The sequence below is a fragment of the Schistocerca piceifrons genome, chromosome 3, assembly GCF_021461385.2.
Source record: "Schistocerca piceifrons isolate TAMUIC-IGC-003096 chromosome 3, iqSchPice1.1, whole genome shotgun sequence".
NCBI classification, from domain to species: Eukaryota; Metazoa; Arthropoda; class Insecta; order Orthoptera; family Acrididae; genus Schistocerca; species Schistocerca piceifrons.
In genome coordinates, this window is record NC_060140.1 from 596,937,186 (window position 1) to 597,225,543 (window position 288,358).

General features: G+C 42.8%; 1 protein-coding gene across 1 annotated transcript; it reads left to right on the forward strand.

Moving 5' to 3' along the window:
• The first annotated feature begins 55,622 nt into the window (after positions 1–55,622).
• Positions 55,623–234,843, forward strand: LOC124788230 (membrane-bound alkaline phosphatase-like). Its single transcript, XM_047255412.1, has 11 exons — positions 55,623–55,751; positions 120,958–121,035; positions 175,866–176,086; positions 186,723–186,896; positions 194,505–194,696; positions 205,807–206,011; positions 213,401–213,535; positions 219,127–219,318; positions 224,972–225,091; positions 230,347–230,541; positions 234,197–234,843. Exons 1-11 carry the CDS (start codon positions 55,667–55,669, stop codon positions 234,301–234,303), a joined length of 1,704 nt encoding a protein of 567 aa, XP_047111368.1. The 5' UTR covers positions 55,623–55,666; the 3' UTR covers positions 234,304–234,843.
• Positions 234,844–288,358: the final 53,515 nt, after the last annotated feature.

A 288,358-nucleotide genomic window follows, 5' to 3' on the forward strand; every position in this document is an offset into this window, starting at 1 on the left:
TCCATCGTCGATCGGCGTATCGAAAACTTGGGTAGAAAATACCACCGTCTGTTTCGAGGATTTCACACGACAGTCCCTGCGACCTGCCATGCTGCTTACACACAGGTCAGTGAAGCCAACGTTTTACATATAGTTTGCAAAATGTTTTGCTGTGATCGCTGTCACTACCTGCACTTGCGTGTACACATGTCACTGCACACGTATTTTGTACACTTTATCACTCGCATTTTGTTTAGAACGTCTTAGAGTGTCTGCAAATTCACATCTCCCATCTCACATTGTGATTTCAAAGTTCACAGTTCAAGTTACTCACAGGTAAATACATTACAAGATTAAACAATGTCCATAAATTACATACATGCATACATACATACATACATTTCTTAAGTTTGCTTACAGTCACAAAATTCTGTTAATCTTTTCAGTCACGCCACGCCGGATTAGCGTATTGAATACCACTACTTGTGCATCAAGGCACGATTATTTCGGTTATTCTCTCTCCCTTTTACAAAGGAAAAAAAATTTTTTAAACAAATCTTTTAAGCAGCTTGTTATTTCGTTTCTCTTCAAAATTTAGTGTCACTGTTTATGTAGAGCACAGATTGAACAAATTCTGTCTCTACTGGTCGAGCATACTCATGCATTTCTCTCCGGAAGATTCATGCTTCATAAAGTTACTGGCTGCAAGTACTACTCGCGGAATGTATTATAATCTCTCAACATTGCTACTCGCGATACGCGATTAGAACAAAACTTTCGCTAACGGATCTCTCCCACAAATTTCGTTTCCACTTCAACCGTCTAAAGAGCACTCAGATGAGCCTGTCAAATTCTAATCCTCACTTTTTTTTAATGGGATAGGATGGGGAAGTGGAAGAGGAGAGGATCAAATATGAACATAAATATACTATATACATATACAAATTCTAGCACAACTACACTAGGATTTTTTTTTGTGACCTTAGATGCATGACATGCGTCACGTGTGCCTTCAAGTGGCTATTCTTTAATCTAATATCAGATCTTAGTCTTATTATTATAATGTGAGTCATATCTGGTGACAGCTTTCTAGTTTCTCACGCTTCCTTCTGGGCGATTGTCGGGCTTGGCTGTGAAATAGCTAATTACTTTAGTGCATCTTACATGTTTAAAGAAGAAACGTTTACCATCAGGAATACTTCAGGCTTGTCAGTACGACGTATATGTTTCGATGTAGTGGCACTCTCGACTACATGACCTAACAGCTGTTGTAAAACACAATAAAGGAAATGCTGTGTTGCTTAGCTATTAAATCTTTATGAGGCTTACTGTTCGTAGATGATACTTTGAATCTGAGATTGAATCTCCTGAAAACTATCAAATACTACGTGATACTCTCTCTGTTATTTACTGCTTTTGACAGTTCAAACACTTGGCTACACAAATCTGTTTAATTCTAAAGATCGCGCTAACAAAAGGTATAGTTCATGGCGGTGTTACAATAACGCACAGTTTACACGCAATAGGCTGTACTCTGTACACTTAAAGACTAACATTCCATCTTGAGGGCTGAAAAAGAAATTGCTTAACCTAATATTTCACATACATATATATTCATTGGAGTTGGAAGGTGGCAATCTGCTACTTCCTTCCGTATCTCCTTTCACCAATAACGGCATTCCTCAATGCCAACAGCCAACTTGGACTGCTTACACCTATGACTAACTTAAAACTAACTGAGAATCTGTCTCTCAAATGGAATGTGCTTTCTTTTTCGTACGCCATAATAAATCAAATCTTCAATTACCTCCATAGTTTTTTCGCCAAAGTGTGAGTACTCGTATTGGTGTGTTTGAATAACGAGGTGTTTCACAGGTTAAACCTTAGGCTAATGTTCCTTTGCTCGTTATACTTCTTGAGATCCTGGTGGTGATACAATCCTTCAATTCTGCCAGATGCTGGATCCGCTATTAGATAACATCCTGTATGTGGTTTTCTAGTTACTACAAATGGTCCGTCGTACAATAGCCTCCATTTCCGATTTCTTTTCAACAACTTCGATGGCTTAAAATGTGTCCGTAAAAGCACCTTTTCATTAATATCATATGTAAGAGCCTTAGATACTTTCTTGTCATAAGACTTCTTGCGTAGATTCGCCTGTACAGCTAAGGATACCAATGCTTGCCTAAGTTTTGCATCTAAATCTAATTCTGGTTCTACAATTTTAGGTATGGGATCTAACCATTCATTTCTTTCCCGATGACTCGTCATTCAAGTCTGTCTCAATATTTTCCTGCAACAAATCGTCTCTCAAGTCAGTGTCGCGATCATAACGTATTACGTTAAGTCGTTCAAGGTCGAGTTTGCCCCCATTATGTCCCGCAGCATCCCCAAGGAGGCGAAAAGGTGCTGCCTTTAGTTTTCCGCTTTCTTGTGATGCGACTGATTTGATTCTTCTGTCACATCACTTGACCATTCTCGCTGGTTTTTTACCCATTGTGTTTGTTGATTTGTATCAAACCCTTGTTGGTAATGCACTTGATTACCAGGCTGAAAATCGGTACATTACTTGCCTGCGTAAAATATACCGGTGGATTGTATTGTTTTCTTGGTTTATTGTTATTGTATCTAAAGTCCTGTTGTGGTGGCGTGTACTGTTGTTGTTGCATGAATGGTTGTTGCTGAGGCGTGTATTGCTGTTGTTGCTGATGTTGTGGCTGCCCATAGGGTTGTGGTGGAGGTAGCTGACCTCCGCAATTTTGATTGTTGCAACGTTTACCCTTGTATTTGTTCCCATTCTCGTAGAAGTTACTACCGTTATTGTTTGATTGGTATGGGGCATTCCCGTAATACTGTTGTTGCGTGTTGTATATTGGATTGTACCGTTGGTTGCCGTAATGCTTGTTTTTGTGTTTACCATTACGGTAACCATTGTTTCGGCCTCTATTGCGGTTATTGTACTGTTTGTTTCCGTATTGTGTTTCGTGTGAACCATTTCCATTACTACCGTTTCCATTCGAATACGTGCCTGCGTTGTTGTTCTTACGGTTAGCATTCGCACGCGCGTCTTCGTGTATAAGATCGAGCGAATCAAGGACGGATAAAAATGCGTCCTGATCTTCCTCTGACACGTTCACTAATTTTTCGCGTATGGAAATGGGTAGTTTTGACTTAAGGATCATAATAACATCTTTTGTTGTTATGGGAGTGTCCCAATATTGTATCTTTCTCAAGTACTTTTCAAAGTACCGGCGAAGTCCGCCACTGTTCGAATGGAAAGGTTCGGCGTTATAGACCTCTTTGCATAGGCGTTGCTGAACACCTGCGCTCCAAAATTTGCTCAAAAAGTTTTTCTCAAACTCGCTAAATGTTTTGCACTTATCAACCATCTCGGTTCCCCATATAGCACTTTCTCCTTGTATGTGTCCTGTAATGAATTGTATTCTCTGTTTGTCATCCCAGGCAGCTGGAAAGACTCCTGAAAAGTTCTTTAGGAAAACGACTGGATGAATATTTCGCTTTTCCGGTTGGAATGGTTGAAAAACTCTGTGTTTCAATACACTCTCCTCTTTCATGAGGGTTGTGAGTGTCAATTGTTCAGTGTTGTTGTTGTGTGAATCGTTAAATTCATTTTTCAGTCGCGGAATGTACTGTGGTGTGTTGTGTTGTTGTGTTGTCTGGTATTGATGTTTATCTGGCTCAGAAGGTAGTGAGTGTTTCCCGTCACTCTGGTTATCATACTGTAGTGTTTGAATTTGCTGTTTCAGGTCGGATATCTCATCTGTTACTTGCTTCCGCCATTCCGGCAAATCCCGGGTAAACAATCGTCTAATTTGGCCTAGTTCAGTACAAACAGTGTCTCCTGAACTGCCGGGTGCAGATAATATGTCTAAGGTTGCGGATTTAACAACATCTTTCAAGTCACGTGTAACCTTCTCCTGAACAAGCTTCTCTTGTACATCAATCCATTCTTTGTAATGTTCGGTAAGTGCTTTAGTGTGCGAAGCAACACTACTGTTAACTCTTTCCTCAATAGTTCGGTCCGAAATGTCATTCGCCATTGCACTTTTGATTCTACAGTGGCTACCGCTGTCGCTAACTCGTCTACCTGTCGTGCAACTGTTTTATATGCAAGTTTTACCGAATCGGTTTCTTTGCGACACGCTTCGATTTGAGTTGTGAGATTCTGACCAATGTTATCAATTTTGTTATTCAGAGTGCTTATCTGTGTTGTCAAAGTGGTTACTTGCGCCGTGACGTCACCCTTAACCGAATCTATCCGTGCCGTGACGTCACCCTTAACCGAATCTATCTGTGCCGTGACGTCACCCTTAACCGAATCTATCTGTGCTGTGAGAGAGCCTACTTGCGTAGTGAGGGTACCTACTTTCGCTGTGAGAGAGCCTACTTTCGCATCAATGGTGGTATTTACGTCATTCCTAACTGAGTCAATCTGTGTTGTCATATCCGTTTTCAACTCTGATAAAAATTTGTCTCTGTCTTTCTCACGTTGTTCCCTCTCGTGTCTGTCTAGTATCAATTCCTGTAACATTTTGACAATGTCAGTTGATACCGTTATCGGGGAGGTGGGTGTTTCCTGCTGAGTGTCGTCCACGTTAGCTACCTCTTGTCTGTCGTCTGTCCTGGCCGTCGTTCCGCGTGAGCGGAGTCGGTAATGTTTGTTAACAGTGCCGTCGCTTTCGTCTGCAGAGTTCGCGCTCGATTGTCCGTCCGCCATAATGAAATTCAAGTATTGCCAACTTAAAATGGGTACTGCCAACTGAAATTCTGATTGTCAATTATTCTTGCCGCGCAAGTTAAAGTCGCGGCGCGTTCGTCAAATGTCTAATGTTACGTGGGTAATAACTGACACACGTCTGTAGCAAAAAGACAAGATGGAGTCAACGCCGTTGAAACAATTGATTGCCAACGCTGTTACACAGAAAAGACTGAAATGGCATCCATCTTGAACTTACACGAGAATACTAACTACAGTATAAAACAAATAGGCCAAGCAAAAGGTTACAGAAAATGTTCAAATATTTACGTAAAAAAAGTAGGTTTTTTTTTTTACGTTAAGCTACAGAAAGGATAGAGTGAGGTCGAATTTGAAGGTCAATCAGCTACTCTTTAGACAGAACTATGGCAAACGAAAATTTGGTACTCACTCGGCGTTGTCTTCAAAACTGCAAATCTGCGTCTTATTAAATCCCATGATATTTGTGTAAATACCGCGTCCTTCAAGATTGCGTATATTTATTGCTCATCCGTAATTTTATGCAGCATTGGGTTCCAAAGAGCGATACATGAAATAAGACAATCATATATTAGTACCGTGACACTTTCAATATTTTAGTCAAGTCCCTGTTCGGGCGCCAGATCTGGTATGATTTTTTAGTAATTTAATTGAAAGCTTTGTTGCTTTGGTAAAAATAAAATTGTTTCTTTTTGTCGTGACGGAATAAATTACTATTAATCACACCAGATTTGTCGGAGAACAGCAGCAACATGTGTAACTGATCCAGCTTTAAGAAATTCTATTACCTTTTAGCGGAAAATTCGTGCGGTACTCTCCGACGTTAGAAAAGTCGTGGTGTTCCGTTCGGAGCAGGAGGCGGCTGTCTTTTCTCATTCGCGATATCGAAAATTACTAAAAAATGAACAGAAATTTTTTTTTCGGAGGAAGATCGCGCGGAGAAAACAGACAGAAGTTACATGAAAGAAACCTAAGGGACCAACTAATTGGATTTGTACGAACATATAAACGGAACTGAAAGAACTTGGAATAAATACTATAACGATGTCGTCACGACAGCCTCCTGTTCCGACAGAACACACGCTGGATCATAAGCTGCATAAATCTTTCAAACAGAAAAAATTATCACAAGTATAATTAATGAAAATAAGGTTGAGAGATTTTCTTTGAAATTAAATAAACTTCAAGGCTTCAAGTATTATATTATGAAACGGAAACTTACATTAACATGGCCACCCATTGTGGCGGTGGAGCGAATTTTTCACGATATACATTCTCGCTTGTTTGTGGCTACATATATTTTTAATCACTTAAACTCTTAACTTTACAATAAAATGATTATATCAGTATGGAGCACAATACTTTTGCGTCCGACTCGCAACACATTCACAGAACAGCTAGACAGCGGCGCGGCTCCCTGCAGAAGTAAAAATTGGCAATTGTTATTTAGAAACATAGGTGCATCGTTTTTTTTTTCACTGATCGATAGCAGCGTATAACAGTTTATAGCTATCGTGATATTCTGCGCTTTTCAGGAGCGCGGCAAAGATATCTGGTTACAACATTCATTGGTATATGTTAAAAGTTCGCACATACTGACGCGAATACAGAAAAAAACTTTTACATGTTAAAAATCGCAGTGATAAAGGCTGTAATGTCACAGCCGGCTACGGAGGACACAAAGATTTTCGACGATTGGATTCCATGCCGAATTCAATTGGTAACCACCGTCACGATTAATAAGAGACTCGTTGTCAGACAACCGTATTTCCACGGATTCGTTTATAATAGAACTCCAAAAGTTAGACGTATGGGCCACAATTTTTGTCTTACTGTAATTCATGGCATGACCAGTGGAAATACAGAGGTCGGCGATGGCAGACTTACGTGGCTGAAGAAGGCGAGTATGCTGCTGATGTTCTACAATGCGATCCTGCACAGTACACGTCGTTTACCCTACATAAGATGTGCCGCATTAACACGGAATCCTGTAAACACTTGCCTTGTGCAGCTCTAGGTCGTCTTTGAAAGATCCCACCAGCGACTAAATTTTTGCAGGAGGGCGAAAGATTGCTTTCACTTTATATTTTCATAGTATTCTGGCTATTTGCGCTGAAATATAGTAACTAGGCAGTCGTTTTAAAGGCCTCTTCATCTTCTTTGCTCCATCACTGGTCATGCCATGAATTACAATGAGACAAATATTGTGGCCCATACGTCTAACTTTTGGAGTTCTATTATTAACGAATCCTTGGAAATATGGCTGTCTGACAATGAGTCTCTTATTAATCCTGACGGCGGTTACCAATTCAGCATGGAATCCAATTGTCGAAAAACTTCGTGTCCTCCATAGCCGGCGTAGTTCTGTGATGGAACCGCGGGAACACGATCGAATTGATAACGGTGTGGTGAATTTTCACCACGGAGGGCGCTCGGCGCAGCAGAATCGAACGCCCTCAAGTAGCGCACGCGCAATGCCAAGTGAATCCACCACGCATGCGCCGTAGGGGCCTTAAATACCAGAGCCCTGTGCGTTTTCGCCAGTATCACCTGAAGATGGCAAGAAGACTCTGCGCCGAAATATTGTGGCAGGAAGTGGCAAACATCCGGCAGTTCGCCCGAAATTTTGTGGAACAATATGTACGCCGGAAAGTTTTGAATCTCACAGCACACCTCTAAATTAGATACATGCCTCCCTTCAGTCCTATCTGGTGGGATCTCCAAACATTGGAGTATACTCAGGAATCTATCGCTATAGTGTCTCCTAGTAAAAATAAGTCGACCATTCACGTTCCCTACCACGAACATTACGTGCAACGTTACGCCTACACGTTTACTCAACGTGGTTGCACCGCGTCACTAATACTGCACTCAAGCATTATGAGGTTTTTCTCTTACTCATCACATTTTTTCTACGTTTGGAGTAAGCTGCGACTATCACACCAAACAGAAATTATGTCTGAGTCATCTTGTATCCTCCTACAGTCACTCAAAGGTGACACTTTCACGTAAACTACATCACCATCATCAGACAGCCGCAGACTGCTGCTCACATTAGGTGTAAGGTAATTTTTGTGTGAAGGGAACAAGAGCGGTCCTATCACGCTTTCCTGCGGCACTCCTGACGATACACTTGTATCTGATGACCACTCGCCGTCAAGGACAACTTACAGGGCTGTATTCGAGCTAATCACATATCTGGGAACTCACATATCTGGGAACCTATGCCATATATTCGGCCCTTTCTTAACAGTCTGCAGTGTGGCAGTGTCATTCTGTTTCCGGACATCTGGGAATATGTAGTCCGCCTGTTCACCTTCATCCATGCTTCACAGAATATCGTGTGAGAAAAGGGCAAGCTGAGTTTCGCACAAACAGTGTTTTCTAATTCCGTGCCGATTTGTGGACAGAATTATGATATTAGTGTATAATTGTGCGGGGGGGTCTTTTTCCACCTTTCTTATACACAAGAGACACCTGCGCCTTTTTTCCTGGCACTTGGGACGTTGCGCTGGGTAAGAAATTAGCGATAAATGTAAACTAAGTGATGGGACAATGCTGTACTCTTTCAGCTACTTCTCAGCGCAAGCGAAGCCTTTTTCTATTTCCTCTATTGGGTAGTCTGTCCGATGGCCAAATGAAAGTATGACCGAGAGAGGTGGCGCAGCGTACAGCTCACTGGAATCGCAAAAGGGAGGACGACGGTTCAAACCTGCGTCCAGCTATCCTGAAAGGTTTCCGTGATTTCCCTAAATCGCGTCAGACAACTAGCGCTATGGTTCCTATGAAAGGGCACAGCCGACTTACTTTCCGATATATCCCTAATCCGATGGCACCTCGCTGTTTGGTCCATCCCCCCCCCCCCCCCTCCAAAAAAAAATCATCCAACCAATGAAAGTATGTCCGTACGATTGTCGCCCATGAATTATTTTTTTTACGCGAATTTTAAATCTTCCCATTTCCTTTGGTATCTGCCGTTGCCAGAGAACACTGCTTAACGCGTGACTGGCATAAGCCTTCGACCCGATTAGTCATATTACGTAATGCCAGAATTTTCTCGTGTTATCGGGAAGATCTTTCTCTAAGGTGTGATGTGGAAGTTGGCGATTGCTTCGCGCATCGATCTTTTTATAGGAGCACGAATTTTCTGCTAACTTTGCCTGTTGACATTTTCGCGTTTCTTTTTGAATCTCTGTCGCCTCAGTATTTTCAGAATTCAGACCTGATTAGAATCAACGTTCAATCACTCGTCCCCCTTAATATGAATCGAGTTTCTTAAGAGCTGTAATGTGTTAATGATGTTTTTATAGTTCCATAAGGCCTTATGGAGGAATGATTTTTGTGAATAAATCGCTTGAAACTTTACTATTCGAATATACAGCAGTTCCCTTTCTCCCAGGTTTGTTGTAGTAACGGCCTACACACTGGACGCAGAAAGATATTCTTAAGATTAAGGTCCTCATATGTTGCACATCGATCTGATGATAAGCGTTTAAGATGGTTGACCCCGGTAATCTAGAAACATAAACGTGGTTATGTATTAGGATGACAACCATTTTAACAAAAGAGACTACCTCACTGTTCCACTGACTCATCTTAACTAAAATCAAGAGATCGTACACATCTTGAAATTCAGGAGGGCGCAGTTCGGCAAACTGTTGAGGTAATACGCGTGAAAAATAGTTCCCAGTGTTTCACGAGAGAAATGTGCGTGCTTACCTTCGCGGATCCGCAGAACGAAAATCCTCCAAACAAGAAAACAGGCACTTAACAAGTATGGAAAGTGAGATGTTTCTGAAGAAGGTGGGACTCGTTCACCAGCAAGTTTCAGTTTTAGTCGGGAGAACAAACAGAACCGGTTTGCGGATGGCCGAATGCCCGCCTCCTTGTGAGAGGCCAGACTGAATTTTTCCATGACTTGGGGAACTCCTTGTGTCACGGGCCGATAATATTTCCCAGTCGGCCTCGTATTCGGAAGCAGTCCATCTCAGTTATGTAATGACTTTGTAGATTAGCGTAATTAGGCTTTGCTTGGACTATAGAGACAAACGTGCCAGCTCGACTACTCACATCGGCGAAGCAGTACTACTGTTCTTGCGTCAAGTTTTCGACCTCCATTTATGAGTCAGTCACATACATGCCATATATCTTCTTTCGTTTTAATAGTATTGTAGTATTAGTTTGATAAATATTCCATTGGATATCCTGTGCTGTTCCACCATATGTCTTGGTAATCTACGTAAGTAAATATTGTAAGTTTCAAATATGTCCACATTCCTCATTCCATAAAGGGTTGTCAAATTAAAACCCACCACAGGGGGACCATGGAATTGTTCCACTCAAAATTAATCACCAAACGCGATAAGACATTTATCGGAATGCAAGAAGAAACGATCAAGTCTTGTTTCGTAGAACGCCACCGGAGGTTCAATCTCTGAAGCGTAGCGTTCGCCCGATTGCTGTTTGGGCGTGGGTGTTATCGGGACTTCTGCCGGCCGCGGTGGTCTAGTAGCTCAGTCCGGAACTGCGCGACTGCTACGGTCGCAGGTTCGAATCCTGCTTCAGGCATGGATGTGTGTCATGTCCTTAGGTTAGTTAGGTTTAAGTAGTTCTAAGTTCTAGGGGACTGATGACCACAAATGTTAAGTCCCATAGTGCTCAGAGCCATTTGAACCATTTGAATTTTGTTATCGGGAAATCAGATTATTTCGTCCGACAGCATTTCGACAGCCCGAGGGCAAACGGCAAAATCAGCAGCGGAAACAACATACATCTCCCCTGCCAAAGGAATCCAAAGCTGTTCACACAAGTCACGGTAAGATCACGATGATCTTCTTCAACTGCAGGGGTTCTCTCCTCCTCGAGCGTGGAACCAAGATCAATACGCAGACACTTTACAGAAACTGTGACGCACCATGAAGTCGAAACGCCCGGGTATTCTGTCAGATGGTATCATGCTGTTGCATGATACAGTAATGCCCGCCACCATACTGCCAATAATACGAAGGCTCCACTTCATCGATTTGGCTTGCAGACACAGCAACATCTTCCACTGTGTGAATTTCGTATCTTTGGCGATCTGAAGAAAGACGTGTGTGGGCGTTGCTTTCAGTCGGAGGAGAAATAGTGTAAGTGAGGTTGAGGTAGCCGATCCGTCAACGGCCGGCCGTGTTCTACGAAACAGGAATTGATCGTCTCGTCTCCAGGTGGGATAAATGTCTTGACGCGCTGAGATTTGAGCAGAAGCATTCCATGGTCCCGTTGGGCGAGTGTTCGGTTTTCTTTTGTGGTCCTTCAAACTGCTGCATGTGACTAGTGGAAAGGATCACAAAAAACTCATTCACGGAGAATTGACTCTGACACTCTGTTTTAGTGAATCACTTTTATCGTCAACTGCTCACTGTAACCTAGGCTACATTCAATAGAAATATCAGTTTTTCTAATCGACACCTTCTCGCTGCTACCATATATTGATAAGTTCCGGAACGGTTGAAACTCGAAAAGATATCCTGAAGTCGTACTTCACATTTATTACACTAATTCAGCACCTTGTATGGATAGTAACAAACTGTCTAAAAAACTGTAGCGTTGCTGCCTTCGCAAATCTCTATAAAGATTTAACGTGAAGCTGAGGGCATTTCACTGGCGTCTGCACTCACAAAGTCACATGAAGAAGTTTCGAGATTGTAAGGTGTGGTTTGTTTTTTGTCTGAGCTTGTACTTGAAATAGAATAATTTGCTAATCCTGACTTATGATTTACAACTTAGTGCGCCACAATTTAGTTTTGATTGCATATTTTGACATTTCCTCACAAGCAAATTTGCCGCGTAAAGTATGCCTCCTTATTATAACTTGACAGTTAAATTGCAAATACAAAACACGGAGCCACTGTTTTAAAGAGCAAAAAACAATCGACTGGAATTATTTAATACGAGACAGAATGTCACACTGGTAAGATACGCCTCGTACAGTGACAGGAACAAGGAAGTGACTAAACATTCGAAGCAGTGATTACCTAAGTTCATTGCGGAATGTTACTAAATGCTTCTTCAATGTTACTGTAACGTGGCGATAGTCTACTGTGAGCTGTGAAGTCGCCAACGTTAGGTGAGTAAGAATGTCAGTACCGTTAGTTAAGATCGGTCAAAAGTCAGTTTACTCGCCGGCAATTTTTTCTTCTTTATCCATAAAAACTCATCTTTCACTTATCTATCATTCACATCTAGTTTCAAGTAATATTCCACGTGACACAGTGTGAAACATGGACACTGCATGGAGTTCAAGCTACATTTTCAGTGGGATGAGAATCATTCTGAGATACTTGTAAGGATGTTTCAGGGTACGTTGTGCTGACAAATAACTGTTTAGAAAAATAATTCGGAACGTTGCGGAGTTTCGGAGTTAATTAACACTAAGTTAGCCAATCAGCTCATTGCGTGTGCAAATTCAAGCGGCCCGGAGGATACAATTAGTGTCAGTTGTTCTCGTCGCGAAGATCATAGCGCACCTGATTGCTCAGCCTTTGGCTCGAGTTCAGTCCTAACTACTGTCCCATGTACAGTTTTTGAACTGCTCTCTTGTTCGTTTGGCCACACATTCTCTCGCGGGCCGCTTGAATTTGCGTACGAATGGCCTGATTGGCTAACTTCAGTAATGGTTCAAATGGCTCTGAGCACAAAGGGACTCAACTGCTGAGGTCATTAGTCCCATAGAACTTAGAACTAGTTAAACCTATCCGCAATATCCTTTCTTTCAGGAGTGCTAGTTTTGCAAGTTTCGCAGGAGAGCTTCTGTAAAGTTTGGAAGGTAGGAGACGAGGTACTGGCAGAAGTAAAGCTGTGAGTACCGGGCGTGAGTCGTGCTTCGGTAGCTCAGTTGGTAGAGCACTTGCCCGCGAAAGGCAAAGGTCCCGAGTTCGAGTCTCGGTCGGGCACACAGTTTTAATCTGCCAGGAAGTTTCATATCAGCGCACACTCCGCTGCAGAGTGAAAATCTCAATCTAGTTAAACCTAACTAACCTAAGGACATCACAAACATCCATGCCCGAGGCAGGATTCGAACCTGCGACCGTAGCGGTCTTGCGGTTCCAGACTGCAGCGCCTTTAACCGCACGGCCACTTCGACTTCAGTAATGGAAATGCCGTGTGGCTAGGGCCTCCCGTCGGGGAGACAGTTCACCTGGTGCAAGTCTTTCGATTTGACGCCACTTCGGCGACTTGCGTGTCGATGGGGATGAAATGATGATGATAAGGGCAAATCAACACCCAATCCCTGAGCGGAGAAAATGTCCGATCCAGCCGGGAATCGAACCCGGGCCGTTAGATATGACATTCCGTCGCGCTGACCACTCAGCTACCAGAGGAAGACACTTCAGTAATAATTAATTCGGAAACGGAACAGTGTACCGATATTTTTTCTTAACAGTTATCTCTCAGCACATCCCACCCTGCAACAGCCTAACCATTTTCACATACTCTCTGTGACCATCCTGTATATTCCAGGATAGCTGATACGTTACTGGAGGAGCACTCACTATCATCCTGCACTACATTTGTCGTACATTTCGAGCATGAAATCGCAATATGTTCAGGATCTTAGCACATGGAACACTCCCACGTCCGTCCGCCTCCAGCGTTTGCGACACTACCTTACTTGTGGCGCTCCCTCAGTGTGGGGTAGGCAGTGAAACGTACCAGACGCACAACTTGGTATGTTTCATTACCACGCCGCGATCTCACAATGAAATACTGAGCTTTTGAGGAGTCTTGTGACCATTCCATCGTAGCACGTCACTGATACCCTAAAGTTTCGACTAACTGTATGATGTAATATAATCTAATGTAATGATTCAGACTGCAAATGGAAGACTGTATCCGCCAATACTAAATTGAGAAATTATTAAAAAAAAAAAAAAAAACAGCAACGTTGTTAATGAGGGGTTGTGTGAGGAATGCGGAAAGACAGGCGCTGTATTGACTACGTCATACTGGATGACAGTATGAAATGTCTTAGCTTATCTGAAGGGACGTCGATTACAGAGAATCAGAACCCATGTTACAAAATATGAGGCCATGACATGAAACGTTCTCATTTTACAGCACCACTTCTCTGCTTGGATTTCCCCCGCAGTTATTGATGACGTAATACCGCACCATCCAGTTCTCCTTAGCTTGAGGAAGACGCCTCTTACACTTTCCGGTAAGTAGTTTAGTAGACTGAGCAGCCAGAATGTTATGACCACCGACCTAGTATCGATCGCCTGGGAGGGGCGTCCAGGCGACAGCAGTAGCTCCTGGCGAGGTATGACTGCTAGTCAGAAAAATGTTTCAAATGACTCTGAGCACTATTGGACTTAACATCTGAGGTCATCAGTCCCCTAGACTTACAACTACTTAAACCTAACTAACCTAAGGACATCACACACATCCATGCCCGAGGCAGGATTCGAACCTGCGACCGTAGCAGCAGCGCGGTTCCGGACTGAAGTGCCTAGAACCGCTCGGCCACAACGGCCGGCATAGTCAGACACACGAACGGTGCATTTGTATCACTGAGCGTGCTGTCCGTTTGTAGGATGGGGAAGACGCTCGATCTATCCGAGTTTGACCGAGGGCACATTGAGATGGCCCGGAGCCTCGGTACGAGCATTTCGGGAAATGCACGACTTGTCGAAGACTGTCTTCAACAAGTGGCGAAAGCAAGGTGAAACCATGTCCAGACATTGCGGAATTGGGCGGCCATTCTTCATTACAGATGTCGGATGTCGTAGACTAGACAGTCTGGTAAAACAAAGCAGGCAGCGAGCTGCGGGGAACTAACATCGGACTTTCGGCAGAGTACAAGTCTGTCTGAACACAAAGGGCACCGAACACTCCTAACGATGGGTCTCCGCAGCCGACAACCCTTGCATGTACAGATATTAACACCACGTCATCAGAAACGACGACTGAAATGGGCACGTTACCATCGGTACTGGACGTTGGCGCAGTAGCAGAGGTTGCCTGGTCTGACAAATCCCGGTACCTTCTTCATCATGTCGATGAGGAGGGAATTAATCCGTGGTCCTCCAGGGAAACAGTTCCATTGCACCTGTACTGAGGGGCAGAGTCAAGCTGGCGGCGGCTCCATTGTGCTACGGGGAACATGCATGTGGGCACCATGGGTTCAGTGGAGCCCGTGCAAGGCATCAAGGCGGCCAAGGGGTATCGTACACTGGGTGTAGACAACACACACACTTTCATGACAATTACATTTCATGACAGCAGGATCATTTTTCAAAGAGCTAACGTGTCATGTCACAAGGCCAGGAGTGTGGTGGAGTGGTTCGAGGAACACAATAGAGAGCTCCAACTCCAATTGATGTGCTGACCCCCCAACTCACCAGATACGAACCCGATCGAACACATCTGAGACGTGATCTCTCCCGGCGTCAGAACTCATCGCCTCCCCTCCCCTTCACCCCCCCCCCCCCCCACGTCCAACCTCTCTGGAGTTTACTGGAACTAGGTGACTTGTGTGTGCAGATGCGGTGTCACCTCCCTCCATCGACCTACAAGGCCTTAATGCTTCCATGCCACGACGTGTCGCCGCTCTTAACTGCATCAAAGGTGAACATACCGGCTATTAGGTAGTTGGTCATAATGTTCTGTCTGACCTGTGTATAACCTAGAATGCGCATTTCCTGTTACTTTCACGCTCACATATTTTGGAATCCTACCAGTGTCCAGTCATTAAAGACACACGTTGCTACTTTTTCACACAAGCAATCTTCGCCAATTAACAACCAGTAAATATCATCAAAAACACAGCATGTTACGTGTCAACATCTATTTTTTAATCATATGGCACAATATGCAATGGAAGAACAAGTTTCCGTTTCCTGGTTTTAAATTAAATGAGCATGTTGAAAGCTGCACTTCATTGACAGCAGTGAAGGCCCTAATGTCGTAATTCATGGGCGTGCTACCCGTAAATATCTATTGCCTCTCACATTTTGGATCACATCATCAACTGGCAAAGCTGATTTATCAGGCGCACCGAATGGGTCTCTGGGCTCTTTACCTGAGACGTAAGTGCAATACCATACGTAATCATTTAATTTCATATAAGATACGGCACCTGAAAGCAGACATTCAATCCCGAAATCCGTAGCGTAGTTTTTCAGCCCCTACTTAGGCGAGAAAAACACCTTTCATGCCACGTATCCGTGTGTTCAACGGTATTGAGTCGTACGCCTAAAAGATCTGTAGTAATCTATCCATCTGCTACAAGCAGAATATCTTCTCTTTCCATTTTCTCCTTTCTCTACGGGTTCAGCATTGTTATATCGTTTGTGGCAATGTTAGTTGAAGGCCGGATGGCCATCCCCACGCTGCGCCACCATACATAATCTGTGCACCTCATCTGTCTGCGTCTAGAATAAATCTCATTCAAGTGTGAATACATTTTCTAAGCATCTGCGGAGCGTGTATTTGACAGGTAACATGTATAGCAGCCCCTGTGTTACCTAGATGGACGTGGGAATCGGTTAGAAACCACATTCGCACCAGCCTGATCACCAGCCCTCGTCGTTAATTAGTGAGGTGTATTAGATGCGGAGCAGGTTCGACTCCCGGAATCCCAGAAACGGCTCTTTAACGCTCTCAGCTATTCTAAAGCATCTGCTAGAGCAGAACATCTCGGAATAGAAACAGTGATGTTTTTGTTGACGGATCACACGAACTTTTGTGTCGACAAATTGCTATCCTGTCGGGTCTGCTAGAGCAGTACATCTCGGGGTGGAAACTGAAGTTTGTCTTGACAGTTCGAGCGAACTTTGACTGGAGTCGGCCATTTGGAACGAGAAGTGGCAGAATTCGCTTTGCGAGGCCTCATGACCGACCGCTAGGTACTGTGCTCTGCTTTCTGCTGCCATGTTAACTGGACATGCTATTTTGCCTCGATGTATAGACGCTTTGTCTGCTGATAGTGCAATGAGCACATTCATCCGACTTAGTTCTAGATAACGGTGAGGTTATTACTGACTGCACATTTACTCTGCATTTACGTGATTACAAATGACATAGCTTCTCAGTTCAGGGAGTACATGATACCTTTCGTAATATATTTTGCAGTCGTATGTGACCTGGAGAATGTTAGGTCTCTGTTTGAACTTTCAGGTTCTATAGAACAATTGGGAATCAGTATCCGTTCATCCGAGGGTTCGATTGAATTATCTCAACGCGCTTCCACAGATAAAGTAATGTTTCAATAATTAATCACAATATACTGTTGTTTTCTTTTGTCTATTGTACCCAATGTGAACGTAGGATCCGTTGCACTGTGCTTGTACATGAAGTATATTGTCCTGTATTTAAACATTGAGCGTAATGTTACGTTTGAGTATAGACAGGATTTTACAAACTTATAATCATTTCCCCATGATCCTTATTCAATCAATTTCTCCGTGGGTTCCACACTACGAGTAAATATATGTTCACTCAAGAACAACGTTCTCGGAGCGTACCCCATTCTTGTTAATTGTATTTAAAGCTGGTGTGAAGTAGCCTGTCTTTTGTAGAGACTGCAGCTTTATTAAATAAAAATTTCAGGTATGAAGGTAAGCGTGTGTCACTATGGACTTACGACACGTGCCAGTGGAGTCGCAGACCTTGAAATAATTTCAGCTATCACACCAGTTCAAGGTTTTTCAGATTGTTGGGTATCGCGGGGCACAGATGAAAGAAAATTTGCACTGCACAAATTAGCTCTATAAGCTACGATATATTTTCGTACATGGTGCGTAGATGGACTTTGCCTACAGTGAAGATTCAAATTTTAGTTATGTCTCGGTTAATTCTGGCTAACCGCCCTTGCCTATTCCGCTCCGCTTTGGGAAATTTCTTGCTGCTCCAAGTGTTAATTAATTCTTGTCCAGTTGCTTTTATTTATATGATATGAAAGGGTAAAAAACCTCAGGGCATAAACCAAGGTCAAAGTCTCTCGTGAAACAAAATAAAAGGAGGGCAGGGTTTCACTGTCAGCTTCTAGCCCTAATGCTTATATCGTTCTTTTTGCGCACAGTATATTACAGCAACATTTGTGTTTCCTCAGTGTCATATGCTGAAAATCGAGAAATATAACTAATTCGTTTCTGACAGCTAATTCATAGCAGTAGTTGAAATATTCATTCATCCACATTAATACGAAATCATACTTAAGGCAGAACACAAAAGGGTTTACAAGTAAAACGCAAGCCAAAAAATCGTACCAGCCATTAAGACATAATATAAATCACAACTGAATGAGTTTCACTTGCAACAGTGTTAGACGCGCACAAGAATTTTATCATTAATGGCGAAAGCTTTGGTTTCACCACGACAGAATGAGCAGTGGTACAGTTGTTATTTTGGAGGACAACGGAAAAAACACGATTTAGGTTTTTCTGATTATTCCTTAATAGATTCAGGAGAACGCCGACTTGGCTCCTTTAGGGCCACAGCCGGTGTCCATCCCCACTTCCTCCAAGTCTGATCTCATAATATCTAATGCACATATGAAACCTGTTTACTTATTACTCCATTAACAAGTGCAAGTAGCTTTCGGAGACGTATATCCAAGACCACTTATGCTCACAGTTAGTTTCAAACTTACACTGCTTGGAGGAAATGCATTGATGTTTTATTGTAAGTGGCGGTCTGTTTGACGTCTCAGCAAGAACACTTTACTATAGTTACGACGAGCTGAAATCATAGCACCGTAAACCACAATCTCTCAGCTCCATTGTTGTGTTTTCACACAATTCAAACCATTCAAGGATATATCATCTGGACCATGCCATCGGAAAGGAAAGAAGGACGGTAGATTAGTATTTAACGTCTTTTCGACGACGGGGTGATGAAAGCAGAATTTTGAACTGGGAAAGGATGCGACAGAAAATTATTAGTATGTACTGAAAAGGAACCATTCCATCTTTTGCCTTAAATAATGTATGAAGATCATGGGAAACATATATGTAGATTTTATCTCGCCCATCTGAAAATTGAGCCAAGAGCAGCAACCACTGCAAAATTCGCGCCTCAACATATCGAATGAAGAAAAACGGGAGAGTACGAAATATTTCACGGTTTCATTTTGTAATATAATTCTATCGGTTTATCTATTTATTGCAGGTATCATCTTACATTTGTCCACATTCAAAGACTTTTATTACATCACGTTGAAATGTTGTCCAAGTCTTTATGTTTGTCCTTGTGACCGTCCCACGACAATATTTTCCTGTAGACAGCGTATTCAGCGAACGATCTCGTAGTGTTGCTGCGTTATTCTGATCAATGTTTTACGATGATTGTGGTCATGAGAGTTCCTGTTGTGCTTCCTTTGGGCACTTCTCATAACCCTTTAGATTCTGTGGAATATTCGCCGTCGAATACAACGTAACCGGTTCTAACAGTTTAACAGCACGAAACCCCCGAGTCAGTATAGAATCGAGCACCCATATGCGAAGCAGCTTCAAACGTCTGGTTATTTTGAAAATAAGTTAATGTACTAAGCACAAGGTGTAGTCATATTGATGTGACCATCGCTTATGTACGACATCAACATGCAATACTCTTTCACAGATGGAGGTGCCAGCACTTACAGACGAGGATACATAAAGCTGTAAAGCGGAAACAGAGCAGTCCGACGTCCAAAGTGCATGGTGTAAGGGTGGAAGCATTTACGAAACGGCTAAGATTGTAAACTGTTCGCGTGCCGCCGTAGTTAAAGTACGAATATGCCGTGTATGGCTAAATGGCGCTATCCACAACCAGCGCCGAGGCAACAGTCGTGCACCACGCGTCATAAATGACAGGGGTGACCGGAGGCTGCGGAGATGTGAACGGGCAATTGTTGAACAACTGATGGCTCAAGTCAACCAAGAAGCTACCAACAGTATCTTCTCAACGACAGTCCAGCGAACGTTACAGAGTATGGGCTGCCGCAGGAGGCGATTGGGTCAGGCATCCATACCGACAGCTGACCATTGCCCACTAGGCTGGAGTTTGCACGTCCGCTGAGTGGCAACGGGGGGTCTTTTCAATTGAATTACGTTTTATGCTCCATTGGACACATGGCCGTTTGCGGGTATGGCGTGAGACGTCTGAAAGCAAACACACTGCAACCATCGTCGAGAGTGTCCAGGCCAGACGACATTCCCTGGGTGGTCTCGTCATTCTGAAAGGTGCAGTGGATCAACACAAGTATGCGTCTATCCTTGGGATAATGTCATCCCTACATACTGTTTGTTTTTCCTCGCCACGATGGCATCTACCAGAAGCATTGGTTCAAACGGTTCAAATGGCTCTGAGTACTATGGGACTTGACATCGGTGGTCATCAGTCTCCTAGAACTTAGAACTACTTAAACCTAACTAACCTAAGGACATCACACACATCCATGCCCGAGGCAGGATTCTAACCTGCGACCGTAGCAGTCGCGCGGATCCGGACTGCCCAGAAGCATTGTGCAACATGTCATACAGCTCACAGTGTACGTGTATGGTTCGAAAATCACGAGGATAAGTTTACCGTAATCCACCAGTCACCATAGTGTCCGCATTTAAATTTAATTGAGAATCTGTGAGACCATCTTGCTCGGAATGTTCGCACCTCAGACCCTCAACCGAGAAATGTAAATAAAATTCTTTCATCAATTTATAGTTTGCAGTAACATGCCTGGGTGGCTAGATAATTTCACACTGGTTGCTGAGAGAGTATGGAGGCTAAAATTGGCATAATATGGTTATGGAGACGTGATAGTAAATGTGCTAAGTAGGTGACGCTACATACATATTAGAAGAATGGGTGCAATATAAGACAAATGCAATATGGTGTAACGTTCTGCAATATGGGTGCTACAGCAGTTGAACTGCGGTCGATCATCAATGCGAATATGAAACTTCCTGGTAGGTTAAAACTATGTGCCGCACCGAGACTCAAACTCGGGTTCTTTGCCTTTCGCGATTGTGGTTGCAGTTTATCGTATTGCGACATTGCTGCTCGCGTTGGTCGAGATCCAATTACTTTTAGCATAATATGGAATCGGTGGGTTCAGGAGGGTAATACGGAACGCCGTGCTGGATCCCAACGGCCTCGTACCACTAGCAGTCGAGATGACTGGCGCCTTATTCGCATGGCTGTAAAGGATCGTGCAGCCACGTCTCGATCCCTGAGTCAACAGACGGGGACGTTTACAAGACAACAACCATCTGCACGAACAGTTCGACGACGATTTCAGTAGCATGGACTACCAGCTCGGAGACCATGGCTGCGGTTACCCTTGCTGCATCACAGACAAGAGCGCCTGAGATGGTGTACTCAGCCACGATCCTGCGTGCACGAATGACAAAACGTAATTTTTTCGGATGAATCCAGGTTCTGTTTACAGCATCATGATGGTCACGCCCGTGTTTGGCGACAACGCGGTGAGCGCACATTGGAAGCGTGTATTCTTCATCGCCATACTGGCGTATCACCGGGCGTGATGGTAACGGGTGCCATTGGTTACACGTCTCGGTCACCTCTCGTTCGCATTAACGGCACTTTGAACAGTGGGCGTTACATTTCAGATGTGTTACGACCCGTGGATCTACCCTTCGTTAGATCCTTGCGAAACCCTACATTTCAGCAGGATAATGCACGACCGCATGTTGCAGGTCTTGTATTGGCCTTTCTGGATACAGAAAATGTTCGACTGCTGCCGTGGCCAGCACATTCTCCATATCTTTCACCAATTGAAAACTTCTGGTCAATGGTGGCCGAGCAACTGGCTCGTCACATACGCCAGTAACTACTCTTGATGATCTGTGGTATCGTGCTGAAGCTGCATGGGCAGCTGTACCTGTACACGCCGTGCAAGCTCTGTTTGACTCAATGCCCAGGCATATCAAGGCCGTTATTACGGCCAGAGGTGGTTGTTCTGGGTACTGATTTCTCAGGATCTATGCAACCAAATTGCTTGAAAATGCAATCACATGTCGGTTCTAGTATAATGTATTTGTCCAATGAATACCCGTTTATCATCTGCATTTCTTCTTGGTGTAGCAATTTTAATGGCCAGTAGTGTATTTTACTTAACGCGTTACGTGTCCGTAACGCCATAACGGGACATTGAGTCTCGTGATGAGCAGTGGCCTAATGGTGTGGGTCATCAGTGCAAAACACGAAATACTTTTGAAAATATTTTTATTACTTCCATACGAATATTTTTTTCAGCCAACTAGCCTGGAATCCGTGGTACATAACACAAATTAGCATAGTTCTTCGTATTAGTTAATAAGAGAAAGAGTAAGTAATCAAGCTTCACAGTTGTTGAGCAGAATACTTATCAATAACCTTTGACGTGAAACATGCGCTGTCTGAGTGGACATAAAGTCACAACCATAAACGTGTGCTACAGAGCCGCCAGAAGGCGTGGTTGTGCATGAATCTGAAGGTCTGTTGTGAATTCACTAACAAATGAAAATTATGTAGATAGTGCAATTCAGGAATAAATGAAAATTAATCATTACTTCCCGTTTAAAAAAAATTGATGCAGACGTATAGTAAAATCGTCACTTACAGTTGTAGAAACTAGATGAGTAGACTTCATTTTCTAAGATGTCATATAAAGCCTAATGTGCGCAAGGTAACAGTTACAACTTGCCAAAACATTGTAATAAATTATCCATACATAAAATGACAAAACGACAATATAATTAAAGATGCTAGCACACGTCATAGGAAAGTCAATAATTTATGCGTCATGATTAGTCCAATATCAAAAACAGACAGAAAATGTAGCTACACAAATTCCGTCAGTTATGACCACAGAGGACATATTACAAAAACATAGGTGCTATGTAAAGCAAATATCTACATACTGCCGAACAAAAAACGTGGACAACCAGAAAGTTAAGAGGAAACGAAATGAAACATTACTATCTGATAGCTTATGTGATTACAAAATCTATTCAGAATTTTCTTTACAAAACGTGTGGCAGTACGAGTCCTGTTATCAGTATGACGTTGGGCCTTCCCTGCCCGGGACGCGTGCACTGCTTTGATGTAGAAGGGGTCATAAAGCAATTGTACCTTCTCTTGAAGCAAGTTGGCCTACAGCTGTCGTACCTTGCCTTTGATATCCTGGACACTAACAGTGGAACGCAGTTGACATCCATCTTCTGTTGGTATCAGACCTGGGGATCTTGTTGGTCATAGGAGTACCTCAACATCAAGCAGACAGTTCAGATACATACGTCACATGTGTGGACGAGTACTGACCTCCCGGAAAATGGCAAAATGAAAGGTAACATATGAAGACGCAGAATATGCGTGGTCTATCTACAGTTGTACCGTCAGAGTTCCCTCAATTACTGCCAGCGATGACGTGAAGACATACCCGATGCTTCCCACACCATGATGACAGGAGCAACGTTACTGTGCCTCTCTGAAACTTTGGAAGAATGGGACCTCTCTCCATGATGTCGACATATTCGCTGACAACAGTAATCTGGGGTAGTGCAGACCCGCGATTCATCGTTGAGCATAATGTGACGCCATGCATTAGCAGTCCGTGCCTCGAGGTTGCAGCACCATTGCAGACACAGCCGTTTGTATGGAGATGCAAACGGCATGCCACTTGTGGGATGGTAATTCTGTAGTTCAGCTGCTGCTCGTCTCCGACAAATGGTGCGGCATGACAGAATGTTGCAAGGAGTCCATTACTTTTGTCAGATGGCAGGCTCTAATGTGAAGCGTTACGACGTGTTTGGCCCACAGTACATCATTAGTTGGCTTTGGTGATCGGACGTGGTCGAATGGAACCTTGATGACGAGTATGCGTGCCCTCAGGTTCCCATGCAGTCTGTGACAGGGACACTATCACATCCGTCCAAAAATCTGTATACTGCTCGATTCGCCAGCCGGCTAAATAGAGAACCACAAAGATTCCACTTTCAAAATATATCATTTCCTGATAACGCTGTGTCATACGAGTACACTACATCTCCGAGTTCTTCACACTGATCTCTCAACATCTTAGACTTATACTGGCTACCACGCCCGGTAACAACACTAAGCAAGAGCCACACTGATTTTAATGTTCAACTCTAAACAGAAATACAGTTCTTATCTGGCTGTCTGGAATGAGTAACTGTCCTACAGAACGAGCATCTTGTGACACTGAGGCAACTGTTTCAAACATCAGCGAAAGAAACTATAAACAATCCACATATCCTCTCTACGAACGAATCATGATTAAAATTCGTATTCATGGAGGATTAAGAGTCAGCAAATTGCTTTTGTTTCTGTCTCGCCTCAGTAGAGACTACACAATATTCCTGAAAACATAGGCGCGGTTTGAGGCGTCATGTCACGGACTGTCAGGCCCCTCCCACAGGAGGTTCGAGTCCTCCCTCGGGCGTGGATGTGTGTGTTGTTCTTAGCGTAAGTCAGTTTAAGTAGTGTGTAAGTCTAGCGAGCGATGACTTAAGGAGTTTGGTCCCTTAGGAATTCAAACACATTTGAACATTTTGAAAACGTAGGAACACTGAGTAGTTAATCGAACATTACAATGGTGAACTTCTGACATGATGAAATGCTATGCCATTCCATATCACACGAATGATTGTTCCAGCAGGACAGTGCTCGTTAACTTATTGCTGGAGGAGTGTTTTAAACTGCATCACATTCACGGAAAGTGGTATTGAGACTCCTCTCCGGGAGCCGTGTGCTTCCTTCTTCTAAATCGCATACTCCCGTAGCACTCTCCTGCAGATAGAACTGACCGCTAACAACTCGACTGGCACATCTCTGAACTGCTTCCACGCCCATCTGTTGGCTATGTACGTGCCTCAACTAGTAATCAACAAGCGACCACATAAGCGGTGTGTATTTAGCGATGCGCTACGCTCTCCCTAATCACTCCCAATGAGCCTAAACTTGGGAGTTTACCTTCCCGACAACTGACGTCATGTACTCATTGTACTTCATGTCGTTTCTCACCGATCGGCCTACTTAATAGTGATGACTGAGTCGAAGTACTGATACTGTATTCGAACTTCATAGGATGTATTATACCACCCACCCGGATTAACTTACATTTACCTACATTTATAGCAAACTGCCAATTATCGCAACAAATAATTCCTGAAGTCATCCTAAGGCCACCTACATATTCAACAGCGACGCTTTCACACACACAGCAGCATCAGCAGGAAACGTAACGCTGCTACGCCGTCCGACACATCGTTTGCGTACAGTTGACAAAACTGTTCGCGTGGAAAATTTCTGAGTCCCACATCGGGCGTTATCGGGGTGTACAGCCACGCCACAAATTGTGACACGTTAGCTCCCTCGATGAACATATCAGGCTATAGCGGCAACATATTATACCAGAAAAACGTACTATACACATCATTGGAAATTAATACCAACAAAAATTGATACACGTTAGTACAGGATGTCGACAGCGATCGAGAAATATGTAATGATTTGTCCAGAAACGCGAAATGTGCTCCGAATGAGATGATAACGTCCCTGTGAGAGTAGCTTAGTATTAATGCGCCTGGTAGTAGCTTCTTGAGTCAGCTCGGTTCCGCCGTCGGACCAGTATTTTCATATCTCCCTTCGAGGTGCACAGTGGCATTTCTGTGATACCTTCTCTTGTGATGAGTAGAAAACTGGTGCATATTATTTGTAGTCTAGAGAAGAATTTCAGTACGAGCTCACAAAAACTTTATCACACATCTCATTCAATTAAAAAGAATTAATCTATATTACTTTAAGGGTATTCATTTTATGGGAGTGAGAGGATATTATTATTTTGAGGAATACGTGATTACGGATCAATCATATTTCCAGAGAATTTTATTTCTTTTTCCAAGTCCGTATTTCAAATGTAAGAGGGAGTAGGTAATCGAATAATTATTCAGTTCTTACACACGTATGACACCGGTAATTAGATACTTTTCTTTCAAAATTACGCACTCAAATATAAGCTCCAAGCTCAACGGAAATCCTTCTGCTCTTTATTTCGGAAACATTAAAATTCACTGTCAGTCTCAATTTCGAAAACATTTAGGTCCGCATAAAACTGCCAAATATAAGACTTTTCTGTGTGGATAAAACTACTTACACAAGTAGCAGACAGAACGGGAAATTAGATGCAGGGACAAAATCATTAAGATGAGATTGAGTAAGAGAGAACAAATGCTTAATGACGAGCTCATAAATTTTGGTCTCTAAGTGAAATTACAAATATACTTGCAAAAAGAAGTCCAACTATTCAGCGTAATGGATCTGAATAAGACGTTTCAGTTCTGTCAGACAATTATTTATTAAAATCCTGTTAGGCGTGTACAATGATCCGAAACGTTACGTACCTAGCACGACTTTCCAATTGACAGGACAAGCATAAAATGTGGTTTTCCAACGGATATTACGATTCGTTCCTCCCTTATTTTCAGCGAAAATAGAACTCATTAATATCAGTGAACCGCGGGAATGAAACTGCAGCGCCAGATGATGGAATGCACTACGTTTTGCCTTACTGGAATTAGAATTTAATTTGAGAAAACAACTACGAGGGTTGTTTTTTAAGTAAGGGCCGTTCGCGCGTATAGTCCCGTAGTTCGCGGAGACGCCGCAACAAGCCACCGCGCCACTTGCCGGCATCCTTCTCGTTCATTCTGATGCAAGTGCAGCTCTGTAGCTGACGTGTACGCATCGCTGTGCTACTTTATAATGTTTACGATTATTGAATCGCCCGCCGCGTGTGAGATACGGTCAGTGATACGTTTTTTGACCGCGAGAAGCCTATCAGCTGCAGAAATTCATCGGCAGTTAACAGAAGTTTATGGCTTGAATGCAATAAGTGAAGGTAAAGTGCGTCAATGGGTTAAAGAGTTTAAAAATGGCCGTCAAAACGTCCATGACGAAGAACGCTGAGGCCGGCCCTCTGTGATCACTGATGATTTGGTGGCTGCAGTCGAAACAAAGATTCGTGAGGACAGAAGATTCACAATTTCCACTCTTTCTTTGGAATTTCCACAAGTTTCAAGATCGGTTTTGTACAAAATTGTGTCTCAAAACCTAAACTTTAAGAAACTGTGTTCTCGGTGGGTGCCCAGACTCCTCACAGAGGACCACAAAGGGAAGAGATTTGCCACTTCATTGGACTTTTTGATTCGTTACGAGGAAGAAGGGGATGACATGTTGAGTCAAATTGTCACTGGAGATGAAACGTGGGTATCCCACATCACTCCCGAAAGCAAGCGACAACCGATGGAATGGCGACACACAACCTCACCCGTCAAGGTCAAAGCCAAACAGACGCTGTCAAAGCGCAAGATTATGGCAACTGTGTTCTGGGACCGACGCGGTGGTTTGCTAGTGGACTTTATGCCACGAGGAACGACAACCAACTCAGATGCCTACTGTGCAACTCTAAAGAAGCTCCCTAGAGCAATTCAAAACAAAAGGCGCGGCATGCTGACAAAAGGAGTTTTGCTCCTGCACGATAACGCTAGGCCTCACACCTCTCAAAAGACTCGGGATTTGATTGATTCTTTTGGCTGGGAAGTTTTGGACCATGCACCATACAGCCCCGACCTTGCTCCTAGCGATTTTCACCTTTTCCGGTACCTGAAACACCATCTTGGCGGGCAGCGCTTCAATGACGACGATGAAGTGAAAGCGGCCTTGAACTCTTGGCTGTCGGAGCAAGCGGCCGAATTCTTTGAAGAGGGAATTAAAAATTTAGTTGTACGGTATGACAAGTGCTTAAATAAACAAGGCAACTATGTAGAAAAATAGGTAAAAGTGTGTAGAATCAGAATATAAAAGTTTTTGTACAAAAGTATTTGTATCTTTTTTTAAAAATAAAAACGGCCCTTACTTAAAAAACAGCCCTCGTATTTATGTTCTGATTTGGTTTATTTTATCAGAATTATACTAACATCAGAGAGTTATTTTGAATATAGAGCAAATGTGCCTACTATGGAGAGTTCACTAATGTGACGCTGCTAGATATTGACTAATGTAAGTATTCAGATCTGTTGGAAAGTATCAGAACATGGATATCACCGTGCTTGAGGCGTAGAGCAGTGACAATGGACCCATAACTGGACTGCACACTATCGAGAATCCTTGACTGTTAAAGTGTTGAATTTCAAATTTTTCATTGTATGTGCCTGTAGACCTTTAACATATGAAACTGAGTAATTGTTGCAACAATATTCAAATGATTCTGTTCTTCACTAAGTACCCTTGCATTCACTGTAATGAACCGTCTTTCGAACCGAGCTGTGTAACTTTGAGGCAAGGCTTCTAGCATAAGGTGGCATATTCCTAATATATTACTATAGGTACTCCAACACACGACAGTTTCGCATAAAAGGAGACACTGTCTCGTGTTAGGGTAACTTCAGCTTACTACCCTAATAGTCGGATGGAGATTCATAGTTTTAATATGAGGTCTACCACTTTTCTGACTTTTCTGAACCCATCTGGTTGTGATCCTGTTGTGCTAGTACTTGATGGGCATCGTATTTCATTTGTCTGATAGACACAGCAACGGAAAACCGTGTCCACGGCATCTATTTAGTACTCCATACCATACATGCAATGGAGCCTTTAGTGTGGAATTCATGGGACAAACGCTTTACCCCAAAAAATTATAAACCTTGTGGGCAAATAATTCCGGTCAAGTAGTAACTTCATTTTTTATTACGAGTTCATTTGGTACGGCCTACTTGAGAGCAGTAACAATGGAAAATGCTGTACCGGCCTCTCGAAAGTGGGACTCTTCCCATTTAACAGGCATATATTTAAAGACAATGAACGAGTCTGATATACAAGTTGCAGAGTAAATGTTAGTCCAAATAGTATCCGTCCAACTCCCAGAATCAACAGGCCCGTTTGAGAGCCACCAACTCTAGTAAAGTCAGCATGTCCCGAATCTGTAGTGAAGCAGCTAATATCGCCCCCATACAGGCAACGTTTCAAAATCTCAGAGAAGAAAGCTAAAGCGGAATCATAGGAGATAGAAACGGAAGTTCAGTTCTTTATTTTTTTTAAAAAAAGAGATAAATACAGGCAACGCAATCTTCCAGCCATTCTGAATCATACAGTTTTGATTGAGGAGAATGCTTCTGATCTCCAGTACGAAGAAGAAGACACTAAATGCGTTTTCTGCACGGATCATTTCTCTGAAGACTAAAATAAGAAACGGGGACAGTGCATGGAATGCTATCCATTGGCTACCGAAGACTGTTAACTCGAAAAAGAAATTCTGAATGCCCTGACTGCACATATTTTGCTCACTAAACGCTGAAGATGTTGAAGGGGCAGTAAGGATGAGCATATTACTGTGTACGGCTTACCTTTTCTTATATTGGTCGATATTGTTTCCTCTGTCTCACATTAGGATACCATTTCTATTTCGATTCAAACTAACTTTTATAAGTTTATCCTCAAATTTATATATATTAAGACTTAAGTAGCACAAACTCAATAAACAAAATTTAAAATACAATTATTTGACGAAGATTTACAACTAACAAAAGAAACAGAAACAGTTATGTCAAATACTGTAATATCAAATGAAGTAGCATGAGATGAGGAAAGTTTCACATCCAATATGAGGTTAATATGAGGTTCACCCACTTTGGTATCAATTACTTCCATCCGTCGAGGCATGGGGACGATCAGCCACTGGAAATATATCTCATTGTCTCAGAGACTCTCCATGTATCCATCACTAGCTCCCATAGATGATTGGCTGCGCGTCGAGCCGTTGTCGGCTTAATTTTGGGCAACAAATTTTCAGTTGAATTCAAGTCCGGTTATTGAACAGGCCAGTCGACCAGGTCGACGTCAGGTTGTTGCGAAAATCATTGCTGAATCATTCGACGCTGGGAACCAGTGAGTGATCCTGCTGGAACTGGATCCGTCCAGTGGTGTAACACATCATCACACTCGGCACCATCGTATGTTCAGTGATGTGCACATACTGATTAGTGGCACGATGACTCCATTTTCTGAGAGCCACCTCCAGCTTGAGACCTGTGATGTGGTTCCGTAACGAGCTACCCGAAAATAAAATTTAATGCAGGTCACGATCTACATTCAGTTCAGTGAAGACAAGCCTATAAAGTCTGTGGTCATCAGACAGGGCCTCTTTATTATCAGTCCTATAGGCTGTAATGCCAGCATCCCATAAGCTGTTGAGAACGGTCTGAGAGCATCCAGTGAAATTGGTCTCGTTCCTCAGTTGTTTAGCTTTTAAAAACGGACGTTCCATAGATGTTTCAACTAACAAGTTGTCTTGCTGAAGTGTCAACATCTCTCCTAAGCCCGCCCTTCAAATTCGACCAGTTATCCCTGTCTCGCACCACCTCTTTATCCGCTTCTTGGCACAGAGAAGTTGAACGCCGCACCTGGCTGCCGCTTCACGAGTTCTTAAACCATGATATTGGACGAGAGCTAGGACGCTATCTCTTGAGTCCCGCATGTACTGAGACATTTTGACATTAAATGACTGTTTTTCGCATACTCGTTTGAGGCATACCTTGCCTATACTTGTGTTACACTTGGAACACATAAACAAACAATACAATGTAAAAAAGTATCTGTTGGACTCGAACCCTAATTACTTCTGTAGAATTCCAGGGCTTCAAACGCTGCCACGCGGTTACCAAGTAAGTTCACAGATTTGGTCTTATTATTTATACGAGCCAGAGGGTCTTGGCGTTTCAAACAGATCAAAGTAAGTCTTATAAAACAATACGTGGTAATTCTATACAGTCACAGAAAATTAAAAAGGTCTATATGTATGATAGTAACAACAAGAAGATATAGCTAAAAGCATGTTACATAAAAGTGTGCCGCAATTTCCAATGTATGTTTCGTTACGACTAATGTGAGCTGCATACAAGCGAAGGTACCTGGGCTTATCAAGACATATGAACAGCTTGGATTTGTCGACTGAACATGGAGAAAAAGAGAAATCCTACCACAATTCCCAGGCGTACTCCTGATGCCCTCTCCGTCTCTAATGAATACTGGCTTTTCAGAAAAGTATTGTTTTCTGTTATTCAGAAAGTCTTTGAGCCAGTCACATTTATGAGGACCCATCCAGCATCCACGCGCCCTTGTTAACATTCTAGAGTCTGTTAGGGTGCCGGCCGGAGTGGCCGAGCGGTTCTAGGCGCTTCTGTCTGGAACCGCGGGACCGCTACGGTCGCAGGTTCCAGTCCTGCCTCGGGCATGGATGTGTGTGATGTCCTTAGGTTAGATAGGTTTAAGTAGTTCTAAGTTCTAGGGGACTGATGACCTCAGAAGTTGAGTCCCATAGTGCTCAGAGACATTTAAACCATTTTTTGTGGTAGAGTGACGAATTCGTTCTGAAAATCTACAAATTTGAGGTCTGTCTGTTGGGCTATATCCACCGCACGCAGGATCACTTGCAGGTGAACGATGGTTTCTAAATCCATGTTGATTTATAGGTAAAAGGTTTTCTGTCTACGGGGCTCATTATGTACTGGGTTAGAATACTGTCTTCGTCTACAACTACTTCAAACTCTGGAAGCCACCTAGGTACTTCTAGTACCACTAACTGATTCCTCCCTCCCCTGTCCCACTCATAAAAGGCTGGGGGGAGAAAGATTGTCAGTAAGCCTCTGTTATTAGCCTTAATTTCTCATATTTTTTTGTCATGGTAACGACGTGAGCTGTTTGTGGGAGGAAGTAATATGTTGTCGACTAGACCTCAAAAGTGCTCTCTCCTAACTTCAAAAGCAAAAATCTCCGTGATGCACAACGCCTCTGGTCTGTAGAGCATCACTGTAACGCTCTCACGCCGAATGAACGAACGCGTCATGAAATGTTCCACTCTTCTTGGATTTCTGTATCTGGTACATTAGTGTTACCTGCCGAGAGTCCCATACTGATGAACAGTACTCATAGAATAGGTCGAACAATCAACTTTTAAGGCATTTCTTTCGTGGATGAGTTGCATTCTATGGTCAAGGATGCTGCCGCATACCGACGTTAGGGATAGCGGGTTGATGTCTTTTGGACCTCGTGAGAAGTTCAGTGACCTTTCCATATGATTAGATTATAAAATTCTGTCTCTTGGTCATAATTATTATATTAAAATTAATTACCCGTTTCGTCCCAGCGGCCAGCATCAGATCTACAACTTACAGCAACGACGCATAGGCGTGTAGTTGATGTACTGGTTACTCGCCCTCATGTCACTGCCACAAATTTTAGATATGATGGCTCCAAAGTCGAAACCGGTAGTCAGTCTTTATAAAGTAACTTGTGACCAGGACACAGACTTTTATAATCTAAGACGCTGAGGGTGTTTGTCTATAATTTTCTTCTTTTTCACTCTGATAGGACTTTGCTGCGCGAGGCATCATGATAAACACAGGCGAGGAAAGGAGAAAATGCTGCAGAATACCTTGAGTAAAACCGCTTTGGAGCGCCGTTAGTACCAGGAAGGTTCGTTTCTATGTCATCCATTTAACAGTATGTGCGACAGTATAACGATGGTAGCTTTGTGTGATAGTGTTGTGTACATGCTTTTTTAAAGTCAAGAATTAACACTGCAACTTTCTCTCTCTCTCTCTCTCTCTCTCTCTCTCCCTCTCTGTTTTCACACTCATCGATGACACACAAATGGGCTACCAACGTTTTGTCTTTTGGCCTTTTTGCGCTGTTCTCTGAATCGAGCTTGCAATAATACCAGTTTACTCAGCGTTTTGGAATAATTGTCAAACTACCCAAAGGATGTACTTCGATTTTGATCAGCTCTGAATGTGTTGCAATGTAAAGCAGAGTAACACACATATTTTATATATGAGCCCATACGGCTGCTAAGGGGGTGACACATCCCCTTCAAAAATAATGAGTTTAATATTTCTGAGAGAATACCGTTTGCGCGGTAACAGGTATTAAAAAGAACTTCAATTAACAGTTACCTGATTTTAATGTACTTTACAGTGATGTGCGGAAATTTGTTGAAAAAATCATTTCTTTCGAAAGCCCCTCCCATCACTGCTTTGTTTTTCATTTCGACATTTGACTAATAGCAAAACACAGTATCGTTAATGCTAAATTCAATCATATATGATGAATTAATATTCCGCAGTCTTATTTGTCGGAAAGAAGCTAGAAATATCTCCGTATCGCTGTATGCGTGCCCATAATGTGTCTACTTCAACGCCAGTTGGCATGTTAGGCGGTTTAATAAGTCTGTTTCAGATTAACATATTCTACATCTATTGTTCTACATATATATTTCATATCAATTTTATGAAATATAAAACATCTATTCTTGTATTTCACTTTTCTTTCTAAATTTGGTGAATTTTTTCCCCAGTTGTAACGTTTTCATATTTAACTATGTCTTATTCGAAATTGTGTGCACATTACTGTTGTAACATTACTCTACATCTGTACAGTAATGAGGATGCACAGAATTGTTCTGGTCAACGAAATGCTGAATGCACTTTCATTGGACAGTTCCAGTTTAATGACAGGAAAACTTGAAAAGAAAAACACCAAATGTAAAAACAAAACACAAATAGAACACAAAATATTTTATATTTAATTACGTTACAAGAACATATATATATATATATATATATATATATATATATATATATATATATATATATATATATTATATATACAGCATGGTCCATTCATAGTGACCGTCAGGCTTGAAGGGGGAAATGGTTGGCCCGATAGATGGCGCTGCCATAGGTCAAACGGATATCAATTGCGTTTTTTTAAATAGGAAGCCCCATTTTTACTACATATTCGTGTAGTACATAAAGAAATATGAATGTTTTAGTCGGACCACTTTTTTCGCTTTGTGATAGATGGCGCTGTAATAGTCACAAACGTATAAGTACGTGGTATCACCTAACATTCCGCCAGTACGGACGATATTTCCTTTGTGATACATTACCCGTGTTAAAATGGACCGTTTACCAATTGCGGAAAATGTCGATATCTTGTTTATGTATGGCTATTGTGATCAAAATGCCCAACGGGCGTGTGCTATGTATTCTGCTCGGTACCCTGGACGACATCATCCAAGTGTCCGGACCGTTCGCCGGGTAGTTACGTTATTCAAGGAAACAGGAAGTGTTCTGCCACATGTGAAACGTCAACCACGACCTGCAACAAATGATGACGCCCAAGTAGGTGTTTTAGCTGCTGTCGTGGCTAATCCGCACATCAGTAGCAGACAAATTGCGCGAGAATCGGGAATCTCAAAAACGTCGATGCTGAGACTGCTATATCGACATCGTTTGCATCCGTACCATATTTCTATGCACCAGAAATTGCTTGGCGACGACTTTGAACGTCGTGTACAGTTCTGCCATTGGGCAAAAGAGAAATTACGGGAAGATGACAGATTTTTTTTCACGCGTTCTATTTAGCGACGAAGCGTCATTCACCAACAGCGGTAACGAAAACCGATATAATATGCACTGTTGGGCAACAGAAAATCTACGATGGCTGCGACAAGTGGAACATCAGCGACTTTGGCGGGTTAATGTATGGTGCGACATTATGTGAGGAAGGATAATTGGCCCCTATTTTATAAATGGCAATCTAAATGGTGCAATGTATGCTGATTTCATACGTAATGTTCTACCGATGTTACTACAAGATGTTTCACTGCATGGCAGAATGGAGATGTATTTCTAATATGATGTCCGGCACATAGCCCGCGTGCGGTTGAAGCTGTATTGAATAGCATATTTCATGACAGGTGGATTGATCGTCGAAGCACCATACCATGGCCCGCACGTTCACCGGATCTGACGTCCCCGGAATTTTTTCTGTGGAGAAAGTTGAACGATATTTGCTATCGTGATCCACCGACAACGCCTGACAACATGCGTCAGCGCATTGTCAATGCATGTGCGAACATTACGGAAGGCGAACTACTCGCTGTTGAGAGGAATGTCGTTACACGTATTGCCAAATGCATTGTGGTTGACGGACAGCATTTTGAGCATTTATTGCATTAATGTGGTATTTACAGGTAATCATGCGGTGACACCATGCGTTCTCAGAAATGATAAGTTCACGAAGGTATCACATTGGAACAATCGACATAAAATGTTCAAACGTACCTACGTTCTGTATTTTAATTTTAAAAACCTACCTGTTACCAACTGTTTGTCTAAAATTGTGATCCATATGTTTGTGACTATTCCAGCGCCATCTATCACAAAGCGAAAAAAGTGGTCCAACAAAAACATTCATATTTCCTTACGTACTACACGAATACGTAATAAAAAATGGGGTTCCTATTTAAAAAAACGCAGTTTATATTCGGTTGACCTATGGCAGCGCCATCTAGCGTGCCAACCATAGCACCATCTGGCCTCCCCCTTCAAGCTAGACAAGTTTCGTTCACTGTAGTTTTTTCGTTTGTCGCTTATTTCGTGATTTATTTGGCAACTTTTATTTCAAGTTTTTTTTTGTTTTTTTTTGTTTTTTTTTTTTTAAAAATATCTGTTACCGTTCCAACGGTATTCATTCAGAAGTATCAAACTCAATATGTATCAAGGGAGCGTTTAACCCCGCTTATCAGTCGTATGGGCCCGTATAAAAAGTATATCTCCACCATTTTGACCTACATTATAACAGAATAAAAGCCGATCAAAATCGAAGTATATCCCTTGGGTAGGTTCGCTTGTCAGTACATATCTAAAGCATGATACTCAATATGTCTCTCATAGTGATTCTGCTGAAACAGAATGTAAAAGGTTTGGACCTTATTTTAGTGTAAAATATTTAATCCAATTTAGGGCGTTATCCTAACTATAATATAAAAGCCGAACATTTAATGCTTAAGCACTGGGAAGTTTACTATATTTTCCCGTTTTATGCAGACAGCTTATAAAGCAGAAGGGAAAATTTTTAAAAGGCACCTTGCTCGCAATGTAAGAAACGTAACTTGCCGAACGACCTTGGGCGGTTATCTACTCCACCATAGATGAACACCAACGTACACGAGGACGCCCTATAGGAAAAATGAAACTACTTTCGATAACTTTGAAAGAGCTCGGCGCATTAACTGCATAACGAAATAAGTGAACACGTAGACAACGATCTAAGTAAAGCATCAGGTACATAGAGGTAGTTGATTAATTTTTACCTCTTGCATTATACGAAACGTGGAAAACCTTTTACGAATAAGGTATTAGAAAGGTGTTTTTTTGCTATACAGTGAAGATTATGCGAAGGAATCTACAGTCTGACAAAGACCGCAATAGTCAATAAAAGAATAATATAGCTCTGTATTCCGAACGTGTGTGAGAAACGTAAGGACTTATACACTAATCCAGCTTGCACACTAATTCAATTGATCTCTGGAGAAGATGTGTTCTGTAAACGTTTTGAATTTTTGTGGATCGGTACACATAAGGCTCAGACTGAAAACCGAAATGCCTGTGATTCAAATTCAGGCTAGTTCGCCCCTACGGTAATGCGTTGATTAAGTGGAGCAGTCATAATGAAGTGTGAGCGGATTCTGCGTTAAGCCGTATGTGCGCCTTTAACTGGATCGGGTAACCAGTTTTAAAATCTGAATAACACATTGTAACCTCCCCACCGTAATTTTAAAAGAAAGAAAATACAATACTTAATAGAAATGGGAGCCAAGTGTAACCTCCCCGCAAAATTTATAATAATTGACAATATTATTTAGGGATGCTAATGGACATTGCTCTATGCGTAACCTGCCCACAATGAAATGTACTGACAATGGCAACAAAAATGTGAAATACGCAATCTGACTCAAATATAAATTCTTCACAAAATTTAAAGTCCGTTCAGTGACAAGAAAATTCAATTAAACCGAAATATCGGTCTTTGGCCCTGTGTAAAACAATCAGAATTAAAGTCTTACCTCAGAATAAATCGATGTCACATATCTGCTCTTGTTGTTGCGCACCGCTTGGAGGAACTGCGTTGCAAATAATAATATTCTCTTTTTTTTTTTTGTGATTTTTAGTGGAATTTTTCTTCAAAAGAAATGGAATGAAATGGGAAGTGCAACGAAATCTTGAGTTCAATAAAAAAATTAAATTTTTGAAAAAATGCTTTTGAAATAAAAAATTATTATTGGGAGACTTGTTGGAGAATAATTACAATAAATAAAATTTTTCATTATCTAATGATTATATTAATTAACAGTATACCTTATTCCTCATCTTGACCAGTGTTGCCGACCGCCTACATCACACAACCGCACTGGGCTGCTACTACTGACCGACCGCTCTGCATGACGACTACAGACTGAGTACTGCTCTCAACTAGACAGAGCTACAGACTCGCAACGACTGAACTGACAGACTCGCAACGACTGAGAACCGCTCGCAACACTCGCGCGGTCAAGCGCATACTCTCTGGTCACAGATGCTACAATGCCTCGCCATCGCTGCTATGTTACATACGTGTTTCATAACCCTCCACTGGGGGGGCAAAAATTTGGCAGCGATGGTGAGTCATTTGGACTTGCCAAGCGCGGCAAAATTTTTCTTTAATTAACAAAATTCTACAACTTACAGAATATTTAAATGTTGTGCACACGCACTAAGTACAAAATATATCAGACAAAGACAAAATGTGAGTACAAAACATAGTAGCAAATCAGAAAAGTATATACAAATTATTTGACAGATAATAAAGTGCACAGGCACTGAAAAAATTCTTTAGCATATTCAGAACAAATGAACAGACTGGCAAAAATATTATATTGACAAGTGACATAAGTGTATTCGCATTGGAGTTCAGCGAATCGAAAAATGTATAACCTATGAACATAAATGATGTTACCAAAAAAATTTTTTCTTTATGTGACAAGAATCAGGATAGGAAAGGGAAGGATTGCATCATGGTTGTAGCACTTTAGATTGCACACAGCTGCTCTGAAAGTCCATATCTTTCCACAGAAGTACAACACCAAGTGACACAACTTGAAGATCTTTTCCCATCAGAATTTATCAGTGTAGCAAAGACACTGAACTGTCGTAGTAATGTTCCATGTTTTCATTTTGGCAGTACATTAGGTACACCAAACAGTGGGACCATAATAACGTCTTCATTGCTAATGGTGGTGGACAGCATGTCGTGTCAACACCACACTCTTACAAGGCACACCAACGTAGAATTAGTGCAAAACCAAAGATAGTGCTCCATGATCACTAGGATAAACAGGACAAATGGACATTGCAGTAATTCAGGGTAGTCAGCTTATGAGGTGAAGGACATCAAGTCACATAATATTGACAATTACAGACTTAATTAGTAGTTTGTGGCATTCATAGCCCAGTTATTGAACATTTCTGTACCAAGTATGTAGTATTACAGAAAAATGTTCATTAATTGTTGTACATAGAATCAGTAGCCTTCTTTTCCTGGTTACAAAGCATTATGAAATAATCGCATTCTTTTCAGTTACAGAGTATAATCAAGAATCATTAACCTTCTCCTAATTACAGTTAATTAATCATTTGTCATTCCAATAATCATTAGCCTTTGCCTAATTACAGTTAATTAATCATTTGTCTAATTACAGTTAATTAATCATTTGTCGTTAATTAATCATTTGTCTAATTACAGTTAATTAATCATTTGTCGTTAATTAATCATTTGTCTAATTACAGTTAATTAATTGATCATTTGTCATTTCAATATAGTAAGAATTATTAGCCTTAATTAATTACAAAGCATTATTAAACAGTACCATAGTTAATTAATTATGTGTCATTCCATTCTATTAAGAATCATTAGTCTTTTCCTAATTACAAAGCATTATGAAACAGTCACATTCATTTCCAACAACAAAGTATGGCATCGTTAATTAATCATTTGAAATTCCAATATATTAAGAATCATTAGCCTTCTTCTAATTACAAAGCATTATTAAACAGTCACATTCTTTTCTGGTTACAAAGTATCAACATTGGAAACAAGAGCTAATCAATGGCATAATTAATCACAATTCGTGGAGTGACATTAATTATTGGCACTCAGTGGCCAGCAAGTATTGAATAAAATCATCATTCAGTATTATTCAGATTATTACGAAGTCATTATTAAAAATCAGTTAATTACAGTCATAGCATTAATAATCATGGGCATTACAAGTACTCATTACAATAAACAGTGTTCCTCATTCAGTAGTATTCAGATCATTACAAAGGCATTATTAAAATCAGTTAATTACAGTCAAATCATTAGTAATCACAAGCATTATAAGTGGTACCATTACAATAAACAGTGGCAGTTATTAGCTAGTGACAAAGCATTATTTTGAATATAGTCTCATTAAGAGGTCATTACTCAAGTGACATGCTATTCAGAGTTGATCAGTATTATTCAGAATTATCATAAACTAGTGACATAATGTGGGACTGGTAATACATGTTTTTTGTTAGCAATGCATTGCGTTGGGATCGATAATTAATTGCTGAGGCATAACACTTTTTGCTTTTGACCTATTGCTGCAAATGAGGATAGGTAACGTCATTCGTCATGAGTCAGCTGTAGCAAGATTATGTAACAAGGCAGTACATGTGATCATATTTAGAAGTGATAAACACAAATGGGTAAAATATAAAAATGCAAGTACTAGAACAGGTATAATAAGTAACAGGTTTAGTAAGTGTCATGAAAAAAACTTCTCCTGGAAAAATTACAAAAACGGATTATTGACCTGAAAGAAGAAACGCACACTATGCTGAAAAGAAGTGAACTTCGAATTAACAGGCAGTGAAGTGTGTATAAAAATGTGTTCCATAGCTGTCCTTTCCAAAACTTTCAGTCATCCTACTAAGCAATGTAACACCTGCTGTCAAAGCAAACCGCAACAAATACTTAAATAACTACGTAGCATAAATACATAACTTCAACATTATCCTCATCTGTAAAGAAAAAAAAAAAAAAAAACTTCATTATCCATATCATCATAACTTCACCATTATCATCACCTGTAAAGAAAAACTTCATTATTCATAATACCATTTCCTTCATCCTTATTCATCAGTATTCACTATCATCTGCAAAAAAATCACTTCATTACTCATTATACAACTATTCCTTATCTCTAGCATCAACATTATCCTCATCTGTAAAGAAAAAACTTCATTATCCATCACTTCATTATCCACATTACCATAACTTCATTATCGTCATCACCTGTAAAGAAAAACTTCATTATTCATAATACCATTTCCTTCATCATTATTCATCAGTATTCATTATCATCTGCAAAAAAATCACTTCATTACTCATTATACAACTATTCCTTATCTCTAGCATATTTCATCACTAAAACTAAGATGTGTAGTTCTCTCTGACAGCCTGCATCAATCACCTTGTATTCTGAAAGAAAAAATTAGTTAAGACTGCTATTCTGTGATGAGTATAGTATATTCTTGTTAATGTTTGTTAATCCTGATCCATTTACTCTTCCTCATAAAGTTATTGCATCTCCTTTCGTTTATTCCGTAGGTGAAATTCCCATTTCTGTTGAATTTATTTCTTACAATCATCATTCCTTTCTGAAATTGATGAACAAAGATTAATGTCCTGCATTTAAATCATATACCCACTAGATAATGACTGGTTTATGGTAACATAATTAACCATACAGCATAACGTGACAGAAAACGTAATATGTTAAAGACGTTGACAGTGTTCAGATGCAAAAATGTACACAGAATAATACAATGCAGCAGCAAAAAAAATGTGAAACAGTCACGATGTTGAGATGTCATAAGGCAAAAAAAAAAAAATGTCAAAGTCGACTGGTGTGTGTTATATCTTAACTATTTCATAGTCCATACAAACAAAACTGGAGTACAGTCACATACACAAAAAAAATGGAAAATGTGCACGGTCTGATGTGTAACGACAAGAAAAGCGACCTGCTAACCTTACCTTGCCGGGCACTTGCCAAGAAAAAACACGATAATCATCGATAAGTAGTCACATAAATATAATTGCAAAAATAGTCATAAATGTGTAAATTCATCTGGAAAAATATGCACGGTCTGATGTGTAACGACAAGAAGAGCGACCTGCTAACCTTACCTTGCCGGGCACTTGCCAAGAAAAAATACGAGAATCATCAATAATTAGTCACGTGAAATAATTGCATTAGTAAATGGCATCATAGTGTGTTGAATCATACAGTGGTTTCACTCAATAAACGGTTTAATGTTTGATATATGGTGATTGCCTTTCGATTTTCTGGTTCTCAAAGTTTCGACGTGTACAACATTGGGGTGAGGGATGCTGCGAATCCGATATGGACCTGCGTATAGAAGTTCAAATTTACTGCACTTACCTTTTAATTTGCTGGATAAATAGTGTGTACGCACTAATATTTTCTGTCCAACATGAAAGTCTCGGCGTTTACAAACCTGTTTTTGCTGTCTTCTCCGGCGCTCTGCGGCACGTTTGATGTTCTTCAGCGCAATGTCAATTATTTCGTGGTGTCGTAGGCGACGACTTTTGGGAAATTCTATTAATTCTTTAATTTTGTTCGGTGGTTCAACGTTTTTCGGTATAACAGTCGGAGATAGCATAGTGGATTCATTTGGAATGGAATTAATTACATCTTGGAATGAGAGTATGTGTGTATCCCAATCAATATGTCTTTTGTGGCAGTATATTCGGCACAGCTTACCAATTTCTTTCATTAATCTTTCACAAGGGTTCGAAGAAGCGTGGTACTTGGATATATAGATCGGAGAAATGTTTCTGGCTCGTAACATGCGTGTCGATACGCTACTACGAAATTGAGATCCATTGTCAGAAATTACTTTCATTACATGCCCTACATGAAATAGAAAATGTTTTACAAATGCATTTGAAACAGTTTTGGCAGTAGCTTTGCGTAACGGAGTGAAAGTAACAAATTTTGAAGTGAGCTCAACAGCGACAAAAATGTAGCAAAAACCTCTGTTAGTTCTCGGAATCGGACCAAAAATATCTACTGCGGCCATATGTCTTAATTTAACAGGTATAATGGGATATAATGGAGGAATATGTGAAGTGGTGTCTGATTTAGCTTTCTGGCAAATTTTACAAGACGCTAAAACTCGTCGTATACGTTTTTCCATGTTAGTAAAATAACAGTTCTGTCTCAGTATAAGAAAACATTTTCGTGCCCCGTAATGTGCGTAACTTAAATGAGTGTACCAAATTAATTTGTTAACCAGTTCGTCAGGTATGCATAATAACCAATTGTTGCTGTCAGGGTGAGAGCGGCGAAACAAAATGTCATTGCGTACAGTGTAGTGGTTCCTAATCGTAACATTTTTCCTATCTTGCCAAAGCTGTTTAATTTCTTTCCACACATTGTCTTTGTTTTGTTCTTGTGCTATGTCCTGTAATGACGATGAAATAAAATTTTCAAATGCTACTTGCTGAATGTACATGACACTGAAATTTGTTTTGCAGAAGTTGGTTGCTATGTCTTGCTGATTGTTGCCGAGAGAACGCGATAGTGCGTCTGCTATAACATTTTGTGTGCCAGGAATGTGAACTATTGTAAAATTAAATTCTTGTAAATAAAGTTTCCATCTACTTAATCTGTCATGAGTAAATTTAGCTGAAAGTAAAAATTGTATCGCTCTGTGGTCTGTGTAAACGGTGGTATGTCTGCCATAAAGAAAGTGCCGAAATCTCGTGAAAGCCCATACAACACATAATGTTTCAAGTTCTGTAACAGAATAATTTCGTTCAGCAGGTGACAGAATGCGGCTTGCAAATGCGATGTTTTTAATTACTGTTGAACCATGTTCTTCTATTTCCTGGAAAATATGTACGCCTAAAGCGGTATTGGAACTGTCAGTGGCAATGGAAAAATTTCTGGTAAGATCTGGGTGCGATAAAAGTGGAGCATTCAACAAAGCATGTTTCAGGTTCACAAATTCAGAATGTGCTTGCTTATCCCAAGACCAAATAGTGTTTTTACCTGTTAATTGGCATAATCTAGGCGTGTCTAAAGCAGAATGATGAATAAATTTACGAAAAAAGTTAATTAAGCCCAAAAAACTGCGTAATTGTTTCTTCGTCGTAGGAACACTAATGTCACGTAGAGCCTGAAGTTTTTCTGGATCAGGCGCAATGCCTTCTGCTGAAATTACGTGTCCAAGCAATTTTATGGAAGTTTTGCCAAAATGCGATTTACTGAGGTTAACTGTAAGTCCTTGTGCATGAAAAGTTTGTAACAGTTGTTCAAGAATCATATTGTGTTCGGACCAGTTAGCTTCTGCGATAAGAATATCGTCTACATACGTCGTAATTCTGTCCTTAATGCAAACGTGTGTCGGATGGCGTCAAAAGTAATAACATTTTCGTGAAGAGGATTCTGCGTGTCAATATTATTGCTTACGTTACTGGAATATGCAGTCTGTGCTGTATCTGGTTAAAATCTATCGTATGTGTTATTATTTACGGGAGAATATTGTGGCATATCCACTATATGACTGCTCTGTTATTTCTTATTGACCTGTTACGCTATAGATGACACCTATTGTCTGTTTCTTTCATGATTATTTGTTGTTGCTGATCTTGTTGCTGCTGAAAAGATCGACTGTTATTAAATGTACGCTGAAAATTGTGCTCATCATTTTTTTACGTCTGTCATGATAGTAATTTCTATACGGCGCATTGCGATACGAGTTGAAATAGTGTGTTGTCTGTCCGTGGTTATTTCTTTGCTGCTATGCGTTACTATTTGTTGGGGCTGGAACTATACGTGCACGCGGCGAAACATTAAAGTTTGGTTGACCTTGTAGACTGCATTGTTGGTTAGGTATGCTAAGCGGTTGACTTTCATGCTATTGTGGTGGAAAACGTCTATTGTTACCAAAAAATGCGTTTGCTGTTAATTTTACACATACTGATGATTACGATTTTATCTGTTATTAAAATTACGGCGGTAGTTGTCATTACGGGAGTGCCTACTGAAAATTGTCACATTCGGTAAAGATTTGTCATATCCGGTTTTCATTACATATTTTTCTTAATTCTAGGTAGAGCAATAGTTAAAGAGCTGTTTTGATAGATATAAAGGATAGTAGAAGAGAAAGCAGCAGTGCAGAAAACTAAAGATGAAACAGCACTACTACAGCTCGGGGCCCTATGCTCGCTACGGCACATATTCATTAAAGCGTAATGAATCCCCTGAGGTCCTTTACGCACTGCAAATAAATTTTAGCTTTTGTGTTACAGGCAATAGCGGTAAAATTTCAAAGGCAAATTGTTGTATCCGTGCTAATTCAAGTTTCCTCATTACAGGCAATGCTGATGAAAATGCAATAGCAAATTGTCGCATCAGGTTCAAAGCTAGTTTCTGCATTACAGGTAATAGCGGTGAATGTACAAAAACAAATTGTCGTATACAGCTCAAAGCGTGTACCTGTGTTCTGTCATTATTAAACTCTTTACATTTTCTTGCGGATAAAAATTGCTCATAATCTATGTTCTCGTCACCGAATTTGAGAACACGTTCAGGTTTGTATGTGAATCTGTTCGTCTGTGTCATTTCGTACTTCAAGTTACGTAGCTTTTCAGATTTTAAGTCGCGTGGCTTTTCGGATTTTACGTCTCGTAGTCTCTGTAAATTGCTCACATGATATGCGCTGCGTGACTCTGACAAATGCTCGCAACGTGGCGGGTTCTGTGACGTATTGGTGACTGAAATAATTGTTAATTCTGTTACTTTAATACTTTCGTCAATCTGGTTGTTGTGTCTTGCAAATTTCTCGTCATCTTCCGTGTTCGGAGTGTGTGAAACTTCCACTGACTCTAAATTAATTTTGTCGCGAATCTGTACTGCGTTTTTAGGGCATTCTTCAGTGACTGCATTAATTTCGTGTATCACTGTTGCGTTTGCTGAACATTGTTCAGTGACTGCAATAATCTCGTCTTTATGTGATTCTGTTGTGCCTACACGTGTGCTATTTAATTCTTGTGCAACAGTGCCAACTTCTTTATTACTGTTTTTAGCACAAGCCTCAGTATCTACACGTAATTGTACTTTATTGTCCCGACATTGCACGGTAATAGCTGTATTCTGTTCACTAACTTGTCTGCTCCGCTCGTTAAGGTTGTCTTGTTTTTCTTTCGTCAGTTTGAAACTTTCATTAATTGTTTCGCTGAGTTGCTTGTAATGGTTGTCGACACTTTCATTTAGTTGTTTGAAACAATTATTTATCATTTCATTCCGCTGTTTGTACTGTTCCCTAAGTTGTCTAAAATTCTTGTCTGTTTTCTCACTCTGTTGTTTGATATCTATCAATATTGCCATAAATTGCTCCAAGGTGACATTACCTACTCTATTCTCAGTACTGTTTGATGGTGTTTCTACAATTGTCGCGTTTTGTATGACCATTTGGTCATTCTGTAATTTACAAAAAGGTTTATCAGCCGTATGTATACTGTCGGTCACTATTTCGGAATTAAATAGATCCATCGTACTTTGTGTGATCTGTTCATATTCATTAGACAAATTTGTCTGTTCGTTACTTGAGTTTTCCGAATCGGGTGTGTTAAACTGGGCAGCGCTCATTACAATAGAGCGTTCTGCGTCATCAATTGTCGTCAAATTAACAGACGAGACAATTGAGTTCGTTTGTTCATCATTAAGGTAAAAGTCATCATTAGTGGTTGGAATGCACTGATTGTTAGTGAACGCAGGATTGTCATCATTACGTTGCGTATCACAATTACTATCGGTCACGTTGTTTAAGTCGGTAATTTCATTCACAATACTTCGCGATACACTATTCACAGTCTTTCGCGGCATTTTTACAATACTCAAAATTTTTCACAAAACAAATCAACACAATGCAAAAGCAACACACAAATACAACAAAGCAACAAATTGCCGTTGACCTGTAGAGAGAAAGTCACAATATTATTAAAAGCGTTGCGCTAAATCCTAATTATATCTAAGCAAACAAGAGCAGATATCTGACTGTCGCTCAAAAGACTCTCAACGAAATTCGATCCTGGACTGGGTGTCGCCAAGTGTAACCTCCCCACCGTAATTTTAAAAGAAAGAAAATACAATACTTAATAGAAATGGGAGCCAAGTGTAACCTCCCCGCAAAATTTATAATAATTGACAATATTATTTAGGGATGCTAATGGACATTGCTCTATGCGTAACCTGCCCACAATGAAATGTACTGACAATGGCAACAAAAATGTGAAATACGCAATATGACTCAAATATAAATTCTTCACAAAATTTAAAGTCCGTTCAGTGACAAGAAAATTCAATTAAACCGAAATATCGGTCTTTGGCCCTGTGTAAAACAATCAGAATTAAAGTCTTACCTCAGAATAAATCGATGTCACATATCTGCTCTTGTTGTTGCGCACCGCTTGGAGGAACTGCGTTGCAAATAATAATATTCTCTTTTTTTTTTTTTGTGATTTTTAGTGGAATTTTTCTTCAAAAGAAATGGAATGAAATGGGAAGTGCAACGAAATCTTGAATTCAATAAAAAAATTAAATTTTTGAAAAAATGCTTTTGAAATAAAAAATTATTATTGGGAGACTTGTTGGAGAATAATTACAATAAATAAAATTTTTCATTATCTAATGATTATATTAATTAACAGTATACCTTATTCCTCATCTTGACCAGTGTTGCCGACCGCCTACATCACACAACCGCACTGGGCTGCTACTACTGACCGACCGCTCTGCATGACGACTACAGACTGAGTACTGCTCTCAACTAGACAGAGCTACAGACTCGCAACGACTGAACTGACAGACTCGCAACGACTGAGAACCGCTCGCAACACTCGCGCGGTCAAGCGCATACTCTCTGGTCACAGATGCTACAATGCCTCGCCATCGCTGCTATGTTACATACGTGTTTCAACATCTTACGCGATCATGCGTATGAAAGAACTGTAATAGAAACTGCCATTCGCATTTCTAGCATCTGGCTTTTTTCCCCTCCGCTTTGTCTCCCACACGGTTTTGTGTTGTCCTACTTTTTTGCAGCGAATTATCCCTTTTCTATATTTTTGAAATTTAAATTTACAACTGATACCTCAGTAGCACTGTACGCCTGCAATTTACTGTAGAAGACTGTCTTTTGTTAAGTAATGAAGGAAACGTGATAGGAAAACAACTGTTTGAAACAAAAGTATTTAGACAAAAATTTAGCAAAACAACATTCACTCAAACAGAGTCTTCCAGTGATCAATGGCATTTAGTTTTACTTCTTTCTCACTCTACTAATCAGTGTTGCGAAGACAATAAAGCAACAAAAACCTCGTAACTAACTCTGTTTTGAGTTGTACGTGTACCGATAGCAGATTCCACAAAACAGATACGGGATGGCTTGTTGGAAACAGATAATGACCATAAAAGCTAGACGAGATGTCCCAGTGCTCCATATTCAGGCGGACAGGAACTCATTTCGGGTGAAATACGAGATAGTTTCTTAACGACGCTATGAGTGTTTTCTCACTCATTGAGTTCCTCGCCTTCCATATTAGACCTGTAAAATAAACTTATGAACCTACAGTAAAAAGCTAACAGTGTCGAATAGAAGCACAATATTGACTTCCTTATTTGCATCTTGGGACCACTTAATTTGTCGTAAATTATACTCGTTCTTCCGAGCCTCCTGCGATTTTCAAGAAGTAATACTGGTACAATATGAACCTTCTAGCTCATACACTATGCAGCGGGTAGCAAAGAACAGAGCTTATTTTCCTCAACCAGTTCCATACTGACGAGAATGCATCTGTTCGCTCTTCTGTCGAACTTCTCCATGTGACAAAATGCCATCAGATTTGAATCACTAATAACTACGTGACTACCAATGCGTAAATAATCGCTAAGCCTATAACGGATAGATCGTGTCTGTACGTGTTTCTCGCGCAGTACGTGTTTCGGCTGTGGCGTCATCGTACCATTATTTGCTCATGCATGTGATTTTCACGAAACAGCTTTGCGTAAAGTTATAAGTTGGTGTAGCGAGGAAAAAAAGCGATTAGTAGGGACATTGGTTCTTGTGTCATTGTGAAGAGCTTCCGGAGGACCACAAGGACCCCAAGTCAGACATTAAAAATATTCCCCAGAATTCAAAGTTAAAATCGGTATGAAAATGAAAATTACAAAAAATGAAAGATGTCGTCTCACATGACTTATAAATATGCTCTGAACTAGATAAAACACGAGCCTGAGGAAAGTTCGTGCCGAAAGGAATCTAATAAGCCTAAAAAGTCCAGTTCTGAGCGTGCGTGAGAGCTACGTCAAGGTCTAAAAGGAAATGAAAAAAAACGGTGCAAAGCTATCCCGGTGCTGGCCCGTCGGGCATACAGAGGCCAGACACAGTCCGTACCTGTGTTTTAGCTATTCTTTGTTACACTACTTTGTGTAACCATTTCAATAAGTAGACTAATAAATAAATTACTTGTGAATACAAAACCCTAGCTATAACTCAACCATAAGTTTTCACGGAGCATCTTCAGCGCGGACCCGAACTGCCCACACAGAAATTTGTTTGATGACAAAGATGGTGCCGGCGTAACGACAACGCACTGCATCACACCTCCAGTTCTTATTGGAACCTTTTTATACTGATAAATTAATTCCGTACGTCTCATAAACACAGGTTTCACTAACGTCATTTGTCGGTTGACCTGTTCCCCGCTTCAGTAATGACACCAAAGACAACGGGCTTTCTCATCAGGTGCATATGGTACAACCCGAACGTACACGTCCATGGTACACTATGTGATCAACAGTATCCGGACACCTCGCTGAAAATGACTTACAATTTCGTGACGTTCTCCATCGGTAACGCTGGAATTCAGTATGATGTAGGCCCACCCTTAGCCGTGATGATACTTTTCCGCTCTCGCAGGCGTATGTTCAATGAGGTCCTGGAGGGTTTCTTGGGGAATGGCAGCCCATTCTTCACCGAGTGCTGCACTGAGGAGAGGTATCGATATCGGTCGGTGGGGCCTGGTACGAAGTCGGCGTTCAAAAACATCTCGAATGTGTTCTATAGTATTAAGGTCAGGACTTAGTGCAGGCCAGTCCATTACAGGGCTGTTATTGTCGTATAACCCCTCCGCCACAGGCCGTGCATTATGAAAAGGTGCTCTATTGTGTTGAAAGATGCAGTCGCCATCCCCGAATTGCTCTTCAACGGTGGGAAGCAAGAAGGTGCTTAAAACATCAATGTAGGTATGTGCTGTGATAGTGCCCCCCAATACAACCATGGGTGCAAGCCCCCTCCATGAGAAACACGACATCATGACACTACCACATCCGAATTTTACTGTTGGCACTCCACAAGCTGGCAGATGACGTTCACCGGGCATTCGCCATTCCCACACCCTGCCATCGTATCGCCACATTGTGTACCGTGATTCGTCACTCCATAAAATGTTTTTCCACAGTTCAAATGGTTCAAATGGCTCTGAGCACTATGGGACTTAACTTCTAAGGTCATCAGTCCCCTAGAACTTAGAACTACTTAAACTAACTAACCTATGGACATCACAGACATCCACGCCCGAGGCAGGATTCGAACCTGCGACCGTAGCGGTCGCGCGGTTCCAGACTGTAGCGCCTAGAACCGCTCGGCCACTCCGGCCGGCTTTCCACTGTTCAATCGCCCAATGTTTACTCTCCTTACACCAAGCGAGGCGTCGTTTCGCATTTACTGGCGTGATGTGTGCCTTAGGCGCAGCCGCTCCACCACGAAATCTAAGTTTTCTCACCTCCCGCCTTACTGTCATAGTCCTTGCAGTGGATCCTGATGCATTTTGGAATTCCAGTGTGATGGTCTGGATATATGTCTGACTATTACACATTACGACCCTCTTCAAGTGTCGGCGGTCTCTGTCAGTCAACAGACGAGGTCGGCCTGTACGCTTTTGTGCTGTACGTGTCTCTTCACTATCACATCGGAAACAGTACACCTAGGGATGTTTAGGAGTTTGGAAATCTCGTGCACAGACGTATGACACCCAATCACATGACCACGTTCGAAGTCCGTGAGTTCCGCGGAGCGCCCCATTCTGCTCTCTCACGATGTCTAGTGACTACTGAGGTCGCTGATATGGAGTACCTGGGAGTAGGCGGCAGCACAATGCACCTACTATGAAAAACGTATGTCTTTGTGGGTGTCCGTATACTTTTGATCACATTGTGTAGTGCTATTACATCACAGAGACAGCATCAACCCTAATGGGCTCTATAAGTAGTTGAAGAATGGCAATGAATTCCGTCGAGTGACCTGAATTTACTTATACAGTGTATCGTTGTCAAACTTTAATAACAGCGCCAGAACGGCAAACGTGACGCTGAAGCATTACAAAGCTGATTATAAAAGCTTAAAAGCCGCACTAGACTATTTTGGCCATCAGCGAATACAACTTTCAATGAAAGTCACGGCAAGTTAAAATGTCGCATACTGAGATGTATACATCATGAACACCGCAGGTTCGTCTTCAGACGCAGCCGTATCAGAATACGAGTGGCGTAATCTTCATCTCGTGAAGCAAAGTGATAATGTGGAAATTCAAATGATTCAAATGACTTTGAGCACTATGGGACTTAACAGCTGAGGTCATCAGTCCCCTAGAACTTTGAACTACTTAAACCTAACTAACCTAATGACATCACACACACCCATTCCCGAGGCAGGATTCGAACCTGCGTCCGTAGCGGACGCGCGGTTCCAGACTGAAACGGCCGGCGATAATGTGCAGACTGAAGGCATATATTGTGCCTTAGCTATTTGCCTAACATTATTCGTTTATACAGTATGGCGTACTTTGAACAAAAAAAAATTACTTTCGTGTAACATTTTAGGCAACATAGGTACGAGTATGTGTCACACTAAAGAAGGTCTTCAGCCAGTGTCTCTTTAAGTTCGTGAATATATCTGCAGCCGAAAAATACAACAATTGTGGAAACTTTTAAAGTGCACGGAATGTAGTGTATAGAGACACCTTGCCTTAGAATACTGCTGGTCACGGCTCAGTTTTTCCAGTATCGCGAGTTTGGCAGCTTTTTTTTTTCTTTTTTTCTTGCAACGCAAGCGCTAACGTCTTTCCTGCCCTCCTCATTTCCATCATTTCTATACAATTATATGTTGATCTGTTTGTTTGTGTGTGTGTGTGTGTGTGTGTGTGTGTGTGTGTGTATGAAGGCTTTAGGGAGAAGAACAATTAGAAATGCAGAGAAGATGCAAAGTCTTTAAAGGTACAATTACCTTTTGAACTTTTTGGCATAAAGTGTACGGGTTAATGGAAATAAATTCTATATATAACTATGTTTCAGGATGTCACAAATTTTGTTCCTCCTGAAGATAGATTACTAGATGCAAAAACGTCTCGTGATGGCCTTTGTATCCACACTAACAGAAACAGAGTCAGCCTTGTTTTAATGGTAAGCAGCTGAGCAACTACATGGCGAATGAGAAATACCGATGTTTAATCTCGTGGAGGAAAAATGAAACATAATATTTATCTCCACACTTGAATTAACCATGGAATATTATGTTATTACGAAACTATCGTAAGTTTTACTACTCATTATTTTACTCAAAGGAAATCATAATTTATGGTTTATGCACCAGTTTATTAGAATTATAAGTTCTCCAGTGGTATAACACATACAAAATACATGCAAAGCGTCGTGTGTTATACCCCATACTGACTAAATTAGATTGGCAGAAACTGAAAATTGGTACCAGCTGCAACCCTAAACCTGACGAGGGTTTAATAACCTAGGGTTAAGGAAACATAATTTTACAGTTATTTAAGTCGAAGCAACTGATACAAAAGCTACAACCCTCTCGAAAAGAAAATAATTTCTCTGTTCTTCGTCTTTCCAGCAGACTGTCTTTCAGAGGACATTTGTTAAGACGTATCTGGAACGGTTTTCTTTTTTCCATCACACATGCGAAAGGACTCTCAGGAAAAGTGTAGTGTCGTTTTGAAAGAAGAGCTCGTGTGCCTCTTTAAAGTTCGACGTAAGCACCTCCTCACAAGGGACGTAAAGTGTACTGAAACACTTAGTGCGACATACCACCCATTGTCTTTCGTCAACGGGCGGCCGTCCTGTTTCTCCGTCTCCCCCTCCAGTCACACTCCAGATAACTGGACGGCGCTCGGCGACTCCTGGGCACTCGACATTTAACCGCATCCGCCCACAGTTCCGCTTCTGTCAAACGAAATATCGCGTCCACTTCTTCCTGCGGCCGACTTCCGATTTGCTCGTCGACTGCGACAGTACCGGAGACAGACAGGAGGAACGCAACTCATCGGGAACTCCGGTCCGTTCGTCACTGAAGCTGTCGGAACACGACACAAGTTGACCAGCGCTGACGTGACGCTGTACAAGTTTTGTCACGTCGCTTCCTGCCATTTCACATTGAGGAGCCATTCCGTCACGTGAAACACAAAATAAATTGAGCAATATTTCGGCAACGTGTCACCGACAATAGAACCAATAGCAAGCAAGAACTCTGGCCACGTTACAAACAGAAAGGAAGACCCCATACTGCATTTATCTTTTTCAGTAGATGCCTATACTCGGTGTTTCTTTCATTCCACTTTACACATTATGAATATATTCCATTTCTAAGCAGCAGTAAATTTAATGTCTCTAGAACGAACAGTTACTGGTACGATTTGTTTTAATATATTGACGGGAAACGCCGTACTGGCGCTTAAAGAATTTTCGCATTTAGTTATTATCGCTTTAAAACTCGTGTGTTATGAGAGTAAGCATTTTAAGGCAACGACCCACTGGAGATTCATGAAAACGTGTCGTTCTTATTGATTTGTTATAATTATTGTAAATTAATAAAATTTCGGAGACTAAAGCTTTTGGAAGACTGTAATGTAACAACATCACTAGACGCAGTGTTTCAGCATAGCGTCGTTGGTTGAGGCCACATACGGTGCAACTGAGGGTGGGGTGGTAGCGGGTACGCGTCCTGAAGTACATTATCATTATTATTTTAACCTTAACATTTTCCAAAAGGTTGTGTGACTTTTCCTATGAAATTAACAGAAATATTTTGCGCTATACTGGATTTTATGTAACTCTACATCTACATCGACAATCCACAAGCCACAGTACGGCTAATGGCGGAGGGTATCCTGTGCCATTACTAGTCATATTTTTTCGTATTCCACTCACAAACACAGGGAAAAACGGCAATTCATATATATTGGTGGCAGTAGAATCGTTCAGCAGTCACCTTCAAATGGTGGTTCTTCACATTTTCTCAGTAGCGTTCCTCGAAAAAAAGTCTCCTTCCCTTCAAGGATTTCCGTTTGGGTTCCCGAGACATTTCCGTAACACTTGTGTTTTCTTCGAACCTAGCGGTAACAGATGTAGTAGCCAGCTTGTAAATTGCATCGATGTCTTCCTTTAATTCGACTGGAGCAGTCCTCAAAAACAGTTGGCACCAGCATCCCATACGCGATCTCCTTTACAAATGAATCACACTTTCCTAAAATTCTCCCAATAACCCGAAGTCGACCATTCTCCTTCCCTACATCAGTTCTCCCATGCTCGTTCCATTTCATACCGCTTTGAGTCAAGCAAAACACTAGTAATGCTGTATCCTAACATTACGGGTTTGTATGATGGTGTCTGTTTTTTCGGACACGTCCGAAAGAACGTATACCATCGGTGACCATGCAGCTCTCTTAGAATGAAATGATAATTAAATCAAGACCCTAAGCTGTCGACAGGCGTTGATATACATCAACGGGGACGGTTGAAAATGTGTGCCCCGACCGTGACTCGAACCCGGGATATCCTGCTTACATGGCAGACGCTCTATCCATCTGAGCCACCGACGGCACAGAGCATAATGCGACTGCCTTGCACGATCCCCGTGATACCCACATTCCCAACTGAATTTCAAGACACTACATTCGTAGTGCCCCTGACCATTACACTCTTTACTCGCGGCAGACGATCTTACCGATTCCCGTACGAGTTCGGGCAAAGCGTGTGCCTCTAGCACAGAAAAAGGTCAATGGCCGGTTAGCCTTAACTATATGAAGATGGTATCTGTTCTTTTTTTCTTCATACAGTTAAGGCTAACCGGTCATTGACCTCCTTCTTCTGTGCCGTATGCACACACATTGCCCGAAATCTTATGCGACTCGGTAAGATTGTCTGCCACGAGTAATGAGAGTAATGGTCAGGGGCGCTACGAGTGTAGTGTGTGGACATAAACTTGGGAATGCGGGTCTCACAGAGAGCGTGCAAGGGATAAATGGCTGCAGTCGCACTATCCTCTATGTCGTCGGTGGCTCAGATGGATAGAGCGTCTGCCATGTAAGCAGGAGATCTGGGGTTCGAGTCCCATTCGTGGCACACGTTTTCAACTGCCCCCGTTAATGTACATTAACGCCTGTCGACAGATTAGGGTCTTGATTTAATTATCATTTCATTACGGGTTTGATCTTCCTACTCATGCGCGCCGGCCGCTGGTGAGCGAGTGGTTCTAGGCACTTCAGTCTGGAACCGCGCGACCGCTACGGTCGCAGGTTCGAATCTTGCCTCGGGCATGGATGTGTGTGATGTCTTTTGGTTAGTTAGGTTTAAGTAGTTCTAAGTTCTAGGGGACTGATGACCTTAGATGTTAAGTCCCGTAGTGCTCAGAGCCATTTGAACCTACTCTTGCGCATTAACTTGCAGTTTTCTACCTTTAGAGTCAGCTGTCATTCATCACACCAAGTACAAATTTTGTCTAGGTCATCTTATATCATCCTACATTCACTGAGCTTCAACACTTCACCGTACACCATAGCATCGTCAGAAAACAACAGCAGACTGATGCCCAACCTGTAAATATAAGTTCCGTCTCTGTAAGTGGTGAGTTTCTTCGATTTGGTAAAGTGTTATAAGCTGATGGCCTTATTGAGTGGAAATGAAACTTTCATTTGTCTCTTCTTACACTTTCACGGATACTGAACTTTTTAGTTATGTATACGACAGACAGAAAATCATATGGTCAAGAAAGGAAATATGCTTTTTAATTCTATGCGCATGCAGTTTCGTGGACAAGTTGTACGGTTTGTGAGCAAATGCCCACAACTGCCGCTGGAGAGCGCTGAGGACGTAATATCACATTAACCAGCTAGTGCAGTGTGCCGTCGGTACTGTGTCGAAGCCCGTAATAAAGACAGGCCGTGGCGCGTAGGTCGCAGCACTTGACACTGCAGGTCTCACAAGTGCCAGCAGCCGTCTCCGACGGGGAGCGAGTAACTGTTCGACACAAGTTTAATAATTCTTGACTGTGTGTTTAAACGCGTGCAAGTTCTCGATAGCACACGGCAAAATTAAGACCTTTAGTGGGTACCTTTTCAGTTAAACATTGATTTCCTGTGGTCCTTGCTCAGAGACGAGCGTTCACGAAGTTTGATAGCCGACTAGTGCGAGGTCACGAGTTCGGTGCAGGGCCCGTATATCTCGTTGGCCCCGCGCTGTGCCTCGTGACGTTGGATATCCCGCCAGCGTGCACGTCAACCTAAGCTGGCTCGCCCTTGTGACGACGGCTTTAGCCACCTTCGTAGACCAGGACTACCTAGGGCCGGTAGGCATTGATCCGCCGGGAAGTGAAGCACGATTGGGGAAACGGATTGCGACGGCGTAAAGGAGGAAAATCCGCGGGTCGCCTCTGAGAAGTAGTTTCGCGGTAACGCGCTCGCGTGCGGGCGCGCCAGTGTCCTGTGGCAAATAGTGACAAGTGTTCCGGCGTGGCGGCAGTGGAGGGGCAGCTGGGCCGGTGTACTGGCTGGCTCTCGCTATATAGCGACGGCCGGCCGCGCCTCCACCAGTCGTCCGACATGCCCGCTCTGCGCTCTGTACTGCTACCGGTGGCCCTGCTGCCGCTGCTCGCCCACTGCGGGCCCGTGCACGTGCGAGACACCGGTACGTACACCACCTGCCTAGAGGGTCGCCTCTGCGAACGCGCTCCTGGCGCCGGGTTTGAGTTCTCCGAACCCTCTAATTCTCTACAGCATCATAATCTCACAGCTTGCTTCTCAGCAAGCCAAATAAATATACACGATGTTCGGAAACTCTCGTCACGGGCTTTATGATTTATAAGGGGGGGAGGGAGGGAGGGGGGGGGTGAATACATAATACTCTGAATAATAACATATGTCTGGAAACTTACCGTTTCCGTTCTACGACGGTTCAGGTGTGTAATACGTCCACGTCTGCCGAAGGAAAAAGAAAAGCCTCAGAGTTGCTTGTCCTTGTATGCAACATGGCAAACAGGATGACGTATGCTACTTCTTGTGGGGTAGTATACGGCATTTCATTTACGACAGTCCAGTAGAAACAGAGAAATATTTGCTGGGACGAGTTCTGGCTGCTGCACTTAATGAAGAGACACCAGGCCGGCTGGAGAGTGTATACCAGAACATGCTTCTTAAGCACCTTGTCGGTAACAACGTATAAAACAAATCTCCTTAACTGATAAATCCGATGTTTCGTTATGTCTCTTTTTTCGAATACTACCTAATAACTCTAATACAACACTCCTAATTCCTCAAGCAGAAGTGGATGAGTTCAACATCTGAAATTAAACTTTCGTAGAACGGAAACGGTAAGTTTTGTGGACGTAGCTTCCTACTCAAAATATTATGTAATGACTCCCCCGCTACAAGTCTTAAGAGTTTGTAACGCGAATTACCGAACATGTTTATTACGTTGCAAATTATGGCAGTCTGCAGGTTATAGCTAAAGGTCTTCGTTGACACTGAAATTTGGCTACACTTTAAATGCGGCCGTCCACACCCTACGTCACAGTATAGAACAGATTTTTGCAGTGACTTTGTGTCAAGTTGTACACAGCCATTGGAAACCTGTTAACTAGATACTGAACTGAGCCTATAAACTGTGAATTAGTCGCAATTTATAAATAGACTTTCCTTCACATTTAAATTTTGACTCAAACTAATCCTATATATTTTCCATTGAAGCAGTTTAGAACCTTGCAAAGCACTCTGCCTCCTTTCAACTTTAAGATTTTCCACGATTCTCCATTTTTCCTCTTCTTTGTTTTCTCTGAGTCTCCGTTCTGACCTCACATTCCATTTGCGCATCTTGTCCCCGTACACGTGTCAGTATCCTATCATTATTGGATCCATTTGTGCTTGTTTTATGTGAAGTTTGACTCGTATGGTCCACGCTGCTGTTCACTTGACCACTTTTTTGTATGCCACGATTCTGTTGTTGAGGGTGTTGGTAGCGTGCCGATGTAGTTGCACAATTATACTTTCTTTCTGACATCTGCTTCTAGGTTTGACATCTTCTGTTTGCTTGTGCTAGAGAAAAATCTATATTACTTTTCTGTCAGCTTAACATCGAAAATGTTTCTCGTTATTTTGTGTTCTTCGTTCACCTCAGTTTCCATGTCCCTTTTCGTAAGGGGTTTCCGTGTCTCGAATTCACGCAGTATTTCCGGCTTGTTTACTGTGTTATGGAGTGGATGGGCATGACATTTCTAATTACATATGTGATGTGTCTACCTGTAGACTCTAATCATTTTCTGTAGTCCGATTTTCTGCCAGAACTTCTGTCCTCCTGTAGCTTCGAGGAATCTAATACAGATATTTAAATGCGCAACTCTTTTTTTTTTTGCCGTACTGTGGTTATTTGTACAGGCGTGCCCCGTGTATGCGTTTGTTTCTTTGTTTCTTCGAAGATTTCGTTTAACATAAGAAACTCAGTTTCGGTGAGGAAATGAATGATACGAATAACTCGAGTTGTGTTGACGGCCCTTCCTTCATTATCTGCTCTTGCTACGTGAAGGTGTTTCTTTTATTGATACATAGAATATTTTCCTGCTATTTATGCTGAAATATTCTTAATTATGCGGATGCTAAGTTATGGTGAATGAATGGTTTGTAGCGCAACCCGAGGTCTAGGTTAGGGTGAAAGAAGAAAGTTTGGCTGTTAGTTGGTGATGCCAAATACTCAGAATATTTAATATTGTGTGTGGTTATAGGCTGACCGGTAGCATAGCCGCAGGTCTATATTAGCTTGAGAGCTCATGGTTTCACTTTCTATTACTTTCTGTTTACTTGAGTCCAGAGTCCTGCATCATATATAAGGAGGTTCCGCAATGTTACAGACTTGCAGAAAGGTAAATTTATCAACTTGACAAAAGGGAATGTGGTCCAGAAACGACCGAGTTGAAAGTTATAAGCAAAAATCATTTTGACACCTCTGAAAGTGAAATATATGTACCGACACTGTTGTTACCAAGATTGTAGGATAGACAACTTTCAGCTTTGGTGGTATGGACCACAACAAGATAAAGTATCTAGTCAGCTTGGGTTTTAAAATGCACACGAAAGAGCTATGAGAAGTGGCAGGAAGGAGAGGAAGAGGTACGAAATGCCACAATGTGACGAAAATAACTGTATCTGTCCCTTCAAACGAAGTATTTTTCTAGGGAAATTCAGCCTCATTGCTCTCTATAACGTAGTATATTAAGGTAGCTCTTGCGTTAAATACTAAATGTATCAGCCGCGATCGAAGCGCAAATACCGTTCCGTCATTGGTTACACAGATCGGCTGTTCCATGATCGTAATTTCCCACGATCTCTCGCGTTAGGCGATAGCAACACTCACATTGAAGTTAGAACGCGCATTGCCTCTCGTAACGTTTTACCAGCTGGAGCGTTGTTTTTCGTGATCGTTGTCCCGACACCTGCTTGGAATTTTTAACCTTACGCGTTCATGTTGGCGAAATCCCACACTCTACTTCTTAAGTCACCAAATAAAACTTTTTATGACGTTCTAAGCGATAGGTACCTAATATTTAAAGCGTTATTTCTTGAACATAATGATAATTGCGAGCTTATCAGTGCTATTCCAATCTACTGGCGTTTGTTGTGGAGAATAAAGGCCCTTACTACATTTCTTACACTCAACTGAGTTTTTCTTTTTTCTTTCATTTATTTGCCATCGATTCCGAAGTAACATCGGCTTCATTTTCTGGCGATATAGCGGTTTGATCTATGCATGTAGTAAACAGAACTACTTTACTCTCTGTGACGAAATGTTTCACAACTGACCTCCACAATTTGCAGGGCTATGGAAGTAACATGACATGCTGATTTAAACATCCTATATGTTCACATTCAATACCGAAATTTTCTTTCCAATTTGTTAATCGTCGAAAACTCAGACAATATAGTTATAGTCTAAATCCTGACAGAAATCTGTAGTGGTAATATCGGTTGTCAAACATGACAAGGGGCATCTTTTCCATTTGTTAACAGTCGTGTGTTATGTATAATCGTAATCAGATATGGAAATTTCGCTCATGAGCAAACTTAGGGGATTTCCTGTTGACGTATGATGAAGTATTTATTCTGAGGCTTGGCGACAAATGTGATCTTTCAGTGCAACGCTTCTTGGATCGAATTAAAAACGGAAGCTAGACTGGAGGGGATAGAGCAACTAATGAGTTGCCGCGAGAAATACGGGATTTCGATTCTCCATCACGTCATCAATTTTAATGACACCAACTTCAGTTGTAGGGTAATTCCCAAACTGTAAGGTCTTAGTTTTCAACAGTCTGTCACATTACTAATGTTACCATTATTCGCCCTGATAAAACAATTTAGCTATGGTGGGTGACTCTTTCAGCTATGAAAGGGTTTCATTTCAAGCAGAGAGAGAGATTGCGACTTCTTATCAAATGACAGATATGGCGACCAAATGCCATCATTTCTAGCAAAGCGTAACGAACGTTCATAATATGTTTCAAGCTCCTCTATACAAGGAGAGTACTTCATAAGTAATAGTTATAGTGAAATGAGTGATTTCTTTCACGTGTTTTCAACAAATGTCATTTACACACTTTAAGTTACAAATTTTGTACTTGTAAAGTGCTTTTCAGTACAATTTAGTGAAACATACGATGATATTAGGAAAGTCTGAAGACCACGGTAAAGCAGAAAGTTTGTCTTAACTAAGTATGGAACAGATGGCTACCAGTATGCTGTGAGGAGATTACCAAAATGCGGCTCAACTCCCTGACCGTATGCTACCTCACGTTATTTGTCCCAAACGGAATCTACCTTTAAAATTACTGTCTCGTGTCACTTTGGATTATATCCACACAACAATTTTGGGGGTACATATATCTGTTCTTAATGTGACTAAAATTTTCATTTGAAGTAAGACAAACATGCCAGGGGGGCAATAGTCATGTTCAAAATTGTACTTAAGCCTGTTGTTGGAGTCACTTCTCTCAGTCAGCATTAAGGCAGCAGCATGATAAAAGACTACGCGGAGCACGGCTTCGTATGGTATTTCACGACACTATACCTGCGCTCTGCAAAGTGTTGTCGGCTGGAGTGGCCGTGCGCTTCTAGGCGCTTCAGTCGGGGACTGCGAGACCGCTACGTTCGCAGGTTCGAATCCTGCCTCGGGCATGGATGTGTGTGTGGTCTTTAGGTTAGTTAGGTTTAAGTAGTTCTAAATTCTAGGGGACTGATGATCTCAGACGTTGAGCCCCATAGTGCTCAGAGCCATTTGAACCTTTGCAAAGTGTTACAGCAATGCAGAGATTCACTTGTTCTCCAGACGTGTTGTAAAGCACTGCGATTCCTCATTTTTCTGGGCCATTCATTCTAAGAATCGTTATGGGTTCTCTATTATTAACCTATATACAGGTAAACGATGTAACAGACAATCTGCGCTTCGCTCTTACATTCTTTCTAGTAGTTACCATCTAGTAAAGCCATCAGGTCCAAATTAATTACAGTCCGATTAAGCCAAGGTATCTGCGTGGTGCTAAAACTGCCAGTCTCGCAAGAAAAGTAAAAAAAAACGTGAGGTCCTCCAGCCAAATACTAAAAACATGCTGTTAAATGTGTTACACGTGAAATCACACATATTTAAAGGTTGTGGATTCAGATAAATATCAAGGGATTCAAATGGAAAAGGTACGAGACATTGTAATAAACAGACCGGTTCAAATCTGCATATGTCGCTTTGGGATAAAATAGAGGTTCTTTATGGAACGCATATGTAGTGACGCCGCCTCCCCATAAGAAATTATAAGCTGTGCCCTCAGCAGGCAAGGTGATGCTCACGGTCTTTTTTGACGTCCGAGGTCCGATAGTCATCGAAGATCCACCAATAGTGATTTGTACTTTCAGACACTCCGCAGCCTACGCAAGTTCATAAAGAGAAAATGGCCTGGACTACTCACGGAGGGAGTGATTTTGCTCCACGATAATGCACTTCCACACGTCTCGGAGGTCAGACAAAACGTAATGGCCAAGGTTAAGTGGGAGCAGCTTGAGCATCCGCCCTACAGCCCGGATATGTCGCGCTGCGACTTCAGTGTGTTTGGTTTGCTCCTAAAACATCTCAAAGGGAAGTGCTTCAACTCAGACGACGAAATGAAGGACACACTCGAGTAGACTGGACTTGACTGGTCCTGACTTTTGGCTCATGTCACAACCACAGGAATACTAGGAACAGTGGGATAGCTGTCCTCATGTCTCTCGTGATTAATTTTGAATAAAGACCCCAGTTACACTCACTGCGTTGTTTCGTACCTTTTGAACATCCCTCATATAGAAATTTAAGTTTGTGTAACCACTTGGAAAATATTGTGAGTAAAATGAAACAAAGACCGCGTTTTATAGGCAGAACGATTAGAAGGTACAACAAATCTACTAAGGAGTATTACTGCGCTATATGGTATCCTTACCAGGTGGGACTCACGGACGACATCGAGAAACTTCGAAGGAGGACAGTCGCTTTTTTATTCGCGGGAAATAGGGAAGAAAGTGACAATGACACAAATGAAGGACATTGTGTGAACCCTCTGCCAAACACTGGAGTGTGAAACGTAGAGTCAGCATGTAGACATAGATGTAAAGGAATTCAAGTACGGCGTAATACAGATAATGCTAAAACGGACAAAGATTTTTCAGAGACGTATCGTAATCTTTTATCCTACCATCGTGTGTATACATACCTAACTACAGATACCGATTATATTCCATATCGCCGGCCGAAGTGGCCGTGCGGTTAAAGGCGCTGCAGTCTGGAACCGCAAGACCGCTACGGTCGCAGGTTCGAATCCTGCCTCGGGCATGGATGTTTGTGATGTCCTTAGGTTAGTTAGGTTTAACTAGTTCTAAGTTCTAGGGGACTAATGACCTCAGCAGTTGAGTCCCATAGTGCTCAGAGCCATTTGAACCATTTTATTCCATATCAACCACACTATGCCTGTTCATACCACATTTTATCGAAATGAAATAGATTAGTCTAAGACATTTTGTATTCAGCGATTTTATTTGCAGCTGCTCTTAATCCCTCAATTCCTGCATTTGTTTTAGACTCCTCGTGACTTTACAGGTAAATTAGTGATTTGTAATAAACTAAGAAATCAGATAGAGCACTAATTAAATGTACTGTAAGTCAAACCCCCCCCCTCCCCCCTGAGTCAACTTGCATCACATCTGAGAGCAGTCGTAGAAAAAATATAGTAGCTGATCATAAGCCGTATAGTCCATCACGACTCTCTGCAGAGCAGAGCCGGTTAGTGGAGCACAGTTTATTTCGTTATCTCCTGTCCCGTCATATCCCGTCGCAAATTACGCCTTTACTGCTGAGTTATAGTAGCGAAGTTTCGTAATGAGGTATGGGTCGAGGACGGCTACACGTGAATGTCAAGGTCTCTGTTTGGATCCCTGAGTGCCAGGAACAGCATCGGGGGACGAATCCCACTGGTTAAGGCAGTGTGATCACATTCGGCAGGAGTGTTGTTCATAACCCGGTCAAACCAACAGGATTTAGTGAGCCATGGTTTCCCAAAATCACTTCAGGCGAATTCAGGGAAAGTTCCTTTGCAGATGCCATTCATGTCATACACTTTCCAATTTCGTGCTTGCTCTACTTGCCTAAACCGAGAGGTTAATACCAGTACATCGTATTTACTACATCCTAATCTTGAATGTCACGTATAAGGAGAGGGAGTAAGATTTACACTTGTGCTTTCACCCTCGAAAAGTGCAAGAGCCCTGCGAGGCAGCTGTTGCAACGATACCGGCAGAGCCTACAATTAACCGTTACGATTCTACACTCAGTGCGTTTTAAATGTCGCAACGCTTCACTCATAACTATGACAGTTCCACTTATTTAATGGAGGTTAGTACACACTGTAATGGCTCTTCTCTCCCTCCCCCCCCCCCCCACCCTCTCCTTCGCCCCATCCTTAGTTCGCGTATGAATGGGTGACCGAAGTTCTGCAATAGATTTGCTACGCTGTGTTCCCTCTTCTTGTCACCCCATAGGGTTACACTTTAATATCTTACTACATTCATTCGTCTCTAACAAGAGACATACTGTGAAAGAAACAGTTTTCTAGAAAAAATAGCTGAGTTGCAGTCTAAGATGCGATCGGGTTAAGCAGTAGAAAAATTTCCAAGCTAAAGCATAGGTATACATCATATAAGATCAAAAACAAAATGCATTGACGGTAATACGTCCAATCACCCGTAGCGTGGATAACTGCGTGGCACGAGACCTGAAAATGCGTCGAATTTTCGTTGCCAGCTGTTTCAAAGTGAAGAATATTTTTCCTTACCATTTATTTTTTATGTAAGACCATACATTTTCAATAGGCTTCAATAGGCTGAGCGTCACGGGACTGTGAGGGCAAATCCAGTATCTGCACACCTTTTTCTTTTTTCCAGTCGCTGCAGAGCCTGCTGCGGAGCTACGGATCATTGTCCTCCTGTAGTATTCAGTTTTCATTTTTGTCGGTGAACCGAAGTTTGGCAGTCAGTATCAAACATCTTTGATTAATTTTTAACATCATCTGCCCATTTAAATTCTCAGTTAACTCGTGCAAAACACGTTTAAGAATTCAAAGTAAACTAATGTCTAAGGACTGTGCTTGAAGGGCAAAGGTTCCCTCTAGTAAGCTGTGAAAGAACTAGGGCGATATCTTTTACCATCTATGTGTAATGCGGACGACGTTCTTACTTAACAGACAGTATTACGAATTCATTGTTCGATCTTAGAACAACATACATCAGCATTATCTGAACGTCTCACATTATACTCTTCGTCTTGTCAGTTACAGGAGAAATTCATTTGCAGGAGACACGATATCGTGTTAGTACAGCCACCACATCTCACTCAGTTTGGTCTAATGATACAGGGTTTACTTCTTCTTCTCCTCCTCCTCCTCCTCTTCCTCTTCCTGCTCCTGCTCCTCAGAGCATGACACTACTACAATTAAGCCCCTTCGTAATTCGTCGAGTCGAGAAGCTAATCGATGCAACCACATAGTCACAGTAAATGCTGGAGAGAGTGCTTGTGTTCCGCGAAATTGTCATATTTTCGCTACAATAATGGATTCATTTTTGCCAAAATTTCGTCTTAATTTTATTTAGAGTGTAATGGGCACATTTTGCAGGGCGAAAGCTTTTTGTTTTTCTTCTGGGAAACTGTTCTCTTGGTATGTTCTCTGGGTGATCCTGATCTCGTTATGAAGGCTGAAAATAGCCTGGGAGCTGGGCAGTTTTCGTGTAAGTAAGGCTGCTGCCTGCTTCGTGCCGATGTCAGCTGAGCAAGAGTGCCACCTCGCCCTGAGCGAAAGGCACCAAGCTGCCTCTGCAGTCCAAGAGGATAATTGAGCACGCCATTTTTACCTACTCTGTTAGGACTTCAACAGGATGAGACACTGAGACGCCGCCCCACAAGCGTGGGGAGGTCCACTGATCTAGCTCCAAAATTTGGTGTACCCAATCGAAATGAGTCTCCCGACCACTGTGCTTGGTGCGAAGAAATCGACCGATCACTGGAACACTATTACATCCCATGGTCAACGTATTATTTTTTAAAGTGCATTTTGTACTCCTAGAGTGAGAAGTTTCTGCAGCATTCCTCGTTATTTTCATGAAATAAGCGATATTCTCGTCTGTCGCATTAGCAACAGCACTGGGCTGTCTTCTAAATGTAGTTTTTTTTCGAATATACGGTGTTGCGAAGCGAGATCCATGTTTTGTGGTCACTCGATCGCCGCCTGCTGTGGGTGTCATTCACCTCCTGGCTGCCATTTGGTGTTGATGGGTGCACAGATGCCTGGTTTTGAGAAAAAGTGTCGCGATCCATAATCTGAGCAGCTGGTTACTTGCTTATTTTGGTACCGGTACGCAACATGTGTTCCTTAATTTGGTAATAATTTGTGGCATTTTGTTGTTTCATTAGCTTTCATTTTGCGCAGTGTCCAGATGAGGAAATTTTGCTATACTTTCTCCATACAGTCCTCAAAACTTCTGGTACCTCCTTACAGTGTTAGCATCATTTTGTAATTCGATCTGTTAATTCTAATAGTGATTTTTGTCAGTGATTAGACCAAACATATATGTTAATCTCAGTCTTCCTTTAGATTCTAAGATCCTTTGCTTTCTGCTTTAACTTTCCCACAGTCAGGTGACGTACTTACAATAGCTGTAATCTGGTGTACAGTTAGGATTTTTGACCTCACTGTGATGGCGTTATCAGTGTGCACTGTCGCCAAAATCAGCGACTAGTTACATTAAGAATACAGAGGAAGATATGATCATAGTACCCGCCCGTCTTGTTTGATCAAAGATTTTATTTAAAAGTAGCAATGCACTCACATTCTTCGACTTGGATCCAAAACAGGGACTCAACTTTCAGTTGGTATCGACATATTCGTTAAGACGCCACCATATTAGCATTACTGCATCTCTGTGATAAACAGTGGTTTCAGAGGAGAAAATTGGGTTTCTTTGCTATTTGGACACCCCACATGCTGTATGTTTTTGACAAAAATGTATCGTCTGTCAATTAACTGGTTACGTCCTTTAAAGGGCTCCTCAGATGGTGTTTTCATTTTATTTTATGAAGACCCATGGAGCTGTGACAGGATGATTCTCGAATGGATTAACCTCGCACAGTCGACCTTTATTTAATTCCGTGAAGAACAAAAGGGGCAAAGAACCGAAAGTGTAGAGACCTGTTGTTGCTATTGTTGATTTGAAAGAGTAAATGCGAAACAAGCATTTATTTACTCTGAAGGCTAGTTTCTGAAATGTTAATTCCACCTATAATGACAATATTCCAGTTGCTAGTCCAATATAAGTTTCTTTGTCCCATAGGTGAAATTATTTTCCTTTTTATTACAGGGGCGGGTAGCTTCGAGTGAGTACACCAGACATGCAGGAATCTCAAACGCCACGTGCAGGACGATATAAGATATTCTTCGATTCCCCACTTCTTGTGTCTACCTAACTAGTATTGCAATGGGCTCGGTCCTGAGTGCCTTGCTTCACACACCAAATACCTCGCATATTTTCGTGATCGTAACACAGTATCTGATCTGCGTAATATCCTGGCTATAACCAATCATAAAACAAAAACGTTCTCACTCGCTGCTTGCATTACTAGTGTGCACCTGAAGAACATTTACTCTGATGTCTTCGCAAATTTCAAAACCATCTTACGTTTAAGGCAAAGTTGAAGCACTTACAGTTGTAGTACAGTCATCTCTCAGTCAAAAATTAGTAGTACAGTCATTTATCTCGTCTGAGGGTGAAGGGAGTATTCGTTATTTTTGTCCCTATTCTCTTCATTTCCTCTTTTCTAGTACTAAATTTACTATGAATTTCTTCGTGTGTTTTACATTTTGATCATGTTCTTCCATCACTCCCAGTCTCATATTTTCCGTAACTTCAAGTGCTGCGAGAGCCTACAGCGTAAATCCGCGTACATCTGTAGCCATCAGTATTACTGATTTAACAAATTATTTTATTAAGTGCAAGGATCACTGTAAAATATAAGATTTATTGTAGCACAGGTTACAATCTACTGGTAAAATACAAAGCGTATTCGAAAAGAAATAGCGGTTCGTACATCATATTCGTTAGAAAGAGCTTTCACAGGCAACGTCAGCGTCTCAGCAACTTTTTTTTTTAGTTCTCCTGGTAATCGCAGCATTTTTCCACTTAGGAACTGAACCAGTTGATAACGACTGTCTTGGGTACCTCATCGTCAAACCTTTATCAACGGAGGCATTGTTTTGGGGTGCAAAAAGAGATAGTAGTCACTCTGTCTGAGGACAGATGATCAAAGATGGCAGATGTTCGAAGTTTCTCCACGGAAATGCTTAATCTTATCTTCTGTATAGGTCAGTAAGCATTTTCGGTGCCAACAACATGCCATATCCGACTTTTCCTGTGACAACACACCCCACACTCATCTTCAAACGTCGAAGAGATCACCGTGTTTTGGTCCATTCCTTATTTTATCAATCTTTACTGGAGGCATGCCACTCCGCTCTTCATCACGCAAATTTTTAAGCTCACATTTAAAATCTCTACACTGTAAACTTCCACACTCATCACAGCATGCACATAAAACACAGGTACCGATGAATTTGTGACGGATTTCCTTTGCCCAAAAATCGAACTACAAAACGTACGCCGCAATTGGAGCAACGATTTGAAGCTCCCATAATCAAACGTTTATGGAACCAAACGATATCTGAGGGTTCTTAAATAATCAATAGATGGCGCTGCATTCTAAGCTGCCAAATTTTAAAGATAACGGCCCATAAATTTCTAAATCGCTTCGTATGTGAGAATGTTATGCACCATACAAATATATCTACAATTCAGTGATTTGAGAGAAAACGGAATATAGTTGTTGTAGTTGGAAACCCTACTAGGACTGGTTACTTTACCATGTGAGTCAATAAGATACCACGATCCCTGTTTTTATGCCCTGAAAAGCTACCCATCTATATAAACTCTTACCCATGTGTGAAAAAATGCGACCTAACTTTGTTTTTAAATTTCGTAGTGGCAAGAACATTCACATAGCGCAGTGAAATAATTAAAGGGGGGGGGGGGGGGGCGGGTTAACTAGAGATGACAAAGACAAATCAGAAACTAAAATTCTTAAGTGTAACAGCAGCAGCTAACAATGCAATACAGATTCAATTCATACTACGCGTGTGTCTTAGCTCTCTGCATCCTATAACACACCATAATTTTAAAAAAATCTCAACTACTTTGACAGGAGAAGTCATCTCTATGTTTATATCTTCGGTGGCTCGTTTTTCAAAGTCAAGCAGTCTTATAAACTTGCCTCTGTACCTGAAAATTTATTAAATAGAAATTTCAACTCTCATTAGGGCTGTTCATTCCATCGCCGCTTTAAATGCGAATATTGTGAGTGCAGAGCGGGCTGATGTGGCCGAGCGGTTCTAGTCGCTACAGTCTGGATGTGTGTGATGTCCTTAGGTTAGTTAGGTTTAAGTAGTTCTAAATTCTAGGGGACTGATGACCTCAGATGTTAAATCCCATAGTGCTCAGAGCCATTTCAACCATTTTTGTGAGTGCAGTACATTCGAGAACATAGTGCGTCAATACACACATACGGAGGTTCAATTGGCTCTGAGCACAATGGGACTTAACATCTGAGGTCATCAGTCCCCTAGAACTTAGAACTATTTAAACCTACTAATCTAAGGACATCAGACACATCCATGCCCGAGGCAGGATTCGAATCTTGGACCGTAGCGGTCGCGCGGTTCCAGGCTGAAGCGCCTATAATCGCTCGGTCACTTCGGCCGGCCATACGGAGGTATAGAACACCTGGAAGATTGTCTAAAACAGGAAGAATCAAAATGAGCTCTTAAAAATCCCAAATTATACTCACACATAACAGTAGGTTGAACACTCAGGAACAAGGTATCGCATTTCATATAAAAATCCGACTCATCCGACCAAATACCTTTACGTTATCATGCGGAATATAACAGCCAAAAGAAAATCACCACGAATTTCTATTACTGCCCATAATATTACCTGATATACAGAGGAACAACGAGGTAAGCTACTTGAAAACTTGAACTGCCGGAATAAAGCTGTTCATTGATCCGGTGTCTTCTGCAAAGTTCAATGTGCGACCAAAGACCTTACACGAGTCTCAAAAATATTTCACTGAAACAAATCTAACGTTATATAATTTCTAAAACCACTTAAAATCCAGACACGTAAACCAAACCTAGGTTTGACAGCCTGCTACCATCTCACCTCAGTCCAGAACGAAGTCGGTTGAATATGAGTAGTTCAGTATCATAAGACAAAGCGTATCCACTTAGATGTGGAATTGGCACATGGACATCACGGCTGCATGTGGAAGGCAAAACTGAATGCAAGCTACTGGACCTCGAGAAGCACTTCTGCTGCCAACCCTATTAAAGCTGGCAGGAGTTTGTAAGACGAAACTCAGATCCACTCGGAGATGTACTACTCCAGTACATAAATAAGTGACCACAGATCTCTGATGCAGACTGTGTTACCGGCATAGGCACGAAAAGGCGGCGCCAAGGTGTCCAACAGCAGACGCATTTCAGGTTGACATATCGTTAACTACGAATCTCTTGCCTGAAGGGAAACTTTCATTCCTGGCAGTTATGCCCTAGTAGAGTTTCCGCCGATTTCGTGATTCGGCACACACAGCCTGTTCATCTGTGTGGATGCATGCTCTTCCCGTGGTCTTACTACCGTGCACCATACGTGCGAGAATTGTTCTGTGTCTAATTGTATTTTACGTGTTTCTGTGTGGTACTTGCTGAGATGGAGATTTGGCACCACCTCAGTATTCCCCTAAAGGATCGTTGAAGAATGGCTAAAATGTACTCAGGCTGGACAGTGTACAAGACAGAAGGTTGTTAAACCTCGGTAAGAGTTCGCTCTTTCTCTGGCTCAACTCCGCTTCTCGCTGCGCATAAGGCTTTCCTGAAGAGCAGCTATTGCCACTGAGCTGCTCTTTACGCTATTTCTGTCCCCATATTGAGAACTGCCCCAGTTGCGACAATACGTCAGCTCCGGGCCCACCCGGTAGGCCGTGCGGTCTAACGCACGGCTTTCCGGGCGGGAAGGAGCGCTTGGTCCCTGGCACGAATCCGCCCGGCGGCTTTGTGTCGAGGTCCGGTGAACCGGCCAGTCTGTGAATGGTTTTTAGGCGGTTTTCCATCTGCCTCGGCGAATGCGGGCTGGTTCCCCTTATTCCGCCTCAGTTACACTATGCCGGCGATTGCAAACAAGTTCTCCACGTACGCGTATACCACCATTACTCTACCACGCAAACATAGGGGTTACACTCGACTGGTGTGAAACGTTCCTTGAGGGGTCCACTGGGCACCGAACCGCACAGTAACCCTGGGTTCGGTGTAGGGAGGCGGAGGGGTGAAGTGGACTGCGGTAGTCGTCGTGGGGTTGTGGACCACTGCGGCATCGGCTGGGACGGAGCCTCTACGTCGTTTCTAGGTCCCCAGTTAACATACAATACAATACAATACAATACAATACAATACGTCAGCTCCTGTTCAGAATCATGTGGTTTCCTGCGTCAGCCAACTTCTCGCGAATGGTGGAACGGAGCAGTTCATCGTCAGCTGGAGGCCACCTGTGAGGCGGGGCCGGCCCCTGACCAGCGCCCCTCTCCTCTGCAGCAGCGCGCGGAGGTCAGGGCCGCGCGGAGTCCGCCGGGCTCTCGCCAGCTGCTCGCCTGCCGCCTTCCAGGTCGAGAGTGAGCTGGGTGGGAATTCCCCGCAATGCATCCATCGCGACGGTCACTGCGCGGAGGCGCCGAGTGCCGCGGTGCGAAGTGGCCATTGCGATACTCACAACGTCGACCTTGGCTATCCTCGAAGATTACGTAACAGCTTCAACAAGTTGACAACCTTCCACTATTATTTCTTTTAACCTGTGAGTTCATGAGAGATTACGACCAAGGTTTTTCTGTGCTGAAACGTAACCCCTCTACGTAAGACGTTGTCCTCAAGTTTCTTAGTGGCCAAAGCTTCTGCAGAACGGAGTGTAGTAGTTGAAGGGGGTGTTTAACAAGAGTTGACCAAGACAAATGTGGAACTATAATCCTCAACGTCAGCCCCATGCAGCTACTAACTATTCGCGTGCATGCATCTTACAGATAACACGTAGTAAACTGAAGGACGTTAGCTAGTGTGTTGGTAGAAATCTACCTGTAAGTCTCCATCTCTGCTGGCACGTCTCTTGAAGCTCGCCAGCAACACGAAGATACCAGCGTAGCTGTAAATTAGATTAAAATCAAACCGCGATCTCTGCTCAAGGCAGGATACCTCATCACGATTTCAAACGCAATTACAGTGAGTGTAGAACGTTCTACGATTAACTTTCCAAATTATGTGATGGCTTGGGACATGTGTGAGATAAATTTCAGCATAGAATAAGTTCATAAAAAAACAAATTATCTTCGCACTTAATATAATGTTTAGTAACTGAACCAAAGATTGCATATTATAAAAATGGATGGACGTACGTACGTCTCTATGTAAAACGTTGTTCTCAAGTTTCTTAGAGGCCAGAGCTTCCGCAGAACGCAGTGCAGTAGTTGAAAGGTTTTTTTAACAAGAGTTAACCAAGACAGATGTGGAACACATTTGACTTGGTTACACATACATACATACATACATACATACATACATACATCTCACCCTAAAACACTGCGCCGATTTCAACCAAACTTCATATATATATCACTTACTGCGTGGAAAGAATCGCTGTCGGGGTAAGAACATCCTACCCATGACACAGGTGGGGGTGGGGCAGCTCACTACTTCCGAATACTCCTCCTTTAGTCATCCAATACTACATAATAAAGAACTTGTAACAAACATTACAAATAATTTCAGACCTTTACGAAACTTTATCCCCCTGACAACCCCCACAAAATGATGGAAGGAAAAACGTTTATCTCTTACAACATTTCCGTGGTTCATGTAGTAAAACTGCCCCATAAATCTTGACATTTTAATTTATTTCTTCCTTACTAATAACTGTATTCGCGACACAGACAGTATTCACGTTCCAGATATATGTACTTACTATAATATATCATTGTACGGCACATAGTTCTGATGATACCTAACAAATTTTGATCTGGGTGAGAATTAAAATACATGGAGCAATTCGCTAGAGACACAGGTGAGTTGTGTGTAAAAATACATGTGAAATATGTTAAACGACTATTATACATATTTCACATGTGCGTGGGCAAGCAAAGCCACGGATAAAAAACTCATCCTGAATCTCTCTAACGGTACCAGCCAAATTTAGCACACATGCTAGTTACAATCTTGAGACAAACACTGTGGGTTTATGAACGACTAGCCGCCTATTGGTGCGAATCTGACAACATGGGAGAGAAGGGGTGAGGAGCAGACGGACAGACAGAGGGGGTTGGTAGGCGTTTGCCTAATGGTTCAAAATGGCTCTGAGCACTATGGGACTTAACATCTGGGGTCATCAGTCCCTCAGAACTTAGAACTACTTAAACCTAACGAACCTAAAGACTTCACACACATCCATGCCCGAGGCAGGATTCGAACCTGCGACCATAGCAGTCGCGTGGTTTCGGACTGAAGCGCCTAGAACCACTCGGCCACCCCTGCCGGCGATTGGCTAATGAAACAGTCGAATGTATCCATATCCTAGCAACGCCATATTCTCAGCTACTTTCATAATTCTACTAGGTGTGTTCAATACTAATGCAACATTTTTTTTCTGGGAGCAGGTTGGTTTTAATCAGGACCAAATTATTCCTCCACACTTTTGGTTCCGAAATCGTATTTTTCAACGTAGTTGCCGTTCAGTCCGATGGCTTCACGCCACCTTACTGAGAAGGCCTGCATGGACGCATGGTACCATTCTACTGGTCCACGTCGGAGACAAGGTCTTGCTGTGTCAGTAACCTCCCCATAATCGACGTACACCCTTTATTACGACAGAGTAGGAAGGTGCCAGATCCGTGATTTAGGGTGGATAAGGAAGTTTTGTGGGCTCCTCATGGGTGTACAGACATGTGTTAGGCCTTGCGTTATCATGGAGGAGGATAACTTCGTTTGCAGTTTTGTGGTAACGAACTCGCTGAAGTCTTTCCTTTAGTTTTCTGATGGTAGCACATAAGAGCCGATCGTTGCATCATAATGGAGCACATCAAACACAATAACATCTACAAGGTCTTAGAAGACCGTCTCTTTGACTTTACTAGGTGAGGGTGCGGCTTTGAACGTTCTCTTCGGGGGATAGGTGATCTGGCGCCACTCCATGGATTGTCGTTTTATTTCTTGTTCGAAGTGATGAATCCACGTTTCATCATCTGTGACGATGTGCGACAGAAAATTGTCACGATCAGCATCGTAACGCGCAAGAAATTCCGCACAGATGGTCCTTTGTTGTGCTTTTTGGTCTTCTGCTAGGCGTCGAAAAACACAGCAGCCGCAAGCTTCTGAGTAACTCAACTGGCGGATGAGGATGACAGCACAGACAACGGAGACGCAGAGTTGTGCAGCGAGGTATTTGATTGCGACGTTTCGATCGCTTTGAGTGAGCGTGTCCGCACGTTCCAACATACGTGTTAAAATGTGTCTACGGTCGGTCGGCCGGCATGCGGGAGATAGGACAGGTTTGCGCGAACTTTGCTGCAATGACGACAGACGCATCACTCAACGACTCATCGTGCTTTTCTACACTGCCAGGTCTCCGCTATATATATATATGACTTGTACACCACGGACAAAAAAAATTCAGTATATGCTAGCCTTAGTGTTGAAAATATTATTTGACGATGAAACTTTCGATGACCTAAAATTAGTCAATGTCCCATGTGTTTAGAAAAGCTGAGTGAACGGACGAAGTCCTCGTATATGCCGCGTTAACCTCGACTGCAGAATGCATCACGGAAAGACATTCAGTGCTGTATAATCATGCACACATCGACACATCCTGAGGACAGGACGCAGAAGTAGTCGGCAAGCCATACGGTCTCAAGAACCTATTCTGCCGACAAGCGTCATTGTTGACTCCGTCCCTTCGAAGCTCATACGGTTTTCTTAGGCGTAACTCACAGTTTTCACCAAAAGATGTGCTACCCCAACAGACACAGAACCGTTGAGATATTCTCCCATTTAGAGAAGTGACTGCAGAATCTTCGAGACAGAAAAGAGCCTAACATCGCCAACGGATACGAGGTACGAGAGATGTCGAACAGCAGACGACTTTCGAAGTTTTATTGCTCAGTCTGCATCACGTTCAGAATCTCTTAACAGATATTAAGCCAACGCTGCACTCTGTTCAACGTCTTCCACTTTACGAAAAAAGGGAAACGTTCTCGGATCGGCGAAGTAGCGACAACAATTTTACATACCGAAAATTATTCACATTTTTTTTATTGTATTCATTTCTAACTTATGGTCGAGAACCTGAAACTGTTTGTGCAGAGCGAAACAATTGCTGGTATCGTTCGCGTGGTTTCGTTAACAGAAAGGTTAGCCGAGAGCGCTAATGCGCTGCTTCCTGGACTTGGGTGGGCGCGCCAGCCACGGATCTAATCCGCCTGGCGGTTTAACGACGAGGGCCGGTGTGCTGGCCAGCCTGGATGTGCGGTTTTTAGGCGGTTTTCCACATCCCACCAGGTGAATACCGGACTGTTCCCCATGTCCCGCCTCAGTTACACGACTCAGACATTTGCACACATTCGCATTATTTCATGACTTACAGTAGGCACAGACAGCTGGGGACACTACTTCCATCCTGTGTGGTATGGGGTGGTGACGGGTAGGGCATCCAGCCACCCTTTGACACTAATATTGCCAAATACGTAGTAACAGGGCCGACCCCACACTGAAGTGGGGCAAAGGCCCAAGATGATGATGATGATTCACGTGTTTCCGTTACGTTTTTACAGTACGACATGGAGCATCAGGCTTATGATCAAGTCAGTCTTTCATTTACTACATTTTTAAACGTGACATTTCACAATTGTGAGTTGATGCATATCTTATTTTGTAGGTTTTATAAAGTGGTTCAATGGATTCAAATGGCTCTGAGCACTATGGGACTTAACATCTGAGGTCATCAGTCCCCTAGAACTTAGAACTACTTAAACCTAACTAACCTAAGGATATCACAGACATCCATGCCCAAGGCAGGATTCGAACCTGCGACCGTAGCGGTCACGCGGTTCCAGACTGAAGCGCCTCGAACCACTCAGCCACCGGGGCCGTCTGAAGGTTTTATATACAGCTCAATAAGTCGCTAAAATAACTATTCGTTTAACCGCTCAGAAATGATTTATTGGCGCGTTTAGGCTCTCCTCATCACCATTTTCTCTATCATCATTCGTGACAGTGGCTAGATTGGACTGTGTAAAAACTGGACAATGCAAAAACTGGGTCTTTGTGTCGGCAGCCATTTCAAATGAAAGCTAGTCAGTGATTACTATTGTACTTTCACTGCAGTGCGTTTAGAACCTCCCAGCGCCTTCAGCTGTATGTTCTACGTAAAACACACTCATAACCGATGTGACAAATTGTCATAATTTTTCAGACACCTGTGTAAAGAATCAATAAGACGCTCTCCGCAGCTCGTGGTTGTGCGATAGCGTTCTCGTTTCCCACGCCCGGGTTCCCGGGTTCGATTCCCGGCGGGGTCAGGGATTTTCTCTGCCTCGTGATGACTGGGTGTTGTGTCAGTTAGATTTAAGTAGTTCTAAGTTCTCGGGGACTGATGACCATAGATGTTAAGTCCCATAGTGCTCAGAGCCATTTGAACCAATAAGACGCTCACGATAGACACTGGAACAGCAAACCATCAATGCTTCGATCAATATTCTTTTCGAGAAAGTCTGAGAAACCACGGACGAGGGCTGGCGTTTAACGTCTCGTAGACAACACAATTAGAGCGCAAGATTGGTTTGGGAAAGGATATGAAAGCAAAAGGATCGTGCCCTTTTCGCAGCAACTACCGAGTCATTTTCATTAAGGGATGTACATGAAATCTGTGTGGTTGGACGGCAATTTGAACATCCGCTCTCCCCAATACGATTAGCCTTCCCACTCCACAACATTGATCAGAGGATTCCTCAACACAACACACAAATAACTGGTTATATGAAGTAAAAACGGGTGAGTGTTGTTGACAATTGCGGAAATTCCATGTTTTAGTCCCGGGCGATGTCCAATTGTGGATTGCTGTGGACGAAACGAAAGGTTTGACACCTAGTGCCGTCACGTACCCCACTCATCGTGAATAGCACCAACACCAATGGGAACGCTGAATTTAAGGTTCCCATTCCCACCAACAGAGTCACACGCCTTCACTCGACGGTGAGGTTTGGAATGTAATCCAGGATGTCGCCGTGAAGTCTGGTGATCAGGAACTGTACGCCACCACCAATGTCCCTTTCCCTTGCCAGCCGAAAGCTAACTATGGTGATTTCATCCAGTACCAGGGTTCGAGCCAGCTACCTCAGAGCAGAGTGTCACTGCACAGCGTCCACGGTAGCGTCGGGACGACGAAATATCCAAAGAGAAAGGAAAAAACTGCACTGGATTATAGCCGTGGTTGTAATAGTGTTAGTTACGTAGAAAACCATGAGCAATTAGTTGTCAACTGAGCTAGTTATATCCACGACTACAATCCAACGCAATTTTTGTTTCTTTTCGCATCTTCTATTCTCTATTACTGAGAACCGAACGGGCGTTAGCATTAGTAATAGATAAAAATTTAATACGGTTAACCAATCCTGAAGTAACTGCGAGCAAGGATTTTAAACTAGCCATCACTGGAGTTCTGTTCCATTTGGCTATTACACAGATAATTATTTAATTAATCTACGTATTATTTTTTAAACATTGCAGGAGAAGTCCGTGATCACATTGCAATAGTCGAAATTAATGACAAAAGTCTAGATCGCAAGGCATGTTTCTTCAAAGGTGAGCGGTTTCAATCTGCGCCTGATCATCTTAAGATCTTCTGTCAAATTGACGGACAATGGCTGTGCATGGAGCAGGAACCGTTCAGTGACGAGAGTCAACTGCTGCTGTTCACTAACGCATTCAGCGGTTCCTGCTCCATGCACAGCCATTGTCCATCATTATAGCTGAAGGTCTGAAGACCATCAGGTGTCGATCGAAAGCTGTCGCCCTTCAATGAACGACCCTTGCGTCCTAGTCTGTTTTATAATTAACATACGTGTGTTGGTTGGTAACGAAGTATTTAAATGTCGAAATATCCCATTCTACCACTTTTCTCGTACAACTGTCTCATTCCACGCCAATGAATGGAAACTCGACTTCTCGCATAGCATATCGGCATTACCATTTTGTGTTCAGTATAATAGTAAGCATTAATAAATACGTTGGCGTATTTGATGTGCCAGAACTATCGCTATGACAAAACTGAAAATTTAATATGATATTGCAGTGCCTATGTTGTTCCGAATTACGGTGTAGTTTCCCGTGGATATGTGTGCATGCGGGAATAAAACAGGCACTGCGATATCGTTATCCACCGACTCCAGGAAAGCGAATTCTAAGTGAAATGTCTCGTCTGTACGTGAATATACGCAGTGCATGTACGAGTACAGGCTGCGGTCACATGGTTGAAAATACATGGAAGTTCGGATCTCACCGTTAGCCGTGCACCGAGATCCCAATGGTAAGGCGACCGCTAGCGGAAAATTCGGGTTGTAATCTCGGCCCAGCACGGATATTCATTGTAGTCTTTCTGTAGTACATCTCCTGCTGTAAAATGTCTCAGACACGGCTGAATATTGTTTTAAGCGTTGGCACAAATTAGTATCCATGATTCATAACGTCGTTAGTTACACTCATCTAAATAATTGCCGGATGAGGACATTTTAATTTGCAACGCTGAAAAGCGTGACATAGGGGGTTCCGAAACGAAATGTGCCATTACAAACATTACAGAAAATTTCAGAGCCAGGCATGAAGAGAGAGAGCTGTGATTTTGTTGCTTGCCCGGTCGCTGTGAGCAAATGGACGACAAAAACGCGACGTAATTAATTCAGCACTCAGCAGGTCAAATAATTTCAGTGTTTCCAGAGATAATATAGCCTTGGAATTGCTTCTCTTGGCTCACTTGTCCAACATCAGTAGCACAAGGTGAAGCAATGGCGCAACGTTAGGTAACGTACACTCTGCGTTTACTTGCTGTTGGTAGGCAACATAATTCCGACTAAACGCTCAGTGCTGGTTATGATACTTCAACACATAGGGGATCGGGAGGAATTATTTCTAGTTCTGCAACATTTTGAGTCATTTTATGCGAAATTTTTGGTAAGTTCCTATGGAATAAAACTGCTGAGGCCATCGGACCCTAGGCTTACACATTACTTAATCTAACTTAGACTTACGCTAAGGATCCCCCCTCCACCCCCCCCCCCCCCCCCCCCCCCACACACACACACACACACACACACCCGATGGAGGATTGGGACTTCCTACGTGGGGAGCCTCGCAACACGTGGCAAGGCGCCCTTGACCACGCGGCTACCCCGCGCGGCATTTATATTCTTACTGCTGTTTTCAGAAGCAGTTGATTTCAATATAAGAAATAATCCTATTTTTATGAGAATGTTTCCTTATCTCGTGACATATAATTACGCACATTATTTCGTCGTAATGACAGATTACCTTCACATTCGTCCTAGCTAACACTGACAAATTAATTTACATATATGCCACAATCCACCTCATGGTGTGTGTCGGAGGGTACTTCTGGTACACTAACTGATCCCCTCCCCATCCGTCTTCCACTCACCATTGGCGCCTGGGAAGAGTGGTCGTCTGGTAGCCTTAGTTTCAATAGTAAACCTCTTCTTGATGCACAATGCCTCTATTGTAATGTCTACCACCGGACTTTGTTCAGCATTCTTGTAAAGGTCTCGCGCCGACTAAACGATCTCGTGACGAAATTTCTTCTCCACCCCCTCTCCACCCCCTCTCCACCCCCTGTCGGTTCTATCAGATAAGGATACCATGATGATGAACAATAATCCTGAATAAGTCGAAAAAGCATCTTACAAGGCACTTGCTTAGTGAATCAGCTTGCCCTTCCTTAAGTTTCTTCCTCTGAATGTGTTTGACATCTGCTTTTGCTACTATTTGATTTACTTGGTCATTCGACTTAAGGTTGCTGTGGATACTGTTTCCAACAGCTTTCCATCAATAATATAGTTATACAGCAGTGGATTTCTTTTCCTAAGTATGCACAATATGTTGCATTTATTTTCGTTCGGGGTCAATTGCCGTGACAGCACCATTCATCAATCCTCTGCAGATCGTTCTGGATATCGTCACTGTCTTCTGGTGTTGTTACACCCTTGCATGCAACCGCATCGTCAGCGAACAGTTTTTAAGAAGTTTCTACTAGACTCTTTCTATTAATCACATATGTACATTGTACACAGAAACCATCCTATCACACTTTCTTGGGCTAGCCCCGGAATTACCTTCTGCATCCACCGATTCTGTTCCGCTAAGAGCGACATGTTGAGTTCTATCCGCAAGGAAGTCTTGAATCCAGTTGCAAATATGGTCTGATACTTGGTGAGCTCGTATTTTTACACTAAACGGCAGTGTGCAACAGTTACGAATGCCTTCTTCAAATCAAGGAATCCACCTGGACGCCGACGTCTACACCGCTGAGGATCTGGAACACAGCGAGCTGTTTCTTAAGGTCTCTTTTTGGGAAAGCCATGTTGATTTTTGTAGAGGAGACTTTTGTTCCTCAAAACGATGTAATACATAACCGCAAAACACGATTCATAATTCTACAACAGATTGACATCAACGACATAGGCCTACAATTATGTGCATGTGTCCTACGACCATTCTTGAAAGCAGAAATGACCTGCGCTTTTCTCCAGTAGCCCTTCTTTGCTCTTGGAACCTACAATAAGATGCAGCCATAAGGGGAAAATTCTTTTACATAATCTATGGAGTATCTTACCAACACCAATTGATTTGGTCCTGATGCGTTTCCGCTACAAAGCCATTGTAGTGGTTTTCCAATTCCGTGATCATTTATCTCAGTATCTGACCTTTCGAAGTCCTCCAGGAAAGTTATCGCGCTCAAATTATTCTTGCGACCGAGAGCTTGGTAAACCCGAATAGTATAAGCTGCTCGTTTAAGTAAAATAATTGGACCCACTAATTGTATAAGGTGGTGGGTTAGTGCGTATAATACAACGTTCGTTGTTATGAATCATCTGTATCACAATTCTTGTTTTTCAATCGCGTTATAATGTTGTTGTATCAATAAAGATTTTTTAAAATAAAAAAAACAAATTGGAGAGCCCTGATGTATTTAGCTAGTTGTGAAACGAACTCGGAAAGGCACATTAGAGGGTTTTAGATGGGGAGTGTTCATTGCAGTAGACAAGAACATGTCTCTATTGAGGTCGAAGTTGAGTGTGACAGTGAGTCATCTGGTCGCGCATAACAGGCTTAGGTGAAACCAAGTTAATTGTTGAATATATTTACTAGCCACACGATTCCTCTGTGACATTTATAGAGTCATTCAAAGAAAGTATGCGGTCAATAGCACGTAAATACCCACATTATGCAATACTGGATGGAGGTGAATTCAGCCTGTAGAACATAGACTGGGATATCTATGGATTCATTGCGGGGGGGGGGGGGGGGGGGCGGCATACACAGACAATTATGCGAAATGCTTTTAAACACGTTTGATGAAAGTTGTCTTCAGCAGCTAGCTCCGCAGCCTACACGCAGTAGAAATATCTTTAACCTTGTAGCTGCAAATAGTCCGTACGTTATCGTCAGTATCGAAATGGGGATTAGCGATCATGTCCTTATAGCAACTATGATTACGGAAGTTAATAAATCAATCAAGAAGGCTACGACAGTGTTTCTGCTAGATAGAGCACTTAAGCAGTTATTAACATACAAAACTGTTAAGGCATTCGTGGACACCTGTTGACAAGCTGTCTGTCCGCTTCTGTCTCGGGTTCTTCGGCCGACATTGATCTAATGATTTTTCTGACGCTTCGCCAGTACAACTGACTGGCGCTGTCAAAGTTTTACCCTCCATTGCTGCTGGTGGACTGGAGCCGGGCTCGCGGCCGCACACTGTATGTACATGGCGCGCCAACATCCAAGGGCTTCTCCGCGATCATTTCAAGTGAGGTTCTCTTTTTGCTACCTGCGACGGTCGTTCGTTGCAGCACGGGAACCCAGGATCCGTTGACCTTGAGGCTTTTTTCTTTCTTGTTGAAGTTATCCTCATGTCTGTGTATTTCTACAGATTCTCTAAACAAAGGGATGTGATAGTTCTTCTTTACAGCCAGAAGATCCGTGTCGGCGTATTTTACTACGTGGTCGGTCTCAAAAAGCGATTTCTCTGCCACAGCCGAGTTCTTCACCTGCCTCAACCTCAAATGTCGCTTTTATGTTCTGTGATCCTGGTGTTGATCGATCGTCCAGTCATCCCAACATAAACTTTTCCGCATGTGTGTGGTATGAGGTATATTCCCAACCATGCAAGTCGGTCCTTTTCCTCCTTTGCCGATCTGAGACATTCTTTGATCTCCTTTGTCGGTTTGTAAATTGTCTTTACGCCGTGTCTGCCCAATATAGTCCGATTCTGTCCGTTACTTTTGGGATGTATGGCTGAATTGTCACTTCGCCGAGTGTTTGTTCTGTTGTACTTCGAATATAACTTGTGGAATACCCATTACTCCTCAGAACACTTTCCAGGTGTTAAATTTCGCGTCTGAGGTGCTGCTGCTTCTTACTCGCATTACGAGCGTATTAATCATAACTCTTTTCTGGCTCGGCAGGTGATTTGATGGCTTGTGCAGGTATCGGTCAGTGTGTGTCCGTTATCGATACAAACTGTATCGCAGGTTTTCACCACCCGTAGTAAGCAGTACCTATAGAAATGGTAATTTTTTTGTCCTTTTCTACTTCCATGGTAAAATTCGTGTTGGCATGGAGGCTGTTCAAGTGTCTTAGGAAGTCACCGAGCCTTTCATCATCATGGCTCCACGAAACGGTCATCGACTTAGCTGTATCACACCTTAGATTTACAAGGTGCCAAGTCCAGTACCTATGCATTGAAATGTTCCATGAAGAAGTTTGCCTGTACTGGACTAAGAGAACTACACACAGCGACACCTTTCAGCTGATCGTAGTCGTTTCCATTCCACGTGATATACTTCGTGGTGAGCCATGCATGAAAAAGCTTTGTGTTGTCTTGTGGAAAAATGGAACCGATTTGCTCCAGAAAGTCACTGAGTGGAACTTTCGTAAACAAAGAAACAACAACAAACAGGATATTGTTTGGTGCAAGTTTCTTCAGCTTCTCAATGAAATGTCTTGAGTCCTTTATGTATATCACTTTTCTCCACGTGCGGCTGGAGCAGAGAGGCCAGGAGCGCCTAGTTTTCAGTACGTCGTCGAGGTCTAATAGATACCGAATCATCCATTCATAATCGTCGCTATCCATTACGATGGTCGCATTTCCTTTATCGGCAGGCACTGCCAACATATCTTGTCGGCCTTTAGATTCTTAATAGGTTGTACCCCTTCTTTCTTCAGAATGCAAGCTGTGGTGGTTTTACTCTGCGCAGTATCCTGGCTGTTTCAGTGGGTATTTCCTTTGCTGTTTCACAAAGAAGGGTTCGAATAACCGCTTCGGAATTCACAATGATATCTTTCATAGGAATAGGTCTCGGGATGATAGCGAAATTCATCCTTTTTGATGGACAGACAATTCCTCTTCGGTCAACTGTCGTTCAGTGAGGTTGACCACTCTACGTGACATGCCTGGAATCGCATTGTCAGTCTACTTCCAGCATCTTGCAAGCTTTTTCTTCTATCACCCAGTGCAGCGCCCGAATTCGTTTTCATTGTTCCTGTGAATGATGCTGTCGATCTTGCTCCAGTCGTCTCGATGCATTCTGCTACTTACTTAATAGAAAATGTCCAAAAATTCCTCACCCATTCTTGCCAAATCTCTCCACGTTGTATGAATCCGCTCACCATGAAAAGCTCTTTTCATTCTGTCGTAGATACGATGTGCTTTGGCGGTGGTGAATAGGCGCTTACATTTCAAGAACTTCGGTGTAGCACCTTCATCCCGGCGCCGCGACAGAAAGGCGCGAGAGGAAATCAGTAGGGCTTTCTTATTCCGTCGTTGGTCAAGGCATCAGTACATTCTTCAGATCTTCTCCCCATAGACGTGTAATACAAAACCGTTAAGGCTTTCGTTACTGCTTGTTGAGACACTGCCTTTTGCTTTCTGTTTCGGGCTCTTCGGCCGACGTTCGTTAGAGATTTTTCTGACTTGCACCAAACATCATCCTGTTCAGCTTTGATGTTGTTTCTTTGTGTACGGAAGTTCCAATCCGGGACTTTCTGGAACATATCGGTTCCATTTTTCCACAAGCCGTCACAAAGCTCTTTCATGCATGGCTCACCACGCGGTATATCACGTGGAATGGAAACTACTACGATCAGCTGGAAGGCGTCGCTATAGGCAGTTCTCTTACTACAGTACTGGCAAACTTCTTCACGGAACGTTTCGAAGCATAGGTACTGGACTTGGCACCTTATAAATCAAAGGTGTGGTACAGATAAGTCGTGACGCTTTCGTTGTGTGGAGCCGTGATTACGAAAGGCTCGGTGACTTCCTAAGACACTGAAACAGCCCCCTATGCCAACACGAATTTTACCATCGAAGTAGAAAAGGACAAAAAAACTACCGTTTCTAGAGGTGCTGCTTACTACGGGTGGTGAAAACCTGCCATACAGCTTGTATCGATAACCGACACACACGGACCGATACCTGCACAAGCCATCAAATCTCCTGCCGGGGCAGAAAAGAGGTACGACTAATACGCTCGTAATGCGAGTAAGAGGAATACGTAAGAAGCAGCAGCACCTCAGACACGAAGTGTTACACCTGGGAAGTGTTCTGAGGAGCAACGGGTACTCCACAAGTTACACTATGTGATCAAAAGTATCCAGACACCCGCGAGAACATCGACAATGTTTTTTATACTAGGTGCATTGTGCTGCCAGGTACTCCATATCAGCGACCTCTATAGTTATTAGACGTCGTGAGGGAGCTGAATCGGGCACTCCGCAGGACTCACGGATTTCGAACATGGTCAGGTGATTGGGTGTCACTTGTGTCATACGTCTATACGCGAGATTTCCACACTCCTAAATATCCCTAGTTCCACTCTTTCCGATGTGATAGTGAAGTGGAAACGTGAAGGAACAAGGACAGCAGAAAAGCGAACAGGCCGACCTCGTCTGCTGACTGACAGAGACCACCGACTGTTGAAGAGGGTCGTAACATGTAATACGCAGACATCTATCCAGACCATCACACAAGAATTCCAAACTGCATCAGGATGCACTGCAAGTACTATAAAAGTGAGGCGGAGGTGAGAAAATTTGGATTTCATGGTTGAGCTGCTGCTCAGAAGTCACACATCATGCCGGTAAATGCCAAACAACGCCTCGCTTGGTGTAAGGAGTGTAAAAATAACATGATTGAACAGTGGAAAAACATTCAAATAACTTCCGGGAATTCAGCCAGGTAACACTTTCAGCGACCGCCGATATTTCGGCGGGAGAACACCCCGCCATTTTCAAGGCAAACTGCAACGGACAGGCGGCGTACATGCGAATTTCAAACCTCGGTTCTCGGACTGAACCTGGAAAGATCACACACACACACTGAACACTAGTGCCATCAAAGATGACCAAAGTCAGAGCTATCGATCGTGAGACTATGAATTCGCAGGTGAGGTAGCATTGACTCTGTCCCTCTGTTTTTTTGACAAGGAAGAGAGCCGGATTCCAAACAGAGTTTAAACAGAAACCTCCATGCCTGTTAACGAGGGTGCTCGCTAATTTAATCTCAACTGCCTCCCTAATAACACTGTCCCAATAGCTGGACGTGCACACCAATATCTCGATGTTATTATATAACATGGGGTGACCAGTATCCAAGCAATGTTCCGCAATAGCAGATCTATTTGGCTGCTGTAATCGGGTGTGCCGTTTATGCTCAGTACATCGGTCCTCCACGGTCGTGATAGTTTGACCAATATACGCCATGCCGCAGCTGCAAGGAATACGATATACACCCGCCTTACGCAGTCCAAGATCATCCTTAACGGAACTCAAAAGTGCTCTCATTTTAGATGGAGGTCGGAAAACACATTTCACATCGTATTTCCGTAAAATACGACCGATCTTGTTGGACGTATTTCCTACGTAAGGCAAAAAGGCAGTAGACTTAGGTGTTGACTTAGAATTATCATCAATCACCCGATGTACAGTTGGTCGATAGCGCAACGCACTTTCAATCTGTCTATCACTATGACCATTTTGACGAAATGTAACTTCAAGATGGGACAGCTCAGCTGGCAAAGTCTCAGCGTCAGAAACGACATGTGCCCTGTGTACCAAGGTACGAAGTACCCCTTCACGCTGAGCCGGATGGTGACAACTATTAGCCTGTAAGTACAAGTCGGTGTGAGTACGTTTCCTGTAGACTGCATGTCCCAATGATCCATCATCCATCCTCCTAACCAACACGTCAAGAAAGGGAAGGCAACCATCCTCTTCCACCTCCATCGTAAAACGAATGTTCGGGTGGATCGAGTTCAGATGTTCTAGAAAGACATTCAATTCTCCCTACCATGAAGCCAAACAACGAAGGTATCGTCAAAGTATCCAAAGAAACAGGCGGGTTTCAAAAGCGCCGACTCCAATGCACGGTCCTCGAAGTCTTCCATAAACAAATTTGCGATCACAGGAGACAACGGACTACTCATCGCAACTTTCCTGCTTCAGTCCGAGAACCGAGGTTTTAAATTTGCATGTATGCCATCTGTCCGTTCCAGTTTGCCTTGAAAATGGCGGGGTGTTCTCCCGCCGAAATATCGGCAGTCGCTGAAAGTGTTACCTGGCTGAATTCCCGGAAGTTATTTGAAACTTGTATACGCCAGGAGAAACTCAGGTCTCACAGTGGAAAAACAGTGTGTGGAGTGATGAATCACGGTGCACAGTGTTGCGATCCTATGGCAGGGTATGACTATGGCAAATACCCGTGAACGTCATCTGCCAGCGTGTGCAATGCCAACAATAAAATTCGGAGGCGGTGGTGGTACGCTGTGGTCGTGTTTGTCATGGAGGGGGCTTGCACCCCTGGTTGTTTTGCGTGGCACTATCACAGCACGGGTCTACGTTGATGTTTTAAGCACCTTCTTGCTTCCCACTGTTGAAGAGCAATTCGTGAATGGCTATTGCATCTTTCAACACGATGGAGCAACTCTTCGTAACGCACGGCATGCGGCGGAGTAGTTACACGACAATAACATCCCTGTGATGGACTGGCCTGCACAGAGTCCTGACCTGAATCCTATAGAAAACCTTTGGGATGTTTTGGAACGCCAACTTCGTGCCGGGCCTCAGCGACCAACATCGATACCTCCCCTCATTGCAGCACCCCTTGAAGAATGGGCTGCCAAGAAACCTTCCAGCACCTGATTGAATGTATGCGTGCGAGAGTGGGAGCTGTCATTAAGACTAAGGGCGGGCCAACACTATATTGAATTCCAGAAGTACCGATAGAGGGCGCCACGAAAGTATAAGCTATTTTCAGGTAGTTGTCCGGATACCTTTGATAACATAGTGTATATTAGAAGTATAACAGAGCCAAACACTTGGTGAAGTGACAAATGAGCCATACATTCCCAAAGAGACGGAGAGAATCGGACTTATATTGCGCAGACACGGCGTAAAGACAACTTACAAACCGAGAAAGGAGATCAAAGAGTGTTTTAGATCGGTAAAGAGAAAAGGGACCCACTTGCAATGTCGGTAGTATACACGCGCGGAAAAGTTTATGTTGGAATGACTGGACGATCAATCAACACCAGGATCACAGAACATAAGCGACATAGGAATTTCAGGCAGGGGAAGAACTGGGCCGTGGCAGAGTAGGCACTGTATGAGACCGACCACGTAGCTGCAGCGAACGACCGTCGCAGGTAGAAAGAGAGGAACCGCATCGGAAATGATCGCGGATAAGCCCTTGCACGTTGGCGCGCCAGGTAGATACAGTGTGCGGCCGCGAGCTCAGCTCCAGTCCACTAGCAGCAATGGAGACTGCAACTTCGACAATGTCGGCCACCTGTACTGGCGAAACGTCAGAAAAATCATCAGATCAACGTCGGCCGAAGAACCGAGACAGAAGCCAACAGGCAGTTATTAACATCTCACTTAGACAGTGAATTGACATCACTTAGTTCCAGTACGATGGATGTGTAGAAATTATGGGCATAGTTCGAACAGACTGTAAATCGTTGTCTGGAGAATCGTATGCCTAGTAAGTGAATAAAGAATTGAAAAGACCCGCCATTGTTTAATAACGAAATTAGGAGGATGCTGAGGAAACAGAGGCCGCTGCACTCTCGGTTGAAAAGGGAACACAGAAATTTTGACAAGCGAAGGTTAGTAGAGATTCGTGCGTCTGTGGAAACATCTATGCGTCAAGCACACAACAGCTACCACCGTAACAACCGAGGTAAAGATTTGTTAGGGAACCCGAGAAAATTCTTGTCGTACGTAAAATCGCTAAGCGGATCTAATGCTTCCATTCAGTTCCTTATTGACTAGTCTGGTGTGGCAGTTGAAATTTAAAATTTCACGTTCAAGAAATATCGTTCACACGAGAGAATGATACACACATTGCGTCGTTTGGCCACGGGACAAACTCGTTTACGGACGACACAGTAACAAGCGTACCTGGCATACATAAACAACTTAAAGATTTGAAAACAAACAAACCACCAGATCCTGATGTAATCCTCTTTAGATGGTTCAAAAGGCATCCTACGAGACTGGAAAAGAGCGCCGGTGATCCCGGTATATAACAAAGGTAAAAGAAAAAACCTGCAAACTTTCAGATGAATAGCACTAACTTCCGTTTGCTGCAGAATACTTGAACAAATTATTAATTCGAATATAATAAACTTTCTTGAGACGAGAAACTTATGTGCACGAATCAGTTGCCTTTAGAAAGCATCGCTCGTGCGAAAGTCAGCTTGTTCTTTTCTCACATGATAGACTGAGAACTATTGATGTAGGAAACAGAAGGATTCCATTTTTCTAGAATTCCGGAAAGTGTTTGACACGGAGCACCATTGAAAGCCGTTAACGAAGGTACGAGCATATGGAATAAGTTTACACATGTGTGAATGGCTGAAAGACTTCTTAAATAATAGAACCCAGTACGTTGTCCTCGACGGCGAGCGTTCATAAAGCGCAAGGGTATCGTCAGGGGCCGGCCGGTGTGGCCGTACGGTTCTAGGCGCTTCAGTCTGGAACCGCGTGACCGCTACGGTCGCAGGTTCGAATCCTGCCTCGGGCATGGATGTGTGTGATGTCCTTAGGTTAGTTAGGTTTAAGTAGTTCTAAGTTCTAGGGGACTGATGACCACAGATGTTAAGTCCCATAGTGCTCAGAGCCATTTGAACCATTTGTATCATCAGGAATGCCCCAAGGAAGTATGTTAGGACCGCTGTTGTTCTCTATATACATAAATCATTTGGCGGAAAAGATGGGCAGCAATCTGTGGTTGTTTGCTGACGGTACCGTTGTGTACAGTAACATATGGAACTTGAGTGACCGCAGGAATATACAAGCCGACTTAGACAAAATGGCAGCTAGCCCTAAATGTGGAAAGATGTAGGTTAATGCGGATGAGTAGAAATATCAAACCTGTAATGTTCAGATACAGCATTGTTAGTGTCCTGCTTGACACAGTGAAATTGTTTAAATATCTGGGCATACCGTTGTAAAGTGAGAACTATAGTAGGGAAGGCGAATGGTCGACTTCGGTTTATTGGGAGATTTTTCGGAAAGATTGGTTCAGCTATAAAGGAGGCCGCATATAGGACGATGGTGCGACATATTCTTCAGTACCGCTCGAGTGTTTGTGATCCGTACTAAATCAGATTGAAGGAGAACTGCTAACCAGTTCAGAGGTGGACAGCTAGAATTGTTACCGGTAGGTTCGAACAACACGAAATATTACGGAGATGCTTCGAGAACTGAAATGGGAATCCGTGGAAGGAAGGCGACGTTTTTTTTTTTTTTTTTCGAGAAACAATATTGAGATACTTCAGAGAACAGGCATTTGAAGTTGACTGCCAAACGATTCTATAGCTGCTAACATGCATTGCACGTAATGACCACGGAGATAAGGTACGAAAAATTTGGGCTCACACGGAGGTATACAGATAGTCGTTTTTCTCGCTCTACTTGCAAGTGGAACAGGAAAGGAAATTTCAAGTAGTGGTACATGGTACCCTCCGCCATGCACCGTACGGTGGCTTGCAGAGTTTCCATGTAGATGTAAACGTATTGATTGAAATGAGAGACCGTCTTACGATCTTCCACGGTGAAAACATTTCAGAAGTCTGATCCAGTGTTTCGAGCTTCTCTCTGTCAGTTTCCATTTCGGTGCCGTTATGGTCACTGAGTAACTAGATAATTTCGAGTCGATTACTGATTTTGCGTAAAACCAAAACTTCTTAGGGGTTTTGTCGCAGATCAGTTGACAAAATTTTACTTTCAAAGTCATTGAACATTTCTCTCATTAATCTTCGTACGCTCATTTTCGCTTCGTTGGGCCTCTGTCAGCTACGTTCTGACTTCTCTTGAATCTGTGATGAAGTTCTGTCCTTATTGTGTGGTTGTAGCTTTCTAACAGGGCTAAATATCGAAGGTGCCTTTCCTGTTCCTTAATATCTAACTTGGAACATATTTGTCTAAGGCTTTGGATTTTTTTTTTCCATTTGTTCTCCATATCTTCGTGTCCAACACTGAATATTTGATGTTGACTTCTCAGATACTCTGCCATTTGTATCCTGTCATGACTGCTAAGCAAAAATATTTTCCTACCTTTCTTAACATTCCTTGTAACACCCATAGCCGTAATGGCTATCACAGCCTTATGGTCGCTGGTACCCTCCTCGTCGTTAACTGATACGAGAATTTCAGGCCTTCAAAAAGTCAAAAATGTGTGTGAAATCTTATGGGACTTAACTGCTAAGGTCATCAGTCCCTAAGCTTACACACTACGTAACCTAAATTATCCTAAGGACAAGCACACACCCATGCCCGAAGCAGGACTCGAACCTCCGCCGGGACCAGCCGCACAGGCCATGACTGCAGCGCCCGAGACCGCTTGGCTAATCCCGCGGGGCAGATTTCAGGTCTCTTTGTTGCTAGGACGTCTAAAACGAGACCTTCAGGAATAGGTTGTCTAGCTATCTGCTCGATGTAATTTTCAGAGAAGACATTCAGAATAATGTCACATGAATCCCTGTCTCTGGCACCAGTTTTGAAAGCTTGATTCTGCCAATCTATATATGGCAATTTAAAGTCATCCCTAGTAAAACAGTACGATCAGAAAACCTCGTATGGGCTCGCCTAGCCCGAATAGATTAAACAACTCGTACCGAAAATCGCATGTGTGAGCAAACTGAATTACGCAGCCAAACGACAGTGAGTCATTACATTAGAAATCAATGTTTATGATAACGGGTGAACGAGAGGCGATAGTGAAACCCACGGAGCGGTATTGGTCGAACTGAAGTATGTGTCGTCTCTCTCTCTCTCTCTCTCTCTCTCTCTCTCTCTCTGTCAGTTATACATATATTTCTGTCCATAAGTATCCAAACTAACACAATAGCGACGCTACAGAACAGTTCGCAGATCCTTGTGTAATTTATACACTCTCACAGAATCCGTTTGATGCGGTAAGCTACTCATTTCAAGTTTTAATTGCATTTACTGTCTCAAATAAATATTCTTCGGCAGTTGCCCTCTTCGGTGCTTTATCAGTTTCCACGGAGAAAAGAGCCTGTTGGTGCCAGGCGTGGTTAATAAGGTGGATTTCGTAACACTGAGTCTTGAGTCGAAGCGATGAATCGACGATGGCGTTGTCTTACAACAGGAAAAAAAGTCCGGAGATGCGAATATATCTGCGCGAACTAATTTCATTTAGAGTAGGATAGGTGTGAATATCTGGAGGGAGTAATAAGTTATGAACGATAACCCTGCTATCGGAGAAAAAGGCGAAAACCTTAGCCTTAAACATTGGTTGCAAAACATGTATTTGTTTCAACTTTGGGAGATATTTGACCGACGTAGAAAACTCTCTGGCGCTTCGTTTCAAGATCTTGGGCAACATACACAATCTCGTATTAGTACTGATCTAATCAAAGAGCTTCTTACCCCGGTCCGTCGTGTATAGGAGCCTACAAGATTTTGTTCCTGTTTCACCACACATGTACATCTACGTGATTACTCTGCTGTTCACAGTAAAGTACCTGGCAGAGGTTTCAATGAACCACCTTCAAGCTGTCTGTCTACCGTTCCACTCTCGAACGGCACGCGGGAAAAACGAGCACTTAAATTTTTCTTTGCAAGCCCTGATTTCTCTTATATTAACGTGATGATCATTTCGCCCTATGTAATTGAGTGCCAACAATGTTTTCGCAATCGGAGGAGAAAACTGGTGATTGAAATTTCATGAGAAGATTCCGTCGCAACGAAAAACGCCTTTGTTTTAATGATTGACACTCCAATTCACGTATCATGTTTGTGACACTATCTCCTCTATTTCGCGATAATACAAGACGAGCCGCCCTTCTTTGTACTTTCTCGATGTCATCCGTCAGTCCCACCTGATGCGGATCCCGCACCGCACAGCAATACCCCAGAATAGGGTTGGTTGGTTGGTTGGTTGGTTGGTTGGTTTGTTTTGGGGGAAGGAGACCAGACAGCGAGGTCATCGGTCTCATCGGATCAGGGAAGGACGGGAAAAGAATTCGGCCGTGCCCTTTGAAAGGAATAGGGTGGACAAGCGTAGTGTAAGCAGTCTCTTTGGCAGACCTGTAGCACCTTCTAAGTGTTCTGCCAATGAATTGCAGTCTTTTGTTCGCTCTACCCACAATATTATCTATGTGATCGTTCCAATTTAAGTTATTTGTAATTGTAATCCCTAAGTATTTAGTTGAATTTACAGCAATCAGGTATGTGTGACTTCTCGTGTAATCGAAATTTAGCTGATTTCTTTTACTACTCATGTGAATAACTTCACACTTTTCTTTATTCAGGGTCAATTGCCACTTTTCGTACCATACAGATATCTTATCTAAATCATTTTGCAATTCGTTTAGGTCATCTGACGACTTTACAAGACAGTTAATGACAGCATCGTTTGCAAACAATCTAAGACGGATACTCAGAAGATCTCCTATGTCGTTAATATAGATCAGGAACAATAGAGAGCCTATAACACTTCCTTGGGGAACGCCAGATATTACTTCTGTTTTACTCGATGACTTTCCGTCTATTACCACGAACTGTGACCTTTCTGACAGGAAATCACGAATCCAATCGCGCAACTCAGGCGATATTCCACAGGCACTCAGTTTGGTTAGAAGACGCTTGTGACTAACGGTGTCGAAAGCCTTCTGGAAATGTGGCATCAATTTGACATCCTCTGTCGATAGTACTTATTACTTCATGAGTATAAAGAGCTAGTTGTTTTTCACAAGAAAGATATTTTCTGAGTCCGTGTTGATTATATGTGAATAAATCGTTTTCTTCAAGGTACTTCATAATGGTCGAATTCAGTATATGTTCTAAAACCCTACCGCAAATCGACTTTAGTGATATAGGCCTGTAATTCAGTGGATTACTCCTACTTCCCTTTTTGGGTATTGGTGTGATTTGAGCAATTTTCCAGTCATTAAGTACGGATCTTTCTGTGAGCGAGTGGTTGTATATAATTGCTAAAAATGGAGCTATTTTTTCAGCATACTCTGAGAGGAACCTGGCTGGTATACAATCTGGACCGGAGGCCTTGCCTTTATCAAGTGATTTAAGTTGCTTTGATACACCGAGGATATCTATTTCTATGTTTCTCGTCTTGGCAGTAGTTTTTGATTGGAATTCAGGAATATTCACTTCGTCTTCTTTGGTGAAGGAGTTTCGGAAAACCGTGTTTAAGTTTCCATTTGTTGAAATCCTCGAACAATATCAGCAAACCACCGTTTTGGTGATGTTTACTATTTCTCTTGTCATTCGATAGCAATCTTTCCGATACTTTTAACTAATTTAATAACAGTTGCGACGTTCTGTTACTAGAAACTGGAAATTTGCGGTTAGGTGTTATGGGACCAAACTGCTGAGAACATTGGTTTCTAGGCTGAGACACTACTTAATCTAACTTAAACTAGCTTACGCTAAGGACAACACACACACACACACACACACACACACACACACACACACACACACACACACATACACACATGTCCCAGGGAGTTCCCGAACCCCTGACGGGAGTAGCCGCACGAGTACCACAAGGCGCCCAAGACCGCGCGGCTTCCCCCCCGCGTCTTTGTTACTCGACGATCGGCCGACGAACAAGTAGTACAAACGGTTCACGGGAGAGACGTCGGATGTCTTTGTGAAATACCAACAATAATTCGGTCTTGAGGAAGGGTCTGAACCTCGTGCACTGTCCGAAGAAAATAGAACTCGTTCTGGACAAATTTTCTCTTTCAACCAAGGAATCTCGAACCTGCCCAAGGACGCCATATAGGAGATGACGTGGTAGACGTGGCGAGCTTTGATAGGGGTTCAGCGCCTAGGAATAGTGTCTCAGCTGCAGAGAGGTCAGCACTTGAATCCCTGAATGAGAATCCTGATATTGTCATCCTACATGGGAATGAAGGTAACGCAACATTCATCCTCTCCAGACCATAGTATTTGAGGCTAGATGAATCAGTTACTGGACGAGTCTGTATATAGAGTGTTAAATAAGGACATACATGGCCAAACTGCAGAGAAGAAATTTGGAGCTGCTAAAGTATCTCCGATGGTTTGGCCAACAGACTACGTACACAGGTACCTGTTAATACCAGTCCATACAGACTGCCTGCAGTTCATGAAGATAGCTTGCCACTTCGGTCGATTGTAATATTAGGGTGCCAACATACTACTTTGCAAAACATCTGGGAACGTAATTTGGTGGCAATATGGAGGGCAAAAACTGTAGAGCAAGACAGAGATTGGAATACATCCAGCAAATTACTGAGGACGTAGGCTGGAAGTGATACTCGGACATTAAGAGGTTGGCATAGGAGAGGAATTCGTGGAGGGTCGCATCATGCCATTCAGATGACTGATGACACCAAAAAAATGAGTATCACATCGGCAATTCTGAAGACTTCTTTTGTCGGCACAAGAAATAAGACTTACAACTTCAGATTGTCTCGCGTCCCTCTCCTCCACTGCTATTACAGGAACCGCTGTTGCTCATTAGCCAGAAGCTGGAAGGGGAACTCGTAGATTTTCTCAAGCACGTGCTCACCTCGACCTATTTTTTATTCAGTGACCAATATATTGAGCAGACTGACGGTGTCGCAATGGTTAGTCCTTGTCGCCCACTGAGGCTAATATTTCTATGGAAGCGCAGCTGTTAACTCGCGGCTGCGCTCACGTATCAACAGTTTTATAATGAGTTATGGTGAGTAAGTATTCTATTATACATGCAATGACGTCACCTGCCCTCACGTGGTTGTCTGTTCGGGTAAGCATAGCTTGTGGTGTGCACTACCCATACCGGCGAACGGCCTCAACACATGTGGACGATACTATCCATCGTGTTATTGAAATAGCAGTACATTATACAACGTGTACAGTATGCAACTATTTAATAACTTTTTAACATGGTTTTTTGTTAACTGATAACGAAAAAATGTGTTCCACTCAGACTTCGCCCTGTTACGCTTAGATTTTTTTTAATGTCTAAAGTAGCGTATCAATCAAGAGGACATCTAATCAATGCCAAACCGAAGAAGAGCTTGCATAACGGCCAAATAAGGACCATCACGTCATCACCTTACTCAATTTGTGAAGCTTTTTCTCTTGAATAAATCATTCAGTTATACTTAAACTGTAATCATTTGGTACCCTCTAGCCTACTGGCTGTATCAGACAGAAGACTGATGACCCCCAACCCCTCCCCCTTCCCCCTCCCAAAGAAAATCATTTGTTCGTCTGCACATGTACATCACTTCTACCGATTTCCGTCCCATTAGGATAATTTTTCCGTGGTGCGCCTTTTTATTTTTAAAGTGTATTGTATTTACAGGCCAACAGCTGTCATCACCATTCGCGATAAAGGGGTGGTGCTCACGAAATTACTACACACGTCACGGGTTATATCGGATTCAGACAGCTTACCCGATGAGACAGGCAATGTCACTGATGTGTTCCTGCGAAATGGGTATTTCTGCTATAGAGAATCACCTCATTCCTCATCTTATCAGTCAAGCGGGTGCGGTGGGAGAGGTGGGCAGAGTTACCGCGTTTTAGTTTAATTATGTGGCTGGGTGATCGTTTCGCAACAAAATATAAATTACCCCATTGGAGGAGTGTAACATTCCCTTGAAGCGTAAAGATTCTAAGTTTGAGAAACCGGCCTCTAATTACTATAGAGCTAAGCCTAGATACAAAATACTACGTTAAAGTACTTGATCAATGTTCGTTGATCCGGCAACGGAATTCCTTAAGGAAAGATATGGGAAACACTGACAGGAAAAAGAAACGGAATGAGAGGCATCAGAGAATGACTTTAATGGTACCAAAGGGAGCTGTGCGGGGAAAAAACTGTAGACAGAGATAGATGTTAGAATACATCCAACAAAATAATGCAAGTGCTACTCTGAGGTGGAGAAGTCGGTACCGGAGTGATTTCGTGGCGGGCCGGATTAACTCAGTCATAAGACTGGTGAACCCCCACCTCCACCCCATAAAACAAGGGGGGGGGGGGGGCAGAAGGCCGCAAATACTTAGCTGCTGCCATTTTGACCCAACAGAGCAATGAAAATTAAAAAACGCTTACAGGTTAAAAAAAGAATAAAAGTACAATCATATATTTGTTCGTCAGCCTGATGATTTTCATGGGCAGATTGCTATCGGTTTGTAACATTAGAGAGGAACATAAACAACTAGAGAGCTTCATCATTTGGAAACGTTTGATGGCTTGGTACGGTAGGGTAATTATGGCTTGTGGAGGACTGGAGGAGATCCAGGAAGCCGCTGGAGACCAGTCCTGTCCAGGGACATGGTCAAGGACCGCGCGGTGCCGGCTTCTCGCCTGAGGCGAGCCAACTTCCACGTAGCAGGCCGCAGTGCGCGAGGTCGGGCTCGGCAATTGGGCACTCCGTTACAGTAACTGTTCGCAAAGGCTACTTAACAGTCATACAATGTAGGCTTTCGTCGCATGTATTTACATCAGTTCAGTAATTAAAGACGAAAGTACAATAGCATCTATAGAAGCTGACTCTGCTGTTATTAAAAATTCCGATCGAGGGCATATCAGAAAATATTGAGGCAGGAATCCGTCTGTTAGCACAACAGTCCGCTCACGAAATTATGTCAGGAATGTCGAGAATATTCCGTAAATACGATCCACCTAACAGTGATTTGTTAGATGGGGAAAGGCAGTCGCTGAGGGATAGCAGTGAGGTTCATACCGTCATGGTCCTTACCCTTGGAAATGGTGACACCACAGTTGTTACGAAGAATGAAGATCACTGTAAGACTGCTTCTAAGAAGCTTCGACGAGATAGCACAGCAAAATTTTTAAAAACTGCCATTTAACTGTGTAAGTCTGCCACATCTTTTAAATTTTTAATCTAAAGCTCAAACGAAGTTTTGATTAAGTTTCTGCCTGATTTATATATCCAAATTTTAAATACGGCACCTGGAAACACTGCCTGGTTCTGAAAATAAGTTACCGACGTGGTTGAGCCTGAAGCACAAGAGAGCCGTTTGTGAAGCTTTTCTAACTCAGGCACATTATATATCAAATACGCATTGCCTAAGTGCAAATTCGAAGAGTAATAAAATTTGCCTGACAGCAAGCACATGTTCCCACATGCTCCCTAAAAGAACCAAGCCTGTCTTTCACATTTTTCACTCAAAAAAGTAAGAAACATGGAGCTGCGTTGGTGGATGTGAAATTATTCAGACTGATGCTCCAAGTTGCATCTCTGGAGTTGCATCGTGGCGTCCTTAGCTGATCGATAAAAAATAACAAGAAAGGTATCTGGCACATGCATTGTGAAATTTAATTTGTGTGTCTCTGTGGACACAAACCACAAAGGAAAATGAGACAAGATTCCACGAGTCTACCTAGTATCAGTGTGAATGGATAAGGAGAAACGAAATCCTATAATGCAAATGTGTCTGCAGGATTCGGTAAATTAATACTATAATGTCCAAAATAATTATACAGTGAAGGTAGTCCTACAAGGACAATACAAATAATGTTGAAAAAGCTCACAGATTACATCGTTTCAATAGAGTCGAAATGGAAACTACAAAACGTTTCCCTTGATTTTGAAGACATATGTACAAGGTGATTCAGCTGCCCCTACTTATGTAGTTTTATGCAAGCCGCAATGTTACATCTACCCTCCAAAAACATGCGTGAGATTTTCATATTCTCTCGCTAGCTACGCGCAAAGTATCAGTCCTACAGAAAAAGGAACAGGACCTTCTTGCAGGAAATTCAATGCAGATAAATTTTGTACTATGATACGTTTTAGCTTGAGGCCGTAGTTTCAGAAATATTCAAGAAAAACATACGAAAGTGACCTTCAGATGCAACTCCATCAATCACAGTCAGCTCCGGCCGGTAAGGATTTCTATTATGTGGTCCATGCCACTCCCTCCTACCACTGTACAAAATTTATTTCCCACGCTCTGCCTTTTTGGTCTTCATTGACTAGCCTCATTACACCACCGGCTTAGTCAAGCACACAAGAATTGTAAAACTTACTTTTGAGTAAATTTTAGCTAACGACTTTATGAATTTTAGCAGTATAAAATAATTACATCGTTGTCTTCGTCAGGTCTTCTGACTACGAAACTATTGTGATTGCAAGGGGTAAGTTTGGATCGAACTGTCAACGCAATTAGTTTCACCGTGGCACTTCTAAAGGTCTTTTTCCTTTCATTACTCTCATGGGCACGTTTAAATTAACAGCGTTAACGAAACAGCCGACTACGCTGGTGGTGTAGAAGCCCGATCATAAGAGACCAAACAAGTCGAATGTCGGAAATAGTTAGCATAGCTGAAAATTTTTGTGCGGTGCTAGAAGAGTGCCACGAACAACTTTCTAGAAATCCTGACTGGTAAGGAATGAGTGTGGTGGTGGAGATGCGTTTCAAGGTCGCTTTTGTGCGCTTCTGTTGAATATCTTCAAAACTGTGACCTCCAACAAAAACGTACCGCAGTACAAAATTTTGCTACATGAACTTTCCTAGAAATATATTCTGTTCATTTTTTATTGTAGGGCTTATAGTTTGCGCACCGCAACCGAGAGAATATGAACATTTCGCTCGTGGTTTTTTGAAGGTCAGGTATAACTTAACATGTTCTATAAAACATCGGTAAGGGCAACTGGATAACCCGGTATATACACACATCAAAAAAAGGTTTGCATCACCTTGGTTTCCATAACTCCTGAAGATAGACATTGACTGTGGATGTTGTATCACAGACACAGTCCCTTTGACTGTTCAGAGATGTCACTAAACCGGCCCAAAAATGTAGACAACCATGCATGAGTAGCGCCTATTCTACGGAGGGATCCGACAGCCGATCAGTTCGTCATTCCACCACGAAGGAGTACACAGCTCATGTTGTCTGTAGTTCAACCATGCCTAGACGGTCAATACCGCGGTTCGATCACGTCCTCATTGTTACTTCGTGCCAGGAGGGTCTCTCAACATGGGAAGTGTCCACGCATCTTGTTCGAACATGGAGGGGACACAGAGACAGGAACTGTCGATGACATCCCTTTCTCAGGCCACCCAAGCGCTACTACTGCAGTGGATAACCGCTACCTACGGATTGTGGCTTGGAGGAACCCTGGCAGCAACACCACTATGTTGAACAACGCTTTTCGTGCAGCCACAGGACGTCGTGTTAGACAAACATTGTGCAATAGGATGCTAGATGCACAATTTCAATCCCGACGTCCATGGTGAGGTCCATCTTGGCAACCACATCATCATGCACCGCAGTACAGATGGGCCCAACAACACACCGAATGGACCGCTCAGGATAAGCATCACATTTTCTTCACCGATGAGTGCCGCATATGAGTTCAACCAGACAATCGTCAGAGACGTGTTTGGAGGCAAGCTGGTCAGGCTGAACGCCTTGGACGCACTGTACAGTGAGTGCAGCAAGATGGAGGTTCCGTGCTGTTTTGGAGCGGCATTATGTGGGGCTGACGTACGCCACTGGCGGTCAGGGAAGGCGCCGTAACGTCTGTACGATACGTGAATGTCATCGTCCGACAGACAGTGCAACCATATCGGCAGCGTATTGACGAAGCATTCGTCTTCACGGACGACAATTCGCTCCCCCATTGTGCAAATCTTGTGAATGACTTCCTTCAGGTTAATGTCATCGCTCGACTAGAGCAGCCAGCATGTTTTCCAGACATGAACCCTATCGAATATGCGTGGGGTAGATTGAAAAGGGCTGTTTATGGACGACGTAAACCACCAGCCACTCTGAGGGATCTACGCTGAATCGCCGTTGAGGAGTGGGATAATCTGGACCAACAGTGCCTTGATGAACTTGTGGGTAGTATGCCATGACGAATACAGGCATACATCAGTGCAAGAGGACGTGCTACTGGGTATTAGAAGCACCGGTGTGTACAGCAATCTGGACCACCGCGTACCGGAACAGACCGCCAGCCACCAGACTATCTGTATCGCACCAATAGCAGGCATACGAGTAGAAGTGATGCTTCTTCTTTCAGAGTATGCTGAAACCACTAAATATTGGCGGCATATACTGTCATTGTCTCTCGTCAGTCAAAGTTCCTAAAGTGCTACGCTAGGTGATATAAAGGTTGCAAGCACCTGCAGGTCAAAGTTGCTAGCCACTCGTGCTTAAAGATCTTGTGTGGAAATATCAAACCATGAAATAGTTAAAGCGCCTTCTTCGGGTGATCAAAAAGTACTAAAAAATAAAAGGCCATCTATCTTAAAAAGAATTGCAAGAACCGGAGTCTTCGTTCAGGCCTACTGTGATTGATGAAGGTCTGCCACTGAACGGAGGGCCAGGTTCCTAGCCTGGAACCCAAAGTTATGAGACTTGATGGATATCTCGTACGAGACCTGACTGCCATGTTAACAACTTATCGCACTTCATTTAAAAACTGAAAGAAGTGAGTAAGGGCCCACGGAATACCCTGGTCAGTTTTGTTGACGTGGTCTTCTTAGTCCAATCGTTGCCAGTTTGAGTGTAGAGCATTTTGAACAACGGGAGTTCCTTGCAGTGAATAAGTAACCAACTAAGTGGTCCCTATACGTGGATGAAAGGTTTTTAGTAAGGACCCGTGGTAAAGACGACTTGAATGTCTCTTTGGTACGTATCAATAAAATCACCCCAAAAGTTCTGCTTATAATGGAGAAAGAGAGCAATAGGGAAAAAGTTTTCTGGATGTATCACTGATCCGATGAACAACAGGAGCAACTGCCGGCATTTGAGAAAATTTCCATCCCCTTCACTAACAAAGGTACGGGAAGTTTTGAAGTTTTGACCAAGTACGGAATGGAAACGATCTTAAGACCCACTGCCCTCAACTCAAGGAAAGGTCATCAATTCACTATAGTACCAGTACTAATTTCAATGTACCCAAGACTAGCAAAGTGATTTTGGAGCATAAATAAATCAGCTAAATTTCAATGAAGCAGATACTCCAGTGAAGTAGTTATTTCGTCAGGTTATTGATCTGAGCTCAATCAAGTCAGTGGCATGGAGATGATACATCTTCGGAACTTACAATTTCCGGGTGGGAGGGGGGGGGGGGGGGGTAGGAACCAGAAGCACTCACAAAAATCTTTTAAAATGCTTGCTTGAAATCAAATTTTAAAATAAGCATTATCGTCACATTTTCAAGAAAATAATACGCAGAAAAATGTGAAAATTGTAGGACGATTAATTTGATGCCTGGTTGCAAACTGCTGACCTGGATAATATATTAGTCAACCACAATACTGTAGCACCTGTGAGCGAGGGAAGATTTGTTCGGCTTACTGTCAATCGCCACGTAATCGGGGTTGATAGTCTATGCACAGCTGACCTGAAAGCTTTGAGACTGAGGAGCCTTTTGCTTGGTCACAACAGTACTTGTTTACTAAAACGTCACCGCATATTTCCGATAACTGCCAAGTCCAACAATATCGTGGTTGAGTAGTAAAGAAGGATAAAAATGAATATTGAAAATATATTGGATAAAGATCAGTTTTGTTTCAGTCACGAAAATTGCACTAGAGAATTTGTTCTGACATTGTGGAACGCAGATAAAGAAATATCGAGGTTCCTCCTTAACATTTGTTGTACTTGGGAAAGCCCTCGTATACGTAAGATGGAATACAAGTTGCACCATGCTTAGAAGACTGGAGCTAAAATATGAACGAATGACCTGAAAGATTTACAAAATCCGAGGTGTGTGTAATAAAAGTAGGTCAAGAAGGAAAAGTTCATGTTAAGGAAGATGTAAGAGAGGGTTGCAGATTATCACCACAGTTGTTCACCCTCTGCGTCAAAGAAGGATAAAATGAAGTGAATTACGTCTTCGGAATAGCAATAAAATTTGAAGATGAACAGATACTACTCTTAAGGATCGTGGCAGACATACTGTAGCTATTCTGACTGGATGTGAGGCAGGCTTTGACCTGCAAAAGCAAAACACTATAGGCTTAGCACGACATAAATATGTCCTAACGATATTAAACAGAGTATATGTGAAGGTAAAGAGTAATGCGAAGAAGATTCCCGAGAGGCTTATTAAGATAAAAATCGAGAGGACCAGGGTAGTAGAACAGAAATAATTGTCATACTTACGAAGTACGATTACACGGATGGCGAGAAGTAGGCTAGCACATGGGTTTAAAGATATACAAGGTAAAATATTTGGCTTCAGGTATTGATACGAAACTGAGAAAGAAGTTGCGTAAGTGTACGTCTGGATCAATTTCTTGTAAGGCAAAGACACGTGGTCCTTCGGAAATGAAGGAAAAAGCTGGTGAGCGCAGTAATGTGGTGATGTTTAGACATGTAAAGAGTAAGTGAACAGATAAAACGATACATCACGGAGTATTAAAAGCAAAAGTTGAAGAAACAATCCTTCGAAGACCCTAACTATAAGAGCGGACGAGGTAACGGGACATGTGCTACGACATCCAGGAATAGTTAATCTGATACTGAAAGGGATAGCGGAGGGGGAAATACGAGCGGCACTGGCAGGTAGAGCTACGATAATATGCAAAACATTGTGTAGATGAGGTTCGGTGTAACAGTTGCGTAGCTATGAGAAGAAATGCACGAGGTACGTTAACTGATCAGAAGCAACCTGACATGTCCTAACTGACACCAGTATGGAGTGTTCTACCCTTCGCGTTCGTGGCGGCCTGAACTCTGTTGAGGACACATTCAATGAGGAGTCTGAGTGTGTCTGAAGAACGGCAGCGCGTACTTAGAGCAGTAGCCAGAGACGGTAATGATGTTCAACGCATGGGTGTGAAGCGAAGTCAACGCTCTAAAAACTCATAATAAATGTGTTCCATTGGGTTCAGCTAGGGACTCTGGACAGGCTAGACCGTTTCGGGAACGTTTCCGTCCACAAATTACTCTCTCACAGATGATACTTTACGATAGGGTGCATTGTCATAAGCTGATACAATCGAGACATCGTCTAGAAACTGTTCCTGTAGTGTAATGTTAGCTCCTCTGCATTTCAGTGTTGGCACTATACATGATGGCTGGTATCGTTCTCCAGGCATTCACTAACCCAAACATTTCAACTGAATTACCACAAGCTATAGCGTGGTTCATCACTCCAGAACACTCGTTTCCAGTAGTCCACAGTCCACTGACGCCACTCTTCATACCACCTCAAGCAGCGCTTAGCACTTAGTACAGAAATTTGTGGTTCATGATAAGTTTCTAGACCATTGTATCCCATTCGTATAAACATTGTGCTACCTGGATAATTTAATTCCCTTAATTTCATGCCATTTTTTACAACCGCACTCCACAATGCTCCACAATACCAGTACGCAAGTACAACACACCTGCCTTGTATTGGTTTAGCTACGGTTGCTCCTTGGCGTTTCCTCTTCATATTCGCATCACGAAAAGTCGGAAGACTTTAAAAGGGTTGAAATGTTGCTGACGGATTTGGTACTCTGGTGACATCCGATGATTATTCCACGTTATAAATCACTGTACTCCCCTGACGGAACCAATTTTCTATTACTGCTTCTCTACTGTCAACACAATACTGCTTTCATAGTTGCGCGTGTGCCCCTCGTGACATTCAGCAAACGCGTATTACATAATGGTGTCGAAACACTTTTAACAGGTATTTTACAAGATGATGGAGGACAGCCTGGAAGTAGTCGAAATATGACATAAAAATGTTTTTCAATGTGCAATATTTTCCATTGTGAAATCTACCTTCAGCTGTATTGCCACTATAACGTTGTGCATAAGAAGGATGTTGCTCATCAAAAGTTCCAACACACTATGGAGTCTGCGTCTTGTCCTACGTTCAACCAAATCCCATACAGATACATAGCCCAAATTTGTTGTAAAGATCTGATTCCTTATGTACACTTTAAAAGTACTGCTATGTTTTTACTGTTGGAAAATGCGGATTATATTTTCTTTATTTTAGTTTTGAAGTTAAGTTTACATAATAGTTAGATGGTACCACGTCCCATCTGCATCACCAAACAAAGACTAAGTTTATGAAATACACGTAAATTTTGACGTCGTCCGACTGAAAACGATTTCCGTAAACGTTGCAGTGAGAACAATAGCTTTCCAAATGATAAACAACCTTAACATGGTCATAAAGAGAATACGCACTGAATGACGTAAGAACTAGGCTTAGGAAAATACATTACATGAATGAACTTTTAATAATAGCATATCAGCAGAAAGAAAATATGAGTGCAGCCTCTCATATTTTTTTCAGTGGTATAAACGACAGCAATAACATAAAGCAAGCGTTAAATACGTATATATACGAATAAGCTTACCCAGGCTCAAAGTTAATGTAACACAGACAGCCATTTATTGTCGATATATACTGTCATGTTAATCCTGTAAGTGTGAAATATGTGAAGCAATGTGATAACTGTACCACAAGTGAGTTATGCATGCCTCATGCTAGTACATAATTAATTGGCCTTAATATTAAGCACCGTGAATGGCGTTAATTCTTTTCTACTGCTTTCATGTGGACATTGTGGACGTTGAAGATGGAGTACCGATTGGAATTGGAAAACTCGCCTAAATTTGGAAAACGAGAGAAAACCTATATCTAATTGGCCCGACGGGGAACAGAAGCCCACTTGCCCCAAACATATGTGCAGATTGTTAACCAACCGCCCCATCGCTCTTGGCGGGCCTTAGAAGTTACGCCTCATAGTATTCTAACCCTAAAGACATGCGAAACACATTTAACACACAAATATAGTTTCCGAATTGCTGCATCGCATATGAGCCACTTTAAGTTCAAATTAAGCTAGAACGAGCGGACTTTTGTTGATGAAGTGCGCTAACCTCTTACCAAATGTGAGCAGCGGTAGTGAGAGAGAGAGAGAGAAAGAGAGAGAGAGAGAGAGAGAGAGAGAGAGAGAGAGCACGCACGCGTCGCAAGGAGGTACCGTTGTATCCTCTCGCTAGGAATGAGAAGCACACCGGTTCAGTTACTTCAAAACCGCTTGCCAAGGAACTTCGCACTAAAGACGACCACACAGTAGGCCAATGAACGACAGAGACTGGATTCTGCCGAACGTTTGTCGCCAGTGCATTGGCGCTGGGCTTCTCATTCACACGAAAGGTTTCGGGCCAAGAGATTCGGCCATGTTGAATCACACTTGGCCCCGATAACGTTTTGTTGTTGTCATATATTAGCGTTTAATTACAATTTAATGGGCCGATATTCTTAGGGAAGAAGAGGATTTAGCAGTCGTCGTAAGTGAAGCATTTATTTTACTGAAAGAAGCTGAGACCAGGAAAAGAAGAAACGGCGCTTGTGGACGACCTCCCTTTTAAACAGTAGGAAGCTGTATGATAGGACAAAATTGCCTCCCCTTACAGCTGAATTAGAATATGGGCTATTTCATAGGTTTATCCTTAATGAAAGCTACAGATTTCGAATTGTTACTGAATTATGGAGACGCAAACGTTTCCAACGATTACGCCTCTTATATGAGAATTGTACCTCCAGCAGAAAGTTAAGTCACTCCCAGTTTTGTTGTTTGTTTCTCTTGTCGCACAGGGCAAATAGATGTCTATAAAGAGGCCATTTCCTTTTTGAGAAAGTGCATATTACTTTCTAAGAGCTGAGCTATTTTCCTCCAAGCTACTATTCTTTCCACGATAAAATTATATCAGCTTTTATGTTCTCTTCATATTCTACTCAGTATTCCAGTAATTTTAAACCAATAAATACATACCCATAGCAAGAGCAGACACTGCATGCAGGAAAAAAAGCGACAGCTGAAATTAAGTTTTTTCAGGACAGCCACAAGTTGCACTCAGTACGTTTTATTGGCTGGTTTCGCACCTTAATTTAACAGACAACTGCCGTACTTCAAACTGTAAATTGCGGAGTCTACGATGACATTATTATTAAATTATAGAGCGAAATCGCTCAATGAAACACACTGTGAGTTGTGACTGCCCTGAAAAATGTACACAACCGTTAAAAATCGGAGCCCACGAATATTCGACCCGGCGTCCACTCCAGGAGAGCGATTCGAAGGCCAACCAACCGCCAACGCTTTAATGTTGCCGCCAGCAAACCGAACCGCAACTACGGCCAAATGCTACGTTAGCTCCGATTTGCCGCCAATACACACTAAGCGAATCTCAGCCCACAAATTGGTTGGCTGTCGTTCGCCGGTCTTCGTTGAGCTAGTGTGTGCGCGCGCCTTAACACGAACGACCGGCCCCAGCACGCCAGCTGCTAGCCGGACTGCCCGTGGTCAGCGCCAAGAGAGAGAGAGAGAGAGAGAGAGAGAGAGAGAGATAGAGCGCCCCCAGGGCTGCTGTTGCACAACACACGGCGGGCGAGTGGTCGCTGACACTGGCCCGCTGGACGGCTACACCAGCGCCGCGACCTTGACCGACGTTGCGACCGCAATCACAACCTGCATACCGAACCTGCCGCGGTCTGCCTCCACCTGTTGCGCATCACGACGCCCGTGTGCTGTGTGCTACGTGCTGCGGCTTAAATTTATCTGTCTACTAACTCTTACTTCTAACAAGGGAACCTCCCCATCGCACCCCCCTCAGATTTAGTTATAAGTTGGCACAGTTAATAGGCCTTGAAAAACTGAACACAGATCAATCGAGAAAACAAGAAATAAGCAAAGTATACAAAGTGAGCAGTCCATGCGCAACATAGGCAACAATCTAGGAACCTCCGTGGAAAGGAGCGCCGTGGTCCTGTGATTAGCGTGAGCAACTGAGGAGCGGGAGGTCCTTGGTTTAAGTCTTCCCGCGAGATAAAATTTTGCTTTCTTTATTTTTGCGAAGTTACAATCTGTCCGTTCGTTCATTGACGTCTCTGTTCACTGTAATAAGTTTAATGTCTGTGTTTTGCGACCGCACCGCAAAACCGTGCGATTAGTAGCCGAAAGGACGTGCCTCTCCAATGGGAACCGAAAACATTTGATCGCAAGGTCATAGGTCAACCTCCACAGGAAAACACGTCTGATATATACTATACGACACTGGTGACGGCATATGCGTCACATGACAGGAATATGTTGTCGACCCACCTAACTTGTACCCTTGGCGAATGGGTAAAAGGATTCTTCTACCTTGCCCGATTTAGGTTTTCTTTTGGATGTGATAATCACTCCCAAAAAGTGATGAAAACATAAGAATTTGTCATATAAACTGCAACAAATGAATGCAACAGTTTCACAGTCGCACAGTGCTCTGTCAAAACATAAGTTTTTAACTTTTTCCAATTTTTCCGTGTGTAGACCGTCAAATCCTGCATATGTACAAGCAAATCCGAACATGTCCTGGAATTTTGGAGAGCGAAGTTGATTATGTGTGAGTGAGTGCCTGAATTTTAATAATTGTCTGAAAATCAAAAATAAAACTTTTTACCCGAGGGAAGACTTGAACCAAGGACCTTTCGTTCCACAGTAGCAAACGCTAACCACTGTACCACGGCGCTCTTGGGTTCCTCAGTACCTTGATGTTGCTTATGTTGCACATGGACTACTCGGTTTGTATGTTTTGCTTATTTTTTTATAGTTCCACACAACTTCTTCCTGTTTTCTCTATTGATCTGTGTTCAGCTTTTCAAGGCCTATCCACTGTACCAACTTATAACTAAATCTGAGGGGGGTGCGATGGGGAGGTTCCCTTGTAAGGAAAGGAAAAGGTCCAAGGCAAGTCTATTAAGGCTGACGACACTTCACTTTACGGTCTTGAATTCTTTATTTATTTCTATGTAAATAAGACAAAAATTAATTAAATGACTACGTGGAATTGTTTTTGTATTTAATAGTAAGGGAAAGAAAGAACTCAGTTTCAAACACATGGATACCTATGTAATCTGTTAAAAATGCCAGGCAGTAGCGTGGTACGGAGTCAGCATTAAACTTTAACTCTCTGGTTAAGTCAGTCCAAAGTTCGGAGAAAGACAAAGCCATACGCCGCCGATAGGACGATACCTGCTAATGCTCTCCAGCATTCAAAACAACACTATTTGAGGACAGTTCTACCTCTAGCACCATGGAAGTTACTCCCTGATGCTCCCAGATCTTCTATCATCCTGTCCCTTCTTCTTGTCAGTGTTTTTCGTATATTCGTTTCCTCGTCAGTTGTGCAAAGAACCTCCTAATTCCTTACCTTACCAGTCCAACTAATTTTCAATTTTCTTCTGTAGAACCGCATCTCAAATGCTTCGATTCTCTTCTGTTGCAGTTCTTTGCGGTCCACGTTTCACTCCCATCTAACGCTGTGCTCCAAGCGCAGGTTCTCAGAGATTTCTTCCTCAAATTAAGGCCTATGTTTGATACTAGCAGACTTCTCTTCCCCGGGAATGCCCTTTTAGCCAGGGCTAGTGTGCTTTTGATGTCCACCTTGCTCCATCGGTTGTTGGTTATTTTGCTGCCAAGGTAGCATAATTCCTTGATTTCATTTACTTCTTGATCGTCAGTCCTGATGTTTTTGAGTTTCTCGCTGTTCTCGTTTCCGCTAATACACATTACTTCCGTCTTTCTTCGATTTACTCTCAGTCCATATTCTGTGCTTATTGGACTGTACATTTCATTCAACTGATCCTGAAATTCTTGTCAGCGACTCGTACCATTAATCTCCTTTCACCTTCAATATTAATCGCACTCTAAAACCTTTCTTTTATTTCCATCATTGCTTCTTCGATGTGTAGACCGAACAGTAGGAGTGAAAGATTACATTCCTGTCTCTCACCCATTTTCGTTCGAACACTTCGTTCTTGGTAGTCCACTCTTCATACTCTCTTGGCTCTTATATAACACCCATCTCGCCCTGTAGCTTCCCCCTATTTTCCTCAGAATTTCGAACATCTTGCACCATTTGACACTCTCGAACGCTCTTTTATGGTCGACAAATCCTGTGAATGTGTGTCGATTTTTCTGTAGTCTTGCAGGCATTATCAACTGCAACGTCAGAATTGTCTCTCTGGTGCCTTTGCTTTCCCCAATGCCAAACTGACCGTCATCTAATACATCCTCAATTTCTTAGCCATTATTCTCTATAATATTCTCGTCAGTATCTTGGATGCATCAACTGTTAAGCTAATTGTGCGATAATTGTCGCCAGTTTTTTATAGTTTAGCCACCGCTACCTGCTCTCCGGTGACCCAGCCCCGCAGTGCCCTTGTGGTCAGGCATTAACAGTGCGCCATGTTTTATTGTCGTGTCCCCGCTTTAGTCAATCTCGTGTTGTCCTGTCCCTGCCATCTACTTTACCGGATATTTTAGCTGATGACGCTCGAGCAGCTGCTCGTGTTCTGCGTTTTATAACTTTGACTGGCTTGTCCAAAGACATCTAACCTTTTTACTTATTTTATCTGCATGTTTGTCAGGTCTTTCTGGTGTCCCCCCCTCCCTTTGAGTTTTACTAGATTCCATGTGCTCTAACAACAGTGACTGGGCGCTAATGACCTCAGTAGTTGAGCGCCCTTAAACCCCACCAAAAAAAAAAGTTTTTATAGTCTTCGGAATTGCTTGGATGATAACCTTTCGAAAGTCAGATGGTATATCGCCAGACTCTGACGTTTTGTCGTGGCGACAGTGACGGTGAGAAGAGACAGCGGCAGAGGAAAGGAAGGAATGAGACAGTAACAGTAAGAGAGAGCAAGAGTGAGACAATTACAGTGAGAGAGACGGTATTAGTAAGACGGAACGAAGGAGACTGGCTGTGAGAAAGTGAAAAGTGATAGTCAAACAGACACAAAGAGATCATAATAGCGAGTTGGCCTGAATGAGTGTGGGAGAGCGTAGAAGCGGGAGTGGATGGGTATGGGCTACTTACAGCGATGGACTTGTGGGTTTTGGTGAATTACATTTAGGGGAGCTTGTGCGAATGAGAGGTGAGTTGCATGTTAAAACGGTAGTGAGTATGTTTGCATGTTAAAGTTTTTAAAGATGCTGGGAAAGGTCAAATGAGGCAGCTGGTACCCCACTTTTCAGTCACTCTATTAATAAACAGGAGCATATTCGCATTTTTTGTGCTTCGGTAGGAGCATTTTTCGGCCGGTTTGTTGTATTGATTATAATAAACACACGTGTATCAAATTGCATACAGAGAATGTTTACATTAAAATGCCAACGCACATTGAGGGAAAGGGGGGGGGGGAGGGAGGGGAATTAAGTGATATGAATTACGCTTTAGATACATGTGAGCGGACCGCAAGGCAGTATGGAAAGGAAATGAGGTATGTCTTCTGGGATGACTCCTGAACCTGCATACACCAATATTACCGAAATAATTGCTTTCGTCATGTCCTGAGACGGTTGGGTAGGTCTTTCGCGTTACCGTTGTCGTAGCCTCTGTCTAGCATTATCCCTGGCTTCCACCCAATACCACTTTCTTATTCGCTCTTTATTGGTCAGTAAAATTTTGACATTACACTTAGGTGAAATCGAAATAACGCAATATTAATTTTACGTAATGACAGGATTTTTTATATAAAGAATTTTGCTTGAAACTTACAAAGTACACGAATAAGTTTTACAACGGTAAGTACAGTATACAGAACTTTACAGTGAAAGGATCTGAGCTACTGGGAGCAATTAACCTGTGGAATGAAATGGGTGCAGCGCTAGAGAGACATTCAACATTTCTGTTTGAAAACCTAGGACATATCACTCATGATTTTTAGGTCTGTGGGCTGCCTATTAAAAACGAAATTTGCAGAATAATGCCCACTTGTACGTGTGTGTGAAGTATTATCGTAGTGCAAATAGTTTTCTTGTCTAGTTTTCTTGTCTAGTGTTCACTGACTCGATATGGGGCTCGTTTTGAATGGGTCGACATTATTAACCATAAATCCCAGAGAGATCTTAGAAAAACGGCCTGCATGAATTTCGCTAGATCGCCCGGAAAATCAGATTGCCTTTATTTTCTGGAATGAGAATAGTCATTGTAATACGAGAGGTGCCTCGAAATAGGGCACCGTAGGCTGTAACAGAAGAAAAGTATTCAAAAATAAATCAGCTTTCGTGATTCAGTCGCCGAGACTGAAGACGTCCTTCCTATATCCAAGGCAGCATTTAATTTCTGAACTATGCCTTGAATGTCATATTTCCCACGGAGTTTTTCATTCCAGTAGAGGTTTTCTTTACGGAGAATGCAGTACTAGCAGATGAATCATAAACCCCTAGATTATTCGGTAGTAAAATATCATGTAAATGCTGCATTATAGTACAAAAATTTGAAATACCCTTCTCAGCTCGACGAGAGGTCAGTCAACAGTGGAAGGCAGTGCTCTCACTGATACTGTACTCTAGGAGGTCACGACGTCGTCTGACGAAGGGAGCAACCGAACTACGACCCAGACATACGTGCAAATATTTACTACCCTCTCTCCTACCCATCAGTTTCTGCCACACGCCCGCCTTTACCACCGGCTACGAAAGCCACGTGAGACGAACAACGTCGTGCACCTTGGCAAACGTCATGAGAGTTGCGTAACTCGGGGCCGGTTTGACGCCACGCGCAGCCCGTAGTACTGATGTGCTGCGGGGCCCCTATTTACCAAAATGCGCTCATGTTGTTTTTAACCTATCATCGTACTGAAAGGTGTGAAGTTAAGATCTAATAAGTGTTTATTTATTTAAGCACTAATATGTGAGTTCCGCTTTCAGTTGTAGCTTGCGAACCATTACCCTAAAAACACAATACAAATTCCTCAAGAGATTGAAAAATCACACGTCAAGGCTGAATTGTAGTGGGTCGATTCATACATCAAGCAAATAAACAGGTAAATGCCAACGGTTGCAAGTTGCTGGCTGTAGCTTCGACTTCTTGCCGATTCAGAATCTGATGTCAAGTGGACCTTCCGGCAGTCAGTTCGTTTTCCATATATTCAGCTACGCGGGTAAAACAACGAATGAAAGATGATTTGCAAAATCGCTTAGTAGTAACAACAGTGGCAAGGATTCACTAGCTGTAAAATTAAGGTAAAAGTCCAGTCACAGCCTTACATCGGTACGCATGCGACACCATGTGCTATCTAATATCTTCCAAAATGCTGCACATGAAACGATTTCCATTGATGATAGAAGTATAGGATCAAATATTTTCGAGAGCCTGTAGGCTAGATTTCATTCCTATACCTAACAGAAGGATCGTCTTACTGTAACTACGTACAGGCTCAAAGTATGGATATTTCGCACTTCCTAAAGCTTAGAAAAATGGACCACATCAGGTGGTTATTTTCACATTAGATGTGGTCCTCTGAGCGCCTTAAGGGACTTTAGTTCATGGGCAGTTCTTGAGAAAACCGGAAAAACACGATTTTTGGGTACGAAAACCGAACCGCGGATTTCGAGACGGCTATGCACAGAAAATTTCTGAAATTGTTTGCGATATATTCCTAAGATCACGATCTCCAATTACGTTCAAAATTGTTCTTGATATCTTTATCCATTTTCGTGTACAGAAGTCCAATGTTGTCCTCTCCTTAAACGTAAAATAAACACGTGAAATCCGGTGTGAGCAGAAATTGTAATTTATTAAATAAAGTAGCACACAGATATATGGTGTAAAGAGTCTCCGTCATCATTAGGATTCTAGAAACACCGTGCTGTTTTTATAGTGTCGCCGGTGCTATGCATTAAGACTGATAACGGGGGGCCTATGGCTGACAAAGAGGTGTAGGAGCGAGGGTAGTAAATACTTGTACAAGTGACACTTTCTGGCGAATTAAAGTTGTGTGCCGGACCTAGACTCCAACTCGGAACCTTTGCCAGTGTCTGAGGTAGTGATTCTATTGCTCCCTTCGTAAAACGACGTTGTTATCCCCTAAACCATTGTATCAACGGGGGCACTGTCTTCCAGGGTTGACTGGCCTCTTGTTAAACAGACAAAGATATTTAAAATTTCTGTACTATAATGCATCATTTCCGTAATATTTTACTAGCGAATAATTCAGGGGTTAATGATGTATCTGCTAGAACTAGATTCTAAGTAGAGAAAAGCTCTGTTGCAATGTAAACTCTGTGGAAAGCATAACATTCAATACATAGTTCAGAAATTGAATCCTGCTTGCTACAAGAAGAATGTCCATTGTCTCTGAGACTGAATCACGAAAGCTGATTTATTTTTGAGTACTTTTCTTCTGTTACAGCCTATGGTACCTTATTTCGAGGCACCTTTCTGCGTTATCATTGTCTATTCTCAGGACAGAAAAAAAAGCAGTCTGTTTTTCTGTGCCATCTAATGAAACTCATGCAGGCCGGTGTTCTAAAGCCTCTCTGGAATTTATGGTTAATAATGTTGACCCATTCAAAAGTAGCTCTTTAGTCGGTCAGTGAACATTGACCAAGAAAACTATTTGCACTACGATAACACTCGATTCAACAATTCAGTTACCTACAAGTACGCATTATTCTGCAAGATGCGTTTTTAACAGTCACCTGAAAATCATGACTGATATGTCCTAGGTTTTCAAACAGAAAAGCTACAGTTTTTCTAGCGTTGCCCTTATTTCATTCTGCGGAAGAGTTTCTCAAAGTAGCTCTGATCCTTACGGTATAAGGGCCTGTATACTATCGTTAATATTATTTCTACATTTTAAAAGTTCATTTTCGGTCTTCAGTTTGTATTACAATGCTAGGACACGCTGCATTATCGAGTAACATTTGTTAGTATACCCGCAAGGGAACTGATCATTTTAACTGAATTGAAAAACATTGAAAAGAAACGATGAAGTGTAGTGTTGTGACGTTTCAACTAACTTCAGTGAATCCGCACTAATTTTTTAGGTAAAACAGTTTTAACAATCCTTCAGTTTTCATTCCCAGTTGCAGTTTTTTTTTAATACAGTATTAGTTTCGATCCCCCTGGAACTTCAGTGTAGTATTATATTGTTGTGGCTGTATTGGAACCACACATCAAAATACTAAGTATGTTACAATTGTTTTAAATATAGATGCAGTTGCTGTTACCTCATCACAAATAAGTTAGCTATAGTAATCCTTCGTATCTGTCTCCTTTCCGTAAGTTCTTAGCCTGATAAGAATGCTGCAGATATCGGGTCGCAAGTGGCAGTGTATGAAAGGAGATTAAACCGTGACATGAACCTATATTTAAGTATCACTATCAATTGATTCTTTAAATTACCCAACGACATATAGACGTATGTAAAATTATATGGTATCTTTAATAATTTTGATATGATGTGAATGATATAGGTAGGAGGGTTTGGGGGATGGGGAGCGGAAGGAGAGAAAGGGAGTGGATACTGCCAATCAAAAAAGTAAATCGTGTTCCAGAGCCAGTGTACACATAAATATGACTACGCGCTACGATTCTATTTCTCTCAACTTATTGAAATTGCTTAAAACAGTAAAATGAACGATTTTTTTAATTCATTTTACGTAGAATATCAAACGTTTCTGTCAAACACTGTAGTGCTAACTGTGAAATTACCTTTTTTCACGTTATGTTGGTTCTGTTCGGACGTTTACGTGGATGAAAGAGTTCTTTTGAATCTCACAGTAATCGCAAGGGGGAAAACACTGACTTTTGCCATTAATTTAGCTAATATGAACAAACCCTTACGAGCTTAATAAGCAGACCAGAAAACTCCACCAGACCGCGCATGCCAGAAAATATCCCGTATATAGCGTATTTATTTCTGCATCTTTCCATGCCCCTCTATAATCTTGATGGTGATCCGAACACAAACACACACACACAGAAAACAGAGTAGCCTCACTACAGCAAATATCGTCGGATGCTGTGGCAGACCTACATCGCACGTTTCATTCCTTTGACTCCCAGCACCCGCTGGACGTCATGTGCTCTCGGAATTGACGTGCCGCATTTCCGCATTTTTGTGACAAGGAGTCATTTGGGAGCAGCTTTCCCTTCATATTTCCGCCACATAAGATCAGCAACGCTTATAAAACCGTACTTAAATATCAGGAAACCGATAAAGATACCTATGACAAAACAGAAACCTAAACTGTGACTGCTGCGAAGGGCTTTTCACAGGCGGCAAAATCACACAGAGTGGACCAACAGTATCTTGCAAACTACGTAATTAATGGCCTGCTTGCTACCGATACCAAAACTGATGATGACCATAGCGTTGGTGGTAGTGCTTCTACCGATCCTTAGAATCCTCTTAGGTACACACTTTCTTGTTTTAGCATCTACCGAACGACTCGGGGCAAGATATGTATTTTGGCAGAATAGAGTATTGTAGGAGGGAAAGTTTCAAAACGAGCGTATAACCAGAACAGCAGGTAGCGTGTGTCTTGCAACGAAACTCAAAGCCTGCAGAGTGAGCTGACACCAATTAAAAAACACGACTCATTTAATTTCTATGCTCTAGTGGCAGTTCCGTGAGTATCGGAAGGATATCTCCAAAATAATGTTTCCAATATGTATCAATCACTCCAGCGAACTTAATAGGTCGAATGCGTTGCATGAAAGGTAATCGAGGGCTACTAAAACCACCTTCATGTACATGCTGTACGGAAGAGGCATGTTGTCTGTTGGAAAAAATACAAAAGCGGTAGATGCGAGTGAAACATCCAGCAAAATCAGCTGTCACTGAACACTGCCTCAGCTGTTTACAAAATAGAAAGATGTTAGCTAGCATCATATTGCTGGTGGCGATTTTCGGAGATAGTGTAACGAAATTAGAGAGGCGGATAAGTTAACCAAACTGCACATAGGCTTTAGCTTAAGTGAATGATAGATCCGTCATTTAGTTTGCTAAAACGACTTCGGAGAACATCTAAATCAGTCTGCTCGTAGGTAAGTGTTTCATAGCGTATTTTTTGGTAAAAGCAGTTTCTTGCGGCAAGGGGAAGGCGGACCAGTGAGTACAATTTGCTGATAGAATGGTTAGGAGGTAAATATACCTACTAAAGAGACTGCCTACACTACACTCTTCGATCCTATTCTGGGGTAATGGTGCCCTTACTATCGTGAAATAGTGGAAAGAATGTCACGGATACGGTAAGCGAATTGGCAAACGATAAGACTGCCTTCTTTCATTGCGGCCATATCTTTTCACGAAATTACAATCACCTACTTTCTCCCCTGAATGCCAAAATGCACAGGTCGGACGAAAGTATGGAAAGCACAAAAATACAATAAGTTGCCGGGCCTCATAACCGTAATAGTTGGCATTCAAAACAGGTACCAGTACTCTCGATATGGACAAATACATGTCCTGAAAGATTTTCAGGGGAATCTTAAATCATTCTTCTTGCAAAACGATTGCAGGTTCAGGTAACGATAATATACGTGGATAGTGATCGTGCACACTTTTCTGGAAAACAGACTACAAGGGCTCAATAATATCGAGATCTGGTGACTGTGGTAGCTAGGGAAATGGGACAATTCATGCTCGTGCTCACAAAACCAGACCTGGACGATGCGAGCCGTGTGAACGGGGGCCCTATAGTCTTGGAACACACCAACACCATTGGCGAACAAACATTGTACTATGGGATGGACCTGATCAACCAAAACTGCCTCATAATCGTTGGTAGAAATGCGGTATTGCAGACTAAATGTGGGGCCTATGGAATACCACGATATGGGTGTCCAAATCATCACCGAACCCCCCGCCCACTCTCCTCACGTTTCTTTGTGGAAAGTAAACTCGGCCAGAAGTTGGAAACAATGTGAAAGAAGACTCGTCCGATCAAATGGCTTTCTTCAACTGTTCTGCAGTCCACGTTTTGTGGATTTGGCAACACGTTTTTCTCTTACAGGTATTTGCACTGATGAGTGGCTTTGGAATACCAGCTTCCCTTGCAATCCCCTACTTAGGGAGCTCCCTCGAGTTTGTTTTGGTGCTGATAAGGTTCGTGAGTGTGGTATTCAGTTCGCGAGTGACTTCAGAAGCTGTCGTCTTCTTCAAATGGCTCTGAGCACTATAAGACTTAACATCTGAGCTCACCAGTCCCCTAGAACTTAGAACTACTTAAACCTAACTAACCTAAGGACATGACACACATCGATGCCCGAAGCCGGATTCGAACCTTCGACCGTAGCGATCTCGCGGTTAAAGACTGAAGCGCCTAGAACGACTCGGCCCCAACGGCCGGCTGTCGTCTTCTTACTTTTAGTCTCAGTTCCCTGCAGTGACCGTCCGTCACGACCCTTCGACACGCACTTCTGTCCGCGTTGTGCCATATCAGATGATGTTTTTCCGATATCCCCGTATGCAGTATAAATCTCCCATACAATGCCTCTTCAAACATGAAACAATTCGGCTCCTTGGGTTGCGGAAGCACCAGCGATTTCCCCAGATCTGAATTCACATAATACCTACATGATGCACTCACAACTAGACAGAGACTGTCCTGACAGCGAGTGACATTTGCAATGCCCTGAGGACATTGCACAGGTGCAGTTCGTAGTCAGATACAACAGCGTATCCTGCAGCTTTGACTAACAGCTGTATTCATGTGTAAGCATTCGTCTCTCCCGATTTCCATACTTCTCATCAACCCATGGTACATTTCTCCCTCACCTACATAGGGAGTAACGGCAATAATGATACAACAAGAGAAGCAGGACCCCGCATGGATTGATTTGCGTGTTGATTTTTTCCTTGCATATTTAGGGACAGTAAAAGGGAAGCATCAGAAATGAGAACAGCGAGAAACATAACAGAATTTGGGTCACGAAGTTACGAAATTCTGTTACATAGAAAGCAAAACAATCTACGATGAGCGGAGCAAGGAAGACATACCTAGCGGACTAACATTGGCAAAAGGGCATTCCTGCCCGGCAGAAGTCTGCGAGTATTAAGAATAGACTTTAATCTGAGGAAGAAATTTGTGAGACTGTACGTTTGGAACACAGCACTGCATTGCAGTGAGACATGGACTGTGAGAAAACCGGAACGAAGAAGCATTTACGATGTGGTGCTACAGATGAATGTTGAAAATTATGTGAACCGGTAAGGTAAGGAGCAAGGTGGTTCTGCGCAGAATCGGCGAGAAAAGAAGTATGTGGGAAACACTGACCACAGAAAGGGAGGGAACGATAGGACATCTGTTAAGACATCTTGGGGATTAACAAACCGCTTCAGCTGTATGTAGTCTTTTGTTTATTGATCATTACCAGTTTCGTGGCTCTAAAACCCACATCATCAGGCGGATTTAGTGCCATGAAACCGGTAGTGATATAAAAATTGAGGACTAAACACAGTTGAAGGTGATTACTCATAGCTGTCTTTGACCTGCTTTTATGTTGTCTGCATCAGGCATTAACTTCCATGTTACTAGAGGGAGCTGTAGAATATAATAACCTTAGAGGAAGACAGAGATCGGAAAATATCTAGCAAATAACTGGGGAGGTAGGTTGCAAGTGATAATCTCAGATGAAAAGATTAGCACTGGAGACGAATAAGCGACGGGCAGTATCTAACCAGTCATATACGACTGATGACTCAAAAAGCCGGCTGGGTGGCCGAGCGGTTCTAGGAGCTACAGCCCGGAACCGTGCGACCGCTACGGTCGCAGGTTCGAATCCTGCCTCGGGCATGGATGTGTGTGACGTCCTTAGGTTAGTTAGGTTTAAGTAGTTCTAAGTTCTAGGGGACTGATGACCTCAGCAGTTAAGTCCCATAGTGCTAAGAGCCATTTTTGTAAATTGTAAAGGTCATCGTGAAAGTCTCGAAGGGCCAGTAAAAATTATAGTCCTGCGATTCCATATTTCCAATGAAAGAAAGTGAGCTTTCTGGTTTTTTGTTCTTTCGTGGTCTTTTTTCCTTTTTGTTTCGTTTCAGGATTTTAATCTTCAAATTGATGATTGCGCTTTTCGCTACAACCGTATTTTTTGTAGTTTTAGTATTGACTGAGGTAACTGCTAGCACGTCTTTTAATTCTGACTAATGCATTTTTATGGTATGTCTGTATCCTCGCCCCATTAGCTTATTATGCCATTTAATAGTTTACATAGATTAACAAATCATGTTTTGCAATTAATCTGATGATGCGATAACAGCGCGAAACGCGAGCAGTAAATATTGCAACAGAGACTGTCTTTTTTTTTCCTACAAAGTTAGTCCATCGAGTGCGCTTCCTATTCACAGGCGCAGGAATGGGGAGTAGAGAATTGGCTATTTACACTACCCGAACACGGGGCGGCCCTGGCACGGTCGCTTTCCTGCGACAACCTTGGCCGTGTTTCGCCGCGGCGACACACACAGAGTGCTAGCAGCGCTCTATATTGTGAATGCAGCCGCTACACGCGGCGCTGCTAGCGGAGCTCGCTGTCTGAGCCACCTGTTGTGATAGGCTGCAGATAACGGGCGCCCAGCCGTAACGGCGCTTGCCGCCTGTGCGCACACTCACAGGTGAGCACGTGCCGGCCGAGCTCCTACATCGAGCCCCATCAGCTACACGTATCTATAGGATTTCTGCAAGTCAGCGCCATTTTAAATGGATTGCTTATTTTTAAGCATCGCTTCCGTGTACTGTCACGAGTGTTTGATGCTTGGAAAATAGTATAAGTTTACAAACAGCCATGCCAGCATTTTGATAAGACATGTGGGACCCGTACCAACAGCGGGTAGCCCACTAAACGCAAACAGAGAAGGGCAACACGAGTGTTCACACGTTTGTTTGACCACCGCAGCGTTTTTTGGACGTGTTGAGGAAACTGAATCGGCAGGCACTTGAAGAGGGCTACAAATTATCCCGTGAGACACTATTTACAAATTTCCACTACGTGTCTCTCTCGTCATGATCTTGAAGACACTGTTAAATTGGATAAAAACTCATAGGTATACGTGCCACGTGAAATTCGAGTAAAATCCCACGCTTTTTTTTCTGTCCAAGGACTCCGTCGCGAAAGACCTCCTGGCAATATTAGGTTAGTCATATCGCGCGCAGACGCGATTCAGCACGTATTCCTCCCACGCTTCTTATGTGAAAAGAAAACTAAGATGCGGTAAAATCACTGGACATACCTTCTGCCATCCATTCGTAGTGGTTTCTAGAGCTTAGTTGTAGATGTTGATAAAGTTAATGATACTGTAATTCTGATAGTCTGGATCACAGTGACTATAATGATATCGAAAAAAATAACGAAGCTCGACGACAATATCATCTTAGTATTTCGACGATCAGCCATGGACCGAAATTACAGAAGCGGCCAGCACCACAATTGGTACTTTTCGTACCCAAAAATCGTGGTTCCCGCATTGTTCTCATGGACCGCCCCTGAGCAGTTGGTTCTTCTAAAAACACCCTAGATCACAAGTAATGCGCAACAATTAGTCGATTTAATCAATTTGCCTGGACTGGAGGAAGAGAGTAATGTTTACATTTTGACCCTGTACTGCAGAATAGTTAAAGTATGCTCGTTCTTCCGATAGGGGTATAAATATTTGCTAGACCAATGGCTATTGAAATCACTTGACCTCTTATCAGTGTAATTAGTAGACCCCCAGGTATGACCCACTTTTTTTGATCATTTTAATTAAAAAACGTACCTTAAATTCTACTGATAAAGTGTAGGTTAGGAAACCCATGCATCAAGGAGCTTCAAATTTCTGTAATAATACCAGGTGGTTATAATTAAAGTGCAGTTACTCACAGAGGTCCAATGTGGGCTGCAATTGTCGTACGACAGCGAAACTTGGTCGTTTTTCTAATGCGTTAATGCGAAAACGATTTACCATGGAAACAAATAAGTTCCAGTTTTGTCCATCAGGTGCCAATCTGGCGGTGTGAAAGCAAGAAAGACATATAGAAATGTTTCGTTATGTATCAGGTTAGAAACGGGATGTGAGCACAAAACGTCAAACAAGTGATAAAGGCACAATGTTGATTTTACTATTTACTGCCACTTACACAATTCGATCAGTATGAACACCCGAGATGTCACCGAGGTGCCGTACAGCTCCAGATTAGGACCTGGCGGCCAGCGTAAATCGGCTCCGCGTTAACGCATTAGCATATCTACGAAGTTTCGCTGCCATACAATAATTACAGCCTGCAGTGGACCTTCGTGATTAATTGTACTTCAATCGCAACAACCTAGTACTACACAGGTATGTCGAACGTCAAAATAAGTATGGAGGACTAAAAGGCATACCCAGTTTCTTCAATATAAGGCTCTAATGGTATAGCCCTCGAAAGGTGTGCTAATAAATAGGTAGAGGAATTATAAATAAATTACTAGATTGATTAAATACATATTACTGGATTTTCGTACATCAACGGAAAGCAGTCTGACAATATTGCTGTACTAATTTTAATTATATCTGACCACAATCTTTCATTTGTTTGTAGATGAGAGTGTCATGCATCCAAAAATCGCTTGCCAAGCCAGATCGAAGAGAGACATCTCGTACAACATCAGAGAAAAAGGTAAGTACAAATTATTCATTGACGAAATATTTATTTGCTGATTTATTTATTCCTTTATCGAATGCTGGAACAGGCAGTGCTATTATACAAGGGGTATACACAGGCATCCAATAACCTCTTCAAAGAAAAATAAAATTAAGCAGTTATTAATATTTTGTTTCACTGTAGTTACATGTCTGCATTTCTGGCACACACTGAAATACTCACGTCACCCAGCTTGTCTTTGAAACACTCAGCGACCTACGTTTGTTCCATTTTATGCTGATCCCATCTCGTTAGTGACAAGCTATGTTACTGGGGGTCAGACTTCAATGTGTGACAGGAAAGCAAGCATGTATCTGCAAACAAACAAAAATTTCATTAAGTAAAGAAGTCACCCTCATTCTGCCAACGGCCTTGACAAAGAGGGCGGAAGAGCGGACAGAGGTTCCGGGCACTCTCTGGTCCTAGGGGTGGGAAATTGCCCCTAAGGTCAGACTGATCAACGGACTGAGGCTGCAGAAGGCAATGGAAACCACTACATTAAAGACACTTCACGTATTTCCACATGATATGTGGCCTGTAACTGAAGAAGTGTCATTATGATCTCTCCACTGGCAAAAGATTCCGGAATGATTCCCATTCAGATCATCGGGAGAGGACTGCCAAAGATTGAATATCCAACTACAGGATAATATTTTACGAGCCGGGGCGTAGAATATCAGAAGATTGAACGTGGTAGGAAAGCTAGAAAATCTGTAAACGGAAATGCAAAAGCTCAATCTAGATATAGTAGGCATCAGTGAAGTGAAATGGAAAGAAGACAACAGCAGCAGAAAATGGTGTAACGGGAGTAGTGTTCGTTGTGAATAGGAAGATAGAGCAGAGAGTGTGTTACCGTAAACAGTTTGGTGATAGGGTTGTTCTTATCAGAATCGACAGCAAACTAACACCGACAACGATAGCTCAAGGTACATGCCGAGGTCGTAGGCTGAAGATGAAGAGACGGAGGAAATACATGAGGATATTGAAATGTTAATACAACACGTAAATGGACATGAAAATCTAATAGCCGTGGGGGAATGGACAGCCCTTGTAGCGGAAGGAGTATAAGGAACTGTTACAGGAGAGTATGGGCTTGGAACAAGGAACGAGAGAGGAGAAAGACTAATTGAGTTCTGTAGTAAATTGCAGCTAGCAATAGCCAATACTCTGTTAAAGAATCACAAGAGTAAGAGGAATGCTTGGTAAAGTTGGGGTGACATGGGAAGATTTCAGTTACACTATAACATGGTCAGACAGAGATTCCGAAATCAGATATCGGATTGCAAAGCGTATCCAGGAGCAAATACAGACTCAGATCACATTATAGCAGTGATAAAGATTAGGCTGGAGTTAAGAGATTAGTCAGGAAGAACCATCACGCAAAGAAGTGGCATACAGAAGTGCTAAGGAATGTCGAGGTGTGCTGGAAGTTCTCTGAGTCTATAGGCACTGCAGTAAGGAATAGCTCCTTAGGAAGTACAGTGTAAGGAAGTAGACATTTCTAAATAGGACAATCATAGAGGTTGGAACGAAAAATGTAGGTACAAAGAAGGCAACTGCGAAGAAACCATGTGAAACGGAATAAATACTTCAGTTGATCGATGAAAGAAAGAAGTACAAAAATATTCACGGAAATTCAGAAAGACGAGTCGATGGGGAATGAAAGAAATAGAAAGTGCAGGGAAGCTAAGGAGAAGGGACAGGATGATGGGACATCAGTTAAGACATCGAGGAATGGCTTCTATGGTACTAGAGGGAACTGTAGAAGGCAAAAACTGTAGAGTAAGACAGATTGGAATACATCCGCCAAGTAACTGAGTAAGTACGTTACAAGTGCTACTCTGAGATGAAGAGGTAGGAACGGAAGAGAAATTTTTAGTGGACCACATCAAACCAGTCGTAGAAAAAGGATATTTGCCTGTCTCGTAAGACACCAGTGAAAAAGCGAGACGGCGCAGTCGTTAGCACAATGCACTCGCGTTGGGAAGCACGACAGTTCAAATCCACATCGGGATATACACTCCTGGAAATTGAAATAAGAACACCGTGAATTCATTGTCCCAGGAAGGGGAAACTTTATTGACACATTCCTGGGGTCAGATACATCACATGATCACACTGACAGAACCACAGGCACATAGACACAGGCAACAGAGCATGCACAATGTCGGCACTAGTACAGTGTATATCCACCTTTCGCAGCAATGCAGGCTGCTATTCTCCCATGGAGACGATTGTAGAGATGCTGGATGTAGTCCTGTGGAACGGCTTGCTATGCCATTTCCACCTGGCGCCTCAGTTGGACCAGCGTTCGTGCTGGACGTGCAAACCGCGTGAGACGACGCTTCATCCAGTCCCAAACATGCTCAATGGGGGACAGATCCGGAGATCTTGCTGGCCAGGGTAGTTGACTTACACCTTCTAGAGCACGTTGGGTGGCACGGGATACATGCGGACGTGCATTGTCCTGTTGGAACAGCAAGTTCCCTTGCCGGTCTAGGAATGGTAGAACGATGGGTTCGATGACGGTTTGGATGTACCGTGCACTATTCAGTGTCCCCTCGACGATCACCAGTGGTGTACGGCCAGTGTAGGAGATCGCTCCCCACACCATGATGCCGGGTGTTGGCCCTGTGTGCCTCGGTCGTATGCAGTCCTGATTGTGGCGCTCACCTGCACGGCGCCAAACACGCATACGACCATCATTGGCACCAAGGCAGAAGCGACTCTCATCGCTGAAGACGACACGTCTCCATTCGTCCCTCCATTCACGCCTGTCGCGACACCACTGGAGGCGGGCTGCACGATGTTGGGGCGTGAGCGGAAAACGGCCTAACGGTGTGCGGGGCCGTAGCCCAGCTTCATGGAGACGGTTGCGAATGGTCCTCGCCGATACCCCAGGAGCAACAGTGTCCCTAATTTGCTGGGAAGTGGCGGTGCGGTCCCCTACGGCACTGCGTAGGATCCTACGGTCTTGGCGTGCATCCGTGCGTCGCTGCGGTCCGGTCCCAGGTCGACGGGCACGTGCACCTTCCGCCGACCACTGGCGACAACATCGATGTACAGTGGAGACCTCACGCCCCACGTCTTGAGCAATTCGGCGGTACGTTCACCCGGCCTCCCGCATGCCCACTATACACCCTCGCTCAAAGTCCGTCAACTGCACATACGGTTCACGTCCACGCTGTCGCGGCATGCTACCAGTGTTAAAGACTGCGATGGAGCTCCGTATGCCACGGCAAACTGGCTGACACTGACGGCGGCGGTGCACAAATGCTGCGCAGCTAGCGCCATTCGACGGCCAACACCGCGGTTCCTGGTGTGTCCGCCGTGCCGTGCGTGTGATCATTGCTTGTACAGCCCTCTCGCAGTGTCCGGAGCAAGTATGGTGGGTCTGACACACCGGTGTCAGTGTGTTCTTTTTTCCGTTTCCAGGAGTGTATTTATTTAGGTTTTCCGTGATTTCCCTAAATCACTCCAGTTAAATTTAATATTATTCATTATGGATGGTTGCTTTGAAAATGGGACGACTATTTTCCGCCCCGTCCCTTTCCCTTCGTAATCCCCTAAATCACTCCAGGCAAATGCCGGGATGGTTCCTCTGAAAGGGCACGGCCGACTTCCTTCCCAATCCTTCCCTAATCCGACGAGACCGATGACCACGCTGACTGATCTCCTTCCCCGAAACCAACCAACCAACCAACCTACCTTCGTAATCCGAGCTTGTGGTCAGTTTTTTATGACCTCGCTGTCGACGGGATGTTAAACTCTTATCTTTCCTTCGTTGTTCTACGGAACTTACTAATTCTTACGGCACGAGGTGTATCCCAGGTGCCAGGTTCCATCGTAGGTTGTTCTGTATTCCGTTAAATATTTTTGCAGTATCATACCCCAATTCCATCTCCATCCAATCGTTCTTCCCTTTCTATGACATAGCCTTCCCTTCATTGCTCATCTCCCATAAGGATATATCTATTCCTACAGCGGGATCAGTTTTGTCCGTTTCTTTGTGTGTGTGCGCTGTCTTGCTTGCATGTATGCCTCAGCAGCTTTAGATTTATCCTCTTGCCATCCCTGAAGTTGTAGTTTTGATCATACTGTCAATCTCATGTTTTATTCGTCTCCATTCCCTTTTGCCTCCTTTATTTTTTATATTTTATTCTAGCATCAATGAAATTAGTATCTCAGACGTTATCGAAAGATTTATAGTGAGCGTTGTATTTTTCCCTTGTTGTTCCTCTGTCGTCGTCACGCATCTCTCAAAGTTTTGCTTTAGTCTCTGCAATCTCAACCATTCATTCTCTAATATTCTTTCGGAAATAATGAACGACCTCTGTTTGTTCCAACTTACCCATGTCCTGGTTCCTTATCTCCTACCTCTCTGCAGTTTCTTCAGTTTTTAAATGCTTTTCATAACAGATGGAGAATGGTCCGGTTTTCACTACATTTCCCGAAACTGTTACGTAGTATAAGAGCAAAGTTTCGAAATCTGTCTTTACAATTAATATGTGTAGTGTCTGCAAGTATCTTTTATAGATAGAACCTTGTTTTGTACTTCATGAAACAAGTTCAAGCAAGGATTAAAACGGGCGCAATGTAAATTTTTTTCCAGGTGGCTTCCCCTTCATTTCTGTTCTGCAGCCCATGTTGCGCTTTAATTTTTCTTTCTCTTCCTGTTATCCAGAACCATTTCGCGATGATAGATCCATTTTCTTCTGCCTTACGTACTGAATATTTTATTTTATTCTTCATTAGTTTTTTTAGTGTGTTGATCGTCTGCAGTTTTTAAAACTCCACATATAGCGAGGGGACACAGCATCTTCGACGTAGCGATGAAGTACGGATTTTACCGTACGACCATTTCACGAGTGTACCGTGAATATCACGAATCTAGTAAAATATAAAACCCCCGACATCGCTACGGTCGGAAAAAGATCCTGCAAGAACGGGACCAACGACGACTGAAGAGAATCGTTCAACGTGACAGAAGTGCAACCCTTCCGCAAATTGCTGCAGATTTCAATCCTGGAACATTAATAAGTGTCAGTGTGGGACCATTCAACGAAACATCATCGATATGGGATTTCGGAGCCGAAGGATCATTCAGGTACCCTTTATGTCTGCACTACACAAAAGCTTTATGCCTTGCCTGGGCCCGTCAACACCGACATTGGACTGTTGATGACTGGAAACATGTTGCCTTGTCGATGAGCCTCGTTTCAAATTCTACCGAACGGATGGACGTGTACGGATATGGAGACAACCTCATGAATCCATGGACCCTGCATGTTAGCAGGGGAGTGTTCAAGATGGTGGAGGCTCCGAAACTGTGTGGAGATAATGCAGTTGGAGTGATATGGGACCCCTGATACATCTAGATACGACTCTGACAGGTGAGACGTACGTAAGCATCCTGTCTGATCATCTGCATCAATTCATGTCCATTGTGCATCCCAGTGGACTTGGGCAATTCCAGGAGTGCAATCCGACTCTCCACACGTCCAGAATTGCTACAGAGTGGCTCCAGGTACACTCTTCTGAGTTTAAACACTTCCGCTGGCCAGCAAACTCCCCTGAAATGAACATTGTTCAGCATATCTGGGATACCTTGCAACGTGCTGTTCAGAAGTGGCCATCCCCTCATACTCAAAAACGTCTCTGAGCACTATGGTACTTAACTTCTGAGGTCATCAGTCCCCTAGAACTTAGAACTACTTACACCTAACTAACCTAAGGACATCACCACATCCACTCCTGAGGCAGGATTCGAAACTACGACCGTAGCGGTCGCGCGGTTCCAGACTGTAGCGCCTAGAACCGCTCGGTCACCCCAGCCGGCCCCTCGTACTTGTACGGATTTATGGTCAGCCCTGCAGAATTAATGATGTCATTTACATCCAACACTACTTCAGAAATTAGTTGCGTCCATACCACGTCGCATTGCGGCACTTCTGCGTGTTCGCGGTGGCCCTACACGACATTGGGCAGGTGTACCAGTTTCTTTGGCTCTTCAGTGTCTTTATATCCTTAAAACACACAGTACATATAGCGCAAACCGCACAGTAAACTCACCACGTCTAAATCATAAAATTCATAACTGCAAAGACCGACTCCACCGACAATTATCACAACTGTTAACTTGGTCTCCGTAGATGGAGAAGTCGGAGTCTCTAGGCTCTCTGACCAGCAGGCAGGTGTTCCGACTGAATGAATCGTTTCTCTTGCGGCTCTTTCCCCAACACCGACCGTTACAAGTCTACCGTGCGTTTCACTCTCACTGCAGACCGTTTTGTCGCTACAGTAATTGGCACACCGCCGTCTCTTCGACACAGTTTCGGACTAAGAAAGCAGTGCAGTTGACAGTATTCTGAACCCAAGTCTAGGAACAGCACAGCTCTAATGAAAACAGGAATCCCACATACAATGATGTAGTGGTATAAAAATTTCATTACATAGCTGTGGTATTTGTTCTGTTACCGACAACAAAGGCCAAAGATGGAAAAACTTTTTTGCTGAAAATACCTTATTGTTAGGTTTTTTAGGGTGGGAAATCCAAATATGGTACTTAAAATATTGCAGCACTGACCATTTCTTCAAATTTTACAGCTCAATTTATTAAATCAAGCGATCTTTTTAAAGAATTTAACAGCTTTTATATAGTTAAAATAATTGAAAAAGGAGGTGTAATGACTGTAGATGACGTTGGTAGCACCGCTGAAAAACATTTGCTGGCAAAAAGGTCGATTCTATTTTTGTGTTAATAGATGATGTTTTGTTTACTGTCAACCTAACCTCACTTTACCATTTCCTCTATATGTGCTCAGTGCAATTTATAACAGTGGTTGTGAAAACACTGCTGACAGATTTTGTCACATTTGTGGTTCAAGAACTCCGAAGAAAAATTACAGACTTTGTGAAAAAGGTTTATCTATCATTCTTTTGATATAAATTTGGTGATCATGATAAATCTTGGGCGCCGCGTAAGGTATGTTACGTGTGTGTTGAAGATCTAAGAAAATGGTCCAAAAAGGAGAAGAAAGCCTTTAGATTTGCTGTTTCTATGATATGGAGGGAGCCAAGAAATCATTCCGATGATTGCTACTTTTGCAGTGTTGATATTACTGGTCATAATTCGAAAAACAAGAAGGAATAAGCTACACTAACCTTCCATCTGCCATTCGACCAGTAGGGCATGGTGTACATTTGCTGGTTCGTGAACCACCAGGTGATTTAAATTTTATTGCAACAGAAGTATTTTCCTATGTACAATCTGATTTACATGAACCAGATGATGATGAATTCCATTGTAATACAAAAAGTCTAGAGCCCAAATTGTTTACTCAGACAGAGGTTGCCGATTTGCTTAGGGATCTGGGCTTAACTAATGAACGAAAGAGAATGCTGAATTTCTTGGCTCTACATTAAAAGAAAAGAACTTATTGGCAGTTGGAACTAGAATATAGATGTATAGAAAGAGAAAGCAGCAGTTTTCTAAGTTTTTTCAATAACAAGGTGTTTTAGTATACTGCTCAGACATTCCCAGTCTGATGAATGAGTTTGGTACTGATTACAAAAAAGGAGACTGGAGGCTGTGTATTGATTCATCCAAAACTGGTTTAAAGGCTGTTATATTGCATAATGGTAACATGCATGCATCCATACCTGTTGGACATTCTGTACATATGAAAGAAAGATATGAAAATCTAGAAATAGTGCTAAATAAAATAGACCATTCTGCTCATAATTGAATGATATGTGGCGATCTAAAAGTAACATGAATGCTCCTTGGTCAGCAAGGTGGCTTTACCAAATTTCCATGTTCCTTGTGTGAATGGGACAGTAGGGCTAGGGATCAACACTGGTGCAGAAAGAACTGGCCTGTGAGGAAGTCTTTAAAACCTGGTGAGAAGAGCATTCAATGCAAAAACCTTGAAGACCCAAAAAACGTACTCCTACTACCTCTACATATAAAGTTAGGGCTAATGAAACAGTTTTTAAAGGCTTTGCCTAAAGATGGACCATGTTTAAAGTATCTCTGCCAAAACTTTCCACATCTTTCAGAAACTAAACTAAAAGAAGATCAGAAAATTGATGTTTGATGTTAACTTTGAATACACAATGACCTTAAATTAGAAAGAAGAATTGGTATAATTCAAGCAAGTCGTTACAAAGTTCTTAGGACATGAAAAAGACCCAGAATATGTTTCTGTTATAGCTACAATGTTAAAGAAGTTTAAAACTTCAGGATGTTTAATAACCCTGAAATTTCCCTTTTTGAACAATCACCTTGGTTACTTCCCGGAAATATGAGAGAAGTTAGTGAGGAGCAACGACAGCGTTTTCACCAGGACATTAAAGTGATGTAAAAACGCCACCAAGGCCGCTGGAACACCAACATGGTGGAGGACTACTGTTGGTCACGTCACTGAGAAGTTCAGCAAGCGACTCATCGTAGAAAAAACTACACAAGAAGCTTCAAAGATAAAGAAGAAATAAAATACCAATGAAGATCAGCTATCAAAGTAAAAAAGTTTTTCACATAAATTTTTTCGTTGGTCTGTGCAATTTTTCTGTTCTTACATTTGACATAAGGGTACTTGTCTGTTGAATATTCATAATAAGTCTTTTTAAGACTCCTCCTTAATTGAACTAACCATTGTGGTATTCATTGTCTTATGATGTACGTCCTCAGGAGACTTCAAAATCATATAAGTATTGTTTAGTGATTTGGTATACCACTTCGTTACACACCAATTCTTCGTGACGATTCTCCTTAAACGTCAGCCTAGTCTTCACCATTATTAAACTAAGATCTGAGATTATATCTGTTACCGAGTGTACCTTATGAAGCAGTTTCTGAACTCGGAATCTAGAAGATCCTGTTACTGTTCTCGTAGCCTTCCTTCCAGTACTTTCACTACTATTACGTTTCGCCGCATTTGTTACTAGTAACTAAAATTTATTTCAAAGCTTATTATTTTCTTCGGTCTCGTTCCTGTTGTCGAATCTGTATTCCCAATAACTCTGTTCTCTTTTCCGTATCCTTTTACCGCATTCCAATCCCCCAGACTGAGTTAGCATTTCAGTTCCGTGGTATACTGTATCGCTCTTATTTTGTTTTCTAGTCTGACGGAAATAATACGTTAATCTGTCGACCGTAGCAGATATCTTTGCCTTTCCTTCCTGTTCACTACGACTACTACTCCCATTGTGCCACTTTCTGATATACGAACTAAATGTACCCCGAATTTGATAAATACTGAATTAATGATCATTTTCAACTATGAGTATAACAGCACTGGTATTTTAAAAATGTAAATTGAAAGAAAAGCATGCTAAAACTTACACATTTTTCATTAAAATGTAATACGGACAAATAAACCAACAAAATTTTTGTTTTTCATTCATCCCGAGTAAAAAAATGGAATCTCCTTTTTTTGCGCAAATGAACGTTTGTCTCTTACAAGGTAAAAAACATCTGAAACAATACTCATATAACATAAGATTATTTTATCGTTGCATGTTGTTGTTGTTGTTGTTGTTGTTGTTGTTGTGGTCTTCAGTCCTGAGACTGGTTTGATGCAGCTCTCCATGCCACTCTATCCTGTGCAAGCTTCTTCATCTCCCAGTATTTACTGCAACCTACATCCTTCTGAATCTGCTTAGTGTATTCATCTCTTGGTCTCCCTCTACGATTTTTACCCTCCACGCTGCCCTCCAATGCTAAATTTGTGATCCCTTGATGCCTCAGAACATGACCTACCAACCGGTCCCTTCTTCTTGTCAAGTTGTGCCACAAACATCTCTTCTCCCCAATCCTATTCAATACCTCATCAATAGTTATGTGATCTACCTATCTAATCTTCAGCATTCTTCTGTAGCACCACATTTCGAAAGCTTCTATTCTCTTCTTGTCCAAACTACACTCCTGGAAATTGAAATAAGAACACCGTGAATTCATTGTCCCAGGAAGGGGAAACTTTATTGACACATTCCTGGGGTCAGATACATCACATGATCACACTGACAGAACCACAGGCACATAGACACACGCAACAGAGCATGCACAATGTCGGCACTAGTACAGTGTATATCCACCTTTCGCAGCAATGCAGGCTGCTATTCTCCCATGGAGACGATCGTAGAGATGCTGGATGTAGTCCTGTGGAACGGCTTGCCATGCCATTTCCACCTGGCGCCTCAGTTGGACCAGCGTTCGTGCTGGACGTGCAGACCGCGTGAGACGACGCTTCATCCAGTCCCAAACATGCTCAATGGGGGACAGATCCGGAGATCTTGCTGGCCAGGGTAGTTGACTTACACCTTCTAGAGCACGTTGGGTGGCACGGGATACATGCGGACGTGCATTGTCCTGTTGGAACAGCAAGTTCCCTTGCCGGTCTAGGAATGGTAGAACGACGGGTTCGATGACGGTTTGGATGTACCGTGCACTATTCAGTGTCCCCTCGACGAACACCAGTGGTGTACGGCCAGTGTAGGAGATCGCTCCCCACACCATGATGCCGGGTGTTGGCCCTGTGTGCCTCGGTCGTATGCAGTCCTGATTGTGGCGCTCACCCGCACGGCGCCAAACACGCATACGACCATCATTGGCACCAAGGCAGAAGCGACTCTCATCGCTGAAGACGACACATCTCCATTCGTCCCTCCATTCACGCCTGTCGCGACACCACTGGAGGCGGGCTGCACGATGTTGGTGCGTGAGCGGAAGACGGCCTAACGGTGTGCGGGACCGTAGCCCAGCTTCATGGAGACGGTTGCGAAAGGTCCTCGCCGATACCCCAGGAGCAACAGTGTCCCTAATTTGCTGGGAAGTGGCGGTGCGGTCCCCTACGGCACTGCGTAGGATCCTACGGTCTTGGCGTGCACCCGTGCGTCGCTGCGGTCCGGTCCCGGGTCGACGGGCACGTGCATCTTCCGCCGACCACTGGCGACAACATCGATGTACTGTGGAGACCTCACGCCCCACGTGTTGAGCAATTCGGCGGTACGTCCACCCGGCCTCCCGCATGCCCACTATACACCCTCGCTCAAATTCCGTCAACTGCACATACGGTTCATGTCCACGCTGTCGCGGCATGCTACCAGTGTTAAAGACCGCGATGGAGCCCCGTATGCCACGGCAAACTGGCTGACACTGACGGCGGCGGTGCACAAATGCTGCGCAGCTAGCGCCATTCGACGGCCAACACCGCGGTTCGTGGTGTGTCCGCTGTGCCGTGCGTGTGATCATTGCTTGTACAGCCCTCTCGCAGTGTCCGGAGCAAGTATGGTGGGTCTGACACACCGGTGTCAATGTGTTCTTTTTTCCATTTCCAGGAGTGTATTTATCGTCCATGTTTCACTTCCATACATGGCTACACTCCTTACAAATACTTTCAGAAATGACTCCCTGACACTTAAATCTATATTCGATTTTAACAAATTTCTCTCCTTCAGAAACGCTTTCCTTGCCATTGCCAGTCTACATTTTATATCCTCTCAACTTCCACCATCAGCAGTTAGTTTGCTCCCCAAATAGCAGAACTCCTTTACTATTTGAAGTGTCTCATTTCCTAATCTAATTCACTCAGCATCACCCGACTTAATTCGACTACGTTCCATTATCCTCGTTTTGCTTTTGTTGATGTTCTTCTTATATCCTCCCTTCAAGACACCATCCATTCCGTTCAACTGCTCTTCCAAGTCCTTTGCTGTCTCTGACAGAATTACAATGTCATCGGCAAACCTCAAAGTTTTTATCTCTTCTCCATGGATTTTAATACCTACTCTGAATTTTTATTTTGTTTCCTCTACTGCTTGCTCAATATACAGATTGAACAACATCGGGGAGGGGCTACAACCCTGTCTCACTCCCTTCCCAAAAGCTGCTTCCCTTTCATGTCCCTCGACTCTTATAACTGCCATCTGCTTTCTGTACAAATTGTAAATATCCATTCGCTCCCTGTATTTTACCCCTGCCACCATTAGAATTTGAAAGAGGGTGTTCCAGTCAACATTGTTAAAAGCTTTCTGTAAGTCTATAAATGCTAGAAATGTAGGTTTGCCTTTCCTTAATCTTTTTTCTAAGATAAGTCGTAAGGTCAGTATTGCCTCACGTTTTCCGATATTTCTACGGAATCCAAACTGATCTTCCCCAAGGTCGGCTTCTACTAGTTTTTCCATTCGTCTGTAGAGAATTCGCGTTAGTATTTTGCAGCTGTGGCTTATTAAACTGATAGTTCAGTAATTTTCACATCTGTCAACACCTGCTTTCTTTGGGATTGGAATTATTATATTCTTCTTGAAGTCTGAGGGTATTTCGCCTGTCTCATACATCGTGCTCACCAGATGGTAGAGTTTTGTCATGACTGGCTCTCCCAAGGCCGTCAGTAGTTCTAATGGAATGTTGTCTACTCCCGGGGCCTTGCTTCGACTCAGGTCTTTCAGTGCTCTGTCAAACTCTTCCCGCAGTATTGTATCTCCCATTTCGTCTTCATCTACATTCTCTTCCATTTCCAGAATACTGTTCTCAAGTACATCGCCCTTGTATAGACCCTCTATATACTCCTTCCACCTTTCTGCTTTCCCTTCTTTGCTTTGAACTGAGTTTCTATCTGAGTTCTTGGTATTCATACAAGTGGCTCTCTTTTCTCCAAAGGTCTCTTTAATTTTCCTGTAGGCAGTATCTATCTTATCCCCTAGTGAGATAAGCCTCTACATCCTTACATTTGTCCTCTAGCCATCCTTGCTTAGCCATTTTGCACTTCCTGTTGATGTCATTTTTGAGACGTTTGTATTCCTTTCTGCCTGCTTCATTTACTACATTTTTATATTTTCTCCCTTCATCAATTAAATTCAATTTTTCTTCTTTACCCACGGATTTTTACTAGCCCTCATCCTTTTACCTACTTGATCCTCTGCTGCCTTCACTACTTCATACCTCAGAGCTACCCATTTTGCTTCTACTGTATTTCTTTCCCACATTTGTGACAGTTGTTCCTTTATGCTCTCCCTGAAACTCTCTACAACCTCTGGTTTAATCAGTTTGTCCAGGTCCCATCTCCTTAAATTCCCACATTTTTGCAGTTTCTTCAGAGTCCACATCTGCCCCTGGAAATGTCTTACAGTTTAATACTTGGTTCCTAAATCCGTGTCTTACCATTATATAATCTATCTGATACCTTCTAGTATTTCCAGGATTCTTCAATGTGTACAACCTTTTTTATCATTCTTGAACCAAGTGTTAGCTATGATTACGTTATGCTCTGTGCAAAATTCTACCAGACGGCTTCCTCTTTCATTTATTTCCCCCAATCCATATTCACTAGCTATGTTTCCTTCTCTCCCTTTTCATACTCTCGAATTCCAGTCACCGATGACTATTAAATTTTCGTCTCCCTTCACTATATGAATAATTTCTTTGTTTTCATCATACATTTCTTCGATTTCTTCATCATCTGCAGAGCTAGTTGGCATATTAAGTTGTATTACTGTAGTAGGTGTGGGCGTCGTGTCTATCTTGGCCACAATAATTCATTCACTATGCTGTTTGAAGTAGCTTACCCGCACTCCTATTTTTTATTCATTATTAAACCTACTCTTGCATTACCCCTATTTGATTTTGTATTTATAACCCTGTATTCACCTGACCAAAAGTCCTGTTCCTCCTGCCACCGAACTTCACTAACTTTAACGTATCCATTTCCCTTTTTAAGTTCTCTAACCTACCTGCTCGATTAAGGGATCTGTCATTCCACGCTCTGATCCGCAGAACGCCATTTTTTTTCTCTTGATAACGATGTCCTCTTTAGTAGTCCCCGCCCGGAGATCCGAATGGGGGACTATTTTACCTCCGGAATATTTTACCCAAGAGGACGCCATCTTCATTTAACCATACAGTAAAGCTGCATGCCCTTGGGAAAAATTACGGCTGTAGTTTCCCCTTGCTTTCAGCCGTTCGCAGTACCAGCACAGCAAGGCCGTTTTGATTAGTATTACAAGGCCAGATCAGTCAATCATCCAGACTGTTTCCCCTGCAACTACTGAAAAGGTTGCTGCCCTTCTTCAGGAACCACACGTTTGTCCGGCCTCTCAACAGATACCCCTCCGTTGTGGTTGCACCTACGATACTGCCATCTGTATCGCTGAAGCACGCAAGCCTCCCCACCAACGGCAAGGTCCATGGTTCATGGGGGGGGATCGTTGCATAATTTAGCTAAAGTTAATCTGTGATTTTGCTCATACGTTTTTCCCCTGGCAACATACAGACAGTTATCCTTTACAACTGTACAAAGTACACCGAGCTCCCACTCGCGTTGTGAAAACGGTGCGCCTGTTCGACAGTTAATGTTCACGAGGAGCATTTCCTACAAAAGATTAACTAACAACTTGAGAAAGTTATTACTTCACGAAAACTTATTATTTGGAAGAGTAATGATTCATTAACTCATTGTAAATCGGGAACACTAGGAGTGTTCCAATTCTGCGATGTGCGACATAGCCAGGTAACTGACTGGAGATGCCGCAGATCCGTGTTCTGGACACAAAGTTCGAAATAGGCTCATTTATTTATTAACAGTTTAACAAATTACTGCTACATGCAAAAACGTACAATACTAAACTTTACTTATCCTGAAGATGGCAGCCTTGGTAATCTTTTGTGGTAAGAGAAGAAAGTCGTCATACATCATCATGGCTCTTGATGTGAAATGATCTATAAAACATCTTCTTGGCGTAGGGATTTCACGATTCAGAGAAAACCAGTAAACGCTCTGAGCTGGTATCCAATACGAATCCACATCCGAGGCATAATTAATCCACTCTTGCAAGAGTTTTTGTCTCGTTATGTACTCTGGATAATAGCTTGTTTGATGCTGGCTACCGACGCTCCTCTGGCAAAGACTTCTTGAGCTACATCGCACCAACACACATTTTGCAACCCCTGCGTAGCCCTTTTCGTTGAGCGGGTATTTCCTTTCAACTTTTACATCTCATACAATTCCACATTCCGTAAGCATTAACCAGTCATACATGTAATATATTAATACATATGTATTATGAAATATCATAGGTTTAATAAATAAATTCAGAAATTAATTTCGGTTACATAAATTAACAAAATTAAGAACAATAGTTTCTATCATGTCAATACAAAGAACATACGACACAGACATCATTCGTAGGAAGCATAGAAGTTACGTAAGAGGCATCATCAATATCAGACGTACGTGTTACACATTGTCAGTGATATGTTGGTCTTAGATGCGGGTACCTGCGGCTGCAATGAATCTGACAGCAGCTCAGCATCGCAGACTATAACACGCGGCGTACAAAGCTGCCATGTATCGTGTGGTCTTCGTCAGTGTTCAGAGGCTTAAAGCATGATAAATAGCTTGGGAAACCCAGCGAGTTGCTCCTAACACACGATTATAAGTTTTCGGCGGTCCATACCACGTTTGAGACAAGATAACAGACCACTTTAGTACGTGAACAAGCCAGAAACAGCAAACACACTGTTAAGTCTGTAACCAGGAAACCGAAATTGCGTGTCGAAATAAGTAAACCCCGTAGAGAGAATTTCGATTGCAACTTTTGTTGAACAGTCGTTGCTGTCTTATTACCTTGTGGATACACACACTTCTAACGCAATGTTTTCGTTGCCGCTGCATTCTCACGCCGTTGATAATTACTAATTCATCTGCGGCCAATTTAGTTGAAGATTTTGAATCACCCTACGTTGTGCTTCGATTACATTACTCTATTCCAGTTGCTTACTTACTTTAATTAATCATAAGTACAACAAAATCACTTAATGCAAAAATCAGATAAATACAAACACAGATTAAATCAAAAAACGACCACAGAAATAAACGTTCAGTCTCGGAAGTGTAAGTTAGTTAAACAGACCTCCAAGAGCAAATGAAATTTGAAATCAAAAAATTTATTTCATTAAATATTTACAAAATTAATTAGAAATGGAAATTTATGAAACCAAATCATTACAACACCGCATTCAACAAATGATTGTAGTTGGGGAAGCAACCAGCTACAGACATCTCACGGAAGGCAAACACCGGTCGGTTGAGATCAACTTTACACAGCAGCATACATCTGTATGGATTGGAATTTCTAAATCACACATAAATTTTAAAAAAATACCACACAAGAAATATTTCAGGAAATCACTGAATTAATGTGAACCGGCCTTTAAAAGAAAACCCAGCCGTGCTCGTGGCTATATGTGACTTTCAACCAGCAAATGCATAAATAGTTAATTTCACTTAAACTTGATAAAAAACATACATTGCTCAAACGTGCAGAGGTCTGCACGAGCTTAAAAAAGTATCTATGAAACAAGTGAAACTTTAAACCAAGCGAGGGAGTACAGCAATTTAAATTACCGACTCGGATGTAGAATTTGAAATAGCTACAGTAACAGTTAGCCGCAATGTTCTCAAGCAAATTACCAGTAAGCAGACTTGTGATTTATATGGGGCAGAGCATATTTATATAAATAACAGGCAAATAAAGCTGCACGCTGCTTGTCACTGCCATCTTATTATTTCAAAAGGAACAATAATTTTTTTCAAAACCAGTAACGCTCTACAGACAGCACAACAAGATGCCATAATATTGCACGGAAGTAGGTTTCTAACAGCTCATTACAACTGAAGCGAAACACTGACGACGTTACGGGAGAGCACCAGTCTCAACCCGTTATCTCACGACGGAGACAACGGATCATTTAGATGGAAACTGGCCGATGATCACCGTTTTCAAATTGCAGCGCTGAAGCCTGCCACAAATAGATTCCATGAACCAGTTTTCTATGTACTATGAGTGTTCGACAACCATGGAGACAGGATTTAGCAGACGCCTACCTTTATCGAAAATGAATCCACCAAACCCGTTTTACTTTGGACCGTGAACGTCACCGCACACCGCGGTTATACCTGCCGGCCTATGTGCAAAGTTCCAATGGCTACACAGCACACCGTGCCCCTATAAAGACCTCACATCAGAACAGCCCTGGTAGGGCTTCATTATCTCAAACGATAGCTATCAAGACTGGGTAACACTTCAGTCAAGGCACAAGGCGGAGCGCATGAACATACGAGCTGGCACGACCAACTTTAACCGTCGATGGCACGATTCCTCCGCCTCCTCAAGGGCAGCAACACAGTTAATTAAAACTCGGAATATTGTCGTTTTTAGTCAATAACTAAAGTGAATTTGATTTACTGGTACGTTAGTATATCCTGAAAACCCTTAATTATTATAGCACAAGAGCTTTTAGTTTCTGTAGTTAGTTCGGATATATTCGTACAGCGGTTTCATTTTTTTCAGCTAAGACTTAAAAACCTGAAGTCGTTTTCCAAAAAATATTGGTAAAGAGACACGTCTCCCATGTCCCTCTCATGCAGTGACACCCCTGGTGATGAATACTGTGAAAGAAATATCTTGGTGAACTAAATTGGTGGGATAGTATTATCGTGTATTAATTTTCTACTTGTAAAATACCGGAGCGTATGCTCCTGATATAGAGGGCGTAAACACAATGTAATTTAAGAGAGTATAGGTCAGAGTCGTCTAACAGAAGAATATCAGAAGTGATCCAAAAAACTATGTCCTACAGTCTATCATGGACGTCCAACTCTTGTACAACCCTGGAACACCCTACTCTGAACTCAAATACAACCACAGTGAGATATCTCTAACAGAATAACGGCCTCCGCGCCAGCAGTCATGGATTGAAAAAAATATTGATAAAGTCGAACGCCATTTCTGCTTTCCTCACGCACCTTCCTGATGGTCATGGATGAAGCAGAACCCGGTGGGCGCAGTATTCCTTAACTTACGGTAATTTTTTGAGTCGGTACAGTACCAATATTCGTAACAAAACTACGGTCACATAGCGTACGAAACAAATTTCTTCGTAGTGAGGTTCAGCATGTTATCTTCGTCGAAAGAAGGCGTGTCTTAGGGAAATGTGTTAAGGCAATTGATGTTTATATTGTTGATGACTTTGCAGACAATATTAATAGTAACGCCAACTTTTTGCAGATGACGCCGTTATCTATAGTGAAATTCAATCTGAAATGAGTATCACGAATACCCAGTCAGATCTTGATATGTTTCCAAAAGTTATACAAAGATTGCCAATTTACTTTGAATGTTCAGGAATATACAACTGTCCATTTTACAAACCGAAGAAACGCCATATCCTCTGAATACAACATCAGTGAGTCAGAATCGGAATCATTCAACTTGACGAAATACCAGGATGTAAGAATTTGAGGGGATATTTATGAGATGTAACGATGATATACGCTGAGTCGTAGGTAGAGCAAATAGCACATTTCGCTCCCTTGGTAAGATAGTGCGACAAGACAGTCAATCTACAATTACCTACTTCCCTTACTTTACTTTACTTTCAGTGTTCGGGCAAGAACATCTAAACTATCTTCTTCCAGAAGTAGACAGTTTCGGCCCAATAAGCCGAAAGTTAGTTTGAAATATACAAATATCAGTAGAACAAAAACAGTGTACTTGTTATTAAACATTAAAACTCTGAAGCTTTAATAGACATCCTGTTGCACAAAAATAAACCTTCCACAGTGCAAGCACACTCCATCCGTAGGCAAATGAGTAAATGTTCAAATGTTTGTCTCTCTCCCCATTCACACAGATAATCTTCTTTACATTTTGCGACTTCTTCCCATTATCTATTCATTGCTCCCGTGTAATATATTGTAGCTATTGCCATGATTTCCTCTTTGGGGTGCACGTTTGTATTCTGCAGAGTATCCAAGCACAAAGATATACAGCCAGTCCCAGGACTTTGTTCTAGTGGTACTCTCCGTTGGAAAACAATTCTTAGACTTAAGACGAGTTAGAACTGTTTTTTTATGCCTGGATCAGTTTCCTGTTACTTTTCTCTCCATTTCGCTTTCTACTCTACGTCTGATATCTGGTGGTGCTATAGCCGCAAGTATGTAGATTTTGTGGACAGGTGCAAGCCTCAGACATGCGATGGCAGTTCTGACAGTCTCATTCATAGCCACGTAAACTCGTTTGGAGTGGCAACGCACCTCCCACACTGGTGCCGCGTGGTCTCCGGCTGCAGTCTATTATTGTATCCTAAGCTAAATCATTGAAAGGTGTGTAGGACCCATGCCAGGTAGAAAATAATCTTGATCATGTTGAACTCCATAGCTCACACTGATATCAACATTTGATAAAAACCACCTCAGTTGCGTTACTACACTTTTATTGCATTGCGATCGATTTCGTTCGTTGGAAATCTTCAGGTTGTAGAGTTGTATACTGGTGTGCAAATCTTCAGAACGAAGATAAGTTTCACATGGTATGTCACCACCAAGTAACATAGCTCGACGAATCTTGGACATTACATACAAAGAACTACTACAGTATAGTACAGAATGTAACTGAAAGAAATACGCAAAGGGACGAACAGAAATGACACTTTTATTGAAAGACAACAATTACACGGAAGTCTGCGCGATTTGTGATGATCTGGACATCATTGTGCCCTCGACATTACAAAAGTGGGACACGGTTCGTAATAGGATGTGTGATCAGCACGGACGGCAAAACGTGCCAGTTAATTCGCCGAACATCCTCTAGTTCCAAGAGTTCCTTCGGCAGCGCCATAAAAATGAAGTCAGAGCTGAATGCAGACCGGAAAAGACGTACATGGGGAAGGAGTTCAGTCCCACACTGGTGAGTGTGCTGTATTCAGAGATGCGAAAATCAGTGAGTCCATGTAACATAACGTCTCCCCATACCATAACACCTGGAACACCAAAATGATTATGTTCGACAATGTTCCTGGGCGCATTGTGTGCTCCCATCGCTCACCAAGTGAGTATAAGTTAAGAATCGCTACTAATACTCAATCTTCTTAAATCCGAGAAGAGCAAGCGACCCAAGTATTCGTTCGTCCAATCCCTGTGCACCATCGGATACGGTGCCGCTGGTTGCAGGTGTTGGTTGGTTGGTTGGTTGGTTGGTTTGGGGTGTAAAGGGACCAAACTACAGGGCCATCAGTCCCTTTCTTCTGACGCAAACAAGACTCAAGGTACAAAAATACTCAAAGTACATTTGAGAAGGTAAAAGGGGGAAAAGGAATGGGAAAGTAGAAGGAGGTATTAAAACCACAGAGCAAATGGCATGGGCTGGCTGATCACAATAATAAAAGAGGATGAGCCAGCCACTCTGCAACACATTAAAATGTCCACCGCAAAAAGACAAGGCGATACGAACACAAGTAGGGAGCAGACAACCACCAAGACAAACAAATGCAAAGAAAGAGCGACAGAGTTAAAATGGAGGGCGGATGGCAGCCTCGGAGAGAAGGCTTAATGCCCGCCATTAGATGGTACGATAAAAACCCCCCCTCACGAATAAAATGTAAAACTAAATCTGCTGTTGAGGCATTGTCAACCAACACGGAAGGAATGGCGCTGGGAAGGTTAAAAGTCCGCTGCAGAGGGGCTAAAAGTGGGCAGTACAGCAAGATGTGGACGACAGTCGTATGTGAGCCACAGTGACAGGTGTCAACAGAACACAACGTTCTGATTGTCGGGAGAAGAGAACACACCAAAGCAGTCACTGTGCCACTGTGGAGCGTGGGATTTTGTGTCTTGAGGTCTTGCTAAATATGATTTAAATTGCATCCTCTGTCTGACGTAGAACCTTTCTTGTCTACTATACAATGTAACGGCCACCTGCTGTAGTAGTTGACCGTGGTTCACCAACTCACTTCCTTCGTCAGCAGTGGGTGTGGATCAGAACACTTCCTGCACAATGCTAGACCCCTGGGCTACACTTGCTGTTCTTAATCCTTCTTACCGTTTCCCAATGATTCCTCCCCGTGTGAAGTCATGCATATGTTGTTCACGGCCCATTTTATAATGAAGATCACCACCAAAGTGCAGCGTAACCGCACGCTCGTGGACACTGTCTGTCTTTTCCGATTCCTTCAACTGCCTCATCTCGCTGGGCCAGTCCCATTTGGCGCTAAGCTCATGCTGACCTAACGTCATGTGGCATCCAGCTTTATGTGCATGACACGAAGACCTCTACCAATATTCTCTTGCACTTTGATTCATTTCTATGGAGTTAATGCAGTTCTGTCCATGCCCAGTATCTGAGTGGTCAGCGCGACAGAATGTCAATCCGAAGGCTCCGTGTTCGATTTCCGGTTGGGTCGGAGATTTTCTCCGCTCACCGACTGGGTGTTATCTTGTCCTAATCATCATCATTTCTTCCACATCGACGCGCAAGTCGCCGAAGTGGCGTCAAATCGAAACACTTGCGCCAATCGAACGGTCCACCCGACAGGAGGCCCTAGTCACTTTACATTTACATTCTTTAATGCAGTTCTGACCACAGACACAGTACGACTTGTTTGGTTATAAATCTTTCTGTTTCATAGACCGTGAACAGTACATCAACTAAGTTAACTGAAACGCCTTTGTAATTCAAAGAATACAAGCACTAGACGAAATCCGATGTGAAAGAACGGAAGACGCCAGGCACCGCCGGTGGGTGAGGCGACGCGTAACGCAGGCGCTCTGACCGCCCGAGCAGTTCTGAAGTCATGGCCGACCTCGCGCCACTTCACGCTAACCGCAACCAGTCCGTCCAAGCCGACTCGGCGACAGCTCGTTATCTAGACGCTCGAAACGGCTGTATTTCGTTGACTGATAACTGCTCTAGTCCTTCGTGGCTTGCCTTGCGTGTCTTGTACAGCAAGCGATAAGATTAGCGCAATTTCAGTTCCACGTCCCGTCGAAGTGGCAGGGAATGAGGACACCGTTGTGGTATGTATCGGTGTCCTAGTAATCCAGTTCCGAGGCGTTGTGACGCAGGGTCACTTCGGAATCGTTTATTCAAAAAGTGTTGAAATGTCCCGAATAGATTTGAAATAAAAAGAACCCGTAGTGACGTCGTAACGTTACATTGTTGCATATACTGTCAGGATATTTGCCTTCTTTTCACTCTAAAAAAAAATGATGTACGTTGGCTGTAAAATACTTTTTAATAAAAATCAGGACCAGTTTCGCGTCATTTGAAGACTCATACTCAGGCGACAGAGAATCTTTTTAACAAGTCGTAGAGGAAACGGAAGTCTTATAACTTACTACTATAAAGAATCTCCGTCACCTAAGGATGCATCTTCAACTGACACAAAACAGGCAGTGACTTTTATTAAAATGTATTTTACAGCCAGTGCGAATAATTTCATTCAAAATATGGAAGTTCGGCTGCGGTTGCTCACAATTGAAAACAACATGCCCAAAAATGATCCAACGGATCCTCAAGCACAAACAGGTCTCGTCAAAACCTAAACAACGATCATTACGGACGGCAACAGTCGACACTGTATCTCCGACTTCTGCTCTACCAGTAGTAAGGAACACCACCTCACTTCCAAAAATGCACTATCACTGTTGTTAGCCATCGCCCACTTGCTAATCATCTCACCTCGTCAACAGGTCTAATATGAAGCCTAAATTGGGTAAATCTACTAATCTGCTGAATACGCGCTATAGCGCTTCCACGCATTCTCTATACGTACCTATTTTCCTCCTCAACAAATATTTTTAGATCTTTCTGTTGTTGTGGTCTTCAGCCGGAAGTCTTGTCAAATGCGGCTCTCCGCTCTACTCAATCATGTGCAAGCCACTTTATTTCCGAATAACTACAGTATCCAACAGAATGTGTGATGTCAACAGACCCTTCTATCAGTCAATTTGTACCATACATTTCTTTTCTCCAGAATTTGATTTAGTGACTCTTCATTAATTACACAATCTACCTTTTCCATCTTCATTGTTCCCCTATAAAATCACTCATCAGAAGCATCTGCTCTCTCCTGCTTAGAACTATTTACTATCCACGTTTTACGTCCATATTAAGCTACACCCAAGATAAATACCTTCAGATAAAGCTTCATAACGTTAAAAATTATATTCAGTGTTAACAAATTTCCCTCCTTCAAAACCCATATGATGCACCTACATTCAATTACTTCATTTTCTTTCCTTGGCGTTAATATTATATCCTCGCTTAAAATACTGTCCAATACGCTCAACTGCTCTTTTTTTACATCTTTTTCTGTCTCTGACATAAGCACAATGTTATCGGCAGACATCGACATTCTTATTTCTTCTCCTTCAAACTTTATTCGTTCTCCAAATTTTTCTTTGAATTACTTCACTGCATGCTCAATCTACAGACTGTATAACCTCGGTGGTAGGCTAATACCGTGTATCACTCCCATTCTCCACTATTTCTACTGCTTCTTGTCCCTCGTCTGGTTTCTGTACAGGTTGTATGTAATCTTTCCCTGCCTCAGTATTACTACTGTCACTTTCTAAATATCGAAAAGGGTAGTGCACTCAGTAAAGTCAAGACTTTCTCTAAGCCTAAAAACTCTATAAACTTAGGTTTGCCTTTCATTAACGTATCTCCTAAGTTACGTCATCGGGCCAGTACTGCCTCGCGCGTTCCTATATTTTTACAGAATCCAAACTGACAATGTTCGATGTGAGCTTCCATCAGTTTTTCTAGTCTTCTGTAACTAACTCGTGTCAGTATTTTGCAACATTAGCTCATGAAACTGATAAATCACAGCTGGTAGATCAGTCAGGATGGGATCCCACCACTGTCTGTAGAGTCTCCAGACACATCGTTGCCTGCCATTGGGGATCGGTGCAGGGCTGTAACCATGACGGAAGACAATTCTACTCAAGTCTATGAGATTCCATACCGAAGAGATGTCTGGAGACTCGCCGGACAGCGATTGAATACCAACTTGACTGTCGAACAACATGTGGCCTCAAAACCAGACATTGTGGTCGGGAGTGACATTCCATTTCATAGCAAAACCATTTGGTTGTCATCCGCGGTACCCTACAGCACAGCGGTTCGTCGACGATATTGTGTACAACGTTTTGTTACACTTCATGACAAACCTCTCTCTACACTCTAGTAAGATAATGCCCAACCGCACACGGGGAAAGCTTATACTGTTTGCCTTCGTGCTTTCCAAGTCCTGTCTCGGCCAGAAAGGTCGCCTGGTCTCTCCCCAATTGAGAACGTTTGTAGAATTTTGACCGGGGCCCTACAACCATCTCGGGATTTTGACAATCTAACACACCAGTTTGACACAATTTCGCACAATATCCCTCGGGAGGCTATCCAGCAACTCTATCAACACTATCAATCAATGCCAAACCGAATAACTGCTTACATAAGGGCCAGACGAGTTATTGACTTCCTGAATTTGTGAAACCCTTCCTCTTGAATAAATAACCAATTTTTTTCTGAAATCGATATCATTTGTTTGTCTCTACAAATATATAACGTCTGTAAATTTCCGTCCCATTCGGATAATGATTTCGCAGTGCGACTTTTTTTAGGCTTAATTACAGCATAAAGTCTTTCATGTGACTACTGCCACTTAATGACGAGGGTATATTGTACACTGCTCAGGATGAGATAAAGTAAGATAACATAATAGCTACTCGGTGAATATGAATTAAAATGTAGGATCGTGTTGCCACAAGTCCTAAAGTTCTGCACAGAAAGCTGGACGACACATCGCGCGAGGTCAGCGTGTGTAAGAGCATAGCGCCAAATGAGGCTAGCCCCGCAACACTAGGCAGTTGATGGAACGGAAAACACAGTGGGTGTCACTGACCGAGGAATTAAGGTACACTCGTGCATGTGGTGTGCAATACAGCATGGCCCAGAGACAGTATCTCGATGACTTCAGACGGCAAAAGAATCATCGGCATACAGGAAGGAGGACGAAGAGTGATGAGCGCAGCCCACGAGTTCGATTTTCCTCACAGCTTTGTTGCATGGGAAGTTCTCCAAAACGCAGGTACAGCTGCCAGCAGTAGAGTAGGTGCTCCACCAGTCAGCCACAGGAGCAGATGGTGAATAAATTGTGCAACTGGCAAGAAGGGACCCGCGGCAAACAACGTGTGCAATTGCTACCACGTTTAACAGGACTACAAGGCAAGCAGTCTCAACCTCCACAGTGGCACGGGGCCATAACGGGGATGGTCTCTTTGGCCGATGACCAGCACCACCCGAACATCGACGGCACCGTTTTCGATGGGGCCGAGAGCACAGGGACTCGACCAACGAGGAGTTCGTGCCGCTCTTCTGCTCTTCTCGGAGGAGAGAACATTCATTGTCTCTTAGGGTGAGAGGTGGAAAGAAGCAACGCATCCAGTAACACTGTAGAACATGATAGTTTTGTCGATCCAGGTTTTGTATGTAAAGCGTAAAGGTGCATGGGCGTACAAAAATCTAAATCGTTCCCGATGTGCGCCGTTCCAGGGGTGCATTCGGCCCTGGCTTATTTTTGTGGATGACAATGTGCGATCGCATCGAACATCACAAATTGAGGTGCTCCTGAAACGATATTCAGCGAAGGGAGTTAAATGCAATCGAAGACGTGTGTGGTGCTTTGGGAAGACGTACTGCAGCACCCCCATATTCACCAACGACATCTAACACTAGCACAACGCGCTGGTGGGAGAATGGAACGCCCTACCATTAGAACTCCTTATCAACATTGTGGCCAGCACGGGAGTACGTTACAGAGCATGCATTTCTGTCCGTCACGATATTATACTTCAGAACCATGTCCCGTCTCTTAAAATCTCCAGAGGGCCATCACAGATCTCGGTAGGTTCATAGTAATCAGTGTCTTTGAGTAAAAGTTTTATTTGTGTTCGTGTCAGTGCGTGTTCTGTACTATATGTAACACTTCTTGTTATGTATGTTGAAGTTTTATCGAGCCATGTCACTTGACAGTGGCACGTCATGAGTAAGTTACTTATGTTCTAAAGTTTTGCACGTCATTGTGTTTTAAAATATCGTGATGACTACACCATTTGCTCTCCGCTTGCATACATAAATGGGACCGAGCTTTGCCGACCGGAGTGGCCGAGCGGTTCTAGGCGCTTCAGTCTGGAACCGCGCGACCGCTACGGTCGCAGGTTCGAATCCTGCCTCGGGCATGGGTGTGTGTGATGTCCTTAGGTTATTTAGGTTTAAGTAGCTCTAAGTTCTAGGGGACTGATGACCTCGGCTGTTAAGTCCCATAGTGCTCAGAGCCATTTGGACCATTTTTCTTGACCGAGCTTTAACTGCACTTCCTCGTATTATCAGTATAATCAGAATTTATACTCGGTGCACTAAATAAACTAAATTACTCTACTCCTTCTTTAGCCATTAGTTCTTCCGCTTCAAACGGGAAAGTCAAGAGGTTTACGAACGGATGGAATTTTTTGTTCTCCAGATGGTGGCTGCTTGAATTGGGTGCGAGGTCGTTGCCGGTCGCGTAATGTTCTCTTCTTTTCGCTAAATTCCCCCCCCCCCCTCTCTCTCTATCTCTCTCTCTCTCTCTCTCTCTCTCTCTCTCTCTCTCTCTCTCTCTCTCTGTGTGTGTGTGTGTGTGTGTGTGTGTGTGTGTGTGTGTGTGTGTCCTCCTCCCTTCAGTTTCTCGATCTCTGCATTTTCTGTTTCTAATGATCACATTACTGTTTGTAATTGAAAGATAAAGCATCGCGGCGAGATGGAAGGGGGGGGGGGGGGCGAGTTAAGAGTATTCGTGGAAAGTGTGTGAAGGGAAAGCTATGGCAGGCTAGCAGGCTAAATGATGTGGAGCGTGTGTGTGGTTGTAATTGAATGAGTTGTGGTGCAGAGAGGATGTGAAAGAAAGCAGAGGAGAGCTTATCTTTTCTCTCACTAGGGCGGATTTAATTAACTCAATTGTGTCGTTCTTGGCAGAATGTATGATCGCGGAATTTGTAACTGATACATGTCAATTACGAAGGGTGTCCCAAAAAGAACACCGACAAATGTTAGTAACAGAGTCCTTACACCAAAACAAGAAAAAATTGTCTAGTCAACAAGGGCTCTAGAATGCATACCTTAACAGCTATGAGCATTTGTTCATCTCCGATGGAATGAAACGGATCTGTTCTGTTGCTAGGACTTTGCTTTCCATATTTTCGAAGGAGACTGTATGGACTAAACAAGAAAATGTTCAAATGTGTGTGAAATCTTAAGGGACTTAACTGCTAAGGTCATCAATCCCTAAGCTTACACACTACTTAACCTAAATTATCCTAAGGACAAACACATACACCCATGCCCGAGGGAGGACTCGAAGCTCCGCCGGGACCAGCCGCACAGGCCATGACTGCAGCGCCCTAGACCGCTCGGCTAATCTCGCGCGGCAGTAAACAATAAAAAACGTCCAGTAAACATGGGGTCTAAAAAGCATACCTTAGGAGCACACGAGCTCATCTTCGCTAGTGTGAAACATAAGTGCTCATAGCTCTTGAGGTATCAGTTTTAGACCGCATGTTTGCTACACTTTTTTCTTGTTTTGGTCCATACTATCTCCTCCCAAAATATAGAAAGCAAAGTCTTTGCAATAAAAGAGATATGTTAACGTTGTAGTGCTCTTAACTCTTAAGGTATGCATTCGAGAGCTCATATTTATTACACATTTTTTTCTTGTTTTGGTGTAACGAACCTGTCCCTAACGCTTGTCGGCATTTTTTTGCGCGACCCTATACAGGGTGTTACAAAAAGGTACGGCTAAACTTTCAGGAAACATTCCTCACACAGAAAGAAAGAAAATATGTTATGTGGACATGTGTCCGAAAACGCTTACTTTCCATGTTAGAGCTCATTTTATTACTTCTCTTCAAATGACATTAATTATGGAATGGAAACACACAGCAACAGAACGTACCAGCGTGACTTCAAACACTTTGTTACAGGAAATGTTCAAAATGTCCCCGTGGAGGTCAATCAGCTGCTGATAGTGCCTGCACACGCGGTACATCGTACGGAAACAACTGGTTCTCGCGTAGCACTCTCCATACAGTGTCGTGGTCAGCGTTACCTTGTACAGCAGCAACTTCTCTGACGCTGACATTAGGGTTATCGTCAACTGCACTAAGAATTGCCTCGTCCATTGCAGGTGTCCTCGTCGTTCTAGGTCTTCACCAGTCACGAGTCATAGGCTGGAATGTTCCGTGCTTCCTAAGACGCCGATCAATTGCTTCGAACGTCTTCCTGTCGGGACACCTTCGTTCTGGAAATCTGTCTCGATACAAACGTACCGCGCCACGGCTATTGCCCCGTGCTAATCCATACATCAAATGGGCATCTGCCAACTTTGCATTTGTAAACATTGCACTGACTGCAAAATCACGTTCGTGATGAACACTAACCTATTGATACTACGTACTGATGTGCTTGATGCTAGTAAGGTAGAGCAATGAGTCGCATGTCAACACAAGCATCAAAGGCAACATTACCTTCCTTCAATTGGGCCAACTGGCGGTGAATCAAGGAAGTACAGTACATACTGACGAAACTAAAATGAGCTCTAACATGGAAATTAAGCGTTTCCGGACATATGTCCACATAACATCTTTTCTTTGTGTGCGAGGAATGTTTCCTGAAAGTTTGGCAGTACCTTTTTGTAACACCCTGTATATGAAGTTCTATTTCTGATCTGTCACTGCCGAACAAACTCTGTATGTTACGTTGAATACAATAACGGAAAAAGTCCAGCATCAGCTGTAGCGGAACTGGCCCAGGTGGACGGACGAACGTGGCACCACACGTCCGGTGAGCGGCACGTGTGGCTGTCACGACACCGGATGACGGACTGCTGATAACGTCAACAAGTCGAGGGTCTGCTTGAAGGTCGGCTGCAGTGACAGCGGCAGCGACATGGCGCGCTGACAGACGGCCTTGACAGAGGCCGGCGGACAGGACAGGACAGGACAGGACAAGCGGGGACGGGGGAAACCGGGCAGCGCGGAGGCGCCGGCCCGGACGTCTGCCTGACGTTTCCTGCTGTCGCAACGCTCAAATTTTTCCCGTGGACTCAGAAGCGTAATTGTCTAAGGGTCTCCGCTATCGCGTGTCACACAAGTGTTCACAGTAGTGACGCCGAAAGCCAACTAAATGTTGTATTGTACTAGGTGGCTATGCGGATTTGGCGACGCTATGTCAAGGGAGTCAGTATTTGAAAAATAAAATGTGACGGAGAGAATTGCGTTGGCAGTGGAGAAGCAGTAGCAGCAGAATGGGTCAGTCAGTAGAGGTCAGTGACTTCGAACGTAAACTGGCCATTGTATATCATCTTACAAGGGAACCTCCCCGTCGCACCCCTCTCATATTTAGTTCTAAGTTGGCACAGTGGATAGGCCTTGAAAAATTGAACACAGATCAATCGCGAAAACAGGAAGAGGTTGTGTGGAACTATGAAAAAAGGAAGAAAAATATACAAACTGAGTAGTCCATACGCAAGATAGGCAACATCAAGGATAGTGTAAGCTCAGGAGCGCCGTGGTCCCGTGGTTAGCGTGAGCAGCTGCGGAACGAGAGCTCCTTGATTCAAGTCTTCCCTTGAGTGAAAAGTGTAATTTCTTTGTTTTCGCAAAGTTATGGTCTGTCCGTTCGTTCATTGACGTCTCTGTTCACTGTAATAAGATTAGTGTCTGTGTTTCGCGACCGCACGGCAAAGCCGTGCGATTAGTAGACGAAAGGACGTGCCTCTCCAATGGGAACCGAAAACATTTGATCGCAAGGTCATAGGTCAACCGATTCCTCCGCAGGTAAACGCGTCTGATATATTCTATACGACACTGGTGACGGCATGTGCGTCACATGACAGGAATATTTTGTCGACCCACCTAACTTGTACACTTGGCGAATGGGTAAAAAGATTCTTCTACCGTGCCCGATTCAGGTTTTCTTGTGGATGTGATAATCACTCCAAAAAAAGTGATGAAAACAAAAGAGTTTGTCACATAAACTGCAACAAATGAATGTAACGGTTTCACAGTTGCACAGTTTTCCCTGTGCTCTGCCAAAACATACGTTTTTTAACGTTTTCAAATTTTTCATTGTGTAGACCGTCAAATCCTGCATATGTCCAAGCAAATCTGAACATGTCCTGGAATTTTGGAGAACGAAGTTGATTATGTGTGAGTGCTTGAACTTTGATAACTGACACACGATCACCTAAACAATACTGCTCTGTGTACCTGTGCAGCTTCGAAAAATTATAGAATATTTTCACAAAGTATTTAACTTGCCGAAAACCAAACACATTTAACGGTTGCACAAAAGATGCACAACCTGGAGGAATGGTAATCACGTCTACTCCCACACTAAAATTGTACAATGCCTGATCCTTCTGTCCTGTATAGCTGTCAAGGAGTAAGGCAGAATCTTTGTCCGCGTAAGGAGCAATCACACGTTCATTAAATTCTTTCACTAGTCTTTTCACCATTTTTCCTGACGCACTGCAATTCACAATGACATTCGGCGTTTGCGCGAGTACCCTATTCACCTCTTGCTGAACTTGCGGTCCAAATACGCCATTTTTTTCCTGGAAACATAAATAAAATGTAGGTAAAAGAAATCCTGTAGCGTTGTATCATGCACTGCACTTAATTCATTTCTGGCTTTAATAAATTGTCAGTATACATGGTTTTCTAGTTCACTGATCTTCTGTCTTCGGGTTCCACCTCGTTCCAAGACTTCTTTGCAATATTTAATTGTACTTTTTTCCTCCATCCCTTTAAATTTCATAAATTTATTTGTTACTTCACTCCATAATCTATATTTGCGTCTTTTAATTGGTTTGGACAGTAACCTGTATTGGAGCATTTCCTTCATGTAACCCAAAGAAATACCATCAGATTGAAGTCGCAGTATTTCCTCTTCGTGTTCTTCGTACGGATCGTCAACAATCTTATCATCTGGTACATACAGGCCCGCAGCAAACAGCAAGGTAGCGTCATCACCACACGTACCGTTTATCAACAAATCTAGGATATAATCATGCAAATGTTCGACAATCGTTCGATCCCTTAAGGAACTTTCCGATTCCTTACAGTTCGGAAAATATTCATTGACCTTGTTAATGAAGTCGCGAGCAATATTTGCTGGATTCATATTGCCCACGGAATACATCTCACGTATTTAATGCACTCTCGTCCAAAGTAGCGAACAGTCAAATGGCAGCCAGGGAGCCTCGTTAGCACGAATACTCTCTCTTCCGTGCGCTGTGGTCGACTGACGACGTGTGTTTGGATGTTTGTTTAGGTCTAGTGTCCCCATACTACGGCACAGTTATCTCGCATCGGACGCACAGATAATAATTGTCTGAAAATAAAAAATTAAACTTTTCGGACGAGGGAAGACTTGAACAGGACATGTCGTTCCACAGCTGCTTACGCTAACCACGGGACCACGGCGCTCCTGAACTCAAATTATCCTTGATGTTGCCTATCTTGCGCATAGACTACCCAGTTTGTATATTTTGCTTATTTTTTTCATAGTTCCACACAACTTCTTCCTGTTTTCTCGATTGATCTGTGTTCAGTTTTTCATGGCCTATCCACTGTGCCAACTTACAACTAAATCTGAGAAGGGGGCTATGGGGAGGTTCCCTTGTCAGTAATAAATCCATGAGGGATGTTTCAACCATTCTAAGGCTGTTCAAGTTAACAGCTTGTCATGTGATTGTGAAATGGAAATTCGAAGGAACAACAACAGTTGAACCAAGAACAGGTAGACCACATGTAGCGACTGATAGCGACCGTCGAGCATTACAATGCGTATTGTAAAAAATCGCATGAAATCATTGGAAGGGCTCACTTGCAGGTGCCAAAGTGCTGCCATCAATCCAACTAGCACAGTCACTGTGCGTAGGCGTCGATGTCCGCCTTTCTTAGGCTCCGAGCCGCAAGTGCCGTATCCAAGCGATCTCTGGCCAACCAAGGCCGTGGAGAGGGAAAGGTGCCTGAAAGAAACCTACTGCAACCGGACCGACTTTGCAAAAACACCCATTGTGTAAATACCTCGCACAAATGTCCTAACACCGGCAAACCACCTTCTTCGTGGTTTTATAGCAACATATAACTGAGTAGCGAGAGGCAGAAACGGGCAGGTTAAATGCCGTGAAAGTCATCTAATGGGTATCTTTCAGTATTATAGTTGCTTACAGCCACGGGTGTAATCCTAAACCATTGTGGAAAACACATTGCCGGAAAAAAACATTATGACATCGATTCAGAGGTTTCCAATTCAACCAAGATGTATTGTTGAACAGTTCATTTGGAGTACTTGAAATGTTTACATTCAAAATCAATAACACAAGCAGTTCTGAGGTACCAGTTATAGATCCATACTGAAACACCCGTAATAGTGCGTAGTGTAGCCTCCATCGCGGCAATGCAGGCGCTGACTATGTCATCCATTCGATCACACGGGTGACGGATACTGCCCTGGGATACATTATGCTACACCAGCTCAACCTGTTCACGTAGTTGTGTGAGAGCTGTTCACTGACGAGTTGCACGAGTCACTTCTCTTCCCGTCATATCCCAGACGCGCTCGATCGAAGACAAATCCGGAATCTAGCTGGCCAGGGAAGTCGCTGCACTTCTTCCAGAGTACGTTGGATTTCACGGGAAGCACATGGGCGAGCACTATGCTGTTGGAACAAGACATCATATTCCTGTTGCAAGAACTGCAAAAGAACAGGTATAACAATATTCTGCATACACCAAGCGCTCGTTAGCGTCCCCTCCAGAATCACGAAATTTGAACGAGAGTCGTTGCTTATCGCATCCAGACTACAAAGCCTGGAATGGGGCCATTATGTTTTGGACGAACTCACTCTACGAGACAGCCCTCAACAGGTCTACGGCGTTCGCGCAAACGACCATGGCTTGCGTGCAGGGAAGGTCTGCTTTCATCGCTGATGACCATGGCGCACCATTCCATCTTTTAGATAAATCCTGTGATGGCAACAGTCGAGCCGTGCACGCCAGTGCTGTGGTATGAGATGAAGACAGCCCGCAAAAATGTGTGCGTGTAGTCCCACTGCTATTAACAGGTTTGCAAAAAGTTCGTGTTGACACGTCTCGGCTCGCAAGCCCTCTTACTTGCGATGTGGTAGTTGTACGATCTGCCATTGCTGTCCTTACAGTGCGATGATTCTGGCGGGTGTCTGTGCTGCAGTGAGGTCCAAAACCTCGTCTGCTGGTGTGAGAATGTTCATCGTTGCAAAGTTGGCGCAGCACGTCCTATTTGTGTGGCAATTTCTGGAAAATACCATCCTGCTTCTCTGAAGGCTGCTATTTGACCCCTCCGAAACTCACCCATTTGCCTGTAGGAAGCACGAGTGGGTTTCTGTGGCATGGTTGGCTGTTTGCTTCACACGTTTGCATCACTCTGAGCCTTCTGGCTGTAAACATTTCCTTACTTCAATACTTCTACTGTCCCTGAGGTGGCATATGCCGTCATCAGATCAAAATGGACGTACAATTTTTTTTTTCCAGCAGTGTATTTAACTAACGACCTATCCCAGCTTTGCATGACTGGCACTATGTATATCTACGGCCGGAAGACTTTTTTGACGTAGCGACATGGTGTGGGATGGGTTCAGTCGCTTGTTTGAAAGGATGTTCTGCCTATGCGCGCATTGGCCCCTTTCCTTTCTAATATGTGAGAAGTGTGTCGTATGTGTTCTTGTAGAGTACAGGTGAGGTCAAGGAATGCGCGCACAGCGTAGTGATATATTCGTGTTGTATGATCATAATGAGAATTTGGGAGAGGGTGAAATACAGTGCAGGCTTATATCCTTCTCCAATCGAATAGCACCCAGCAGGTCGTCAACGGATGGAACACCATCGACAGCGTCACAAGCTTCATTTCTTGAGACACTGGAATTCAATCCAGAACATTGGCGCAAAGGCTGGTGATCATGAACTTCACGCCACCACCTTTCCTCCACTAGCCGCATAAATACCGCCCGTTTAAGTTTCATCCACCACCAGAGTCGAAAGCCATCGCACCGGCGTCCGTTAACGACCTCAGTTACGGAGGAGGCTATGTGCACGAACCTTCCTCGTGAAAACAGTATCAAGAAGTAAGGCTTCATATGCAGGTGGAAACATGTGTACACTATAGTTTGCAACATATCTAGACGTAAAGAATTCTGTAACTTCACCACAGTCAGTGCTTCATTGTTATGATTTTTTCTGTTGTGCTGCAGCTCTAAAACGACCCCCGCAATGCTACAAAAATCTCTAAAAACTAAGATGAGTCCCTAGATGACTTACAGCCTGACATGGTAAAATGAAAAATGTACCATCACAAATGGAGACTGCTTACTGTCTTCCTGAAATATTTTATTCATTACAGACGCGGTGTTCCATATGCGAAATAGATTGCTTTATTAAAATATCCGGTCCATTAAAATATCTTTTGACGGCGGCCTTGCGGGTGGCGTGAATTTTTGCCTGCTGACGTCTGAGCCCGTAACTCACATTCCAAAGCTGACGAGCACAGAGACTGAGAATGACCACGTTAAATAGTACATTGTCATACCCTTGGTATTTCCCTTACATTACAAATTTCTATCATAATTGCTCAAATGGATTTGTAAATTTTTTATAAGTACTTCCTCAGCACTTTAAATTCTAATTAGGATGTGTTTCAAGTTATCACATTATACAAAGTATAGAACACTTAAAGAATCCATATAGATCGTTAAGCAATTCTTCGTTAATTCACCGTAATGGTTTAATGTTCTTATTCTTCTTTTCTTCTTTTGCTTGGGCCTTTATCTCAAATTTTGCAGGGTCGGCATGATTAGGTACGGTTTTGGCAATGTGAATGTTAATGGGTGGCTGGATGCCCTTCCTGCCGCCACCCCATACCCTCTGGGATGCAGTTGCCTGCATCTAACGTACTCCATGGAAAAATATGAATAGATTCAGATGTCCTGCGAGTCGTGTAATTGAGGCGGAACGTGGGGACCAGCCCGGAATTCACCTGGGGGGGGGGGGGGGGGGGTTGAAAACCGCCTAAAAACCACATCCAATCTGGACGGCACACCGTCCCTCGTCGATAATCCTCGGTGCTGATACGAACCGGAGCCGGCGCTCCTACCCGAGTCCAGGAAGCAGCGCATTAGCGCTCTTGGCTAACTTGGCGCGTAATGGTTAAATCTTATTAATATACTAATAAGCGTCGTACTGTGTACTTGTAAATCTTGTTAAGAGTAATGTTAATAACGTTACTAATTTTATGCGTAACGTTTCTACGTGCAAAGCGGTATACAAACAGGAGTCAGACCATGATGCGAAGATTCCAATGGTTAGAGTGTACCAGAATAGCCTTCTGTCGCTTTTTGGCTGTTTCGGTGTTTGCGTATTTGGTCTCTTAATGGAAATGTAACGTGGATGACTCAGCTACAAGAGAGGATGTAACGTAATTGTGCGGAAATTACATAAGAGGATTTTGAAAGTATCGCCAATAATGCAGAAGCTTGGCTGGCTCAAACACTCTGCGTCTCTTGTAACGATAAAATACAGGAAAATGGAAAACAGACACTTTCCTTTAATGTTTAACCACACTGTAATCATGATTGCGAAAATCAGCTGAAACACACCTAGATATCCTCACACGTGCAGTCATGTGCAAGACATTTAACTTAAGGATTATAGCACTGTAAGTGGAAAAAAGTGTATCGTAAGTAGTACGTAAATATAAATAAAAGTGATGGGAAATAAAGTGGTCATACGAACCATGTAAGGCGGGTCTCAGAATGAGTAGGAGAACTATGGAGTCAGTGGGAAGGTACACACACGAGAAGAGGGCACACGTCAGCGCTGCTCCCGTCAGAACACAACTGACTAGTCATCTCTAACCGGAAAGAGCAGCAGAAGCAGCGGAAAAATTGCAGTGGAACTACATGAATACCTGGAAGAAGTAAATATAGTCAATTATGGTTTTTCGGTTCAGCAAGAGTAAACAGATGGAAATGTCAAATCACCAAAAAGTGGAACTACATGAGTGCAAAGGAGGCTGAAGTAGAGTGGGAGTGGTCGTGGACCGAGAGAAGATGGGGTGTATATATAATCTCAGAATATATGTATTTGGTGACATTACTTATACACTCCTGGAAATGGAAAAAAGAACACATTGACACCGGTGTGTCAGACCCACCATACTTGCTCCGGACACTGCGAGAGGGCTGTACAAGCAATGATCACACGCACGGCACAGCGGACACACCAGGAACCGCGGTGTTGGCCGTCGAATGGCGCTAGCTGCGCAGCATTTGTGCACCGCCGCCGTCAGTGTCAGCCAGTTTGCCGTGGCATACGGAGCTCCATCGCAGTCTTTAACACTGGTAGCATGCCGCGACAGCGTGGACGTGAACCGTATGTGCAGTTGACGGACTTTGAGCGAGGGCGTATAGTGGGCATGCGGGAGGCCGGGTGGACGTACCGCCGAATTGCTCAACACGTGGGGCGTGAGGTCTCCACAGTACATCGATGTTGTCGCCAGTGGTCGGCGGAAGATGCACGTGCCCGTCGACCTGGGACCGGACCGCAGCGACGCACGGATGCACGCCAAGACCGTAGGATCCTACGCAGTGCCGTAGGGGACCGCACCGCCACTTCCCAGCAAATTAGGGACACTGTTGCTCCTGGGGTATCGGCGAGGACCATTCGCAACCGTCTCCATGAAGCTGGGCTACGGTCCCGCACACCGTTAGGCCGTCTTCCGCTCACGCCCCAACATCGTGCAGCCCGCCTCCAGTGGTGTCGCGACAGGCGTGAATGGAGGGACGAATGGAGACGTGTCGTCTTCAGCGATGAGAGTCGCTTCTGCCTTGGTGCCAATGATGGTCGTATGCGTGTTTGGCGCCGTGCAGGTGAGCGCCACAATCAGGACTGCATACGACCGAGGCACACAGGGCCAACACCCGGCATCATGGTGTGGGGAGCGATCTCCTACACTGGCCGTACACCACTGGTGATCGTCGAGGGGACACTGAATAGTGCACGGTACATCCAAACCGTCATCGAACCCATCGTTCTACCATTCCTAGACCGGCAAGGGAACTTGCTGTTCCAACAGGACAATGCACGTCCGCATGTATCCCGTGCCACCCAACGTGCTCTAGAAGGTGTAAGTCAACTACCCTGGCCAGCAAGATCTCCGGATCTGTCCCCCATTGAGCATGTTTGGGACTGGATGAAGCGTCGTCTCACGTGGTCTGCACGTCCAGCACGAACGCTGGTCCAACTGAGGCGCCAGGTGGAAATGGCATGGCAAGCTGTTCCACAGGACTACATCCAGCATCTCTACGATCGTCTCCATGGGAGAATAGCAGCCTGCATTGCTGCGAAAGGTGGATATACACTGTACTAGTGCCGACATTGTGCATGCTCTGTTGCCTATGTCTATGTGCCTGCGGTTCTGTCAGTGTGATCATGTGATGTATCTGACCCCAGGAATGTGTCAATAAGGTTTCCCCTTCCTGGGACAATGAATTCACGGTGTTCTTATTTCAATTTCCAGGAGTGTAGAATTTGCACAGATTAATATGTTTTATGTATGAGCACGAGCGAATAACAGTACGCGTTTTAGTTGATACAAACAAGAAATACCGCGGTAGTGGCTTCTCGATGACTTTGGTCAGATGTTAATACAGTACCAGACAAGCTGCGGCATCTTCGGCGAGACGTTCAAAATCCTTAACATTTGGACTAATGGAAACAGTTAGCTTAGGAAATATGACGTGCACAATAACACCCATACATTAAATCTAACACCTCTACAATAATAAATGGCAACATTAAAATTAAAAACACTCACAACAACAGCATCTTATCCAGCGTTTTTGAAGCCAGATGACGCCGTCACAATCGCCTCTAGATCACCCTAGTAGGACCGAAGAAGAGCAGAATTTCATTCGTATCTTCCTGTTTCACCCTAATCTACGATCTAAGTGCTCCCACAAGAAAAGCAGTAAGAATGTCAGTAAGAAAGGTAATATCCTTAAATAAAATTGATTTTTTGGAAACCCGGTCATTTGTCCTTAATCAGCACACATGGCATATGATATCTACGGTGTATGTGAGCCTCATAGCTTTCTGATAAGTACGTGTGACTTCCATTTCATGAGAGCCAAAGAGCTCCGAACTTGAAAAACCGTAATGTATTCCCAAAACTTCCATCGCGTCTCTCGCAACTTTTCAACCTTTGCCCAGGATTCCTTCACTTTTTAGAATTACGAGTTTGTTTACCTTGTATTATGTTACCGACAACAGAACGCAAAGTACTCATTAATTGTTCTTATCTGATTCACCGCAGTTCAGAAAATTATGTCCACTTTATCATTCACAAGGCGGTATCATCTGCGTGAGAAGCCTTGGCAACGACCTTTCCCAAGCAATTTTCCTGCAGTTGTCACCGACGCATTAAGAGTGAAAAACAAATGGTACTTAAAACGTCACGTCCTGTGACAAAAAGTTTTTGTTAAGACGTAACGTCCGGTATAATTAAGAGACAACTATTAAACAGTCAGAGGTGGCATAAATAATTGTCGGTTATCTGAATAGGCAGTCGGAAGCCGGTACTGAGACTGCTAGCAGCTTCTAAGGTTGTAGAATTCGAAAAAAAAAAATTCAGATTTAGATTACTCGCAGTGTCACTCGTCACTCTCTAATGATGAAATGATTCAACACCCGAAATAAATTCTCTGTTTTACAATTGCAGCTGTCAATGCCAAACCGAAAACAGGAGACACGGTTTCGTACATCATTTATGGAGAAGACATTTTAGTCCCGCTAAGTAATGCCTAAGTCCCCTCTTTTTAAGGGGCACTGCTAGCCTTCACAGTTAAAGAACTAATCCCAATAGGCATACTGCAACCTGCTCAGCTACTGCGGTCCTGATGACTAGCTACGAGTTTTTAACTTCTGAAGCTTATACAGTGTGGTCAGAAACTGTCTGAAAAGCTTCTAAGGGTGTTGCAGGAGAGGATGTGCAGGGAAATAATTAAGAAACAATCTTATACGTGGCACAGTTTCCGAGTTACTTAGCACTGAAGTTAGCCAAATAGGTCGTTGCGCGCGGAAATTTAAGCGCCAGCAACCACAAAAAAATTACCCGTTAAAATGACCTTTCTCGGAAGTGATACATTTAAGCTGGCGAGCAAAATCTAAGTTTGTTCGGTTTGAAGAAGCCAAACGAAGAAAAATTTGGCCACACTGTCTCTTGCCGGCAGCTTAAATTTGCACGCGCGACGATCTGATTGGTTAACTTCAATGCTAAATAACTCTGAAAGGGCGGAAGGAAACGAATTTTTTTCCTTGCCAGATATATATCAGCACAACCTCCCCTGCAACACCTTTAGAAACTCTTTAGACTGTTTCTTACCAGCCTGTACAACATCTTTAAAGCATTCACACTTCCAGGTATTTCGCAGCTCGTCCAGGCAGAATAATGTTCAGTGAACGAGATACCTGTTAGCTTGTAATGGACATTTATGGACGTGAGGAATATGTGCCAAACGGGAACACTTGCCCGCATCCCACTCTGTCACGAGCACAGCTCTATAAGTAAATGACTAAGGGATGTAAGATTCACACGAAGTATTTTTGAAGCTACAAATTGGACGGTGAATGTTCAACAGGCACAGAAGTACATGGGATGCCGCACAAGGATGCATAACAACACCAATAATGTCTTCCATATGATGATGTTGTTGTTGTTGTTGCTGCTGCTGCTGCTGCTGCTGCTTCTTCTTCTGTTGTTTCAGTGGGGGTGATGGTGGTGTTTTTTTTTTTTTCTTTTTTTTTTTTTTTTCAGTTGAAAGACAGGTTTGATGTAGCTCTCCACGCAACTCTATCCTGTGCAAGCCTCTACATCTCTGCAAAACCACTGCAATTTACATCTATTTGAAATTCCACGGCCTCTTTCCGTGGCATTAACCCATCCACCGCCCCTCCCCGCCCCCCCTTACACACACACACACACACACACACACACACACACACACACACACACACACACACAATCACGCAGCACACATGCATACAGGTGGAGATCCACGGACCTATTCTGAAGATGGGGTGATTGTTACTCATTCTCCGCCGAACTCCAGCCAGCTGCAATATAACTAGCTGTCAAACTCATTTTTAACGCGTCTGTGTTAGGCTGGGTTGATTTGGGGGGAGGAGACCAAACTGCGAGGTCGTCGGTCTCATCGGATTAGGGAAAGATCGTGAAGAGAGTCGGCCGTGCCCTTTCAAAGGAACCATTCCGGCATTTGCCTGAAGCGATTTAGGGAGATCCCGGAAAAGCTAAATCAGGATGGCCGGATGCGGGATTGAACCGTCGGCCTCTCGAATGCGAGTCCAGTGTGCTAACCACTGTGCCACCTCGTTCGGTCACTTTTAACGCGCCACAATTTGGTGCAATAAATAATAAAAATAGTTAAATATATCTGCTTAGATCAGAGCATAGAACATCGCTGTAACGTATTTTCCCAAAAATTACAATTCAATGAACCATGGACATTGCCGTTGGTGGGGAGGCTTGCGTGCCTCAGCGATACAGATCGCCGTACCGTAGGTGCAACCACAACGGAGGGGTATCTGTTGAGAGGCCAGACAAACGTGTGGTTCCTGAAGAGGGGCAGCAGCCTTTTCAGTAGTTGCAGGGGGACTGATGACCTCAGCTGTTAAGTCCTATAGTGCTCAGAGCCAGTTGCAGGGGCAACAGTCTGGGTGATTGACTGACCTGGCCTTGTAATACTAACCAAAACGGCCTTGCTCTGCTGGTACTTCGAACGGCTGAAGGCAGGTGAAAACTACAGCCGTAATTTTTCCCGAGGGAATGCAGCTTTACTGTATGGTTAAATGACGATGGCGTCCTCTTGGGCAAAATATTCCGGAGGTAAAATTGTCCCCCATTCGGATCTCCGGGCAGGGAGTACTCAGGAGGACGTTGTTATCAGGAGAGAGAAAACTGGCGTTCTACGGGTCGGAGCGTGCAATGTCAGATCCCTAAATCGGGTAGGTAGTTTAGAAAATTAAAACAGGGAAATGGATAGGTTAAAGCCAGATATAGTGGGAATTAGTGAAGTTCGGTGGCAGGAGGAACAAGACTTCTGGTCAGGTGACTACCGGGTTATAAGTACAAAATCAAATACGGGTAATGTAGGAGTAGGTTTAATAGTGAATGGGAAAATAGGAATGCGGGTAAGTTACTACAAACAGCATCGTGAACGCATTATTGTGGCCAAGATAGATACGAAGCCCACGCCTACCACAGTAATACAAGTTTATATGCCAACTAGCTCCACAGATGACGAAGAGATGGATGAAATGTATGATCAGACAAAAGAAATTATTCAGGTATTGAAGGGAGATGAAAATTTAATAGTCGTGGGTGGCTGGAATTCGACAGTAGGAAAAGGAAGAGAAGGAAACGTAGTAGGTGAATATGGAATTGGAGTAAGGAATCAAAGAGGAAGCCGCGTGGTAGAGTTTTGCACAGAGCATAACTTAATCATAGCTAACACTTGGTTCAAGAATCATGAAAGACGGTTGTATGCACGGAAGAAGCCTGGAGATACTAGAAGGTTTCAAATATATTATATAATGGTAAGACAAGATTCAGGAACCCGGTTTTAGATTGTAAGACATTTCTAGCTGCAGATGTGGACTCTGACCGCAATCTATTGGTTATGAACTGTAGATTAAAGCTGAAGAAACAGCAAAAAGGTGGGAATATGAGGAGATGGGACCTCGATAAACTGAAAGAATCAGAGGTTGTAGAGAGCTTAAGGGAGAGCATTACGGAACGATTGACAAGAATGGGGGGAAAGAAATACAGTAGAAGAAGGATGGGTAGCTTTGAGAGATGAAATAGTGAAGGCAACAGAGGATCACGTAGGTAAAAAGACAAAGGCTAGTAGAAATCCTTGGCTAACAGAATAGATATTGAATTTAACTGATGAAGGGAGAAAACTAAAAAAAATGCAGTAAATGAAGCAGGCAAAAAGGAATACAAACATTTAAAAAATGAGATCGACAGGAAATGCAAAATAGCTAAACAGGTATGACTAGAGGACAAATGTAAGGATGTAGAGGCGCATATCACTAGGGGTAAGATAGTTACTGCCTACAGGAAAATTAAAGAGACCTTAGGAGAAAAGAGAACCACTTGCATGAGTATCAAGAGCTCAGATGGAAACCCAGTTCTAAGCAAAGAAGGGAAAGCAGCAAGGTGGAAGGAGTATAAAGAGGGTCTATACAAGGGTGATGTTCTTGAGAACAGAATTATGGAAATGGAAGAGAATGTAGATGAAGATGAAATAGGAGATACGATACTGCGTGAAGAGTTGCAGAGCACTGAAAGACCTAAGTCAAAACAAGGCGCCGGGAGTGGACAACATTCCATTAGAACTACTGATAGCCTTGAAAGCCAGCCCGGACAAAACTCTACGATCTGGTCGGCAAGATGTATGAGACAGGCGAAATACCCTCAGACTTTAAGAAGAAAATAATAATTCCAATAGCAACGAAATCAGGTGTTGGTAGATGTGAAAATTACCGAACAATCAGTTTAATAAGCCACGGCTGCAGAATACTAACACGAATTAATTTTTTACAGACGAATGGAAAAGCTGGTAGAATCCGAAATCGGGGAAGATCAGTTTGGATTCCGTAGAAATGTTAGGACACGTGAGGCAATACTGAACCTACGACTTATCTTAGAGACCGGCCGGAGTGGCCGTGCGCTTCTAGGCGCTACAGTCTGGAGCCGATCGACCGCTACGGTCGCAGGTTCGAATCCTGCCTCGGGCATGGATATGTGTGATGTCCTTCGGTTAGTTAGGTTTAATTAGTACTAAGTTCCAGGCAACTGATGACTTCAGAAGTTAAGTCGCATAGTGCTCAGAGCCATTTGAAGCATTTTGAACTTATCTTAGAAAATAGATTAAGGAAAGGCAAACCTACGTTTCTAGCATTTGTAGTCTTAGAGAAAGCTTTTGAAAATGTTGACTGGAATACACTCTTTCAAATTCTGAAGGTGGCAGGGGTAAAATACAGGGAGTGTAAGGCTGTTTATAATTTGTACAGAAACCAGATGGCAGTTAGAAGAGTTGAGGGGCATGAAAAGGAAGCAGTGGTTGGGAAGGGAGTGAGACAGGGTTGTAGCCTATCCCCGACATTGTTCAATCTGCATATTGAGCAAGCAGTAAAAGAAACAAAAGAAAAATTCGGAGTAGGAATTAAAATCCATGGAGAAGGAATAAAAACTTTAAGGTTTAAGGTAAGATGAACATCAACAAAAGCAAAACGAGAATAATGGAATGTAGTCCAATTAAATCGGGTGATGCTGAGGGAATTAGATTAGCAAATGAGACGCTTAAAGTAGTAAATGAGTTTTGCTATTTGGGGAGCAAAATAACTAATGATGGTTGAAGTAGAGAGGATATAAAATGTAGACTGGTAATGGCAAGGAAAGCGCTTCTGAAGAAGAGAATTTGCTAACGTCGAGTGTAGATTTAAGTGTCAGGAAGTCGTTTCTGAAAGTATTTGTATGGAGTGTATGGAAGTGAAACGTGGACGATAAATAGTTTAGACAAGTAGAGAATAGAAGTTTTCGAAATGTGGTGTTACAGAAAAATGCTGAAGATTAGATTGGTAGATGACATAACTAATTATGAGGTATTGAATAGAATTGGGGGGAAGAGAAATTTGTGGCGCAACTTGACTAGAAGAAGGGATCGGGGATCTGTTGGTGGGGAAGGTAAAAATCGCGGAGGGAGACCAAGAGATGAATTCACTAAACAGATTCAGATGATTGTAGGTTGCAGTAGGTACTGGGAGATGAAGAAGCTTGCACAGGATAGAGTAGCATGGAGAGCTGCATCAAACCAGTCTCTGGACTGAAGACCACAACAACAACAACAACATATAGTTTGTAAAGCATTCACCCGAAAAATTGAAATTAAGACCTATATTAGCAACACATTACGGGTTTTACATTGCCGCAATTAAACTAGAGGTTTGGAGACTATGGGTAACGGAACGCATAGAACAGGAAACTGCCGTTTCCATCAGTGGTGTCTGCCAACATTGAGCCCTTAAGTATTTGTTCTTTTTTCCGTAGTGGGAGTGGGGGGAGTCTTTTTCTTTCTGTCTTGCCTCACTCAGCTCCTTGTGGTTTGCCAGTTCAGCCAGTGGATTGAAGGAGCATGTCGGGTGTGTTATCGGCATCAGGTAATTAATAACGGAATCCCAGAAGGATTTCGTCGAGGTAACGATTTCCATGGCAGAATAATCCATGGAATGTCGTATGGAGATACTGTGCTCATCTGTGGCTGACGTACTGGCTGCGCACTTTTCACGTACTTGCGTGTTGTTTGACCATTGTAGACTTTGCCACATTGGCAAGGTATTGTGTAGTGTAGATTCAAGGCCTCAGTCATCCCAAATCGTCCTTTACGGAACCGAGAAGGGCACAAGTCTTTGTAGGTAGGCGGATGATTACTTTGACATAATGTTTCCTTAAGATTCTGCCAAATAGCTCTGTATTTGCAACCGCTCCTTCTCGTCCTGATCTTGTGGATGGTCACTTTTTTTCCTCCTTAGAGCCTTTGCTGACTTGATGTGGCGAATATCCATTGTCGTTGGACACACCCTGTAAGAACTCCAGCTCCTCTGCAGGGCTGTCTCCGTAAGACTCGACATTACCCAGTGCTCCAACGTTCGAAGGACGCCCGTAGTTTGGTGGGCGCTGGCCATCTTGGCCTCTACGAGATCCTTCTCGGATTCAGTAATTAAATGTGGAAATTTATTTGGCGTGAAAACAAGATGATTAATTTTTTAAGTTTTGACCTCTGAGTTTTAACTCTGCGAGTGCACATCCACACAGAGAGCGCGCACGTCGTATCACCGTTACTTACGCGTCTGCGCACCATAGATGAAGCAATATTTAAGGGGGGGCGCAAAACGCGACAGAGGTTGCTTACCTAGTTTTTGCTATTAAGCTATCTATGCGAACTAGGAATCTCCAGGGGAAAACTCTAACCTGAAGGTGGTGGAATGGTGTTCAAACGAAATATCCTGGCAAGATGTTAGCGTAATCCACATGCAATCCCAAAAGTTCGTCGAATACTCCTTATGCAGAGAAAATTTGAGATTCAAATGGCTCTGAGCACTACGGGACTCAACTGCTGTGGTCGTAAGTCCCCTAGAACTTAGAACTACTTAAACCTAATTAACTTAAGGACATCACACACATCCATGCCCGAGGCAGGATTCGAACCTGCGACCGTAGCGGTTGTGCGGTTCCAGACTGTAGCGCCTTTAACCGCTCGGCCACTCCGGCCGGAAAAATTTGAGGAATCACACAAAAATTCAGTATATCAGTAATTTCAGATACTTCGCATGTACCAAGCTGTAGTTACGAAATGTCTTGCCAACAAAGAGATATTAAATGTTACTCTTTTACGTAAAATTACTCCCAGTAAATCATTTTGTGCAAATATTTTAACCAGAGTATCAGAACGTCTTAAATAAAGTTCGAAATATATTCTAAACACGCCATTACCTGCGTGGAACGTCCATGCGAGGACACCTTCAAGCGAATAATTGGAATGTAGCCCGTAATTTTTGTAGAAACATCGCACAGTTGAAAATGTGTTCCCCGATCGGGACTCGAACCAGGGATCTCCTGCTTATATGGCAGATGCTCTATCCGACTCAGCCATCGAGGACACAGAGGATAGTGCGACTGCAGCAAGACTTATCTCTGGCATGCTCCCCGTGAGATTCACGTTTCCAGAGAGTTTGAGCAATGGTGAGTGCATCCGCACTGAAGAAGATCATTGGCCGGTAGGCCTTATCTGTATGAAGATGGTATCTGTTCTTTCGGACATGTTCGAAAGAACAGATGGCATCTTACTATAAAAATTGAAAGAACACGCCACTCGTCAGAAGTTCGGTACCTGTGAAAAGGCAGTTGCTGTCCTGGTGTTAACGGCAAGATATTCTTTGAATGACGATTGTATAGCACGGCTTCTGCTAATCACCAACAAAATGGAATGTGAGAGAGAATTCGGTGTGTTGATTTAATGGTGATTCGATGGCAGGTGCAGATATGATCGTTCCTAGCTTTAATTAGTTTCATGTTCCATGGATCATATGCACGATAAATCGTAATGACGCGGAACGAGTCATTTCACATCGTCAGAATCTTACCAGTATTCTACAGCTGGAGCCTCTTCTCGCTCCCTGTTTCCTCCTTCTTTTTATTCTACCATTCTCCTCCCTGTAGTCCTCTCGCAGGCATCGCGTCCCGGCCATCTCAGCTCCAGTTTCTCCTAGGTCTTTCATGTTTTCTTCATTCCACTGCCACACTTTCTTTTGCCACCTGCTATCGTCCATCGTTTCCAGGTATCCACACTATTTTGGAAGTTTCATCTCTAAGGTGTCCGTTTATTATTTACCAACCCTCATAGCCTTTCTCATGACGGTATTTGTTAAATGGTACAGCCTGGAGATGCCACAACTTCATCTCCGGAAGTCCACCTCTAGCGCGAGCAACTTCTTTAGCTGATGCCTCTCTGTTACCCATGTTTCCGATTCGTACGCAAGCGAAATTTTCAACAACTGAATGATGTATCATCAGTTTGTTTATATTGTTATTCCAAAAGACTGAGCTCAGTTGTCGTGTGGCTCTCCTGCCTCACACTGTTTTGTTGTTTATATTATCTCCACATTTTTCGTTGATGACGTCATAATTCCCGGATACTTAAGATTTACGTCCCCTGAGCTTACTGGCGCAACCTCCAAATCCTCCATGGTATTGTCGCCAACATTCAGAAATTCGGTTCTCGTTATGTTTGTTGTGACCCTCATCTTTGTCTTCTCATTTAACTTCCGGGAGTCACACAAGGTATTTTTAAATATACGGAGGTGATTTAGTAATTTCTATCCGCGACCTTTTGCATGTCACAGTAACAGATATTGTTCTACGGAATATGATAATTTGTGAAGGAGACACACTTTCAGTTGGTTTCCAGATTTTACTTTGCTATCTATGTCACTGGACAAGTGATTGAAATTTTTGCTGCAGCATTGAGCACTCATTCTTTTGCTAATGAAAACCTTAATGAGGAGTGATGAATGTTATTTTTTTCTTCTGGTATTGTAATTATGTACATCATTGTTCCTTTTTAAGTGCAGTGGATTATTTACAATAAACTTCATGAGGAAATAAATACACGGTGAAGCACTATTGAAAATGTCCAACTGCTTAAACAGATGTCTGCAATACGATCGTGAGTGAGCACTTATTATTCCTACCATAAGCATCGTAGTCCATGCGCCAACACTCCTTTAGTGTGACAAAAGCTTCGTAGAACCTTAACAAGGTGTGTCGTCTCCCTCACTGTCATACAGATCAGCATAAAGCTACTGTCACATCAACAGGTCTTCCATGTCTGGATATTGTACAGTTTAAGTGGCCACAACTCTTGCTAGAGACAAAATGTCCACTAACGGGTTCAGGCAGTGGTAGGCGTCATTTAGAGTTCGCCGACCCTGGTACGACAAGGTTTCACCGAACTATCAAGGTCTACTAACCATGTGTGCTGCGTTTGTATATTAAGTACTCCTGTAAATTTATAGACTGATTTTCAGCAAGAAAACCTTAGGAGAGAATGTTTCTATATGTATAAAGATGTTTTATAAGTGAACTGGCTTGACCTATTCTCTTTTACTCCCAGAGTGCTTAAGCCCTACCGCCTCCCAGGTGCCTAATCAAGACAAAAGGATACCTAGTGTTGACGAGAACTATCAGCGAACATTTTATTTTGTCTCTAAAACAAGTTGTTTCCCACGATGTGACCTATCACATCCAGACGTTTGATGCAAACAGCTAAACACCGTATAAACATCTACGTAGTAAAGTTCTGCGACTGGGCGCTTAGCGGCGATTTGACGCACCAGGGCGCATAGTTAGTACGTTGAGATGACAGCCTGCCAGTTCATTTTTCATCTCAGAAAGAGGTCGTGCTTGCACTGTACACATAACTACGGTAGTTGTGACGGTAATGTGACCGCGAGATTGGGACCCGGGTATGTTACAGTTGGAACAATGGACAAACCTAAAGTTCTGCCAGAAATTAGGCAGAACCGCTACCGAAACGTTTCAGATGCTGCAGAAAGCTTACGGTGACAACGACATGAGACAAATCGACGTTTCCCGCAACAGAGAGACCATTTGGAGAATGATGTGCGTACTGGTCAGCCACAGACAAAGCGAGGTGAACGCAAGATTGAAGAGATTTCAATTTTGGTGCGTTCCAACCGCTCCTGAATGGTAGACGATTGCAGCAAAATGGTTCAAATGGCTCTGAGCACTATGGGACTTAACTTCTGAGGTCATCAGTCCCCTAGAACTTAGAACTAGTTAAACCAAACTAACCTAAGGACATCACACACATCCATACCCGAGGCAGGATTCGAACCTGCGACCGTAGCGGTCGCGCGGTTCCAGAGTGCAGCGCCTAGAACCGCTCGGCCACTCCGGCCGGCCACGATTGCAGCAGCAGTAATAGTAGTAGTAGTAGTAGTAGTAGTAGTAGTAGTAGTAGTAGTAGTTAGTCATGGTACGAGCTAGTAAATTCTGACTGACAACCTGAACATACCACATATTAACCCGCACGGTGTACCTCGCATTCCGACGCGAAGCTAAAGAGATGATCGCACAATGATTTGAGGGGACCGGATCGGTAGTGCTAACGGTGGTCCGACGTTTCTCAACCGTATCATACTGGAGACTGAATATGGTATTTCCTGTACGATCCTCAATTGGAGCGACAATCTAGCACTTGGAAAAAGGCGCTTCGTCACGACAGTAAAAACTGCGACAAGACGTGCCGAAGATGATGTTTTAACTGTTTTTGTTTTGTTTTTTTTATTCAAGTGGAAGGGTTCGCGTCATAGAATTCGTCCGAGACGATGCAACAGTAAATAAAACCTTGGTCGTTTAGGTGCTTGAGTTCTTCGTCAACATCCTTGGCTTTTTCTGTTGCTCTACAACGCTCCTACACATCGCTCTGTCCTCGTCCAAGAACAACTCACAATGCAACAGATTACCACATTTGCCACACCCACCGCACTCAACTGGTCCCTCACCATACGTTCGTCTCTTTTTCCCGCATGAAAGCACGCCTTCCTGGGGATAGATTTAATTCGGCTGAAGAGACTGTCACGAGAAACTTCCTGCCAACATGTTTCAGCGGTGCTTCCAGGAGCAGTGCGGATGGTGGCAGACGTGTATAGCGGCCGACGCCGGCTATTTTGAGGGAGGATGTGGGTCCGTTAAAGTGTAAGCCGTATCGTTCGGATAAAATCCATTTTTTAAAGATGTACGCCGTGTCACGCCACATCGTGTGAGCCATACAGGTTCATCGGTGTGCCTTCTCTTCAGGCGTCAGTCAAAACAACAGCAGCAGCAGCAGCAGCAGCAGTGTGAAATCGTATGGGACTTAACTGCTAAGGTCATCAGTCCCTAAGCTTACTCAGTACTTAACCTAAATTAACCTAAGGACAAACACACACACCTATGCCCGAGGGAGGACTCGAACCTCCGCCGGGACCAGCCGCACAGTCCATGACTGCAGCGCCCTAGACCGCTCGGCTAATCCTGCGCGGCGTCAGTCTAAACACTTAATGAACATAGTGGTGGTGGTGGTGGTGGTGGTGGTAGTAGTAGTAGTAGTAGTAGCGTGTATAATTAATAATAGCTCATCTTATTAATATAAAACTTTATCTCAATATCCTCCTTAGCCCCAAGTGCAAGCGACCTCTATTTTTGCGAACTAACCAAGCGCTCTCGCCCCATACATCTACGTATATGCATGTCAGCTCATTACGTACTGAAACAATTCCGGTGCAAGAGGAAGGGGGCAGATAGTGAACCGAAAGGCGATTCGTCAGTGTTGACCTAAAAAGAGAAACACAGGATTATAAACCATTTCGAATTCTGGCCTGATGTCCTCATAACCTGATGCCTCTAGTTGTGTTTCTTACGTAGTCCAGTTTTGTTCAATAAAGCTCGTCTCCATTTGAAAGTGGTGTGATGGATCTGTTTAAGTAGCTCCCGAAAGACAACTGTGCGTTGCAGCTGTTCGAAAGTTTTCTACAATCTCTGACGTAAGTTGTGTGGAATAAGAACTGCTGCATCGCGGTGCAGTCGGCACGGGCTAAGACGGTGCTGAAGCTACTGGAGTTCCGGTTATTCATCGTATTTTACTGTCAGTGTTAATACATAGCAATAAAATGCATATCGCAATAGACTAATTTAGACCCGCTGTATCGAACACAAACTTAACATTAGGATTGGTGATCATGAACTCAAGGTATTCTGCTACCTCGGCAGCAAAATAAGCCATGATGGGCGGAATAGACTAAGAGAAGGCTACTAGTCTCAGACACAGGTCTCAGTTTGAGGAAGAAATTTCTATGAATGTTCGTTTCGAGCACTGCATTGTATGGCAGTGAAACGTGGGCTTTGGGAAAACCGGAAAAGAAGAGAGTCGAAGCATCTGAGATGTGGTGCGACAGAAGAATATTGAAAATTAGGTGGATTCACAAGGTAAGGAATGAGGAGGTTCCCCACATAATCGTCGAAGAATTCAGTATATGGCAAACACAGACAACAACAAGAGGCGGAATGGTAGGGCATCATGGAATAACTTCCATGGTACTTGAGCGAGCTTTAGAGGGTAAAAACTGTAGAGGAAGATAGAGATTGGGCTCTATGCAGCAGACAGTTGAGAACGTAGGTTTCAAATGTTACTCTAAGATGAAGACGTTTGCACAGGAGAGGAATTCGTGGCGGGCCGATTAATACGCTCAGAATACTGATGGCAAAAATAGTCGAACACAAGAGACAATGTGCCTGGCTGCAGTGTACCCTGCATAAGATGAACCACAGCTTCAAGTGACTCTGTTAACAATCGCCTTAGAAGGACCTAAGGAATTTTTCATCAACGCTAGAAGAGCGTGTGGCCGTACAAAGAGCGGCGGACTTTTTTTTTATTAGTTTACATCAATCCTTCCTGAGGAAAGGTTAGTGCGATCGAGTACTCGTCATTCCTTGTGGTGGTTACCTCCGATTGACAGGTGCCATGTTCACAATGTTACGAGCAACTTGTCTATTTGCTTGCTAGTGCAGTCCAGCCCACCTTCGTTGTAACTCATAAATCACAAACAGGTCGTCAAATGGAAGGATAAGACATTTATTGTTCAGAAAAAATTTAGTGTGTCATGTTCATCACTTATTAACTGCTCCTTATAGGAGGAAGAATCGCCAACGATCAGCGGCGTGGAAATGCATAAGCTAATGAAAACCACTGCATTAAAGGTACGTAATGTGTATCTACAGAACACGTGGCCCATAACTACGCAATATCAGATTATTCTCAACATTGGCAAAAGATTAGTCCCCCATTTGGCTTTCTGGTAGGGGTCTGTCCAGCGAGAGATAACCACGAGAAAAAAAAAACCACCTGAGTAACGAAAGGTTAACATAGCTGCGAGGAAAGAAATTTGAACGTGGTAGGATAGTAACAAAACCTAACAGTAGCAGAAAATTGTATGAGGTGTGTAGGATTCGTTATTAAGAGGAAGGTACGTTACTTTGAACAGTTCAGTGTTCACAGATTATGACGAAAATACTGAGCATAGCCGGTGTAAGAGAAGATAGTTCTATATGTGATACTTTAATGTGTACCCGTTTGAGAGTATTTGTTATTTTATCTCTGTGCTGAAGAGTCTTCTCACAAACATTTCACAAACTTTACGATTTAATATTTTCTGCACAGTCGTGCTGCACCAGCTTCACTACGCCTGTCAGTATAGATTAACAGTTTTGCATCGATGCGTTCACAATTCAACACTTAACTTGCTGCCCAGGTGAAAATAAACAAGAGTGGTTTTGCTCTTGTCATAACTACGTGGTGGTGCTAACCAACCGTCCGTCACATGAGTTGCAACGGTTACAATTATTAGTCTGCAAATGATGTAAATACTGATGTAATATTGTTCAGTACCCCGACCTCAAACACCTATAAAAATATATGTGATTATACCCGGTACACCCTGTATTGGTGAAACCGTAAACCCCAGCGGGTGCAACATATGGGGTGCATATATGTGGCTGCTTAATGTTCTGGCTGCAGTTGAATTCTCACATCTATAAATGATTTCACTAACATCCTGCAGCTAGGGATCTCCATGAAATGAAGTATCGGGTCGTAGTTTCACTACACTTCAGCTTAACACGTCAAACCAATCATTCTTATCGTGATACTATTAGAAAGAATTACAACCTGATAGTATAACTAGTTTGTTCTAAAACAACTTGTAGAATGCAAAAAATGTACAAATATAAAATACACATTATCGAATTATACCTTACATGCAATTTCGAGATTGGTAGAATGTACGTTTGACTTTAGACCGCCTGCCACATTTATTAGAAGGATACAAAGATGGCTGATACTGATTAGCGGTGAGAAACAAAGGACTCACAAGCCGGCTGACACTTTCAGAAAAAATAAAAAAAAATTGTGTTTCCCTGTCCGCCGAACTGGAGTGCACATATTACCTAACGAAGCACGGACTGTAGTATTACAAATGGTTCAAATGGCTCTGAGCACTATGGGACTTAACATCTACGGTCATCAGTCCCCTATAACTTAGAACTACTTAAACCTAACTAACCTAAGGACATCACACAACACCCAGTCATCACGAGGCACAGAAAATCCCTGACTCCGCCGGGAATCGAACCCGGGAACCCGGGTGCGGGAAGCGAGAACGCTACCGCACGACCATGAGCTGCGGACAGTAGTTTTACAGCAAACATGATCTGCTCGCTGGGGCTTTGGCCGCTGTGGAGATGATGTACGTGACTTACCTGCTGCCTACTCACTGGACGCAATATGCAGTCCGAAAACTCCGCGGACTGAAATCACCTCAGTACAAAACAGATATCTGCTTGCCCACTGGCCAGGAACAGAAATTCGACTCAAGAATAAGAACTCTGTCTCAGTAAAACGACTAACGCTCTCCCCTTGTCAAAAGTAACGCAACTTAAAATTTGACCGCCAGCTCCTGCCAGCGAAATCCCTTCTAGCGACCTTCGGAGGCCAGTACCCTTGATAGCTGTCTGCATGAAAGTAATTTTCTCCCACCACACGCGGCTACCAACTCGGACAAGCGACGTTTACGTTTACGGTCCATACAACGAATCCTAGTGGCCATCACAAGAACATTTCCTCCCATTACATGGACCTTGAGTCTGCCAGCCAATCACTTGAAACTCATACTCCTTTCAGAACAACTTCTGAACGGCTATAATCTCCCTCCTTAATGCGCCTCTGGTTTTTTCGACTTGAGGGATGCTCCGGCATTTTTCGTGAGGAGATTCAACAGAGGTCAGCTCCCGAGCATCGTTAGTGACCCCACGAATAGCTTCACATTAAAATGCAGTCCCTTCGCATTCTTCCATCCCCGACGCTCTTTCTCCAGGTAAACTATTCTGAAATATTTTCCTCTCGTCAGATAGCGACTTCCACCCGCCCCGCCCGCACTACGGGGTTTCTGTGGCGTCTAGTATCGTAAGCAACAGGCACCACGCATTGTTCTCCGTCAGGACAGGAAAAAGTCTGCCGCTACAGAATACGAGAAGATGCTTCCCAGCTCTTACTTAGCTGACTGCGTCATAAAAAGAATGCGCGATCACTTGGCACTTTCTAACAATGCCCAGTCCTAATTACCTTCCAGAAACGCATTGTTATTGTTTCGGTAGTCAGTAGCAGACAATAAAGTGGTTAATATCATTTTGCTTCCAAAATGTGATCTAACGTACATATACATCTAAATAATAATAATAATAATAATAATAATAATAATAATTCTGCCCGAACAGGCCATCAAGGCCCAACGGTACCGACCGGCCGCCGTGTCATCCTCACCACATAGGCGTCACTGGTTGAGGATACGGAGGGGCATGTGGTCAGCACAGCCGTATGTCAGCCTACGAGACCGGAGCCGCTACTTCTCAATCACGTAACTCATCAGTTTGCCTCACAAGGGCTGAGTGTACCCCGCTTGCCAACAGCGCTCGAAAGACCGGATGGTCACCCATCCAAGTGCTAGCAAAGTCCAACAGCGCTTAACGTCGGTGATCTGACGGGAACCAACGTTACCACTGCGGCAAGGCCGTTGGCACATATAAATCTACAGGAATATTTAACGTACCGTGGCAAAATCTTGCCGCCTTACTAACTGTTGTCGCATCTGATGATACAATGATACAAAGCGCTGAAATCTGTAATTTCGTAGTAATATCTAGGTGGACCAGCCCCCTTCTCTCTCTCTCTCTCTCTCTCTCTCTCTCTCTCTCTCTCTCTCTCTCTCTCTGTCTCTCCTTCTATCTATCGATCTATCTGTCTTTCTATCTCTGCCCCATTTTAAAAAAAAAATCCGTTCTGATTAAGATTTGAGGAGGGTTACTCATGAATACTCGGTGACTGCCAGAACATAACCATCTCGTACATATTGTCAACGGAGAACTACTTCGATTTACTGGATGAAAAGAACCAGTTCTACAGTTATCCTGCACCTTGGGTAAGGAATGAAACGTGCAAAAAAAATTGTTTTGAGAGTGATTACTCATCGAAATACCGGTTTATTTGGAAGAACCTACCTGACCACATTGCTATATAGTGTTCGAAAATTGTACCCACCGAGGGAAGTTTTGCGAGACAGCGACCGGTGACAGAGTCTCTTGTTCGGCAGACGCGGACTTCTGGAGGGCTCGCGCCCGCGAACGGCTGGAGACGACGCTGGACCGCGAGCCGCTGCGGCAGGTGGCTCGCAGCGCGGTGCTCTTCCTGGGCGACGGCATGTCTGTGCCGACGCTGGCCGCCGCCAGGATCCTGCTGGGACAGCGCTACGGCCTGCCCGGCGAGGACGCCCAGCTCAGCTTCGAGCGCTTCCCCTACGCCGGCCTCTCCAAGGTACGTTCGCCCTCCGACTCTCAAATCTACTCTGCTGTACTTTACGGCTGGTCAGTTTACAACTGCGTTTAGTGCAACGAGTTGCTCTGCACCTAGACTTCCGTTCATACTCTGTACCAACTCCTACACCTCCTCACACACTTAGAATAAGTTCTCCTTTCTAATATCTGACGTAGCCGTGAGTCCGAACGTCCTAGAGCAGTGGTATTCAACATGTGCGCTGCTGGGCTCTGGTGCACGACGGATGACAGCTTGGGTCACCGTGGATTTGTTTAGAAGTTAGTGGCAAAGAAGACAGTTGTGGGAAATTCCAATTCTTATCAGCCTGTGTGGCCTCGGAGGAATTTCACTTTAGAAGTTGGCCAGCCTGCAGTCACAACCTCAAGGCTGTGGTATCGCCATTTACAGTTGGCGCCAGAAGCGACTGTTGTCTTTTCAAACCATTTTTATTATTTCGTGACTTTGTTATAAACTTGAAAAAAGCGGAAACCGTAGCCAAGTTTTTAAATTTCTCAAGTGGAAGTAAAAAGTAAGAACGTCCTAAGGCCAACAAGAAAAGTGGTAAAGAGGATAGAAAAGACAGGTACAGAAAATACAACTATAGGTACGTACGAGGGGCGTTCAGTAAAATTCTTTCCTGAAAGCAGGTTGGTTTTATTTAGGATTACAATGAATCATAATATTCCCCACTCTCGTGGCTACAGAATTCTGTTTTTCAATATAATCTCCTTTCAGTGCTATGGCCTTGCGCTACCTTACTGGAAGGGTCTCTGTGACCGCATGGTATCACTACCCTGGTCGACGTGAGACCCAGCGTCTTGCTGCATCAGTAGCCTCCCCATGTTTCAAGTACTGCTCCACGTGGACTACATCCCACATTGGACCAAACATATGAAAGGTGTGATATCCGAGCCGTAGGGTGGATGAAGAATAACAGTCCAATGAGTTTTTGTAAGCTCCTCTTTGGTGCACAAACTTGTGTGGGGCGTTGCGTTGTCATGGAAAAGTTAGTTAGCATTTTCGCGGCGACGAACACGTTGAAATTGTTTCTTTAGTTTTCTGAGGGTATCATAACACACTTCAGAGTTGATCGGTGCAACAAACAGAATAACCTCTTCATATTCCCAGATGACCGTCGCCGTGACTTTACCAACTTGAGGGTGTGGCTTTGAACTTCGTAGGAGAGTAGGTATCGCGCCACCTATGGATTACTGTTTAGTTTCCGGTTCACAATTATAAATACGTGTTTTAGACAACAAATGGTCGCGATCAACATCTTAACGCGCAAGCAGTTGCACACAGACGGTCCTTCATTGATTAGTAAGATCTTGTGTTACGCAGCGAGGAACTGACGGGGCACACACCTTCGAGTACCCCACTGGTGCAACAGTGCGTCAGCACTACCAACAGAGACGTCCAGTTGTGCAAGGTGGTGTTTGATTGTGACCGTCGATCACCTCGAATGCCAATGTTTGCACGTTTCAATATTGCAGAAGTCAAAGCACTGCGAGGCCGACCGGCACACTGGAGATCGGACAGGTTTGCGCGACCTCGTTGCTACGATGACAGACGCATTGCTCAACTACTCACAGTGCTTTTGTTCATTGACACGTCTCCGTAGACATTCTGCAAGCACTTATGAATATCTGCAATGATCTGATTATCCGCCAAAAGAAACTCAGTCACAGCTCTCTGCTTGGAACGCACCTCCGTTGCAAATGCCATTCTGAAGATAATGTATAGCGCAACCACCAGTCGGAATTTCATAAAACTACAGCGGCTGAAAATAGGAATATTCCACCATGTCCTAGAACAAATTCGGCGTTTTCTCAATCGAAATTGGCACAGAAAAAAGTGCTGCTTTTCTTACGGAACACTACTCGTAGATTTTTGTTTCACGTGCACTGTTGTGAACAATTATGAGCGTCCGCAGTGTACTTTGTGCTTGAAAGTATTTTCTGTTGATCGTATACTATCTAGCAAATTAAGGCGTCATGACGTGTTCAGGCCAATAGAGAGTTTTTCTGGGAGACTGAGTTACAGGGGAGAACAAGAATCATCATTTTTTAAGCAGCCGAAATTCCTGAATAAAGCACTTCTAGCGTCGTGCAACGTAACTCATAGTTACACAATGTATGAAGCCCATTGCATTCTACGCATGCTTATAACGTGGTGACCAGAATTGTTGGAGAGTGCATGAAAAAACGGCTTCTTCCCATTCCTTTGTCTGATACTACAATTAGTCGTCGAATCCAAGATTTAGGAGAGTATCTTCATCAACGAATTACAGCAAAAATTAGAGGGGGGTAATTTTCGTTTGCAGCTTGATGACGCCATTGATAGCAATAGAGCTGATAACTTACCCCATTTTACGAACAAACGCATCAGACTCTACGGACTATAAGACGCATCTTGATTTTTAAGCACTTTTTAAACAACATTTTACCATTATTATTATTATTATTATTATTATTATTATTAGACTGCAAAGCCAGATTAATAACGTTCTTAGTTTATGAAACCAAACTGACGCCTGTTCTATCCACTGACACACTTACTTGATTGTAGGTCGTTTTAAAGCTCCCTTCCACGTGAATTCATGTTGATTTTTCATTCGTTATACATTTGTTTCAGTCCTTTCTAAAATACACTTCAATGGGTTATTTATCGAGACATCAAGAGGTCTCAGTTGTGAAATAAGTTCCCCCGGAATAATATCAAGCTCTTTCGTTCCCTGTCTCAATTTCTCTTTCACAATTTTTTTCAGGTGGCTGCTAAACTGATCTAGCACAAGAACAGAACTCTTCTTCAATAAAGCCCATTTCCCTCCCTCCCACACTCTGTTAATCCTTAATTTCACATCAGCCTATTCCATCAAAACCTTGTCATATACGTGAGCAGCAGCAGCTAGTGGTATTTCAAAAGGTTTTGACATTGTTTGGCGCTTGAAAATGTTCATTGGATCAAGTTTAATACTGTCAGCACAACATGGAAAGGACAACAGTGTAGCGCATTTTTTCATGTCCACTTGCTTTGATAGTCAAAATTTCAACACCTTTAATGGCAAAAGTTCTATAAAAGAGGGCAATTACAGGTTGGTGAACCATTAAAATATTGAGCAGTAATTTTGAATCTTCAACCAAACTACTTCTTCCGCAAACGTTTCTGTTTACGCCAATCGTTCAGAGTCTCTTCCAAGCTTCTCTGTTCTCCCATGGTCTATCATTTAGCATCTCCTCCCACTGCACTCCTCTCACGTTCACGTCATCCTTCACCTGGTCTATCCGTCTTCTTCATCGTCTTCGAATTGGTTTTCGTCCAGATTCTGTTCATTTTAGGGTTCTTCTACGAAGTCTTTCTAGTCCGATTCTTTTAATGTGGCCAACCATATAGGTCTCTTACTTTCCACAGGTCCTTTCAGGGGTTTGGTCTGCAGGATGTTTCGTATTGTTTCATGCCTTATCCTCTCCCTCTCGTCTTATTCAGGATCCCATGTAGAAACGCTCAGTCTGGAACCGCGCGACTGCTACGGTCGCAGGTTCGAATCCTGCCTCGGGCATGGATGTGTGTGATGTCCTTAGGTTAGTTAGGTTTAAGTAGTTCTAAGTTCTAGGGACTGATGACCATAGACGTTAAGTCCCATAGTGCTCAGAGCCATCCCATGTAGAAAGCGCATCTCTGTTTTGTGTTCCGTGCAGAACTTTCTTTGCCCAAGTCCAACATTCTGACCCAAAGATCAAAATTGGCAGATAATGATTTGTACGTCGTGGTCTTTGCTTTGACACATACTTTCCAATTTCTAATTATTTCCGACACACAATAATATTTCGGCCAATTTCCTGTTCTCACTGAAATTTGATCTTTGATGTTTCCTTTCTTGGCTTACTTCCTGAATATCTGGAAGCATCTAATTCTTTAATAATTTTTCCGTTCCAAGTTACATCTTTAATTATTTTCTTTTCTCCTTGTGAATTTCGTTATTTCAGTTTTTCTTAAGTTTATTTCCATGCAAGCTTCTTTCACTTCTCTCTGCCAGGTTTTTAGTTGTTCTTCTAATTTTTGCTCACATTCTTCCTGAAACAACACATCATCCCCACATGCTACGATTCTTATATCATCTGCAGTTGACCCTCGGTGAACTTTCCTTATGTTGTTGTCCATGAGTATGCAAAATTCTTTCTTATCGAACCCCTTCTGTCGTTCATGAACCATTCTGATTTGGCACATTCGCTAATAGTTTTGATCCGAGGCTCGTCTGTTGTTGAAAGCTAATGGGTCATCCACTACTGGCTTGCTCGGCCTATCGCAGCTTTGCCGGAGCTCCATTGGCATTTACTTATGGGGGTTCCTGACTCGCCACTAAAACTACAGGGTGTCCCATACGGAATATTCAGTATTCAGTGATATGACAGGAAAGGTAGGTCGAAGTAAGAAAGTTAAATAAACGTGGGCTCTAAAATGTAAACCTTAAAAGCCATGAGCACTTGCTCAACTTCGCTGCTGTGAAATATATTTTCTCTACTGAACTACTCATAGCTCTCGAAGGAAGTATTTTACAGCCCATGTGTACTATACTTCTCTGCTTTGAGTGATCATTCGTGTCATATCCGTGAATACTGGCTATTCCTTCTGGGACTCCCAGCATATCTTTCATAGACCACTTGTGCGTGGTCACCACAGCCTTGGTAAATTCAGAAGACACCATTTCCATTAGGCTGTTAGTTTAGTTAAGTAAATATTAAGCACTAGTGGCCACGTCGTGAAGATCATTCTGAGGTGCACAAATGTCTGTGAACACATCTTCGTCACAGTACATAACAAAGCTCATACACCTTACACATGTACACACGGTTTCGTCGTCGAATGTCACAGCCTCGGTATTTGTATTGAGAAACCACTCATGCACAACTGTTCATAGCCTAGCCACACATGATCGCAAACAGCTGTGTATTTATGTGTGGTTTCTGAAAACGTTTTTTTCCTGCGGTTACTGAAAACTATTTACTTATGTTTCTTATACGTTGACAGCAGGTTTCCCTTCTTCCAGGTTTGCGTATATTTTCTTTTCTTCCAAAAAGTGTCGAAAAGACGTGGTGCTTTAAAATGAAGCAGCATTAGCACAGTAATCCGATAAATTCTAACTACACGTTCGTTGTTACTCCTGTTATTTCTGTTTGCTTGACAGATACCCAAGTGGGACAATGCTTTCTATTCTCCTTCTTTCATGACTCTGCTGCAGATTATCAACTAAAAGTTAATGAAAGTGGTTGAAACATGATGTCGTACCCAAAACATAATTATGGCTTACCTAAATTTCATTTTGTACCATCATCTTCAGTATAGTCTCCTACAGAGTGAGTGAACCAATCCCAACGTTTTTGCCACTTCTGAAATGCATCCTAGTTGTTTAGGCTTTAAGCAGTTCTTCTTTGAATTCCCTGTAGACTACACGCGATGTTAAGTGTATTAACCTCGAAACAATCTTGTCACAAAATTCGCACAATTCGTTCTGACTTTAAATTCTTCGAACAGAATACATCACATACACTGCAGCATTCTTGCACGGTTATGTAACATCTTGGGCAGTGACCAGAAACAGATATCTCAGTATGTAAACATTTTATTGCGCGATGTGAATTGACAACCGACCGGAAGAGTCTTCACCGTTAGTCGATATTCATTTCTTTCTGAAACGCTTACACCAGTCGTAAGTCTGTGAGCTGCAGTCCGTTAGAGTTAGAATCATAAAAGAAAATAACATATTAGAACAAGTCTCTATTTTCAACTACCTCTTACGCTTAAGATGATGACGCGGAAATCACAAACGTGCTTACACAGGTTACGTTTGATTAACAGAACTCTCCGGAACAAAACCGGGTAACAGAAAGCATTTAAAATCTATATGAATGTATTCTTACTGCTCTATTGATGAGAAGTACGGAAAAATCGCGCTACCTGAGGCTCTAGAAATTAGACTTCTAAGAACTTTGGCTGGACACGACTTAGGTCATCACAAGAGGAACACCAACGTAGGGAAGAAACTCCATAACTCCATGTTACAGGAAAAAGAGAAAAGATCCAACAGCGTAGAAAGGTATGACCATCTACTACGTCTGTATCGAAGTTGTTTTTTTATTTTTTTGAGGCAGTAGTCTTGAGATTGTGGCGGTCCGCCATGAATTCCTCTTCTGAGCCAACCATTTCACCTCATTTCGACTCTGCAACGCCTGTGTTATTTCGAATTGCGATGCAGTGTTTCTTCGGACATGCATGCGTGTCCGAAGGAATGGGCACTGAGGAGACTACAGCCGCTATGAAATACATGAAATGTATTCGCAATAGCGAATATGGATAGCCATTACATGTATAATGGAATGGCGACAGTGAAGATTTGTGCTAGACCGTAGTTCGAATCTGGATTTCCCTCTTTTCGAGAGCGGTCGCATTACCATTTGGCTGTCCGAGTACGTCTTACTTGCAGACCCAAACTTCCATATGTAGACACACAGTTGACGACATACGGAAGTTTGGATCTTGCCGTGAGTCGTCCTCGGACAGCCAGATGGTAAGGAGACTGCTCTCGAAAAGAGGGAAATCCGGATTCGAGCTACGGTCTGGCACAAATTTTCACTGTAGTCAATCCATTATACAGCTGATGGTTGTCCATATATGTTGTAAGTGCGAATACATATCACGTTTCCAGAATGAGGTTTCCACTCTGCAGCGAAGTGTGCGCTGATATGAAACTTCAAACTGACACGAACTTTCACATATCACGTTTTTCATCTCGGCGTAGCACTTGTCACGTAAGTCCTCAATTACTTGCTGGATGTATCCCAATCTCTGTATTCCTGTACCGTTGGTACCCTCTGCAACACCCTCTGCTACCATGGAAGTTACTCCGTGATGTCTTAATGGATGTCCTATAATCCTGTCCGTTTCCCTTTTCAATGTTTTCCATGTATCCTTTCCCCGCCGATTCTGCGGAGAACCTCTTCACTCTGTACGTTATCAGTTTTCCCGATTTTCGACATTCTTCTGTAGCACTACGATTCAAATGCCTCGATATTCTTCTGTTCTGGTTTTCCTACGTGCCGCGTCTCACTACCACAGGATGTGCTCCAAAGTACATTCTCAGAAATTTTTTCCTCAACTTAAGACATTTTGATACTTGTAGACTTCGCTTTGGCACTATTATCTGCTGGATGCATTCCACTCTCTGTCTTCCTCTACAGTTTTTGCCTTCTACATCTCCCTTTACCACTATGGAAGTCATTCTCTGATGTCTTAACAGATTTTCTATCATCCTGTCCCTTCTCCCTGTCAGTGTTTTCCACATACTCCTTTCCTCTCCGATTCTGCGCAGAACCTCCTCATTCCTCACGTTACCGGTCCAATTAATTTTCAACATTTGTCTATGGCACCGCATCTAAAATGCTTCTAATCTCTTCTGTCCCGATTTTCCCACAGTCCATATTTCACTACCATACAATGTTTAGCTCAAACGTACATCCTCAGACATTTCCTCCTCAAATAAAGGCCTATGTTTAATACTGATAGACTTCTCTTGACCAGGAATGCCCTTCTTGCCACTGCTAGTCCGACTTTCATGTCATCCTTGCTCCGTTCTTCATGGGTTATTTTGCTGCCTAGGTGGCAGAATTGCTTTAATTCATCCGCTAATTGATCACCAGTCCTGATATTAAGTTTCTCACTGTTCTCATTTCTGTGACTTCTCATTGCTTTCATCTTCCTTCGATTTACTCTCAGTCCATATTCTGTACTCAATAGACTTTTGATTCCACCCAGCAGATTCTGTAATCCCACTGTCATCATCGTATATTAATCCTGACTGCTATTCACACTGAATTTCAATCCCACTCCTGAAACATAATTTTATTTCCGTCATTGCTTCTTCGACGTACAGCTTCTTAAGTAAGTTGTATTTCCTTTTTTCTGAATTTCCCTGAACATCACGTTCTTTCGTCGATCAGCCGCAGTATTTCTTCTGTTCCCCACCGTTTCCTCTGTTTCCTTACTTGTACATGTTTCTGTCCAACTTCTGTGATTCCCGTTGTTAGAGATGTCCATTCCTCTTCAGCAGTAGTGTCTACTGAGATATTCCTCATCGCAGTATCTATAGCCCCAGAAAACTCCAAGAGTATCTCTTCATTCATTAGTACTTCTGTATCTCATTTCTTCGCGTATTGATTCTCCGTGACTAATCTCTTAAATTTCAGCCTATTCTTCATCATTACCAATTTGTAATCAGAATCAATCTGCCCCTGGATACACCTTAAAATTCAATAACTTAATACGGAATCTCTCTCCAACCATGATGTAATCTAATTGTAATCCTACCGTATCTCCCGGCTGTTCCAAGTATGAATTACCTCATCCTCTTGCGATACTTGAACAGAGCATTGGCTATTACTAACGTAAATTTGTTGCAGAACTCAATTAGTCTTTCTACTCTATTATTCCTGGTACCAAGCCCACATTATCCCGTAACCCTTTCTTCAACTCATGCCCCTGCAACAGCATTCGAACTCCTCATGATCATTAGATCTTCATCTTCCTTTACATGCTGAATCACCCATTCAGCATTCTCTCTCTCTCTCTCTCTCTCTCTCTCTCTCTCTCTCTCTCTCTCTCTCTCTCTCTCCATTTTCTGCTTGCAACGCAGCATGTAGACCTGAACTATTGTAGTCGGTGTCGACTTGCTGCCGATTACGATGAGAAAAAGCCTATCACTGAACTCACAGTATCTCACTCTCTGCTCTAGCTTCCTATTTATATGGAATCCTAAGTTATACCATTTTCTGCTGCTGTTGATATTACCCTATAGTCGTCTGGCCAGAAATCCTTGTCTTCTTTCCATTACACTTCATTGACGCCCACCATATCTAGATTGAGTTTAGTATCTCCATATTCAGATTTACTAGCTTCTCTATCACGTTCAAACTTCTGACATTCCAAGCGCGGTAGCATATCTTTTCGTAACTTATTCGATCTTTTTCTCGTGGTCACATCTCCCTTGGCAGTCCCGTCCCGGAGACGTCAAAGGGGAGATCGTCATGACACTTTCTCTATCACAGGACCGTGTCCTGTGAGTATACGTTATGTCTCTTTAATGCAGTGGTTCCCATTGATTTCTGCATTCTCCTGCGGTTGATCACTGATTCTTCCGCTTTTCTTCCGTTTACTATCCTAAGGGCAAGAGGCCCTGAACTTCTGTCAACTGCTCCACCGTCTTTGACAAAGCCGGTGGCAGAATGAAGGTGACTTCTTATACAGTAAGTGTTCGGCCTTCATTACTGAAGATTTTCATTCAAAATGTCAGCAGCGGCGTGGTTCGGACCCGAGAAAGAGGACGTTTGATTACTGATCAAAGAGGCTACCCCCAGACCACTTTTCGTATACCAAGCGAAACTCGTAACTAAAGACCCAACGGTAGGACAGAACGATCACGAAAACGATCGGATGATAAGCTTTAAATTGCTTTGTTACGGAAGAGGCAAAAAAAGTGTAACCCTAAATTGTACATGATGATGATGATGATTGTGCACGGTTGATATTGCAGTCTCCTTGGTTTAAATTTTGGTTGTTTCCATAGCGCTTTTCCCACGTCTGAAGCAAAACTTCGTACAGACACGCTACTATTTCTGGTAAGCCACGGACACGCGACGGTGGAAATACGCTCACCAAAAACTAACTAAACCACTCGGTGATATTTTCATAGCGTTGTGGGCATGGGGACGATATGCAATGTATAGTAACTGAAGAAAACTTCTCAATCCAAGATCGCTAAAGACATTTTATTGGATGACTGGTTTCAGCAGATCTGAAGGCCGGGGTGGCCAAGCGGTTCTAGGCACTACAGTCTGGAACCGCGCGACCGCTACGGTCGCAGGTTCGAACCCGGCCTCGGGCATGGATGTGTGTGATGTCCTTAGGTTCGTTAGGTGTAAGTAGTTCTAAGTTCTAGGGGACTGATGACCTCAGAAGTTGCATAGTGCTCAGATCCATTTGAACCATTTGTCATTGGATCTAAAAGAGGATAAACAGAAATTGGCCGGAAAAATAGTTTACAATCATGGTATCGTAAATCTATAAATTGCCTTGTAACCATACTATGGAATTAAAACATTCCTTTTCCTATAAAATATTACAATATATTGTACACCGGTGTTGAAGTGATCGTTAGGACTGTGGGAAGTGTATATGCAATGTGATACGACTTGCAACACTGATGGACAATACGTTGTACTTTTTCGAAGCATAATGTATATTATAGTTCAGTAGGTCGTATTAAAAGACGATTTATAGAGTTGATATATTATGGTTGTAAAGTATTTTTCCTACCAATTTCTGTTCAGATCCGAGGATGACACAGCATAGCTCCGTGGAAACGAGTCATCCAATAAAATGCTGTATTAGCAATCCCGGCTTGCGAAGTTTTCTTCGGCTACGAGACGACACAAGTCGTAACCTTTTCCCGCACTGATTGAAAGAGGATGCGTGGAGAGGCACCTACTACGAGTATTTCAGTGCACTGGTAACCACGTAACCATCTGCGCGCATGATTCAAATTTCGGGTTGCACCTTCCACCTGACGTGAGCGTGTTTGTTTCAGACGTACTGCGTGGACGCGCAGGTGGCCGACTCGGCATGCTCCTCGACGGCGTACCTGTGCGGCGTCAAGGCGAACACCGGCACCATGGGCGTGACGGCGGCCGTGCGCAGGGGCGACTGCCGCGCCCAGAACAATACCGCCAATCACGTCGACTCCATCCTCAAGTGGGCCCAGGTCAGCAGCTGCTCTGCCATTAGCGCTGCAACACCTTAGAGCAAACACCGTCTTCTCTGAACAGCGTGCGTCTCCTTTAATCGACGGGGAAATGTTACTAGCAGCTGCGGGGTCATAACGCTTCAGCAGTAGCACCAATTTTTGTTAATACACAGGGTTTAGTGAAGTTTTTCTCTAAGGTGTTTCTGAGAAGAAGTCAATCGTATTGTCTCCTTTTTTATGGCCTCTTTTTAGGGGTCGCAGTTGTATAGTTAATACCGTCTTTTGCGACTGTAATAAAAGTCTTCTTAACATCAAACGTGCTTTACTTTATTTTAAAGCATATTTGGTGCTCACTATAACAACACAGTTTGTCTTAAAATTTTCGTTCGCTAAGTTCATGAACAGCTGCCACGTTATAACTTCGTGCTTCAAACAGTATTAAATTATTATCTTTACTTAGAGTTTCTTTTGTTTATGTCATTCTTAATGTTCTGCTTAACATACGTTAGAGCTTTCAATGGTACAAATTACGTTTTCATTCTTAAATGTTGTAGGTCCAATGCCATTACGAGGAGTCTGTTTTGATTGCCGGTGGCTGCGTCTTCTCTCTCTCTCTCTCTCTCTCTCTCTCTCTCTCTCTCTCTCTCTCTCTGTGTGTGTGTGTGTGTGTGTGTGTGTGTGTGTGTGTGTGTGTTTTAGATAGATTACAAGCAACTCATCCTGGACACCATGAAATAGAGATGTGTTTGTTTTCCATTATTATGTTCCGGATTTGGAAGTAATAACTTATATACACAGAAGTTAAGACATCTCAGCTCCACACACACACACACACACACACACACACACACACACACACACACACACAGAGAGACAGAGAGAGAGAGAGAGAGAGAGAGAGAGAGAGAGAGAGAGAGAGACGAACAGCAATAGCAAACGCTCCCATTACCGATATAACAGAACAAAATACTAGCACATACTGCAATATCAAAAGAAAGTACACGAAATAGCGAGATGGCAGGGGGCCTACAAAACAGAAAACCGGAAATATGTTTTGTGTCAGTGAAAGTGCTGTGTGCAAAATTTCAACACTATGTGAAGAGGATGGTTAAGAATGATTGCAAGAAACAAGAAAATCGTGTGCAATGATAACAGCTAAATTTTTTTAATATTATTAAACAATATCAAGTCTGGTCACGATCACAGCAAACAAAATTATAAGAAAAACCTACTGCTCCATTGGGCACTGAAGGGGGTTTATTTTAAAGAAAAAACCACTTGCGCTTAAAACTTACTACAGTCGCAAAAAACGGTATTAACCTACACAACTTGTAAGTGAAACGTATCTGCACATTTTAGTGCGTTAAACACTGTGTACTACCATATTCTAAATTTTTTACGCCACTTTATTGTACTTATATTCAGTGAAATGCCTTCTAGTGTCTTTAAAGCTATACTCCATACATAGACTGATTAGGCCATGTTATAGTCCTTGGGTTGTAGACGAGCACTGATTAAATATAGATAAGGATTGCGCAAATTGCGGATGGATGCATAACTAATTGGGCACTGTCCGCCGAGTGCTGGAGGATGTGTTCGCCACGCTCGATGAACGCCAGGCTGCTGCCTTGCGCTGTCATGGTGTTTGGGCACCTGGCGAAAGATGCTTCGGAAGAATCCGGTAAGTCGGGAAGGAAGACCAATGTCTACTCTGTTTGCTTCGCTAGCTGTCGCCTCCGAGAAGTGCTCTGCCGGCAGCGACTGAGGGAAATAGGTGTACCAGACAGTAAATCGTGGCTCATTTGGCACGAATGACGCCTGCTGCCTGGGTTTAGGGGTCATCCTCCTTTTCTAAAATCGACTAGCTGCTTTGGTGAAGACAGTAGGGAAAGCTGAAGGGACGAAGGAATATACGTAAAGGCTATATAACGGAAATGAACTTGATGGTAATGGAAATTATACAGGAAGGGAAAGAACATCCGGAGTTATGCTGAGAGACGAACTTGATATAATTCGACAGAAGGTCCCTGGAGTAGACGAAATTGCCTCAGAACTACTGATATACCTAGGATGATGCTGATGTTTGGCTTGTGGTGCGCTCATCTACGCGGTCATCAGCTCCAGTGCAAAGTCCCAATTTTTACACAGTCCAGATTTTTTCACCGTCCAATCTAGTCATTGTCACGAATGGCGATGATGCTAATGATGGCGAAATTATGCCACCATAAACACCCAGTTGCCGGGCAGAGAAAATCCCAGCAGTTGCTGACAGGTGTGAATATTGTCGAACTATCAGCTTAATAAGTTATAGTTGCACACTATTGTCACTAGAAGAGTGGAAAAACTGGCAGAAGCCGACCTCGGAGAAGGTACGTTTGGGTGCCGGAGGAATGTAGAAACACGGCAGACAATACTGACTACACAACCTAAATCACAAGATAGGTTAACGAAAGGCAAACCCAGGTTTATAACAAAGAAAACTTTTGACAATATTCACTGAAATATTCTCTTTGAAATTCTAAAGGTATCACGCGTAAAATACTGGGAGTGAAAGGCTATTTATAACCTGTACAGAAACCAGACTACAGTTACAAGAGTCGACGTGCATGAAAGACCAAGCAGTAAAGGAAACCAAAGGACAATCTGGAGACGGAATTAATATTAGAGGGATCCGAGTCCATACTGGGGTTGGGTGCTAATGACCTCAGCAGTCGAGCGCCCTTAAACCCTACCAAAAAAAAAAAAAAAAAAAATCCATACTGGGGTTTACCAGCAATCATTCATCCCGCAAATAAATCCCGGCTTCAGCAGGAAAAGGGTGTTCAAAGTGCCCTCCGTCGCCCACGGTAACGTGACTTTCAGAGACAATAAACGCAACTGAAGGCCGTAAGTCAATAGTTGTCTCGGATAAGAGTTAATTCTGAATACAATAACTTAACACAGCTCACTTCAGGAATATGAAATGAACATAGAAATGTTAGAAGGTCACGGCAAGGGAATTTTGGAATTATCATGGTCCATGCTATAAGTGTGCCACAATCAAAGTCTAAACTTCATGAGCCACAGTTACAGTCCCGACTGGACAAGGAAGAGTTAAGAGTTGGGATCAGCCGACGCCAAGTACGATTAACAAATATTACAGAGTTCGATCGCTGGTCATGGTTCCTGAGGCCACGTCCCTACAATATAAAGGCTAACTGGCAGCTTTAAGATAGGAAAGTTTACGCGGATGGGGCTTTAACTTGCATTTTATTTCCGTAATAGCTTTATCCTGTACAGACAGAAAAGTAGGGGTGAAAGACTACACCCCTGTCTTACACCATGTGTAATCAGAGTACTTCGTTCTTCAAACGATAATTAAATCAAGACCATAAGCTGCCGACATGCGTTGATATACATCAGTAGGGACAGTCGAAAATGTGTGCCCCGACCAGGACTCGAACCCAGGATCTCCTGCATACACGGCAGACGCTCTATCCATCTGAGCCACCGAGAGCACAGAGGATAGTGCGACTGCAAGGACTTATCCCTTGCATGCTCCCCGTGAGACCCACATTCCCAACGTAATGTCCACACACTACATTCGTAGTGCCCCTGCCCATTACACTGATTACTCGTGGCAGACAATCTTACCGAGTCCCGTAAGAGTCCGCACAGGAGGAGGTCAATGGCCAGTTAGCCGTAAATATGCCCGAAAGACCATATACCCTCTTCATATAGTTAACGCTAACCGGCCACTGACCTCCTCCTGTGCGGATGCACACGTATTGCCTGAACTCTCACGGGACTCGGTAAGATTGTCTGCTGCGAGTAATGAGTGTAATTTGCTGGGGCACTATGAATGCAGTGTGTGGACATTAAGTTGGAAATGTGGGTCTCATGGGGAGAGAGCAAGGGATAAGTCCCTGCACTCGCACTATCCTCGGTGCCCTCGTTGGCTCGGATAGATACCCTCTGTGGTTCAGATTGATAGAGCGTCTGCCATGTAAGCAGAAGATCCCGGGTTCGAGTCCCAGTCAGGGCACCCATTTTCAACTGTCCCCGTGGATGTATATAAACTCCTGTCGGCTGCTTATCATTTTATTCTAGAGAGCTGCTCGGTCACCGATGGTGTCTGTTCTTTCGGACAACAAGAACAGATACCATCTTCATATACTTCGTTCTTGTTCTTCCAGTCCTATTGTTCCCTCTTGGTTCTGTACATATTGTATACTAGCGAACCCGGCAGTATTTTACAATTTAATAAACATGTATGGAAATTAGATACACGTCCCATTCTTCACCTCCCCAGTTTCACCGTCCATATCATCCTGGCTCCTCTCTCTGTACACATCCTCCTCCTCATCCTCACCACTTTCTGCTCTTCCTCCATCTCTCTATCGTTCTCCTTCTGCTTCCTCTATTTCTACCTCCTCTTCCTCTAGTCTTTGACTCTGAGTCAAGGTTATTAGCGTTGAAAAGAAACCCTTGATAGAGAACTGGAGTCCCTTAAAATAAATGGCTAGAACGGTTGGGCTCATTGGCATACAGGGAATGAAAGAGACCTTTCCAGCTGCTGGATGTATGTGGATAGTACCTTCAGTGCCAATATTTTGTATACTTCTAATCTTAAAACACATAGTATTGCAAATTTTGGCTGATTCAGATTCCATAGTAGTATTCTAATAATAAGTATATAAACCACAAATAAAACTTTCCGGTTTTCTGTCAAAACCGACTGCAAGGAATAAAATGATATAGCCTATTGTTTTGTGTACAAATTTTGTTTGAATTTACGCATAAGAGTAAGAAAAACATACAGGAGAAAAAATTTGTGTAATGGTTTAAATGTTTCAATATTGTAGTTACAACTGACTACCACAAAGAAAAAAGAATCTTGTACATAGTTATTTAAAATGGATACAGCCTATGTCCCTTCGAATGTTTACTGTGCAGAAACTTGAAGTAGATCGATCAAAAACTTTTAGAGTATTTTGCTAAAATCATTTCGCTTTTATATAGTACATATATTTATTTACATTATATATGAAACAAAATACGTTGCCTATGTACGCCCGATCTTTTGTTGGAGTATCGTGAAAAATGTAAACTAAATCGGCCAAGAACTTTTCGAGATTTTTGGTAACACCCTTAAACTAAGACTTGTCTTTATATAGTAGTATAGATTACCCGTCTTTCCCTATAGCCTACTTTATTTTACTTAGAATTTCTAACATCTTGCACCGTTGTACATTGTCGACAGAGCTTTCGAACGGGTTCTGATTTTTCTTCAGCCTTGCTTCCATTACCAACCACAAGGTCAGAACAGCCGGTCTGGTGCCTCTACCTTTCCTAAAGTCAAATTGAAGTCTATCCTACAAATCATGGATTTGCTTTTGCATTATTTTGTATATTATTCTTGCCAGCAACATGGATACATGGGTTGTTAAGCTGATTCTGAAATAATTTTCACACTTCTCGGCTTTTCAAAATTTTGGAATTACGTTGATGATGATCTACCGAATGGCTGACGGTCTCGAACATTCTACGCCAACGTGAATAGTCGTTTTGTTAAGACTTCACCAACTGATTTTAGAAATTGCGATGGAGTCTTCTGTATCGATTCTGCTTTATCTGATTTTAAGTTGCACGAAGTTCTTTTAAAATATGATATGATATTGGGTTCTCTAACTCTTCCCTAACGACTCCTTTTCTTATATCTCGCAATCAGACAAGTCCTCCCCCCTCATAGAGGCCTTCAGTTTAGCCTTTATACCTATCGGCTCTCTCCCCTGCATTTAACAATGGAATTCATATTGCACTCTTTGTACAGCCCTTGCTTTTTATTTCATCGAAGGCTATTTGGACTTTCCTGTATACTGAGTCAGTTCTGTCGACGGTCATTTCTTTTCCGATTTCATCACACATTTCACGCAGCTATTTCGACATAGCTTCCATGAACTTCCTGTTTATTTCATTCCTAAATTGCTTGTATTCCTTTATTCCTGAACTTTTCTAAAACTTCTTTTATTCCTTCTTTCGTCGATCAACTGAAGTATTTGTTATATTCCCCAAAGTTCCTTTGATTGCGGTTTCCTTTGCAACTTCTGTGATTGCCCCTTTTACAGATGTCCATCCCTCTTCATTTGAACTGCTTGCAAAACGATTAATAAAGCCAATATCTATAGCCTCAGAGAACTTAGTGTGCCTTTTCTTTCGTTAGAACTTACATATATCACTTCTTTGCACTTTGAGTCTTCCTCACCAGTCCCTTAAACTTCATTCCTCCCATCGTCAATATTAAATATTCGCCTGATTCTATATCTCCTCTTCTCTACGTCTTTCCATTCAGTATCTTATATCAGAATCTCTGCCCGAAAATAATGTAATCCAAATGAAATCCTCCCGTGTCTCGTAGCCTTCTCCAAGTATAGTTCTTCCTCTTGCGAACAAAGTGTTAGCTATTAATAGCTGAAGTTTATTGTACAACTCAATTAGTTTCTCTCATTCCTACTACCAAATTTTCTAGTAACCTTTCTTCTATTCCAACCCCTACAATTCCATTCCAGTCCCCCATGACTATTACATTTTCATGACCCTTGACGCACTGAACTACCCGTTCAGTATCCTCATATACATACTTTATCTTTGGCCTGCGACGTCGACATGTATACCTGAAGTATGGTGTTCGGTGTTGCTTTACTGTAGATTCTGATGATAACAACTATATTACTGAACTGTTAACAGTAACTCACCCTCTGTCCGGCTTTCGTGTTCGTAACAAATGCTACTCCTGTTAAATAGGTGTCTGCTGTTGTGGAATTACTCTACTGGAAATCCTTGTCTTCTTTCCATATCACTTAACTGATCACTACTATATTTCCATTCTCAGATTTTATACCTTCCCCACTACGTTCTGACTTTTGATATTCAACGCCACAACTCGTACAACGTAAGACTTTCGTTGTTTATTCAGTCTTTTTTGTGATCGTCACCAACACCTTCACAATCCCCTCCCGGAGATCCGAATGGGGGACTAGGCCGAAATGTATTGCCCATGGAGAGATCATCATGACACCTTCTCAATCACAAACCACACGTCCTGTGGATAGACACTGTGTGTCTTTAATTCAGTGGCTTCCATTGCCTTCTTACACCTTCAGGGGTTGTTTCCCATGCCGAAGGCCAGACAGTGACCTGGACTCCTGTCCGCTCCTCCGCCCTCTTTGACAAGTTCGTTGGAAGGCTGACGGTGATTTCTTATGCCGGAAGTCCTCGGCTGCCATCGCTGATGGCTTTCATTCATAATTTAAACAGTGGTGGGGTTCGAATCAGGGACCTAGGACGTTCTCATTAATAGTCAAAGTCGCAACTCCATGACGATGGGTTCACCATGCCATGAAACCACACAAAACGAGACCACCACCTTCACACAGCGATGGCCATTCTAGCTGTTGTAGCGAATTGCAACTGATCCACTGTATACAGAACGATTTTGTGTGGATACGTACGATAAGCTACAGTGATATCCTGCCATATACACGGGGTGTTTCACTGTCCAAGTCAGGCAGTGTAATTTATATACGTGCGCTCGGAATGCGCAACCACTGCGCGCCGCTGACGCGCTGCTGCTGGATTCGCCCGCAGGCGGCTGGCAAGGCGACGGGCATCGTGACGACATCGCGCGTGACGCACGCGTCGCCCGGCGGCGGCTACGCGCACATCGCGGACCGCGAGTGGGAGAACGACGCCGACGTTTCGGCGGCCGGGGCGGACCCAGCCGTGTGCCCCGACATCGCCTCACAGCTCGTCACCGCCGAACCCGGGCGTAACCTAAAGGTACGGCCGCACATGCTGCCATCTGTACAGTTCCGCAAGTCTTGTCCTTTCCTAGTAGAACCTCTCATTTGTTTCCGTCATGTTTCAATGCACCATTCTGAAAACTCGTTATCTGTAGCATCATGATAATTATTTCAGACTACCTTTTCGCGGCCACTTTTGCTGTATCCCAGTCTGGCTAAATTAAAAAGAAAGAGAAAAGAAAGCTCTCATTTCCAATACGCATGGTAATTGGATATATGTTCTAATCTCCCTCTCTCTCCTGTCTCCACCCATCTCCTCCTCCTCCCCCCTCCTCCTCCCCCCTCCTCCTCCCCCCTCCTCCTCCCCCCTCCTCCTCCCCCCTCCTCCTCCCCCCTCCTCCTCCCCCCTCCTCCTCCCCCCTCCTCCTCCCCCCTCCTCCTCCCCCCCTCCTCCCCCCTCCTTCACCCCCCTCCTCCTCCCCCCTCCCCCCATTCTTTCCCATCTCCCCCTCCTTGCTCCTCTCTGTTCCCAACACCACCTGCCCCCTCACGCTTCATTTTTTTCTGCTCCCTCTTTCACCATCTCATCCTATCCCCCTCCACCCCCCCTCTCTTACCATTTCCTGTTTCCACTTTCTTTGTCCATCTTATCCTGCCCCCTCTCTTTAACTCCTTTCCGCTTTCTACGTCCATGTACTCCTACTCCTCTGTTCATCTTCGCTTCCCCTCTTCTTCCCTCTCTCTGACCCTGAATCTCGTTTATTGTTACTGCACATTCACATTCTGTAGTAATATTCTAATCTTTTTGAGATCTTCATTAACGCTATTCCCCTTTATACATTAAATATTTATTTCTATATTACATTCAGAACTTCCATAATTAGAGTTCCAGATTCAAAACACTGTACAAAGACAACGAGCAATTAAATTTGAACAGCAAATTATTGACACAGGAGGAACGTCGTGTAACAAAAGAAAATTAAACGAAAATTTGACCAATAGATTGGCTCTAAGTGTCTTAACGTAAATGCAGTCACCTACAAATGACAAATGAATCGCAATACGACTGTTATGGTTTGAGCTTCACATCACACCATCCGTACTGTCCAGTTTGCCTAATTGCGGAAGTTATTCAGTCAGTAACTGTAGCGCTCTTAGTTAAGTAAGGCCATCCACCACGGCAAGGTCGTACCACGTCAAATGGGAAATATTGGTTTTCAACAGATCGGAGTGTCACATTCTGAAGGCGTTGCGCAGTGCGTTGCTTCAGCTACTTTAGTAACTGGAGTACTGGACACGACATCATTCAGAATGATGGCCGATAATTCCAGCATTTCTGAAATGCCTTCGATACAGCCCCTGCACTGACTGTACAATTGTGGAAGAGCGCCATCTTGCACACAAATGATCTGACACGCACAAACATCCAAGCTGTTACGGAATGGAATGACGTTGGAGAGCCAAACACCCTCATAACGTTTACCAGTGACGGTAGAGGTAACGGGACCCGCAGGACTCATCTCAACTCCTTTCCCTACCATAAACGATGTTCTCATCCTGCACTACACAGTTACCTTCACGGAACGACGTGATGCCAGTTGATGAACGTGCGGTTTTTCAGTGGTCCATATTCTGAAATTCTGCGTATTGAGATGTCCTTCTAGATGGAAATGGGCTTCGTCTGTCCACAGATATTTATTGTCTACTTCCACGAGAGCAAGAAACTCCAGAGCGAATGTTTGTCTTTCTGGCAGATCAACAGGAGCCAACTCCTAAACATGGCCAATTTTGTACGGATGGCAATGCAGGATGTTCCATAGGATGTTGCTCGTGCTCGCAGTCATGCCTAAAGTTCGGGCAGTTACCCGTGCGCTGCGCGCTTACACACCAGCACTAGACCCCTCCTGCAATGCTGCAGCCACGTCTTCGACAGAAGTCGGATCAACTGCTTTCCTACCTCTCACATACTTCATTTCGAATCATTTCCAATCATATTCTCAAGAGTCTTATAAGGCATCGGGTCAGTGCTTTTTCTCATACCCTTTAACGTCCGGAACTTATCAGGGCTACTGGCGCAGATTTACCGATATTGTAAAAGAGCATTATCAGCACCGCGTGGTCTTTTATGGAAGCAGTCATGATATGCGTCTCGGACGCAAACTGAGAAACAGCCGTTTGCGGCCTGTCTGTCGGTGTGTATATTCTGACGCTTGCAGAACCATCTAATGGTTAAACTTTCGTTAAAATTTTTGTTGTTGTTCTATGACGTTTTACCCCCTGCGTCAATAATATGCTGCTCAAATTCGCATCATTCTAAGTAGTGGTTCTCCTTCTACAGCGTTCTGAAACTGGAACTTTAATTATGGATGCTCTGTATATTAAACAATAGATATATAAAAACATGTTTATCTGAATGCAATCGGCGAAGAACTTCGGAAGATACAAGATGTTTAACAAACGAACATTTACGTCTAGTGCAAAAAGTAGCTTCAAAATTAAGCTAGAGATCTTACAGTAACCTAAATTTATTATGACATATGAAACAGAGTTTTTAAATTTTGATGAGGTACAGGTTCTTATTTTCACAGTTATACTTCATATTACGGTTTATGTACTTAAATTGAATTCTCCTGACAGGTTTGACAAAGTATGTTACATCATTCTCTTTTTGTCGAAACTAAGTTAGAATCCATTCTTTGCACATACAGTAGCGCATAAACTTTCGCAGCGATCGAGGACATACATAATTTTAACTCTGCCAGAATTCTGCTAACTAAATTAATTTAAATTTTTCTCGCATGATAAATAAAAATGTATTCTTTTGCTGACATGTATAATGGTTGTGCACTGATGATCAGCGTTGTTCAGTGCCTGTTGTGAATCAACTATCCATCATACAACAGAGAATTAAAACGACTTAGAGAGAAAAATACAAAGTCATCTACCTGTTACAACCAAATAAAGATTAAATGCTTGCAAGCGTTGATAATGTTATATTGGCCGTGAATTTCCTTTTTTCCTTGCTTGGAAGTCAAGTATAAAAAATTCTATAATGCTAGGAATAAATTTTAGAATTCTATAACAATCGTACAACAATACTACCTTACATATGTAAGGTTAAAAGTATACTGTGGTTCAAACCTTTGATCATAGACGACAAACTGAATCAGACTGATGTGGATGCGGGTGCACTTTGATGCTCAAATCACGCTCTGTGCAGTCGTGTCCTCATTGTTCAGTTTGCCATCTGCAAAACTGCCGTCAATGCTCTGACGAATACTGTTTTCTTTACTAACAGACGTGTTCGTGCCTACTATCTAAGTTGTTGTTGATGATGATGATGATGATGATGATGATGATGATGATGATGATGATGATGATGATGTCCCATACTCCTTGAAGAGCGTAGGGGAACGATGTGGCAGACCCACAGCGCCGTACTAGACAAGGTCTTAGTGGAGGTGGGTTGCAATTGCCTTTCTCCGACCGTAATGGGGATGAATGATAATAAAGACGACACAACACCACCCAGTGATCTGGATGCAGGTGAAAATACCTAACCCTGCCGGGAATCGAACCCGGGACCTCGTGCTCGGGAAGTGAAAACGCTACCGCGAGACCATGAGCTGCGGACACTATCTAAGTTAGAAAGTGCAAATGAGGATTACTTGTTACTGGATTTTTGAACTTAGTTAATAGTTTTTGTTCTTTTTTTACGTTACTATTTTCATTTTTATGAAAAAGATTGGTTATTTTCGTCAAACCCTTCAGTAGTATTCATAGGCACTGTTTGATGGAATACAGTTTAAGAAACGCTGCTCCAGAGGACAGGGTGGTAAAGAACAATACGCATGAAATTTACCCAGGCTAAAATGAAAGTGAAATGTACTACGTTGCAAAAAATTAATCTTCTCCATCAGGAATTTATTTAACCACAAATAGAAAGTTCACAGAATAGTTGTTCAATATACGTCAAGAAAATATCTGAGACATAAGGCCTGTTAACGTCACAGTACATATAAAGTTGCACAATCCACTTTCCTTGTGTGAATATTAAATAGACACTACATACGAGATACATTCAATAAGTAATGCAGTGCACATTATCCTCCACCAATTTCGATCCAGGCCTTATAGTTTCGTGAAGTTCCGATAGGTGGAGCACCATGGGACGTAACTTCTGAGGTCATCAGTCCCCTAGACTTACAACTACTTAAGCCTAACTAACCTAAGGACATCACACACATCCACACCCGAGGCAGGATTCGAACCTACGACCGAAGCAGCAGCAGCAGCAGCGCGGTTCCGGACTGAAGCGCCTAGAACCGCTCGGTCATTGCGGCCGGCGCAACATAGGAACAAGGTCGCGCAAACCTCTCCTATCTCTCGCGTGTTGGCCGGCCCCACGCAGCTGTGACTCATGCAGTGTTGGAATGTGCGGACACTTTCATTCCTTATGATTGACGGATCCGTCAAAGACTTCACTGCTCAACTGGACGTCTGTGTTGCTATTGCCGACACTATCGTCCACGACTTGGTTCCTCGATGCCTAACAGAAGACCATAAACAGAACGAGGGACCACCTGTGCGGAACTGCTTTCGAGTTACGAGGCTGACAGTGACAATTTTTTGTCGAACATTGTCACACGCGACGAAACATGGATTCATCACTTCGAACCGGAAACAAAACTGGAATCCATGGAGTGGCGCCACAACACCCTGCCAAAAAAAAATAAAATAAAATAAAATAAACAATGAAAGTTTATTCAAAGCCGTACCCACAGCCGGTAGTGTGACTGGGATTGTCTCCTGGGACTCTGGTGCAAGGATAAACTTGGCTGCGTACTGTGCTACCCTCACGAAATTGAAGAAACGACTTCAGTGTGTTCGTCGTCAAATAAATGCAAACGACCTTCTCCCTCTGCAAGACAATACAAGGCCTCCCACAAGTATGTGATTGCGAGAGGAGCTCAAAAAACTTCGTTGGACTGTTCTTCCTCGTCCACCCTAAAATCCAGACATTTCACCTTCCCTCTCCTCTGCTGTGGCCGAGCGGTTCTAGGTGTTTCAGTCTGGAACCGCACGACCGCTACGGTCGTAGGTTCGAATCCTGCTTCGGGCATGGATGTGTGTGAGACATCCTTAGGTTAGTTAGATTTAAGTAGTTCTAAGTTCTAGGGGACTGACGACCTCAGATATTAATTCCCATAGTGCTCAGAGCCATTTGAACCATTTGAACCCTCTCGTCTGTTTGGCCCAATGAAGAATGTATCCAGCGGGAGGCACTACGTTGATGATGGAGATGTTACTAATCCAGCAAGACACGGGCTCCGACGTCGACCAGTAATTGGTACCATGCGGACATACTGGATCTCCCACTAAGATGGAGTAAGGCGGACGCATTGAACGGAGGGTTGTTGAAGAACGGGGTTTCGTAGCCAGAGGAGTGGGAAATAATATGGTGTATTGGAATTCTGAACAGGACTGATCTGCTTTCAGAAATAAAATTTGTAGCTTTACTTATTGAACGCCCCTTGTGTAATAGAAAATCATAGGCCCGTAGTTGTCTGGTAGTTAATTCTGAGTACCATAATTGAACACACATCACTTCAGGAAAACGTAATGAACATAGAAAGAGTCAAAGGTCACGGTAAAATCAATGCTCTAAGTGTGTCACATTCAAAGTCTGATCTGGATGAGCCATAGTAATAGTCCCGACTGGATGATAAAGAGTTTGAAATCGGTGTAGCAGACGACTAGAACGATTAACAGATAGTGTGGAGTCCAGTTGCTAGTCACGGCTTCTGGCTCCACGTCTCTTCAGTAGAGAGGCCACTCTGGCAGTTTCAGAATAGGAACTTTACACGAACGGCGCCGTCGTCACCACGCTAGCTCCCGAGTGACATCCGTATTACTGGAATACTTTCGCAATCGACGTCTGCCCCAGGAAGCCCATTCGGAGTGAACTGGCGCATCACGGTCCGCACGCGGGCCTAAATACTGCCCAGCTCCAGGATACTGCTGGCACTATTTCCGGTCACGTGGCCTCCGGAGGATGAAACGCCCGCTTGGCCAGTGATCTCTGGCGGTAGACTAGTTGCCGCCTGGTGGCAGGGCGCAGCGCTGCCCCCTCGTGTTTGTCGTCTAGAGACGTCCGTTGCCAGCATAGCCTCTTTGTGTTTTTGGTTGCTGGCTCAGTAGGCGCACGGCCACGATTTCCCAAAGGCGAGCCAGAGTCCCCAGCCCTCCAATGCCTATACATCTGATACAATGCAGCTATCAAATTTGAATCTGTCCATGCTGGAAGTGCCTCGATCCACTGTCTTTATTTTCATAACCCATACTAGGCCAACGTTTGAATGTCATCTAATATTTCGGTAATTATTTCAACCATGCTGGTGACTGTAATACTGCATAGTTTTCAAAACTCAAGAAACGTTATAAGAAAATTATACTTTTGTTAATTTTACATTGAAAGTCACTCAACTCAAAAGAGACCCTTTATGGCAGTATTAATGAATTATTCGTTAGTTTAGGAGAGAATATAAAGTAATGGTTAGGGAATCAGAGTGCACATGCAGTTCAGACTTAACATGAATTCTCACACATACCATCTCCATGTAACAATAACTATCGCGTACAGATATTGCCACTCTGTCCATGGTGTTGGCCTCATCTGTGCTCATACTACAATCCATGTGGCTGTCGCGTCGCGTCGGAAAAGACAGCACAGTTTTGTAATTTGTACAGAACGGGTACCTTCATTGCAAGTACTTATCCCAGCACAGTGAAAGGCAAGATGTCCAGATGTGCCAACCAAACAACGATGATGTGTACAAACGACATAGTGCTGTCTTATTGCATCACCTGCCTGATACAGCACAAAGAATATTTTCTAATAATAAAGTAACCAAGGCTAGAAAGCGAGCTATGTTACATCTTCCAATGTGGATGAATTCATTAACAAGTTGAAATTCAGTTCTGTACATTCAGTGTTTAATCAGTTGTATTTTTCCACTTTCCCCCATGAACGACAGACACGACAGACCTTGCTGTCGAAGGGTCGCTCGCGTCTCTCAAGATTCACACAGCCTTACCGTAGGTGTAACCACAACGGAGAGGTATCTGTTGAGAGGCCAAAAAACGGGTGATTCGTGATGAGGGGCAGCCGCTTCCCCAGTAGTTACAGGGGCAATGGACTCGGTTGTTGTGTGATTTCCATCGTAATACCAGTTAACATGGCCTTACTGTGACAGTACAGCGAATGGCTGAAAGCAAGAGAATACTACAGCCGTTATTTTACCTTGTATATGCTACTCTGCTGTGTGCCTGAATAGTGATGGCATCAACTAGAGTATAATTTTCCGAAGGTAAATTAGTCCCCCATTCGAATCTCTCGATGGGGATTGCTCAGGAAGAAGTCGTCGTCAGGAGGAACAAACTCGCATTCTACGGGTCAGAGCGTAAAATTTTCGATCCCTTAATCAGATTGATAGGTTAGAAAATATCAGAAGGGAAGTGGATAGGTTCAAATTAGATGTTTTGAGAATTGGTGAAGTTCGGTGACTGGAGGAAGGACCTCTGGTCAGGTGAGTACAGGGTTACAAATACAAAATGTAACAAGGGTAATGCAGCAGTAGAACTTCTAATGAACAGCAAATTTGATATCCTGGTAGCCTGCTATGTACAGCATAGCTAATACGTTATCGTAGTCAAGAAAGACAGGAATCTTAAGACCCATCACAGTAGTGCAGGGTGAAATGCCAAATAGTTTCCCAGATGGTGAAGGCACTGAAAGAATCTGAAGAGATCAAAAATATTCAGACATTACAGGGAGAAGAACATTTAATTGTGATGAGGAGCTGGAATTAAATAGAACGGAAAGGAAGAGAAGGAAAACTAGTTGGTGAATACAGATTAGGGGAAAGCAATGAAGGAAGAAGTTGCCTGCAGAATTTAGAACAGACTGTAATTTAATCATCGTTAACCCTTGATTTACGAAACATGGTTGTGTATGAGGAAGAGATCTGGAGACACCAGAAACTTTCAGATTAATTGTATGAGGGTAAGACAAAGATTTAGGAACCAGAATTCTAAATGTAAGACATATTCAGATGCAAATGTGAGCTCTGCTCACAGTATGTTGGTTTTGAACTGTATATTAAAACTGAACAGATATCAAAACTGAGGGAAATTAAGGAGATGGGATCTGGATAAGTTGAAAGAAGCAGTATTAGCCAACGAGTTGCTCATACAGGGGGAGGAATGAGGTGAAAGATGAGTGGGCAGCTTTAAGAGATGAAATAGTGAAAGCAGCAGAGGATGAAACAGGTATAAAGACAAAGCCTAGTCGAAATCCTTGGACATCACAGGAGATAGTGAATTTGGTTGATAAAAGGAGGAAATATAAAAATTCAGCAAATGAAGCAGGCAAAAGTGAATGCAGACGTTTTGAGAAATGGGACTGTCGAAAGTGTAAATAGCTACGTAGGAATGGCTAGTGGTCAAATACAAGTGTACAGAATCACGTGTAACTAGAGGAATGATAGAAACCGCCTATAACATAATTAAAGAGACGTTTGCGGAGTAGAGAAGCAGCTTCATAGCAACAAGAGCTCAGATGGAAATCCGGTAGCAAGCAATGAAGGGTAAGCTGAAAAGTGGAAGGGGTATGTAGACGAACTATACAGGGGAAAAGGACGTGAAGGCTATATTACAGAAAGAGAAGAGGAGTGCATGAATATAAAAAGGGAGATATGATAGTGTGATATAATGTGATAAGAATTCGGCAGAGCATTCCAAGAACTACATCGAAACAAGGGCCTGTAGAAGATGACATTGGCTCAGAACTACTGGTAACCTTGGGAGAGACAGCTATGACGAAACTGTTCCACCTGGAGAGAAGGTTATATGAGCCACACGAAACACCATCAAACTTCAAGAAGAATATGATAATTCAGCTTCCAAACAGCTCAGGTGTTAACAGTGGTGAGTAGCTACCAACGAACTGTCAGTTTAATAAGTCATGGTCGGAAAATAGTACCAAGAATTCTGTGGAGAAGAATGGAAAATTTTTTGTACGTCCATCTTTGTAATAGTTACAAAGACTGATCAATATGAAATAGAAATTACAGCGCCTGCAGCCGTCTCGTCGGCATTTAATTAGTTTACGCATCCAGTTCCGGTGTTATTTAACATCATCTTCAGGCTCCTTGATCACGTAACTTGGGAAGAATCAAATCTCGTATGCAGTCATAACAGGAGCTAAAATTAATTTTTGATCCTGTTATGACTGTACACGAGACTGGATTCCTCCCAATTTACATTGGTCTAGGGGTCTGAAGATAATGTAATGCAACACCGAAACTGGTTGCGTAAATAAATTAAATGCAAAAGACATGACCGAAAGCGTTTTAATTTTCATTTCAGTGGAAAAATCGGTATAAGCGAACCTCAGGGAAGATCAGTTTGGATTACCTAATAATGTAGGTACTTACGTTAAAAGATAAATTAAGGAAAAGTAAACCTACGTTTACAGCATTGTAGGCTTAGGAAAAGCTTTTGAAAATGTAGACTGGAATTCAGTCTTTAAAATTCTGATGGTAGCAGGGTGAAATACAGGAAGCTAAAGGCTATTTACACTTTTATGGAAACTAGGTGGCAGTTCTGAGTCGAGGGGCATGAAAGGGAAGCAGTGGTCGAGAAGGGTGAAACTTCAGCTCGACCACACGAGCAATACTGGAATGAAAGTGAGGTCTTCATTTCTTCGCGATACTTAAACGATCTCTATTTATAACTCCCGAGTCTGGCATCAGACCAACAACCAACTAGTGCATTTAAGCCACGCGAATTTAAGGTTATGCGTATTTCACAACGTAGTTAGAAATGCGATTCTGCACAGCTTCACATACGCCGAAATCTAGCCTCATTTAGAGACCAGCTACGCTACAATTCCCCTAAACTTAAACTGCCAGTAACAAGCCCTGCCACGTTAAAAAGAGGAAAAGCAGTACCACTAATACTAAAACAGTCTTCATCTCCAGGTGATAAACTAGTGAGTGCATTGCTTAACAGTTTCAAAAACCAATGACCGCCGACGTAACCCTAGTCTGTAAACCCACTGAAGGACAAAAAGTTCAGACTTTGCGATAAAACATTAAATATGAGCACCAGCGCCTAGCAACGTATTAGAAAAATTTGCTGAACTACGCTGACCCCATGCCGGATGACGAGCAATATAACCAAGAGACACGTTTCCTTATTTCTTGCCGGCCTTTGTAGCCGAGCGGTTCTAGGCGCTTCAGTCTGGAACCGCACGATCGCTACGGCCGCAGGTTCGAAATCCTGCCTCGGGCATGAATGTGTGTGATGTCCTTAGGTTAGTTAGGTTTAAGTAGTTCTAAGTTTTAGGGGACTGATGACCTCAGATGTTAAGTCCCATAGTGCTCAGAGCCATTTGAACCTTATTTTTTTACTAATGTACAATTTAAGAAAATACTTGCAACCGAAGACAAGCCCTATCTACGAGCATCGAACCCTTTCTCATTAATATTACAAACATCGTCTGACTGGTACAAGGTAAAATGACGACGAAGTATCATCGTCAGACCAGAATTAACAGGTGCGATTGTAATCGTCGCGCCGGGCGGAGTGGCCGTGCGGTTCTAGGCGCTACAGTCTGGAGCCGAGCGACCGCTACGGTCGCAGGTTGAATCGTACCTCGAGCATGGATGTGTGTGATGTCCTTACGTTAGTTAGGTTTAATTAGTTATAAGTTATAGGCGACTGGTGACCTCAGAAGTTAAGTCGCATAGTGCTCAGAGCCATTTTTTTGTAATCGGCGCAGCACTTGAAACCACATAAATACTTGCAGAAAAAGTAGAGCTAGTCACAGCTTAATTAACATCAAACGGATTCTTCTCAAAGGAAAGTCGCAAGCACAACATATCACCAAGTGCGATAAAATCTTCGTCGCTGCTCGTATTTCCTTACCAGCAGCTAACACCACCAGAAAAACACATCATCATTGTACCAGCAAACATCGTCAGTCGGAAGCCGGCGGCTGGTCCCTCCCATCTTATACAGACTGTAAATGCCACTTTTTCTGCCTCTAATATTCACGTGATTTATCTGTTTATGCTATGCAGGTGATAATGGGAGGTGGACGCCGCGAGTTTCGACCAAAGACGTCCGACGACGAGGAGGAGGGCGGCAAAGGGAGGAGAAAGGATGGCCGTGACCTCATTGAAGAATGGAAAGCCGACAAATTGAGGCGAGGATCGTCCAGCAAGTACGTCTGGAACAAGGATCAACTGCTCCAAAACGACACCGTCGCCGCCGAGTACATACTGGGTATTATACACTATACTTGTCATAGGCACCTATTGCTGACCGAGAGGTTCTAGGCGCTTCAGTCCGGAACCGCGTGACCACTACGGTCGCAGGTTCGAATCCTGCCTCGGGCATGGATGTGCGTGATGAACTTAGGTTAGTTAGGTTTAAGTAGTTCTAAATTCTAGGGGACTGATGACCTCAGATGTTGAATCCCATAGTGCTCAGAGCCAGTTGAACCATTTTTGAATCTATTGCTGACTCCTTTAAAATCCTTCGGAAACAGGCCAACTAGCGAATTTAGGTTGGGAATTCTGACCATATTTCGTTATTGCTGACTCCTTTAAAATCCTTCGGAAACAGGCGAGCTAGCGATTGTAGGTTGGGAGTTCTGACCATATTTCTCTATTTGTAAATGCTGTCTCGTCACCTGCTGCTCTGTTATGAGATCATCCTTGACCAGTGATTCAGTAAATGTGCCTACACGATAGTCACAAAACGAAATTTCCTGCCTTCCATTCGGCAAAGAACTCCGTTCTGGATACCCATTTTTCCTGTCAGAGTCATTTGTGCATCAATGGCTTGACGTGATTTTAGTGCACCCATCTGCCGGCTGTTAAGAGCGTGCCTCTAGACCAGAGCCGGTACGTCTCCTGAAGATACCGAGCGAAGGTGGCGCAGTGCGACATGCTGGACTAGTATTCATGACGACGACGATTCAAACCGCAGTGTCTTCAGACATAATAATCCAGCCACTTCTCTAAACCACGTGAAATGGCTGTCGGATCCTTCTCCAACAGCTGAGATCCATCAGTAATGATCCCATAGTCCACGGCACGTCGATCGCTGACGTTCTCCCCTTACCGCTAGTAGCTCCATAGTTGTTCTCACTAGCCTCAGAGTGTCCTCTCAACGAGAAAATACTTTTTGGGATACCAACTCAGGTTCTCCTTAAATTACACGCGCAAAAACTTAGCCACAGAGGTAATTCGTGAACAGCATTACAGGGTTTTTTCACAATAGGATGACGCAAACTCACATATGGCTGTTGTAACGTAACATTCTCCACAGAGTGCTGGCTTCTCCTGTTAGATCACCAGATCTGTCTCCAATCGAACACATACGGAACAGCATCGGACAAAAACTCCAGCGTCGTCCACAAACAGAATTGTCCGTCCCTGCAGTGAGCGACCAATAGCAAGAGGCACGGAATTCTCTCTCACAAACTGACGGCCGGCAACTGCACAACACAGTTAATGGGCGTTCGCATGCTTGTATTCCACGTTCTGGTGGCCGTTAATAGTATTCCACCATTTCAGATTTATAGTGGCGTATCTCGCGCTTAGTTTAAGCTGTAATCTTGCAATATTAATCACTTAAACAACATTTTACCTTCCCCTAACTTCATTACTTAGGATTAATAATTTTTTGGTGATGCTATTTTTTTTCCCCGTTGGTAATCATTTTTTATTTTTTAACCATTCCATCATGGGGTGAGTAGCACTTGCTTCGAACGTCCTCACTTTTTTATTGGATGTATTCCACTTACTGTCTTTACAGTTTTTTCTCGCTACACACAAATACTGTCATTCCGTCTCTTTTTCTTATTAGTATTTTCCAAACATTTCATTCCTCCCAAATTCTGCGGATAGCCTCCGCATTTCCTCTCTTATCTATTTATCTACTATCAAACACCTTTCTGTTGCACCACATCGCAGACGCATCTGTTCTATTTCCGGTTTTCTCGTATTAAAACGATTCCCTTCCGTGTCATGCTGTGCTCCAGACGTACTTCACTAGATATATCACCCTCAAATTAGGGCCGATGTTTGGCCCACACGGATAGCCGAGCTCGTGGACGAGTCGCTTCTGGGATTAGGAGAGGGGAGCTTGCCCCATCTCTTCGATTAACGCGGAGAGCTGTTGAGCTGGCGAGCCTGGATGTGGTTTTTGGGAGTTTCCTACTTAGAACGAAGTAAATGCCGGACTGGTACCCAAGTACCGCCACAGATACACGCTATGCCAACGTTTAGAAATTGTTCTCACACTTGAACGTAAGGAACATAAGGTTTATTCTAGACGAAGACATTTGGGGGTATACACAGACTCCGTCCCATGTGAAATGGTGACTTCAAGAAGGACATCGGTCCCCCACTGCACAAACATCTGCCGGTCGTTCACATAACAATGCTGCTCACGTTAAAGAAACGGGCAAGGACAATGAAGAAAAAGAAGAAGAAACAAAGGCCACTGTTAACACATCTGCCCAGGAATACAGTTACTGCATTTTCTAGTCTGCGTTTTAAACATGTCATGAGTTATTGTATTTCGAAGACAGAAAAATACCATATCTTCGTCTACTTCGTCACCAATTTTCATCAGTGACCTACTGTTCTCCATTCTGCTAGTCCCCTGTTGCGCCTCAATCCACAGTTTGCTCCAATTAGACTGTTCATTCCATTCAAGACCTCCCGCAATTTTTCCTCACTAGCACAAAGGATAACAATATAATCAGCGGAACTTACAAATGATACCCTTTCAGGTATGCATTTAATCCCACTCCTTTGGCTTTGTTCTATATCCGTGATTGCTTCTTCGATGTTTATAAAATTATATAATTACATCACTGTTCTGATGACACAAAGCCGCCTCTTGATAAGCTTACCAGTAATTTATTAACCGACTTAACGCAACCAGGTAGTACACTTCCCCTATCATACATACAAGTCGAGGCATACCTACTAATATCGCATCGGACCTCCTTTTGCCCGGCGTAGTGTAGCAGCTCCACGTGGCGTGGAATCGGTAAGTCGTTGGGTGTCCGCTGCAGAAATACTGAACCATGGTGCTTTTATAGCCTTCCATGAATGCGGCAGTGTTGCAGTGCAAGTTGGTGTGCACGAACTAATCTCTCTATTAGGTAACATAAATATTCGATGAGATAATGTGGGGCGGACTGGATGGCCAAATCATTCACTCTAATTGTTCATAATATTCTTCAAATCAAGCACGTGCAGTTCTGACCTGATGACATGGTGCATTATCATCCATAAAAATTCCGTCGTTGTTTGGGAACATCAAGTACATGAATGGCAGCAAATGGTCTCCAAGTAGCCAAACGTAAATATTTCCAATCAATGATCGGTTCAGTTGGAACAAAGGACCCAGTTCAGTCCATGCAAACGGAGCCTACAACTTCGTAGAGCCACCACCAGATTCACAGTGCCTTGTTGACAACCTCGGTCCATGGCTTCGAGGGGTCATCGCCACACTCAAACCATACCATCAGCTCTTACCAGTTTAAATCTGATCAGGCCACGGCTTTTCAGTCGTCTACAGTCCAATCGATATGGTCCCGAGGCCAGGAGAGGCGCTGTAGGCGATGTTGTGCTGTTAGCAAAGGCATTCCGTCGGTCGTCTGCTGCCATAACCCATTAACGCAGAGTTTCGCCGCACTATCCTTAAGAATATGTCCGCAGTGTTGCTTGTCTGTTAGCACTGATAAAGTGCGGCAAAAGCCGCTTCTTTTGGTCGTTAAGTGATGTCCGTCGGCCACTGCGTTGTCCATGGTGAGAAGTAATGCCTCAGATTTGGTACTCTCGACACTGTAGGTTCAAATGGCTCTGAGCACTATGGGATTCACTGTTTACGCAGGACGAACCAAAAGTTGCACACTCTGACGCCAAAGCGCGTTTCGTCGCGGATTAACAACGTAAAAATGTCTGTTACAAAATTTCGTCCTTCCATATTTTTGTTAGAAAATGGACGTCAAATAAACGCACTTTGACACTACTGTAACCACTTGTCCGGCTGTATCGTCATTAAATACATACAGCCACGCTGACTACTAGTTAGAGTAGTGCGAAGAGTTTTGCGTTAGAATATTCGAATTAAGGAGTGCTATTTCGGTTCTACGTGTAGTTTTTTCCCTGATTCTGATATTCCCATTAATGCTTTTGTACACAGTGTTTATTACACGATGTGTACAGTACCCCACAAATTAATAAAGAACTCAACAGTTTTTGGTCGGACACGTAAAAAATAATCATGAAGTGTAATACTCAATTAAAAATATATTACCTGTCGTAACATTGAAATATTTATGAAAAATTTTCATTGTATAGACGTGAAACATACATACTATATTTTGTAGCAGGGAGATACACGGAGGTCGATTCGAGCAATTGCACTAAAGATTGTGTGTCTTGTGAGAGACATGCAGCCACTGATAGTGAATTTAAAATACTGTGCAGTCTTTAGTGCAATTGCTCGAATCGACCTCCGTGTATCTCCCAACATCTAGCGATTCGCTCGATCATGTTTCTGTTAACTCTTCGCTTAAAACTTCAATGATGAAAACGACTGATTTCTCGTTTCTGTGTTAGTACTAAATAATTGTACTATTTTTACATAAGACCTGCTGTTATTCCTGTGTTACGATTCAGAAGGCAGATACCATATTATTATGTCTAAACTTACAGAATTAAACAAAATTAAATCTAAATGCGGAAACAAGCATGCGAGCTTCAGTATTCCAACGCAAAACGCTACCCACTGCAGTAACAGGACAATGTAGATATACTGTTTGAATCAAGATACTTGTTAAAATTGTAAATCTGTCAGAAACTACATACAACTTTCTTTAATGACATGCTTTACACCAGAGTTAACTCGCACAAGGTAAGTTGTCACCCTGCGCGGAAATGAATTTTCGCTCTCAGCGCATGGAGAGTGCCCATCCCTCCGTTCTGAATTTCCATGCACTGTCACCAACTGAGCTGCGCAATTTGTCCGTTATGAACGAAAAATTCTCTGCTCACTTAGGTGCAGGCGGAGCTACACTGCAGGAACTGAGGCAGATGCACACCATTTACTCTGCAGTCTTTCTCAAAACATTGCTCTGAGCACTATGAAACTTAACATTTGAGGTCATCAGTCCCCTAGAACTTAGAACTACTTAAACCTAACTAACCTAAGGACACCACACACATCCATGCCCGAGGCAGGATTCGAACCTGCAACCGTAGCGGTCACGTGGTTCCAGACTGAAGCGGCTAGAACCGCTCGGTCACAGCGGCCGGCTGCAGTCTTTCTCAAACGATTTTAAAGGAACTAGTTTGTAAAAAGGAATCGAGTTCCCACACATCTGGTAGCCTCACGTGTAAATCTTCTGATGAGCTGCGTATTAGTTCGCTAATGGTTACATTAATTGTGATACGTCAGCATTAAGTAAACTACTGGGCGACATTCAAACAGCGCGCAATGAAAAATTAAGTTTGCTATGAGTTTGCGTTTGTTGCATGTTACGTCGCACACTGCTACATAGGAAATTAGCTAACATACTGAATTTCTCTTTAAACTAGAGATGGAATCTACATATCCAATCTCGGAAAAAGGTTTGTATGTACTGCAAACACTTATATTCACACTTTGAGTGTGATACATTCGTAACATCTATCATATCTTATAAATAGTGCTCAATATCAAAACAAGTATTTTGCCAATGACAGCATTCAAAGTGGGCTACTGCTATGTATGAGGAATGACACTCTTTTCAATGAGATAAGTGTATTTATTTTAAGGGTCTTCAATAGCTGGTGAAATCAGAATTAGTATCGCTTCGTAGCAACGGTAGCGAAGAAACTGTACGTTTATTTTTATAATGAGTATGATCTTTCCGTCACATATTGATCTGGCTTGTCTTCAACTGTTTGTTTAGTGATGAATTTTTTTAGAATTCCGTCACAATTGCAACGGCTTTAGCATGGCACCGAATAAACCCCGCTGTATTTTGGCAAAAGATCGCAGTTTTTATGTGGCAACGAGAGAAAGGGAGGAATATTTTCAAGACAGTTTAAAATAAATGTCTCTTTCTGTAGTAATTTCAGCGTACTCCGGTAACCTATTGCGCTTTGAACAATAGTCGGTCGCACTGGTGTAAACCGTTACAGTCTCATAATCGTTGGGTTTCCACGGAGGTCTAGGCACAGTTGGGTATTACACCATTACCAGTGGCAAGCGACAGTTGCTATGGTCGCCTGCAGGTGCTTTGCCTCGAAGAGAGCGCGTATCCTGCAAATTATGTCTCTCGCTTCCTTATGTAGAAACACCATCATCCATGACAACAAGCAACAAGTGGAAACGAAATGCAGTAAATAACTCGCTACAGTCACGTTTAATGGTCGCACTGGCTGCAACATTGGCAGCAGGGCGCTCAGAACACTGGCGACACTAGCGCTCACAACACTACTGAACGCTCGTTATTTCTCAGGCAATCCGTGACGCCAGGTCTACAGAAGGATCCCAAACACGACCGACATCGTTCGTACCTTCGACGATCAGACAATCTGTTGCAGTGTCGCTTCCGTGTTAGCTTACAGTTTCTACAAGATAGGAGTTTGTATGAAGGCTTCAGCTTTAGAACTACACGTTCCCTACCATGATGGAATCATCCATAAGGGAACCCCCACTACTACCGTTTCTCTCTCCCTTACTACAACGTCTGTGCGCTGCTATGAGTCAAGTAATTTTGTACGTACTCTTCATGTGATTATAGGGTTGCCAAAATGCCATTCTTTGACGGGGTGATATTTTGTAACAGACATTTTTGTACTGCTGGTAGCAAATCAAGGCGCTGTGGCGTCAGAGTTTGCGAATTTTTGTGCACCTTACGTCTGTCAATTATAAACGAATAAGTTGGCAGTTTTTGTGCTCGTAACATCTAAACCAAGCTTCCAATCACAACCATCTCGTACTGTTACTTTGCCTCAACGAATTTTAAAGACTTCTCCTGAATCGTGAAATTCATTCTTCAAGAAAAAATCCACGTTCACACATTTTAATGTCTTCTCATGGCTGCTGATGGAAACAAGTAGACATTCGAGTGCGCTTAAAACCCGTAAGTTGAGTGGAGAGAAACAATTTTATTCCTCGTGGTTCATTGATGCTATCAGACGGACAGACAGGTACACACACATCGACAAGTGAGCGCCTGAGAGAAGGGTAATTTAGGAATCCCTGACATGAACCTAACAAAGACCACTTCGTACTTCACGTTATAGAACAATGTAACAAATCGTACCTTACATTGTAGAGGATTGTAACAAATGCAGTGGAAGCAATTCGAAGACTCTGGATTATTTCATAGTATGAAGCAATGTCTTAAACATTCTACAGTTCATCACAGCAGCTTGAATATCCCTTCTATAGGTTTAAATGTTGTTTCTACGGAATATTGTTTTCTGGGTAAACGCCAAAACTACCAAGTGTCTATACATCACGGTTAACAGTCAGCTCCTAGAAGCATTGGATTTACTTAGAATATGATCTTTAGTATAGTAAGAAAGTAGTAAATCGAACTATTTTACATTGTTACCTTCTTCTTTAAGTGTTGAATATCTTTTTTCATAGGACTCTTCGAGGACTCACACATGCAGTATCACCTTGACGCAAACCCGGAAACAGAACCAAGACTCTGGGAGATGACAGAAGTTGCTATTCGTGCTCTGCAGAAGGAGCCAAATGGTTTCATACTCTTTGTAGAAGGTAAACAAATGATGAAGTAGCTTCACACAATATATTACGACCTATTAACGTTTCTAAGGACAGCTTTAGAAATGGTATCAACTTACTGAGTAGCTGTCTAGCAAATAACTTTTATTGAAATTTGATTAAGGAAACTCAGGTAACACTCTCTGTGTTACGATGTCGCTTTCAGTTTATTTATACAGCCTCTAATACGTGTTTTGGAAGAGATTTTGTACTTGGTCTTCACGAATTATTCGCAAGTCAAAAAGTACCCATCTGTTTTGTAACTGGAGCTATTACGAAGCAGTGATTCATCGACATTCTAAAGTAGTGTTGCAAACATCGTTAACTTTTCCATAGTAAAAGCCGATGCATCACTCTAAAAGAATGTACCTGATTTTGAATATCTGTTGGTAAAGATCATAAGAATCCCGCAATCCCCACCGTCTCGGCACCACTACTGCAATACACATTTCCTAATTATGTAAAATTCTATGATGGTTTATTTAACAAGATATTCTAACTCCGTCCGCTGTAATGCTTCAGACTGAAAATTGGTCCATTTCGACACCAATAAAGGATGATTTCCTTTCCAAATGCGTCACATATGTACAATAATTAAGATATAGAAAGAATTCATCTTCGCTCACGATTCATGTTGCAGACATCTGAGGCATCAACTTATTCTGTCTTTGATAGGATGCAGTGTGACTTAGCAGCACCGACTTGATTCGTAATTTGTTGTTTTATTTGTTTTTATTCGTACTTCTCAGTATACTGTCAAACTTCACGTATCCTGAATAGGAGCCTTTTCCATTTCTAATGATAACCATACCGAAACGCACACTAATAACTGCCTACATTGCTGTAATTTTGAGTGGATTTCTTTTTTTCTATTTTAGTTTCTGTTTATGTGTATTGTACAATAAGACAAGGCAACGAAGTATCGAAAATGAATGCATTTTTGAAAGATAATTGCTCATATTTACAGTTCCCGTCAGCTTAGTTCATTTCATTGTTGTTGTTGCGGTCTTCAGTCCTGAGACTGGTTTGATGCAGCTCTCCATGCTACTCTATCCTGTGCAAGCTTCTTCATCTCCCAGTACTTACTGCAACCTACATCCTTCTCAATCTGCTTGGTGTAATCATCTCTTGGTCTCCCTCTACGATTTCTACCCTCCACGCTGCCCTCCAATACTAAACTGGTGATCCCTTGATGCCTCAGAACATGTCCTACCAACCGATCCCTTCTTCTAGTCAAGTTGTGCCACAAACTTCTCTTCTCCACAATCCTACTCAACACCTCATTAGTTATGTGATCTACCCATCTAATCTTCAGCATTCTTCTGTAGCACCACATTTCGGAAGCTTCTATTCTCTTCTTGTCTAAACTGTTTATCGTCCATGTTTCACTTCCATACATGGCTACACTCCATACAAATACTTTCAGAAATGACTTCCTAACACTTAAATCAATACTCGATGTTAACAAATTTCTCTTCTTCAGAAACGCTTTTCTTGCCATTGCCAGTCTACATTTTATATCCTCTCTACTTCGACCATAATCAGTTATTTTGCTCCCCAAATAGCAAAACTCCTTTACTGCTTTAAGTGTCTCATTTCCTAATCTAATTCCCTCAGCATCGCCCAACTTAATTCGACTACATTCCATTAACCTCGTTTTGCTTTTGTTGATGTTCTTCTTATATCCTCCTTTCAAGACACCATCCATTCCGTTCAACTACTCTTCCAAGTCCTTTGCTGTCTCTGACAGAATTACAATGTCATCGGCGAACCTCAGAGTTTTTATTTCTTCTCTATGGTTTTTAATACCTACTCCGAATTTTTCTTTTGTTTTCTTCACTTCCTGCTCAATATACAGATTGAATAACATCGGAGAAAGGCTACAACCCTGTCTCACTCCCTTCCCAACCACTGCTTCCCTTTCATGTCCCTCAACTCTTATAACTGCCTTTTGGTTTCTGTACAAATTGTTAATAGCCTTTCGCTCCATATATTTTACCCCTGCCACCTTCAGAATTTGAAAGAGTGTATTCCAGTCAACGTCGACAAAAGCTTTCTCTAAGTCTACAAATGCTAGAAACGTAGGTTTGCCTTTCCTTAATCTAGCTTCTAAGATAAGTCGTAGAGTCAGTATTGCCTCACGTGTTCCAATATTTCTACGGAATCCAAACTGATCTTCCACAAGGTCGGCTTCTACTAATTTTTCCATTCATCTGTAAAGAATTCGCGTTAGTATTTTGCAGCCGTGACTTATTAAACTGATAGTTCGATAATTTTCACAACTGTCAATACCTGCTTTCTTTGGGATTGGGATTATTATATTCTTCTTGAAGTCTGAGGGTATTTCACCTGTCTCGTACATCTTTCTCACCTAATGGTAGGGTTTTGTCAGGACTGGCTCTCCCAAGGCCGTGAGTAGTTCTAATGGAATGTTGTCTACTCCCGGGGCCTCGTTTCGCCTAAGGTCTTTCAGTGCTATGTCGAACTCTTCACGCAGTATCATATCTCCAATTTCATCTTCATCCTCTTTCATTTCCATAATACTGTCCTCAAGTACATCGCCCTTGTATAGACCCTCTTTATACTCCTTCCACCTTTCTGCTTTCCCTTCTTTGCTTTAATTTTCCTGTGGGCAGTATCTATCTTATTTCTAGTGAGATAAGCCTCTACATCCTTACATTTGTCCTCTAGCCATCCCTGCTTAGCCATTTTGCACTTCCTGTCGATCTCATTTTTGAGATGTTTTTGTTCCTTTTTGGCTGCTTCAATTACTGCATTTTTAAATTTTTTCCTTTCATCAATTAAATTCAATACTTCTTCCGTTACCCAAGGATTTCTACTATCCCCCGACTTTTTACCTACTTGATCCACTGCTGCCTTCACTCCTTCATCCCCCCACAGCTACCCATTCTTCTTCTACTGAATTTATTTCCCCCATTCCTGCCATTTGTTCCCTTAAGCTCCCCCTGAAAGTCTGTATAACCTCTGGTTCTTTCAGTTTATCCAGGTACCATCTCCTTAAATTCCCACCTTTTTGCAGTTTCTTCGGTTTTAATCTACAGTTCATAACCAATAGATTATATTCAGAGTCCACATCTGCCCCTGGAGATGTCTTACAATTTAAAACCTGGTTCCTAAATCTCTTTCTTACCATGATATAATCTATCTGATACCTTTCAGTATCTCCAGGATTATTCCATGTATACAACCTTCTTTCATGATTCTTGAACCAACTATTAGCTATGATTAAGTTATGCTCTGCACAAAATTCTACCAGGCGGCTTCCTCTTTCATTTCTTACCCCCAATCCATATTCGCCTACTACTTTTCCTTCTCTCCATTTTCCTACTACCGAATTCCAGTCACCCATGACTATTAAATTTTCGACTCCCTTCACTATCTGAATAATTTCTTTTATTTCATCATACATTTTCTTCAAATTCTTCGTCATCTGCAGAGTTAGTTGGCATATAAACTTGTACTGCTGTAGTAGGCGTGGGCTTCGTGAGTATCTTGACCACAATAATGCGTTCACTATGCTGTTTGTAGTAGCTTACCCGCATTCCTATTATTTTATTGCCGGCCGCGGTGGTCTCGCGGTTCTAGGCTCTGTCCGGAACCGCCCGACTGCTACTGTCGCAGGTTCGAATCCTGCCTCGGGCATGGATGTGTGTGATGTCCATAGGTTAGTTAGGTTTAACTAGTTCTAAGTTCTAGGGGACTGATGACCTCAGAAGTTATGTCCCATTGTGCTCAGAGCTATTTTCAGAGTGGCAGCTCTGCCTACATTCTGAGCTTCAAAATGGCGCAAAGAATTAAAAATACTTTTGTTGTTTGTAGTTTTCGGTTTATATTGACTAATATTTCTGCTGTAAGGAGCTTTCAGAATAATATTCATGCTCAAAGTAAACGAAAATTCGAAAATTAGTAGTCACGCACACGTACATTCGAAGTTTTGGCATGGATTTCACGAAAGGACTGGAGAAGTAAAGTAAATTGAAGGTATGTTAGTTAAATTCCAGATTATTGAGACTCGTTCCAAAAATAGAAGCAAATGAATGATTGCACTTGTTCTGTGATGGACCACAAACCATACACGGCCACAATATACGAAAAGTTGAATAGAGAAAAGTTTTTGACAAATCTGCAAAGCTGCAAAATTGGGCAGTACACAATACCTCCAAAGTATAGCCTAGCAGGCATGTCTTCACCTAGCTAGTCAAAGATTGTAAAACATTAAGCAGTCAATAACCTGGTGAGGAACGTCTTTGCATCCCAGTTGCCACTCAGAACTCGCATAAGAATGAATAACTCGGCACTTGACACTTTAACGAACGACTTTTCGAGGGTAACAAAGCAAAATCGAGCACACGCTTTCATTCTACACTAGCTGACTATCCAGCATCGCCTGGATATGTATTTATTTTAGTCTTCTGTTAGTCGATTTCCTCCTTCCCCATCACTTTATCCATCGCATCCTCCTACCTCTCGTTCTCTCTTTGTTCATATCCTTCTCCTCCTCCTCTCTTTGTTCATCTCCTCCTCCTCCTCCTCCTCCTTCTCCTCCTCCTCCTCCTCCTCCTCCTCCTCCTGCTCCACCTCCACCACCTCCTCTCTTTGTCCATCTCCTCCTCACTCTCCTCAGTCGATCTTATACTCCCTTCTCTGTCGATCTCCTCCTCTCTCTATTCATCCCCTCCAACGTAGCTGTGTCTCCTCTTTCCCACTCTGTCAGTCACCTCCACTCCCCACATCTCTTCCCTCCCCAATAGAATGTTGGTGGTTCTTAAAATTACAGTATATCTATCCAGATAGTGACTAATATGTGGACCTTATTCGATTGAAATTGTTGACGTGGTTTAGGTTGACGTTAAACCTGTGACCTTTTCCGCAGACGCCGTTTTGTAATATATTTCACATATATTTAAAATATGACACAGGTATTTGTATATACAGTTCACCTGCATCTCTAGCGAATTACACCTTGCAGTTTGATTTTTACGTGGTTCAGTGTCTATATCGTATTCCCCGAACTCTGTGTCGTTCAGTGGTATAATTTTCCTGGTACATTCAGCGGTATATGTGAATAACGGCTACAAAATGCGTCGCGAATACGCTTCGTAGTGAAGAAGATATAAACTAGAAGTTTATCACTTATCCGTCAGTTTTACTGCCTGAACAACGAAACTGTAGTAAGCCATATACTTTTTCACGTTCATGAGTTTTGTAAGGGTTGTCAGTGAGAGAAAGTTTCGTAAAGATATGAAATTATGTGTAAAGTTTGTTGCAAGTCGCGAATTGCTCCCATTCTCAAATACCAGGATGAATAAAGTATGGGTGTTTGCCGACCATATGCTACATTGCTCTTTCACCCCAAACCCCACCCCTTTGATGGGTAGGTGGTTGTTACTTATGCATCAATTCTTTCCAGACAGTAAGCGATGTGTGTACCAATTTTGGTTGAAAGCGGTCCAGTGGTTTAGGTGGAGATGTAGACACACACACATACGTACTTACATTTTCATAGTACGTAGGGCTATAAAGTGTATTGCAACTCAGACCTAAGGTTGTTCGCCGTTTTCCAGGTGCACGCATCGACATGGCGCACCACAGTAACAGGGCGCATAAGGCGCTGGACGAGACGATCGAGTTCTCGGAGGCGATCCGCGTGGCCGACCAGCTGACGGACGAGCGTGACACGCTGCTGGTGGTGACGGCCGACCACGCGCACACCATGTCCTTCAACGGCTACCCGGCGCGCGGCAACGACATCCTCGGTGAGTACGCGCCACTCAGCCAGCACACCGCGAACCAGTTTCCAAAGTGGGCACAATCACCAGGAGGGGAGCAGCGCGCGGAGCGAAAAATATGAAATAGGTCTCTAGAATATATAAACGTACATATACAGGGTGTTACAAAAAGGTACGGCCGAACTTTCAGGAAACATTCCTCACACACAAAGAAAGAAAATATGTTATGTGGACATGTGTCCGGAAACACTTACTTTCAATCTCATTAATCTACATGGAAACACACAGCAACAGAACGTACCAGCGTGACTTCAAACACTTTGTTACAGGAAATGTTCAAAATGTCCTCCGTTAGCGAGGATACTTACATACACCCTCCATCGCATGGAATCCCTGATGCGCTGATGCAGCCCTGGAGAATGGCGTATTATATCTTCATTTGGTACGGGCGATGCGTAGACAAGATGGCGCTCTGAGCACTATGGGACTTACCATCTGTGGTCATCAGCCCCTAGAACTTAGAACTACTTAAACCTAACTAACCTAATAACATCACACACATCCATGCCCGAGGCAGGATTCGAACCTGCGACCGTAGCAGTCGCGCGGTTCCGGACTGAGCGCCTAGAACCGCTAGACCACCGCGGCCGGCCGTAGACAAGAGCTTTCAAATGCCCCCGTAAATGAAAGTTAAGAGGGTTGAGGTCAGGAGAGCGTGGAGGCCATGGAATTGGTCCGCCTCTACCAATCCATCGGTCACCGAATCTGTTGTTGAGAAGCGTACGAACACTTCGACTGAAATGTGCAGGAGTTCCCTCGTGCATGAACCACATGTTGTGTCGTACTTGTAAAGACACATGTTCTAGCAGCACAGGTAGAGTATCCAGTATGAAATGATGATAACGTTCTCCATTGAGTGTAGGTGGAAGAACATGGGGCCCATTAAAGACATCACCAACAATGCCTGCCCAAACGTTCACAGAAAATCTGTGTTGATGACGTGATTGCACAGTTGCGTGCGGATTCTCGTCAGCCCACACATGTTGATTGTGAAAATTTACAATTTGATCGCGTTGGAATGAAGCCTCATCCGTAAAGAGCACATTTGCACTGAAATAAGGATTGACACATTGTTGGGTGAACCATTCGCAGAAGTGTACCCGTGGAGGCCAATCAGCTGCTGATAGTGAACGCACACGCTGTACATGGTACGGAAACAACTGGTTCTCCCGTAGCACTCTCCATACAGTTACGTGGTCAACGTTACCTTGTACAGCAGCAACTTCTCTGACGCTGACATTAGGGTTATCGTCAACTGCACGAAGAACTGCCACGTCCATTGCAGGTGTACTCGTCGTTCTAGGTCTTCCCCAGTCGCGAGTCATAGGCTGGAATGTTCCGTGCTCCCTAAGACGCCGATCAATTGCTTCGAACGTCTTCCTGTCGGGACACCTTCGTTCTGGAAATCTGTCTCGATACAAACGTACCGCGCCACGGCTATTACCCCGTGCTAATCCATACATCAAATGGGCATCTGCCAACTCCGCATTTGTAAACATTGCACTAACTGCAAAACCACGCTCGTGATGGACACTAACCTGTTGATGCTACGTACTGATGTGCTTGATGCTAGTACTGTAGAGTAATGAGTCGCATGTCAACACAAGCACCGAAGTCAACATTACCTTACTTCAATTGGGCCAACTGGCGGTGAATCGAGGAAGTACAGCACATACTGACGAAACTAAAATGAGCTCTAACATGGAAATTAAGCGTTTCTTGACACATGTCCAAATAACATGTTTTCTTTATATGTGTGTGAGGAATGTTTCCTGAAAGTTTGGCCGTACCTTTTTGTAACACCCTGTATACACGTATATTTTGTCTAGTGTAGATTGCAGAATCTGGAGAAAGTGCGGTTGTGGTATTAATTCTTGATAATAATGTGTGTGAAATCGTATGGGACTTAACTGCTAAGGTCATCACTCCCTAAGCTTACACAACTTATTAACCTAAATTATCCTAAGGACACACACACACACACACACACACACACACACACACACACACACACACACACACACGCCCGAGGGAGGACTCGAACCTCCGCCGGGACCAGAATTCTTGATACTTTGTTGAAATGTTACTTCATTTTAACATCACTAAGTGGATGTAAGTTTAGAATTATTGAAAAAATAAATTATGCTTTCATTTTTTTTTCACAGTATGTCCCAGTGAATATTTATCATTTTTAGAGTATGTGACCTTACATTTTTTACTAAAGATGAATTGATAGATGTAATTAACAACAATTTAAGAACTGCATCTGCTTGGGCAGCTGTTTGTAATTTGCTCCGATCTGACAAATCAATCATTGGAAGTGTGTTCTGTTACTTTGTACATCGATAGAAGAACGTTCGGATCAATGTTGTAGCTCCAGTAGTAAAAATACATTTTTGTTGTTAATGTGTAAGATCTCCTTAGTGTGAGCTGAGTTAAGACGGATGATGGATTGAGAAGGATGTCTCCTGTTCCGAAACTTACGGATTGTTCGTCAAGTAAACGGAATAAGGAAGTAACAATGTGTGCAGAGAGCAAACAGTTTCGGTGGTTGCGCTACGAATGTTGGGCGTGAAGAAAGTTTGCAACCGACATGAAGGAACTGGATGAATCAGAACTACTCCCAGAACCGGCAGAAAACCAATATTGACCTAATCAAGGCCATAGAATCTGCCGTCTTTCTGTGAAAGATCGTCAGCGTACCGCAAAAGACATAAATGACATCATGAAGACTTCAGGGGTTGAAGTTTCAGATCGAACCGTCAGACAGAAACTTTGTGAAAATGGTTTGTTAGTGAAGACCCCCAGGAAGAATCTTATCTGATCAAAATGCAGAGGCAGAAACGTGTGCAATGGGCATTGACGTAGAGGGAATGGACGGAGGCAGACAGGGCTAGAGTCATTTGGAGTGACGAGATTAAGATCAGCATCTTTGGAAGTCATGGACTTAAGTTCATTCGACGTCGACCGGGCGAAGACTTATGGCGTCAGAACACCACTGCTACTATGGAACATCCCGTCAGTGTCATGGTATGGGGCTGCATGTCAAGTCATGGCATTGGACATCCGGCAGTGTTACAGGGCAACATTACCACAAAAAACTACAAGATGTAGTCTTAATGCTGTAATAGCTGCGTTCTATCCGCGATTTGAAGGTAACAATCATCAGTGCATCTTTCAGCAGGTCAGCGTGGTTGCCATACCGCCAAAATCCGTAGCAAATGGTTCCATCACCGTCAAATTAATATGCTACCGTGGCCTGGCAACCGTGAATACCTCAGCCGATTTGAGACCTTGAGATCAAGGCTTAAAATCATGGTTTCACGACTAAATGCAGTAACAAAAGGGAGTTCCTAGAGGCCATCGTCATTTCGTGGTTCAGAGTAACCAAACCAAATATCTGCGGCATTAGGTGGACTCGATGCAGCGCAGAGTCGAGGCAGTGATTAAATCAAAAGGATGTACCACAAAATACTAAGAAATATTGCAACAACTTCTGTGCCAAGTAAAGTGTTACTTTTTGAAATCGTTGGGTTGTGAGTATTGTTTGAAATTTTAAAATTATGAATTTTTTATATCTGAAAGTTAATTTTCGAACAGTGAATATTGAGGCATGTTTCTGAAAATGTGTAATGAATTATACCGTATATTTCTACAAAAATTAACTCTGGAATGCAATTTTTCATGAATCTATATAAAGTGAGCAAATTTAATACCACAAATGTCTACCGAAGGAAAGATAACGATGCTTCTTTGGACGCCAACAAGTACCGAAGACAAGATTATGGTCGTTGACATTTACATCATTCGTCATTACTTCCGCCAAAACTAACAGGTGAGAACGGCAAGACTCCAATATGCAATCTATAGTTTCCCCTCTATGTAATTAATAGAGGACTTAGGGAATATCCAAAAAGAGAGAAGTGCTTCTGCACGCTAGTTCGTTAGGCAATGCAAAACCGTCAAGAATATACTCCACACAACTCCAGTGGTAGATGCATCAAGAAATGCCTTGTGCGTTGCGGTGTGATGTACCGTTAAAAATTTGAGAGCGTACTGTGCTAGAAATTACCAAAAATATATCTCACAAACAGCGGTTTCCTGCCTATGCCAAGTTTAACAGAAACGCTTACCTTAGAAGAACGCGTTTTAGTTGGGCTTTAACACGGCACATGTTCACTAGAACAGCCTGTTAATATGCATACAGTCTAATGTGTGCGACATATATCTCCTCAGAATTTCGCTGCCTTACCTCAGTGGCACGCACAATAACTAACAACAAACGATATCTGCTGCGTATGTAGTCGTACAAACTAGTGCATAATTGATTGATGTGTATCTTACGATGGCAGCACTGAGCCCATTCACATACTGTTGAAAAAGAAAATAAAGGTAAAAGGAAAAAAAGTACTATGAAACGTGGCTTGAAAAGCAAATTGTGTTTCTTTAGACAATATGAGACGTCAGCCAGACTCATATAACGTAGATACGCTTACATTTAACCGATATATTACTTTAAACAACTCAAGTTACCGCCATGACAGTACCTTTAAGATAAAATTCGATTCGAGGCGTACCATTAGGTTTCCCACCCGCCCACCATTCGCGACAACAACATGAGACGGTGGAAATAATAGCGGTACGCAAAATATACACGCTCCAGTCACACTGATGTGACCACCGCCTATGTTCGACGTCGAAGAGTATCACTGGGGGGAGGGTAACAGCACTACCAGTTTGAGTGTATGTAAAGAGGGACACGTAGAACACTGCAGGCGTTGTAATGCGGAAACGGAAAGATTTATTTGGCGTCCAGAAGGGCATCATCGTTGGCTTTCGTGGCAAGGCAGAAACATCTCGGGAACAGCTAAGTTTGTAAACGGTTCGCGCACCGTAGTGGTTCAAGTATACCGTACGTGGCAAAATGGCACTATCCAAAACCGGCGCCGAGGCATCTCTGGTGCGCTACGGACCGTAGATGACAAGGGTGAATGACGGCTGTGGAGATGGGTACCGCTGAATGGACATGCAGCTGCTCAGCAATTGGCCACCCAGATGAAACGATGGGATACACCATTGTCTCCTCAGCGACCGTTCAGCGAACGTCACCGCGTATGGGACTCTGCAGCAGGCACGTGTTTCGTGCACCCACGCTGATTGCTTTTCGTCGACGACAAAGGCTGGAATTTCCACGCCAGTACGACAACTGGAGAGTACACTGAGTGGCAACAAGAGGCCTTTTCAGATGAAACATGTGTTTTGCTCCATTAGACAGATGACCATTGGCATGTACAGTGTGTTAAGTTGCCCACTAAACTGGTTATAAACTGGTTAGCGAATTCCTTTCTGACTGAGGTGGCCAAAGTTAAGTTCGATGTTAACTTGTTGATAATTTAAAGCATTACTTTCTACACTCCTATACACCCATATTGTGACTGATTAACCCATGGTCGAATACTGAACACCTTGCTTCATCGCCGTGGCAGTGTAGCCACTCTGTTTTTCGACCTTATTGTTGCCTGTGTTTGGGATTATCCTTGTAGAGTCGACACTTGAAGCTCATTTGCACTCTAACTCGTTCTGCTATAATGTGTCAGTAATTATTTTCATCTTGTTCTAGGTGATGCTGGGACAGACGAGGAGAAACTGGCTTATACAACACTCAGCTACGCTAATGGACCCGGCTACCAGAAGCCTGGGAAGAATTGCCAGCGACCAGACATACGGGAAGACGACAAGAGTAAGTGTATATCCCTTAGGTTAAAACGTGCTGGCTGATTAAAGTCTCTATCACAACCCAAATAATTACACAAAGACATATGACTTTCAGTCGATAATGTCTCGCCTCCTTTGATGCCATTCAGTAACATTTTTCCGTAGTTTCTTACCCTTCACTTCATCACGTTGTTGTTGTTGTTGTTGTTGTTGTGGTCTTCAGTCCTGAGACCGGTTTGTTGCAGCTCTCCATGCTACAATCCTGTGCAAGCTTCTTCATCTCCCAGTACCTACTGCAACGATTTTTTACCTGCCCTACAATACTAAATTGGTGACCCCTTGATGCCTCAGAACATGTCCTACCAACCGATCGCTTCTTCTAGTGACGTTGTGCCACAAACGTCTCTTCTCCCCAGTCCTATTCAATACTTCTTCATTAGTTACGTGATCTACCCATCTAATCTTCAGCATTCTTCTGTAGCACCACATTTCGCAACCTTCTATTCTCTTCTTGTCCAAACTATTTATCGTCCATGTTTCACTTCCATACATGGCCACACTCCATACAAATACTTTCAGAAACAACTTCCTGACACTTAAATCTATATTCGATGTTAACAAATTTCTCTTCTTCAAAACGCTTTCTTTGCCATTGCCAGTCTACATTTTATATCATCTCTACTTCGACCATCATCAGTTATTTTGCTCCCCAAATAGCAAAACTCCTTAGTATCAGTTATTTTGCTCCCCAAATAGCAAATCTCCTTAGTAATTTAAGTGTCTCATTTCCTAATCTAATTCCCTCAGCATCACCCGACTTAATTCGACTACATTCCATTACCCTCGTTTTGCTTCTGTTGATGGTCATCTTATATCCTCCTTTCAAAACACTATCCATTCCTTTCAACTGACAGAATTACAATTTTAATACCTACTCCGAATTTCTCTTTTGTTTCCTTCACTGCTTGCTCAATAAGAAGATTGAATAACATCGGGGATAGGCTACGACCCTGTCTCCCTTCCCAACCACTGCTTCCCTTTCATGTCCCTCGACTCTTATAACTGCCATCTGGATTCTGTACAAATTGTAAATAGCCTTTCGCTCCCTGTATTTTACCCCTGCCACCTTCAGAATTTGAAAGGGCGTATTCCAGTCAACATTGTCAAACGCTTCCTATAAGTCTACAAATGCTAGAAACGTAGGTTTGCCTTTCCTTAATCTAGCTACTAAGATAAGTCGTAGGGTCAGTATTGCCTCACGTGTTCCAATATTTCTACGGGATCCAAACTGATCTTCCCCAAGGTCGGCTTCTACTAGTTTTTCCATTCGTCTGTAAAGAATTCGCGTTAGTATTTTGCAGCTGTGGCTTATTAAACTGATTGTTCGGTAATTTTCACATCTGTCAAAACCTGCTTTCTTTGGGATTGGAATGATTATATTCTTCGTGAAGTCTGAGGGTATTTCGCCTGTCTCATACATCTTGCTCACCAGATGGTAGGGTTTTGTCAGGACTGGCTCTCCCAAGGCCGTGAGTAGTTCTAATGTAATGTTGTTCTCTCCCGGGACCTTGTTTCGACTCAGGTCTTTCAGTGCTCTGTCAAACCTTTCACGCAGTATCGAATCTCCCATTTCATCTTCATCTATATCCTCTTCCATTTCCATAATATTGTCCTCAAGTACATCGCCCTTGTATAGACCCTCTATATACTCCTTCCACCTTGCTGCTTTCCCTTCTTTGCTTAGAACTGGGTTTCCATCTAAGCTCTTGAAATTCATACAAGTGGTTCTCTTTTTCTCCAAAGGTCTCTTTAATTTTCCTGTAGGCAGTATCTATCTTACCCCTAGTGAGATAAGCCTCTACAACCTTTGAGATAAGCCTCTACAACCTTACATTTGTACTCCAGCCATCCCTGCTTAGCCATTTTGCACTTCCTATCAATCTCATATTTGAGACGTTTGTATTCCTTTTTGCTGCTTCATTTGCTGCATTTTTATATTTTCTCCTTTCATCAATTCAATTCAATATTTCTTCTGTTACCCAAGGTGTTCTACTAGTCCTTGTCTTTTTACCTACCTGATCTTCTGCTGCCTTCACTACTTCATCCCTCAAAGCTACCCATTCTTCTTCTACTGTATTTCTTTACCCCATTCCTGTCAATTGTTCCCTTATGCTCTCCCTGAAACTCTGTATAACCTCTGGTTTAGTTAGTTTATCCAGGTCCCATCTCCTTAAATTCCCACCTTCTTGCAGTTTCTTCAGTTTTAATCTACTTCATCACTTTACCCTGTTCCAAACAAAACAAGATGGAGGATGTGCTGTGCAATAGCTTCAAATATTTACTGTGCACACTTTCTACAAGAGGAAGTTGTTGATGGGAAGTTAATAAAATGTGCGTGGGAAAAAAATGTGAAAATTTGACTTACTCGTTCAGGATATGGTGACGTTTAAACACAGTATGCATACCACGGTACTATTTATTTACTTTTTTTTATTTTATTTTTTTTTTTTTGTAATCGGGAAGATTTTTTCACCTAGGAATATGCATATGAGGAATGGAACAACCTTTATACCTTTCTATTTTGAACATGAAGAATGTGTTAAAGTATAACTGAGGTGCTGAAGGCATTTATTTTCTCGCCTTGTAAAGCCACAAGTTGAAATAAGACCAAGGAAATAGTTCATGAAAGTATATGTTCTATTCGTGGATTTCTGTTGGTGTTTAACTGGAACAGTGAAAAATCGAAGAAATAAAATCAATTAAATGAAAATTTGTCGAAGTGAAGCAGTTCAAATCGATGTAAATTAAGATTTACCCAAGGAAGTCAGGGAAAACCGTACAAATTTGTGTGGTAAGAGAGCAACACTAAATCCAACGTTCACTCGGTTAACAATATGAGTTGAATATGAATGATTCCGCATGTGCCCTATTTCATGGTTGTGTCCTGACCTCTGGAATGCAATGAATATATAACCGTCGGTAGAAAGACGTTGTTTCAAGCTGGTAACGTCTTCATTTTGGATTAGTTTTCTATTGGAGGGAGCTTCCGCATTTGCATTACTGAGACAAGACCGAGGAAGGAGTTTCTATATAGGGAAGACGTTGAATCCTACTGATAGATTGAGACAAACATTAAAACGTGAAATCGTGGTCTAGGAATATACATATTGACAACGCCAATTTGGTTTAATCGACGCCAATTTGGTTTAATCATTTTAGGATAGTATAAGGCCTTGGCGCATCTGAAAATTTTCGATATGAAGTGAAATCCATAGTGCGACGACAATTTTTATTATTATACACTAGAATTAGGGAAATAAATTCTGCAGTCATATACCAGTAACTCTCTAAAAAGAGATTCAATGATTTTCCGAACGATAGTTAAAGTATTTTATCTGTCGTTCATGAAGCATGTACGGAGTGATCAGTATTTTTACTCCGTACATAACGGATGTAAAAAAAAAAAAAAACTGGTCTTATATAATGGACGTGTCTGCAGCTCGTGATCTTGCGGTAGCGTTCTCGCTTCCTGCGCACGGGTTCCCGGGTTCGATTCTCGGCGGGGTCATGGATTTGCCTCGAGATGACTAGGTGTTGTGTCGTCTTCATCATCATCATTCATCCCCATTACGATCGGAGAAAGCCAATGGCAAACAACCTACGCTTAGGGCCTTGCCTAGTCGGCGGTGCGGGTCCCCCGCATCGTCCCCTTTGCTCCTTGGCGTATGTGACATCATCATCATCATCATCATCATCATCGTTATAATGGACGTATTGAGGATAAGCAGCATCTGTGAGGCTGTACGTAATCTGCTCGGAATAATACGAGATTTTCCTTACAGCGTGATTGCTATCTTATGCACTATATTTCCAGAGAAGTGTATTATTTTTCGTTTGCATGAACATCATAGTAAGTGGTATATCTGCAGTGTACAGTAAGTTACGAGTAAAACATATGCAAGAGACTTCGTATTGTCTTGCCTACTCTGAGGCCCATAATTTCTTCAAATGGTAGCATACAATGTTGTTGTTGTTGTTGTTGTTGTTGTTGGTGGTGGTGGTGGTGGTGGTGGTGGTGGTGGTGGTGGTCTTCAATCCGAAGACTTATTTGATGCAGCTCTCCATGGTACTCTATGCTGTGCAAGCCTCATCATCTCCAAATAACTACTACAACCTACATTCTTTTGAACCTTCGTTCTGTATTTGTTTCTTCGGCTCCCTCGATGATTCCCCACCACTCCCCTCCCGTCCGCCTACTCCCCTAACTCCCTCTAATACTGAAGTGGTGATCCCTTGGTATCTCAGAAGGTGTCCTGTGAGGCGATCCCTTCTTCTAGTCAAGTTGTGTTTCCTCGCCCGTTCTTCTCAGTACATTTTCATTAGTTACATGATCTACCAGTCTAAACTTCAGAGCCTCCTGTAGCACACATTTCAAAAGCTTCTACTCTCTTTTGTCTAAAGCATTTATCTTCCACGTTTCACTTTCATACAAGGCTACACTCCAGACAAATATCTTCAGAAAATATTTCTTAACACTTAAATCTCTATTCAATGCCATAAAATTTCTCTTCTTCCGAAACGCTTTTCTCGCCATTGCCAGTCTACATTTTTTATCCTGTCTACTTCGTCCATCATCAGTTATTTTGTTGCCAATGTAGAAAACTCGTGTGCCACTTTGAGTCTCGTTTCCTAATCTAATTCGCCCCACAGCACTTGATTTAATTCGACTATATTCCATTCCTCTTGTTTGCTGCTGCTTCAAATCCTTTTCTGGCTCTGACAGAATTACAACGTTATTGGCAGACCTGAACTTCTCCCTGAACTTTAATTCCTTCAACAAATTCTTATCAGGCTACAACCTTGTGTCACTACCATCTCAACTACTGCGTCCCTTTCATGCCTCTCGACTCTTACAACTGCCTTCTGGTTTCCGTAAAAGTTGAATGTAACTATTCGCTCCCTGTATTTTTCCCCGCTGCTATCTTTAGAACGCCAAAGAATATATTCGAGTCAACATTGTCAAAAGCTTCCTGTAAGTCTACATAGCTCCATTGCTTCTAAGAGAAGTCGTAGGGACGTTGTTGCATGGCATGCTCCTACATTTATCCGAAATCGAAATTGACCTTCCCCGGGCCGGCTTCCATCTGTTCTTTTTTTTTTTCAATCAATTGTCTCAGTAATGTAGAGCCACGACTTATTATACTGTTAATATTACTTTTTGTCATTTTAAAGTTCATAGTGTAGCATGTAGTTATAATTCAGCGTGGCCTCTTTTTGCAGGTGAAAAGAACTACAGATTTCGCGGTATGGTTCCACTGGGATCTGAGACGCACGGTGGGGACGACGTGGCTGTGCTGAGCCGGGGACCCTGGTCTCACCTGCTCACCGGCGTCTTCGAGCAGAACTACATCGCACACGCCATGGCCTACGCTACATGCGTCGGAGACGGACTGACCGCCTGCAACGACAAACGGAGTGCGTATAAAGGCTACACACTACTATCAGAACGCTGAACAGGCGTCTTGCAATTCGAAAGGAAAATCCTTTTTGCGTACCGTATCGTAGTTGCTGTACTTTGTACAAGTTTCCTGGGCCAAAACCTAAATCTCCCCGCATTATCATAGAGTAAGGGCCTATGGGATAGGGGCGTTTCGCTCTGTGGCCCCCTTTCGTCCTTTTCGAGGGGTGCTGTACCACGTTTGGCTCCCTCATCATCATCGCACCATAATTAACAACACAAAAACAAGACTAAAACCTTACCTGCTCTCACCACAACGACCTACACTGAACAGGTCAATTTACAACGCAACGTAGCGAAGGAAAGGTGCCACAGTGGCCAAGAAGAGAAACATACTCCACTTTATCGGCTGAACAATTCATCGTGGACTTCCAGCCAACAAATATTCATGACTTAAATTTGCCACCATTTTATTTTTGTTGCTTCATACATAATAACTAATTCTGTGAATAGATTTCGTTAGCAGGCCCATATAATCAACAAGAGAGTCATGCACGGATTTCGAACAGTGAAGAAAAGCGGAGTAAATGCAGTAACCACACGTTTATATCTTTCTGGATTTTGTGGCAGTATTTTGTCGACTTGTACTGTATGATCAGAAGTATCAGGACACAAATTAGGAGACATTAATATGGAGTGCTCGGGCCTCCGTCTTTATGACGTCTTCAGCTTTGATGGGGTCACCTTGTTTTGTGTGTGTGAATGTCTGTGGAGTAATGGCAACCCATTTTCCTCAAGAGGGGAAACCGGAGAAGGTAGTGACGTTGGACGCAGGGTTCTGTAACTCACCCCATAGGTCTTCCCTTGGGTTCAGGTCGCATTCTGGGCCGGTAGGTCCATCTCAGGAATGTTCCGGTTCACAAATCTTTGCTTCACAGTGCTGTTTTATGTCAGGCTGCATTGTTATGCTAATACAATCACTCACCGTTTCCGACTATTTCTCAACGCTGTACAAACTGACTGTATCCTGTCGCATATAGTGTTTTTTAAGCACAATAAGGGGGCACAATCCAGTACGTAAAACCACCTCCTCTCAAATCTTTTGGTTAGCACTTCAAAGGATGGAAGACAATATTCTCCAGGCATTCGTCAAACCCATCGGTGTACCACATGGTACACCGCTATTCATCCCTTCAAATAACTCGTATCCCATCATCGACTATCCAGTGGCCTCACACCATCTCAAGTGTCGATTAGCACTGACAGAAATTTGTGGCTTATGAGGAGCAGTTCCACAATTGGGCATCATTCTTCTTAATTCCCTATGCACAGTCATTGTACAAGTTGGTGGCTCTCTGAAACTCACGAGTGATTCCTACCGCTGATTATATGTGAATTTTTACACCGGCCGTTAGCGTTGTTCGACGGCTGCTGACCGTGAGTATAAGAGGTACGGCTGGTGTTCGTTTAGCGTTTTTACTTTATAATCACCTCACCAACAGCCGACTTGGGCAGCTTTAGAAGGGTTGGACTGTCTCTGATGGATGTGTTGTTCAGGTGACACCCAATGGCTAGTCCACATTCGAAGTCAGTGAGCCCTCACGACCGACCCATTGTGCCCTTATTCCCCCTTCACTGCCAACGCAGTACTCCCTCCTCCTTTTGAGATGGCGGGTTGACCTCACGTGGCAGGTGAAGGTCTATTCGGCATGACGAAGAGGTGACCAGATACTTACCATCAGACAGTGTAGCTTGTCTGCAGTACTCACTGATGTCTCCGGAGTGCCACAGGACTGTCAGTCCAAGGATACATATGTTCCTCCCATAAATCTAAAACCTGTTATACAGCATAGATCACAGCAAATGACATCACCATACTCAATTCTACTAACGAGACTGGGCTCTCCCCATGCATTAACTGCTCATATTAACACATATTGATAGAGGGAACTAACCACAGAAATCAGTCGCTCATTTCTACAGATTTTAAATTATTATCGGAGATAAACCAATTAATTTGGAAACTGTTACTTATCAGGTAATTACGCTGAAACAATTTGGCAGAGAACAATGTAGGTCAGTTACCTCATATCATATTTGTAACTACCTGATTTGACTAAATTCATTGCTGTAGCTTCGTGCTGTTGTGCTACTACATGGGGACGTGAACTAATTTTTTATTGTTATAAATTTTAGGCTTCTGTGAACCATGTGTTTCACAGTTAGTTCCAAGTCATGCAACACCTGTTTTCTTAAGTACCCTGTTCTCAGCATACGCAACATGGCATGCGAAACATCCTAAAACGTAAATCCTTACGACAAATTTTTGCTTTCATAAGGCTCCATCCCTGTCAAATTGACATAAACTACTTGTTTTATAGTCCATACGGACATTGTGTAAAAGTAAAAAAACGTATTCAGTGCAGCTGTATACCGCTCCCATAAGCAGTCACATACACAGGAAATAATGCATTTTACGTTCATAAACATCATGTGCGTCACATAAATTGAACTAGTCAATAGAAAGATGAACTCGTTATATATCTCAGTTTTGCGACTAACCATTGTTTCAAATTATATGGCCAGTATAATATTCTCAGTACATTAATAAAATAGATCTATCCAGAACCCCACTTTTAATGCAGGTACGTACTTCTCTACGGTCTGCGTCGAATTACACGTTCAGTGTGTCCCTTATATGTGACTCCTGTGTGTGGAATGCATCTTCAGTAAGTCGTAGCAAGAATCGTGGGAAACCATGTGAAGCATTTATCATAATACATCTTCTTCGTTAATATTTATCTTTTAACTAGTATATAAATGTTATTTAGTGTATATAAAGATAAATAGCCACTTACGTAAAGGAAGGTCATGCAACATGATAGACGGAAGGAAACAGGAATTACCACGTCAAGGTACTTAATTTGCAACTAGTTACTCCTACAAAAATGAAAACTAGAAGAATTGAATTTGGAACTGTACATGAAGTAGCATTACTATTATTACGAGTTAAGTAATACCAAGGTAAATACTAACGAACTAATGTACACATAATCCTGTATAGATTATGCCAAGAACATACAAGTTTGTGGTTAATAATATACTATTCTTCCCTCATTTATGACAAAATACGAAGTATCTATATGAAGCTGTACTCAGTACATTATACACTTACCATTTTGAGTACAAGATTGGTACGTTTTATAAATTTTAAAAAGAATTCCAAACCAACAACTTATTCAGCAGATTTTCTATTTCATTAGGAAGTTTCGTTGACCATATTATTTGGGTTTTCTACTGGACACATTTGGTGATGAAGTATTGGTGTTCAAATCTGAATATACAACAAATAACCGTAAAACACAGGTGGAAAAATTTTTAATTTAATTTCTCTACCAGACAAGGAGCAGCTAAATACTGTAGTTTCTAAAGACTAATAAAATAATACCAACACAAGGAGTCTTAGAATCAACACTTGCACTCTGGTGCACAAATACTTATTGCGCTATTAATGAACCAAATTTTTTGTGTTTTTCCTATTCAAATCCCAGCAGTCAAGAACACAGCCACGTTTTTGTATTCAGCAAGTCAAGAATAAGGTTTTGACCTGACAAATTCGTCTCTGACGTATTATGTACTTCATCTTACTTTGCTTTGTCTTTTTTTGTGCAGGTACCTCTGGAAGACGCGGAGGTCTGACATCTACGCCCGGCTACGACATACCCTTCAGAGAAGAGCACAGATATGAAGTACCGGCCGTATACAGCCCCAACGGATAGGTTTATTGCGACAGTTTCAGACAATGATCGATGACAGACTGTGTAACCAATCACAAAAGCCAGTATTTTATTTATTGAAGATGTCTTAATTTAGATTCAGACTGTGTAACCAATCACAAAATCCAGTATTTTATTTATTGAAGATGTCTTAATTTAGATTGGCTCTCTAGGCATTGTATTAAACCTACCTGCCATGTCATATCCAATGTAATCCATCAATTCATTGGATTTTTGTCACAGAATCAAACTCCGTTGTACCTTTGAACTTCGAACACTAAAAACTTGCTGTACCTAGCTCAATAAGGCTATTGAGATAATTACCTGTTATTATAATCTACAGTTATACAGTTTTTACTGAGTATTTTTAAACAGTGAACAAAACATATTATAGTTTTAGGACTTAATGTACAATGATGTGCACAATGTTTACCAAAGGATACTCGTCTAGTAACGACCGGTGGAATGCTACCCACGACTTTTATACAATGCGCATTGAATATTGCACAAAATAAAATGAACGACCTTGGTGTTTCCAAACAATTATCGTTTTCTAAGCTTAACATGAATTTCTTTAAGATGTGTCATTTGTCCGTAAAGCCTTATTTTTGACAAAATATTGTACTATTGTGATTAAAATATGCTCCTCACAGCCCCTCGCATTGGATCCTGAATGAAGGAAGAACACAGTAATACAATACCAAAACTCTTCCTGTTTATGCCATCTCTTAATTCCAATAGAATTATGGGTTTACAACGTCATCAGAAAAATACAGTTTTGGAGCCACATGACGCCTCAGATGCTGTCAAAACAGAAGGCCACAGGAGCAGGACTTCATCAAGTCACTGACTTCCCTTATAAACCAAACACCACCATTACATTGTTTCGATAACTACCTTATACGAAAAGCCTATCACAAACATTTTATGATGTACTATTTTATCGTCACTTCTCTTACGTCATTATCGGAAAAAATTAAAATCTTAAGGCGTATAAACATTTGACGTGATAGTTTGCACTCGATGCACTCAGTTTCACACATGTGCTGGTGGAGAACGTACAACCACCTGAAGCAGAGCTAGTACAATTGCGAGGAATATCAGTGATCACTCACATGTGCAACTGTCAGCGACCTCAATCTCTCTGCCATTTTTGGAGAGGAAAAATTATGGACAGTTCGTCATTAACCACGAGCATAAATGGAAAATTATAGTGTGTGAGTTAACAGCCTTTGCAACCTCATTGAAAGTTAGCTTTTTTAAAAGTATGTGTTCTACCAAACAATAAGTCTTCAGTATTATTATAAGGACGAAAGTACTCTGTCTGCTGTCCGCCTGCTTAGCTGAGTGGTAACGTGCTCGCCTCCCATGTAGCGGGCCTGGGTTCGATTCTCGGCCGAGTTGGAGATTTTCTCCACTCATGGACTGGGTGTTGTGTTGTCCTCATCGTCATTTCATCCTCATCACCGGAATGCTAGTCGACCAGTGTGGCGTCGACTGGAATAAGACTTGCTCTCGGCGGCCGAACTTTCCGGGATTGGACCTCCCGGCCAACAATACCACACGCTCATTTCATTTTCACTCTGTTTCCACCACTGAACCGATTTCGGTGTGATTTGGTATGGAAATAGTTTGAACCATGTGGAAGAAAGTTAAAAGAGAACGCGGTAGAGGGTAAAGTAGAAAATAGAACATACTTTCCCAAATCAGTGGATACAAACAGTGTGAAACATTATTTCGTTTGTCGTGTAATGAACAGGATGTATAATGTACAGCTACATCAATAGCACGGTGCATAGATGTGCGCTCCTGCCCAGGCCCACCAAAATACACCTTTCTGCAGTGACGCCTCTCGTGACACTAAGTCTTACATTGAGGCATTTAGGGGTGGGGAGGGTGCGTGCATCACCAACTATGCTTACCCAAACAGGCAACACGCGACGGTTACAGATGTTATTGCCCATACAATAGTTTACCAGCACACCATCAGACATCATAATAAAATAATTGATATTCGAGTGCAGACACGGGAAACAGCTAGTTTCTTATACACGGTCCAATCACACTAAAGCGACCACCTGTCAAATACCTGAATAACCAACTTCTGCAGCCGGGACTGCTGCGAGACGTGCAGGAAGAGTGTTCTTGAAAGCACCCACAGGGGCGTGCAGCTATGTCGATTCCAGTGCCGTGGCCAGCTCTGCTAGGTTTCTCAGCTGAGGATCATTGGAGTGAACAGCAAGATTGAGACGATGCCTTAGACTTTCGGTTGGGTTTAAAGCCAGGGAATCTGTTGGCCAGTGGAGTATTGTAAGAAAATGCTGGTGTTCTCCGAAACACACATACGCTTGGAACTGTGACACACACTGCATTGTCCTGCTGGTAGGTGACAGTGCCTAGGAAAAACAAACTGCATGTAGGGTTCAACATGCTCGGAAAGAGTAGATGATGCCGGCCAGAGTGGCCGAGCGGTTCTAGGCGCTACAGTCTGGAACCACGCGACCGCTACGGTCGCAGGTTCGAATCCTGCCTCGGGCATGGATGTGTGTGATATCCTTAGGTTCTAAGTTTTAGGGGACTGATGACCTCAGCAGTTAAGTCCTATAGTGCTCAGAGCCATTTTTGAAAGAGTAGATGTACGTATACTTGTGTCGATCCATTATCCATTCCTGAGTGACGAGATCACCCAGGGAACACACACAACTTTCCCTTGACAAATAACAATCACTCTTCAGGCTTGGACCCTTGCAACGACTGTTGCAAGGTGATTGCTTTCAGATGTATCACGCCGTCCGCGAAAACAGCCATGTGTTCGAAGGAGCATGAAACGTGGTTCAGTGCCACTCAGTGGACGTCCTTTCGTGGTATTTCCAAGCGAATCCCAGCCTTCATCGCCGATAAACAGCAGTCAGCATGCGCGTACGAATCAGGCGCTTGCTGCAGAGGCCCACACGCACCAACGTTCGCCGAGCAGTCATCGAGGAGACTCTGTCGCTAGCTCCTTGGTTTCTCGGGGCATGAGTTGTTCAGCAGTAGCCTGTCTGTTCAGCCGTACACATCTCCAAAGTCATAGTTCAGCCCTATCGTCTATGACCCATGGTGCATCAGAACTTCCTCAAGCCAGTTTTGGACAGCGCCATTTCGCCATATTAGGTGTCCTCTAGCCGTGTGGCGAGACGCGAACTGTTTATGAGCTTAGCCATAAGGGGAAATTCGTCCGTCCTTTGCCCGAAAGGTAATGATCATGTTCTTTTGGATGCCTGATAGATCATTCCGCTTCCGCAGACGTCAATGACAGCACTTTTCTCCGCTTCCCCCAGACACACTTTACATACCTTCCACTACTACTGCTACCACCTGCCCCCTGTAGGTGGAAACTGCACACTGACGTCGAACATAGATGGTGGCCACACACATTACTTGTGTTATTTGAAACCTAACAGCTTATTTTTCCAGTAATACACTTTGATACCTGGTTCCTGGACTTTGGTGACAATAATGTTTGTTTTTCATGTAAAGACTGCAGACAAATTACTATACGTCGTAATGAAATGTGTGGCCACATGAAAAATAAAATAAATTTGTGTTACCATTTCTGACGCAAGTTATGAAATGATTTACTGAAACTGGAACCAAATGTTATATTTATATGTTAGTTACTGAGCGTTGTAACTACCAAGTTTTTTAAATGTATAAAGAAGAGGTAACACTGTCTGAATCACGAGACGTATTTTAATGCTTAACTTCTAACATTTATTTTTTTAAGAAGCTCGACAAGTAACACCACCACCAGAGGACGCTGTTGATTCCCCACCCTCTAGGACATAATACATGATGGCAACCTCGGTAAAAAGGACGGGAATTTCGCTAAATCTGTGTCTAGCTGTTGGACTGGGAGGACCTCACGACTATATGCTCATACAGAGTGCACAAGACATTTCTTTAAGAATATTATTTATTTATTTCTGGAATCGCAATTCTTCTCGAAACTGACCCTGGTGTTTTAAACAATTTAGACAATGCTAAACAACTGTGGAACTTTTTTTTAATCCGATAGTGAAAGGGGCCATGAAATTACACTGTCCGGGATCGTGCTAAAAATCTGTGAAACTCTCTTCTGCATGCTCCTTACAGCAGAGTTTTGGCCGCTGGGAGAAGCCACACATCGGGCTCGCAACACCAGCCACCAGCAACCATAGGCTGTCATGCGCTATGTACTTCCTGTCGCACTGGAAATACCTGGAGCCCTCTTCCTCATCACCGGCGCACTTTATCTTTTGTCTCACATGCTTACAATTGTCGTTGAACATGAACTGCATCAGGAGTTATTAAATCTGGTGTTTAAGCAATGTGCAGAACATTGTCACAAACGTATCTTGAAGATTTTACAGAAACGAAATGTATCACTGCACAACACTGCCCAAGAGGGGGAGGGGGGGGGGCAGAGAGAGAGAGAGAGAGAGAGAGAGAGAGAGAGAGAGAGAGCTTTGCAGATGATGGAAGAATATTTAAACAATTTTCGATGGAATTACACGTTTTATTCCGAGGAATAACACCACCACACTTGAACACTGACTCTAAAACGATCGTGGCACACTTGTGAAACCCCCCCAGTCTTCCTCCCTGAAGCACTTCGGACTTTTTTGTAGGAAATACTGCATTCTTCTCCTGTCTTAGAGAACAAGCCGCTTCAAGAGTCGTTAAGTCCAGTTGAATATGTCTCTAAATACACTTTTCATAACTGGGATTCACAGTCATGTGAAATTTCTTGAAATACATCATGTTTATGCCAGTGACTGTTAAACTTTTTATTTCCACTATTTCAATTTCGGCCTTAGGCCATTATCATGTGCAGATGTTTAGGCATTAAGCCATGTCTACTTTATACAAGTTGACAGATTTATATGTCGTTGTCATTTACTGTTACTTAGCAGCGCTACCAATGTGTATAACAGCAAATGACAGTGACATATAAATGTGTCAGCTTGTATAAAGTAGACTTGGCTTAAAGCGAAAACTTCTGCACTTGATAATAACCTAGGGCCGAAATTACAATAGTGGAAATAAAAACGTTAACAGTCTCTGGCGTAAACATGTCTTTCTCTAAACAGACTATCAAAAAATATCGCCGCACAACAGTTTGCTTCAGTTTTGCGATGTTTAACGCCACATTCGAATACAGACTGTAAAAAGACTTGTGATGCCTATCGGTCATTACCCAACCTTCCTCCCTGAGACACTTCACTCCCTTTTATGTGAAATAGATCACGAAACCGATATCAGTTGCAATATACAATTTTACACACCAAAACGACGTTCCTTAGAACTCGAAATAGATACCGCTGTAACTCTAAACAGGACGCTCACCACTTTTCGAGTTTTAGTTGCTTGTATGGAGGCACTGTCCGAAAGAGAAAAATTTCTGAGTCCTACAGGTGCTGTGGTGTTCAACAGTTTTCTGAAACACTGACTAGGCTTAGTTTACATTTGCTGTTGGTGTCAAAGATGTTAAGGCTCTTATTTTTTCATTCTCCTCACTTCTCGAAGCACACTACTGTACGGAAAAAACAGACAATTACACACATAAAAGTTCTAGGCATATTTCGAATCCCACAACAGATCGTGAAGAAACAGCAGAATTCGAAGCACTGTCCTACAGACGAGAAAAATGGCCGGAATTTTCGATGTCCTACAACTGTTGGTCTGGAGATGCTTTAAGGCCACAATCGCGGGTAGAGGATAGCATCCCGTCTGTCCAAACCAGAGGAGGCGGGTCTGCTTTGACTTGTCTCTGAACGTCACACAATATACCTTGTACCTGCCTTTTGTGAACAAGTCTGTAGAGGCTCCTATGCCCCTTACAAATGATATCTTTTGAATTTCTGACGTCATGGGACTTCCTGTGAATGGAGAATTCTTATTGGTTCTCACTGAATTTACGCCCCAAACTGCTCCTAGCGGTGTGGGAGGACTGTCCACCAGCCTCTGCAGACAGTCAAATTACTAAAATATTAGAGGCAAACTACTTTGTACCTATCGATATACATACAGCAGTCATAGTGCACTGACAGTTAAAACCTGCAAAAGTGGTCTATAGATCATGAAATACGGAAACTATCGCCCATGACAACCAATTACAGTGCTCTGCTACTGCCGAGGAAAGCTTAAATTTTTCGGCGTGAAATCGATCTCCAACTATGCTGTATCACCAGAAACAAATGCACCACCATACCGCATCGATGTAGTAAAACACAGTTCGTATCCTGCACCATACAGAATCGTCCCTTCCGCATCCTGAATGTAGCTATCGACCACAAGACCCTCGTACATATTCCACGAAGATTGATAGACCCCAAAAATAATAAGCACAAGCGCCGTATATAGTCGCAGCACTAAATACTTCCTGCAAAGTCAGTAGGCCATCCACCGCAGTCAATGGTCACGAGGCAACCAGCCGCCCACTCATGCTGGTCTGATGCGCGATCAGAGCTCCCTCTGTGGACACAGGCCACTCTCCAATATAGTGTACAAACGCTGGGCTTTTTCCACCAGCACAAAGACGTCCACAAACAGTATTGTTTCCGATCTGGCTGTCGTGATTTCTGTTACGAGTTGCGATCATTTCCAGACTCCGGGATGACAAGAGTACCGACGTCAATGCTGTAACAGATTCCAGATCATCCTTGCACTTTACAAAGTCAACTAACGTTTTAATACTTAAAATCGTATGTGTTTTTCATGTCTGGTGAACCATAAAACGTCTCTCCCACCTGTTTTTCACCATCTGGATGCATACAACACAATCGATGTTCTCTCTCAAACAAATAAAGGCAGAAAATGTGTAGAATGGCAATACAAGCACTCAACCGGTCAATTTACTTGGGAAGGAATAATTGTCCAACGTAAACACTTGCCCTTGTTGAATCTTGTCGAATTCCCAAGGAGAATACTTGCACAATACGTGATCTCGAAGGCTGCCCTATAGATATTGAGCTTTAGTTGGCTGTTAACCCGCCTACAGGGCGAGACGGTTAGGTCAGCATTCCTGTATCCCAGCCTCCTCAGTTCGGGTGGCTCAATGATGGATCCCGCGTAAACCGGAAATGTCAAGTTGTTCTGGCCATAGGTTACCTCCACCATGCGTTCACGGATGCCAGGCAGAATCATCCTAGGAATCCAGCCACATATTTATAATTGTAATTACAATTAAATATTACGATTCCAACCTCAATCTGATAACATGCGACAATGAGTGAAGTACCAGAAATACCCCTTCCTGACGAATGTGGCTGTGGAAATATCTAACTGTGTACCATTCTAATGACTTTCCACTTAAAACCTTTCATTCCCCTAAAAGCTTCAAGTTACAAGGTGCAATGGGCTATCTACAACGACGTTCGAGTTTTGCTGTATGGGGTCCTTAGCACATAGGTTCGAAAAAGGTGACTCGCTTTGAGGTATGAGAGAGCAACGAGTATGATTATGGCCACTTCTGAATCATATTCGTGGCACTCTCGTATCTCGAAACGAGTCACGTTTTTCGAACCTATCTGCTAAGAGAATGAGATTTTCAGTCTGCAGTGGAGTGTGCACTGGTATGAAACTTCCTGGCAGATTAAAACTGTGTGCTAGAGCGAGACTCGAACTAAGGACCTTTGCCTTTCGCGGGCAAGTGCTCTACCATATGAGCTACCGAAGCACGACTCACGGCCCGCCCTTACAGCTTCAATTATTCTGTCAGTACTATCTGCTAAGGATCCCTACAGAAAAACTCCAGCACCGCTTTAGACAGTCTCTCTGCATCTTGTAACTGTTCCTGAATCTCTGACCTGCCCTTCCTGCAGCTTTGTCCATGCGATGATCCCATTTTAAGTCAGAACTCAGCAGAGGTCAGAGAGCACTATATCTGCCACCTTCTGCAACCTGCGGAGAAAGAGGGTGAGCTGAGTTAATGCGACAGAAACATATCATGACCAATCTGTGGAAATGGGAACATTTTGTCGTAGCTCCGCCAACCCTGCCAATGTGTAAGGTCAGCGCCAAATGAAGCTTTCTCCAGCAACACGAGGTAGCAGAAAAGATAGCAGAAGCAGCTACAGGTGTGTTTATTATCGGAAAAATTAGGAAGATTCCACATCATACGGGGACTGGGAGGAGGACGAGGACTTTGCTACTGCAATGTGGTGCATTTCCAAACTACATACAGGTACCGCAGTGTGAAACAGATCTGCATCCCTCATGATGCATACATGTCTGTCCCCCCAAACATTCTCTCTATCCTCGTTATTTTGTAACATCCAATAGAGAAAAACCACCAACTACAAGAACTTCACAGACGTCGCCCAGGAGAGACCTGGATAAGATATTACCGCATCTCTCTCTTACGATATATTGAAAACAAATACCGCCTGCGTGTTGACATTGACCATATGTAGTGATCCCATTAAATAAGCATGTATTGGTCCACTCAGTGATCGAAGTCACTTACATAGTCTTTTGAGAGTCTGTGTCCGTATGTGGTGGTATACATCGCAAAATTGAAGCAAACTATTGTTTGCTATCATTCTGAAAGTGTATTTAGAAAATTATTCAATTAGATTTAATAAGCCCTGAAGCAGCTCGTCCTCAAAGACATGGGAAGGAGGTAGTGTTTCCCATAAAAGGCAGTGAAGTGCCTCAGGGAGGAAGCCTGAATGGTTTCACAAGTATGCCACGATTTTTTTTAGAGACTGTTTAAGTGTGGTGGTGGTGTTCCACGTTCCTCGGCATAAAACGTGTAACTAAATCGAAAATTGTTTAAATGTTGTTGCATCATCAACTAAGCTCTCCTCTCTCTCTCTCTCTCTCTCTCTCTCTCTTCTTTGTTCAGTGGTACATTTAGTTCCTGTTACATCCTCAAAAGATGTACGTGACAATATTCTGCACATTGCTTAAACACCAGATTTAATAATTCCTGAGGCAGTTCATGTTCAACGACCAGGAGTATCTCTTTGTCAGAAAGAATGAAAGTATACCAGGGATTAGGGGGAGGACTGTAGGTACTTCCAGAGTGACAGGAAGCGCTTTGCACATGGTACCCTATGGTTGCTGATGGTCAGTGCTGTGAGACTGGAGCATGGCTTCTTCCAGCGGCTACGACTCTGCTGCAAGGAGCATGCACAAGAAAGTTTTTCAGATATGTTTAGCTCGTTCTGGTACAGTGTAATTACGTGGCTCCTTCCATTATCAGAGTAAGGAGGTTCCCAATTATTTAGCATCGTCTAAATTGTTTAAAACAACAGCAATAGTTTCGAGGTGTATTGTGATTTCAGAAATAAATAAACAACATTCGTAAATAAATTGGTTAGACAATGCCTTGTGCACGCTATATTAGCCTATCGTTGTGAGGTCATCCCATTCCAGCAGCTAAACTCAGACTGAGCGAATTTCCCACCATTTTCACTGGCCGCCATCTCGGATTACGTCAGAGAAGAGGTAGGGTCAACAGCACCCTCTGGTAGTGGTTCAAATGTTCAAATGTGTGTGAATTCCTATGGGACCAAACTGCTAAGATCATCGATCGCTGGACTTACACACAACTTAAACTAACTTACACTAAGAACAACACACACACTCATGCCCAAGGGAGGACTCGAACCTTCGGTGGGAGTGGCTGCCCGTTTCGTGACATGGCCCCTCTAAACGCGCGGCCACTCCGTGCGGATCCTGGTGGTGGTGGTGTGGACTAGATCATCTGGCCTGCAGATCTTAGGGTGAACATGCTGGCTGAAGCTACTGTCTAGAGCTCATTCACTAGGAACTGAACTTGTTTTAATAAGCAATACACTGCACTGAATACCAGATAAAGATTTATGTCCATCATGTCCAGCAGCGCAGCACAGACTGAGTCCCTTTCCCACCAGCTTACAGATGTGGGAGAGAATGGAGGGGAGGGGGGAGGGGAAGGGATAGGAGGGGAGTCGAGGGGAGGGAAGATGGGGACGAGGGGTTGGAGTTAGGTTAGTGGAGGTAGCCCATCCGATCTATTTTCCTGCATATATTTTAATTTCCCGCGATGACATCAGTGCCACATCTACGGCCGCCATCTTTGATCCACCACCTTGTATAATTTTGGCAACAATGCAGAGTGAGGGGATGCCTCCATTGTACCACTACTGGCAATATGTTGTAGAACAACGAATCACTTCCTGACAATTCGGCATGGAGTTTAATAGTCTGTTTAGTTGATTGGGAATATGGGGCCATAACATAAGAGATGGTCTATTCTATACATCTTTTATTTTTCAACCACATATTGCGTAGCCTGATTTCAGGCATCCACCGACATTCACAATCAGATGCTAATTCACTGTTTCAGCAGTTTCATGTTTAGCCTATAATACACTCCTGGAAATGGAAAAAAGAACACATTGACACCGGTGTGTCAGACCCACCATACTTGCTCCGGACACTGCGAGAGGGCTGTACAAGCAATGATCACACGCACGGCACAGCGGACACACCAGGAACCGCGGTGTTGGCCGTCGAATGGCGCTAGCTGCGCAGCATTTGTGCACCGCCGCCGTCAGTGTCAGCCAGTTTGCCGTGGCATACGGAGCTCCATCGCAGTCTTTAACACTGGTAGCATGCCGCGACAGCGTGGACGTGAACCGTATGTGCAGTTGACGGCCTTTGAGCGAGGGCGTATAGTGGGCATGCGGGAGGCCGGGTGGACGTACCGCCGAATTGCTCAACACGTGGGGCGTGAGGTCTCCACAGTACATCGATGTTGTCGCCAGTGGTCGGCGGAAGGTGCACGTGCCCGTCGACCTGGGACCGGACCGCAGCGACGCACGGATGCACGCCAATACCGTAGGATCCTACGCAGTGCCGTAGGGGACCGCACCGCCACTTCCCAGCAAATTAGGGACACTGTTGCTCCTGGGGTATCGGCGAGGACCATTCGCAACCGTCTCCATGAAGCTGGGCTACGGTCCCGCACACCGTTAGGCCGTCTTCCGCTCACGCCCCAACATCGTGCAGCCCGCCTCCAGTGGTGTCGCGACAGGCGTGAATGGAGGGACGAATGGAGACGTGTCGTCTTCAGCGATGAGAGTCGCTTCTGCCTTGGTGTCAATGATGGTCGTATGCGTGTTTGGCGCCGTGCAGGTGAGCGCCACAATCAGGACTGCATACGACCGAGGCACACAGGGCCAACACCCGGCATCATGGTGTGGGGAGCGATCTCCTACACTGGCCGTACACCACTGGTGATCGTCGAGGGGACACTGAATAGTGCACGGTACATCCAAACCGTCATCGAACCCATCGTTCTACCATTCCTAGACCGGCAAGGGAACTTGCTGTTCCAACAGGACAATGCACGTCCGCATGTATCCCGTGCCACCCAACGTGCTCTAGAAGGTGTAAGTCAACTACCCTGGCCAGCAAGATCTCCGGATCTGTCCCCCATTGAGCATGTTTGGGACTGGATGAAGCGTCGTCTCACGCGGTCTGCACGTCCAGCACGAACGCTGGTCCAACTGAGGCGCCAGGTGGAAATGGCATGGCAAGCCGTTCCACAGGACTACATCCAGCATCTCTACGATCGTCTCCATGGGAGAATAGCAGCCTGCATTGCTGCGAAAGGTGGATATACACTGTACTAGTGCCGACATTGTGCATGCTCTGTTGCCTGTGTCTATGTGCCTGTGGTTCTGTCAGTGTGATCATGTGATGTATCTGACCCCAGGAATGTGTCAATAAAGTTTCCCCTTCCTGGGACAATGAATTCACGGTGTTCTTATTTCAATTTCCAGGAGTATATTTTATGTGCAACGTTAGAACGAGGAAACATTGTTGACAAAAACGCGAATTTTTAACGTGAATATTACTCGTAGTTCTACTTGCTTGTCACACGATATTATTACTGTGAATTAATGCGAAACCTTTAAAGGTTTTGATTCTTACTTCTGATTTTGCATCTGGAAACCCTCCTCTTGTACACCACTTAGTGGATGACAGCGTTTATTTATTAAACTACTTCTCTGTCCTTGAAATAATTTGGGTACTCGTCGAATACTTTTCAGTTCAATCACTTTATATTCTCAGTTTCCACAGACAACAACATATGCGGGCTAACATAGTCAAATATCATTGGTTTGATAACCAAATAATTTATGAACATCATACATGTGTCTTGCTTCGTTCACAGCCAAGACATAAAGTAAGTTAAAAGTCTCTAGTCTCAAGCGTGTCCAGTACGTGAATGTGCATAGAAATCTATATTCAATTGTTCATTAGTCTTTTTACAACCAACACAGACACTAAAGAGCACAGAATACTACATAAACTTTTCTACTTCTCCTCTACCAGTACACGGAAATTCTGTGGACTGTACAGCATGTACTTGACTGACGCCATACGGCCGCCGGGTCCAAATTTTTCTCGTTACTGTTTTTGACCTGCACATACAAATAGGCAATGCGCAGTAGGGGGTATTCGTTTCTCCCAGCCACCTCCAAAACATCGGGTGTTCGGAACGGTGGAAGGCCGAGTGGTTCTAGAATTTACTCCGAAATTATCGGAGCACTACAGAAGGTGTCTTTCTGATAGAGCGTCGCAAGTTGTTTGGATCACAAAAAATGGAATATGGAACTGATACAGAAGTTGTTTTGAAACTGAAGCCTTGTAGGATAATAAGGTTGTTGATGTGTTTTATTAGCCAAATCCTTGAGATACGGCATCACCATCAGAGATAACCATCAACCAAATGTAATTAGGAGACGTACCGTATTTTGGCATGTGACTATGTGGCTTATCATGGCAGTGTGGCATAGGTACTCGTACTTGTGATGGGCATTACTAGGTGCCTGCTACGGAGGCTACTGGGTTATTGTAGCTTGCGATTGTACATCTTCTGCAGCTTTGTAGGTTCATCCTATTACTCATTTCTGAATTTTCTTTCTTCCGTAAGGAGGAAGACTTAACATCTGACATAACATAAAAACACAGTAACTGATGGATATCCTACAAAATTTTCTGGAGATACAGTGTTCAAATTTTTGGCCTCAGATCCTGATCCAAATATCCGGAAACACGCTGTTCAAGGCGACTTCCGTGACATTTATGTAAAGAACCGTGACCGTTCCACACGGGCAACATTGATTACGACCTTAACATCAAAATATCGTAGGCCTATTCCTGCACAACTAAGAAACTGTCTAACGTCATAAGCCTGCTTCCCTATCCAAACATATGCTACATCATGGCAATCATTTCTCTGGCCCATTTCTAAGCCACAGAATAGGTTGATGAACTTGAATTGATGGCACTATTTTAGATCACGCTGAGACCAACGTGACCTGTGATGAGAGACGCCAAATGAGGGCATTGAAAATTTGGTGATACACAACGACAAGCCACAAATTGATATGTATTCCCCGTACTTATTTTTTTTATCATTCAAAATTGTCTATTTCATTTTTTAAGAGTACCTTAGTGTATGTGCAGTACCTTATAACACAATAAACAAACCTCTAATGAAAGTTTTTCATCCTTCGAAAGTCTCTCTCACAAAATTTACTTAATGCTTGTTACCATTATCTAGCCCTAAGCGCCACATCTGTCCCAACAAAACAGCACTGCAGTTCAACACGAGGAGTGGAAATTTCTACGCACTTGATTTTTTTTGTTTCAAAAGATTGATGTGGGAGATGGAGCGTACGTTATGAACAAAGGGCAACAGCGAACAGTGCATAACGGAAAGAGAATCATTAACCCCGCTCTAGAGATTCATCAAAATCATAAGCAATAATCGATTAATGCCAACTCGTTCTATGTCTACCTCTAAAGATGGGGATTCAAAAGTAATGCAACACAATTCTTTCTCACTCAGTTTCAGTTTTAAAAATGCGGGATATATAGCGGGACATGACGGAATATTCCCACTTCAGCACCGATAGTTTCATGAAGCTCCGATTGCTGACGGCGTTATGCGTAACCTTCAAAACGGCATACGTAACGGGTGACAAAGAGCTGTCACTCAGTTTCTTTTGGCGAAAAACCAGAGTATCGGAGTCACTCTTGGGTGCCTGCAGAAAGCCTACGAAGACCTGGCTGCGAAGACTAGCGTAAGTTGTCGGGCGAGGCGTCAACCATCACCGGAACAAAGTCGCACTAAGTGTCCGATCTTCAGCGTGCCAGCCGGCCGCACACAGCTGTGACACCTGCGATGTTGGAACATCTGGACACTCTTATTGGAGGTGACCAACGGAACACAGTCAAACACTTCACTGCGCAACTGGACGTCTTTAGCAAAGCCAGCGCTGTATCGTGTGTGAGATACAGAGGCGAGCGAGTGTTCCCGGACTTAACGCCAATTCACCGCTAGTAGCACCACGTCACCTTAACGCGTCTGCGGGTAACGCGCGAGTATTTCACCACAGTTAAGTATGAAATTAAAAATCAGAATTGACGTTTAAAGCTTTGTTAAAATATAGTTTAGTGTTATAATGTTTCAAATATCATGTCTTAATGTTCTAAACTGAACAGTTTACGTAAAAATGCCGTTTTAAGAGAAAAATAAGTGGCGCTAAATAGTATAGCTCGGAAGCCAGAATTTGGTCAGAAGGTGTCTTTAGAACTCTTGTGCAAGTTTCCAAAACCACAGAACACAATTTGACACCAGAATCCACGTTTTTAGAAAAAATCAGAGGCGCTAAATATTTGACTTATAAACATGAAAATTTGTTTTATGCCTCATTTCGCCCCAAAAATAATAACTGAGAGATCACGTTAAGCAACCTCTTATAGTTTTTGAGTAATTAAGTAAAAACCTATTTTGTAACTAAAATGTACCCAATTGTTGTAGATTAAGTACCTGTGATATTAATGATAGAGAATTTTGGTTAAAGCGAATGATAAAATACACTAAGTGATAGAGTCATACCAAATTTGAGAGTTGTAGTAATTATAACTGCTGACGTAAGTTCTAGTAAAGACATGGTTCAGAGGTAACGATCTACCGTTGGCTCTGATGTGGACTGCTAAGGCAGCCAGTCCACAGTGACGGGTAGCCGAAAGAAAGGCACGCGTACACACACGCCGACTGGCGTGAATTCTGGAACAGGATAAGTATTGAGTTCTAATAAGAAAAGTAAGCAGCTCCTCGAATACTTAACTTTAATTCTTTGTTGGTTTACAACGTTCTTGATGAGACATTTCATACGATAACTCTCAAACTATGTAAGGCTAATGGCGCCTTGCTAGGTCGTAGCCATGGACTTAGCTGAAGGCTATTCTAACTGTCTCTCGGCAAATGAGAGGAAGGCTTCGTCCGTATAGTCGCTACCAATGTCGTCGTACAACTGGGGCGAGTGCTATATCGTATCTCGAGACCTGCCTTGTGGTGGTGCTCGGTCTGCGATCACACAGTGGCGACACGCGGGTCCGACATGTACTAAATGGACCGCGGCCGATTTAAGCTACCACCTAGCAAGTGTGGTGTCTGGCGGTGACACCACAGGCTCCTCTATAAAAATTCTAGAAGGCAAAGTTTTCAGTCTACCGAGCTGAAACTTTTTCGGTGATTTCAAACAACTTAACGGAATACAAATAAAAATTAAAAAGTTTCTGAAGTAATTTGTAACTATATTATTAAAGTAAATTATATTCCAGAGAAAGCGGTCGTTCGGGGGCTGCTGCTGTATGCAGACAGCCGTAAACAACAGATGTTCCCTTAGCCGTCCGCTACGGCACCTATATAAATACAGCCAGGAAGGTTCACTTCGCATTCAGCTACTGTAAGATCCACTTCTGTTAAACGTCAGATCACGCTCTGCCTCGGATGACGTCAGAGCCGAACTGTGTCAAAGCGCGTATTTATTTTGCTGCATGCATAAGGGCCAGAGGTGGGCCTACGCGTTATTGACTTGCTCAATTTGTAAAGCTCTTTCTGTTGAATACATCATCTTATTTTTCTAATACAGTAATCATTTGTTCGTCTGTACATACACATCACGTCTACCGATTTCTGTCCCATTCGGAAAATTTCTTCGTGCTGCGCCCGTCTTCCCTTTTTTCCCTTAGAGTTGAAAACGCTTGGTACGTAATTCTTTCTTAATAACAAATTGTGAAACTGCTGCACTATTTTTATTCTTAGCAGTTTGTTTTTATGTCTAGAAAGATTCAAAAAAGCATAAAATATCCCGGAAGCCACTTTACAACATCATCCACTGTAGGTTACAAAGAGAGTGAGTGAATACTTCACAGGCCTCCTCTTGGAAGCATACCTTTGCTCATCAGTAGTATTGAGACGGGAGATTTAACGTCAACGTTGTACGAAAATTTCATGGTTTGAGACTTAAGCTGTTCCATAGGATATTTAGATGACTCTCTTAGGCATCATTAAATGTATGACGGGGGCCAAGGCGACAGTCAATGACAAAATGAACGCAACAGATTGACAAAATAAGTTGCAAGTGAAGGGATCAATTTTATGGTCTAACGTGTATAATACTTCGGCGACCCATCTTGAACAGTTGTGTTGAACTGACTGCCTGTGGGTCAGTGCGCTTCTCGCCACCCTTCCGTCCAAGAGAAGTATCCGCTTGTACCTTAACTGCTGCTGTATCCAGTTTGCTACTGCGGCAGAGTGTTTTTATCTGCTGTATAATTAAAGCAAATCTGAGTTCCCTGGTCTTACTGAGGCTATAGCCGCAGTCGCGATTGATCAAGTAGTCCAATACTCGCTTGATTCTAAGGGGGGACGTCCAAGCAATCGACCGAAAATGCCAATTTTCGATTTAAGTTTTATTTATTAGTAGAAATCATGGACAATAAGTTCCCAAACGGTCAATGATTAAATCTTGTCCGAAGTGCCTGAAAAATAATTAAATGTGTGACGCGACTTCCTGCCACGCCACCTTTTGAAACAGCAATTCAGTACTAGCTCGGTGAACAACAATTCTGTGGATTACTTTAAGTAAACTTGAAGGGGATACATCTAGAAGGCTGTGATATCCACTTTTTGGTTTTATAGATCATCTTTGCCTCTGTTGCGAACCTTAGAATCAATAACAAACCACCTGTCTTTTTTTTCCTGACATAGATTTCTACGCAAATGTATTGTGGCAACGCTATCAGACGGAACCCATCCAGGTGTGACGTGAAAAGTTCAGTATCGGCTGCATATTTCCTCATAGTGTCAGCATCTGTGCCACGTTAACTAGTGTGAATATCTACAGATTCAGAGAGTATCAATACCTACATTCACAAGAAGAGGCTTCTAAATTGTATCCCGGATGTTGTCAAACCCACTTACAGGTCCCTGGACGACCGTGAACTTATAAAGAAGTGTGTTCATGGCAAAACCCATAATCCAAATGATAGTCTAAATTCACATATAAGGAAACGATGCCCTAAAACCATATTTTAATTTTCCACAATTTTGATGATTGTAGTTTATGATACAGTTCTTGTATTTATCTATGGAAACGCAGGGAGAATGAAGTTTATACGGATAACGAGCTTTAGGACAGGAAATTTCACTCAAGACACCTTACAGCGCCTCTCTGCAGCAGAAGACCTGGTAAAGGAAAGGAGGCAGAAAACAATAAACCAGAAAAAAAACCTAGAAGGGAAAAAGGCCCCTGATTAAAACCCTGGGGCCTTCAGAAAACGTGACATAAAGAAAAACGTTAGGTTGAGCTTTAAAAATAATTTCCTGAAAATTATTTTTCGTAAAATTTATGTACCGTTTCTCATAATCTGAGAAGGCAAAATTATGAAATGTTGTACACTATTTCCACAAACCCAATAAATGGTGTCTCAAGATTAAATTTTGGAATTATGAGCGTAAGCTGTGATACTTGGCAAAGTGCTTGGAATTTTGCATTAATTTTGTAATACACTTAATAATTATAGTTAAAAATTACTAAATTCTCCTGTTCGACATCATGAGAGGAACGTACTACATGCAAAGAGATTAAGCAGACATTCTCGTGTCTTCAAAATTGCGGACATAGTGCATCCCTTGAATCGTGTGTGTTAGTTAGACCGTCAGTGGCAAGACCGCTCGTGTTCCTACTGCTAATAAGGCGAGTGCACCGTTCGTTTATTGTATATTTTTACGACCTTCGAACAAGAGCGACTTATTTTCAGTTACCTGTGTAGTTACTAGCATACTTTCTTAATTTCTAGCGTGTTTGAGTGCTTGCTAGGAACAACCTTTAATTTTAAAAACAGTGTAGCGTAGAGTACAGCCTTTGCTATGGACCCTTGTATCGATCCTCGCATCGTACAGGCTTTTGTTCGTTTCCTTAGAACAGCTCAGTGTCGGTTAGACTGTCAGTGACACAGCCGCTCGTATTATTGCTGCTAATAAGGCTTCTGTCACAAAACTCGAGGCTGCTGCCTAGGGGCATCACTGTGGGGGGTCGGACGCGGGGATGGAAGGGATGTCGAGCACGACCCACGTGTCCCCCGATCGGTCCACTGCTGTGGTCGCCTCGGATACTGCCTGCACTGAGGTCGGCTCGTCATCCGTGGTCGAGTGGGAGATCATTTCAAAGTCTGGCAGGCAGCAAAAGACTTTCAGAGGGGCCGATCGTAGGGCCTCCCCGGTTCGTTTTACGAACAGGTTTCGGGCGTCGTCTGTGGCTGACGAAGTCTCTGAGCCGAATGCAGTCGTCCACCCTGTTCCAGAGGAAGCTTCTCCTCGCGCAAGGTCTGGGCATTCACAGAGGGTGGCATGGCTGGTAAGTGGGAGCTCCAACGTTAGGCGCGTAATGGGGCCCCTTAGGAACATGGCTGCCAAGGAGGGGGAGCAATCCAGTGTGCACTCCGTGTGCATACCGGGGGGAGTCGTTCCGGATGTGGAAAGTGTGCTTCCGGATGCCATGAAGAGTACAGAGGGCAACCAGCAGCAGGTGGTGGCCCATGTGGGCACCAATGACATGTGTTGCTTTGGATCAGAGTAGATTATCTCTGGTTTCGGGCGTTTAGAGGAAATGGTAAAGACTACCAGTCTTGCCTGCGAGATTAAGGCGGAGCTCACATCTGCAGCATCGTCGACAGAACCGAGTGTGGTCCTTTGGTGCAGAGCCGAGTGGAGGGTCTGAATTAGAGGCTCAGGCGGTCTGTGAACGTGTAGGCTGCCGATTCCTTGACTTACACCAACGGGTGGTGGGTTTTCGGGTTCTGCTTAATCGGTCAGGAGTCCATTGCACACAGGAAGCGGCTACACGGGTAGCAGGGGCTGTGTGGAAGGGACTGGGCGGTTTTTTAGGTTAGAGGGTCTCAGGAAACCACAGAAAGGGCTTCCGTCTAAATGGTTCAAGTGGTTCAAATGGCTCTGAACACTATGGGACTTAACTGCTGAGGTCATCAGTCCCCTAGAACTTAGAACTACTTAAACCTAACTAACCTAAGGACATCACACACATCCATGCCGGACGCAAGATTCTAACCTAAGACCGTAGCGGTCGCGTGGTTCCTGACTGTAGCGCCTAGAACCACTCGGCCACTCCGGCCAGCCGTCTAAATGGGGGCAGGGAAAACACAGTAAGGCAGTTGTAAATAGTCGTAGCTAAGTTGGGAAATAACCAGAGCTCCAAGCCCTAATAGAAAGCACTGAAGCTCAAATACTTATAGGTACAGAAATCTGGCTAAAGCCGGAAATAAGTTAAGCCGAAATTTTTTCAAATGACCTAACAGTGTTCAGAAAGGATAGATTAAATACAGTTGTTGGTTGAGTATTTATTCCTGTCAGTAGTAGTTTACCTTGTAGTGAAATAGAATTAGATCGCTCCTGCGAAATAGTATGGGTAGAGGTTATATCTGATAATCGGACTAAACTATTAATTGGATCGTTTTACCGACCATCCCCCCCCTCCCTCCCGGCTCAGAAGATATAGTTGCTGAATAGTCCTAAGGAAACTTGAGTCTCATTTCAAATAATTACCCCACTCATACAATTACAGTTGGTGGCGACTTTAATCTACCCTCAATATGCTGGAAACATTATGCGCTTAAAGCTGGCGGCAGGCATAAAACATCATCCGAAATTGTACTGAAAGCTTTCTCATAAAATTATTTTGACAACTAGCTAATGTGCCCACTCGAAGCGTAAATCGTTGCGGAAGCACACTTGACCTCTTAGCAACAAATAATCATGAACAAATAGGGAGTATCATGACGAATACAGAGATCAGCGATCACAAGGCAGTTGCTGCTAGGCTGAAAACAGTAACACCCACAAACATAAAAAGGAAATGCAAAGTACATCTGTTTAAAAAAGCTGATAAAAAAGCTTCACGACTTCTTAAGATAGTGTCAGCACTCCTTTCGATCTGATCACGTAAGCGTAGAAAAGATGTGGAATAACATCAAAAAGATAATATCGACGGCAGTCGAGAGATATATACCACATAAATTAAAAAGTGATGGTACTGAGCCCCAAGGTACACAAAACGGGTCAGATGACGGTTGTAGAAACAACGAAAAAACCACCCCAAATTAAAAAGAACGCAATATCCCCAAGACTGGCAAAGTTTTGGAGAATTCGATATGTAGCGCGTGTTTCAATGCGAGATGCTTTCAATAATTTCTATAAAGAAACTCTGTATCGGAATTTGGCCGAAAACCCAAAGAGATTCTGGTCATATATGAAGCACATTAGTGGTAAGACGCAATCAATACCTTCACTGCGCGATAACAACGGTGAAGTTAATGATCACAGTGCTACTAATGCAGAGTTATTAAACACGGTTTTCCGAAACCCCTTCACCAAAGAAGAAGTAAATATTCCCGAATTCCAATCAAGAACAACTGCGAAGATGAGAAACATAAAAGTAGATATCCTCTCTGTAGCAAAGCAGCTTAAATTACTTAATGAAGGCAAGGCCTCCGATCCAGATTATATAAAAGTTAGTTTCCTTTCAGAGTATGCTGATGCATTTGCTGCATATCTAGCAGTTATATACAATCAGTCGCTCAAGTCACATCAGTACCCAAAAAGGGAAATAGGGGTAATCCGCTGAAATACAGGCCCATCTCACTAACGTTGATTTGCAGTAGGGTTTTGGAATATATACTGTGTTCTAACTTTATGAAATACCTCGAGGAAAACGATTTACTGACACGTAGTCGTCATGGATTCAGGAAACATCGTTCTTGTGAAACACAACTAGCTCTTTACACTCACGAGGTAATGAGTACTATCGAAAGAGGACGTCAGATTGACTCCATATTTTTAGATTTACAGAAGGCTTTCGACACCGTTCCTCACAAGCGTCTTATAACCAAACTGAGTGCCCACGGAATATCGCCTGAGTTACGCGTTTGGATTCGTGATTTCCTCTCAGAAAGGTCACACTTCGTGGTAATAGACGGAAAGTCATCGAATAAAAGAGAAGTAATATCCGGCGTTTCCCAAGGAAGTGTGGTAAGCCCTCTATTGTTCCTGGTCTATATTAACGACATAGGAGACAATCTGATCACCCCTCTTTGATTATTTGCAGATGATGCTGTCATTTACCGTCTTGTAAAGTCATCAGGCGACCAAAATTAATTCCAAAATGATTTAGATAAGACACCTGTGTGGTGCGAAAAGGCATAATTGACCCTGAATAAAGAAAAGTATGAAGTTATTCACATGCGTATTAAAAGAAATCCGCTGAATTTCACACAAATCTGAAGGCTGTAAATTCAATTAAATACTTAAGAATTACAATTACAAATAACCTAAACTGGAACAATCACACATATAATGCTGTGGGTAGAGCAGATCAGAGATTGTGTTTCATTGGCAGAACGCTTAGAAGGTGCAACAGATCTACTAAAGAGGCTGCTTACGCTACATTTGTCCACCCTATTCTGGAATATTGCTGTGCGGTGTGGGATCCGCATCAGGTGGGAATGACGCATGACATCGAAAAAGTACGTAGAAGGGGAGCTCGTTTTGTATTATCGCGAAATAGGGGAGATAGTGCCACAGACGTGATACGTTAATTGCAGTCTCAATCATTACAACAAAGGCGTTTTTCGTTGCGACGGGATTTCCTCATGAAACTTTAATCACCAGTTTTCTCCTCCAATTGGGAAAACGTTCTGTTGGCATCCACCTACATAGGGGGAAATGATCATTAAGATAAAATAAGATAAATCAGGGCCCGCACAGAAAAATTTTAGTGCTCGTTTCCCCCGTGCGCCGTTCGAGAGTGGAACGGTAGAGAGTCAGCTTGAACGCAGTTCATTGAACCCTCTGCCAAGTACTTAATTATGAGTAGCAGAGTAATCACGTAGATGTAGACGTGTGTGTTTTTCACGAACGTCCCCACTCAGGGAATCAATGGTTTCTTTTAAATAGCAGTCTACACCAGAACATTCGTACGGTTGGAACCCACTCTGTGTATTTCACTTGTACAAGACCACTGCGAAGAGCAGCCTTGTTTGCAGCGGCCAAATATGCCTTTGGTATTCGCAGTAGCTATCTTCTACTATGTGTACCATCTCCCTAACATAAGTCACGCCACATTGGCTGGTTTTTCTAAGACATCAGACTTACAGAGTGAGAGGTTGTTCTTGAATATATCAAGTAGTTCTCGTTACCATGGAACATTATCGGTTGCCGTAATATTGTGTCCATTGTATATTGCAATATGACCGTACTGTTGTGAGTCAGTTAACTAGTTACTCGGTTATTCCGTCAAAAATTACTCCGAGAATGACTGAAGAATCACAACATGGCGCCGTATCTCTTTCTATCATGTATTACAGTTGTGGGAATTAAAGGAAAAGCACCACCGTTTGGCCTCAGACGAACCAATCATATTCCATCAATCACCGTGCCATCCTCAAAAACACGCATCATTTGGATGTGGTATGGACGAGCGTGCAGTCAGCACACCACCCTCCCAGCCGATGTCGGAGTTGTAGACATTGGATCTGCTATTACTCATTCAAACAGCTTCTCAGTTGGGATCAGGAGCATGAATGGATCCGCAGTCCAGTCCTCGCACAATGGACAAATTCACAGCTGTACTTGGAATTGGAGCACGATCCTCCTAATGGAAATCAGCCGTACTGACGACATAATTATGGAAGCAGACTATTATAGTAGTGCACGCGGATAAATCAACATCCTTAAGCAAATCACTCTACCTTCATAGAGATTACATAGAGGTATTACACCAGCTGCGGCCGGCCGGGGTGGCCGAGCGGTTCTAGGCGCTACAGCCTGCAACCGCGCGACCTCTACGGTCGCAGGTTCGAATCCTGCCTCGGGCACAGGTGTGTGTGATGTCCTTAGGTTAGTTATGTTTAAGTAGTTCTAAGTTCTATGGGACTGATGACCTTAGAAGTTAAGTCCCATAGTTCTCAGAGCCATTTTGAACACCAGCTGTAAACTGTCCATCATCAGAATCAGAGTGTCATAGAAGAGTTAGTTGATGATGTCTCTTTTATGGAGCCGCACGCGGTGGCCGTGCGGTTCTAGGCGCTTCAGTCCGGAACCGCGTGACTGCTACGGTCGCAGGTTCGAATCCTGCCTCGGGCATGGATGTGTGTGATGTCCTTAGGTTAGCTAGGTTTAAGTAGTTCTAAGTTCTAGGGGACTGATGACCTCAGATGTTGAGTCCCATAGTGCTCAGAGCCATTTGAACCATCTTCTATGGACACCACAGGATCAATAAAAGCTACAAACGGAATAATTTCATTCAGACTGTCAGTTTAAATGAATAGTTTATTAAGCATTACCTCAGGTTTCGAACACAAAACGTGAACAAAACTCACTGGCCTAGTTATGTGTGGCAACTGATATATGTTATTTAAGTACGAAGATGATGTGACCATAGCTATTTGTGAGACTGAGAAAGCTTACGCTCGAAGTTAGGAAGCTAGGATCTTCTCTGCTCCAGACAGGAAGTAATGATACTAGTATCCGTCTTTGGGTTATAATGTTTGCCAGTAGGACACTGTCAGAATGTGAGAGATGATATTCAGCTACAGAACTGGAAGGATTAGAAGCTGTTTAACCAATGGAAAAGTTCAATTACAATGTCCACGATAAGCGTATAAAAGTTTTCTGTAGCCACCAAACTTCAAATTTTATCGTGAATTGGTAACTTTTGCATCAGTGTCTAGTGCGCTGATCGTTACTGTTACAAGAATATGATCTTTATATCGTACATGTGACTGGGAAGGACAACAAGGTAGCTGATGTGTTGTTTAGCCGCCCACAAGGGTTACATAAATTTACCGAATTAGCTCAACAAACAACAGAATTGAAAATATTGTTGATAAAGGAACCCACTTACAGAAAAAATTAGTTGTGTCATAATGTATAACCATTACACAAAGCAGTTTCTAGATGGGTACAGGTCAGAGAATCTTTCGGTCATGAACCTGCAAACATAAAACTATGCTACAAAGACAATCACTTCTGCTCCATCATTAAGAGAACTTTCGACAACATGGTTGTGGAGAGAAGCAGCGATTAGTATGATTAACGAATAATTCAAGAACAGTCTTAATCGCATTTATTAATGTTATAATACCGGCAACCGGTTTCAACCCGACGTAGGGGTCATCTTCTGGGCGTTTACACCATTGGTCTAGATGCCGTTATGTAGACAGGAGTGACACCACCAGCAGTCGACCAATGATGTAAACGCCCAGAAGATGACCTCTACGTCGGGTTGAAACCGGTTGGCGGTATTATAACAATAATATATGCAATTAAGACTGTTCTTGGATTATTGATTAAGAGAACTGTCAGTGATAACATTATACTTTCCACGATAATATTTCATTTCACCATCGTGATAGACAGTCATATTAGTTACCTACAGTTTGCCAAGCGTCAGTAGTTTGGTGCCCACATTATGTATAGGGGCACTATGTTATAAATAAGTTCGTGCAATAATTATAAAGATATTGCTACTTTTCGAATATGAAACGCTGCATACTACGTCTGTACTGGGCACTACACACTGAAGTTTGAATGGTTTGAGTCAAGCCCCCATGTGCTATGGCACGAGATATATATATATATAGACTTGTTACACTCAGCTTAATTGATTGGCCCAGAGATGTGGCTGGTCTCTGTGTTTGGCTACGTTTTCGTTGTAGAGTGACAGCTCACACCTGTCGTAAACCCAATTTTTAAGCTGAAATAAAATATAACAAAACAATGCAGGCAGGTACCGCAGTGAAATTTAAAATACTGAGTCACTCACGTTGATTTACAGTTTGAACAAGTAGTTTATTTTTCTTCAATATATTCACTAAACGTTCTAAATGCAGTCTGAGGGGCTTTCACGTAAGGGCAGCCTTTAACAACTGATGCTACAATACTTCACCATAAAATTCATATGTCGCGATCACGGCACTGTACAGTCTGTTTACAATTCACAAAATACACTCTTATCTGCTGTCCTAAACCACTATATTGCGCTCCACTTGACGCTTTCGAACGTCGCTACATACATACTTGCCCCGAACGTGCCTACGGACCCACTACTACCCTCAGATGCGCGGAAACTCCGCCTCTTAGCGTTGCTCAGAACCAACTCCCCTGCCATCAAAGATGGCCGCCCTATGCACCGTCGAAACAACTGCCTAACTCAAAACAATTTTGACAAAAAGAATTACGAATATTCTAAAACCAAACACTAAAACACATATGATACATTGAAACATATCGGAAATTTCCGGGCAATATCAATTTAAGGTCTAATTTTCTGTATCTGCCACCGTTTTTCACAAATAATGTTCTTCTGGCGTGATATTGCTTTTCCCGGATTTTTGATACTAACGATAAATAAACAAATAAAAATACATACTTAATTACTATTCTACCTCTTTAAACTTTAGAATGCTGCCGCTAGTTTCGTCTCTTTAAATTTATTTATTACCAAAAACATAGTTTCTCTCAGTCGAATCCCATATTCCGACCTCTCATTGAAAAAACAGTACATATTCTGCTAAATCGGCTATGATTGCTCGATGCAGTCCTATTAACCGCACTGTAAACACTTTGTTTATAGTAATCGGCCAAAGCATTGCCAAGATATTAGCTTCTGAACTTTCACACATTTACAAATTTTAAGACAACTACAGTTTTTTGGCTATCATATATTTTTTGGGGCACGTCTAGGTAATTTGGCTTTACATATTTTTCTGTCCATGAGTGCCAACTCGTACCTCTGTGTCACTATTAGTTCTGTTTTTATCGATTTTTCTGTGGCATGTAAATTTCTCCAATAACGCAAACACGGCCATATGCGCCCCTGCTGAGCGTCAACTCGAGTTTTTCCAACGACGCGTACACGCTAGCCGCTCGCCACGGCCCCGTAACAACCGCCAGCCCCGTGCTCTGCGGCGGGAAACTGACGCTCTAATCTCCTGCCACAGCTTGCACACCCACAACTACCCCTACTTGCTACTCCATAAACGCAGTGCATGGTGTCGCAAGTAGCAACAAACCCAATCTGTCTCCCCAGAAATGAAATAATACACAAAAATTATCCTTACATATGATAGCAGAAATCTCGAAATGAACAAGTTCATATATTATCTTATACGGCAGCACTTGCTACCCTAACTTAACTAAACTTACGCTAAATACGTTTATTCTTCAGCATTTCCATGATGCTGATATGACTGGCCAAAGGTTCTGAGTATGTCTCCTCTGCTATGCAGACATGATACAGCTAAAGCCGAATTTCAGGGCGAAATCTGACATAAACCTATAGATGGTAGTGTAAGTAGGCTGTTTAGGTTTTAATGTTGGTAACGTCACGTAGCACTCTGTCACTCTGTCTGAAAATCACTGGCTGTGCTGTGTGCAGTCTGTGGCTGGTTGGCATTGTTGGAATATTCGCTATTGTAGTGTTGGGCACTTGAATGTGAACAGCGCGTAGCGTTGCGCAGTTGGAGGTGAGCCGCCAGCTGTGGTAGATGTGGGGATTGAGGTTGCGGAGTTTTGAGAGTGGATGATCTGGATGTGTGGCCGTCAGAGACAGTAAATTTGTAAGACTGGGTGTCATGCACTGATATATATATATATATATATATATATATATATATATATATATATATATATATATATATATATCAGTGCATGACACCCAGTCTTACAAATTTACTGTGTCTGATGGCCACACATCCAGATCATCAGGTAAATACATTGTTTGTTCTCTATCAAAATCTTCCATTTGCTAACTATGCCTATCAGTAGTTAGTGACTTCAGTAGTTAGAATCTTTTATTTGGCTGGCAGTATTGGTGCTCGCTGTATTGATGTAGTTCGAGTAAGGAAGAGTTTTGGGAGGTAAATGATTCATGAAAGGTATAGGTTATTGTTAGTGAGGGCCATTCTTTTGAAGGGATTATTGTACAAACGATATTGTGTCAGTTTATTGTTAATCTGAATAAGTAAAGAGAGAAATGTCTGTGCATGTTCAGTTTTGCTCAGCTGTTTGAAAATCAAATAACATAAGGGGTTTATCAGCACAATTATTCATAAATTTTTCTAAGGGGACGTTTCAGTAGTGTTACCAAGAAATACATGCTGGCTACGGACTTTTCTTTGATTGCAACGATTTGTTCCCTTCAAGAACATAAATGGCCCAAGTCATGGAAATGTAGAACATTGAGACAGGGTTTCTCTAACCAAAGTGAAACTAATAAAATATTTGGCCAGAATAGTACTCAAAATTTTATTATGTGAGGGGTTCCATGGTAGGTTCCAGCAACGACCCTGTCTCTAGTTTTAACCCAAACAGTAATCTAACTGCTGCTCAATGATCAATGAGAATTACAGCACTGCATACTGAATAATATCAAAAATATATAAAATACCCCATGACACAACATAATCCTCAAATCACCCTATATTCCCCTGAAACTAATCCTTAACATATAAACAAAAAAAAGTTATATGTCCCACTCAAATCTAAACGTTTCTCTAACTAATACAAGAACAGTATACAGCTTGTACACTCACAGTACACCGAGTGTTGAGAACATGTGTGAAACGCCAAAAACCTAAGCCCATTATTGTGTGTTGTCACACCCAATTACATGCTATGATATGATGTCGCTGCACCCCTACCATAGGCGCATGGGGGCGTGAATTATGTTGTGGCTTTACTAATCACATTTAGTAATCACATAAAAATACGCAACAAAGACCACCACTTCTGCCTCGTCGTTAAGAGAACTGTCAATGATAACATACCAATCTTGTAAAGCCTAGAGTAGTGCTGTCTGACAGTGCTGCCAGTTTTACTAACAATAAATGGAAGTACTTTCTGGATGAACAGAACAATAAACAAGTGTTAATTTCGTGGATACATCTGGAAGGAAACCTGGTGGAATGACTTTCCTGGAATTTCGATTGGTCTATAAGAACGTATACACCAAATAATCATGCAAAATGGGTACAATATATAAAACTTTTCCAAGAGATAGTAAACAACTTACCACACACACACACACACACACACACACACACACACACACACACACACACACACACACACACACACACACCAATGACGCACTGCTGAAACTACGTTTAAGAAGCAAGAGAACAATGAATGAATTAGATCCCTTTCCAGATATGCCAAGAGAGCAGGTATCAAGGGAAAAGAAAAGAAAATAAACAGTCATTTCATTAACACAGTGCAGGAAAACGAAGTACCACAAGAACCATAGTAGAGTACAAAGATCTCAGTTACGAGAGAAGGTTTCAATAAAGTCACATCCCGAGCCTTCTTTTCAAGAAGGAAAACCAAAAAATGGCGGTTAAAGTACACAGAGCCATACCGGGTTATCAGTAACCCTTATGATGGATGTTATTTACTACCCTACCATGAACGAAACAAAATACAAGACATGTATCCTCATCAAGACCTAAAAAGATATATACAGTAATTACGAGACCTTACTTATGATTTATGCTTTTCTCTGTGGCATTAAGATTTATATATTTCGTTATTTCTTGTGTACAGACTTTTTAGTATTGTAAGTTATTGTATTATGGCGTAAAATAATTCCGAAGAATTTTGCGTTAGTGAAGAGAGTTCATAATTATGTTAGAAATGAAGTGACGCATCTGCCACAAATGAAAATCGAGGACAGTGAGTAAAGAACCTTTATTGAGTAACCTGTCTGTATCTCAGTTGTAAATGAAGCACGTGACAGATTTTACTTGTATTTTGGGACACAACAGTCCACAGGTCAGAGAGGTAAGTCCAGGGGACGCTTAGTATGTAATTTTCATTGATATTCTAGAGGGGTTTAATCTTTTGCATTCATTTCTCTCGGTATGTTTTTTCCTTGTATCTAAATATGTGCAGTAATGGATAAACACTCACGTAGAATGGGATGGGTGAAACTAATCCAAGGATGCCAAAATGAAAAGATGAAAACAATCAGTACAGGCACCTTCTGCTAACTCAAATAAAATGCGTACATAAGTATCTAAAAAACGTTAGTCAGATGTTAGTAGCAGCTTTAGTAATTGATGGCTGTGCATGTACCTTACTAAGAAATCAAAGTGTGTGGGTCACCAACTTTAGTACATTTAAGTAGCATGCATTTCGTTTTGGCACAACTATGTCCTCAGACATTGCTTTGGTTCTTATTATGCTAAATAGCTTCTCTTTTGTGATGTGTGGTGTTCAAGCGTAAGCATCTTGAACAACGGGTTCCTTAAATCAATAAGTATGACTGGGTGCCGTTTCCTTTGCAAATGATATAGCAGTGTAAAGCAAGTCCACAAGCTCCAATAAAATGAGACCAGATACAACTTCAAAACGCGAATTGAGAGAACTACCTAAAAAGTCAATTGTACGTAAAGTAAAAACGTTAATGACATTTGTGAGTTTAACGCAAAACAAGTTCTCTAGTAAAAAATTATATTAAAGTTAACAACTTTACATGACACATGAACTGAGCTGTTCTGAACTTTATCTAAAACGAATAGTTTTCGTCCTGTAATGGTATAAACAAAGGACTTTATGTGGCCCATGGTTGGACTGCAATCCAATGTCAAAGTCAGTGCCATCAGAGATTTTTGTAGGAGGCGATAGTGCCCGAACTTTGTATATGTAATGAACAGTGAATCACACAAAGGTACTAGTGTGCTGAGAAGGACAAAAAATCTAGAGCTATTCAAACAAAGTACCGTTTTATAATTACTTCAGTTGCTGTGTCGAATCGTGTTAGCACATGCAGCATCGTGTGAAGGAACTTCTAAGTGGAAAGAAAAGCGATGTACTGCCAACTCGAAAGTTACATCCCTGAGTAAAAAAAATTTTGGTGCAGCAAACTGTCACTTCTGCCAGAACTATAACGTGTGTCGAAGACAATGCTAAGCACTAGACTATAGATTGTCGCTGTGGGATGTTTCGTCATCGTGCAACATTTACATTACGAGGAAATGTCATGTAGAATTGGCTCTACGAAGGACACTCAGCAAGTGCTTGTAGAGGCATCATTTCTGAACGGTGTTGATGGTGACCACATCACGAATAAGAAACAGTGAAGGAAGTACAAGAAAGAAAGGAGCCATACAACACTACCACAGATAAAACAGAAACGCAAACTCATATATGAATAAGTCGAAATGAAATTAAAACCTGACACAACGAACAATTTGATAATCATAAGCAATGCATCCTTGTAAAATTATTTATGCTAAAGAAACATCTTTTCAACCGACGCTTCGTGACACTGTTTGTAACGTGATGCAGAACGATTATGTTTCATGCATCCATATCCAATGAGATGCCTGACCTCTGAAAGATCACAACCTAGCCATGCTGTGTCCGACCGAATACCTTCGACACTTTGGCTCACCAGTCGGTGTTCCTGGGTCCTGTTCTGCGTTTAATGTCATCGAAACTGTTTCAAAATGTGTAGATGAGGAAACAAAATTTTCTTATAATAAACGAGAAACTAGACAAACACTAACGTTTTCTCATTTGTAATGAACAAAGTCAGTAGTAAAAATTGGAGGCAAAGATTTACAGGTAGACACATGCAATATGAAATACAAAGAAACGTAACTTCATGATTTACGAAAATTTATTAAAAGGCTGGTCATATTGCAATACAATGTCAGTTTTTTAATGCACGTATTATTTCTAATCCTTCATGTACAAAACATGATAAAACAATGAAAATGTTTTCATATAACGCATTAGACTTTTGCGTCAATGTTAAATGAAATCTTGAATCTTTTGCCTCATTGTCGAGTGGTTCCCATCTGAGTAGGTGGACAAACAAAAATCATTTGAAGCACAAGTCAAATCTCGGTGAAGCTACAGAAACGGTCACCAACAGCAGCAAATGTAATTTTTTTTAAGAACCGATTAAAATGCATATACTGCAAGCAATCGGTTAACTTATGATAGTAATGTGATGAAAGGAGGAAAAATTTGCACCCAATAGCCATGACAAGGGCGCCCTATCCTGGGCGCAAGGGGGCGGGAGGGTCTGGGCCAAGCACCGCCCCTCCCCATCACCTTCAGCTATGAGGGAAAGGGAGTAATATAATGCGAACAGGTGTTTTTATTTCATGAAAGTGATTTAAAAGTCGGTATGACGCACATCTATAAGAGGGTCGGAGCTGCAACTTTTTTATGGATGCTTACAAGTCACCATTCGTCATCCAAAATATTGAAAATACTCCAGAGCCCCTGGTCTAGCATGCCCCACTACGAACTATAGTATGGGCGTCCTTGAGTCATGATCCATATGGACAATAATGTATCTTATAATGAAAGACTCCTAAGAATTACCCACTTTGTGTGAAAGTTGATCTCAGAAGCTAGTGTGCATACAGAAACCAACATTCAAGAGGGCCTTTGTACCGTCAGTCTTCAAGAATTTTTTATGCTTAAGTGAAATAACATTTAAGTTTTTTTCTGAGAAGCGTCTAGGTAATGCAGCGATGCATGAACTTCGTAACTGTTGGCAAGATAAAAAATAAACAAAGATAATAATATAGAGACGTGCTTGTGTGAAAAGATGTCTTGGTCTTGGGTTCTGGTCTCTCGTTATCTTTCACACTTATTCTCTTGCTTATTCGCTCTTGTTTTCTTACTTCTCTATGGTCTCTGTTATAGACGATACGAGACTGTCACTGTGATGCATCAATTCGTGTGCCACGAAAGATTTTTCACACTAAGAAATCTAAAAAATGTTTTTTGAGCTGGAATACGTTATTCAGTCACTCTTTCAGTGACATGTATCGTAAAAGCATATCACTGAAAGAAAACGAAACATTTAAATACAGTTCTTTTAGTTCGCGATCTTTCTGTGCTCCATTTTTTGTGTAATTACCATTTACTAGTTACACTCGTTGTAGCCTGCAGTCATATTTATTTTTTGAAGTCCGATAATCTTTTCGCATAACGTTTTCCGGTTGGAGGACTGTATCTTCTGTTCGCTGTCAAATAAATAACAAAATTGACAAATGAATTGTTCAAATGCGTGTGAAATCTTATGGGGCTTAACTGCTAAGGTCATCAGTCCCTAAGCTTACACACTACTTAACCTAAATTATCCTAAGGACAAACACACACACCCATGCTCGAGGGAGGACTCGAACCTCCGCCGGGACCACCGCACAATCCATGACTGTAGCGCCTTAAACCGCTCGGCTAATCCAGCGTGCCGGCCGCGGTGGTCGAGGGGTTCTAGGCGCTTCAGTGCGGAACCGCGCGACTGCTACGGTCGCAGGTTCGAATCCTGCCTCGGACATGGATGTGTGTGATGTCCTTAGGTTAGTTAGGTTTAAGTAGTTCTAAGTTCTAGGGGACTGATGACCTCAGATTTTAAGTCCCATAGTGCTCAGAGCCATTAGAGCCATAATACCGCGCGGCAACAAACGAATTGTTCTCCAGTCAGTCTGCGGGTCGTAGCTAATTTCAGAAATCTGGCCAAAAAAGTGATAAGAATGGTAATTTTTCTTGTCTGTCATGTATTTTAACTACGACAAATCACGAAGACATAATGACATTTTGTTGCCCCAGTTCATATTACGTTTCCGCCAAAGATAGGATTTTCAGTCAATCAGTTACGTAACTTCAGATTTGACTATTATTAGATTTGATGGTTAAACTTAAGTTTCACTTCAAATTAGGGGCAGTAGTGATGGAGTAACGTAATGTTGTGGGTCCTATCATTGGTCGCGGTTGTCCATTGTGGCATGCCGTATGTTCACTCTACTGTTCCACGGAATCTCTATTGGTCGTTTAATTTCAGTTGAAACACTGCAATCCATCATGGGCGGCGCTCTACCCATAAATCGCACTAGCTGTAACAAATGTAGGCCCTCCGTTTCCGAACAGCGTCAGAGATGACCTTCCGATCGGTACAGGAGCAGTCGAAATAGCAACTTGCTTGTAGGACATATAGGGTGAGCCCAGACTTTTTCTGGTGTGTGTACTAATAACTTATACGAAGTGAGACAATTGGTATTACAGAATATAATTGGAAAACGCAAATATGTTGGAAGGGTTCTGGGAATCTGTGGTGCGTAAGTAAACACGCTGATCCGATCAGTGGTAGAATATTTTTTCAGTGTTTGGCGTTCTTAGATGAGGTAAGCATAACAACAGACATCGAACGAATATAGAATCGCACAGATCGAATCGTAATTAGTCGGTACAGCCACACGATTGTGTGTCTGAAATGCTCGGAGGAACTTAATCTGAATCCCAGGATGGATGATTCTGTAGCGGTAGTTCTCGCGAAATCCCCTTATGTAAATTTAAAAAATGTTTATTCGAAGACGACTTTGCGAACATTACGTTACCACGAATGTATATCTCGCATGGAGATCGTGAGCAAAAGGTGATAGAGAGCGTACAGAGGCACATAGGCAATTATCCTTCCCTCGCTCAATATGCCAATGGAAAAGCAAAGAAGACTGATAATACCCTCCGCCATGTACTATACCTACAGTGTCTTATGGGACGTAGTCGCTACAAAAAATAGGGCCAGTTATTCGCAAGCTCCTGCATTCAAATTTCTTACAGGGATGTTATCGGAACAACCAAGAAACGTTATGAAAGAACTAACAGTGTTCAATGTGTAGGTCTAATTTCTGTCCTATGCTTTTAAATTGATTATTCAGTTTAGATTCACCCCTCAAGAGGAAAAGTCATTCACAAGAATGTCACAGACTGCGCTATCGTACGATTAAATGAAGTTCATTGGGTCTACGCCATTTCCGTGTTTGAAACGGGAACATTTGAGATCGCAAGGTAGGTGGCGGCACTAACGGAGAAAGCCGACACTACGTGCTTGCCTTCGCCTGTCACGGTTCTGGAGTTCCTCGTAAGATGGCTCGCGTGTGCATAACAGCGACTTCCTGGTCATCACTTTATCTGTCTTACAGTGACGTAAGGCTCTGTTGCATGCATTTTCGAATGCCATACATTAAAAAGGTAGATACAGTTATTTCAGGGTAAATTTTGGGTATACTTTAAGTTCTGTTCCTCAAAAATGTAAAATATAATTCCATTAAATTTATTGTGCAGAAATGAATAAGCATGAAGACAGCAAGAATGGCTAACATTTAATAAATCACTAGTTTAGAAGTGTCTTAGTTAACGATTTGAATTTAACAGTGCAACAATGTTCATTTTCATGGTTTTCCTTGATAACTCAACATATAATAACAGTTTTCGATTTATTGTTTTTGAATCTCATATCTCTAATACGCTGGGCTGTAATTCTAGTGTATATTGTTGAGAATCGTAAGTAGACCATCACATGAAGTTTACAAAAAGTTAAGAGGGGAATTAGTTTTTTAAAATTACGAATTGAAAAAATTACCTTTGAACACTGAAAAATACTTTACTGTATCTTACGATGACTTACGTGAACGAAAACTGTCCAGGTGAATTGTGTACTCATTGCTCTTTTTACTTTATTTTGCTGTTTCTTGCTTTCCTTGCTTCCTTGGTGGATCATCCGGCCGTTTTTTAACAGTTTCTTCACAGAGCAAATTTCCTTCATTCTACAAATACACTCCTGGAAATTGAAACAAGAACACCGTGAATTCATTGTCCCAGGAAGGGGAAACTTTATTGACACATTCCTGGGGTCAGATACATCACATGATCACACTGACAGAACCACAGGCACATAGACACAGGCAACAGAGCATGCACAATGTCGGCACTAGTACAGTGTATATCCACCTTTCGCAGCAATGCAGGCTGCTATTCTCCCATGGAGACGATCGTAGAGATGCTGGATGTAGTCCTGTGGAACGGCTTGCCATGCCATTTCCACCTGGCGCCTCAGTTGGACCAGCGTTCGTGCTGGACGTGCAGACCGCGTGAGACGACGCTTCATCCAGTCCCAAACATGCTCAATGGGGGACAGATCCGGAGATCTTGCTGGCCAGGGTAGTTGACTTACACCTTCTAGAGCACGTTGGGTGGCACGGGATACATGCGGACGTGCATTGTCCTGTTGGAACAGCAAGTTCCCTTGCCGGTCTAGGAATGGTAGAACGATGGGTTCGATGACGGTTTGGATGTACCGTGTACTATTCAGTGTCCCTCGACGATCACCAGTGGTGTACGGCCAGTGTAGGAGATCGCTCCCCACACCATGATGCCGGGTGTTGGCCCTGTGTGCCTCGGTCGTATGCAGTCCTGATTGTGGCGCTCACCTGCACGGCGCCAAACACGCATACGACCATCATTGGCACCAAGGCAGAAGCGACTCTCATCGCTGAAGACGACACGTCTCCATTCGTCCCTCCATTCACGCCTGTCGCGACACCACTGGAGGCGGGCTGCACGATGTTGGGGCGTGAGCGGAAGACGGCCTAACGGCGTGCGGGACCGTAGCCCAGCTTCATGGAGACGGTTGCGAATGGTCCTCGCCGATACCCCAGGAGCAACAGTGTCCCTAATTTGTTGGGAAGTGGCGGTGCGGTCCCCTACGGCACTGCGTAGGATCCTACGGTCTTGGCGTGCATCCGTGCGTCGCTGCGGTCCGGTCCCAGGTCGACGGGCACGTGCACCTTCCGCCGACCACTGGCGACAACATCGATGTACTGTGGAGACCTCACGCCCCACGTGTTGAGCAATTCGGCGGTACGTCCACCCGGCCTCCCGCATGCCCACTATACGCCCTCGCTCAAAGTCTGTCAACTGCACATACGGTTCACGTCCACGCTGTCGCGGCATGCTACCAGTGTTAAAGACTGCGATGGAGCTCCGTATGCCACGGCAAACTGGCTGACACTGACGGCGGCGGTGCACAAATGCTGCGCAGCTAGCGCCATTCGACGGCCAACACCGCGGTTCCTGGTGTGTCCGCTGTGCCGTGCGTGTGATCATTGCTTGTACAGCCCTCTCGCAGTGTCATATCTTCCAAATTTTGAAGTGAAAAAACTCAGCATTTTTAGTGAATCCATCCCACACCTTTGTACTTTCTTAAAAATTAAATCTATAATATATAACGTATTGACCTTGGAGAACAAAACAGCAATCGATCGCGAAGGTCGTCATTTTACTACAATAGGTCTAGACCTCAACTGTTGCATAGTAAAACTTCAGTGCATATGACAACGGGGTGACGCCTGTCCCGAAGTGCCGAATAGTAACCAACATGGTTGATGTTGAGCACGCAGGAGCCTAACATGGTATCATGTTCATGATTCAGTGTGGAGGCGAGTAAGGCACGAAAGAAGATGAAACTGACCTTTATGTTAGCCTCTCGTATGCTCTACATCAATCAACTGTTTACTACGTTTGACTTAGGTGTAGAGTCACCTGTTGTTCTATGCACCGAGGATGACTATGTAATAGTCGAAATCTAGATCTGCTGTAATAAAACGACGGATTTCGCGATTGATTGGTGTTCTTTTCTCCATTGTGTGGATTCAGCGATTGCTGAGCTCAACGGGATCATATTGATTCCAATTTAATTAACATATTTCATAAGTCCATTAATTCCTGTAATTCCTTAGACCGAATAAAGCTACAACATTTTTCATAGAAAAAGTTTGTATTTGTTTACGATTATTAGTATATCCTTGCAAATTAATATATCATTTTCCATGAAAGCATGCATCTTTCCTTTTATGAGATGCTTTGAGCTTTCTAATTTCACCTCAAAAATAGCCCTAAGGCAGCTACAGAAATTAGTCAACACAATACCACAACGCTGTTCAAGCAACAAACAGTTCTAAGGCGGACAAATAAATGACTGGGCTGTGCATAATAAGTAGGAGGAACGTAACAATGCCATACTGCGACACAAAAATATTAGAGGAAATAAAGTCATTATAACAGTGACACAAATGTCCCGGTACATATGTAAATGTATCTGTTCTGTCGGACATGGCGGATGACGTGGCTGATGCATACATTTATATGAAATGGAAAGATGGGGAGCGATAGGGAAGGGATGGGAAGGAATTCGTTACTAATAGCCGCACAGGGCATTGTGATAATGCAATGGCGAAAGCTGAAAATTTGTGCCGCGCCGGGAGTCGAGCCCGGATTTACAATTTCACATGAGCGGTTGCTTTAACTGCTTCGGCCATCCGCACACGGCCATTGACCGACTAAAATTTTGAAATTATCGTACGCCTCAAAGCAACGTCCTTCGTCTATTAGCCCCCTACTTGCAAATTACTGAATTCCGCAGGAGTTCGGACGATATTAATGCATCCGTACTGAAACAAATGTTAGTGACCCTTGCGCTCCAACAGAAATGGGCCTGTATACTATATGAATGTGTGGTGTCTGTTCTTTCGGTCACTTATCCACAGTCCCTGTCCCTGTCCTCAGTGCTTAATGATTTTAGATTTGGAAATGCCCCAAGGAACCGACACCATGCATTCATATAGTTGATACGTCTCAGTGGTCAATGAATCCACAACCTTTAGTGTGGATGCACATTTACATTCGACCTACAAATGGAATCCTAAATTATTGATCATGGAGACACCGCGTGCATTCATATAACTGAGTCGCCTCGATAGGCACCGAGCGTGCCGCACTGAACTCGCGTTCGGGTCGACGACGGTTCAAACCTTGTCCGATCATCCTGGTTCAGGTTTCCCATGATTTCCATAAAATCGCTTGAGCCAATGCCGGGATGGTTCCTTTGAAAGCGCACAGCTCATTTCCTTCCCCATCGTTCTGTAAGGTGAAGGGACTGGTGACTTCACTGTTCGGTCCTCTCCCCCAAAACGTCCAACGAACCTCGATTGGCAACGAATGAACAACCTTCATTTACATTCTACCTCCAGCGGGAATCCACAATTAGTGAGCATGGGAGCATGGTGGACATGGACAGGAACTACAGACAGGAGGGGCGGGGGGGGGGGGGGTGTCCAAATAGGAACGTGAGTCAGCAGTGGAGTGTGCCGATATAGTCCGCGAGTTTGCGACGATCATTGAGTGGCGCATTGGGTAACACAACTACCTAGTAAGCAGGAGATCCCGGGTTCGAGTGCTGGTCTCTGCCAGACGTTACCATTCGTCACCGCTGATTACGCATGAAGTCTTGCAGCAGCTGATATCATTAGTTCCTTCCCTTTCTCCCCCCCCCCCCCCCACCCTCTACCTTCAATGTACATAATAAGAAGCCAATGTATTTCAGTGGTGTGTGTTCTGTTGGACATGTCGGACATACACTGGTAACTCTCTCTACTTCTTTCTCTTCTTCCACACCGCCCCCGGTAGCTGAGTGGTCAGTTCCGCTTGGGACGCGACAGCGATCGGACGTGTCGGTACTTCCGCGTAGTCGTAGCGCCGCAAGCCGTGTTTATAGAAATCCTTGGATTGTGACCTGTGATATTCTCAGTGCTTCTTCACTACCGTCGTACACAAGCTTCTTAATTTACTCACAGCGGTCCCGACCACTCATATAGTGCAGTTGTGGCTCCCAGTGTACCACGTAAGCATACCCTGCGTGTTGCATTTGAGAAATCTTCCAGGAATGTGCAACCGAGTTCTCTAGAAATCCATGACGGGATAGTAGGTATTATTGGCATCACATCCGATCAGGTCCACACAGCATATTATGACATGGCGGAATACTGTTTCTTTGTGAAGTTTTTAGACCAGACACAACTGGAGAAAATTTTGGTGAATACTGGTGGGAAAGCAGAGTTCCGACATCGTGATCAGTCGGTGAGTACAGTTTCAATAACTAACGCTGACATTGAGGATAAACAAGTGCGAGTGTTCAATTTGCCCCCTGAGGTTGAGAATTGTTTTCTTAGAGATGTCCTTGCCAAATACGGTGACATCCGAGAGATTAGAAACGAAAAATGGTCGAGCCGCCACAAACTCCAATGCTATAGTGGAGTTCGCTCAGTTTACATGGCAGTTAAAGTCAATATCCCATCCTATATAATGGATTGTGGTTATAAGGCTCATGTCATTTACGAGGGGCAAGTAGGCACTTGTTTTATCTGTAACACGAGTGGCCATTTACGAGAGGATTGCCCACGGCGAGTTGTCGTACTTCGAAACAATCTGCAACAACGACAGAGATTAACATTTGCTGATGTCCTAACTCAAAATCAGACGCCTACTGTGACTGACTCCCAACCGAGTGCATCTGTGTCAGAGGACAACGATCTCGGTAACAGCACCTTCCCACCCTTGCCTCAAAAACCCGTGGCCAGTCACCCCTTAGCCACCGGTGTTGCATTATCTGTCGGTAACAAAAGACGACGTACTATAAGCGACGGTAGTGGTTCTGGCGAACAGGTAGTAAAAACTCAAACCGATGACGCGGTGCCACGGGCCTCCACACAGGACACGCATGTGTCGGATGGCTCAGTTGCGACCCGCCAAATCCCCATTCAACCGCCCGACGCAGAAACTGTCAATACGAGTGCAGCCGAGTGTTTACAGCAATCCGTTCCGATGCCGCTTGCCGACTCGCCGCAGGTGGCCAACACACAAGAGGCGGCAGTCAGTCAACTGCCCACCGTAAACACGGCGGATGAAGCACGCGGTGTAGAGCATAACATATGCAGCCGCCACCTCGAAACTGCTTCCACACAACACGAGGACCCGGACAGCTGTATACAAACAGCCAGTGCGGCTCCAAACAAACAGAGTGAGCCTACTGAAGCCGCGCCTTCGGACTTGCCGTCACCCGTTCCGAAGCAAGGACTTTCACATACTGCTTACAGCCATGACTCGCCGACTCCGCCGTCTTCAATAACACTTCGGACGCCTTTGCGACGGCAAAATAAACTTAAATCAAAGGACTCCGTGGCTGGAAGTAACTCAAAAAGTAAAGTCAGCGCAAAAACTGGTACAAAACCTGCGGATGTAGGTTCGAAGTCCGACGGTGAGATGGACTGGGCTTCCTACGCTTCCCATCACCCACAAGTCTCGGACGATCATGAGTCAAGCTTATAAGTTTTTGTCCCTGAACATTAATAGAGTTAGAACAGATTTAAAATTAGCAATGCTACGGCAGTTTATCTATGAGTCCGAAGCTGATATAATTCTGTTACAGGAAGTGTCTATCTTAAGTTTTCATGTATCAGGATTTGCAACAATTGTAAACACCGTGGCGGACGGGGGTACAGGTACGGCCATTCTATCACGAGACGGAATCCCAGTGAGCAATATCGAAATGTTGGACTCCGGTAGAGGTATAGCTTGCCAAATTTTCGACGTCACCCTCGTAAATATCTATGCTCCATCTGGAACGACCTTAAAATCAGAAAGAGCTAACTTCTTTAAACAAGACATCATATACTTGCTACGCCGCAACCCAACCCAGTTGATAATTAGTGGTGATTTCAATTGTGTGATCCACAGGAAAGACCAATCGCCAAACTTTAATTACTGTAGGGAACTACATGATCTGGTGCGTCACCTGCAGCTGAAGGATGCGTGGGAACTAAAATTTCCTACCCTGGTAAAGTACACGTACCTGACCACCACCGCATGTAGCCGTCTAGACCGTTTGTACATCTCTGAGAACATTTGCCATCATGTTCTGGACGCCGATGTCATTCCGGCTAGCTTTTCCGACCACTGCGCTCTCTGTGTCACGATAAATCTGGCCAAACGGCATACTAAATTGCATAGGATTCCGTGGAGCCTAAATGTTTCTATTCTCGCCGATGCCATGCTACAAGACATGGGCGGATTGTCTCAAGCAATGCTGCAAATATCCGAGCAAGATAGCCTGGTGGAATGCTGTGGTCAAACGGAAAATGCGATTATCTTTAAGAAACTACAGTTGGCAACGGGCGCAAGATGTCAAACGCACTACTAATTTTTACCAAACATTTCTGCGAGAGTTGTATGCGACTACGACACCAACCAATACACAACTGACGACCATCAAACAAATAAAGGCGAAGCTTATAGGCATAAAGCGAACGCAGCTTGAAGGACTGAAGATCAGATCTAAAGCAAAATCGCTTCAAGAGGACGAACTTGCATCGCTGTATCACCTCATAAAACATCGTGCCCATCGCAAGCGAGCTTTTATCGGGGAGCTGGACACAGACGATGGACTCCGTTTGACCCGACAGAGTGAGATTCTTACTGCAGTTTACCGGTACTTCTCGGATCTGTACTCGCAATGCGATACATATGGTGATGACGGCGGAAATATCGTGAGTGCTCTGCCCACCGTAGTCACACATGCGGACAACTCGGCGGTCGTACACGATTTTGCTCCAGACGAAGTCCTTGAACTGATTTCTGGCTCGCCATCAAATAAATCCCCTGGCCCTGATGGTTTGCCACGGGAATTTTATGTGCACTTCTGGCCCATAATCGGACACGCATTTACAGATGTTCTCAATGAAGTGATGCGAGGGAGTGACGTGCCGGCCGAAATGAAGGAAGGCCGAATTGTATTGATACCAAAAAGCAAACACCGAAAAACCTTAGATAACTTCCGACCTATTACTTTACTCAATTTTGATTGCAAAACCTTCGCCAGAGCACTCAACAGCAGATTGTCTCCGTTAATGAAGCAAGTGATTCACAACCATCAATCATGCATCCCTGGTCGCACTATTATGACACCCCTTTCGGAATATAGAGTTGTAATAGCCATAGCGTCAGTCACTAACGTGAATCTCGCATTGCTGTTTATCGACTTTTGCAAGGCCTTTGATCGCGTCCGCCACGAGTACCTCCTACAGCTACTGCAGCGTTGTGGTTTTGAGCAACGGGTTATAAATGTCGTGCAACATTTCGTCACGGGCATTACAACCAGAATCAGCGTAAATGGACAGCTTACTCAACCCATCGAGGTCCAAAGAGGAGTGCCGCAGGGGAGCCCTCTCTCCATGATGTTATTTGTTTTATCGCTCGAGCCACTCTTACGCTCTATTCATGACAAAGCTTGCAGGCCTTTCGATCGCCGGGACGTCCTTCGTGTTGGTGCTTACGCCGACAACGTCGGAGTGTTATTGCGCAACGACAGAGACGTATCAACCCTCAAGACCGCGGTAGACGAGTACTGTCGTGCTTCCGGTGCTAAAATCAACGCCGGTAAATGCACCTTTGTCAATGTTCGAGGATTCGACGCAGTTATTATACCTTGGGCGAAGCGTGTCGAAACCCACACCACTCTGGGGATGGTTATCGATAAATGCCCGCTAAAAATGAATGCAAAAAATTGGAAGCAGATCACCAATAAAATGCAAGGTGCCATCTATGAACACAATTGGCGGTCCGTTAACATTCTGCAACGCATCCGACTCCTCAGCAGTTATATATTCAGTAAAGCGTACTATATGGCCCAACTATTTCCAGTCCCCAAGATGCAGGCCAAACACGTGATGAAACTCTCTAATAGATTTATCTGGCAAGGGCATCTGTTCAAAGTGAAATACACCACGCTGACGTCTTCCAGACAGGCCGGCGGACTAAACATGCCTGACATTAACAGAAAGTGTACTGCGTTATATATTAAACGAATCACCCATTTGTTGGACAAGGAACCTCTCAGCGTAACCAGTTGGCTCTTCTGAACCTTACAACCCACCGATACGCATCCACCCATTGATGTAGGTAAAATACATTACAAACTACGACATGTCAAGCAGTTTTTTCTTGAAGTAAGCTATACTGATGGACATTATTTCACGCAGGATTTACCGACGACGCACCTGTTATTAAGAAGATGGACATCTCCAATAGTCCGGAATCCCATTGAACTTAAATACCCGAGTGTTAATTGGAAGGCAGTTTGGGACAACATAAGTTTAACCGCCCACACTGCTGAAGTGGCGTCCACATGGTATAAAGTGGTAAACGATGTTATACCCATTAATGAAAGGTTGCATAGAATCGGTTTAAGTGACAGTGATAAATGCATCCGCTGTGGTCTGGTCGACACCTTACGCCATCGCTTCACTTGTGGCGGTCATCTCATTAACTGGAAATGGGTGCAGCAGAGGCTGGGCCTGATTACTCGCAGCAGCCCAGCCAGCCACTGCACCGACATCCTGCTCTGGCCGGACGCGAAACATTTTCCCGCTACCAAGAACAACACCGTGATGTGGATGTTGGGACAGTTTGTGACATATATCATCATCCACAATAGTGAAAATAATCTCATTAGTTTCGAGGCTTACATGAGAACGGCACGCTGGAAGATGAAACGTTACCCAAATTTCAGAAAGATGTTCGCTAACACGTTAGACATAATTTTTGAAAAACAAGGCGTAGGGTAATTCTCGATGCCGGTAAGGACAGAAATCGCATGCAAGACTATGTAGCGAACAAAATACGCAACGAATAAGGGGTTATACCAGTTCCTAGGACTACTCCCGACTTCTCAATGGTGTTATTAACTTAATTATGACGTTTTCATAATTTATGTTCCTGTGCATCTCTTGTTATCCGTTTGTGTGCTCCAAATGACTTTGAGTTTGGACGGTTATGAATCAAATGACAGACCTGTCATTCCAGTTAAGACAATCAATTATATATATGTTTGTGTTTCGGATCTATGTCTCTGTCCGGACTGAAGAGGCTATTGTCAGTTTGCTATTTATGTTCTATTTTGTAAGCTTACAAATGGCACTATATTGAAATGTGTTATTCAGTCTATTGTAGGATACAATTCGTGTTGAATCAGTTCCAGCACTTCAATAATTTGTTTTTGTGCTTATGTACATATATGGTTGTTTTAATAAAGGAAAAAAGGTTAAAAGAAAGTGGTCAGCGCGACAGACTGTCAGTCCAAAGGGCCCGGGTTCGATTCCCGGCTGGGTCAGAGATTTTCTCCTCTCAGGAACTGGGTGTAGTATTGTCCTAATCATCATCATTTCATCCCCATCGACACGCAAATCGCCGAAGTGGCGTAAAATCGAAAGACTTGCACCAGGCGAGCGGTGTATCCGACGGGAGGCCCTCGTCACACGACATGTCATTTCTTCTTCCACCGGCATCAGGACATCTCAGTATCTCCTGCAATACTAGAACTGTTCATTACATTGTTGGCTATTGAAACGAATAACCAACGAAGTTTAGGAGCTCTCAGTTGGAAGCCGGAGGCTGACAAAGAAAATCGCCCACGGCGACAGGTACCCATCGACCCGTGTGCGGACGGTCGTCGCTTGCATCGCCTAGTTTCTGCATGAAGGTCTCGACCGGCGAGTGCGAATCGACCTGTTCGCGGACGATCTTACTACTGCGCTGGTGTCTGGGCGCTTCATTGGCGCGGAATTTCATTAAGTATTACCAGCTCTTTATTGAACACTGTAGGAACTATCCTCATATGTTGATCCGCTGTCCTGCCGATAAGAAGATAAGGAAGAACCTACAACATTTCGCATACCGTTTGTTGTTTAAGTGTAGGTGTTTTATTTACGATTAACGTAAATATTCTGAATATGGTAATTCAATATGTGCAAATCTGTACGATGGACAAAAAAGAGGGCGAGTTGTTCACTCACAGACATCGCGTAGGGCAAACAATAGACGCTCTGTTGCAGACAACGTTATTGTTCCTTGAATTCCCGAAACGTTGGTAATGAAGACACAGTACTGCAGGGTTCACATCTACCTGACATGAGAATCTTGGTGTCAAGAGCGTACCTAGGCTGCGGCCTCCGGTTCATTTCCCCGTCGCCTTCCAGGGACCCTGCCGTCAGGAACAAAGAAACAAAGTATGTCCCAAGGAAGAATTGAAATGAATAAATTGTAAAATCGATCAGGTCCCTACAATAATTGAAACCGATTTCGGAAATCAGTATGACATAAACATTTTGTCAAGTTGTAAGTTTCTCATGTGTTTTCTGCTATTGTAAATAATTCACTTTTACTGTGCTGAGTCAAAGACGAATGAAGACACTGCATGAGCAGTGAATAAAAGTCTTGACTCCCGTGTTTATTTTTATCTGTGGCTGGCTTGCTAGTCAGTCAGCTGAGCAGCGCTGAGGCGTTCTTATTTCAGGTGTAGTAGCGAACAGTTGAATTTTCCAGAGGATGAGATATGTTTTCTGTGAATATGGGGGAAGCTATGTAGAATACTTTACTATGAAGATGGAAACCCGATTATAATACTTTCTCGTTCTTTATATTGATGGAGAAGATTCTGGAGAAATTTTAGAGGTAACGAAGACCTGTCCAAGAATGAAATGTTTGTCAGAATTGTTGATCGAAGGAAATCATTGTCCCTCAGATAAATAATAACTTTCATAATTAGTGTTAATTTGATCACTTTGTTTTTCATTATGTCACAAATAACTTCTTTGGTTGAAATGTTTGTAGTTTTTTTTTCTAATGAGAGGATTGTTAGAGTTTCTTATGTTGTGCAGTCTTTTTGTCAATAATCAGACTTTGATATCTGACAACCGATTTTCTTCAAAGTTAATCCCACTTCCTTGAAGTTCTGAATATTCTGTTGGGTGTACATTCTACTTTGCACCACAAAAAGTCAGATTGTTTCTGACAACCAAAAAGAAAGAAATGAATAGTGAGTAGTTTCTTTTCCTTTAGCTGCTCAATCGGCTGGTTTGTATTTGCTTTAGAGAACATCAGTACCACAAAAACACACCCACACACACACACACACACACACACACACACACACACACACACACACACACACACGCACGCACGCACGCAAGAAAGACAACATGTTGAGTAAGAGGCATGTCACTTTCATTTCAGAGCAGATCTCACCCTGCATTCTTGAGCAAGCACTGTGTAATCAGGATTGTCAGGTGCCGCTAGCAAGCAGATTAATCTTCAGTGAACAGTTTTGGAAAACTGTCAGTTTCAAATAGTTATTTTCTTCCGAGTAGAACAATAATTTATTTTGTGGATATTCAATGTGAAACATGGCGCTTTATATAAAACAACGTTCATAATGTGCTTCGATACTGAGTTCTAGTTATATAGTTTTCACTGGGTACAAAATTAATTAGTTTGGCATTTCATTGGATTCATTTTCTTCACTTAAAATTATGCGTTTCAAGAAGTATAATGTTTTATTTCACGGCATTGTTCGCATGCGCAGCACAATGCCAACCATCAATCAGTCCTGGTCATCAGTTGAGTACGACGTATGCAGTACACCCTTACAGGAGGAGAACGTTTTAGAAAACAAAATATTCGGTATTCACACATTTAAAAAACTTTTTATGGAAAGTTTACAAACTTACGTAGCGGTGTTCAGTGCGTCCATTCATTCATAAACGAAAGCAGACGTAACATTTGGAGTTAAGAACTCAGAAATTATATTTGTAATTGAATCTGAAATGGTTTAAATTCATTAACACGTTCAATGAAGACACTCTTTGCACATAACAATGAAATAAAAGGCAGTTAGTGACCATCAATAAACGAACAGCAGTCAGAAGTGATGCACTGTCCTTCGAATTTTATCGAAACAGCTACTCCCGTCAGAGATCTCTCACAGTGAACATTAATACTTATTGTGGCCTACCAAAGGGTACACAATGGCGTAAGACGTCATGTTCATATAAGATATACGTCCACGGCTACAAGTTACTAGTATTTATCACCGAAATGAAACAACTATAAGGTCTGTGGTGACTAAGCCACTCGCGCGGCTGCCGGAACGCAAGTCAACGAGGTTTGCGTGCCGGCCGCGAGGAGCGCTGAAATGTACTTACGCCTTGCCGCGGCGCGCGAGTGTTCCATGACTTGCTGTTGCGTTGTGCTACGTTATAATTGTTACGTTGTTGATTTCACGGAACATTTCTGGGGAGTTCTACCCAAGTTTTCTGTAACGTTCCAATAGTTATTATTGTTTAATTACTGCCTGTGTTATGTGTTCTTTCCTGAGTGATCTTCAATAAAAACATGATAAACATAGAAGACGTACTTTTTCCCTAATAAGAACGCGATAGAGTCGCGAGCCTAACGCCCAGTGGTAACGCGACAGGTCCATTAAACAATGATATTAGTGCCACGCTTGTTACGCACAGTATCAATTGATACTGTGCTCAAGTTTGCAGTTGGTAGCGTGGTGAATCAATACGTTAGCAACTATGTTTCCAGTGATCTCTATCAACTAAGTTCCAAGAAGACGAGAAACCACGAAAAGTGGGCGCACTGTCCAGGGATTGTGGATCTGAAATGCACCGAAAGAAAGACGAAAGCTGACCCACATTATTTAATTATACGCAAGCAGATGGAGCCCTTTCAAACCGCATATAATTTCGTGATGGACATCGACACATTTTTTATTTAATGAAATTTTTTGAACAAACGTCGGTATGGCTACGGGGAGTCCTCTTTCCCATATCGTCGCCGAAGTTTTTATGGAAGATTTTGAAGATAACGCACTCAGGAATTATTTTCTTCAACCTACATGTTTCTGGAGATTCGTGGACGATACTTTTATTATTTGACCACATGGAATCCCCCCCCCCCCCAATTAATCATGGACCTTGCCGTTGGTGGAGACGCTTGCGTGCCTCAGTGATACAGATGGCCGTTCCGTAGGTGCAACCACAACAGAAGGGTATCTGTTGAGGCGCCAGACAGACGTGTGGTTCCTGAAGAGGGGCAGCAGCCTTTTCAGTAGTTGCAGGGGCAACAGTGTGGATAATTGACTGATCTGGCCTTGTAACAATAACCAAAACGGCCTTGCTGTGCTGGTACTGCGAACGGCTGAAAGCAAGGGGAAACTACAACCGTAATTTTTCCCGAGGGTATGCAGCTTTACTGTATGGTTAAATGATGATGGCGTCCTCTTGGGTAAAATATTCCGGAGGTAAAATAGTCCCCCATTCGGATCTCCGGGCGGGAACTACTCAAGAGGACGTTGTTATCAGGAGAAAGAAAACTGGCGTTCTACGGATCGGAGCGTGGAATGTGAGATCCCTCAATCGAGCAGGTAGGTTAGAAAATTTAAATAGGGAAATGGATAGGTTAAAGTTAGATATAGAAGGAATTAGTGAAGTTGAGTGGCAGGAGGAGCAAGACTTTGGGTCAGGTGAATACAGGGTTATAAATACAAAATAAAACAGAGGTAATGCAGGAGTAGGTTTATTAATGAATAAAAAATAGGCGTTCGGGTAAGCTACTACAAACAGCATAGTGAACGCATTATTGTGGCCAAGAGGGACACGAAGCCCATGCCTACTACAGTAGTACAAGTTTATATGCCAACTAGCTCTGCAAGTGATGAAGATATTGATGAAATGTATGATGAGAAAAAAGAAATTATTCAGACAGTGAAGGGAGACGAAAATTTAATAGTCATGGATGATTGGAATTCGAGTGTAGGAAAATGGAGGGAAGGAAACATAGTAGGTGAATATGGTTTGGGGGTAAGAAATGAAAGAGGTAGCCGTCTGGTAGAATTTTGCACAGAGCATAACTTAATGATAGCTAACACTTGGTTCAAGAATCATAAAAGAAGGTTGTATACATGGAAAAATCCCTGAGACACTAAAAGGTATCAGGTACATTATGTAATTGTAATACAGAGATTTAGGAACCAGGTTTTAAATTGTAAGACATTTACAGGGGCAGACGTGGACTCTGACCACAATCTATTGGTTATGAACTGCAGATGAAAACTGAAGAAACTGCAAAAAGATGGGAATTTAAGGAGATGGGACCTGGATAAACTGAAAGAACCAGAGGTTGTACAGAGTTTCAGAGAGCGCATAAGGGAACAGCAGTGGGGGAAAGAACTACAGTAGAAGAAGAATGGGTAGCTCTGAGGGATGAAATAGTGAAGGAAGCAGAGGATCGAGTAGGTAAAACGACGAGGGCTAGTAGAAATCCTTGGATAACAGAAGAAATATTGAATTTAATTCATGAAAGGAGAAAATATAAAAATGCAGTAAATGAAGCAGGCAAAAACGAATACAAACGTCGCAAAAATAAGATCGACAGAGAGTGCACAATGGCTAAGCAGGGACGGCTAGAGGACAGATGTAAGGATGAAGAGGCTTATCTCACTAGGGGTAAGATAGATACTGCCTGCAGGAAAATTAAAGAGACCTTTGCAGAAAAGAGAACCACTTGTATGAATATAAAGAGCTCAGATGGAAACCCAGTTCTAAGCAAAGAAGGGAAAGCAGAAAGATGGAAGGGCGATGTACTTGAGAACAATATTATAGAAATGGAAGAGAATTTAGATGAAGAGGAAATGGGAGATACGATACTGCGTGAAGAGTTTGACAGAGCCCTGAAAGACCTGAGCCGAAACAAGGCCCCGGGTATAGACAACATTCCATTAGAACTACTGACGGCCTTGGGAGAGCCAGTCCTGACAAAACTCTACCATCTGGTGAGCAAGATGTATGAGAGAGGCGAAGTACCCTCAAACTTCAAGAAGAATATAATAATTCCAATCCAAAAGAAGGCAGGTGTTGACAGATGTGAAAATTACCGAACTATCAGTATAATAAGTCATAGCTGCAAAATGCTAACACTAAGTCTTTACAGACGAATGGAAAAACTTGTAGAAGCCGACATCGGGGAAGATCAGTTTAGATTCCGTAGAAATATTGGAACACGTGAGGCAATACTGACCTTACGACTTATCTTAGAAGAAAGATTAAGGAAAGGCAAACCTACGTTTCTAGCATGTGTAGACATAGAGAAAGCTTTTGACAATGTTGACTGTAACACTCTCTTTCAAATTCTGAAGGTGGCAGGGGTAAAATACAGGGAGCGAACGGCTATTTACAAATTGTACAGAATCCAGATGGCAGTTATAAGAGTCGAGGGGCATGAAAGGGAAGCAGTGGTTGGGAAGGGAATGAGACAGGGTTGTAACCTCTCCCCAATGTTATTCAATCTGTATATTGAGCAAGCAGTAAAGAAAACAAAAGAAAAATTCGGATTAGGTATTAAAATCCATAGAGAAGAAATAAAAACTTCGAGGTTCGCCGATGACATTGTAATTCTGTCAGAGACAGCAAAGGATTTGGAAGAGCAGTTGAACGGAATGGACAGTGTCTTGAAATGAGGATATAAGATGAACATCAACAAAAGAAAAACGAGGATAATGGAATGTGGTCGAATTAAGTCGGGTGATGCTGAGGGAATTAGATTAGGAAATGATACCCTTAAAGTAGTAAAGGAGTATTGCTATTAGGGGAGCAAAATAACTGATGATGGTCGAAGTACAGAAGATATAAAATGTAGACTGGCAATGGCAAGGAGTATAGATTTAAGTGTCAGGAAGTCATTTCTGAAAGTATTTGTATGGAGTGTAGCCATATATGGAAGTGAAACATGGACGATAGATAGTTTGGACAGGAAGAGAATAGAAGCTTTCGAAATGTGGTGCTACAGATGAATGCTGAAGATTAGATGGGTAGATCACATAACTAATGAGAATTGAGGAGAAGAGGAGTATCTGGCACAACTTATGAGAAGAAGAGACCGGTTGGTAGGGCTTGTTCTGAGTCATCAAGGGATCACAAATTTAGCATTGGAGGGCAGCGTGGAGGGTAAAAATCGTAGAGGGAGACCAAGAGATGAATACACTAAGCAGATTCAGAAGAATGTAGGTTGCAGTAGGTACTGGGAGATGAGGAAACTTGCACAGGATAGGGTAGCATGGAGAGCTGCATCAAACCAGTCTCAGGACTGAAGACCACAACAACAACAACAACATGGAATGGAAGCTCCTAGTCGGTTTTTCCATCATTTGAACTGTCTTCATCCACCAATCAAATTTTCGACGGAAATTGAAAAAGATGGCAAATTGCCTTTCTTGGATATTCTAGTACGTAAAAAAAAGTGGTACCTTGAGACATGGGGTATACCCTAAACCCATACATACGGACAGCGTCTTCATTCTACGAGTTGTCATCCAAATCAGCGCATGGGAGTTCTACGTACAGTCGTGGACAAAACGAGTGAGATCCCTCAACACTTCACCTTTTCGTTATGCTGATCCGCACGGCTTTAAAGTCTGCTACACAGCATAAGAGGCAAAGCGACTAAGAGCTACAAACATACTATGCACAGGCGTGAAATTGACAAAATATCCGAACTTTGCCAGACTGTTTTCAGTCATATGTAAGACTAAATTAATGCTGATTAGTGCGTTAAACACAACACGTAAATTTAAGATATAAATGAAAGAAGAAACGCTAATTAGTATGAACTGTACTAATTTTGATGAATTTCAGCTTATCGAGATAACATAACTGTTTTAGTAAGGCAAAGTACCTCAGATCGTTACGAATTAGCAAGATATTATGTGCATTCAGCCGCGAAACGGTCTGTGTCAACGTTCAGACCACTCATACTGGACTACCGTTGCTGACCTACCATGAAAGTGTGCAAATGTAGCAATGCATGAAGATTCATAAGGAAATTCATTTAAAAATCATTCAGATATTGACATCCACAGGGCGCCGGTACAGAACAAACTTAGCAATAAAACGTACTGGGGGCGCGAGTATTTCTTAAAATTGCTTTACTGATAGTCGATCTGCGTCCATCGAGATTAGAACCGAAAACAAATCATACATCTCTTGCAGTAGCAAACACCTTTCACTACGCTAGCAGACAACCCAGGCAAACAGCCGTCTATTATTACCCCTGACATAAAGAAGCCGGTAATTTCACAATGAAAGTGACAAAATGATTTGCAGTTTCTGTGCATAGAGCTCTCTGCAATCAAAAACAAGAATTTTCTACCCTTATATCACCACTTACGTGACGATCATTCGGGATGTTCATCGAAATAACAAAATATTGTTATTAGCGAGTAAATTTAGAATGATAATTCTGCACCACCCTAGGAAATAAACAGCTACATAGCTGCCAAACGTATTCTACAATGTTTCGAATTGTCCATTAGAGTCGCCACAGCCAGAAAACGTTAATTAGCCGAAGTGTTTCTTAAGCTAGTTAGCAATGGGAATGCTCGCACTTCTAAAACGCTGTGGCATTAATACTGGGACCTGATTTACCACTTGTACATGCACATCTACATCTATGTCGTTACTCTCCAAATCACACTTAAGTGCCTGGCAGAGGTTCATCGAACCATTTTCATACTACTTCTCTACCATTCCACTCTCCAATGGCGCGTGGGGAAAGGACCACCTAAATCTTTCCGTTCCAGCTCTGATTTCTCTTATTTTATTATGATGATCATTTCTCCCTAGGTAGGCGGGTGTCAACAAAATATTTTCGCATTCGGAAGAGAAAGTTTGTGATTGAAATTTCGTAAATAGATCTCGCCGCAAAGAAAACCGCCTTTGTTTCAGTGACTGCTACCCCAACTCGCGTCTCATATCAGTGACAGTCTCACCCCTATTGCGCTATAACACGAAACGGTCTACCCTTCTTTGCACTTTTTCGATGTCCTCCGTCAGTCCTACCTGGGAAGGATACCACACCGCACAGCAGTATTCCAGCAGAGGACAGACAAGTGTAATGGATGCTGTCTCTTTAGTGGGTTTGTGGCATTTTCTAAGTGTTGTGCCAACAAAGCGCAATCTTTGTTTCGCTTTCCCCACAATATTATCTATGTAGTCTTTTCAATTTAAGTTGCTCGTAATTGTAATTCCTAGGACTTTAGTCGAATTGAAAGCCCTTAGATTTGTGCAATTTATCGTATACCCAAACTTTATCCGATTTCTCTTAGAACGTATGTGGATGACCTCGCACTTTTCTTTGTTTAGTGCCAATTGCCACTTTTCGTGCCATACAGAAATTCTCTCTAGATCATTTTGTTATCGGAATTGATCGTCTGATGATTTTACTAGAGGGTGAATTACAGCATCATCTGCAAAGAATCTAAGGGGGCTACTCGGATTATCATCTAGATCATTTATGTAAATCAGGTACAGCAGAGGGCCTATGACATTACCTTGAAGAATGCCAGATATAACTTCTGTTCTGCTCCATGATTTACCGTCTATCACTACGAACTGTGACCTCTCTGCGAGGAAATCACGAATCCAGTCACACAACTGAGACGATACTACTTATGCACGCAATTTGATTAATAGTCGCTTGTGAGGAACGGTATGAAAAGCCTTCTGGGAATCTAGGAATATGGAATCGATCTGAGCCGGCCTCGGTGGCCGTGCGGTTCTAGGTGCTGCAGTCCGGAACCGCGGGACTGCTACGGTCGCAGGTTGGAATCCTGCCTCGGGCATGGATGTATGTGATGTCCTTAGGTTAGTTAGGTTTAAGTAGTTCTAAGTTCTAGGGGACTGATGACCTAAGATATTAAGTCCCATAGTGCTCAGAGCCATGTGAACCATTTTTTTGAATCGGTCTGAGATCCCTTGTCGACAGCACCCATTACTTCATTGTAATAATGAGCTAGCTGTGTTGCACAAGAAGTATATTTTCTGAATCAGTGTTGGTTATGTATCAATAAGTCATTTTCGTCAAAGTGATTCATAATGTTCGAGTACAGTATATGCTCCAAAATTTTACTGCAAATTGAGGTGAGTGATATGTGTCTGTAATTCAATGGGTTAATATTATTTCCTTTCTTGAATATTGGTGTGACCTGTGTACAGGCAAATGGATTTAATTTGCATTGCTGTAAACGTGATTTGGATCGAAAGCGTAGGTACGGTTAATATGATGATGTATCGACTG

What these genes read in the sequence shown, in the direction of transcription:
- LOC124788230 (XM_047255412.1), top strand. Translation starts at nt 55,667, where the DNA reads ATGCCCGCTCTGCGCTCTGTACTGCTACCGGTGGCCCTGCTGCCGCTG. An exon ending in CCATCCTCAAGTGGGCCCAG is followed by an intron (nt 186,897 to 194,504) that starts GTCAGCAGCTGC and finishes ATTCGCCCGCAG; the next exon opens with GCGGCTGGCAAGGCGACGGG. An exon ending in CGCCGCCGAGTACATACTGG is followed by an intron (nt 206,012 to 213,400) that starts GTATTATACACT and finishes CTTTTTTCATAG; the next exon opens with GACTCTTCGAGGACTCACAC.